The sequence below is a fragment of the Sceloporus occidentalis genome, unplaced genomic scaffold, assembly GCF_023333645.1.
Source record: "Sceloporus occidentalis isolate IW3139 unplaced genomic scaffold, rSceOcc1.0.p SCAF_2, whole genome shotgun sequence".
In the NCBI taxonomy this organism is placed as follows: Eukaryota; Metazoa; Chordata; class Lepidosauria; order Squamata; family Phrynosomatidae; genus Sceloporus; species Sceloporus occidentalis.
Window position 1 is genome coordinate 273,420,140 of NW_028316982.1, and position 224,091 is coordinate 273,644,230.

At 46.6% G+C, this 224,091-nt stretch overlaps 3 protein-coding genes across 6 annotated transcripts; 2 read left to right on the forward strand and 1 right to left on the reverse strand.

Annotated features, from left to right (window-relative positions):
- Positions 1 to 11,876: 11,876 nt before the first annotated feature.
- LOC149320238 (sodium-dependent proline transporter-like) lies at positions 11,877 to 48,998 on the forward strand. The gene is made up of 16 exons (XM_089508494.1): positions 11,877 to 11,909; positions 13,496 to 13,882; positions 23,917 to 24,163; positions 25,467 to 25,598; positions 27,255 to 27,409; positions 27,644 to 27,696; positions 32,304 to 32,442; positions 35,335 to 35,469; positions 36,589 to 36,692; positions 38,991 to 39,115; positions 39,697 to 39,809; positions 40,926 to 41,060; positions 41,738 to 41,837; positions 42,642 to 42,760; positions 45,127 to 45,300; positions 47,811 to 48,998. The coding sequence occupies exons 1-16, from the start codon at positions 11,877 to 11,879 to the stop codon at positions 47,961 to 47,963; spliced, it is 2,304 nt and encodes a 767-aa protein (XP_089364620.1). The 3' UTR covers positions 47,964 to 48,998.
- STIM1 (stromal interaction molecule 1) lies at positions 48,974 to 185,762 on the reverse strand. Of its 4 annotated transcripts, XM_089513175.1 has the most exons (14): positions 184,606 to 185,762; positions 183,176 to 183,492; positions 118,665 to 118,795; positions 105,387 to 105,501; positions 99,288 to 99,399; positions 96,769 to 96,884; positions 69,181 to 69,358; positions 62,495 to 62,672; positions 61,501 to 61,668; positions 60,744 to 60,844; positions 58,120 to 58,358; positions 57,185 to 57,265; positions 53,268 to 53,649; positions 48,974 to 51,484 (listed from the first exon to the last, which is right to left on the reverse strand). In XM_089513175.1, exons 2-14 carry the CDS (start codon positions 183,282 to 183,284, stop codon positions 50,896 to 50,898), a joined length of 2,499 nt encoding a protein of 832 aa, XP_089369301.1. In that variant the 5' UTR covers positions 183,285 to 183,492; positions 184,606 to 185,762; the 3' UTR covers positions 48,974 to 50,895. The 4 variants fall into 4 exon arrangements, with proteins under 4 accessions (XP_089369301.1, XP_089369300.1, XP_089369298.1 ...); XM_089513174.1 differs by lacking the exon at positions 57,185 to 57,265 and having other exon boundaries at positions 53,583 to 53,649; XM_089513172.1 differs by lacking the exon at positions 57,185 to 57,265.
- Positions 185,763 to 209,244: 23,482 nt separating this feature from the next.
- On the forward strand, positions 209,245 to 219,806 carry RHOG (ras homolog family member G). The gene is made up of 2 exons (XM_089513176.1): positions 209,245 to 209,777; positions 216,394 to 219,806. The coding sequence occupies exon 2, from the start codon at positions 216,433 to 216,435 to the stop codon at positions 217,006 to 217,008; it is 576 nt and encodes a 191-aa protein (XP_089369302.1). The 5' UTR covers positions 209,245 to 209,777; positions 216,394 to 216,432; the 3' UTR covers positions 217,009 to 219,806.
- The last annotated feature ends 4,285 nt before the right edge of the window (positions 219,807 to 224,091 follow it).

Consider the following 224,091-nt stretch of genomic DNA (forward strand, 5'->3'; position numbering starts at 1 on the left):
ATTTAAGAGAAATTCCTCCCGTTTGATAAACTCCGAAGAGATGCAGAAAGGGAAAGAACTGCTCTGGCACGAGGTGAGAAAAACAGGGCTGCTGATGCAGGGAGAAAGGAGAAGATGGAAAGAAGGGGATAAAAAGGGAAACTTCCCAGGTTCCTGTTGTAACAAACAGGACTTTCTACATTTCATGTGTTGCACGGATTGCTTTGAGTGGTCCGCCTTGAAGTCTTGAAGAAGCATCCAGTGGATGCAACAGCCAGCATGTGGGTTGCAGTTGCATAGATTTATCTGCAGATGATGCTCTTTCACCATTGTCCTTCTACTCAAAGCTGATCATTTTACATTTCAGCTTGCATCTGAAGTGTATATGGACCTTATCACACATGGGGGGGTTGCAGCTCAGATCCGCAGTCACTCCTGTTCTAGCAATGCATAGCGCGATGTTTTTTCACACCAGATCCAGAGTCACTCCTGTCTAGCAATGCGAATTAAGGTTAAAATGTGATTTTTTTACCACACCTGGTTGCCTTTCCGTTGCCCTTCTGAACTGAGGGGGAAGCGGAGTCAGTTCTATTCCAAGCAGATTCAAGCAAAGTGGAGTGAGTGCACATTGTATTACCACACTGGAGGGTTCAACGATTCGAATCTGCACCCTTGCACATGCTCAGTGGGGCTCTGGACGCTGCCCTCCTTCCCTGCCCCCTCCTTAGCTGTCATCCTTCATGGAGTGAAGAAGCAGTCAGGGGATGATGAGATAGATGGCAGTTTGGCAGAGAGGGTGAGATAGGGATGCAGGAGCAATCGGAGGATGACGGGATGGATGGCAGGGGATCACTGGGGTCAGGATTGGGATGCAGGAGTAATACTAATAATAATAATAATAATAATAATAATAGGATTTATTTATATGCCACCCAATCACTGGGAATCCGGGCAGCTTGCAACAGAGGGGATAATAGACGGTTCCCTGCCCTCAGGCTTACAATCTAAAAAGACACGACACAAAAGGAGAAGGGAATGGTGGGAGGGGAGGGGATCAGGTCCAGCATTCTTCTCTCCCTCTGAGGCCTGGACCAAGGCAGATGGACTGGAGGGAGGGCTCTCCTTCTTCAGGCTGGCCCTGATGGAGCTGGACCAGCCTATTCTCTCCCTCACAGGCTGAAGGATGACAATTATGGAGGGAGGGCGCTCTATCTTCAGGCTAGCCCTGATGGAGCTAGGCCAGCCTATTTTCTCCCTCACAGGCCAAAGGATGACAGTTATGGAGGGAGGGCGCTCTATCTTCAGGCTAGCCCTGATGGAGCTGGGTCTGCCTGGTCAACTCCCTCGCAGACCAGAGGATGACAGTTATGGAGGGAGAAGTCTCTTCTTCCAGGCTAGCCCTGACGGAGCTGGGTCTGCCTGGTCAACTCCCTCGCAAGCCAGAGGATGAAAGTTATGGAGGGAGGAGTCTCTTCTTCCAGGCTAGCCCTGATGGATCTGGGCCTGCCTGGTCAACTCCCTTGCACGCCGGAGGATGACAGTTATGGAGGGAGGAGTCTCTTCTTCCAGGCTAGCCCTGATGGAGCTGGGCCTGCCTGGTCAACTCCCTCGCAGGCCAGAGGATGACAGTTATGGAGGGAGGAGTCTCTTCTTCCAGGCTAGCCCTGATGGAGCGGGGCCTGTCTGGTCAACTCCCTCGCAGACCAGAGGATGACAGTTATGGAGGGAGGAGTCTCTTCTTCCAGGCTAGCCCTGATGGAGCTGGGCCTGCCTGGTCAACTCCCTCGCAGGCCAGAGGATGACAGTTATGGAGGGAGGAGTCTCTTCTTCCAGGCTAGCCCTGATGGAGCTGGGCCTGCCTGGTCAACTCCCTCGCAGGCCAGAGGAGGAGTCTCTTCTTCCAGGCTAGCCCTGATGGAGCTGGGCCTGCCTGGTCAACTCCCTTGCAGACCAGAGGATGACTGATATGGAGGGAGGAGTAGGCAGAAGACGATAGGATAGGTCACTGGGGGTTGCTGGGGCCAGGATCGGGGTGCAGGAGAAGGCAGGGGATGATGGGATATGCATATGTATAATATATATATATATATATATACACACACACACACATATATATATACATATCTATATAGTCACATTCATGCAAACACACACACACGTATATCTGTGTATTCACATTGACGCAAAAACACACACACACACACACACACATATATATATATATATATATATACATATCTATATTGTCACATTCACGCAACCACGCACACACATATATATATCTGTATATTCACATTCACACACACACACACATATATATTCCACACATGATTTACTCCAGAAACTCACCTCCCCCTCCATCATGGCGCCTGGGAAGTGCGCCTGAGGCCGGGGAAAACCCCCAGAGACAATGGAGATATCGCTCCCCACCCCCGGGTTGCCCTGAAAGTGGAAGGACCGCTGGAAGGGAATGGGGGGAAATTGCATCATGGGAAACTGGCAACCCGGGGCGTTTGCGTTGGAGTACCAGAGCAGTAGCAAAGCTGCATTGCACACCAGATGAAATCACAGTGCAATCGAAGGGAGCCTGGAAGTGAATTCTCTGAAGCCCCTTTTTTCCAGTTTTACCAAAATAAGGGGTCACTTTGGAACCACTGCGGAAGCGCCTCCCAAGGATCTCCCATAGAAAGGAATGGCGTCTGATAATACATTCACGTTACGATGTGAAACCGCATCATTGGAAGTGCAGTCGTGTTGGAAATGAGCCGGAACTGAGCCGGAAAACCACCTAAAAGCTCGGTGTGATATACTCCTATGCCACAAACCAGCAGAACTCCTTGTCCCCAACAAAATGGGAAGTGGCCTGCGATACGACTCCACCAGAAAACAGGAAGCAAGCGATGCCCCTCAGTTTCGTGTCCGAGGCAGTGGAGTCTAGTCGCTTAGAGCCTCTGCTATAATGCCAGTTCTTTAAGGATGCCACAAGATTCTCTTTTTGTATCTGCTCCAACAGACAAATGGGAATATCACTCTGGATGTAACTCTGAAAAGAACAGAACCAGAAAAGAATAGAAATATATCATTGCAGAAGAAGAGGAAGAGGAAGAAGTGGACACTTTTTGCTAAATCAGGGGTAGATAAAATGTCCCAAAGGTTCACCTCTGTTTTTGAAAAACTGGCATAATACAGTTAGCCCTCTGTAGCCACACATTCTCCATCCATGGATCCAATTATCCACGGTTTGAAAATTACAAACTACAAATCCCAGCATCCCATAGCATTCAGACATGGCAGTTAAAGTGGTGTCAATCCACGTTATTTCTGCAGTGGGGATGCAGCCATGAGACACATATATATTTTGAAAATGGTTTGAAAATATAGTAACACACACACACACAAAAGTTAGCTTTTAAGATTAATTGTATTTTTATTTATGTATTTTTATATGTATTTTATTATTGATGTATGTGTTTTAGCAGACTGTAATCCATCTGGGAGAGGTGGGAAAATATAAATATATTATTATTATTATTATTATTATTATTATTATTATTATACACATAAATCCCAAAAAGCAAATCATGATGTTGCCATTTTATATAAGGGACACCATTTTGCTATGCCATTGTATTTAACAGGACTTGAGCATCGATGGATATTGGTATCCATGTGGGGTCTTGGAAGCAAACCCAAATGATACCAAGGCCCCACTATATATATTTTTATATTAAACAGTATACGGTGAAGGTCTGCAATTGATTTAAACATCGCTGTTCCTCTGGAGAAGCTTTTTTTTCTTTTTTAAATACCCTTTTTGAAAAACATAGACAAGGATGGCAAATGTTTTTAGGATGCTGCAAAGACAACTGGAGGTTTGAGAAACAACACAAAATTAGTCAAGGAAACAAATAGTTGAAGAACAATCTATTAATTACTTCTTAAGAGAATATCAAAGCCAAAGAGATTTGAAGAAACATTGAATCGTAAAATGAAGAGGAGTGAAAAACATCACAGAAACACTCGTATCAAAAGGACAGAGGAAGAGGAAGAAGAGAAAGCAAGAACAGAAATCAAATTCATTACAATATATAAACATGTAAAGAAGATATTTAAATATCGTACGTAACAGATGTAATTTGGAAGGGAGGACAGGAAAGTGGGGATTAATTATTTCGGCAACTGCATTGTTTAAAATGCCTCTTAAAAATTAATTTCATAAAATCAAAGAAAGAAAGAAAACAAAAAGGGCAATTAATTGGCCCCAGAGCTGCAGCCTTTTGCTAAATGCTTTCAAAACCAGAAGAGCTCTTGGTTGTTACTGGGCATCCCAGTCCCCTAAATACACTCATCCCTCCATATTTGTGGCTTTGATATTTGTGGATTTGATTATTTACGGATTTGATTAATATGTTCCCTCTAGGTAGCCTTGCCATATCCCGGATTCTCCCGGGACAATCGCGTTTTTTGGTTGCTCTTGTCATGGCCAGCCAAGAGGAGGACTAGGGGGACTCAGAGGACCAGGAGGAGGCTGTGGCTCCTCAGGTGCAAGAGGAATTTCAGGCTATACCAGGTCTCAGTTCTGCCCTGCCAGACCCCAGCCCTGATCTTCCAGCCCCAGTGGTTGAGGCTCAGCCAGACCCTAGCTCTCTGGGGTCCCCTCCGGATTCTCAGTAGCCTAGTTTTGCCCCTGTGGAAGAACAAAGCATGGAGGTTCCTTCCTTTAGGCAAAGAAGAGCTGAGAGTTCTTGCTTGCGCAGATCTAAGAGACTTGCAGAGAGGCAATCTGCAGATAAGCAACATCTGGCACAAGGGAGGGCGTCTCTCATTTAAGCAGCTGGAGAACGCTGACCCTTTGCCAGAGTTTATTGCAGATCCATCATTGTGGTTGCTGTCGGTACTGGCTCCTTGAACTCCATGCTTCTTGAATCTTTGTGTGCCCCTGAACCTATGACCTTGGTACGGACTTGACTACTCCAAACCTTCTGGCTAACCCTGACCTTGGACTGAACTGGCTTCCCTGACTTCTGGTATCCTGACCCTGGCTTTTGTTTGTGGCTACTCTTCTCGGACTGGAGGAAGGTCTCTAAACTGTCTGTTAGCTGCCTAGTCTATTTCCTTCGCTGTGCCATCCTTATCAGCGTGTGTTTGTGTGTGTACTGGCAGCATTCCTGGACAGCTCTGTATGGTCCCGGCCCGGGTTTAGGCCCCATCCCGGCTCCCCCTGCTGGCCGCCACCACCGCTGGCCTTGGATGGGGCTCAGGGCGGGGCCTCCATCGCCACCTACCAGGCAAGGCGGGGCCTCAGCCACCTTACTGAGCCCCGAAGAGCAAGGCCTCAAGGCCTCTCCTCCAGTGGCACTGGAGCCGCACCGGGGCCAGCCGGCTGCTTGAGGCTCTGAGTCGCAGGCCAGGAAGTGGTGGAGGCCTTACCACGGCCGCCTCTCGCCTCGGGGCTCAGTCAGCCGGCAGTGAGGAGGCTTTGCTGCCTGGCTGGGACCCGAGGAGAGAGGCCGCTGCACCATGGCCTTCTCTGAGGCGCATGTGGCTGCAGCGTCTTGATTTGGGGCCTAGCCAGCAGGCAAGGTACTCTCCAAGGCAGAGGAACTGCATGATGCATTCTCCGCCTTGGAGAAGGATTTGCCGCCTGGCTGGGCCCCGAGGAGAGAGGCCGCTGTGGTAAGGCCTCTCCTCCTACACCGCCTCCAAAGTCCTCCTAGTCCACCAGAGAAAGCTACATCCAGCTTATATTCAGGAAGAATGTCAAAATGTCCTCCATTTTGAGCATGAGGGAGCAGCATGAATTTATTCTGTTTTTAATGTTTTTGTCCTCCGTTTTTCTTGAACTTCCTACAATTTGTCCTACATTTTGACCTACATCATGTCCTACATTTTTGTTCTGGTTTTGTGGACGGGAATAATGGCAACCCTATCTCTAGGAATATCTAGGTCCTCCAGTGCAACTCTGTGGTCAGGTTTAACTAAAAGTTGCACTAAAAGACCTAGAGATGCCTAGAGAGAACACTCTACTAGGCCTTTGTAGCTCCTCCAGCGCACTTCTATGGTCAGTGTCTGTCAGACGTTGACCACAGAGTTGCCCTGGAGGACCCAGAGATTCCTAGAGAGGTGTCCTCTCAGGTAAAAACGTGGTGTTTTTGTTATTTGCCTTTTTTCCATATTCACGGGGGTCTTGTGCCGCTAACCCCAGCAAATATGGAGGGACAAGTGTACATCAAAGAAGCTTCTCTCCATCCTCAGGTCATTCAGTGGGGCTGAACTGTGGGTGCCTCTGGACAAGAGAATCACCTTCGCAATAGTCCGGCGAACTGAAAAACATGAGCTGGAGGAAACGTCAAGGTCCATCTGATCCAGCCACCAGCCAATGCAGCTCACACACTGCAAGGAAAAGAATGCAATAGCAAGGGATTCAACCTCTCAGCCTTGAACATAGATAGAATCACAGAACCATAGAGTTGGAAGAGACCCTCAAAAGGGCCAGCCACTCCAACCCCATTCTGCCATGCAGGAAATCACAATCAAAGGATCCCCATTGAGAGATGGCCATCCAGCCTCTGCTTCAAGATCTCCAGGGAAGAAGACTCCACCAAAATCTCCAAAGGAGTGCCTTCCCCTGTTGAACAGCCCTGACTGTCAGGAAGTTCCTCCTAATGTTGAGCTGGAATCTCTTTTCCTGTAGTCCTGTTTCCTGGAGCAGCAGAAAACAAGCTTGATCCCAAGGGAAGGCAATGGCAAACTTCCCCTGAACAAATCTTGCCAAGAAAATCCCATGATTAGGGTTGCCATAAGTTGAAAAGGACTTGAAGGTGCACAACAACCAACAACAGCAACAACCCTGTGTTTATTCAATGTGGAGGTGTGTACAACCCAGGAAATTGCATAGCTACTTTCTTGGGGCAAAACAAAGACAGTTTAGGCCTAAGCAAGTTCCTGAGAGTCTAAATACACAGCAGAGAGGAAATGTGGCATGACTAATGGAGGAACAATTTCTCAAAGCCTTGGGGAGGAGGAACAGCCTTCAGGCATCTTGACACAGGCTGCATCAGCCTGGCAGAATGAATGCAATTTGACACCGCTTTAACTCTGTAGATTTCAAAGATATAGCCGCGTTGGTCTGTAGGATCAGTATGTAGAGAAATCTTGGTGCATGTTTGAGAGTAACTGAAAGCAAGAAATAAGTTGGCAGCATGAGTTTTCATAGGCTTAAAAATCTTCTTCCCCAGGTGCATTTGGTGGAGTGGAAAGTCAGGGACAGACAGACACACACACACACACACATATGCCATTGGTGTGAGAGACTGTCAATTCAAAATCCTTTATGTATGGAAATGAAGTGGCAAGTCCAGTTTGTTTGTGAACAAAGGCATTGGGAACTAGCCTTTGTGTGTGGAAATGAAGTGGCAAGACCAGTTTAGCATGGGAAAGTAGCCTGCCGGTGAAGAGAACAGATGAACGCAGGACAGCCCCATGAAGATGGGGGCCAGCTAGTGTTGGAATGTGTGTAGTGTGCCCAAAAGCCATTATCTTTGTTCAGTCCATTGCTGAGGGACTGTAGTTTATGGATGAATTCCAGCTCTGCTGTTTCTCTTTCCAATCTACCTTTGTAGTTCTTTTGTTCGAGGACTGCTTTTCCGGCATCTGAGACAGAATGCCTAGACAGACTGAAATGTTCTGCCACTGGTTTTTGTGTATTCCAATTCCCAATATCCGATTTGTGTCCATTTATCCTTCAGCGCAGGGACTGGCCTGTTTGCCCAGTGGAGAGTGCTGAAGGACGTTGCTGACACAGTATGGCATAGATCGCTTTGGAGGAGGAGCACGCAAAGGTCCCCCTAATATTGTGGGTGATGCCATTAGGTCTTGGGATGGCATTTCCTGGATAAAAGTATGGGCAGAGTTGGCATCTTGGTTTGTGGCAAGGCTTAGTACCTGTGTCCCCATCCGTGTCATGTGTCTTCCTGTAGGTAGGTAATGTATAAATTTATGTATAAGTCTAGAAACTGTAGTCAGGAAATTGACCCTAAAAACCTATGTTGACTTATCCATGGGTCAATGTAAAGACTGTAACTCTTATTAAAAAGAGAACCATCCCCTGGTGAAAGGCAAGAGTTTAACCTGTCCTGGAAACACTGACCACCATCTTCTCTCATTTCCATCCTGCTTTTATGTGAGCCAAAACAGTTGTGCCTGCCATAATTTTATAGGTTCTATGGCACTGTTTTCCTTTGCTCCATTATTTTAGATCCTTTGTTGCATGTCTCTAAGTTTTACTCTTGACTTATCCAAGGGTCATATCGAAATCCATAATTTTGCTCCCAAAACCTGCCCTCGACCTATACATGAGGTTGACCTTTTGAGGTTTGCAGGATATCTGTAGGCGAGTAAAGATCTGCCCCCAAGAGCCCTTGAAACAGTGGCATTATTCTCCAGAATGGTTGGAGTTCATTGTTGATGCGCCTGAGCAGCAGCCAAAGTCACTGTCCAAGGCTTGATTCTGGGTGATCAGCACATAGAAATAACAGAATCGTATTCTGAGGGATGATGGGGAAAATCAGTCATGGGTTCCTATAGAGTTTGCAGGAATCCTCAGGGCTCACCTGCTCTCCTCTGAAGCAAGAGCTGCAGCTTCCCCTGAGGGCTGGCCATCCATCCGCTGTTTAAAAATAGCTAGTGAAAGTGAGGCCACCACCTCTTACCACCGAAAGGTGGTTTGCATGTTAATGTCATGTGAATCATCTGGAACGCCTCTCGGTTTAGTCAGCGCATGAGCATCTCTCAAGGGTGGGGACGGGGAAACGCCAAACAGAATGAAGGTGCCAAGGTATGAAACCAAGAGGAGAAGCAGCGGGGAGGGCAGCTCTGTCTTTAGAAAACGGCCCCATCCTGAAGCACCCAGGATGATGAATCTCTCAGCAGGACAGGGCAAGGCAGGGGCCTGGCCATTCGGGGTCAGGCCCTCTTTTTAGCCTAGCCTGCCTCATGGGGCCAAGGACCAGGCCTTCATCTACTTTGATTGTGAATTCCTGCATGGCAGGGGGGCTAGACTGGATGGCCCTTGTGATATCTTCAAACTCTACAATTCTATGATTCTATGATTGTTGTGTGCCTTCAAGTCATTTCCAACTTATGACAATCCTAAGGCAAATGTATCATTGGGTTTTCATTTGTTCAGAGGAGATTTGCTGTTGCCTTCTCTTCCAATATTAGAACTATCATATCACCTCTTTACCATCTTTTCTCTAGGCTAAACTTACCCAGGTCCCTAATCCACTCCTCAGGGGACTTTATGGTTTCCAGACCTTTCACCATTTTAGTCACCCTCCTTTGGACACAGTCCAGCTTCTCAACGTCCTTTTTGAATGTCCAGAACTGGACTCAGTATTATTCCAGGAGAGGCCTGACCAAAAGAAGAATAGAGTAGCACTATGACTTCCCTTGATCTAAAAACTATACTTCTATTAAAGCAGTCTAGAATCGCATTGGCCTTTTTAGCTGCCGCATTGCACTGTTGACTCAGGTTCAACTTGTGGTCTACTTGTGGACTCCTGGATCCCTTTCATATGTACTGTTATCAGGCTAGGTGTTCCCCATCCTATATCTGAGCCTTTCATCCCCCCCCCCCTCCTAAGTAGTACTGTACCTTACATTTCTCCCCATTGAAATGCTGGAGAAGAGTGCTGAGGATGGGTCCTTGAACAGACTAAGCCTGGACTCTCCCTGAAAGCCAAGCTGAGGGATGATGGGGAAAATCATCTTTGGCCACATCATGAGAAGACAGGACTTGCTGGAAAAGACAACAATGTCGAGGAATGTCGAAAGAAAGGAAGACAAAAGGCCAGAAAGATGGACTCCGTTAGAGAGGACATGGACCTCAGCCTGCAGGACCTGAGCAGAGCAGTGGAGGAAAGGGGCTTGGAGATGTCTCAACAGCCTCATCCACTGGGTTGCCTTGAGTCAAGGTCTACTCAAAGGCAGCTATCAACAACAAACTTGGAGCAGCAGGAGTTTGCAAATCTGGGCCCTTTCTTCCCATCTCTTTCCCCACCTGAAATGCAGAGGGAGTGGGGCAATGTGTCAGAGCACATCTGTTGCACATCCACTTGGGGAGGAGGATGGTGTCTGAGGCAGGAAACAGCCTTTTCTGCCCCTGGGATCATGGAACCGGGATGGGAGCAGACCCAGCTGGCAGTCCCTGCTGAGACAAGGGGTGCACCCACGCTGCAGAAATAATCCCATTTGACACCACTTCAACTGGCATGGCTGAATACTATGGGATTCCCAGGAATGGTAGTGTTTTGAGACATTTAGCCTTCTCTATTAGAGAGCTCTGGGGCTCCACTGAATCACAAATCCCAGGAATCCACAGCACTGAGCCAAATGGCAGTTAGTGGCATCGAACCGGATTATTTCTGCAGTGTGGATGCAGCCATGGAGTTCCTGGGCAAGAACAGGGGCTGAGGCTCATTCTCAGTCGCTCTCTTGGGCTGGTGCCAAGGAATTCCAGGAGAGATGGACAGAAAAGAAAGCGAATAGGAAGGAAATGGATTCATTGGAGATGGGGTGCTGGGGAAGAGTGATAAGGATACCCTGGACAGCCAAGAAGACAAACAATGAGGTCCTGGAACAGATCGAGCCTGAACTCTCCTATGAAGGCAAGATGGTTCAATGGAGGCTGTTGTACTTTGGCCACACAATGAGAAGACAGGACTCATTGGAAAAGGCAACAATGCAAGGAAAGGTGGAGGGAAGTAGAAAGAGGGGAAGACGAAGGCTGCCTTGAATCCCATAGTTGGAGAAAGGGGATATAAATCCTTGAAGTAAATAAATAAAATACAGTGGTCCCTCCGCATTTGCTGGGGCAAAGGACCCCTGTGAATGTGGGGAAAATGCAAATTAACAACCACTATTCTTTTTACTTGAGATAATCCCTCTCTGGGAATCTCCAGATCCTCCAGGGCAACTCTATGGTCAACAGCTACTGGAAACTGACCATAGAATCATGTTGGAGGACCTCCAAATGCCTAGAGAAGTGTTTTCTCTAGGGACTTCTAGGTTCTTCAGCACAACTCTGTGGTCAACATCCAGAAGAACTGCGTTGGAGGACCGAGAAATTCCTAGAGATGACATATTAATCAAATCCACAAATAATCAAATCTGCATAAGTCAAAGCTGCAAATATGGAGGTCTAGCTGTAAATAAGGCCGCATGCTAAATGAATGACTCTATTAAGGAGGTCCTAGGCATGGATTTGCAGGACCTGAGCATAGTAATGGGGGGCAGGGGGGCTTGGCGGTGTCTCATGCACAGGGGCGCCATGAGTTTTAGGAGATGATCACACGGGGAGAAAAACGGCATGCTCCTGTCATCAGTTGTGCAAAGACTTTTACATTTTGTTGCGCTCATCCAGTACTTTTCCTGTGAATAAACTGTGATCGTTCTGTAACTTCTCATTAACAGGGAAACCTCATGAATGGTTTGTCAATAGCACTTCATTTGTGCGATTGCGAAGCCAATAACAATGCATTTGCGCTTTTGGGGAGCTGCTACCAGACTGCTTCAGCGGAGATGATTCTCTCTCGTTGCTAGGCTCATTTTCGGAGTACATTTCCTTCTTATTTTGAGGTACAGGGCACTCTTTTATTTGAATTGGATATATATCATGTTCTGAAATATGGAAACTTTATTCTATTATGTTTCAGATTGAACCACATTTTTCAGCATGATAAAGGTGCATGTGTGAAATGTCCAACTACAATATACTAACGATATGGCAACTTGATCAGCTTTTGTATGGGGAATGTGGCTGTGCTTTTCTTTTGCTTTTCTTTCATTGTTGTAGTGCAATTGCGCAACTGTGTGGAATTACAGGTTGCTATAGCACCATGCTTCCATTATCTTCCAACAGTGCAACTGTGGTAAGAGCTGTTCATCAGCGGAAGACGCTCCCTTGGAGAGTGGTGGAGTCTCCCTCCTTAGAGGTCTTTCAGCAGAGGCTGGAGGGCCATCTGTCAATGGGGATGCTTTGATTGAGAGTTCCTGCATGCAGAAGAAGGGGGTTGCACTGGGTGGCCCTTGGGGTCCCTCCCAACTCTTGGATTCTATGACACTACTGTAACTACTGTGACCAAATCCTATGGAATTCCTAGAATCATAGAGTTAGAAGAGTCCCCAAGGGCCATCCAGTCCAACCCACCTTCTGCCATGCAGGAACTCACAATCAAAGTATCCCTGACAGATGGCCATCCAGCCTCTGTTGAAAGACCTCCAAAAAAGCAGACTCCAAAACACTCCAGGGGAATACGCTCCACTGTTGAATAGGAAGTTACAGTCAGGAAGTTGCTCCTAATGTTCAGATGGAATCTCTTTTCCTGCAGTTTGCATCCATTGTTCTGTGTTCTAGTAGTCCTATTCCCTGGAGCAGCAGAAAACAAGTTTGCTCCCTCCACATCCCTTTAAACAAGGCTATGATAGTGATTACAGGAACAACTAGGAGTGACCATATTACACTAGGAGCCCTGATGGCCAGTGCTTAAAGGCCTGTACTGCAGCCACTCACTCACAAACCATAAGGTTGCAAGTTCAATACCAGCAAAAGGGCTCAAGCTCAACTCAGGCTTGCATCCTTCCAAGGAGGTTGCCAAAATGAGTCCCCAGATTGTTGGGGGCAATTAGCTTACACTTTGTAAACCGCTTAGGGAGTATTTCAGTGCACTGAGAAGAGGTATAGAAATATGCTTGCTATTGCTAAATTGAAATCGCTCCACTGGCTGCGTATTTGCTTCCAGGCGCAGTCCAAGGTGTTGGTCATTACCTTTCCAGCCTCCTTCGCCTGCTTCCGTACAATCCGCCCCACACCCTCAGATCCTCTGGGAGGAATTTGTTGCCGTCCACAAAGGCCAGATTGACAGCGACCTCCCAGAGGACTTTTTCCGCGATCGCTCCCACTTTATGGACAAGATCCGTCAAACTGCCAACCTAGAGAGCTTCAGGAAAGCTGTCAAGACGGATCTCTTCCGGCAGGCCTTCCCGGAATAGAACCCAGCCATGTAACGCCCCCCCCCCCCCCCGAGACCTATACAAGCGAAGACTCTGCCCACCGTTATTTTATTATTCTATTATTGTTTTTAGATTTTATCCTTTGTAATTTTAATGAATAGAATTGTTTAATCCTTTTTTAAGGGAGGGAGGGGAATTGTATATATTGTGTTTTTAAAGGTTGCACACTGCTTTGATTGTGGAAACAAAAAGCGGGATATAAATTAAAGTTTTATTATTCACTCATTTATTTATATCAGCCCTTAACCTTCTCTTCTCCAGGGTAAAGATCCCCAGCTCCCTAAGGGTCTTGTCAGAGGGCTTCATGGTTTCCAGACGTAGCTGTTCCTGCTCATGTTGAGCTGGAATCTCTTTCCCTGGAGCTTGCATCGATTGTTTTGTCTCCTGTTCTCTGGAGCAGCAGAAAACAAGCTTGCTCCCTGCTCCGTGTGACATCCCTATTCAGGGGACTGTGGCTGGCAGTGGCACCGGAGCAGAGCTCCCCATTCCCCAGCATCGCATAGCCTTAAGCCCCAGGGCAGGTGCCACACCGGAGCCCCTCTGCCCTGCGGACGGAGCCTGCTTGCAACACCTGGCTCCGGGAAGGCAGCCTCTCCCAGTCCCTGGCCCCCTTCCTGCTGCTGCTGCTGCTGCTGCTCCCGGGGGGCGTGGCTTAGCCCAGGTGAGCCCCTCCCTCCCTCCCTCCCGGGGCCAGGTGAGCGGCAGCAGCAGCAGCAGCAGCAGCAGGAGCAGCAGCAGAGGCGCCTCTCCGATGCAGCTGCCGCCGGTCCCTGGGCAAGGCTGGGCTCCGCAGGGCCAGGAAAGGGAGGAGCAGCAAGGCCCCCAGAGCCAGGTGAGTCCCACCTGGGACACAGGTACCTCCAAAGCCCGGCTGGAGGGGGAGGATGGGCGTTGCAGTCCCCGGGGGCCACTTTTCCAAGCCCTGGACCGCCAAATGGAGGACTGGAGGACACCGCCAAGGGAAAACAAAGCCACAAACACTCACAGGCTGCATCCACACTGGAGTAATAACCCCGATTGGCACCAGCCCTGTCTCAAGGCTATGGAATTCTGGGAGTTGGAGTGTGTTGTGGGCCCGGAGCGGAGCTTAAGGAAGGAAGGCCCCACAAGAAACTCAAACTCCCAGAATTCCATAGCCTTGAGCCAGGGCAGGTGCCAAACCGGGTTATTGCTCCAGTGTGGATGAAGCCATACAAAAGTAAAGGCGTGCTTAGGTCTGCACAGAATGGAGGACGATTTGGGGATTCCTCCCGGGCAGAAGTGTGAAATGTAGGACCCGTCCTGGGAAAGGAGGACGTCCGGGCGCCCTGGAATCAATGAGCCCTCCCTTTTCTGTCCAGGAGGAATTGCAAAATGTCCTCCTTTCCCAGGACACCCCCTGCATTTCAACCTTCTGTCCAGGATGAATTCCAACATGTCCTCCATTTTTCACATGACTAAGAAGCCTGGATTTATATGTACATGACTGTTTTTAGCAATTATTTGGAATCATGGAATCCTGGAGTTGGAAGAGACCCCAAAAAGGGCCATCCAGTCCAGCCCCCTTCATCTGCCATGCAGGAACTCACCATCAAAAGCATCCTTGAGACAGAGGCCATCCAGCCTCTGCTTAAAGACCTCCAAAGAAGGTCTTCCACAATCAAATAACTCTTACTGTCAGTAAGTGATAAGAGTCCACAGGAAATTCCTCCCAATGTTAAGATGGAATCTCTTTTCCTGGAGCTTGCATCCATTGCTCCATTGTGTCCTAGTCTCTGGAGCAGCAGAAAACAAGCTTGCTCCCTCCTCAACATGACATCCCTTCAAGTATTTAAACAGGGCTATCATATCACCTCTTAACCTTCTCTTCTCCAGGCTAAACATCCCCAGCTCCCTAAGTCTTTTCTCATAGGTCATGCTTTCCATGTCCTACATTTTTGTTGAATGTCCTACTGCCTTGTCCTCCTTTGTGGTAATGCTATCTGGTCACCCTGAGAGGGGCTTCTGTGCTGCCTCCCCTTCCCCAGTGTCCTCCCCCCACAAAGCCTGAACCCCTTTATCCAGGTCGCTTTAATGCCTGTCTGTCTCCAGGACACCCTTTTCCCTCTCCCTCCAAGGTTGGAAGCCCCCCAGATGGGTATCTCTCTGCCACTTCTTGGCTCCTCTCCCTCGACTACCCCTGGCACATGAGTAGTGCCAAGAAATGCCCAGGAGCATCTGCTTCAATGTCCCAAAATGACCCAGCATCCCCCTCAGGGTCCCAAGACGACTCATCATCCCCTTCAGGGTCCCAAGACAACCCAGCATCCCCTTCAGGGTCCCAAGACAACCCAGCATCCCCTTCAGGGCCCTTTTGCAGAGGGCTTCCTACAATGCCATTCATGGATGTAAGGCAGGAGTGTGAATCATGTCAACCTCCAGAAGTTGCTCCAGCAGCTCCCATCTGCCTGATAAGCTTTAGATAAGAAATGCTGGGTGTTGTGGTCAAAGATTCCCTGGAGGGCTGCATGACTCCCCCCCCCCCCCTGTCTTATATCCACAGTATCCACAGCATTCCCAGCACTCTTCTCCAGGACCACATCTCAAATGAGGAAATCCATTCATTTGAGCTGCTGGAGCAACTTCTGGAGGTTGACATGATTCCCAATTCTGCCTTACATCCATGGATGGCATTGTAGGAAGTCATTTGATATGTGGTCCTGGAGAAGAGTGCTGGGAATGCTGTGGATACTGTGGACAAATAAATGGGTCCTTGAACAGATAAAACAGCTCTTGCATCCGCAGATGGTGATGGGAAATACAGTGGCTTTGGATGATCCTAACATTAGCGTTCAGTCTTGCATAGGATACGAATGTTTTAAACAGGCAGATAACCCCCAGGGCTTGTGTGAGTGGCTCACTAACCTTTTAGAGTATTCCAGGAAATGGTGCCTGGACTGAGGCCAAACCTGTCTCCAAGGCTGTGTTTGCAATGGGTTTTTTTAACTAGCATTTTCTATAGACACATTCAGAACTGTTTAAAATAAAAGCATCTTTGATTGCAAACAATAAAGACTTTCTGAAAGCAATCATGCTTGTGCGCTCTCTCAGTCGCATTCTCAAGACACACTGAATTTGTTACTATTATTAATTCACTTCTGTCCCACCTTGCAAGGTGCTCCAGCAATTGGCAACCAAAGATCTTTCCTCTCCTTCTAAAACCAGGCCAGCAGTGTTGCTTTCATTTCAAATGTCTTAAGTATGAGATTCTTCCCAATTGGGGTGGCCACTTAACACATCAATCCCTTTCCCCCCTCAAAAAAAAAAAAGAGGATGCTGATTTGTATGTGTGTTGATTCAGATCTGTGGATGCAAAAGGCAGAGATCATTTGTTGCATAAGGCCAATGTGATTTTAGGCTGCATCAATAGAAATGTAGTGTCTAGATCAAGGTAAGTAATAGTGCCACTCTATTCTGCTTTGGTCAGACCCCAAATGGAATAATGCTGTGACCGCTTCTGGGCACCACAATTCAAATAGGAGGTTGAGAAACTGGAGCCATGTGTCCAAAGAGGGCGGCTAAAATGGTGAAAGGTCTGGAAACCATGAAGCCCTATGAGGAACGACTGAGGGAGCTGGGGATGTTTAGCCTGGAGAAGAGAAGGTTAAGAGGTGATATGATGGCCCTGTTTAAATATTTGAAGGGATGTCATATTGAGGAGGGAGCAAGCTTGTTTTCTGCTGCTCCAGAGAATAGGGCTGAAATTGATGGATGCAAGCTACTAGAAAAGATTCCACTTCAACATTAGGAGGCACTTCCTGGCAGTAAGGGCTGTTTGACAGTGGAAGATTCTCCCTTGGATTGTGGTGGAGTTTCCTTCTTTCGAAGTCTTTAAACAGAGGCTGGATGGCCATCTGTCTTTGGGAGTGGTTTGATGGAGAGTTCCTGCATGGCAGAATGGGGTGGACTGGATGGCCCTTGGGGTCTCTTCCAACTCTATGATTCTATGATAATGTGAATGGAAAAGAGATTCCACCTAAACATTATGAAGCTTAGAGCTGTTCAACAATGGAAGATGCTGCTGCCTCAATGGAGGGTTGTGAGTTCTCCTTCTTTGGAGGCTGCTTTTAAACAGAGGCTGGATGTTCATTTGTCACAGGGAGGGCTTGGATGGTGTATTCCTGCATGGCAGAAGGGGGTTGGATTGGATTGGATGGCCCTTGGGGGTCTCTTTCAACTGTAGGAGTCCTTGAAATACAGTTCATCTTGGCTTGGTGACGGAGATGGCAGCCAGGTGAGCCACATGCTTGCTCAGCCCTTGAGGTGTTGACTGGCTGATGGGCAGATTCAAGCCCTCCCCAAACCTCCTTCCTTGGGGTTTTGCCCCCCTAAACTGATCTTGGCACTAGGATGCCCTTCAAAGAGAGAGTGCCTTTAAAGAGAGGACTGTTCTCTGCCCCCTCTGTCCCTAGGAGAATAGGCTCATAGAGCTGGTGGGAAGCCTAAGGGCCATCTCATCCAACCCCCAGCAATATAAGCCATGCACAACCAAATCACTCCAACTCTCTCCTGAAAGTCCTTTAGAGCTGACTGCAGCGGGGTTTGTTTTTTAGATGGTGGCATTGTATCCCCCCTCCTTTGCCTCTTTGATCAATTTGGTTTTAATTTCATAGACAGCCTAATTACATTGCTTTTAATTTTATAGACAGACTAATTGCATATGTAATATTTTATATGTTTTCAGTTACCTCTTTGTTATGTGCTTTTAAATCTGTATTTATTTTCATCTTTTGAAACCACCTTGAGTCCAACTTTTGGAGAAGAATGTGGGATATAATACCAACAATAGCAACAATTAATAATAAATAATGAATATTACCCCCAGCTCTGTCCACAGCAGAGGGCCTTCATTTTGGCCATGACTGTATTTCAACTCCAAAGCTGCTCTTTACCCTTCTTCTTTTGTTTCCTTGTTCCCATGCGTGCAAGTTGTATGTTATGTTTTTATTGCCGTAGCAGACTCCACATGGACCCATAAAACTATAACTCACGTCCTGGGAATCGGTCTGTTTCTGTCTATCCAAATCCGTCCCTCTCTCCGAGAACCAGGACTACGATTTCACCTTATACTTATCTCCTCTGTTGGAATTATCACTTTCTTGAGAATTGCTAGAAACTCAGGAAAGTGGGAGAGATTGTTTAATCTGACTAGCAGAGTAAACACAGAGGAATACGACTGAGCAGGAAAACGAGGTCCACTGTATCTCCCAGTCCCAGGTGTCCCCAATAAAACACAGTCACTTGGTTAAAGTGAATAATAAAACAAAAATGCTTACAAAAATATGTAGTATGAAGTAACACACAGGTCTAGCTTCATGTTGCAGGAAAAAAATAAGGTAGGAAAAAGTAGGTTACATACATCTGAGAAAAGTTTCTTCTCAGCATGCAAGGAAGGCATCTTCTCCTGAGAAGGAGAGGGCAAGAGAGAGAGAGAGAATGGTGGCTCTTTCTCCCAGGGACAACAGGCAAGGTGTGCTCTTGGGTAAACAGGGAATGGAGGAGGGCTGTGAGTAAACAATACACTACCATAGACATGCATTACTAGAAGGTCTCAGCACGCGAAGTTGCTATATCCCAACATCCTGCCCCTTTTCCTGATACAGGGATTCAAGGTGGCTGAGAGCATAGGCTCTTAAAGGTAGAAGGCATCCTAAGGGCCATCTAGTCTAGCCCCATGCTGCCAAGTAGGAATACACAGAGCTAATGTACTCTTAAAAGATGCACATAGAATTATAGAGTTGGAAGAGATGCCAAGAAAGACCCTGATCCAGTCCAACCCCATTCTGCCATGCAGGAACTCACAATCAAAGCATCCCCATTGACAGAAGGCCATCCAGCCTCTGTTTAGAAACCTCCAAAGAAGGAGACTCCACCATTCTCCAAGCAGCATATTCCATTGCTGAACAGCTCTTTCCCTGCAGTTTGCATCAATTGCTCCATCTCCTATTCTCTGGAGTAGCAGAAAACAAGCTTGCTCCATCCTCAATATAATATCCCTAAAAATCCTTAAACAGGGCTATAATATTACCTCTTAACCTTTTCTTCTCCAAGGCTTCTCCTCATGGTTTCCATGGACCACATCTCTACATTGCTGTAAAAAGCACACTGCTGCCTGGGCCCTTTTGCAGAGGGCTTCCTAAATTGCCATCCATGAATGTAAGGCAACGGTGGGAATCATGTGGCCCTTCAGACATTGACAGACTGCAACTCACATTTGCCTGATAAGCTTGTGATAAGAAATGCTGGGTGTTGCGATCCAATACTATCCGGAGGGCCGCATAAGTCCCACCCATGCCTTATATTAACTTATTTGTTCAAATATTTATATCTTGCCTTATAGCTGAACTTCTTGGGTGGAATAGAATAAACTTAGTTTGATCGATTTAAAACAACATAAATTGTGGAAAGGACAACTTGGTTTAGTGGTTTGAGTATTGGACTCAGACACTGGAAGACAAGGGTTCTCGAATCTTGGCTCAGCCAAGGAAACCCACTGGGTGACCATAGGCAAGCCACACACTCTCAGCCTCAGAGGATGGCAATGGCAGTCCCCCCTGAAGAAACTTGCCAAGAAAACCCTAAGAAAAACTGTAGGGTTGCCATAAGTAGGAAACAACTTGAAGGCACACAAGAATTAAGTTGTGACAAATATTTTAAAGGATTTAAAAAGGTGTAAGATTATTTAACAGAATCATGGTATCATAGAGTTGGAAGAGACCAAAGGGCCCTCCAGTCCAACCCCATTCTGCCATGCAGGAACTCTCAATCAAAGCATCCCCAATGACAGATGGCCATCCAGCCTCTTGTTGAGAGGCCTCCAAGGAAGGAGACCTCATCATTCTCCATTGAGGAAGTGTGTTCCACTGTGGAACAGCCCTTACTGTCAGGAAGTTCTTCCTAATGTTGAGGTAGAATCTCTTCTCCTGGAGCTTGCCTCCATTGCTCCATTGGGTCCTGTTCTCTGGAGCAGCAGAAAACAAGCTAGCTCCCTCCTCAAAGTGACATCCCTTCAAATATTTAAACAGGGCTATCAAATCACCTCTTAATCTTGAATAAGATCATTTAAAATATGTTCCAATGTATTTAAACCAAACACCGGTGTGATGTGGATTCTCAGCAGCCCCTCTGCCAGCACAGCCAGTGAACAGGGATGCTGGGATCTGTAGTCCAGCAATGCCTTTAGGGCTCCAAGCCTCCAACCCTTCTTGCAGTGTTTCTCCATCCCACCCCAGGAGTGCCTCTCTTAACAGCAACTTAAGTTCCACAGCTACATTGTTCTGCATTTATGGTGTGTGCTTTGTATGGCTGGTAAACAAAACTTCAGAGAGCTGAGAAGGTGGCACCTGGGGCACGTGTGCCTGGCATTTGGTAAATAATCGGGAATGCCTGTGTACTTTGCTCTTCTCCTGGTTGTAAGCAACAGTGTTTGATCTCCAGGTGTCCTGAATGCAACCCTCTTCTGAACCCTCTGGTATTACATCTTTGGTGGATGGACTATGAAGAGGACTAGTTACTTATGAGGGTGACAAGGTCCATTAATCCCCCACTCAGCTATACTATGTAGAAGAGTTGGGCCAAACATCAGTCAGAACGGAGACCGCAGTCACGAAATCAGAAGACTAGGAATGGGAAGGGCAGCCATGAAAAAGCTAGAAAAGATCTTAAAGAGTGAAGACATACAACTGAGCACCAAAATTAGAATTGTTCAAGCCAGAGTGTTCCCCATCACCATGTTTGGATGTGCGATCTGGATAGTGAAGAAAGCAGATAAGAAGAAAATCATCTCATTGGAGATGTGGTGCTGGAGAAGAGGATCCCATGGCTAGCAGCTAAAAGGGCAAAGAAAGGGATCCTGGAACAGATCAAACCAGAACTCTCCCCGGAAGCCAAGATGATGTAAGCCGCTTTGATTGCCTTTGTATCAGAAAAGCAGGGTATAAATAAAAGTTTTTGTTTGAATTTTAATTTAATGATCAAAACTGAGGCTATTGTAATTTGAATCTTAGAGCTCTGATAGCTGAGCAGTGAAGAAAGCTGACAGGAAGAAAATGGCCTCATTTGGAATGTGGTGCTGGAGGAAAGTACTGCAAGTACCATGGAAAAATTAAGGAGACAAATAAATGGGTGCTAAGGTGAATGAGAACCAGCTTAAAACAGCCTCATTTTTCATGTGATACAGTCTTATCGTGGATCTGGAAGAACTAGGGCACATTGGGGTTGCAGAAAGGGACAGTGTTGGAGGACTGCTTGAAAGGTTAATGAACCTTCCAGAGTATTGATCGGACGCTATCCAGCTCTGCTTTTTCCCACTCAGAGGTCTAAATCCACTTATTTGCTTAAAATGTTTGAGTTTCTCTGGTGCGACATCCTGAGAGAACCGAAACATGCAGCCATTTCTCTCCTTTGTTGGCTTTCTCCATGTTAACTGTGCAAAGCAGTAAGAGGTTATTGCAATTAGAAGGTCAGAAGAGGCTGCTGCCTTTACTGGAAGTGGCAAAGCTTTGGATTCCCACTTTGCTTTTGAATCATTGGAGGGCTTCCCATAACCAGTATACTATTGCTGTGTTTTTGCAAGGAGCATGGCACTGAAAGGGAGAGGTGAAGCAGGTGCCCTGCCAATGTTTGAAAGGCAGCCTCTGGGTACCTCCTCTTTGTTTGCATCTTTGGGAGCAAGAAGGTCTGGAAGCCATAATGCCTTATGAGGAGCAGCTTAGGGAGTTGGGGATGTTTAGCCTGGAGAAGAGAAGGTTAAGAGGTGATATGATAGCCCTCTTGAAATACTTGAAGGGATGTGATATTGAGGAGGGAGCAAGCTTGTTTTCTGCTGCTCCAGAGGAAGGACACAATAGAGCCAAGCTCCAGGAAAAGAGATTCCACCTCAACATTAGGAGGATCTTCATGACAGTAAAAGATGTTCAATGATGAAAGATGCTGCCTTGGAGAGTGGTGGAGTCTCCCTCCCTGGAGGTCTTTAAACAGAGGCTGGATGACCATGTGTTGGGGATGCTTTGATTGAGAGTTCCTGTATGGCAGAATGGGGTTGGACTGGATGGTCCTTGGGGTCTCTTCCCACTCTATGATTCTATGATTCTATAGGTATGTTTAGCCTGGAAAAGAGAAGGTTAAGAGGGGATATGATAGCCCATGTTGAGTATGGATTGAGCTGGTTTTCTGCTGCTCCAGAGAATAGGACATGGAGCAAAGGGTTCCAGCTGCAGGAAAAGGGATTCCATCTAGACCTTAGGAAGAACTTCCTGACATTCAGAGCTGTTTGACAGTGGAAGATGCTGCTGCCTCGGATGCTGGTAGAATCTCCTTCTTTGGAGGCTGTTCTTAAACAGAGGCTGAATGGTCATTTGTCTTTGACGGTGTCTGCTTTCATGGTAAAAGTGTTGGACTGGATGGCCCTTTGATTCTAAATGCCTGGTTCTGTTCTGCCCAATGGCTCTCTGCTTGGATGGTATCTTCTTGCATGGCCAAATGGAGTTGGATTGGATGACCTTTTGGGTCCTCTTCCAACTCTATGGATTCTATGAACTCTGCATAAGAGGAGACTTGCACGCTCCTGAGAAGAGCACTGCTGCCAAGTCTCTCTTCAGCTGCTCTGTCTCTTTTGAGTTGGCTGGCATTGCTCAGTGTTTCTCTTGCATAACCATGGGCCTTTCATTTGCTGATGGGTTTAAAACCCAGGCCAGCCCTTGAGGCTGCCCTTTGCATGGTTGGGGTGAGTGAAATACGCTCATAAAACAAGAAAAACTAAGCCATAAAGCCCCTCTGGTCTTAAAGTGCAGTCAAGCAAACGTTTGCCCTTAGAAAACTTTCTGTTTGTCTTGCAATGCAATGCAATGCAATGCAATGCAATGCAGAGGAATTTCCTCATGTTTCCCCATAGCCTCAAAAGGATCCGGCACATATTTTTTGGGGGTGGGAGTGCTTTTTCTGCTTTTCTACTCCAGCGTTTGTGTTGTGCATTGCGCATGAACACACAGGAAGAGCCTGTTGAACAAGTTGCCCAAAAACAGACTCTCTGGCTCCTCCTGTTCAGGTGTGAATACACACACACACACACACACACACACACACAATCTCCCAGGTTCCCTGGGGACTACTTTACAAGTAAATACACTTGTCGCTCCACGTTTGCGGTTTTGACATTTGCAGATTTGATTATTCATGGATTTTATTAATATGTTTTCTCTAGGAATATCTAGGTCCTCCGACACAACTCTGTGGTCAATTTTAACCAAAAGTCGCACTGGAAGACAGGACACTCTGCTGGGCATTTGTTGCTCCTCCAGCGCAATTCTATGGTCGAAGTCTGGCGTCCTTACCAAACACGTCTGTGACGGCGGTGGGGGTTATGTGTCCCCCTTTTCCTTCTCTCCCCACATTGCTGAAGGCCCTCTTGCTTCCTCTTCTCCTCGTCTTCTTTCCCTGCTATCCAAAAAAGCCCTCAGTGATGCCCTTGCTCTCTTGGGCATTTCGGTCTGAGTAGCCACCCTTTTGCCCCGTCTGTTTTATTTCATTTACTTATTGTACTTATGCCCTGGGAGCCAGTCAGGCTTAGTGGGTTGAGTGTTGGACTATGGCTCTGGAGACCAGGGTTCAACCATGAAACCCACCAGGAGACTTTGGGCAAGTCACACTCTCTCAGCCTCAGGGAAAGACAACGGCAAACCTGTGAACAAATCTTGCCAAGAAAACCCCGTGATGGGTTTGCATTTGGGTCATCATAAGTCAGAAATGACATCAAGGCACAGAACAACAACAACATTTATACCCCACTCCAGAAATGCTCTCAGAGTGGCTTACAACTTGTTAATGTTGCCCTTTCTCCTTCTCCTGCAGCCCCAGGGAAATGATGCCCAGCCAAATGGGGCCGTTCTGGATGTCTGCCCCTCGTCCGCCGCCACCGTCCTGACCCAGCCGCAGACCCCTTTCCACATCGAACCCGTGACACCGGTGGCCCCTGAAGCCGGCCCTCCAAGGGAGACCTGGGGTGGCAAATACGAATTCCTCCTCTCCTGCGTCGGATACTGCGTGGGTCTAGGGAACGTGTGGCGGTTCCCATACCTCTGCTATCGCAATGGAGGAGGTGAGTTGTTTTCGTAGGCTTTGGGGTGCTGAAGGATGGGATGTAGGTTTGCTCTAAGTGTCTGTTTTGGAAAAGAGCAAGGTGAACAGATGTCTTGACCGCAAAGGAGGACAAGGCACTGCAATATCAAGGACATTAAATAAAAAATATAGAACGTCACAAAATAAACGCTCGAAACACTAATATACAGCAACTGTAACTTCATGCTTCTCAAAATGGAGGGAATTTTGGAATTCCTTCTGGCCAGAATAGAAGGATGTCTGGACACTTTGGGGAAATGGGTGTTTCAGTGGCCAGGGGGAGGCAAGGCTAGAATAATGATCCGCTTTGTGAGGGATGACCAAGATGGCTGATGGTCTAGAAACCAAGCCCTATAAAGAGTAGCTTAGGGTGCTGAGGGTGTTTAGCTTGGAAATGAAAAGATGTAGAGGTGACATGATTCAGCCACGTTTATGCATTTGAAGGGATATCAGGTAGAAGATGGAGCAAGCTTGCTGTCTGCTGCTCCAGAGGGCAGAAAAAATGAAATGCATAGCTATATGATGGGGGAGACCTGGCTTAAGGAGACTTCTACATGTGAAAGGGATCTAGGGGTCCAAGTAGACCATAAGTTGAACATGAGTCAACAGTGCGATGCGGCAGCTAAAAAGGCCAATGCGATTGCAGGCTGCATCAATAGATGTATAATGTCCAGATGAAGGGAATGGAGATGCATGGCGCAACCTAGGAAGTAGACCCAGGCTGCATCTACATTGCAGAATTAATGCTGTTTGACACTGTGGAATTCTTGGATTTGTAGTTCTGTGAGACATTTATCCTTCTCTGTCAGAGAGCTCGGCTGCCACAACAAACTATAGAATCATAGAATCATAGAATTGGAAGAGACCACTAGGGCCATCCAGTCCAACCCCATTCTGCCATGCAGGAAATCCAAATCAAAGCATCCCTGACAGATGGCCATCCAGCCTCTGTTTAAAGACCTCCAAGGAAGGAGACTCTATCACCCTCCGAGGAAGGAGTGCATTCCACTGTCGAACAGCCCTTACTGTCAGGACTATAAATCCCAGGATTCCATAGCATGGAGCAATGACAGTTAAAGCAGTGTGAAACTGCATGAATTCTGCAGTGCAGATGCAGCCCTAGTCTACGAACGCTCATGGCACAACGTCTCTTGCTCTGTTCGTCTCAAAGGTGCTACAAAATGCCTTTGCAAATCTGAAATATTTTGATTAAAATACTAATAGTCAATTGACTGACCTTCTGGCTTGTGGATGTCTCTTCCCTCACCTGTCCCACCTTGCAGGGGTGTTCCTGATCCCATACTCCATCATGCTGCTCTTCACAGGGCTTCCCCTCTTCCTGATGGAGCTCAGTCTGGGTCAGTATGGCGCCGCTGGACCCATCACTGTCTGGAAGTGCTGCCCCTTGTTAAAAGGTACTCTGTATGTGGGGTGCATTCTTTTGGGGGTCTTCTGTTGGAAACTTTTGGGGAGCCAAGAAGGAATAAAAATGCATTAAAAAACAGCTGTGTGGGCTAGAAAATCTGCATTTCTTTCAGTGCCTTTAAGAGCGTATTGGTTATCATGGCCCAACAAGGGAGAAATCTGCAACAAATGTACAAATAACTTGTGTTCCAAAATAACAGCGGGATCTTGTTATCCGTTGGGGTTTGGCTCCAGGACTCCCCTGTGGATAACAAAATCCATGGATGCTTGTGTCCCATTAAATATAATGGCAGGGCAAAATGGTGTCCCTTATGTAAAATGGAAAATCAAGGTTTGCTATTTGGAATTTATCCTTTTTTGGAATATTTTCAAGCTGTGGATCCTTAAATCTATGGATAAAAAATCCATTGATAAGGAAGGCTGACTTTATCCTGCTATCTGCCTTGTCCTGTCCCCCCCCCCCACCGAAAAATAGATATTCCAGCTGCACAGATCCCGCCACATGGATTAAAAAGCCAAATAGATCCAACGCTTTCTCTGCACCTGGCATCCACCTTCCTATTATCACTGGCAATTTCTCCCCTGTGGCTCTTATCTCCGCCACAACAACAATCCGACTTTTTAATCTGCCTCCATTCATTAACTAACAGGACAATCCAATGGCACTTGCACCGACGTAAATCCCTGCTCAGTGACGCTTCCTACTCCATGCAAGGGCCATTATTCCTGAGGCCTCCTGCAACGGATGCTGCCAAAATTGGTCCCTCTCCAAAATTAGGCTTATCCTGTTTTCCGCCTGGTTGGCCTCATAAGACACAGTCATTTAAGTGCTTCATAAACACTTCATGGGTCTCATTTCTTCTTATTGTTGTGTACCTTCAAGTTGTTCCTAAGGCAATCCTATCATGGGGTTTACTGGGGCAGAATGGGGTTGGACTGGGTGGCCCTTGTGGTCTCTTCCAACTCTAGGATTCTATGATTCTAACAAAATGGGGTGGATGGGTTGTCGCACCGCAACAATGAGTCCTGGGAACATGCAGCACTCTTATGCTGCATTCAGCCATGTGGGATCTCAGCTTCAGTGTGCGAATGAGCTCCTCCTCCAGTGGGGCACATCATTATTATTATTATTATTATTATTATTATTATTATTATTATTATTTCTATCTCACCTCTTCAATAAGATTAAGGCGGCTTACCTCATAAAAACATGTAATACAATAAAATAAATCCCATTATCCCCCCCTTGCATAAGACAAATCCATTACATTACATCAAATATTATACAGTTAAAATCATTTAAAATAATCAACTGAGGCGAGACAACTTGGGGCCGTCAATGAGGTCGGATGGATCAATCAGGAAAGTCCTGTCGGAAGAGATCTGTCTTGGCGGCTGGCCAGATTGGTGATATGTCGGATCTCCTCCGAGAGGCCATTCCATAATTTAGGAGCGGCTGGTGAAAAGGCCCTCTGAGAGACTGCAGCCAGCCTGGTCTTTATTGGCTGCAGTAAGTTTTTCCCAGAGGACCTAAGTGCACGGGGTGGACTGTATGGAAGAAGGCGTTCCCGCAAGTAAGCTGGACCCAAGCCATATAGGCAACAGGTGCCCACCTCTGACCCTCTCTTTCTTTTCCTCCTCCTCAGGGATCGGCATTGGGATGCTGCTGGTCTCCTCGCTGGTCTCGCTCTACTACAATGTCATCATTGCCTGGACTTTCTACTACCTGGGCATGTCCCTGCAGAGCCCTTTGCCCTGGTCTTGTGATGCCCCACAGAATGCCCACCTTTGCCAGCCTCAGGTGCATATGTAGAAGGGGGAAGGATACCAGTGGTCCTTCATGCCCTGGGCTCTCAAGAACCTGTGCAGCTCCAGAAAGGATTCTCTTGCGCTGCACCACAGAAATGCTTCTGGCAGCAAAGTTTCTTATGCTGCCCCCCCCCCAAAGTCCACAGGGAGCCAGGCATAAAAAACAGGCTCCCAGGGGTTCCAGCTTAAGGGGGGGCTTTCAGAACATGTCGTTGTTGTCTTTCAGAACATGTCGTTGGTCAACATCTCCCGGGTCAGCGCCAGTGAAGCCTTCTGGAAGTGAGTTGGTTTGGGGAGGGGTGGGAGCAAGTGGTGCTTAGTAGGAACACTGCAGGATTAGAAGAAGAACCCAGGGATGTGCCAGGGCTGCAAGTAGGGCTGGTGTTGGCCTCTCGCACCAAGAGACATTTGACCAGGTTTTAATCCTGGGACTGGCTGCAGATCTGGGGAAGTAAGCATGTCTGAAGGCTGTAGGGGACTGGAAAAAAGGCTGTGGGGAAATGGGCCCAGGAGCATTTGAGCATGGACTCTCCTTAGAAGCCACCTGAGGCTGTAGTTCTTTGGCCAGATCATTAGAAAGGACAGTTCAAAGCCATAGCTGTGTTTGTCTGGAAAATCATTATGCAAAGGGATCTTGCAGCACCTTTGAGACTAACTGAAAGATAGAAGTTGGTAGCATAAGCTTTCGTAGACTTGGGCCAAATGCATCTGAGGAAGTAGGCTGAAGTCTGTGAAAGCTCATGCTACCAACTTCTTTCTTTCAGTTAGTCTCAAAGTCACTACAAGATCCCTTTGCATATAGAGAGGACAGTGATGTTTGGCAAAGGAGAAGGCAGTAGGAAAAGAGGAAGAGCACAGTGCAGATGGGTAGACTCTGCCAAGGAAGCCACAGCTGGCCATCTCTCAATGGGGATGCTTTGATGGTGAGTTCCTGCATGGCAGAAGGGGGTTGGACTGGATCAGGGCCCTTCTTGGGGTCTCTCCCAACTCTATGATCCTATGAAGACTTGAGCAGGGCTGCGGATGACTCTTTAGGTCTCTCATCCACGGGAGCATCACAAGTCAAAGCCATCTTGACAGCGCATAGAAAGCAGATAGGAACTGCATCCCATGTAGGTCAGACTGTAGGTCTGCGAAGCTTTGCATCTCCTGCTCCAAGCAGACGCAGCTATTCGAAACCCTTGAGTACAGAGGGGTGTGTGTGTGTGTGTGTTTATTTTGAATATTTATACCCATTCTCCTGGGCATCTCAGCATACCCTGCCACCCACGGAAGAGACTTTTAAAACTGGAGACGCTCAGCCTTTAATCTGAGACTTTCTAGAGATGCCAAATACCTTTTCAGTCAGTTGCATCCATTCTCCAGAAAGGAATATTTTCTCCTTTTCACCCAGATTTCTGCAGAATGGCAGCTTGTTTGGGAGCTAGAAATGTAAGGAGTGTTGCACATTTTCCTCATCCTCAGTGCGGTGGGTTATCTCAACACACTGCGGTACCCTGCGGAGAAAATGATGATAATAACAACAACAACAACAACAATAATAATAATAATTTATACCCCGCCTCTCCATTAAGATCGAGGTGGCTAGCAACATTAAAACATTAGAATACAATAGAATACAATAGAATACAGTGTCCCAAAAACCAACCCACCCACCATAACCAATAATAATAATAATAATAATAATAAACCTCTGAGGTTTTTCAGATTTCGGGAGCCATTTTTTGTGAAAAGTTGGTTTTCTTGTTTTATTTTGTCGGGGGAATTATTTTGTACAAAAAACTCCACAAATTGTTATTAATTTTTTGCAAAGGAAAGAGGTGTGGGTTTTTTATTTTGCAAAATACAATTTCCTTTGTGCAAAATGAAATGTTGTGTGTGTGTGTAAATGCACAAAACCTCCCCACAACACCCGGTGATTTTGCCCAGTGGGGAGAAACACTTTGACATTTTTGACATTTCTCTGAAGATGCCAAAGCCGCAGATGCTGCTGGCAAAACGTCAGGAAGAAACTCTTCTAGAACGCGGCCACAGAGCCCCCCGAAAACCCACAAAAAACTATGGGTGCCGACCGTGAAAGCCTTCAGCTTCACACTTTTGACATTCTTTTGAAAGATTTGCATTCCACCTTGGAGCTAACTTGGGCCACTCCTGCCCCAAAGCTGCCTGGTTTCAGTCGTGACTTGGCTCGCTTTCTAGGGTCATTCGATACTTATCTGAAAAGTGTCCCTGCTCTTGGCTTGTGGGACTCTGGGGGGTCAGCTCATGCCAAGGCTTGAACGCCATTGCTTTCTCACTTCTGATCGGCTTCCTTTCTCACTTCCAACCTTCAGGTCCTCTGGCACTTTTAAAGCCCGGGAGGCATTGAAACCTGGCTGCGTTTTCTGCCAAAGGCGCCTGGTCCTCTTGCGTTGAATGCCAAGGGCTTCAGGCACTTGCTACCATTATTATTATTATTATTATTATTATTATTATTATTATTATTATTAATTTTTATTAAAGTTTTCCCCAACATACATTAAAACAACAAATATAACAAACAACGTACACATTAGACATGCTGCATATGCGTAATACAACACACGCATCCACATTCCATGAAAACAAACAATATAACATTACATTGACTTCCTTTTCTTGTCCTACTGGTTTCTTCTTCATGTTCCATTTCTTTCCCTTCATTAACTTCATTATACTCTTCTCTCTTTCTTTTCTCACATTTCCATATTCCAAGCAAATTTTATACTATCCTGGTATTTCCCCCCTTCATTTATATTATATAGTTCATCATTTATGAACAAATATAGTTGCTAATTGACCCCACTTTTCTTTCCAGAATTGTATTGCTGCTGTCCATCCTTCTTCCAAATTATATACATGCCCTTTTTTGAGCCTCTCTGTTAATTTACCCATGCTCAGCATATCACATAGTTTAAGCATCCCATCTTCTATTCCAGGTATTCCTGGATCTTTCCATTTACGAGAATATACTTCCCTCGCAGCCGGGATCATAGAGAACAAAATCTTAAAATACCTCTTTTCTACTTTTTTAATCCAGCAGATGTAACATATCCAACAAAAACATTTCTGGTGTTAAAGGTATCTCTATATACCTTTATCTCTATTCCTGTATAATATTATAGATATTTCTCCAAATTTTTTTGCTTTAGGGCATGGCCATTCCATATGGCAAGAGGTGGCGCTTTCTACCGTTGTGTCTTGCCACCAGCCATGGTTTTGGGGAGGAAGGTTCCTCCAGAAACCAGAGCGCATGGCGCCATTTCACTTACGCAAGGAGAGGCGCCCTGGAAATGAGGTCCCTCTGGGTACGTAGGGTTTCCAGGAAGACCTCTAAACCAGCATTTCACAGCTTTAGTTCCTCTGCACCAAAGGCATTGTATGGATTGCAGAACCATCACAGAGTGGGATGGGAGCACAAAGGCAATTTAATGCCATCCCCTGGAGTCTCTGGGCATTTGCCCACTACAGTCCACTACGGCCCATCGGAGGAGCCTAAACATCCTAAACAGGTACCAGATCCCATCTGATCTAGGAAGCTCAGCAGGGTCAGCCCTGGTTACTACTTGGATGGGAGACCACCAACAGATGATTTTGATAATATTACCAGCTTGGTAGACAAAGGGAATGCTGTAGATATAGGTCCCCCATGATATAGATATAGGTTCCCCATGACATTCTTGCAAACAAGCTTGTAAAATGTGGGCTAGACAATACAACTATTACGTGATGGGTTTGCATTTGGGTCGCCATAAGTCAGAAATGACTTGAAGGCACATGACAACAACATTTGTTATATCTTGATTTCAGTAAGGCCTTTGACAAGGTTCCCCTTGACATTCTTGCAAACAAGCTTGTAAAATGTGGGTTAGACAAGGCAACTGTTACATGGATTTGTCATTGGTTGACTGAACCCCATGGGTGCTTGGATGAAGGAATAGAGGGCATGCTTACTAGATTTGTAAATGACACTAAATTAGGAGGAATAGCTAATACTCCAGAGGACAGGATCAAAATTCAAAATGACCTCAATAGCCTAGAAAGCTGGGCCAAAGCTAACGAAATGAATTTCAACACAGAGAAATGTAAGGTACTGCACTTAGGGCGGAAAAATAAAATGCACAGATATAGGATTATGGGGGAGACCTGGCTGAATGAAAGTACATGTGAAAAGGATCTAGGAGTCCAAGTACACCATACGTTGAACGTGAGTCAACAGTGTGATGCAGCATCTAACAAGGCCAATGCAATTCTAGGCTGCATCAATAGAAGTACAGTCAGCCCTCCATATCCACGGATTTGAGTATCCACAGTTTGAAAATATTTTTAAAATATAGAAATTCTCAAAAGCAAGCTTTGATTTTGCCATTTTAGGCAAGCGACACCATCTTACTGTGCCATTATATTTAATGGGACTTGAGTATCCTCAGATTTTGGCATCCAGGGGAGGTCCTGGAAGCAAACCCAGCGGATACCAAGGGCCCGCTGTACAGTGTGTCTAGAATGATTGCGGGAAGTAACAGACCCGCTGTGTTGCTGAGTGAGATGCAGCAGCCAAGCAGAGCTTAAGAGAAGTTACCTTTTTGTGGGGGGTAACCGTTCCCATAATCCACCAGCTATGCTGACTGGAAGAATTCTGGGAGCTGCCATCCCCAAAAGCAACTTCCCTAATTTTATTCTCTTATTTGTAAGGGGAAAGAAATTCCTGCAGGGTTCCTACGGGTATCACTGGGAAGGGATCCTGGGACTACCCTGGAGTAGGCTGCACCTGTACCAATTTTAAGGGTAAGGGAGGTGGGGATTGGGGCCACGTGGCACCCCTTCCTGCCCACGATGTTGATGCCCGTCCTTTTCTGTCTGTTTCCCAGTGAACAAGTCCTGGGGGTGACGCACAGCTCCGGTCTCGGGGACCCTGGGCCTGTGAGGTGGCCCCTGGCGCTGTGCCTGCTCCTGGCCTGGATCGTCATCTTCCTCTGCACATTGAAGGGGATCCGCAGTTCGGGAAAGGTGAGGAAGGGCTTGTGGCGGAGACAGACTCTTCGCCAGCACAGTCTGCCAAAAAGCCTCATTCTCAGTGGCATTCGTAGTTGGGATCTCCAAACAGAGGGATCAGCCACCAAGAATGCCTTTGCCATGCCTCTTTGACTTGGCCACTGCCTTGGTGGCAACTTGATCTCCCTTGGGAAGGCAGGCAGCAATGCAGTGAAAGGAATGGCAATGCAAACAGCAGGCGTGCGACGGCGAAGGGCTTTCGTGGCCGGCATCCATAGGTTTTTTGTGGGTCTTTCGGGCTAAGTAGCCGTGTTCTGGAAGATGCCAGCCAGAGATGCTGGGGAAACGTCAGGAATTACCTCTTCCAGAACATGTCCACATAGCCTGAAAAACCCACAAAAAACTATGGTAATAATAATAATAATAATAATAATAATAATAATAATAATAATAGGATTTATTTATATGCTGCCCAATCACTGGGAATCCGGGTGGCTTACAATAGAGGGGATAATACAAGGCCATAACAATAAACATGGATTAAAAAACAAATGTAACAAAGCAATGCATTAAACAATAACAATAAAATAAGATAGTGATTAACAATAGCAATAAATAACAAAAAAATACATAGCAGTTATAGCAACAAAAATACATAGTAATTATAGCAATAATAAAATTAACAAAGCAAAATACATAACAATTAACAGAGCAAAACAAGTAAAATATATAATAATAGCAAATGCAATTCTAATGAAATGCAATACAACAATAATAATAATAATAATAAAGTTTATTTATATTTCCCGCCTCTCTCATGGATCGATACAATATAATACAACTCTAATATAAAACAATACACATAATTCCACCCCCTTCAAATATACAACAAAAACTGCAAATATAACAATGACAAAAACTAAAATAAATCATTAAAACCATTAGTCGAACAACCAAAACGATCAACCTCCCGCTGGGTCCTCCATTGCCTTTTGGGGCTCTGGGATGATGCTGGATGCAGGGAGGCAAGTTTCCTGGCCATAACACCACAGTACAACTCCCACTGGCCCTTAAACCCTCACTTGGGTGGGAATTGTTCAGGGTGTGGGTCACCATTTATGCCCATTGTGCCCCTTGGGTCCTCCATGAGCCCTGCCCAGGTCCTGACAACCATCTCCTTAAAAGAAAGCTATTTTTTTACCCAAACAATCCACCTCGAAATCATAATGAATCCTTTTCCAAGGAGCTCCCTGCCCCCAAATAGTAAAAGCTAGCCACCTTTAGAGCCCTAAATGGCTTGGGTCCAAGCTATCTCAGGGACCGCCTCCTCCCGTATAATCCTCCCCGCGCTCTCCGGTCCTCTGGGAAGAACTTACTGCAGCCTCTAAAATCTAGGCTTGTGGCGACCTCCCAGAGGGCGTTCTCTGCTGTCGCCCCCAAACTCTGGAACGACCTGCCGGATGAGATCCGTCAGTTGACATCATTAGACAGCTTTAAAAAAGCTGTCAAGACGGATCTCTTCCGGCAGGCCTTTCCAGATTAACCATCCCGGCCCAGGTTCCCTGATTCCCTCATTCCTCCCGTGGCCCCATCTTAGTGATGGTTGAGGATCAACAGAGGGATATCAGGGGTTTTAGTTTTTAATTGTTTTTATGCTTGATATTGTGTTTTTAATATGTTATACTGTTTAATACTGTCTTAAAGGGGGAGGGATAAAGTGTTTTTAATTGTTGTATTTTATACTTTACTGTTGTCAACCGCCCGGATTGGTTTCCCATAGGGCGGTATACAAATTATTATTATTATTATTATTATTATTATTATTAGAAGTCACACTTTGGAACAGCCTGAGGGTACCTCCCAGCCGCCCCAAATGGTAGAATTTGCACCAAGAATGCACTGTAGTCCTCTAGACCTACAGAGGAGCCCAAAATAGGTGCTGTGTGTGACCCTCCAGGGTCTGAATCATGCCCATGCAACCACCCCTGACCTGGCACAACAGAGAACCCATACGGTCTCTGATGTTGCTTTGGAGGACTTGTGCACTATCCTACTTGATGCTGGGGCGGTTGGGTTAGGTGTGACCTATGGCACTCTTTCTTGCCCTAGGGCAGGTGGGAGCTGTAGATCATATGGCGCAGGGAGGGCTGTGCTCCCTTTGCCCCCAAGGGCCATGGGGCCAGAACGCCTTCTTACACTGACAACTGGCTATAGGTGGGGTGATGAATCCACACACAGTTTGAGTCCAGATTTTAGGATGGCTATTGAAGATGATGTTTGGGATGCAGTGGCTTAGTGGTTAAGATGCCAATTCTGATGATTGGAAGATGGGAAGGTTGGCAGTTCGAGGCCCAAGTGCTGCATAATGGGGTAAGCTCCCATCACTAGTCCCAGCTTCTGCCAACCTAGCAGTTCAAAAGCATGATATGCAAGTAGATGGATAGGTACCACTTCTCAGTGGGAAGGTAACAGCGTTCGGTACAGTCATGCTGGCCACACGACCACTGGAGCAGTCCTGGCTCTTTGGCTTAGTAACGGAGATGAGCACTGGTCCCTACAGTCGGTTACGATTAGACATTCATGTCAAGGGACTATCTTTATCTTTACTGAAGATGATGATTGCTTTATTTTTTATTCCAATATAGATAGATAGATAGATAGATAGATAGATAGATAGATAGATAGATAGATAGATAGGGTATGTCTTCCAGTGCTCCAGATGCTGTGAGACTCATGCTCCCAGCAGCCTTTAGCCGGTGGTGAGCAATGCTGGGAGGTGCAGTCCAACAACATCTGGAGGGCCGCACAGTTCCCATGTTTTCTTGGAAGTGGCGATGAATGCCAGGGGTGGATCCGCTTCCACCCCTCTGTCCCTGAATGGAGTCCATGTGTCCTTTCTCTGCACAGGTTGTGTACTTCACGGCTACCTTCCCGTACTTGGTCATCCTGGTGCTGATCATCCGAGGGGCAACGCTGGAGGGCTCCATTGACGGCGTCCGCTTCTACCTCTCCACAGACTGGAGTCGGCTGGGCAGTGCTCAGGTGCGTCGTCTGTGGGCTCTGAGTTGTGGCGGCCAGATGTGGTGGGGGATACAGGACAGGACGCCACATCTGCGCTACAAGGAGTTCAAGTCCTGGATGCAGAACCCCCGTCCTGAGAATCCAGGTTTCATGTTGTCAAGACAAGAGGCCAGCTTCTAGTCTGCAAGAGTGAAAAGGGAAGATTTAAACGGCTGCAACAGTGACCCTGGCCATTTTAATTAATTTTAAATTATTATTAATTGTAAACTAAGGAGGGAAGGGAATGTGGGACCTCTGCTCCTAAGGCAGGATGTGTCCCATGGAGCCCATAAATCTATTCTAGGGTCTCCTCTCATTGCCCTCACCTCTTGCCATACACTTACTGTGAGGTATGTGTAGTTTTTGTGGGTTTTTTGGGCTATGTGGTCATGTTAGGGTTTTTAAAGAATTTTTAACAGTATCTTGTTTTATTGTTGTAATCCGCTTGGATTCTGAGTGATTAAGCAGAATATAAATTATTATTATTATTATTATTATATTCTAGAAGAGTTTATTTCTGACGTTTCGCCTTCATCTGTGGCTGGCATCTCTGAAGATGCCAGCCACAGATGCTGGCAAAACGTCAGGAATAAACTCTTCTAGAACATGGCCAAATAGCCCGAAAAACCCAGAGAAAACTATAGATGCCGCCCATGAAAGCCTTCGACTTCACATGAGTTGTCTGTGTTTCTGTTTCCATGAATGGGGCCTTTTTACAAAATGGAGCCCAGCTGCCCAACCGGGGAGGTATTATAGGTGGGTGCTATTGTTAGCTATTCTTTTAAAACCATATATCTAATTATTATTATTATTATTATTATTATTATTATTATTATTATTTCTAGCCCATTTCTCCTTACGGATTGAGGCAGGTTACAATACAGAATAAAAATACATAATACAATAAATCATAAATTATCACAACCCCCACCCTCCACCCACATAAATATAAAACACATTAATTACAATTTCAAGAACATACTCAATAACCATTTTAGCTTAATATTCATTGCCTTTCCTGCATTGGATAAAAGACTGTGACTGCCTTACAGGGCAAATCATGGCCCAACTGCCCCTGATCTCTCCCTCTTCCTTGGCCAGGTCTGGAATGACGCTGCCTCCCAGATCTTCTACTCCTTGGGCATCGGCTTCGGAGGACTCCTCTCCATGGCTTCCTACAACAAATTCGACAACAACGTCATCAGGTGGGTGCCTCAGGTGAGCTGGTCTGGCTTTTTATGGGGGCCCTTGCAGTAAAATGCAACTGAAACATGAACCAATACATCACCTTCAGAAGAGCAACGGCCAAAGACATTCCCACTCAGCACCAAACGCTCTGTGTTTTTAAAACCTCCATCCAAATCAGGCAGGCAAGCATTATTTATTTATTTATTATTTATTTATTTATATAGCGCTGTAAATTTGCAGAGCGCTGTACATAAAAACAATACATATAAAAGAGTAACCTACCTCTGGCATACAATGTAAGAAATAATAGGATAATACATATAAAATACATAGCAATACAGGAAATGATTCAATAAAACAGGCACCAAAAGAACATCAAATAGTAAGCGACAATTATGCAATGCCTGGGAAGGCTTCTCTGAACAGGATGGTCTTCAGCTCCGTTTTGAAGCTGGTTAAAGAAGTGATGGCTCTTGTGTCTCGCGGGGGAAGAAGGTTCCAGGAGTGAGGGGCAGCGAGTGAAAAGGGGCGAATCCGGGATGGGGCAGAGGAAATCCTGGGCTGGGACAGCAGACCTTGACTACCAGAACGGAGGGCCCTAGTTGGAAGGTGAGGAGAAGGAAGGTCTGATAAGTCAGGAGGGGCCAGTCCATGGAGGGCTTTAAACGTTGACAGCAGGAGCTTATACTGAATGCGGAAAGGGAGGGGGAGCCAGTGAAGGGATACCAAGACAGGAGAGATGTGGTCAGAGCGGTGAGCAGATGTGATCATGCGTGCAGCTGAATGCTGGACAGAGATTAAAGGATGGAGGTGAGAAAGAGGAAGCCCAGCCAGGAGGACGTTACAGTAATCCAGTCGTGAGATCACTAGGACATGGACCAGGATCTTGGCAGAAGAGGCGGAGAGATAAGGTCAGATTTTGGCAATCTACAAGCCTTGCCTGTGGTCTGGATCTGAGGGATACACGACAGAGAAGAGTCAAAGATGAATCCAAGACTGTGGGCTTGCTGGACTGGTTGAATGGAAATGTTGTCCACAGAGACAGAAAAGGAGTGTTGAAGGGTGGGCTTAGGAGGAAAGACAAGAAGCTCCGTCTTGGACATGTTGAGCTTCAAACGCCGATGGCGCATCCACTGCGAGACAGCTGTGAGGCAAGACGAAACTTGCTCTTCAAGCCTTGGAGAAAGGTCAGGGGTGGAAAGATACAGCTGGGTGTCATTGGCATAGAGATGGTAGGAAAAGCCAAAAGAGCTAATGAGTTTTCCTAAGGACAGTGTGTAGAGAGAAAACAGAAGGGGACCCAGAACAGAGCCCTGGGGAACTCCAACAGATAAGGGAACAGGAGAAGAAGTCTGACCACCTGCAACTACTGCAAAAGATCTGCCAGACAAGTAAGATCTAAACCAGTCGAGAACAGAGTCTGAGAACCCAAGGTCAGAGAGTATGTCAATTAGGAGACAGTGATCAACGGTGTCGAAGGCTGCAGACAAATCGAGAAGGATGAGAACAGAGTAAAGGCCATTAGCCTTGGCCAGTAAAAGGTCATTGGAGATCTTAGTGAGAGCTGTCTCTGTGGAATGCCTTGGGCGGAAACCAGACTGAAAGGGATCGAGGATGGAGTTGGCTTCAAGAAACTCAAGACAGCGCGAATAGACAACCTGTTCCAAAACCTTAGAAAGAAAGGGAATGAGAGAAATCGGACGATAGCTAGACAGAGAGGAGGGGTCAAGAGAAGGCTTTTTCAGAATTGGGGAAATGAGAGCATGTTTGAAGTCCGAGGGGAAGGAGCCTGTAGAGAGAGAGAGATTGAAGATATGGAGAAGCAAGGGCAGAAAGGAGGGAGCTATAGAAATTAGAAGATGAGTAGGAATTAGATCAAGAGGACAGGTTGCAGGTTTGGAAGAGTTCAGAAGCACTTTATTTATGTCTCTTAAGATGCCAGCCACAGATGCTGGTGAAACGTCAGGAAAAAACTATTATAGAACACAGCCACAGAGCCTGAAAAACCCAAAAAAACTATGGATGCCAGCTGTGAAACCTTTCAACTTCACACTTTAAGCCTTGTCTTTCCTCCAGAACTAGGATTCAAACTTTTGGGTTGTGAAAACGAAATGCATTCAGTCCAGAGGTTGAGAAAGCATTTTTAGGACTGAATCCCCAAGCCAGTGTAGCCATGTTGATTCTGGGCATTGTAGTGCGACACACACATACCTTCCCGCTTTTCCAAGGTCTGTTTCAACCTTTCTGGGGTGTCTCTCCATCCCTGCTCCCAGACACAAACCTCTGAACACCTTTCTCTTGCCTCCGTTTTGCAGGGACACGCTGGTCATTGCCTTTGGGAACTGCTGCACCAGCTTCTTTGCCGGCTTTGCCATCTTCTCCATCCTGGGCCACATGGCGTGGCGGAAGAAGGTGCCGGTGGGGAAGGTGGCCGATTCAGGTACGGACAATGGGGCTGGGTCACCAACATTGGTGCAGTCGCTCTGGGGTCCTCTCAGGCTTTTGGTAGAGCATACTCAGTGGCTGAAGGAAGAGGCTTCCTCCAGCCTCCTCCTCTTCCCTCATCCCACCCTGACTCTCCCAACATGCCTGATAGCCTCAGTATTGCAGGTGTTCCTTGGCTAATTGTGGAAAAATTGCAAGGGGGCAGGCCCTTCGTCTCACTGAAGCGGCCAGATGGAAAAGGGTCCACCCGTGAAGACGCTGATGTTGCTGTCCAGTGTACTTTTTAATTTCCACGTCTTTTAATTTCCATGCTGCCACTCGCCCATATGCCCAGGGTGGCTGTGGGGGCTGTTTTGGGAACTGCTCCAGAGCTCCAGTTCACTGTAATAGATAGGGAGGCTGCAATGGACCTTCCATCTCTTGGTGTGTCCCTTGCCAAACACTCCTGGCTGGGGAAGGTCTTCTTTCCCCAAACGTTGGTCAGCAGAGAGGAATGAGAGGGAGTCCTCTCACTCCATGATTCCCAGCCGGACACAGAAATGTGCCTGAATCTCCTCTTCTCTTGTCCCTCTCCAGGTCCTGGCTTGGCATTTGTGGCTTACCCAGAAGCCCTCGCTTTGCTCCCCGGCTCAGCCTTCTGGTCCGTCCTCTTCTTCCTGATGCTCTTTACTCTGGGAGTAGACACTCTGGTGAGTGGAGCTGGTGGCCCATGGAAGGAATCTGGTGCGCGTCCTCCCTCCCTGCCTCAGTGCCCTTCCACTGGCGGTTGTGTTTTGGGGGCTATTGTGCAACAGACATTATTAGCTTGTGGTTGTGTGAGCAGATCCATTGCACAAGGGCTTAAACCCTCCTGTTAGGCCTGGCTAAAGGTGAGCCATTGAACCACTTGACTTGACCTATGTTTTGATTCACCATTTGACAATTAGCTGAATAATTCTACTCCTTTTGGACTAATCCTTGGATTCCAGTCTTGCAGATGCACATTCTGAGGCGGTGCAGAACTCTTCACCAAATCCTCCGGTCTCCCCCTTGGCAGTGTCACCCCCCCATTGACCTCCTCCCATACCACCCCATAAAGAATCCTTAGTAAAGTGGCCCCTCCACGTTCGCTGGGGTTGGGGTGAAGGACCCCCCGTCAATGTGGAAAAACCACAAATAAAAAGCACTATTCTTTTTACCTAAAGGAACACCTCTCTAGGAATCTCCAGATCCTCCAGTGCAACTCTGTGGTCAACATCTGCCAGAGATTGATCATAAAATTGTACTGGAGGACCTACAAATGCCTAGAGAAGTGTTTTCTCTAGGAACTTCTAGGTTCTCCAGCACAACTCCATGGTCAACGTCTGGCAGAGATGCGCTGGAGGACCTAGAGATTCCTAGAGAGGACATATGAATCAAATCCACAAATAATCAAATCCACAAAAGTCAGACCCATGAATGTGGAGAGCCAACTGTAATGATTTTTGCACTCTTACTCATAAATCATTATTTCTGCATATCACTAAATGTAACAGTAATAGTTGTGACATAGATAACTAGTAGAATTGAAGCCATACTTTTAAATTGCAATGCCACATGCACAGCCTGACTGTATTTACATTTGCATAGTTTCATGTAGTTAAAGTGAAAATTTGGTAACATGTGACTTTTTAAAGAAAATGTTAAAAGAATTAAAAAATAATTATTTTAAAACCAACCAACGAACTCGAAGGCCTCTCCTTTCTCCTCTCGGTGGGTTGGGGAGGCTGCTGGGGTCTTCTGCCCCTTCCCTCCCCATACCTCTGACACCTGGCTTGTCCCCACAGTTCGGCAACATGGAAGGCATCACCACAGCGGTGATGGACGAGTTCCCTTCCCTTCGGGAGTGGAGGCGGAAGACCCTCTTCCTGGGCATCCTGTGCTTCGCCTTCTACCTGATGGGACTCCTCTTAATCACTGAGGTAAGAGGGACTCTCTTTTGGGGATGAGGGCAAGGGAAGGAGGGTCTCTTTTGGCTCCACATCATTCAGTCCCTTGTTTCTGGTCTTCTTCTCTTTAGCTGATGTAGAAGCATTCCTCATGCACCCAACTGCAGCCAACTCCAATTTGTTAAACTGGAGTGGAATCATAGAATCATAACGTTGGAAGAGACCCCAAGGGCCACCCAGTCCAACCCCCTTTGGCCATGCAGGAACTCTCAATCAAATCATATCCAACAGATGGCCGTCAAGCCTCTGTTTAAAGACCTCCAAGGAAGGAGACTCCACTACACTCCGAGGAAGGAGTTTGTTCCACTGTCACATAGCTCTTAGTCTCAGGACGTTCATCCTAATGTTGAGGTGGAATCTCTTTTCCTGTAGCTTGCATCCATTGATCCAGGTCCTGTTCTCTGGAGCAGCAGAAAACAAGCTTGCTCCATCCTCAATATGACACCCCTTCAAGTATTTAAACAGGGCTATCATATCACCTCCAGTTGCACTGGATGGCCCTTGGGGTCTCTTCCAACTCTGTGATTCTATGAGGTCTTTAAACAGAGGTCAAATGGACATTTTAAAAGAGTGCTTTAGTTGCCTGGTCGAATGGGGTCCCTTGTGTGATTCTGTGATCCCAATGCATGTGGCTGTTTGCTCTTTCGCAGGGCGGCATTTATTGGTTCACCCTCATTGACGCCTACAGCACGAGCTTCGGCCTCATCATCATTGCTCTCTTCATGTGCCTCGGAGTAGCCTTCTTCTATGGTGAGTCCCTGCGTCAAGCGATCAAACCAGAGCTGTTTTCTTTTTAAAGGTCTGCCTTGTCTTGGGCTGCCTTCCTGTACAAACATTAGAAACTGTTTTCCTTCCAGACACAAATGATTGATGTTCATGTTGCTTAGAGGAGAGATGGGCAACTGCTGGGGGTCCAGGGGCCAATCTTCTGCCCAAAATGCAAAAAAGCACAACACACAGTCATGGCCACTTCTGGTTTTGAAAAAGGGGGATTATCCCATGTTTAAACAATGCAAGAAAGTACATGGAACTTACTTAAAAGGTGCCTTGTCTGTTCCGGTGGCGTTTGGTAGAGATTCCACCCCCCATATTTTACTTTTGTACTTTTAATCAGTTTTATAGTTCTACTTTGAATCAATCTTATAGGGTTTAATAGGGTGTTTTTAAATTGGTTTTAAACCTTTTGGAAAAGTTTTTAATTTGTTGCTGTGGAAGCCGCCTTGGGTCCTAACCTGGCAGAAAGATGGCACCTAAATAAAGTAAATGAATAAAAGCAAATAATATAAAATTCACCCCTTTGCGAGGCCAGACAAATGCATAGTTCACAGAACTGTATGTGTGTGTGCAAGGACCATAAAGATATACTTTGGGGACCCCCCTTTCTCCACCACCGCAGATGAAACCATGACTTGATGGAGGGGTGCAGGTAGTTGGCTAGAGGGGTGCTTGTCCTAACTGGGGAAGGGTCCCCCGTGCAGCCATCCCACCTGCTGACCTCTTTCTCTTCTCTTTTGCTTGACCCTCACCCCACTCCATCCTCTTCCACTTTCTCAGGGGTGAACCAGTTTTGCAGAGACATCGTGGACATGATCAGCCGGCGCCCACCTTGGTGCAGCCAGCTGGTGCTCTACTTCAAAGCCTGCTGGGTGGTATTCACCCCAGGACTCCTCTTGGTAGGTGGCCATGGGCACTCTTCTCCACCAGTGGGTTTCGGGGTGGCAGTGGGGCCACAGAGGAAGATGGGGCCTGGGACCAAAATCACAGAATCATAGGGTTGGAGAGACCCCAAGGGCCATCCACTCCAACCCCTCTCTTGCCATGCAAGAAGACTCAACCAAAGCCCTCCCTGGGACAGATGGCCATGCAGCCCCTGTTTAAAATCCTCCAAAGAAGGAGACTCCACCACTCTCCATGGCAGCAGCATCTTCCACTATTAAACAGCTCTTAAGAATCACAGAATCATAAGGTTGGAAGAGACCCCAAAGGCCATCCAGTCCAACCCCATTTGGCCATGCAGGATTGTGAGTTGATTGTGAGTTCCTGCATGGCAGGGGGGTTGGACTGGATGCCCTCTGTGATTCTATGAAAGACACCATCAAAGAATTCCCTGTCACAGATGGCCATCCAGGATTTGTTAAAGACCTCTAAAGAAGGAGACCCCATCACTCTCTGAGGGAGCGCCTTCCACTGTTGAACTGCTCTTACTGGCAGGAGGTACTTCCTAATGTTGAGGCGGAATCTCTTCTCCTGGAGTTTGGATCCTCTGCTCCTTGGAGCTCTGAGGGGGGGGGGTCTGTACGTATCTGGAGAAAATGGAAGAATAGACGTGGACAGAATGGCAGAGTTGGAAGGGACCCCCAATGGCCCTCCAGCCTGCTGGCGATGCAGGCAATCCACTGCTTCAGCATCTATCTCCAGGAGTCAGTGGGCATTTGAGCTTTGCAGAACAGCACTCAATGAGAAAAAGACAACCGCTATACTCTTTCAGAGTCCGCTGTCAAAGCTCTTGCCTTCAAGAAGTTATTTCTTCTTCATGTTCAGCCATAACCTTCTCCCTTGTCCTTTGATCCATCCCTTTGGCTCCTGTTTTCTGGAGCATCAGAAGGCCAGCCTCCTCCCCATTCCCAAGAGCAGGAGCTGTCCCATAGCGCATCTTACGTAAATGATGGAGTCCTCCTCTTCTGCTGCGGTTGCAGCATACGCTCCTCTGTCAGACCTTTGGCTTCCTTTCAGAGTCTACCAACAAAGCCACTGGGGACCCACTGATTTCATCCAATTCTGTCCAGATGGACAGTGTGAAACTGCTTCATACGCTTTTAGGAAACTTATCTATTTTAGGCTGCATCAATAGAAGTATAGTGTCTAGATCAAGAGAAGTAATAGTGCCACTGTATTCTGCTTTGGTCAGGCCCCACCTAGAATATTGTGTCCAGTTCTGGGCGCCACAATTCAGAAAGGACATTGAGAAACTGGAGCGTGTCCAAAGGAGGGCGACAAAAATGGTGAAGGGTCTGGAAACCATGCCCTATGAGGAACGACTTAGGGAGCTGGGGATGTTTAGCCTGGAGAAAAGAAGGTTAAGAGGTGATATGATAGCCCTGTTTAAATATTTGAAAGGATGTCATATTGAGGAGGGAGCAAGCTTGTTCTCTGCTGCTCCAGAGAACAGGACCCGGAACAATGGATGCAAGCTACAGGAAAAGAGATTCCACCTGAACATTAGGAGGAACTTCCTGACAGTAAGGGCTGTTCGGCAGTGGAATGCACTTCCTCGGAGGGTGATAGAGTCTCCTTCCTTGGAGGTCTTTAAACAGAGGCTGGATGGCCATCTGTCAGGGATGCTTTGATTTGGATTTCCTGCATGGCAGAATGGGGTTGGACTGGATGGCCCTAGTGGTCTCTTCCAACTCTACGATTCTATGATTCTATGATTCTATGATTCTATGATCTGATAGCCGCTCCGGATACTGGATGCTGAGCATTACCTCCAAATCCAAGGGGAGAAGAGCAAGAGTAGTTCCTTCACCCCATAGGCCTGGGCTGGGCAGCTGTGCTCTCCCCAGTTGTTTTTGGGCTGCAGATCTCGGCAGCCATAGATGCCAATGGTGAGGGATTATGGGAAAAGAGATTCCACCTCAATAATAAGAAGAGCTTCCTGACAGAGGAATATTCTGCCTCAGAGTCTCCTTCTTTGGAGGCTGTCTTTAAGCAGAGGCTGGATGGCCATCTGTCCCAGGGAGGGCTTGGATTGTGAGTTCCTTCAAAGGGGCTGGAATGGATGGCCCTTGGGGACTCTCCTATCTATAGGATTCTCTATGAATTGTGGTCCAGCAACACCTGGAGGGTCACAGTTGCCCATTTGCTCTTTGGAGCCCCTTGCATGGGGGCCCTTGGATTTTGCAGCTGCTTCAGAGCTCCAAAAAATGACTGAAGGTATTCATCTGGGGATGGTAATGAGGTCTTGCCCAGCAGAAGGGGGAGTCTTTGTGAGTGTGGCTCATGGACATGGCATTCTCTCTCTCTCTCTCCCTCTCCACAGTTCACCCTCTTCTACATCTTCCTGGACCTGTCCAGCACCACTCTGCACTATGGCGCCTACAAATACCCTGCCTGGGGGGAGGCCCTGGGCGTCTGCATGGGGGTTGTGACCTGCATCCAGATCCCCCTCTGGGCAGCCATCGCCTTGTTCAGGGAGACCGGGACGCTGGCAGATGTGAGTATAGCTGAGCGGAGAGGCCTATAGCCCCAGGGTTGTCCCCATTTTGATACCCCTGCCCTTCCTCCCTCATGAAAGATGTGGCCTTGATCTGTGGGGCCCAGGGGCGTTCCAATGGTTGAATGATGGTACTGTAGCCACAAATGATATACGTTTGATCATAGAGGAGGGCCCCAAGGTCCACTCTGCCTTCCATCCTTTCGTAGGTTGTTGAGTTCACTGATAAGCAGTATAGCAATGCACTTGCTATTGCTTTGCAATTGCAAACCTCCTCTGGGTCAGAGGGTTAGCAGAGGACTTCTGTGGTGGACATAGATGCTTCTGCCCTCAGGACTTCTTTATGCTGTGCAAGCCATGGCCCCAAACCCCCAATTGGGCCCATTTCCTTCCATGGAGCCAATTGGACTCCTCTAGCTTAGCAGCTTAGCACAGCCTTCCAGGTGGGGCTGGGGGAGGGCACCTCCCAGCAGCGCTAGTTAGTCACCATGGGGTGCAGTTTTGTTTCATCTGGGGGGACCGTGCAATTCTCTCTCAGCCCTTAATATTCTGAAGGGCTCTACAGACTCGGGTGGCAGGCAGGTGGGAGATAGGGAGGGAGCCCCACACCTGGTCTATGGTACTCTTCAGGTTTGCACCAGGCAGTAGTGTCTCCATCTCTGGAGTTATCTGGTATGGGGAGCAGAACATCTGGGGGCGGGGCGGTTAAAGGGCGCACTCGCCCCTCTCCCTCACTGCTGTCGTGCCACTCTACTCATAGGTAAAGCAGCGCTGCAACAGCAAAGGGCGCAGTAGGAGGGCCTGACTGAGTGTCACCTTTCTTTTGGGGGAGTCACTCAGTGTGGTCCGCATCCCTTGCAACCTCCAGTGATACCAATGGCCCTGGGCAGAGCAGGAACTGCTGCCTTCTGGCTGAGTCCCTGTACTGGGAAGAATGCAGAATATAAATCATAGCATCATAGAGTTGGAAGAGTCCAGTCCAAGCCCCTGCCATGCAGGAACTCACAATCAAAGCATTCCCTGCGAAAGATGGCCATCCAGCCTCTGTTTAAAAACTGCTTCCAAAGAAAGAGACTCCACCACACTCTGGAGGATTGTGTTCCACTGTCAAACAGCCCTCACTGTCAGGAAGTTCCTCCTAATGTTGAGGCGGAATCTCTTTTCCTGGAACTTGCATCCATTGTTCTGGGTCCTGTTTTCTGGAGCAGCAGAAAACAAACTTGCTCCATCTTCAATATGACATTCTTTCAAATATTTAAACAGGGCTATCCTATCACCTCTTAACCTTCTCTTCTCCAGGCTAAACATCCCCAGCTCCCTAAGGCGTTCCTCATAGGGATTCATGGTTTCCAGACCCTTCACCATTTTGGTGGCCCTCCTCTGAACATGCTCCAGTTTCTCATCATCCTTTTTGAATTGTGGTTCCCAGAACTGGACACAGTATTCCAGGTGGGGCCTGACCAGAGCAGAATAGAGTGGCCCTATTACTTCCCTTGATCTAGACAACATACTTCTATTGATGCAGCCTAAAATCGCATTGGCCTTGTTAGCTGCCACATCGCACTGTTGACTCATGTTCAATTTGTGGTCTACTTGGACTCCCAGATCCCTTTCACGCATATAAATCTCGTTCAGCCAGATGTCACCCATCCTATATCTATGCATTTCATTTTTCCGCCCTAAGTGCAGTACTTTTTAGCTGCTGCATCGCGCTATGCTTTGTGAGTTCCTGCATGGCAGAAGGGGGTTGGACTGGATGGCCCTTGGGCTCACTTCCAACTCTAGGATGCTATGATTCTGATTCCCCACATCCCGTTCTCACCTGGCAGCTGGAGAGCATGGTTGGTGGCATCCTTCCCACTGAAGCTACCCTCTGGCTTCCAAGGGCTCTTTGCTTCTACAGGGGGCAGTGATCCCTTTCCCTATTTGGTTCCTTCTAGATCTCTAGCTCAGATCCTGCACAGCACTGATTCCTTTTCTGTGGACTCACCATTTGCCTTTCTGCTGCTGCGGGTGGCCAGACAGCTGGAGCCAAGGGCCTTGCCCTGTGTCCCCTGAGACCTGGGAGGGTCCATAGAAGCACTGAGTCTTGAGTTTGAAGGGGCCACAAGGACCACAAGTGCCACCTTGTCAAAGCCTCTGCCATGCAGCAGTCTGGGAAGAGGATGCTATCTCCAAAGATACATCTTCAGAACTGCCCCGACTCTGCCAGGTGCTGAATGGCTGTCAAGAGGAGGCAGGCTGTGCACCTGCAGGGTTGTTGTTTGAGGTGCTGGATTCTTCCTTCCGCAATGGCCCCAAACTGACACAGGTAGGGGCATATCCCTGCAAGGGGATTCTCAGGAGACCTGCTAGCACCTGTGTGTGTGCTTCTGCATTTGTGGTTTTTAATAATTTAAAACAGCCAGATAGTTTTTGCTTAAAATCCTCAAGTGGGTGGGTGGCCAAGTGGATGAGTCTGTTCTCTAAACGGAACCTAAACTCTCACTCCCTCTCTGCCTTGCCCTCAGCGGTTCAGGAAGGCCATCTGCCCCCTCAACTCCTGGCGCATGGCCACTGGCCGCGACGTCTCCCAGGTGGTCATCGACGTCCCCTACACAGTCAACCTGACGGACAATGACTTCAGCGGCGGGTGGGAACTGCCAGACAGCGGCGAGGCTTGACTCGGAAGGTGGGCAAGCAACAGACAAGAGGGGGTGGCCTTCCTGGCACCAAGGATGGATTGCAGCCAGCCTTGACAGGGTGGCAATACAGGAGATATCCCAGTGGCAGCCATGGCCTCCTCTTGCTCTGGGAAGGCTGAACGGAGCTGCTCTGGACCGTATCTCAGAAACCATATTCAGCCTGAGGTCAGCTGAAGAGGGGTCAACCGATGCAGGTAGAAGAGAGGACGTCGTGCCAGGGTTTGATGCCCCTCTTGGCTTCAGCCTAGGTGCTCTGGGCTCCAAAGAGAGCTTCCCTTCCCTGCTTGACCCCTTCCATGGCTCAGAGGACCAGTTGCTTCCCCCATAGCTGCAGGGGGCTTGCCTTTCTAAGCCCCAAGCCATCGTCTCCAAACTCTCTTGCAGAACAAGACCTCCCCTCCCCACACATGCGCACTGCCTTTCCTCTTCTCTTCAACAGCTGGAGCATGGCCTCCTGTTTCCTCCCAGCCAACTGGGCTTTATTTTTGGAGTGGTTGGGGTACCCATGGCCTGGTGACCAGACGTCCTAACCTGTGGCCCACTGGAGGCTGCTGCACTGGGTTGACTAGGTTGCCTCTGGATGATGATGGGAGTTATAGTCCAGCACCATCAGAAAAGCCATATGTTCCCTGCCCTGCATGAAGCCAGCACTCTTTCAATAGGATTGCAGAGAGAGGGAGGGAAGGAGGGAGATGTTGACCTGGGGCCTGGTTTTGCAGAAGCTTCAGGTGAGGCAATTTCACCCTGTGGCCCCTGCCTACTCTTGCAGGAGTGTTTGTAGGGACTGTGCAAGGATGTAGGTGTTGGCCCGAACAAAAGACCCCATACAGCCTCCCTTGTCAATACTCAGAAGTAGATGCTGCACCGTCAAGGGTCTCAAAACATCAGGCTCCCCCGAAATGGCTGCTCTTCTGCACTCAGTGGCCAGCTCCAGCTTTCCCTCCTCCATCCCAGGGCCTGGCTCAGAAAGCACACCACACCGCTCAACCTCTTAAAAGAGTCTACATGCTTTATTGGACTGAAAACAGTTTTATGAAATGACTGTTAAATAAAACCAAGACTTGGCAGATGCAGAGCAAGAGTTTGCCTCTTAGGAAGCCCAATGGCCAAATTCCCATCACTGCGCAGGAGGGCATTTGGCGCCATGGCTGCTATGCTGCCCTAAGAAGAGCCGGAGGAGCGCTGGGCACCCAGTGCGGATGACAGGGCGGCTGAGGGGACCCAGCACTCTCCAGAGGCTCATGCACAGCCCGGGCGCTCTTCTTGAGGGCTCTTTGGAAGCCAGGCTGGATGGGTGAAAAACCTGAAGACCACGGCAGGCACATGGCTCCTGATTCTTCTGGTGAAAGACAGTGGGAGGGGGAACAGGGAACCAGGCACTTTGCGAGAGAGGAACGGCTGCCGCGATCAGCTGAAAGCGGCACTATCTTTGCACCCTAGCCCAGAAAGAGAGGCCCTTGTGAGGCTCTCCAGAGCGGAATCATCCGCTTTGGAGGGAGGCTGCAGGCCAAGCGCACACGGGCCCAGAAGGAGTTCTGCTAGCCACCCAAATTGGCCACTTGCGCCTGAGTCCTGAAGTGCAAAAAAATGAAAATCATTGGGAAGCAGTTGCTGCAGCAGAAGGCAATGGAAGACAGGAACGGGCAACGCCAGAGGCCAGGGGGCACCTCTTGCCCAGGGAAGGCTGAGTGAATCCATGGCCCAGCTGCGCCCAGGGCAAGTCCTTTCTTGCTGGTTGGCCATACTGCAGCCGTGGCCAGTGAAGGAAAAGGACAAGGGTCCCTCCTCAAGGGCCAGTGAGGGCCCCCCAGCTGGAGGGCAGCCAAAGGGAGGAAGGGGGACATGAGAGAGTCATGCTTCCAAGCTCCCTTCAGAGTGGGGCAGCAAGCAGGGCCACAATGGGGTCATGGCTGATGCAGCCACCCCCGGCATTCTGCAAATAAAAACATTTATGGCAATAACAGCTACAGAATCTGAGAGTCACAAGGAATCCACACATCTCCATCCCCAAAACTGCTTGGGTAGAAAGGAAGGTACTCCTCCTCATCACTGCCCCTATGTGCCACCTAGAGGTGGGAAGGTGTATGGGGGGTGCAGGGCGTCCCCACTGCTCTTCCACCTTGCAGTCCTGCAAGTCTGAATTCAGCATCCAGGAGTCAGGCCTGGAGGGGAGAGAAGGGGGCTGCCCTCCAAGGCAGAAAGAGAGAGGAGAAAGGGAAGGGGTTCAGCTGTGCCCCTCAATCTGACTGACCCACTGGAGGGGCACCCCGCTGCTGCCTGCCTCTCTTCTGCATTGACCCTGGGGAAGGGGTCCCCCATTCACTTCCAGGGTCTTGACTGTAGTCCAGTGAGGCAGCCTCCCACCTTACATGGCCCATTAAGGGAGAGGGATTCTGGGCTTCCTGGCCCCTGGGGGGGAAGAAGAGGACTTGTGGGGCGCTTGTGGGGGGGTGCATGTTCCTCTGCCTAGTGGTTTCAGTACTGAGCAAAAAGCCGGGTGGAAAGTGCAGGAGAAAAGAAACAGACCCTGTGAAACCCAAATTGAGACTGTGTTGTGGTGGCGCATGGGGGGGGGGAATGAGGCAAAGCCATGCGCAACAGCAGCAGTGGCAGGAAAGCAGCAAAAGCAAAGGTCACTGGGGCTGGAGAATTGTGGGGCAGGCCAGGGTCACCGAAAAATAAAAATAAATAGACCTTTCTTGGCTTCTCCAGCCGCAGCAGCCGGGAAGGGAGAGGGAGAGGGGTCCGTGGGCAGGTGGGCACCTGCCCCTCCCCATAAGGTGCTCTGGGGGCAGAGGGGCACACCTGTGGGGTGGTGCCCCCCTCCCTTCGCCCCTTTCGTAGAAAAGGGGCTCCTGTCCCAAGGGTGGGGAGCTTCTTTCTCCCCTCCTTCCTTCCTTCTTCCCCTTGGCTATTTCTTGGGCTTCTTGAAGATCTTGAGGGGGAACTTCTTCTTGCCGGGGCCTGAGTCGGTTTCCTCGCCTGTGGAGCCGCTGTCTTCCTCACCCCCCGCCGTCGCTGCCCCGCTCTTCTTGGAGGCTAGGTGTGGAATGCGGCTATTGCTTTTTCCCAGGCTGTTGGGACGCCCCTCCGAAGTGGGTGAGGGGGTGTCGGGCTCCGTGGAGCTGGGGCTGTGGGAGCGCGAGGAGTCGGAGTGGCTGTGCCGCGATCCACCGCCTCCTGCTGTTGCCGCCGCTGAGTGAGAGATCTCCCCCAGGCTTGTGGACTTCTCCAAGCCATGGTTGAGCATTATCGCTTTCTTCATGATGATGGGGCTTTCTGGGAGCTGCTCTGGCAGGGAAGATGCCTCCATGTGCCTATTGCAGCTGCTGCTGGGGGAAAGGGCCCCGAGGGCCAGGAGGCTGGAGGCTCCCACCTCCTCCATGGATTTGTTCAGCAGGGCTGGCCTGGGGGGCAACAGCTTGGGGGCTGAGCTGGAGATGCGCTGGTTGTCACTCATGTGAGGGATGGAGGAGTCGGAGTCCGAGCGGGAGAGGTCTCTGTCAAGGGACGAGAAGAAAAGACGTTAGTCTGTGATCCGGAAAGAGTGTGGCCACAAGTCTATGCCACATGCACAAAATACCCACACATATGCACACACATGCAATGGCTGAACTGGGAAGTGCAGCAAGAACTTCTCAGGTGGGCCTGACCAAGAGCTGGCATAAAGCATAGACAAGGCATAGACCAGGCTTAACCAAGACCTGACACAGACCACACAGAGGCCTCCTAGCAATACGCCAGCGGGAGGGAGACCTGGACCCACTTGCCCACTCCTCAATTTCTCCCCTAGACGTGGGATCAGCCCACCCTGGCCTGGCCTGCTAAAGGACATGCCTCCACCTCCAAGTGGCCAAGGTGCATAATCATGTTCATCTTGGGAACAAAATGGAGCCCAAGGTAGGACTTACAGCTCCTGGCCAGGCTGGCTGGGATCCTGGGGGTTAGTCCTATGTAGAGTAGACCCAGTGCATCAACTGGCACATGGAGGCCCAGCACATAGGTCACAGCTCCTTCTGTGACACTTTAAGTTGTTTCCAACTTATGGAGAACCTCAAGCAACCCTACCATGGGGTTTCCTGGACTAGATTTCTCTGTGGTGTTCCTCTGAGACTAAGAGGAGAGCAGGATTTGCCCAAAGTCATACAGAACTGAGTAGGGATTTGAACCCTGACCACCCAGAAGAGTCCTAATTCCTCATACCACATGCAGGCTTTCTTAAGTGGCTTTACCCCCCGAAAATGGGATTGAGGCTGCCATAGGCACTCAGATCTCAAGACCCCCGTCCCCTGCCCCCACAGCTCTGGGAGACCAGCCCTTGACAAGAGAAGAGCGCATAAACCACTAGCTCAGCAAAGAAAGGCTTTAAGAGCCACAGATGCCTTAAACGTGGGACTTGAGGGGGAGACTACCATTTGCAGACTTTCAGAGAAGAGCCTGGCTCAGTTTGCAGATTTCTGGAGTCGCAAGGAAACACACACACACACACACACACACACTCATGCTACTCATGGCCCAGTGATGCCTGAACAGGCCACAAGAGTGGTCAGCCTGGCAAGTCTGGCACAGGAAGGGACTGAGCAAAGCCCTTGGAGAGTTGCAGCCAAGTGTTTGTTTTTCCATGGCACTGCAACAGGATCACAGATGCCTCCCGAATGGAGCCACTTGCTCTTGGTGGGAAAGGGTTTTGTAGGAGAAGAGGCCACCTTCCTCCCAGTCTGGGCTACTCCACAGAAGGGACCAAGTAAACAAGTGTATTCCCCTGTCTGTAGAGGAAGGGGAAGGGCAAAAGCCAGGGGGTCCTGGAAACCACCCTGGGGCCATATTCAGTCTGTAGGCTACCTCTTCCCCACTCCCTTGAAATGGGGTCCTTTCCTCCTGCCTCGCCGGAGGACTACTTGCTGGTTCCCACCAATAGCCCAGTTCAGCCAGTCAGGCAACACATGAGCACTCCTCCTCAATGCAGTAAGAGAGATGCTCAGTCCCAGGGGTGCTGGTAAGGACACATCAAACCATGTCAAACCTTCTGCATGTACAAATGCCAAAGAAATTAGAAAACCCAGCCTGAGAGGGGCTTCTGCAGGCCCCCAGACTGCTCAGGATGGCCAGCAGAAGATTAGTCCTGTTAGCTTTCCTTGCTAAGCTAGAGGCCTGTCTTCGTCAGAGAGAGGCAGCAAAGGGCAGTACAGCCAGATGGGGCTCCTAGAAAAGAAGCCAACATCGGGAGGGTCAGGCTGCGTGCCAAACACCATGCCAAGGAGAAGCCAACAGACGGCACAGTACCCGAAGCTCTCAGCGCGACATCGCGTCCCAGAGGTGACGTCAGGAGGGGGCAGGGCATCCATCTGGAGGATGTAAGAGGAAGAGGTGTGGTGGTAGAGGACAGGGAGCGTGTGGCAAGGAGAGGCAGAAGTCGCCATGTGCCCAGTGGGGGAGCAAGAAGGTGAGGCCGTGTTGGCAGCGGTGTGGACGTCCGAGCTGAAGGGCTGCCCGCCAGAGATGCTGGGCATTCGCCGCAGGGTCATCCTGCCACTGGGCAGGTAATGGACCAGCTGGCCTGACTCGCCCTGGCCAGGGGGCTGGTGACTCTCTACCAACCTCTGTGATCCCATGGAGAGCTGTGGGTCCACGAAGCGCTGGCGAATGCTGCTGGGCAAGGCAGGGGCTAGACGGAGAGAGAGAAAGAGAGGCAAATAAATACAAAACACGGGCCACAATCCAGAGGCTGACCGAGGGAAGCGGTTGCAGGAGAGGGGAGCAGAGTCAGGCATCCCCCGTCCTTTGGGTCCAAACCTCACTCAAGAAAGGGGACCCTCAACCACCTTGGGAAGCTGGTTCCACTGGAAAAATGCCCCTCAACCCAAAGCTGCCCCTCAATGCCCCATCACCATTCCTGCTGATCCTCAATGGAGCTGGCTGCTTCCCACAGTTGGTCATTTTAGGACCTTTTAAAATATCCTGCCCCTCCCATTTCCTCTTTGCCTCAACTTAACTTGTGTAAAATGCAGCCCCCAACTAAAGGAGAGCCCCCTCCCCAGGCAAGCCAGCCCTCTAGCCAGACTCCAGCTCAGAGCCCAGGAAGGGGGACATCCAGGGCTCACGTCTCCCTTTTGGCACCCCACCTGGGACAACCTTGCAGGAGGTCAGTGGGTAAGGAGGTGCCTTGTGAATGCCCCCCCCCCCCACTGGATCAGTGCATGGCTTCCTGGAAGAGGGTCATGCAAAAGAAGCAACAATGGCTGAGGTGTTAGAGGGAAGAGAAAGCAATGAGAGATGAGCAAGGTGAAGCTGCTCAAGGGAAGCTGAAGAACCAGGTAGTGGCAGCCATGAGTAGGGGAGACCCCTTGACAGGCATGGACCAGACCCCCACCACCACCACCTCCAGCTCAGATCACTAGGCAGGGAAACCACTGGGGAACTTTTGTCAGGCACAGAGGAGGAGTGGTGAGGCAGAGGATTTCATTTCTGGCTGTTTGGGCTTTTAGATCTGGATCCTCGCTTCATCCCTGTCCTGGCAAGGCTGACAGAGGAGCCTGTAGGTTTCTCCCCATCTTGAAATGGTAAAAGCACCTTAGGGAATACAAGCCAATGGCCCTCAGTCATGGAAAGACAAATATAGATTTCATGTTTGCTCTCTTTTCTCAAAGACAAGCACATGTGAATTTCTGCTGCAGCACCACTGTTTGGGGAATGCCCTTTGGAAGCCCAATTGCTGGCTCCAGCCCAGTGCCAAGATTTGGCTTTTTATTAAAAGCTTTGAGGTCTAAAGATTTCAATCAATCCATCAATTTATCTATTTAATCTGATTTTTAGAATGTTTAAATTATTTCTATTGCTTCAAATCTTAAATTGTTGAAAGTAACACTGCTGTAAGCTCCAGAGAGATCTCATGATTATAGGATGGAATACAAACATTTTAATTAGAATGGGCCCTTGGTATCTGCTAGAGTTTGGTTCCCGGATCCCCAGTTGATACCAAAATCCATGGATGCTCAAGTCCCATTATATACAATAGGGTATCATCATCATCATCATCATCATCATCATCATCATCATCATCATCATCAATTGCTACTACAATGGGCCCTTGGTATCCACTGTGGTTTGGTTCCCGGATCCCCTGTGGATACCAAAATCGGTGGATGCTCAAGTCCCATTATATCCAATGGGTGGTGGTATTATTATTATTATTATTATTACTATTATTATTATTTACTACTACTACTACTACTACTACTACAATGGGCCCTTGGTATCCACTGCTGTTTGGTTCTAGGATCCTCCATGGATACCAAAATCCGTGGATGCTCAAGTCCCACCCTAAAATGGGTCCTTTATATAAAATGGCAAAATCAAGGAAATGTATATCTTTCTGGAATGTTTGCAAGCTGTAGATGGTTGAATCGGTGCATATGGAGGACCCACTGTATAAACATTATAATCAATTGCTACTACTACTACCTCCCCAGCCTTTCAGAGAACTCAAAAGCATGTCCAGGGGGGGAGAGAATGCCAGCTGTGGGCAAATAACTCCCCTGGCCAGAGGGGAATCACCTGTCGCTGTGCAAAGAACCCAGAAGCCAACCAGGAAGGTCAAGCCACCTTCCAACCCTGCGGGGTGGGATTGCATGGATGGATGAGGGACCGAAAACCCTACTAACTCCGCTGTGGCTGTGAGGAGGCCTCTTGAGGCTTCCTTCTGCAGGGGGCAGCACAGACCACCCCTTTCCAGGCAGGAGAAGGTGAGGAAAGGGCACCCAAAGGAAGAGGAGGTTGTTGCACAGGGGAGATCAAGAGCACCACCGTAACCTTCCCTGACTTGACTTTGGGATGATGCTGTTCTCTGGGAGAAATCTTTGGGAGGCAAAGATTTGTGGCTATTCATTTCCTGGCAGAAATGATGGGTTTCCTGGGCGGGGGGCAAAGACTCCCCACACTTTGCAAAGTTTCTCAAGGAATTATTCTGCAGAAAAATTCTGCTATTATTTGCTGCCAAGTTGGCTCTTGCAAGACCTCACCGTTCAGGTCTTGCAAAGTTTGGACAGCAGCCTTTGTGGCTCCGTGAATGGAGTCTGTCCACCTGTAATGCACCCACTCTCTTTGCCTGCTGCCTCTCACTATCCCACTGTTATTGATTTGTGCAAAAATACACATGGTTTTTCTGTGCAAAAAGTCGTTCTGGGGATAGGGGATGCAGATGTTTAAACAAGTTTAAATATGTGAAGGGAAGTCATACTGGGGAGGCAGCAAGCTTGTTTTCTGCTGCTCCAGAGAATAGGGCACAATGGAGCAATGGTACAGGAAAAGAGATTCCACCTAAACATGAGGAAGAACTTTCTGACAGTAAGAGCTATTTGACTGTGGAACACATTCCTTCCTCAGAGAATGGTCTCCTTCTTTGGAGGTTTTTAAACAGAGGCTGGGTGGCTATCTGTTACAGGAAGTGCTTGGAGGGTATCTCCCTGCATGGCAGATAGCCCTGTTAAAATATTTGAAGGGATGCCATGTTGATGATGCAGCAAGCTTGTTTTCTGTTGCTCCAAAGAACAGGTCCTGGAACAATGGATGCAAACTACAGGAAAAGAGATTCCACCTCAACATTAGGAGGAACCCCCTGACAGTAAGAGTTATTCAACAGTGGGTCGCACTCCTTCGGAAAGTGATGGAGTCTCCTTCTCTGGAGGTCTCTAAGCAGAGACTGGATGGCCATCTGTCACAAGGGATGCTTTGATTGTGTATTCCTGCATGGCAGAATGGGGTTGGACTGGATGGCCCTTGTGGTCTCTTCCAACTCTATTATTCTATAATCCAATGCTCAAACCACTACCCCACACTGGCCCTCTTCCAGATACAGAATAGGAAAACTGGGGGGAGATGTCAGCGCCTTCCCCTTTGCCCCCAACAGAAGGAAACCAGCCCTGCCTTGTGGTGGGTCTTCATCCCAGCAGGCATCTCCCTGCCATCCATGGAGCACCTCAATGGGTTAGTAAAGATGCCAACTTTTTTGCCAGAGCGGAGTGGGAGAAAAAAAGGATGAGGTGAGAATTAGCTGCTGGTGCTAAAAAAAGGTGGCAGCAATGCTTGGGTGGGCGGGCAGGGAGCAGGCAGGGCCAGCATGGCGCCTGGCTTCCTCTGCCCAGTGGGTGTTTTTAGTCAAGTAGGTGAAAGAAAGGAAGAGTCCAAGAGTATGGTCCTCAAACCGGGGTATTTCCAGATGGACAGGTCCTCTGAGCAGAGAGACGAATGGTCACTGAACCGGGGCCCCAAGAGCAAGGCAGCATCTGGGGTGAGCCGACCAAAGGGAAAGAGAAGGTCAGTGCCAAGGAGAAACATTGCCGCTCACATTGGCATTTCTCACGGCCGAGCACAAAGAGGAGACACCATCTTCCATTAACATCTCCCGCCCCCCATTAAACAATTCAAGAGAGCCTGACCTAGGCAATGCCAGCCCTTCTCCTGCTCCCCCACCCCAAATAAAACCTTTGAGAAAGGCAAACTGGCCCTCTCCGCATGTTAGTGGATTACAAGTCCCAGGATGCAGCAGAGACCCCTTAGTGGACTACCACTCCTAGGACTTAGTGGAGAGTCACATTCAAAGACCTCCCTCCCCCAGCTGGGGGATTCTGGAAGTTGTAGTCCAAAAAAGTACCTCTCCCAAACTCAACTGGTTCAGTCCCAATAGTTGGAGCCCTGGCATGCCTCCCTCTGGTTTCAGCCCTGCTCGAGTTTCTTCCTCTCACCAAGGAAGCAGTCATGGAAGTATCCAACTCTGGAGGCTTTCAAGCAGAGGCTGGAGGGCTAGCAGTCAGGAGGGTGCCTGAGCTGTGGATGCTTGCATCAAAGCCTGGGGGCAGACTACATGATTACTGGGGTCCCTTCCACCTCTAAGGTTCTAGGACGACAAAAGGACCCCTTGCAAGAAGGACACCGAAGGGCAAACCCTCCCTTAGCTTAGACATCTGTTGGGTTAGGACTGGTCATGCAAGTAGCAGGGGCATGCCTCACCCTCCCCAACTGTCTGCCCTGCCCTCAATGTTTTCTCCGGAGCCCCCCTTTTGGGGTGGGGGTGTCTCCGACCCTCCTCCCTTGTCTCAAAATCTGGCCAGCCGCTCCCAGGGAACACAGAGACACCTACATTGCATGGACATGGGGGAGACAATCTCCTCATCGAGGTCATCCACGTCGTCGGTCATGATGAAGTGGGAGGTGTTTGCCCGGGTGGAGGAGCCCACCCAGGCGGGGTCGATGTTGAGGGCGGCCACCAGCGTGTGGATGCCCGGGTTGTTGACAATCTGGAAGCCACACAGCATCTCAATCTGATGCCAGCGGTGGAGACGCTCTCGTAAAGCGGCCGTCACCTCACTCAGGGCCTGCCTGGAGGAGGAAGAGGAGGGAGGGAGAAAGGAAAAGAAGGAGGGAAGGAACATGGTCAGAGGGCACCATCAGGCCTTGGATGGAGGCTGGTCCAAGGGACACCCAGAGCTCCAAAGGGGAAGCCCCCCTGCTTTGCAAGCTAAGGCTCCCAGGTTCAGACATAGTCAATACCGCCAGCTTAATAAAAATGGAATAAGGAAGAAACAGATGACAGGGAAAGGAAATTCTGACTAATCAATGGGACAAGTTCCTGCTCACGAGTGGAAAGGATTCCCTCGGAAGGAGTTTGAGAGTCCCACCACTCAAGTGTCATAAGGATGGGTGGGACAGACACCTCTCAGAGATGCTCGAGTGACAGATCTGGATGATGGATAGTCTAGATGACCTCCGCTGGGACCCCTCCAACTTTCTGAGTCTAGGCATCCTGGCCTGGGTGGGCAAAATAGGCAGCAGCAGCAGTGCCCTCTGTTCACTACTTTCTCTTCTGGTCCCCACCTGGAGCCCCCTGAGAGAGTGTCTCAGGGTGCTTCCATGGGGTCCTGAGACCCACTCCAAATGACATGTCCTGGGGGTGTCAGATCACTCAAGTGGTGAATATGTAGGTAAGAGCAAGGGTAGGATCCCCTGTAGACCCCAAGAGTAATGGAAACGTAGGGTCAAAACACACTGCAGAAATAATCCAGTTTGAGATTGCTTTAACTGCCCTGGCTCAGTGCTAAGGAATTCTGGAAATTGTAGTTTATTGTGGCACTAGAGCTCTCTGACAGAGGAGGTTAAATGTCTCACAAAACTACAGTTCCCAGAATTCCCTAGCATTGAGCCAGGGCAGTTAAAGAGGTCTCAGACTGGATTATTTCTGCAGTGTGTTTTGGACCCTATTTATCAGCTCACTCCATATGCTGGAGTTTATGCACGGCTCTTACACACTTCAACACCTGGGAGGCGTTCAGGAGAACTTCCCAGTGGATCACAACCAGGGTGACCAGACGCCCGCCTTTTCCAGGACATGTCCTACCTTTGTCCAGGAGGACTTCCAAAATGTCCTCCCTTTTGAGCATGAATATGAATTTGCTGCTCTGAGAAACTGGTCTATTTGCCAGCCTGTCCTTCTTGCAAATAGGGGGCTAGGATGGCTCATTCTAAAATTCTTTCTTCCTAGGAGAAGCAATTAAGGCTTCCCCCAAAAACTCAGGGCGTGTTTGTTTCTTGGAGGGGAAAAGGACAGCAAAGGTGTTAGGAAGCGGGCGGTTTCAGGACACAGCACAAATGTTGCAAAGGTTTTTTCCCCTTAATTTCAGCAAAACGGACAATGAAATGAACAATTTAAATGTAGATTCAGTCATGGGTTCGTTACTAGTCAAGTACAAGTCTAAGCCTTTGTCTTGCTCAGAGGTCTACAAGTATCTTGCAAGCCAACAAGGCATTTTAACAAAGATAAGTTCTTCAGAAAAATACAAAGAAGTAGATAATAAAATACACTTTATGTAATATAGCTGTAAACAAGCCTTATGAAATGAATTTTTAATGTGAAGTCGAAGGCTTTCATGGCTGGCATCCATAGTTTTTTATGGGTTTTTGGGGCTATGTGGCCATGAATTTTTATTTTTATTAGTGGCTTTAGCTTCTATTTTGTAAAGTCCTATCTTTTTCTTGAATGCCCCACATTTTGTGGTGCCCTGACCTTGTCTATGGTAAGACACATCTGGTCACCCCGATCATACCCCACAGATCAGAGCTGCAGCCCTGAATGCCAACCTCGCTCAAACCCTCCATCTACTTCTCCCATCTGGGTTGCCTTTGTGTTGGGAAAAGAAGGGCTATTTGGCTCCTCGCATCAGAGGTCACCTTTCTCTGTTTAAATATTTGAAGAGATATCATATTGAGGATGGAGCAAGCTTGTTTTCTGCTGCTCCAGAGAACAGGACCTGGAGCAATGGATGTAAACTACAGGAAAACAGATTCAGCCTCAACATTAGGAGGAACTTCCTAACACTAAGAGCTGTTCAACAGTGGAACACATTCTCTTGGAAGTGTGGCAGAGTCTCCTTCTTTGGAGGTGTTTAAACAAAGGCTGGATGGCCATGTGTTAGGAATGCTTTGTGTATTCCTGCATGGCAGAAGAGGGTTAGACTGGCGGTCTAACTTACGGTCTCTTCCAGCTCTTATAATTCTATGATTCCAAAGGGGTGATATCCACCCCAAGGGAATGTTGAGAGGAAGGCGAATGTCTGAACCCCCATCTCCTCTTCCCCGCACCTTCGGCTTTCAAGAGATGCTCTGGAGCAGGCTGTGGGCCTATAGGCTCCTAACTGCACAAAGGCTGCTTTGGGATTTTGCTTTTATTATGCTTCAGAGAGGAGGGGTGGCAACAAAGAGCAAACTCACTTGGCCGTTAAGATTTTATGATCCACGTCATCCAGGGACGAGCTGTGCGCCACATGGAATGTTCCAAAGAGGGTGTTGCGTTTCTTCTTTATTTTCTCAGCCTGGGAAAAACGAAAGGCAATTTGAAACATCACTGGAAGCCCTGCCTCACCCAGTCTTGCTCTGGTGGATGGGCTCTTCCACAGGACAGCTCCTTCCTTCCTTCCTTCCTTTGAGGGCCAAGGGAGGTGGGCTTTGCTCTAGCCAGAGTGTATAAGGATGTGTGTAATAACACAGGATCTGTAGGATCTTTGCAACATGGACCCTCTTGTGCCAAAGACAGGAGAGCAGAGAATGTGTCCCCCACCTGAGAGAAGAATGAGGAAATAATAAAATGTGCAACCATGCTGTTCCAGCTGAATGAGTGCATGGAATAAATGCTTTTATCTCTCATACAGGGGTCCTGGCAGACCAGGAGGCAATAAAATATAACGATGAGAGGAAGAGAACAATGTAGGATTTTGTTTTGCACTGACCTTCTGGGGAATAAAGTCCATCCATCAGTGCAGAACAGGGGTGGGAGTCATGCAGGCCTCTCCATTCATTGGATAGGGACTCCCATCATCCCCCCCACTGGCTATGTGGGCCACCAGGGCTGATGGGAATTGCAGTCCAACGACACCCAGGTGGGCCCTGCCATGTGATGAAGGGACTGTGAGCCCAAGTATTCTTAGGGAAGAGGCCCCAGAGGGCAGGTGGGTGCCTGCATCCCACTCACCCCCTCCTTGGCCAGCAGCAGCTGCTTCTCGGCGTTTTGCTTCTTGATGTTGTAGTACTGGACCTCTACCTCATGGGTCAGCTGCAGCCACTTCTGCAGGGCCTCTGGGGCAGCCCAGCTGCTGTGCGACTCCAGCTCCTTCTCTGCATTCTTGAGCGCCATGCGGACCTGTGGTGAGGGAAAGTGGAACAGCATCTAGCGTAAGGCCTGCAGGAGCAGCCAAGGGCAGGAGCTGGCCATGGCCAACCAACACAGGCTGCTGAGACTCTAGGGCCCAGTGCTCTGGACCATGGGCCATCCCCAAAACAGTCCCGAACACAATGAGCTCCTTCTGCACCCTCTTCCTTCCCAATTTCCTTCTTAGCAAGTGGCACAGAATTCCTATCCTCTGGCTCTGGGTATGGCTTGTTTGGGCTACTCCCCAGAGTGTTTCTGAACACTCTCCCTCTCCAAATCCTCCACTGCTGAAACTGAGCAAGAAGGATATTGGGGGCCAGGATGTTCCGAGCATTCCTTGAAAGTCATCACCCTGAACCCAGGCTGGACCCCCGAGGCCTGCCCTTGACCTCTAGCCCTACCTGGACCACAGAGATGGGGCTAGAAAGGTTTCTTTGAGCCTGCTGTGCTGCCCACAGTGTTACTCAGTGCTCCAAGGGAAAGCATGCAACAGGTTAAAAAGGCATGCATATTTAAAAAATTTAAACCGTAACTTTCTCTGACTAGCAGGAGTGGTGCAAGTACTGACGTCATTATTTTTCTTCAATTTACTAACAACGGTCACAGGATTTTAAAATGGCAGCAGGTCAGGACTGGCAGAGAGAGCTCTGAGGGTGCCAGCTGGCACCGTCCACCTCCCCATCTTCTCCAAAGATGCTAGCCATAGTTGCTGGCGAAATGTCAGGAATAAACTCTTCTAGAACATGGCTACATTTAGCCCGAAAAAACCACAAAAAACTATTGAGGGGGAATGTTGGCACTTCCGTTCAGAGCCTACCTGTTCCAGCTCTTGCTCGGCATATTTCTGTCGGCTGAGCTCGTTCTCGGTGCCCTCCCGCAGCTCCCTGAGTCGGTGAGCCTCCTGTTTGGCCATGCTGATCTCGTCCTGGAGCCGCTTCTCCAGGGAGACCTTCTCCACCTCGACTGTGCGATGCTCCTCTTGGGCCTTCTGGAGCCTGATGCATGGGGAGAAAACCAAGGGAGGGAAAGAGAGAGCGTTAAGTGGTGCTCTCAACATGGGTGCAATGATGTTGTCGGCTTCCCAAGGGCTTTCAGTCTCTCTGACAGGAGGGATGAAATGGAAGAGGCAGCTGGAGGGAAGGAAGGAGCCTGGAAAGCAAATATGGAGCGAGAGAAAAGAATTCCTGGCAACAAGAGCTATATGACAGAAAGGTGGGCTGCTTCAGAAAGTGGTGGGCTCTACTTCACTGGAGATTAGATGACCGCCTCTGACAGGGTCCACTGGCGGCAAGTTGGATTAGATGGCCTTTAGGGTCCCTTCTAACTCTTATGAGTCTTTGCTGAAAAGGAATGGCTGGAGGAAGGCAGGAAGATGAGGAGGACAAAATATCAATTCTGGACACTCAGAGGAAACATGTAGGAAGTACATAAGCATGGAAGGCAGAGGAGACAGAGGGATGATTAGAGCAGATCAGAGGGGAAAGAGAGGCAAAGGGCTTGGAATAAATCCTTCAGAGACAGAGGTAAGGTTGTTTCATAGGTTTCTATAGTCCATACTCATTTCATGTCAGTTTAATCTGCTCTACTCCAAGCAGGTTAGGAACCCCTACAAAAACCAAGTGCAGCTAAAATACTTCAGAATTTATTTTTAAGGTTCCTTTAGACCTGACTCTAAAGGAGAAAGCCAACACGGTGTAGAGGTCTGAGTGTTGAATTCTAACTCTTCAGACCAGGGTTCGACTCCTGGCTCAGCCATGAAACCCACTGGGTGACCTTGGGGAAGTCATACTCTCTCAGAGGATGGTCATGGCAACCCACCTCTAAAGAAACTTGACAAGAAAACCTCATGATAGCTCAGTCTTAAGGTTGCCATAAATCAGAAATGAGTTGAAGGCACCCAACAACAACAAGAAGACATGGCTCTAAATTTGCAAGGCCTGAGAAAGGTGGTTCATTACAGATCTTTTGAAGATGTCTTATTTGTAAGGTGCAAAACACTGACGCTGACTTGGTGGCATGTTTAAAATAAAGCATATCTTTGAAGGGCAGCCACCATCACTAATCACTCTTTCTGGGCAGAATCCCCAGAAATCAAAGTAGCAACATCCCCATGCTGAGCAAATACCAGGGCCTGGTTTACCATGTTTTTTTAAGGGTAAGCATTTCATGATGGTGGGAGAGGCTCCTTCCACCTCTCTCTATGGAAACCCTGTTCAGAAGACAGCAGGTAGAGGAGGGAGCCATAGCTGATTGTGGAGACACTGAGAATGGTGAGAAATGCTCAGGCCAGCAGAGCGTTTTCAGTCATTTCTCTCAAGGCTGCAAAGTGTTGGACCGTGTTTATCTCACTCTTGCTCTCCAAAATCTTGCCATGCACACTGCTGTGTCCTTTTTGCAAGAAGAAAATGGAGAGAGAGAGTGAGAGAGAGAGATTGATTTAGCTGAACAAAGCAAGGTGGATCTGCTCTCCAGAGATAATACTACGACTCGGGCTCCAATGTCTATCCAGAGGCTAACTCTCAACTCTGCAAGTTGGTTTTGCCATTATCTCGGAATATGCGTTTTCCTCCATTTATTTTATATCCATTTATATTATATTTATGTACTGAGAGAGAGAGAAATGCCTCTTTAATGGAAGCACTGCTGGCCCCAAATCAAGAGCTCTGCCAAGAGAGGAAATTAATGAAGCCTTTTCCAAGGAGGGATGCAAGCAATGATCCATGAGCCTACTGGTGTGTGTGTGCGTGTGTGCGTGTGTGTGTGTGTAAAGGTTCTGCATCACTGCCCACCTTCCCAAGCAGAGAGAAAGAGAGAGAGAGAGAAAGAGAAAGAGTTGGAGAGGGGGAATTTGGAGATTTCTATCCAGCTACTGTCCTTCAGCATCTCTCTCTCTCCAGGTCTTGGGGATCCAGAACTCAGCTCACCCTTACTTATCAGTTTTGCTCTTAGAAAAAGAGAATACGTTGCTTCCTAAAGTAAACATTTTCTAAAATTTAAATCTTTTCTCAAGGCAGCTGACTCTCACAGTTCTTCCTCTGGATTAACAAATCTGAAGAAGGAGACGGCATCTCTCACATTTCTATTCCTCCACCTTCCACTCCCAAGATCTTGAAAATAAGTATATATGGCCAAGGGCATGGATGGGCCGATGTGAGAAAGAGAATGATAAAAATGTAGAAATTTCCCCAATGCCTGTCTGCTCAAAATTCTATTTCTGTTTTTGTTTTTTGAGATCTCTTCATTCCACAGCCTTTGGGCAAGGAAACACCAGCATCTCCCCAGTCAGTGAAAACCTGGTGCCCCATTCCCTGTGAGAAATAAACACTTTGTAAGAAGCTGGTCAAAGTTTGTTTGTACAAATGTGCTGGAATTCTTCTCCCTCTTTCCTAACACCCCCAAAAATGGACGGGCAGGAGATTTGGGACAGACAGGAGCTTGCTCCCCTTCTCAACCTGCATACAGTGTTTGCTCCTGGGACTCAGAGCCACAGGTTATGGTGATGACCACTGTCAGAGAATACATTAAAAGAGGATTAGACATATGCATGGAAGGCAGTCTGGCTATGGCCCTCAGAAACACCCATAGCCAGGGGCAGTATATCTCTGAATATTAACTGATGGAACAGGAGAAATGGATGACAGGGGAAGGGTTCTGGACTTCATGTCTTGCTTGGGTCTACTTGGAAATATCCATCTTGCTACTGCAGGAAGTAAGATGTTGCAGCAGGTTTTCTGCTGCTCCAGAGACTATAATGCATACCAACGAATTCAAATTACAAGAAAAGAGGTTCCACCTAAACATTAGGAAGAAATGTTTAACTGTCAGGGCTGTTGGACAGTGGAACAAATTGCTTGGAGAGTGATGGGCTCTCCTCCTCTGGAAGCCTTTAAACAGGGATTGGATGGAAACCTTTCAGGACTGCATTAGTTGTGTCTCCCTACAAGGCAGAATAGAGTTGAACTGGATGGCCTTTGGTGTCCCTTCCAATTCCACAATTCTAGGTGGCCCACCTAGGAGGGCTCCCTTATGGCCCATGGATTCTGAGCATTGGAGGCCGGAGCAAATCCTGTTGTCCTGGGCTAGCACTCTACTTTGCCCACAGATGGTTGCATGCTGCTGGTCAGTATGAACACAGCAGGGCCAAATGGACCCACTTCAAGAGTCAAGCTCTGCACAGGAGGCCTCTTCCTACATTCCTAAAATGGAGATGCAGCTGGAACTCCTGAGCCTTTTCACGCATGGGCTTTTCTCTCTGGTGTGGAGTCAGAAGAAAGCTGTGGGTGTGAAGTGTGGGTGTGTCTGTGTGTTCCTGGTGTTTGGTTAACAAAAAACAATTCACAGCCTGGACCAGGACGTCCTGTAAGAGAGAAGGAGCTTTCTTGTCACTTGGTGCAACCGCTACAGGTCGGGATCCGTCTTGGGGCGCTGGCTGTCTCTTCTCTGAATATATTGTATGTTCTGTAGCCCTGCCAGACCATTTCCTTTTCAGGCTATGTTTTAGTTTTAGGGCAAGTTTAGCCAGTTTGTTATGAGAATAATAAAAAAAAAGCAACGTGGCCGGCAAGGAGGCATAAACAGCCGTGAGTAGGAATGAGACCTCCTACTTACTGGTGAGGGAGGGACAACTGGCAAGAAACTGTCCCAGAGAACAGACCAGCAAGGAAAAGACCCCCCCCCCCAGCCCTGCTTTTTAAAGAATCATAGAATCAAAGAGTTGAAAGAGACCCCAAGGGCCATCCAGGCCAACCCCTGGCATGCAGGAACTCACAATCAAAGCATCCCCAATAGATAATAATAATAAAATATTTATTTGTATCCCGCCTCTCCCTTTCGAAGATCGAGGCAGGTAACAGCAATGGCCATCCAGCCTCTGTTTAAAGACCTCCAAGGAGGGAGACTGCACTATATTCCAAGGCAGCATGTTCCACTGTTGAATAGTTCTTACTGTCAAGAAGTTCCTCCTAATGTTTAGGTGAAAACTCATTTCCTGTAGCTTGCATCCATTACTCCAGGTTCTATTCTCTGGAGCAGCAGAAAACAAGCTTGCTTTATCCTCAATATAACATCCCTTCAAATATTTAAACAGGGCTATCATATCACCCTCTTAACCTTCTCTTCTCCAGGATACACATCCCCTGCTTCCTAAGTCGTTCCTCATAGGACATGGTCTCCAGACCCTTCACCATTTTAGTCGCCCTCTTTTGGACACGCTCAGGTTTCTCAACATCCTTCTTGAATGATGGTACCCAGAACTGGAGACTGTAATTCATTTTCAGGGGATCTAGTCTGCAAACCCCTCAATTTATGGAGGGATCCCCTTCCCTGTGAAACTATCAGCTACTGGCAGCCAGTCTGCTGGGATGTTTCCAGGAAACAAAGAAACCACTGTAGTCAGTGGGCACAAATATGGTGCTGGTCCCTAGCAGCCTGGAAAAAAATAACTGTCGGTTCCCCACATCAGACAGCTTAAGCAGCACTGGTCCTTCTTGTCAGCTGTAAAGTTGCAAGAGTGCAGGCAAAGTGAGCAAGCTGCCATGCCTGGGTCTAGCATCCCAGGAATAAGAGCTAAAGCCAGGGCCTTCCAGGATCAGAAGCAGCAGGCTCTTCTTTGCCCTTGGCAGAAAAAAAATGGGAGACATCTCAAGATGCTCTATGGGGAAAATTGCACAGGGCTTTTTATCATCAAATCATTCATCCATAGCATCTTGAGTTGTGTCTCCAGGGTTTGTTTGTTGGCTAATTTAATTGGGTTTTTGCCTCTTTCATGTCTGGCTTTGCTCTATATAACCCCAGGGATCCATCTTCTAGTGGCCTTGTCATGGGTGGGAGGTGCACCCCAACTCGGGGGCCTGGGGGGAATCTGTTGTTTAGGGGCCCAATTCTATCTCCAGCTGTGGGGGGAGGCTGGAACTTATCAGCTAAAAGGCTGAGGTGCTTTCCTCTGCAATAGACCACCAGCTGCATCCATTTACCACTAATTAAACATATCTTACAGCCACAAAGTGTACCAGTTTGTGGTACCAAGTGATTTCTTGGCAAGGGCTGGAACTGCCTTTGAGCCTCTATGCATCAAGCAGAGAGATTTTGCTACTCAATCAGCTGTGCAGAACAGAGTCAGGAATGTTAAAAATGTGTGCTCTCTGGCACACAACTTGCTCATGATCAAATAAACACATCTCTCGTGGGAAATGCAAGAGGCAGGGAGCAGCACAGTCCAGCTTGTGGCTTGAGCAACCTTTCAACTGTTGGTGCTCAGCATCAACACAAGGCATCTGCTGGACAGACAGAGTGACTTGTTTTTATGATGTGCACACACACACAAACCCAAGAGTCCCTCAGTTCTCATCCAAGTTCTTTGCAACATGTGGTTTGTTCCCCACTCCTATCAATGCCCTAGGCATTTCTTCTGCTAGGAAGACCAAAACAATGTCCTTATTCCCAGCTGTCAAGGAATATCTCTCATGTGCCAAATTTCAGAGATAACCCCGTGCTCTCTCTGCAGCCGAAGGCGCCACCAATTCTGCAGGCTGCAATAGTTTGCCCGGGTGGGTGGGGGGAGACGCTTCCATGATGGAACTGGGACCACCTTTGCAATGCATGTTTCCCAGACTACCTCAGAACCAACACTGCAAATCCCATGGCTGGGGTGCCGATTAAAATACTATTGAATTCTCTATAGAATTTAAACAATTTAAAACATATTTAAAAGCAAAGGAGAACAGTATACTGAGAAAAAGTTCTTTCCTTTTTTGGTAAAATGGTTGGTTTCTAAAGACCTGTTGGCTTACAAAGGTCTTTGTCTGCCAATAAAAGAACAGGAAGGAGGCCGCTGGCCTGGCCTCCCCAGGGAGGGAGTGACAGACCCTGGGAGCAGCCACCAAGAAGGTGTTCCTGGATGCTTAAAGGATGGCTGTGCTGAATTGGTATGGACTTTGGCCAGTCCAGAAAAGGAGCCAGGTGCCCAACCTCTGTGCTGAAGGAGCAAAGGGTCAAGATGCCAACACAGAGTGGGCAGTGGCCTCTGGGTGATTTTCATGGCCTGTGAACCTGGCCTCCTCTGACTCCCCTGGACCACCCTTCTTCTGGGGCAAACTGCCTCTTCTGGAAACCTCCAGGAGCACCAGTTCCCTTTTTAGTAAGCCACAGAGTCCCCTTGCACCATTTGACAACAAAACCAGAAGTGGACTCTCAGCCACTTTGGGATTTTAGCCTTTTTAGCAGTTTCTGCTGCTCTCAGATGGTCTTGGGACAGAAAATAGGCCCCTAGACTCAATGAAGTCACTTGCTATGGCCTAAAGGCAGGGCCAAAGGCAGAGCAGGGACATCATGGCTATTCTGGTCCAAGACTTCTTGCAAGAGAGCTGAAGTGGAATGCAGAAGCAGAGCAAGAGATTTCCCACCAGCAGACAGGGGCCAACCCAGAAAAGAAAGGGGCCAAGCGCCAGCCCCCCAACCCACAACTGGCTGTGGAGCCCCACCCTCTGCGGGGCAGGTGAGACTCACCTCTCCTGGAGGTCGTGGAGGCTTTGTTCAGCTCTGTGGAGGCCCTCCAGGTCCTTCATCATCTTCTTCATGTGCTCTTTGGAGTAGCGGTTCTGGATGTAAGCAAACCAGCAGCCACCCACGCCGATCACAATGGACACCACCAGCATGAAGTCTTTCAAGTGGTTGTGGCGTGTCACTGGGGAGACAAAAGCCCAAGAGCAGCACGGTCAAACCAGGAAAGAAACCACACCGACGTCTCAACCTTTCCTTTACTCTTTTCTGTTTAATACAGAGACTGCATTCCAGACAAAGAGAGCTTAGAAGAAAGGGACAAGAAGGCCTCTGGGTAGCGATCAATGATAAATTGACATGCAGATTGACAGTAAAAAAGGGATTATGGAGAAAAAAGTGACTTTGATGGAATTTGGAAATAATTCATTGAGAAAGTATTGAGAAAAGAAGATTGAGACTGCCATGGTCGCCTTAGTCGATGATCTCCGTCTGGGCATGGACAGGGGTAGCGTGTCCCTGTTGGTGCTCTTGGACATCTCCGCGGCCTTCGATACCATCGACCATGGTATCCTTCTGGATCGCCTGGGAGAGTTGGGTATCGGGGGCACTGCTTTGCAGTGGTTCCATTCCTACCTCTCGGGTAGATTCCAGATGGTGGAGCTGGGGGACTGTCGCTCCGATAAGAGGGCCCTCACATCTGGGGTCCCTCAGGGAGCGATTTTGTCCCCTATGCTATTTAACATTTACATGAAGCCGCTGGGAGAGATCATCCGGAGACATGGGGCGCGGTGTTATCAGTATGCTGATGACACCCAAATAGTCTTCTCTGTGTCTCCGACTGATGCAGTGACTAGGGATGGCATCTCTCCGCTCAATTCCTGTCTGGAGTCGGTAATGGGCTGGATGAGGGAAAACAGACTCAGCCTGAATCCAGAGAAAACGGAAGTGCTTGTGATAGGTTCTCCTGGTCTTGGGAAAGAGGTCTGTCCACCTGTCCTGAACGGGGTCACGCTCCCCGTAAAGGACTCAGTTCGCAGTTTGGGGGTGCTCCTTGACTCGTCGCTTCACCTGACTCCTCAGGTGGATGCGACAGTTAGGAGCACCTGTTATCAGCTTCGGCTGATACGCCAGCTGCGTCCCTACCTTGACCGGGGGGACCTTGAAACAGTGGTGCATGCACTGGTAACCTCTCGACTTGATTTCTGCAATGCGCTCTACATGGGGCAACCCTTGTACCAAGCTTGGAAGCTGCAGTTGGTTCAAAATATGGCTGCTAGGCTGGTCACTGGTAGCTCCAGGGCCAGCCACATAACACCGATACTGAAAGATCTTCACTGGCTGCCAATTCGCTTCCGGGCCCAATACAAGGTGTTGGTTGTGACCTATAAAGCCCTAAATGGCTTGGGCCCAGAGTACTTGGAGGACCGCGTCTCCCCATACAATCCGCCCCGCACACTCAGGTCAGGGGGGAAAAATCTCTTGAGCGTCCCTAAGACTAAATATGTATCAACAGTGCAAAGGGCATTCTCTGTGGCAGCCCCGCAATCTTGGAATGCTCTCCCTGAGGAGCTCCACTTAGCCCCCTCCCTGGAGTCGTTCAAGAAGAACCTGAAGACTCATTTATTCCGTCAAGCTTTCCCTCACATGTCCTGACTGTATTTCCCCTATGTACTGTGTGTTGTATTGTATGGATTTTTAGATTGATTAGAACTTTTGATTGATTCTATGTGGATTTTAATGATGTATAGTTATGCTGGTTTTAATTGGGGTGTTTTTATTGTGAAGTTTGTTTTTTAACTTGTATTGTACTGCATTTGTATTGCTTGTAAACCGCCGTGATCGTGGGAACGGCGGTATAGAAATAAAATTTCAATCAATCAATCAATCAAGATGGAAAACTACCTCTGCAGGAGGAATTGAGATTTTGGATGGAATATAAGGGTGAAAATGGCTCCGGGAAAGGGGAACACTGAGGTGGGATATAAAATATACTTAGCCAAGTTGTAATAGCCAAGTTTAATATATATATTAAAAAAAAGAAATCAGTAGGATTCAAAGGGGTTCTCCATGTTACCTCAACATAAAGATTTCTTGGAGATCATTACACAACTCTCCCCTTGGTGAGAGAAAGAGAGGGCAAGCGGCTCAGCCCCTGAGAACATTAAGGGCTTCCAAAGAGCTTGGAGCAATCAAACCACGGCTGGATTTGGAGATTAGAATGGCAGGGTTCCAAAGAGCCGTGAAAGGACGACAAAGAAGGAAAGATCAGCTAGAAAAGGGATTATCCTCCAGATCTGAAAGATGTGCTTTCAGTTAACCCTTATTAAGAGTTAGAAGAGAAAGCGTCTCTCCATCCATTCACTCTCTTGCTCTTGTGGTCAGTTGAGACCATTGAGTTAGAGGCAAAAGCCTGCTCTCTGGGTCAGATGGCACCGCTGGAGCACCAGCCAGAGCATACCAGTCACAGAACATGGACAATCCTGGAGGACCTGTTTGACAGTGGACCACACTTCCTCAAAGCATAGTAGAGTCTCCTTCCTTGGAGGTTTCTAAACAGAGGCTGGATGGCTATTTGCCGGGGATGCTTTGACTGAGAGTTCCTGCATGGCAGAATAATGGAGTTGGACTGGACGGCCCTCTAGGATCCTATAATTCTATGACCACTGAACAAGAGCCAACTTTAACTGTACAGTCGCCCCTCTTCATCCACAGATTCTTTATCCATGGAGTCAAGCATCCACAGCTTGAAATATATAGATATACAGTCTGCCCTTGCTATATGCGGGGGATTCATTCTGGACCCCCCCCCCGCTTAAGGCAAATTTCATGTATGCTGGAGTCCCGCCTAAGCTTAAAGCCGTATAAGGCGAGGACGTGTATGACGAGGGCAGACTGTATATATTTCAAAAAGCAAAGCTTTGATTTTGCCATTTTATATAAGGGACATTATTTCACTATCCATTGTATTTAACCCATCCAGGCTCTGTTATTATATGTACAATGTATTGTATATTGGAATGATTTTTAGATGCAAGCCGCTATAATAATAATAATAATAATAATAATAATAATAATAATGATGATGATGATGTTTATTTATAGCCCGCTTTTCCAAAGAGATCAAAGCGGGTTACAACAAGAGTACTAAACAATGTACAATTTACAACAGTATCTACATTATATAATCCCATAACAAATACATCAAATTTCTAAAAACGAGATAAAAATTACAAACATGAAAAACCACAACAACAGCTAGCTCAAAAGTGCAAGTGTAACGGGGAGAGAGCAGATATCACAACGCCTAGGGGAAGGCCTGTTGGAAGAGGTAGGTCTTCAGCTTCTTCCTAAACAGGTCAAGGGAGGTAACCAAGCAGAGCTCGCCGGAAAGAGAGTCCCAAAGCTTTAACTAAAAGTTGCACTGAAGGACCTAGAGATTCCTAGAAAGAAGTAGCTCCTCCAGCACAGTTCTATGGTCAATATCTAGCAGATGTTGACCACAGAGTTGCACTGGAGGGAGGACCCAGAGAGTCCTAGAGAGATATTCTCTCAGGTAAAATCACAGTGTTTTTGTTATTTGTGGTTTTTCCACATTCATGGGGGTCCTGTGCCCCTAACCACAGTGAATGTGGAGGGATGAGTGTAGATGATGATAATGATGGTACTTGTGAGGGCTTTTTAGGCACTTAATCCTAACCAACCATTTTCTGAGTTGTGCTATTGATGGCTTTCTCCCCACTCTCTAAATGGCCCCCCAATAGTATCCCCACCAACCCCGAAATGGATGCCCAAATACTGCACCACTGAAGAGAGTATCCTCAGCACTGAGCATGGGACAAGTCCCCCAAGAGGATTCAGAAACCCCCAGGCAGAAACTCACATGAAGCAGCTTTGCTGGAGCCACGGACCTTCTTCAATTTAGGCAAAATGTAGAAGGTGCAATGATCTCAATATGTCAAACTCAGGCTGAAATTAATCCTGAAACATGGTGGTTTCTCAGAGCTGGCAGCAAAAGTGATGGGCACCTTTCCCCTGATGCTGATGCTGCTGCAGCTGCATTTCTCATGGAAGTTTCCATTCCATGCCTTTGTGAAACGGGCTCCATTCCCCAGGGATTGCAAATGCACTGAAATACCTCCTGGCTCCTGAGAAAAGGACAGAGAGGAAGAAGAGGAATCCCTTCTCTGGCTACATCTGGTTCTCCCAGGGACTCAGTGGCGTCACTAGTGGGGTGCAGACAGGGCAAGGCGACACCCAAATGCTCCTCAAACACCTGCATTTTGGCAGAAATGGGGCTGTGGCATTTGCCTGTATCTCTTGAAAAGGCTGAAGAGATGGGGTGAGTGGGTAAGGCTCTGGGGAAGGACAAAGGAAAGGAAGGCCCCAGGGTTTTTTTAAAAGCAAAGTACAAGCAACAGGAATGAGAGATGGGAAGCGGTTCTTGTTGAGTGCCTTAATTTCAGAAGGGCTTCACTCCTCCTTGGGAACTCTTCTGCAAGCAAGCACTTGCTGGGGGCAGCAAGAACTAAGGCAAAATACTTACTTTAAAAATATATTTATATCCCACCCTTTATCCAGGGCAGCAACAACAGAAGCAGCCAAAAAAAAAAAAAAAAAAAGGGGGGGTGTTTGGAAGCAAAAAGTGCCAGGTCCAGTGTTTGGTGCCTCTGGATGATGGCCCTCCTGGCAGCCTAAGAGAGACAATCAGCCTCCATTCCCACCATTAGCCTCTGTCTGGAGATTAGAACGGGAACCTACAAGGTTAAAAACGTAAAACAAAGCAGGTGTAACAGCAGGCAAGGAGACAGAAAAGAGGCTGAAAGGGGCTTAGTGTATTCAGGGTAACTCTGAAAAGGCAAGAATCCTCCAAGGACCCTTGCTGGACCCAACCCAGTTAGGAGGTAAGCCTCAATGACTTCTCATTGAGCGTCCCAATCCCACGCCCATTACGGTTGCAATGGACTTAGAGAATTGAACGGTCAGAATCTCTCCTTGTACAATCTCAGAGAAGGAAAAGGGAAGGGATGGGATGCATCGCTGTGGTGTTTGACAGCAGGGGACTTGTGGGGTCTCTCTGCCATCCTCATTCAGAAGCCTCCAGCCCTTCTGCTGCTTCACTGAGGTCACTGTGTGGCACAGGCAGAAGTGAAGAAGGGGCACCAGACCAGAGACTTCCCGACAACACAGAATAGAGTGGCACTACTACTCCTCTATAGGGTTTCATCTCTATGAGATGTCTCATCTACAGGGTCACCATCAGTTGAGATCAACTCGAGGGTGGATAACAACACACTACTCTATTCTTTTTAAAGCAGAAGATCCCAAGCATTTTGGTCTAGGACAAAGGCTTTCATTTGAGCATTCCCCCCCCCCGCCAGATTTGCTCTTGGTGGCTGCTGCCCACAAAATGCTCAGTGATGATGGGCTCTGCTGAAAAGGCTGCAGTGTGTGCCAGCAGACGATTTGGAGTGCCAACTCTTCTTATGTCTCAGTAGCCCAATGTCTGCCGTCAGACATCTCTTCCACTACCATCGCCGTTCCTGCTAACTGAAAAAACAAAATGTCTCCCCTTACCCCACTTCTCTCTCTCTCTTAGATACACACTCTGCATGATGGATTCTACAAATGAGGTAATTTCCTATATAAAAGCCTTGAGTAATGCAGAGAAGGACTTCTGGTGCCTCCTCCTCTTCAGGTTAATGCCAGGAAAATAATGGATATATTTTCCGTTGGGTTCTTGAGCTTTTGGCACCTGACTGAGCCCCTGTCAAATGAGGAACAGAGACCACGCAACACCAAACTGCCTATTTGTTGTCATCTTTCTCTTGACAGTCGAACTCCAACTAGTACAGAATCAGGTTGAACAGTTGCAAAACAAGGGTCATTTTCAGTGGTGCAGTGAATGAGGAGAGCCATAGGTGGGGTTGGTGGGGATATTCAGTATGCATAGTAAGGAGCGAGGTAATAACCAGGCCCAGCTATCAACGTATTGTGGCCTGGGACAAAAGTGGAAAAGAGAATCAGCCACAAACATTACAGTAGGAGAAAAACCCCACCTTTTCCTTCTGGTGCATAAACCTCCAACTCAGTGATTCTATGAGTATTCTTCTGTGACAATTACAGTGGGCCCTTGGTATCTACTAGGGCCGTGATGGCGAACCTATGGCACGCGACGCCATTTCGTCAGGCACAGGGCGAGGGAGAAGGCTGAACGGGCGCGTGCCCGTTCCACCTCCTCCCTGCCATTTTCGGGCCTCCTGCTGTCTTTCTGAGACAGCAGGAAGCCAGAAAATGGCGCCTGGGAGGAGACAGAGGCATGTGCGCGTCTGTCTCCTCCTCCCAGCCCTCTTTCCTCCCGGCTTCCCTTCACTCCGCTTGAAAGGGCTCCATTTCTCAGGGAGCGAAGGCCGAGGATAAGAGGGCTGGGACGCGTGCCCAGGCTCCTTCTCCTCCCTTTCCCTTTGCTTCCCGCGAAAGGGCTCCATGGAGCCCTTTAGCACGGAGGGAAGGGCTGAAGAACAAAGGCCTGAAGAAGCCCCGAGGATGGGAGCAGGAGCCACCGGCTTCCTCCTCTTCCCGCCCGCGGGGCTTCTCCAGGCCAGAGGTGTCCTCAGGGGAGCGCCGCCCTCCACGGCCCTTTTGCCGGCCTCTGACGGCCCCAGAAGGGACCCTCAGGGTCTGAAAAGGGGGCAGAGGCCCGCCCCCTGGAGGGTGGAATCCTCGCCCCCGGCACCCAGCCCTCATCTTGGGGGTAGAAGTCCCGCCCCCAGCACGCGAACTGAAAAAGGTTTGCCATCACTGTACTAGGGTTTGGTTCCAGGACCCACCATAGATATGAAAATCCATGCATGCTCAAGTCTAATTATATACAATCGCTGAGGCGCAGTACAGACCGCTGAAAAATGGCAGCCTGCCGGCACTTGTTTTTCCTCCGGAGGGAAGCCATAGTCACCAAATCACGTGGCTTCCCTCTGGCGGAAAAAGTACCCACAAAAAGCAGGCTCTTTTAAAGCTACAGGGGCGGCGTAACAAGTGCGCCATTGGTACACTTGTTACGTAAGCGCCGCACGGCAACATGTGAACGCAGCGCTTACATAACAATGGCAGCACCTATGTATACAGGGTGCCGCCATTATTACACCGCTGCTACGTACTAGGGTTTCGGGATGTGCGGTTGCTCCGCCCCCACGCAACCCTAGTACATTGCCAGGCCAGCACAAAGTGCTGGTCTGGACCACACTATAGTTAGCGAAATGGTTTCCCTTGTATAAAATGGCAAAAATCAAGGTTTGCTTGATGTGTGTGTGTGTGTGTGGGGGGATTTTGGAATATTTGCAAGCCATGAATGGTTGAATTCATGCATACAGAATCTGTGGCTACGGAAGGCCTACTGTAAAGAGTATTTGCAGTTCGGAAAACACACAGCAAAAGCACACAGAAGACTCAATTGTGACTGCTAGCAAGTGCTTATCAGCCAGTTGTTGACCCTTCAGACATTGTTGATAAGACCAGGCTTTGCTGTGGCATGAGAAAGGACTACTGACCAGAACTTTCAATCAAAAAGCAAGGCGGTTGGCCTGGCAGATGTGGGAAACTGACTGGCATCTTTAGAAGATTTGCTTATGGGAAGATGCTCAACAGAAATGCTTGAACCCAAGCGACATTTGTCATGTTTCATTCCACCTGTTTTGGGAGGTTTGTGGTGCAATGCACAATGGCAGTTTGTCAATGAAGGTAATCCAGACCTAAAAGGAGAGGTGCACAAATGGAGCCCTACTTTAATCTCTGTCCACTTTGAAGGTGGACCTTTGAGAATCACTGAAGATAGAGAGAGTGACCTCAACCAATTCCATTTTTATGTAATTTGGGGTTGGGGGGGATAGTGAGACTGACTGTAAGCCAGCATTCTCCTTGTTTCATCCTTGCACAAAAACAGCACATTCACTAAAAGAGAGTTCAGCGCCTAAGTCCACACAAGAAAGATTCAAGAGCCACCCTCAAAACTCTGAAAGGCTGGCACAGTGTAAAAGATGAAGCAAACCTGTTTTCTGCTGCTCCAGAGACAGGAACATGAATCAGTGGTTTCAAATTGCATCAGAACAGATTCCACCTAAATGTTAGAAAGAACCTCCTGCTTAATAAAAGCTCTTTGACAGAGGAACAGGTTGAATGGGCTCTTATGACTCTGGGCATTCTCCACTCCATGAAAACAAGCTTCTACTTTCACAGAATCTGTCAATGTCAAACTGGACGGATGTCTGGATGATAAAAGACAGGCAAGGGAAGAATGCACCCCTGCGCAGAAAGAAAACTTGCCAGTCCAGCCTTTGCTTTTAAGGAGGAATTCAAGCAGGCAAAGAGGGAAGCGGCCATCTGAGCGCAAGGCAACCAGGCCAGATGTCCGTGACCTAACTGGAAAGGGAAAAGCACCCAGCATGACCCAGATAAGGAACAGATTCTCTGCCATGGCACTTGGACCATGTCAGAAATTCAAGTGCAGAAAGGCCAGTGGGGTGGAAAGTCTTACAATCAAGATGCGATGGAAGCCCCACAGGTCCAAATGAATCAGGAGACACCTTGCTCAATTGTTTATCTCTCAGAAGAAGCACACAAGTCACCAGCCCACAGAACTCTGCCTCAAACCAGCAGAATGGCAATTCACTATGTGGTCTTATTAAAAGAGAGGCCACTTTATGCTACTCATTTATTTTAGCATAAGCTTTCATGGCTTTCAGTCCACTTCCTGAGATGCAATGCTGTCACCAAGCCACTTTATTCCACTGATGGAATGCTATGACAATTGTACACTCGTCCCTCCACATTGGCTGGGGTGAGGGGCACAGGACCCCCATGAATGTGAGAAAACCACAAATGTTTTTACCTGAGAGAATACATCCCTAGGAATCTCTAGGTCCTCCAGGGCAACTCTGTTTTCAACATCTGCCAGACATTGACCACAGGATTGCACTGGAGGAGCTACAAGTGCCTAGTGGTGTATTATCTCTAGCAGTCTCTAAGTCCTTTAGTGTGACTTTTGCTTAAAGGTGACCACAGAGTTATGCTGGAGGACCTAGTTATCCCTAGAGAGAACATATTAATCAAATCCGTGAATAATCAAATCTGCAAAAGTCAAAGCTGCAAATGTGGAAGGACGCGGGTACTCCACTGCAGGCATACAATCTTTGTATTCCATCAGTGCACCTTAAGAAAGTAGAATGAAATCCAGGAAAGTTCCTGCTAAAAGATAAAAAAAACCCAGTTAATTTTACAGGTGCTGTACTAGATTTTTTCCTGCTATTTTAATTTTTATCCTGAAATAGACTAATACAGGTAATTCTTTGCAAACTATGATGGACAGTAGCTCAAAAAATGTAGCTCATGCCCATTGAAAGTGCTGGTTATGACCTATAAAGTCATTTACGGTTCAGATCCAGGTTATTTGAAGAACGACATCCTCCCATATGAACTTGTCCATGTCTTCTAGGAAGGGCCTTCTCTCTCCATCACACCTCACAGGTAGAGCTAGTGGGAATACACAAGACAGGGACATCTGGGTAGCTGCTCCCTGTCTCTGGATCTCCCTTTCAGAGAGGTTCCACCTTACTAAACATTACGAAGATCTTCCTGAGGGCAAGGGCTGTTCAACGGTGGAAAGTACTGCCTAGGTGTTTGGTAGAGTCTCCTTCTTTGGAATGTGAAATTGAAGGCTTTCATGGCCGGCATCCATAGTTTTTTGTGGGGGTTTTGGGCCAGAAACTCTTCTAGAACGTGGCCACATAGCCCGAAGGAAGAAACTCTTCTAGAACGTGGCCACATAGCCCGAAGGAAGAAACTCTTCTAGAATGTGGCCACATAGCCCGAAGGAAGAAACTCTTCTAGAACGTGGCCACATCGCCCGAAGGAAGAAACTCTTCTAGAACGTGGCCACATAGCCCGAAGGAAGAAACTCTTCTAGAACGTGGCCACATAGCCCGAAGGAAGAAACTCTTCTAGAACGTGGCCACATAGCCCGAAAAACCCACAAAAAACTACCCTTCTTTGGAAGTTTTCAAGCAGAGACTGGATATCCCTCTGTCACAGGAAAGGCTTTGAAGGTGTCTTCTTGCATGGCAGAATGGGGTTGAATGGATGGTCCTTGGGGTTCTCTTACATCTCTAGGATTCTATTCCTTGAGAAGCTAAACTGGCAGCCTTGTTGTTATTCTGCAGGCAGACTTGCTTGGTTCAGCGGGACTTGACTGCTCCTAGGGAAAGACCCTTGCACAATGTGCTGTTGCTTCTTCTTCTTCTTCTTCTTTTTATTGGGTATGTTTTCATTGCTTTTAATTCTATTAATAGTTTGCTTACATTTTAACTTTCATATTCTGTGAACTTTTAGCTGCATCTCTTTTCATTTCTGTAAGCTGCCTTGACTCCCTCGGGGAAAAAGGTGGAGCATTAAACAACCACCCTCCCAATGCAGATGAATGACTGGCCATGGTAGTTAGCCACTGGGGTTTACCTACTGAGCAATAATTACTTGCATTCTTTGGGAGAAAATGTTCTTGGTGCAATTCATTTATTACTGTTCTGAATACCAGCAGAAATACCAAACGTCTCATTCTGGAGAGGAATGCAGGCGTGCCTGGAATTACCGGCAGCAGAAGGTGCGGCAACCTCATTCCGTTCTGACAGCGAACAACGAGGATCCCCCCCCCCCGGGGCGTATCAGGATTCGTAATGGCTGCTCTCAGAATATTCGGCCTCACCCAGGGGTTGCACCAAAGCGCTCGGAAGGCTTGCAAAGAGCCAGCCACAGAGAGCAGCGGCTGGCTTTATTTCACTACTGACCGCAGCCCAGGAAAGGAAGATTAGTCATCTTGGAGGGTGGTTTGGATCTCTTCTGTAAGGGCTGATGACTTGTGCTGTGTCTTTTCTTCTCCTGTATGGTTTGTAACATCTTTTTCCCGAGGAAGAAGCAAGTGAAGCTCCGAAAGCTTACATGATGCGTTTTGTGCATTTTGTTGTTGCATGCCTTCAATTATCTCAAATTGCACCAATCTTGGTTGAATGGTCAGTTGCTTAAGACCTGCCTGTCTAAAGTTCCTAAAATTCAGTAAATTGTTTTGTCTGGGCCAGTTAACAGTATTTTAGTATTTTCATTTGGAGAAGAAGGGAATAGTTATTTTAAAAGTATTTAAAAAGAAACGGCACCACTCCAGAGCATTTCATAGAATCATAGAATCGTAGAGTTGGAAGAGACCACTAGGGCCATCCAGTCCAACCCCATTCTGCCATGCAGGAAATCCAATTCAAAGCATCCCTGACAGATGGCCATCCAGCCTCTGTTTAAAGACCTCCAAGGAAGGAGACTCTATCACCCTCCGAGGAAGGAGTGCATTCCACTGTCGAACAGCCCTTACTGTCAGGAAGTTCCTCCTAATGTTCAGGTGGAATCTCTTTTCCTGTAGCTTGCATCCTTTGTTCCGGGTCCTGTTCTCTGGAGCAACAGAAAACAAGCTTGCTCCCTCCTCAATATGACATCCTTTCAAATATTTAAACAGGGCTATCATATCACCTCTTAACCTTCTTTTCTCCAGGCTAAACATCCCCAGCTCCCTAAGTCGTTCCTCATAGGGCATGGTCTCCAGACCCTTCACCATTTTTGTCGCCCTCCTTTGGACACGCTCCAGTTTCTCAATGTCCTTTTTGAATTGTGGCGCCCAGAACTGGACACAATATTCTAGGTGGGGCCTGACCAAAGCAGAATACAGTGGCACTATTACTTCTCTTGATCTACACACTATACTTCTATTGATGCAGCCTAAAATAGCATTGGCCTTTTTAGCTGCCGCATCACACTGTTCACTCATGTTCAACATGTGGTCTACTTGGACTCCTAGATCCCTTTCACACGTAGTTTCATTCAGCCAGGTGTCCCCCATAATCCTATATCTGTGCATTTTATTTTTCCGCCCTAAGTGCAATACCTTACATTTCTCTGTCTTGAATTTCATTTTGTTAGCTTTGGCCCAGCTTTCTAGTCTATTCAGGTCATTTTGAATCTTGATCCTGTCCTCTGGGGTATTAGCTATTCCCCCTAATTTGGTGTCATCTGCAAATTTGATAAGTATGCTCCCAATTCTGTCATCCAGGTCATTGATAAAGATGTTGAATAGCACTGGGCCCAGGACAGAGCCCTGTGGGACCCCACTGGTCACTTCTCTCCAGGATGAAAAGGAGCCATTGTTGAGCACCCTTTGGGTTCGGCCGGTCAACCAATTACAGATCCATTTAACAGTTCCTTTGTCTAGCCCACATTTTACAAGCTTGTTTGCAAGAATGTCATGGGAAACCTTGTCAAAGGCCTTACTGAAATCAAGATATACTATATCCACAGCATTCCCTTCATCTACCAAAATGGTCATTTTGTCAAAGAAAGAGATTAGGTTTGTCTGGCATGACTTGTTTCTCTGAAACCCATGTTGACTTTTTGTGATTATGGCATTGCCTTCTAGATGTTCACAGACTCTCTGTTTAATGATCTGCTCCAGAATCTTTCCTAGAACTGATGTCAGACTGACTGGACGATAATTGTTGGGATCCTCTTTTTTCCCCTTTTTGAAGATGGGGACAACGTTTGCCCTCCTCCAGTCTGCTGGGATCTGCCAAAAGTAGTTCCAGTTACTTTTGCTACATGTAATTAAACTATTTTTAATGCCGCAGTCAAGAGCTATGGTTAAACCACAATCCTACTTGCAGCCATGCTGTTAAACAAAAGATGGCAGCTTGTGTCACTTCAATTATTATTATTATTATTATTATTATTATTATTATTATTATTATGCTTCAATTATATAGCTCTGTAGATTTACACAGCACTGTACATACAAACATTAAAATAGATAAAGTAGACCTGTCCATGGCGTACATTTTAAGAGATAATAGCATAATAATACATATACATAGTACATAACAATACAGGAAAGTGTTCAATAAAGTAAAGCAGGCAACAAATTAAAAACATCAAATAACAAATAATAGTCATGCAATGCCTGGGAACGCTTCTCTGAACAGGATAGTTTTCAACTCAGATTTAAAAGTGGTCAAAGAAGTGATGATCCGTGTTTGTGAGGAAGGAGGTTCCAGGAGTGAGGGGCAGCAAGTGAAAAGGGACAAATCCGGGACGCGGCTGGGAAAATCCTAGGCTGAGACAGCAGACCTTGACTACTAGAACGGAGGGCATGAGTGGGAAAGTGAGGACAAAGAAGGTTCGATAAATGTTTTATAGTACAATTCTATAATCCCTGGGCGCTCACTATCCTAGTTGAGGCTTATGGGAGTTATCATTCACAGTATCTGGGGAGCACAGTATAAGCTCATAGCATCTGGGGAGCACCAAGTTAGTGCCTATCAGTATACAGCAGAAATGGCATTTTTTAGTATGGCAGACTTCTGCCTGCTACAACAAGCCTGCAAGGAGGGAGAGTGTGTTCAGATAGCCTGGCTTGGGTCCAAGCTATCTGAAGAACCACGTCTTCCTATATGAGCCTATCCAGGCCTTAAGATCTTTAGGAGATGTCCTTCTCTCTGTTCTACCAACTAAATAGGCAGATCTGGTGGGGACAATGGGGACAGAGCCTTCTGCTCCCAGACGTGGCTAAGAGGATTGCATCCTTGTTTTCCCTCCACTGGCAAGCAAAAATGTGCTTATTCTGTTAGAGTTTTAGACATTGACTCAGGTGGGATTTTAATGGTGTGGATTTTTAAAAAAAGTCATTTGAGAAATGTTATAGTAGGCCCTCCACATTCCCCGGGGTAAGGGGCTCGGGACCCTCACGAAAGTGGAAAAAACACAAAAAAACACAGGTTTTTCATTCTGAAAGAACAACTCTATAGGAATCCTATGAACAAATCTTCCCAAGAAAAACCCACTATAAGTTTTGGCCTTAGGATCATCATAAACGAGAAATAACTTGAAGGCAGACAACAATGAGGCTGAGAGACTGTGACTTTCCCAAGGACACCCAGGAAGATTCCATTCAGAGTCTTAGTCCAATGCTACAATACACTGGCTCCTTCTGGAAAGGATTTCATGGCTATTTGAAACTCCTGGGCAGTTATATAAGGCCTCACCTGGAATAACCATGTGTCTGGTTCTGGGCACCACAATTCAAGAAGGCTGCTGGGAAGCTGGAGCGGGTCCAGAGGAGGATGACTAGAATCATAGCATCATACAGTTGGAAGAGACCCCAAGGGCCATCCAGTCCAACCCCCTGCCATGCAGGAAATCCAGATCAAAGCATTCCCGACAGATGGCCATCTAGCCTCTGCTTAAAGACCAATCAATTCAAATGACCCAAAGGTCTGAAAACCATGGCCTATGAGGAACGACTCAGGGAGCTGGGGATGTTTAGCCTGGAGAAGAGAAGGTTCAGAGGTGGTATGATAGCCCTGTTTAAATATTTGAAAGGATGTCATATTGAGGAGGGAGCAAGCTTGTTTTCTGCTGCTCCAGAGAACAGGACCCGGAGCAATGAATGCAAACTCCAGGAAAAGAGATTCCATCTAAACTTTAGGAGGAACTTCCAGACAGGAAGAGCTGTTTGACAGTGGAAGATGCTCCATCGGAGAGTTGTGGAGTCTCCTTCTTTGGAGGTTTTTAAACAGAGGCTCGATGTCCATCTATCAGGGATGCTTTTATTGTGAGTTCCTGCTTGGCAGGGGTTTGGACTGGATGGCCCTTGCGGTCTCTTCCAACTCTAGGATGCTATGATGTCTATAACCAAGCACAGATAGAGGTCTAGACTTCCTCGGAAAGATCAGCAGCAAGCCTGCTTTTGTTGCGCTCACTGGCATCTGAACTAAGGCACTACATTTTGTATAAATTTAGAAATGAAAAACAGTCACAAAAAACACATGAGGTCAATCATCTCCCCAAGTCTCCACTTTGCTACAGGGCAGCAAATTCCCTCAGGCTTCCAACAGGAAGGAAGGAACTAAATGTGTTTTTCTGAAGACCTGAATAGTCCTCGGCAGGACCCAGAAGGGAATGACCTAAAGCCATGAAACGTACACGTTCTTCCACATATTCATCCCAAAGTTCGACATACTTGGCACATCATGTCTCAAATTGGAACCACTCTATTCTGCGTTGGTCAGGCTTCACTTGGAAACCTGTGTCCAGTTCTAGGGACCACAATTCAAGAAGGATGTTGAGAAGCTGGAGCATGTCCAGAGGAGGGCAACCTTCACTGCAGGATTTTTAAACAGAGGTTGTATGGCCATCAGGTTTCAGCAGTGTTTCAACTGTAGGTTTTCTGGACTGGCAGAGGGTTGATTGGATGGCCCTTGGGACTATGGTCAGTATCTGTTGGACGTTGACCACAGACTTGCACTGGAGGACCTAATGATTCCTAGAGATGTGTCCTCTCAGGTAAAGACATGGTGTTTTTGTTATTTGCGTTTTTCCCAGACTCACGGGGGTCTTGTGCCTCTAACCCTAGCGAATATGGAGGTCAAGTGTATTCTTTCCAATAATAGTCTCTTGCAGAACACTTAGTCACCTTTTGTGGAACCCTATGGGAGCCTTACTCCAAACGATATTGCACCCAGACCAATCAATTCAAATGACCCAAAGGAAAAAATTGATTAAAGATTAGGAGGAACTTCCTCAGGGTAAGAGCTGTTCAAGAGCGGAAGGGACTCCTTCAGGAGAAGGAGGAGAACTCTTCTTCATTGGAGATTTTAAAACAGAGATTAGAAGATGCCAGCCACAGATGCAGGCGAAACGTCAGGGATAAATTCCTCCAGAACACGGCCACGTAGCCCCAAAACCCCACAAAAAACTAGAGAGTAGTTAACCAGTCTCTCAGCAGTGCTTTAGCTGTGCATCTCTGCATGGAATGGTTTAAATTAGATGTTCCTTTGATATCTCTTCCAGAATCACCGAATTTCAGAGTTAGAAAGGACCCCAAGGACCATCTACTCCAACCCTCTGCCATGCAGTAATGTCCAGCTAAAGTACTCCCGAAAGATGCCCATCCAGCCTCTGCTTAAAGACCTCCAAAGAAGGAGAGTCTATGTAAGGTTGGAGGGAAGTTCCAGTTGTGAAGGACCACACTCCGCCTGAAGATCCTGGAAAACCACTGCCAGTCAAAGGAGACTCTATTGGGTTGGATAGGCCAGAAGTCTAACTCTGTATCCTTCATTGGGATTATAACTTCCCTTCCCTTCTGTTCAGCCATTCAGGCCTTCCTCTCTCTGGGAGCTTTCCAAATCCCTTCTGTGTTCTGGCAAATCTGTCCATCAAGTAATTTTCCATTGGCATTGCTGTGCCAGCCAGCAGACATTGCTGTGCCAGCAGACCTTTGCTTGGGACCAGCAATGAATTCCCTTGCTCACACCTGGGCTTGGGTGCTTCACCGGTGAATTATGTGCTGCCCCAGCCACAGTGTTCATGACACACCTCACCCGACTGCCTGGCAATCTAATCCCCACCAGCCAACATCCCTCTTTGTGATGAAGAGGCTTGGAAGAGGAATCCTGTGCCAAGCTGGCCTCTCTTTTGCTTCTGTTTCTCCCACCTCCCTTTGCATGATGTCTTTTTTTTTTTGGTGAGGGGGTACCAGGAAGTTCCTGCCCTTGTCTTTGCTAAGAGTACCTTTCAGGAATTAGTATGTAGAGAGATCTTTTGGTACCTTTGAGACTAACTGAAAGAAAGAAGTTGGCAGCATAAGCTTTCCTAGATTTCAGTCTACTTCCTCAGATGCATTTGGTGGAGTGGAAGCCAGGGACAGGCATATATATGCCATTAGTGTGGGAGTGTCAATTCAAATTCAAAATTCTTTGTGTACAGAAATGAAGTGGCAAGTCCAGTTTTACCTCAAAGGTGCAACAAGATCTCTCTGCATAGTGATTCTACAGACCAAGAAGGCTATATCTTTCAGGGATTAAAGAGATCTTACTGGACTTGCAGAACAAAGACCAGTGGCATTAACTTTGAAGCACCAAGCCAAGAAATTTCAGGGCAACACGAACTTACTAAATTGAATTTAACCTGCATTTTTGAAAAGACCTATTTAATGAAACACACCTCCCTCACTGTCGGTTGATCTCAAGGCAAGGAGCATTTTCTGCTTCCCATGATACACATGACCAGGACATGTTTAGAACTGCCTGCCTCGCCTCCCATTTCACCATCACAGCAAATCTTCACATGTTCTCACACATCCCGAAACTTGCAGTTGTGCCTCATGGGAAACTGATCCCATCATCCCTGGCTAATTCAAAGCAATGAAGCTGTGCCCCCTTCCTCCCCACCCCATGCCCTCTTCTGCAAAGCAAATGCAAATGGCCTCAGAAACCCTGGCAGGACAAAGCCTTTTTATTTGGAGAACTGAGGGTTATTAAAGAAAAGGCTTTTTAGAGGGTGCTGTACTGTTTTGAAGTGTACTGTTTCTTTTTAAACTGTTTTCACAATTATTTTTAACTGCATGCTTTACACTGTTTTTAATGTTATTGATCATTTAGTTCAGTTTAATTCCATTGTAATGTCAGTCTTTTGTATGTTTTTAAATGTACTGTGTAAGCCACCTTGAGTTCCACTTTCGAAGGGAAATGGGGTAAAATAAAGATGGGGATTACGACTGCATCACCAGCCTCCTCATCCTCATGGCACTGGAGGGGCACCAAGATCTCCTGGACGCTGATCACGCTTGTTTGTAGGTCCTGGGATCAGCTGGTAGGGACCATCGATTTGGTCAGACAACAATGTCATGCTCCCTCATCCTGACCACCCTCTGCAGCTTGCCATGCATTTGCTGTGTGCCTCACGCCCCTGGGCACCTGTGTTTCGTGTGCCAGCGCCACACAAGCTTAACTGGGACAAGGCAGCGTTCCAGCACTATGGAGACCGGGTCGCTCTCTTTCATGCACACACCAGCAGTAAACAAACACCAGGGAGCCCTTGGAGACCGAGTGCCACACCAAAGGAATGTCCGAGCGGGAAAATGCAAGCCTGCTCAAGGATTTCCCAGTCTTCCCTTCAGCCTCATGCCCTTCAAAACAGGACTGTTCTGTAATTGGCAATTCCAAGCATGGGATGGGTAGGAGGACCTTGGTGCCCCCCATGTGACCCGGCATTTTCCCACACAGTCTCACCCAAGGAGGATGTGTCCCTTCCAGACAGCTCAAACAGAGGTGACCCTTCCATGGGGTGGATTCTCGGTCAAGAGAGTGCAATAATGCCACAACCAGTTTCCCTTTCACTACCCAGTTATCCCCTTCCAGTTCCTAGCTCCTTTCAGCCAAGAAAGACAGGTGGCCAGCCAGCAAGACAGCCCCAAGGGCAATGCCCCCAATGCCCTCAGGCTCCCACCAGTTTCCTTCCATGTCCTTCACAGTGCAGCAAGACACACTGGGTCCCAGGCTAAGGGGGTTCTCAATGGGGCAAGCACACCTAGCCACTACTTAGTGTATGTGTGAACTCAGACCCAAACACAGCAGTCTTTGCTGGAAGGGGCAAGACTCATGCTGACGTTTCTCTGCCCAAGCACAACTTCTATGAACTGGGGGGCATAAGCAACTGTAAAAGGTGAGGAGGCCACATTTCCCAGGACCTTGCAGTCTTGCACACGCACCCTTTCGCTCACAAAGGAATCCATTTTTCTGCTCCCAAATGCCCCCTAAAAGACATGGGGGCAACCTTAGCACATTTGGGGACCTTTGTGTGTCATTTTAGGCCCCAGAGAAGCCTTTAATCCAAATATGAAATGGCACAGAAGCTGACTTTATCTGTCCCCAAAAGTTGGGGACAAAAATCTGTCAAAATTGCCCCCCCACAATCCCAAAGAGCTGCCCCCCCAAAGCCCCCAACAACAACCCTTGGGCTTTCCCCACAGCTTCTCTAAACCATGTTTGTAGGGTCTTCGCCTGACCCAGAATGCTGTGATAACGGGCTTCTCCCATTATTTAGGCAACACAGCTGCAGGGTAGACTCCCTCCTCCAGGTAGTAAAGGGTTAATGAGGTGGTGTTTAGTTGCATTTATAGGGAACTGTGCATGAAGAAGTCTCAAGTCATGAGAGGGAATTGCCCAGTGGGGTGGTCAGTTGGGCAGCAGCTCCTAACCTGGAGCAAAGAAAGGCCTCCCACCAAAGTTTCACTGCCCAAGTACACCTTCAATGAGCTGGGGGTTTAGATAATACATCAGCCATAGGCACCTGGTAAAGGTAAGAGGGCCACACTTGACCCCCAAGGAGATCTTGCAGGCCTGCACTCCCCCCGTTCCCTCAAAAAAGAACCCATTTGTATGCCCCTAAATGCTCCCTAAAAGGCACAGGGACAACCTTAGCACATTTGGCTTCCTTTCTGTGCCATTTTGGGCCCCAGAGAGGACCTTTAATCTAGACATGAAATGATGCAGAAGCTGGATCCCCGAAGGGTGAGGACAAAAACCCGATAAAACTGCCTCCCAAGGTGCCCAGGCCAAGACTATGCCAAGGGGCCCGGACCCCTAGCTGCCCTCCCTTGAGACATCCAGACTCAAAGTCCCAGCTATCGGTGAGAAGAGGAGGAATAGTGGGAATAGGTATTTAGCTAGTATTTAGCTTCTGATCCTATAATTTTGGTCAAGATTGTTGTTTTTCCATGATTAATTTTAAAACCTGCTAGCTTTCCAAACTCTTGCAATTTTTTTTTTGTTGCAATTTTTCTATGCCCTATGAGGAACGACTCAGGGAGCTGGGGATGCTTAGCCTGGAGAAGAGAAGATTAAGAGGTGATATGATAGCCCTGTTCAAATATTTGAAGGGATGTCACACTGAGGAGGGAGCAAGCTTGTTTTCTGCTGCTCCAGAGAACAGGACCCAGAACAATGGATGCAAGCTCCAGGAAAAGAGATTCCAGCTCAACATTAGGAGGAACTTCCTGAAAGTAAGGGCTGTTCGACAGTGGAATGCACTCCCTCAATGGAGTGTAGTGGAGTCTCCTTCCTTGGAGGTCTTCAAGCAGAGGCTGGATGGCCATCTGTCGGGGATGCTTTGATTGTGATTTCCTGCATGGCAGAAGGGGGTTGGACTGGATGGCGCTTGGGGTCTCTTTGAAATCTATGATTCTATGATTCTATACTGTTCAGCGGATCTTCCAAAAATATCACAATGTCATCCGCAAATGCCTTAAGTTTGTAGTTATTTTCTGTTATTTTTATTCCCTTGATTTCTTCTTCTTCTCTTATTTTATTAGTCTCAAATTCCAGCTGGCTTCCTTCCACTTCTGCAGGGGCTGCGCCGGGAAATGAAGGATCTTTCATGGGCAGCAAAGGAGTTTAGATAAATTGCTAGTGGGACACGGATGCTGCCGCTGTGGCTGCTCCTGAAGACCAGGCCCAGGTAATCTAAACACAGCGCCAGGAACTGTAAATATTTGAAGTGGCTGGTATATTAAGTTACGTGATTAATCAGCCCTTGCCCAATAAAGCAAAGGGCTTCTTAATAGCCAATGTGCTTTTCAGGAAAGGTTTCTATTATTGAAGAGAAAATAATGGCTCCCATTTAAGTCCTTTACCCCAAATGACCCACCTACTGGGAAGAAGCAAAGGAAAGGGGAACAGAAGCCAGAACATACCATCAAAGGGGAAGGATACCTCCAAATTCCAGACACAGATGGTATGGCTAGCAAGAGTCATAGTCAAACACTCAAACCTCTATGCCATGCTGGCTCTCTGATTTGCTCTAGGACTCGAGTTTCCCACAGGGAAAAGATTTCACACAGTGTGGATATGGATATACTGATACTGATCAAGCTGATATACAAGTGTGTGTTGCTATATGCTATCAAGGGCTCTTTGACTTCTGGTGACCCTCCAAGTGACAGATCCCCCACGAGATCCTGTTATTATTAACAGCCCTGCTCAGGTCTTTGTATGCTCAGGGCAGCCTTTGTGGCATCCTTGACTGAACCAATTCACTTATCATGCGCTCTTCCTCTCTTCCTATTGCCTTCTGTTTCACCGAACATTACCGTCTTTTCCAGTGAGTCACATTACCTCATGATATGGTCAAAGCACAATAGCCTCACTCTAGTCATTTTGGCTTCTGGGGAGGCTTGATTTGATCATGTCGTCGTAGGCCTTCAAGTCATTTCTGACTTAGAGCAACCCTAAGGCAACCCTAGCATGGGGTTTTCTTGGCAAGATTTGTTCAGAGGATGATTGCCGTTGCCTTCCCCTGAGGCTGAGAGCGAGTGACTTGACCAGGGTCACCCAGTGGGTTTCATGGCTGAGCTGGGAATCAAACTCTGGTCTCCAGAGCCATAGTCAAACAATCAAACTACTATGCCATGTTGGTTCTCTGATTTGCTCTAGGACTCATTTGTATTTCTGGCACTTCCAGAGAACTCTCCTCCAGCACCACATTTCAAAGGAGTGGATCTTTTACCTGTCAGCCCTCTTCACTGTCCAACTTTCACATCCATGCAAACAGCAGGCACTCACATATTTAGCAGGTCTTATTCTGCACATTCACAAGCACCTTTAATTTTCTGGCAAAGCTGGAACCACTGCCTGCAAGGGTGCTGGTATCCATACATGGCATTGGAATAGGGATAAAACATGGAACAAAGCTCAAAAGAAACAGGTAAGATCCCAGGGAAACTTACCTATTTTAAATTAGTGCTGGTTTTAAGAGGACAAAGGTCCAAAACACACTGTAGAAATAATCCAGTCTGAGAATGCTTTAACTGCTCTGGCTCAGTGTGCTAGGAAATCTTGGAAATTGTAGTTTATTGCAGCACTAGAGCTCTCTATTAGAAAAGGCTAAATGTCTCACAAAACTACAGTTATCAGAATTCCCTAGCATTAAGTTAAAGCGCTCTACATGGGGCTACCCTCGTACTTGATCCGGAAACTGCAACTAGTACAGAATATGGTGGCCAGAGTAATTTCCGGAACATCTAGGAGAGACCATATTACTCCGGTTCTAAAGTCCCTCCACTGGCTGCTTATTATTATTATTAATAATAATAATAATAATAATAATAATAATAATAGGATTTATTTATATGCCGCCCAATCACTGGGAATCCGGGCGGCTTACAACAGAAGGGATAATAGACAGTTCCCTGCCCTCAGGCTTACAATCTAAAAAGACACGACACAAAAGGAGAAGGGAATGGTGGGAGGGGAGAGGATCAGGTCCAGCATTCTTCTCTCTCTCTGAGGCCTGGACCAAGGCAGATGGACTGGAGGGAGGGCTCTTCTTCCAGGCTAGCCCTGGAGGAGCTGGACCTGCCTGGTCAACTCCCTCATAGGCCAGAAGATGACAGTTATGGAGGGAGTAGTCTCTTCTTCCAGGCTAGCCCTGATGGAGCTGGGCCTGCTTGGTCAATTCCCTCGCAGGTCGGAAGATGAGTTATGGAGGGAGGAGTCTCTTCTTCCAGGCTAGCCCTGATGGAGCTGGGCCTGCCTGGTCAACTCCCTCACAGGCCGGAGGATGACAGTTATGGAGGGAGGAGTCTCTTCTTCCAGGCTAGCCCTGATGGAGCTGGGCCTGCCTGGTCAACTCCCTCGCAGGCCAGAGGATGACAGTTATGGAGGGAGGAGTCTCTTCTTCCAGGCTAGCCCTGATGGAGCTGGGCCTACCTGGTCAACTCCCTCACAGACTAGAGGATGACAGTTATGGAGGGAGGAGGCTCTTCTTCCAGGCTAGCCCTGATGGAGCTGGGTCTGCTTGGTTAACTCCCTCACAGACTAGAGGATGACAGTTATGGAGGGATGAGGCTCTTCATCCAGGCTAGCCCTAATGGAGCTGGGCCTGCCTGGGCAACTCCCTCGCAGGCTGAAGATGACAGTTATGAAAGGAGGAGTCTCTTCTTCCAGGCTAGCCCTGATGGAGCTGGGCCTACCTGGTCAACTCCCTCACAGACTAGAGGATGACAGTTATGGAGGGAGGAGGCTCTTCTTCCAGGCTAGCCCTGATGGAGCTGGGTCTGCTTGGTTAACTCCCTCACAGACTAGAGGATGACAGTTATGGAGGGATGAGGCTCTTCATCCAGGCTAGCCCTAATGGAGCTGGGCCTGCCTGGGCAACTCCCTCGCAGGCTGAAGATGACAGTTATGAAAGGAGGAGTCTCTTCTTCCAGGCTAGCCCTGATGGAGCTGGCCCTGCCTGGTCAACTCCCTCGTAGGCCGGAGGATGACAGTTATGGAGGGAGGAGTCTCTTCTTCCAGGCTAGCCCTGATGGAGCTGAGCCTGCCTGGTGAATACCCTTGGATTACATAAACAGTGCCTCTTAGCAGGTAGCAACCATTCAGGCAGGCTTTTAGATTGAGCACTTAAGATCTGGGATGCTATTAGTTTCCGGGCCCAGTACAAAGTGTTTGTTATCACCTTTAAAGCCCTAAATGGCTTGGGTCCAAGCTCTCTCCGGGAGCGCCTTCTCCCCTACAATCCTCCCCACGCACTCCGCTCTTCTGGGAGAGGCCTACTTCAGCCACAAACATCTAGGCTCTCGGCTACCTCCCAGAGGGCATTTCCATCGTCGCCCACAGACTGTGGAACGGTCTCCGGATGAGATCCGTCTGCTTACATCCTTAGACAGCATCAAAAAGGCTGTTAAGACGGATCTCTTCCGGCAGGCCTTCCCAGAATAGAGAACCCGGCCTCAGGAAATTCCTATGAATAGATACTGCCGCTCCCATTGATTATTGTTATGTTGTTTGAGCCTTGGGTCAGTTTTAACTTGTATGGTTGTAATTCTCTATTAGATTTAATACCTTTTTAAGGGGGGAGGGTACTAGGGATTTGATATGTTTTGTATTTTTAACTTGTTAGCCGCCCCGATTGTTCTCAGAGGGGCGGGATACAAATATATTATTATTATTATTATTATTATTATTATTATTAAAGTGGTCTCAAACTGGATTATTTCTGCAGGGCAGAAATTATTTCTTTTGGAGCAAAGTTGTCTTTAAATTCTTTCTATTATAATGACTGTTTTAGCCGTATTTTGCTTTAATTTCTTCCAATCTGTTTTGTGAGACACCTCCCAATTCTCAGTTAGAAAAAAAAGAGATATAAAATGAACCAAAAAATAAAATGCCTTCAGCCCTGAGACAATCTTCCAACTCTTCCAATCTTATTCCTCTTCCAAAGTCCTCCAGTTTTAGCCAGACGCAAATCCAAAGCGAAGCCTTAAAGAATGAGCAAGCAGCAAAATCTACACAAAGCATACAATGGGGCACCTGAGATTCCCCAACATCAAGCCCTTTGCTTCGGCAGCCAAGTCGAAAGAGGATCCGGTGCTGACGTCCTGGGTTATATCCCTGGCAGCTGCGAGAAACCCCACAAGGGAAGACAGCACTTAAGAAAGAATAAATAAACCTCTTACATCAATAGATTTGCAAGCCTTGTACACAACACAAATTGGTTCCCACACAATCTAAGCGGCCTAAACATTCCTTTTTTCAAAAACAGCACAGAAGATGACAGAGACCAGGCCGGGTGTCAAACTCACCCCTCCAGAGCCCCAACCCTTCATGCGCCATCTTAAAATCACAGACTCCTGGAAGAGCCAACCTCCTTCCGCTAGGCAGGAAAAGACAACTCTGGCGCTCCCAAAAGATGCCCATCTGACCTCTGTTTAAAGAACTGCAAAGACGGAGAGTCCCTCATTCTCCAAGGCAATCTATTCCACTATCAAACAAGTCCTGCAGGGAAAAAAGGTTCTCCCTACTGTTTAAGGAGATTCTCTTTTCTTGTATTTGAATATGCTGGTTTGAGTCCTAGTTTCTAGAGCAGCAAAAAACAAGCTTACTCTGTCCTCTGCATATCCAAACAAAAAGCCACCAGTGATACCTTTATTGGCCAACCAAAATGCACAACATGCTTGTTGGCCAAAAATGGATTTTTGTTTGGATTCACTAAATGGCCAACACAGCTCCTGCTGCATGTTTTCTGTCCTCTGCATGACATCCCTTGAAGATATTTGAAGATAGCTATCATGTAATCTCTCAGTCTTCTTCTCTCCAAGCTAAACATACTCAGCTCCCTCAACCATTTCTCAGAAGGCTTGGTTCCCAGACCTCTGGTCACTTGAATGGTCCTTCTTTGGACATGTTCCAGCTTAGCAATATCCTTCTTGAACTGTGGTCATAGAATCACAGAATCCTAGAGTTGGAAGAGACCGCAAGGGCCATCCAGTCCAACCCCATTCTCCCATGCAGGAACTCACAATCAATGCATCCCCGACAGATGGCCACCCAGCCTCTATTTAAAGACCTCCAAGGAGGGAGACCACCACAATCTCGGAGGGAGTGTCGAACAGCTCTTACTGTCAGAAAGTTCTTCCTAATGTCGAGGTGGAATCTCTTTTCCTGGAGCTTGCATCTATTGTTACGTGTCCTATTCTTTGGAGCAGCAAAAAACAAGCTTGCTCCCTCCTCAATATGAAATCCCTTCAAATACTTAAACAGGGCTATCATATTATCTCTTAACCTTCTCTTCTCCAGGTTAAACATCCCCAGCTCCCTAAGGCGTTCCTCACAGGGCTTCATGATCTCCAGGCCCTTCACCATTTTCATTGCCGTCCTCTGGACACAGTTCCAGCTTGTCAACATCCTTTTTGAATTGTGTTGATTCCTTCAAATGAGGTCTGACCAGAACAAAACAGAGTGACACTACTATCTCCCTTGAAGCACTAAATTGCACCCCCTTCTCCATATGAAGACACCCCTTGTAAGAAACTTGCTCTTCCAAGACTTGAGCCAGGAGGAGCAATGCTCTAAACATGGCCCAGGTGCCAGCAGAGCAAGCAACCCAGCCTCAGAAATGGTTGGCACTTCTACCACCCCCACAACCTCTTCCCATCACCCACCTCTCCCCCTGGCCTCCCACCCTGGAGTGAGTTTTCCATGGACTCCTAGCTGGTCCACCAGTGCCTTGGATTCCCAGAGCCAACGTAGGCATCACCAGTTGGGTTGGTGCTTTGACCCAGCCAACCTCCTGCTGTGTAATATGGCTCAGTTCCAGGATATCTGAAGGGCCCTCTGAACTGGGTCTGACCAGGCTCTAGGTTCTTTGGGAGAGGAACTTCCCTTGCTCCCAAGCAGGTATGTTTGGTGAGAAGAAGGAAGAGGGTCTGGAGTGGTTTATGAGTCATCAGTGAGTAATACATGCAAAGACAGAGCAAAAGCCTTCTCACAGTGGATAATGAATGTGAAAATTATGGCATGGAACACAGGAAGTTCCCCATACCAAGTTGGATCTTCAGTCCACCTAGCTCAGAATAGCCTCCACCAAGAATGGGCAGCTCTAGTCTATCCCAAATGCTGTATTGGAGTTTCCACAATTCCTTGTTGATGCTACACTTGGCCATTCAATTAAAGAGCATCATAGTCACTGAACCCTGGCTTGCACCAACTAGTGGAAGTCCTCCGGAGATTTCGGAGAGGATTCTCTCCCAGCTCTACCTGGAAATGTCAGGGGTTGAACCCAGGTTCCTTTAGCTGGCCACGCATGCACTTTACCACTAAGCCATGGACATTCTGCTGCAACCAGATGTAGTGATGGTCCCTATTTCCAAAGGCTTTGACAAAAGGATTAAAGAAATTGCTGAAAGGAAGGGGTAAAGTCTGGCTTGGCTTAGAAGCCAAAATACTGCTTTAATGGTGATAGAAAAAGAGGAAGATTTGCATGACGGATTGATACCTTAAGGAAGCTACAACTGCCCTGAGCTTGCAAGATCTGAGCAAGGCTGTCCATAACCAGTGTGTGATGGCCCCTCATTTGCACAGATACCATACACTGAAGCTGACTTGATGGCCCATAACAACACCACAACTGTTGTAGTTTTCCAAATTACAGAGAAAATTGTCCAACCACACCAGTGATCCCTGCCAGCAGGTAAGAAACCGGAAGAGTTCTGAATTGATCCTTCTGGACCAAAGAAACAAGGTCTCTTTCCTCTTGAACACACATCTCTTCCAAATCCCAGTCCCTGCTGCCTACCAATGCTCCTCACATCTCTCATCTCTGTACTCTTCCTGCAAAGAAGTGGTGAATACCATAAAACAAATACCTCTCTGCCACGACCTGGATACACTGGCTGCAGAACTGTGAAGCAAAGCCACCATTTCATTGAGATTTTCTTCCCCTTGACCTGAACTTTAGAGTCTATAACTACTGAACAACTTCTGCTGAGCAAGTTACCCACAGACAGCATGAGCAACACACACAGAGCATCTCCAGAACATGTTCGGTTCTTGCCCTCAAGCAAGGACTGTTGGCCAAATCCTGGGCAAGGAAATTCCACAGCCACGGAACCTGCTCTTGTCCAAGTCTCTGAAGGAGTGGGACTGAACAAACAGAACAGGAAGAGTGTCCTGGCTTGCCCCTCATCCACAGCTACAAAACCTGAAAACCCTTGGTTGAATAAAAGGAAGGACAGTCTGGTTCAGGAAGGCAAAAGGCAAGCCATCCAGGGGTTTATCACTCAAGAGCGGCCCTCTGAGACCTGTCCTTGGGAAGTGAGTCTGGAGGACCCAACAGAAACCCCCTGGGAAATACTGTCCAAACCACTTAATCAATCCTAGGTAGTGTGGACTAGGTAATGTGACTTACGGAGGGGAGGCCCAAACAGGACGGTATCCAAGGCTTTGAGATGCAGCTTCTGCCGGTGGCTCCTGTCGGTCATCTTCAGGACAGTTCCGGTCATGGTGGCGTTGGTTATTGCCAACCTGAAAGAGAGACAGAAAGGAAAGGAGATTGAGCAGGAGACCATTCTTCAATTTGGGAATAGGAAAGACATTCAGGAAAAGAACTACAGCTGGGTCAGAGGTGGATTCCCTAGACAGGGCCTGCAAGGATACACTGGCCTGCAGACAGGAAGGAGATTCCTGTAAAAGCAATTTCCTTGTTATTCACAACAAAATGTGGATCTCTAAGGAGGCAGCAGTTATTTCCATTTGGGATGTTGTCTCAGAGAGCTCTCCCAATCCAGGAAGGGGACCTCCAGAGCCCACAAATGAGGAATATTAAGCACTTGGTTAGCATTTCAGGGACCAGTTTCTGGGCAAAAGGAAGAGGAAAAGGTGAGACAGTCAATGCCTCGCAGCCGGTTTCCTTCACACGGAGCAGTCATAGCTCTGCAACAGAGTGTTTGCTTTCCATGCTGAAAGACCCTAATTCGATCCTTGTCCCTTTCTCCTCTTAACAGGATCTCAGGTAAGATGGCCCTGAAAGTCATCCTATCTTAGCATAAGACAGCCTCCTAAGTACACCTTCTTTATTTTTGTATGGGTTTTTTGGGCTATGTGGCCGTGTTCTACAAGAATTTATTCCTGACATTTCGCCGGCATCTGTGACTGGCATCTTCAGATGCTCTGAAGATGGCAGCCACAGATACAGGCAAAACATCAGGAATAAACCCTGCTAGAACATGGCCATATAGCCCAAAAAACCCATTAAAAATATGGATGCCGGCCGTGAAAGCCTTCAACTTCACATACTCCTTCTTTGTTTAAAGCACCTCACAACCCACTAAGGCCCCTGAGGGAATACACAATGGGCAAACACATTTCTAAAAAGATTAAATATACAAATTTTAAAAAAGACCTTCAAAATTATCTAAAAATATATTTAAGATAGATAAAACTATCTTTAAAAATAGTTCCAGCAACCATTTGGAAGGACTCAAAGACATAGCTGTGTTAGCCCAGAAAATCAGTATGCAAAGGGATCTTGCAGCACCTTTGAGACTAACTGATGTCAGTTAGTCTCAAAGATGCTACAAGATCCCTTTGCATACTGGGACAAGTTTGGAAGGGTGCTCAGAGTTCCTCAAGAGCCATCCAGATATCTTTGCGTGTGAAGCATGTTTCTCTGTGTGGAGTGATATCCCAGAGCATCACAGCCCTCTTGAAATGAAGTGACCTGCAGACCAAATGCTTTCGCATTTGCTGTGAGCAGGAGACACATACACACTGGATGCTGTTCCCTTGCCTGTGTGTATGAATTCTAAAGGAATTCTTGTAGTGCAGACACTACTAGCTATCAGATTTGCAGCTGTGCCTCTCCCTTCTGGACAAATCCTGCCAAGGAAACCCCATGATAAGTGTCACTTTAGGGTTGCCATAGGTCAGAAACCTTAGTTTCCTCACAAAGGTACAGGGCTTCTTGATAAAACCATTTTCAGACCAGATTGTTTTTATAGTGATTAAAACAATTCTCCTAATCCCCCTGCCACCCGTTTTAATTTTTTTCTGCCAAACAGGGGATCAATGTTGTTCTTGGGCCCTGATGGCCATTTTGGGCTTGCAAAGTGTCTTTTATTTAAAAAGAAAAAAAGACACCGCAGAAAAATCTAGTCTGAGACCGCTTTAACAGCCCTGGCTTGGGGACTGTAGTTCATTCTGGCACAAGAGCTCTCTGACAGGGAAGACTAAATGTCTCACCAAACTACAGTTCCCAGAATTCCCTAGCATTGAGCTGAGGCAATTAAAGTGGTCTCAAATTGGATTATTTCTGCAGTGTCTTTGGGACCATAATTTCACTTTCCACTTTTGGGGAATTCTGGGCAGTTGACTGAATACAGTCCGTCCTCGCCTTACGCGGGGGATCCGTTCCGGACCCCTCCGCGTAAGGCAAATTCCGCCTATGCTCGAGCCCCATTGGAAACAATGGGGCTCGTGCGCGGCGGAGCGGCGGCGCAGCGGCGCAGGGTGCAACGGGCGCACGCGCCCATTCAATTGAATGGGACGCGCCGCCCCTTCCACCCTGCGCGTGCCCCGCGGCTTGAGCGCGTATGCTCAAGGCCACGTATGGCGCGGGCGCGCTGTACTTAACTTTTACTGACAGCACTGTTGGGTTTACTTCTAGAGTTTACTCTATCACCTGCCCCAGCTATTTCTCTTGTCATGGCTTCCTGAGTAGACAGTGGTGGTAGTTGTGTGCCTTCAAGGTGTTATTGTTGCATGCCACCATGGGTCCCATGTTGGGAGAAAGGTGGGATACCAATCACTCAGTCAGTCTTTAAGATGCCTGGGTATCCTCACAGAAACCATGCGTTCTTTCCCTTCTGGTCCTAGAGACGCCCCTCTTCCTGGCACAGTTTCCTATGCTCAGCCCTAACCCAAACTGACCTTGGCATGGCATGCCCAGTGAGCTGCAGCTTCCTGAAGGTTTCTTCATACTGTGGCAGCTCTACATAAGTGATCAGCCACTGCACAACCTCATCGACCGTCCAGTTGTAAACTGCAAAAGGTAGAGAAAGCCAAGTGAGCAACAAAATAAACCCACAACCTGGCCTGGAGTTCCACAGTTCCCCAGAACTAAAAGCCAGAGCCATGGCCGTGTGTCCCTTCCAAGATCAGACAGGATCTGGTGCTTTTCTTGGGCCCCTTTTAACTTTATGATAGTAATTTGCAAATATTTCTAAACCGTATCTGGTTTAGTTTATATTTTACATGGCATCTGGTCAGACAGGTAAGTCATTTTGAATCACCGTCTTGGGTTGGGAGAAGTGTGATATAAATAAACACACACAGCAATTACAAGAACAATAGCAGCAACAACAGCGACAACTGGGCTCTCCTGCAACAGCCTCCAGTTCAGATCCAGCATCTCTGCAATTCCTGTGGTGCTTTCAAAAAGCCATGGCAAACTCCTCCACAGAGAAGACCATGAGGAAGTCAGTTAACATTTTACAAGCACACATGCTGCTCTGAAAGCCCAGCCTATGCATTAACTGGCAGTATTTTGGATCTGAACTCTTGAGCATCACAGAGAGTTATTACTTTCTTATTTCTGCCCAGGCAACTGTCAAAAGGAAAGAATTTTTTCACACAGCGGTTCATAGCCAGGAAGTGGAGAAGAAGAGGAGGAGAAAGAGTGAGACGCAGGGGAGACGCAAAAGGGAACCACCATCTACGCTTTGTTAGAAAGGACCACCCTCCGCCGGATCTCCCCCCCAAACTCTTTCTGGTTTTATCTCAGCCATTGGAAACCAAGAGGCTGTTGACGCAAAAGCACACTGACCATGATCAAATTGTGTATTCCTGCATGTCAGTAGATACTCCTCCCCTTTAAACCTTTCTTTTATTGAAAGTAATGAAAGCTGGGCAGTAAAGTTGATAGGAAAAGCATCAATTCATCTGAAATGTGATGCGGGAAGAGAGTTCTGAAGATACCCTGGACTTTCAAAAAGATGGACTACTGGGTCCAAGAGCAACCAAGCCTGAGTTCTCCCTTGAAGCCAAAATGGCTAAATTGAGGCTGATGTATTTGATATGACTCACTAGAAAAGATGATAATGCTTGGTAAAATGGAAGGCAGCAGAAAAAGTGGGAGTCTGCTTTACAGGTGCATAGACTCAACCAAGGAAGCCCTGGTTGCCCTGAATTTGCAAGCTCTGAGAAGGGGGCCTGATGACCACGGTCTTGGAGGACTCTTATTCCTAGGGTTGCCATAAGTCAAAATCAACTTAACTGCAAATAACAACAACACAGAGTTGGCCCATCATCTCCATGGGCTTGCCATCCATGGACTGGAGCATCCGCGGATGGCCCTGGCTCATTCTCCGCAATGGCAGCATGTGCACGCACCCATGCCAACAAGGTCGCATGTGCATGGCACACTGCCATTGAGAAGAATGGGACGAGGACCTGTGGTATTTGGCTTCCACGGAGAGGGTGGGTGGGACCAGAACAGAACCTCCATGGATATATATTTTTTTATTGTAATCTTTATTTGGTTTTCTTACAAACATATCAAGAAAGAAGAAAGGAAAAAACAAATAAATAAATAAATTAAAACAAAAAAAAATAATAAAATAAAATAGAACCTCCATGGATATGAAGGGCTGACTGTAACTTTACAAAATTCAGCAGATCAAAATGAAATTGACAGCCACAGGTGGAGGAGTCGAGAAGTGGCGGAGAAGGTTTGGAAAAGGATACATGCTCTAATACAAACCATCACAGAATGTAAATTCCCCTTGGATCCCAAACGGTACCTCTGAAATATTATTTCAGATGCTAAAATAGAAAAAGAATTTGGAAAATTGCTGTTTTACGCTGTTGTAGCAGCCAGAGTGATTTTTGCATCTTACTGGAAAAGTGAAAATGAAATACGTGTGGATAAATGTCTTGTTAAATTAACAGATTATATGGTAATGGATAAGCTTACCTGCTTATTAAATGGGAAATCATGGGGGGGGGGAGCGCCAAAAAAACATGGGAACCACTGGTGAACTTTTTAGAGAAAGAAAGAAAAATAACTTTAAGTATGGACTGATTGTAGTTTGGTAAGGAAGAGAATCTCCAAAGATGATTTATTTAGTTATATCTATAAGAAGTATATGAATTCAGCTCAAGTTATACAGTAATAGAAAGGAAAAAGGAGTGTGGAAAAAGGCAAGTTGAATGCTTAAGATGGGAAACTGAATTATCAGTTTTGATTATTGTGATGATTGCTATGGAAATTCAGGAAGATAATTTATATAATGGTGATAATGTCTGGGTTATCTAATGTTGGTTGTTGTCTGTTAATGTTGGTTGTCTCTCTGTTTTTTATAATATGACAATTTTAAATGTGAAATAAAGGTAATTGGGGGGGGGGGGGGGAGTTTACAACCCAATGGCATTCCTCAGCAGGACATCTAATACGTGTATATTGAGACCAGGTGGATCAAGATTATCTGTTTCTATTAATAAAAGAAATAAACGGAAACCGATCCTTAATAAAGAAGTCACTGTGGTGGTGTTCATTTCTTGAGTTGTGAACATCTTGAGTCAGAGAGAGAGAGAAAGTTGTCTCTTCCACTTTCTGCATCCATATGGGACGTACCAGGGTCAAATGGGCAGGGAAATATAAATAAATGATGATGATTATTATTATATCTCATATTGAGGATGGAGCGAGCTTGTTTTCTGCTGCTCCAGGGAATAGGAGACAATGGAGCAATGGATTAAAGCTCCAGGAAAAGAAATTCCACCTGAACATTAAGAAGAACCTCTGACAGTAAGAACTGTTGAACAGTGGAAGATGCTGCTGCCTTGGAGGGTAGTGGAGTCTCCTTCCTTGGAGGTTTTTAAACAGAGGCTGGATGGCCATGTGTCAGGGATGCTTTGATTGAGAGTTCCTGCATGGCAGATGAAGGGGGTTGGACTGGATGGCCCTTGGGGTCTCTTCCAATTCTATGATTCCATGATTCTAGGAGCTGGTTTGGCATTGCACCTCTCATCTCAACTGAGGGAACTCAATGGCAATAGCAACTGTGGTGGGCAACAAACACACCCATGTCTTTCAATAACAAGGAACTGAACGGGGGTCCACTGGGGTGGAGAAATCTATGGCCTCCACAGCCCATAGAGGGAAACTGAAGCAGAAAGCAATGTGCACTATCACAATGGCCACGTGGGCTTCCCTGGGCCATGCTTCTAACTGGTGTGGGAGACACAAGGCTCAATGTGGGGAAGGCATGATGCCCAAGGTATTACCAAGTTCCTGGTCAAAGTGGAGATTTTCCACCTGGTACTTTAGCTCTGGACAAGTTCCAGCATGTCAACTTGTCCTCTTTGCTTTCTGCTTCTGTCAAACACTCAGCTTCCTGTCCATTTCAGAGGCTTCTGAATTTCAAGAAAATCAATGAGATATGGTGCTGGACAAGAGTTTTGAGGATACTGTCGACAGCCAAAAAGACAAACAAATGGGTCCTAGAACAGATCAAGCCTGAACTCTCCCCGGAAGCCAAGATGATGAAACCGAGGCTGTTGCACTTTGGACACATCACGAGAATTATTATTATTATTATTATTATTATTATTATTATTAAACTTTATTTCTAAAGCGCTGTAATTATACACAGCGCTGTACAAAGTCGGTAAACTTAAAGAGTATATAAAAGGCACAACTAATCAGAAAAGACAATAATGCTGGGGAAAGTGGAGGGAAGCAGAAAGCGAAAGAAAGGCTGTGTGCTGGATGGATGGACTCTATGAAAGAGGTCACAGGGATGAGTTTGCAGGAACCAAGCAGAGCAATGGAGGACAGAGTCTTGGAGGTGTCTCATCCGCAGGGTCACTATGGGCCAAGATCGACTCAAGGGCCGTTAACAACAGCAAACTTTAGCTGGGACTCTAGCTCCAAGATAACCAGAGGATGTCTCCCCGCCCCATTCATCCTACTTACTGGGAATCCAAGCAGGGCAGGGGGACATTCCAAGAGGGAGAGGTAAACCCTGAGAAAGAGGAACGACGGTTACCTTTACACCAGGGTGGGGGCTTTCTGCATGGCTTCTGAGCCAAAAGGCTTGAAGATTGTGCTATTGTTTTTTTCAAAAAGCATTGGGGGGGGGGGTGTTGGGGCCCCCACAAAAGTGGGGTGCAAGCTGCACTTTCTACGTCCTTGCTCTAGATCTTCCAAACGTCAGTCTTGGGCCATGGGCCAAATCAAGCCTTTGAAAAGAAGATCTCTCCCAACATCCTGCTTTTCTTAACATATGTGTACAAGATACTGAATGCTTTTGGACCGTGGAAATATTTAAGGACCTCAGAGCATCATCCTCCCTCAGGCCATTCAAGCACAGAACAAAAGGCCGAAGCCTCTGCTTCAGACACAGGACAGAGTCCAGTAGTAAAATGGTGATGGGGGGAGTTGGACTCCAAAGGAAGGAAGGGTTCTGTCTGCTGTAAGACATTTACATGACAATTAAGATTTTGCCAGAGCCAGGAGAGGTTTAACAAGGCAATAAAGGAAACAAGAACCAGAGACGTGTCTGCTGAGCGAAGGCAGGCAGGCCAAGGTGCTGCAAATGGCTTTATCTTGGGGCCACTCAACACCCGGCCTTGGCCGCTTGCCACCGTGGGCAGGCCACTCAACATGAGGATGGAGGACGGATCTGTCCACTGCTCCCATAGCCACACTAGAATGCATTTGCAGGCTTCCTTAGGCAGGAAGCCACAAATGCTAGGAAGAAGGTGTACTTTGAACTAACAGCCTTGTGCTAACCTGCTAGGCAGCAAAACAGCTTCTCTCCAGGTATAAAGAACATGAAGCCCCTTGAATCATTTTCTGAGGGAAAAGGCAGGATATAAATAAAGAAGAACTTCAAACATTAATCAGAAAGAAGAAAGAAGAAGATTAGGAATGGGGAAGGCAGCCATGAAAGGACTGAAAAAGACCCTCAAGAGCAAAGATATACAAACTGAGAACAAATGTGAGACTTGTCCAAGCCACTGCGTTCCCCATCGTCACATAAAGATGAGAGAGAGAGATGGACAGTGAAGAAGCAGCTAAAAAGAAAATCAACTCATTTGAGATGTGGAGCTAGAGAAGGATGGCCAACTATTACAATTACAAAGCCATTTCACCGTTGCAGTGCTTAACCCCCATTTTACTAGCTTGTTTGCAAGAATATCATGGGGACCTTGTCAAAGGTTTTACTGAAAATAAAGATATGCTACAGCATTCCATTCATCTACCAAGCTGGTAATTTTATCAAAAAAGGTATGTGATCAGTCTGGCATGACTTGCTTTTGAGAAACCCATGTTGACGTTTTGTGATTATGGTCTTCTCTTCTAAATGTTCACAGACTCTCTGTTTAATGGGCTGCTCTACAATCTTTCCTGGTGATGTTACTAATATGATGCGTTATGTGTCAACCGCAGCTGCACAAGGTATACCATACAACACAAGGACAGCAAGTCTAGCAAATGAGAAAGACATAGATAGATATCTGTAGGTAAACACTTTTCAAGGCAGTGCTCTCTCTCCAAGCTTCTCCACTCCTCACCCCAAGAACTGGAAAAGAGGATTGAGGCCCCATAATCTGGAAAGTCTACAACACACACAAATACACATTTTCCATGCATACCAGGTCACAGACATTTCTTTTATGACAGGATGGACATGTGAGGGGCAGATTCGGGGAGAGAGTGCTATGTAGACAGCCAGGTACTTTTTACACCAAGCCATTGCTTTCCACACAGCCAGGCCCTTCTATGGCTTACTGCTGAACCACTGGCTCTTGTTTCTACCAGGAGGAAGGTCTCTTTCTTTCTCTTTCTTGTTTTGTGTTCCCTACTTCCTGATCTATGATGCAGCTTACAAACAAGCCACAAAAATAAACTCAACTGGGGCAAGGAGAGGGAGATGCAAAAGCTAAAAGCGGCCAACAAAAGGGCTCTCTTCCTTTGCGTAACACACAGAGAGACGCACACAGATGCTGCATGGAGCTCACCTTCGGAGGCTTTCCAGGCCTTCCAAAGATCCTCCACACTGATGAGCTTGTCCTCCCCATGGAAAGTGCTGTGCTTGACTGTTGGGTCGTGGTAGTTCAAGTCTTCCCTCAGGAACTGGGAGGAAAAAGAAGCACAAAGCCAGTCAGGTCTGGACACTGGAGAGTTTGCACTGAAACAGTTAGTACTTGTCACCAGAGGAAAAGAAGATGCAAACCCCACCCTCCCACCAACATCCCAGGAAGGCGAGAGACATGGCTGGCTGGGCCAGCCAGAAAAACCACCAGCAGCAGAACACGTTATAAACCATCCTGGGCACAAAATGCTGTTTGAAAACACTGAAATTCTGGACCAGGCCAACAATGATCAGGTCAGAATGAACAGGGAAGCCACTGAAATCCACAAACACCTAGACAAAAGTGAACAAAATTTGGCTGCCAGTCCTGAAAAAGAGCAAAATCAAGACCAGCAAATGCAAATGAAAACCACTCAGGGTGAAGGGAGTTTCCCAGCAGACTATGGATCATTAATTAAGGAGACACAAGTCCTCTTTGCCTAACCTCCCACCCAAAGGCCTTACCATCAACAACAGAACAATACACAGATTAACATGGAAATCTCTCCTCCCAACCCAGGGGCACCCTGTGTGTGTGTGTGTGTGTGTGTGTAAACACACCATTCACTTCCATGCCAGCATTCTCTGAAGATGCCAGCCACAGATGCTGGCCAAACGTCAGGCATAAACTCTTCTAGAACATGGCCACATCGCCTGAAAAACCCACAAAGAACTCCCTGGGACAGATGGCCATCTGGTCTCTGTTTAAAAACCTCCAAAGAAGGAGAATCCTCTGAGGGAGTGTGTTGCACTGAAATATGTAGAAATACACTGAAAGGGTTTTATAAGGGCAACTCGATGGTCAACTTTAATCAAAAGCTGCACTGGAAGACAGAGAGATTCCTAGAGAGAACACTCCGCCAGGCGTTTGTAGCTTCTCCAGTGCAATTCTATGGTCAATGTCTGGCAGGTGTTGACCACAGAGGTGCCCTGGAGGACTTAGAGATTCCCAGAGAGCTGTTCTCTCAGGTAAAAACATAGTGACCTTGTTATACGCGTTTTCCCCACATTCCTGGGGGTCCTGTGCCCCTAGCCCCAGCGAATGTGGAGGTACGAGTGTAACGGCAGATATTCTTTCCTTCCCCCATGCATAAACATATACTCTTTCCTCAATACCTTGCCACACGCACATGATTCTGTCTCGACTCTGCAGCCTTGCCAAGAACCCAGTTTGGTGTTAGAGAAAGAGTGAGGCTTCTCCACCATTCCAGTTTTGAATGCTGAGATTTTCTGGTCAGAACTGTCCATGTGGAGGCATAAAGGATGCATGTGGTGGATTTGGTCCTCAGGTAGTGGGGAAAATGATCCCCAAATCAGTAACTTTCTCTCAAGGCAAGAGGAAGAAGCCATCCTTGATCTGCCAGCTACCAATCCATCTTTGATGCTGGGCCGCTATTAATAAACTGCCCCATCATCACCTCCCAAAGCTGCAGCTAAAACCAACCAAATCTGCTGCATCTCTTTTTTCTCCCCAAGTTCTTAACACCTGCCAATTGAAAGGCTATTCTGACCCATACGCACACATTGTGAAGTCACAAGGGCACGCAAAACCCAGGATATGCACGCAAGATGTGTGATAGGCCCATTTCCAAAACACAGCCATCACTAGGTCAGGGCTATCGAGCAAGGAAGCCTACCCTCCATCCCTGAGCCATAGAGGCCACACCTGAGCAAGCCTAAGGTTAACAAAGTCACACAGAGAGACAGACACACAAAGGGAAAGGCTGACTTCAGGAGGGAACCTGAAATGACTTCTCTTTGAAGACAAAGGAACAATCTGACTCTGAAGATGGTGGGTTCTCCTTGTCATAATTCAGGATAAGCTGTTCACTCAATAGGAAACCCTAACCAGAACATTCCCATTCCCATTCCCATTCCCTTCCTTCTGTCTTTTTTTAGGGAAAAGGTAAAGGTTTTGCCTCCACAGCTCCATACCTCAACAGCGAATACCTCAGTATAAAACTGGGTTGCCTTGAAATCACCGTTTGCATCGGTCAACTCAAGTTGTTTATGAAATTATCTTATAAGACAGTCCTGCAGATGGGTAGCAAAGAATGCTGTGGCACTTTAGAGATTTTAAGGCCGAAACTGCTGAATTTTTAAGTCAACAACACTTGTGTAATTTCTCTTGATCCAATAGGTCAACTCAAGTTGTGACTAGCTCTAGGATTTAGGCCTCCGTGGAGTAATTATGCTTGGAGTAGTTTTATGCAACCTCTTGGACTAAAACTCTACAAGGTGGCTAGCAATAAATTAAAGCATATAATAAAACAACAGCTAAACATAATAAAACCTCTTCAATTAAGCAGCAGGAAAAACCACTGCCTTTAAGAATGGGGAAGTCCATCTATGTAGACACATGGGCCTTGCAAGTATCCTGGATGTCAGACTCTTCAAAATCAGGGTGGAAATTGTTGGGTCCTGCAAATATTGCTGGACTACAACTCCCATCAGCCCCCCTAGCCAGGCCAGTTATTGGTGAGGAATGCAGGGAAGTGCAGCCCAACAACATCTGGAGAGCTGGACAGTTCCTACCATCAAACAATCCAAGAGATGCTATCTGTCTGTCTACCTATCTATATACCTATCAGATTCAGTTTATATTCCCTTTTCTCCTGGCTTGGGACCCAAAGCTGCTTACAATTTAAAACCTCAGAGTGTGGTGGAGTCTCCTTCTTTGGAGGTTTTTAAACAGAGGCCGGATGGACATCTGTCAGGGATGCTTTGATTGAGAGTTCCTGCATGGCAGAAGAAGAGGGTTGGACTGGATGGCCTTTGGGGTCTCTTCCAGCTCTAGGATTCTATGATTCTAAGAGTGGGAGAGGTGCAAAATACAGAAAAGGCATTGCGAAACATCCATTAATATACAATCTAGTGAGCACCGGTGCAAGAGCTGAGCCCGGCAAAAGCAGTCGCTAGTGATGGAACGACAAAGCATGATCAATAGCGTAAAGGGCAGAGCTTGATAATGCTCTTTCTTTTGGAATACAACTCCCAGAATCCACAAGCCACACTGGCTGGGGAATTCTGGCCCTTACAAAAATAAGGTTTCCAAGCTTCGAACAAGAAACAGAGAGACATTTCCCTTCTGAGGTGAACAAAAATCAATGTACAGCAACACCAGCTGCAGTAATGGATCAAGCAATGGAGGAGCAGGGCCAATAAGAAAGAAAGAGTGTGGTGTAATGGTTTGAGCATTGGACTAGGACTGTGGAAACCAGGGTTTGAATCCCAACTCGGCCATGTAAATCCACTGAGTGACCTTGGGCAAGTCATACTCTGAAGACAACAGCCTCCAAATGGACCAAGCAAAGTACTATGAAAATTGTTGTTGTTAACCACCCTCAAGTCAATCTCAATTTGTGGCGACCCTGTGGACAAGACATCTCAAATATATATTCATATATATTCCATATATGCAAGTATATCAAAGTACAAAAATGCATTTGTGAATTAATAATGACTATTTATGAAACCTCAAAATGACCAACTGGGTGTTTCAAAAGAGACATGCAACACACAATGCGGCATACCACATTGTGTGTTGTATGTGTGTTGCATGTCTCTTTTCACAGTTCTTTCCTTGATCCATGTGGAAGGTTATTGTGTTCTCATTATAGAGGGGTGAGTGCTGGAGTTTCCCCTGATGATAGTAAGTCACACTCTCTCAGCCTCAAAGGAGGGCAATGGCAAACCCCCTCTGAAGACACCAGCCAAGAAAACTCCCTTAGGGTCAATGTAAGTCGGAAATGACAACCAGAAGGACAAACTGCAGAGAGATGAGGGGGCAGACAAAGTCTCAACACCAGGAAACCCCCCCCCCCCATGTGTTTCCCAATGGATCCATTTTTTTGGAATTCCTCCTCAGTTGGCTTGCAAAAAAGCCCTCTTGTCCAGAGGAGTTTTGAAGCTGCAAAGAGGGATTAAGGAAATCTGTCCAGTCCTGTGACATTCTCAGCGAGCCAAGTTCATGGGTTTTAAAAAAAGGAACAGAAAGGTTTGGTGGAATACAGTGGGGGGGGGGGAGAGAGAAATCTTCACACGATGCTCCCAGATAATTGAAGATGAAAGCCCAAGCGGCAGAGGGGGCCCAGCCAAGATGGAGAGCTCTTCCTGCCCCCCTCGTGCCGTCCGGCCTGTGACCTCCACGGGGAAGAGGGCAAAGTCATCCGGAGTGGCCCAACGCGAGAAGCGCTGGGCTGCGGACCATGCTCTCCCCAGGGCTGGAGGCAGGGGAACCAGCTGTTGCTCAGTATATTTAGCTCAGGAAGGAAAAGTGATCTCCTGGCAGGCTCCCATCCACATCCATCTCTGTGAAAACAGGCTTCCAAGGTCCCTCGGAAGAGGACACTGTTGGGCAGGCCCTTCGCCCTGCAGGAAAGACAAGGGCAGACCGCCTTGCAAACTCCGCCAGCCAGAAAGGCAACAGCACAATCCTGTCCAAATGCACTTTTGTTTCCTGGTCCCACAGAGGGACAGGGAACCATTACCAAGAGAATCAAAGTCCGGCTGCAGCAGAGAACAGAACCAAACTGAACATTTTCCTTCCTTCTCGGAAGAGTGAAGGAAAAGACTAACAACAAACACTGTGGGTTGATAGTTTTTGGTGGGTTTGGGGGGCTATGTTCTAGAAGAGTTTGTTTCTGGTGTTTCGCCAGCATCTTTGGCTGGTATCTTCATATTCTGACTTTTGTGCTCAGTTGTATATTTTTGCATTTTAGGATCTTTCCTTGTTCTTTTGTAGCCGCCCTCCCCATCCTTAATCTTCCTCTAATTTCCTTACTACAGTCTCCATTTCTATCAGTGTTTGATCCTAGGTATGGAAATTCTTTTACTACTTCTATTTCTTCATTGTCTAGGTTGAACTTGTGAAGGTCCTCGGTGGTCATACTTTTTGTTTTATGTTCAACAATAGGCCTGCCTTTGTGCTTTCTTCCTTGATCTTCCTTAGTAGGTGTTCCAGGTCTGTGAGGTTTTCGGTTAGTAGTATGGTGTCATCTGCATATCTCAGATTGTTGATATTCCGCCTGTTTTCACTCCTCCGTCTTCTGTGTCCAAGCCTGCTTTTCCTATAATATGTTCTGCATACAAGTTTGAACAGATACAGTTAAAGGATGCAGCCTTGTCTGACCCCTCTGCCAATTGGGAACCGTTCTGTTCCTCCGTCTTCTGTTCTGACAGTGGCCTCTTGCCCTGATGGCCAGGTAGAATGGGATTCGTTACATGACAAGATTTCCTTTTTGAAGGGTTTTTTCCCTTTTCTTTTTTAACATTTTCAAGCCTTGCGTGGATGGGTGAATCCCATGGCATCTTCTTAAATGTTCTTGCCACTTTCTCAAAGCCAGAGAAATACCTCACTCGCCTGCTGTGCTGCTTGTTGTGACACACAAACACACACAATGCACCACCTCCTTTGCACCTCATGATGTTACCTGCCCCTTGCAGGCAAATAGATGCAAATTTAATTACCAACTGGCTCCTGTAGGAATTTTAATTGAGCAATCAGCTAAGATTCCTTTTAATGAAATGGCAGATCTATTTACTTTATCTTCCTTGTATGGTATTTATCTCCGGGAATACCCTGGCTATTCATGCTGCCACAGTTGGTGGCAAATAAGAGATTTGCCAAGGAAGCCCTTCTGCCTCCCTTACGGACCTATTTCCACTGCTTGAAAACCCCCTTTTTGGAGGTGGGAGGGCGTTGTTTTGATTCTGACCTGTTTGGGTGCTTGCGTCTTGTTCTTGGCTCACTGTCCACAGCTAATCCCATCTGCTGCTTCTCTCTTGTGTTTAAGCATCTTCAATAAAAGATGCCCAGCTTGTGGCCTGGCATCCTTCACCTGCTGCAAACCTAGATACTCTCATGGTTGTGGATTCCCTAGGGAAGACTTACTGGAGGACAGGAAAAAAAGCCTGTTCAATTAAGTCGCAAGGCCCCTTGCAAGCCACCTCTGCCTCTGCACAAGAGCAGAAATAGGCTGCTAATTAGAAGGAGTCTCCCCTTGGGATCCTATGGGGCTCTTTTTAATCAGAGTCCCTATTGCTGCCTCCTTTGAATTCACTGAAAGCTCCTCTTCAAAGAGAAAGGCATCAGAATATGGGCAGGAGAAAGGGGTGAGACCCAGCATCAGGAGATGTAGGGTGGCCATGGCAAGACTACAAAAGGCCCCCTCCAGCCAGCCTCTTGCAGGGCTCATCTTCCTTTTCCAGCCCCCCAGCCCTGTTTACAGCCCTGTAATGTCCCGGGGAGAGCAGGGGATGGCTAAGAAGCATCTGACTATGTGCCTGTAGCTAGAGACACAACCACAAGGCCATCTTCCAGGAGCCATGGAGGGTCCCAGGGCAGTCTCTGAGGATGTATTCGTTGTTGTGCTTCTGGCTATAGGCACATAACACGTGCTTCTTCGCCATCCACTGCTCTCCACTGGCCATGGAGTGGTCAGAGGCACTGGAAAAGGAAGGTTTCCAGAGGGGGTTGTTGTGTCAGGCAGGTATAGTATTCCAACCATGACCCCCTCCAAAAAGGCATAAGCAGGCGTACGGTGGACCTGTACCTGCATATGTCACTAATAGGATGGTAGCCAAGGTGTACTTCCCCCCAAAATATTTATATGAACTATGAAATTCCTGGCCTTGTCTCTCCTTTTCAGGGTTCTTTTGATGGGTGCCTTGTGGCAGCCTGACATTCTGCATTTAAAAAGAGAAAGAAAAGGCAGAGGTGGGTTGCTTCTAAAGCCCTGTGCATACAGTCCTGTCCATTTCTAGGGTTGTTTTTTTTTTTAACGCAACCATTCTTTTCTGATTACAGTCCTTATAGCATGCAGATAACTACACGGCAGATGCACCGAGTGGATTATACTGGACAGCGCTGCTGTTGCTGCATGCGTTCAACTTGTTTCCAACTTATAGCAACCCTAAAGTACTGATAACTGGAACACATTTTGATCTGGCTCAGCTGTCAATTCTCTAGATGCCATCTACCCAATGCCAGATCAAACTGGCAGGAAACTTCACTTCTCACACTAAGATTTCTGCATCTGCCCTGAACAGTGACTTTAATCCTATATATTAACATTGACCACAATGCATACACGTCCTTGGCTTAGTATCTTCTATCAACGGCCAAGTGAATAGCGTTATTCAACTTCTTTTGATCTTATGCTTAATTCTGTACTCAATTAATCTATTTGCCAAAAAATGTAGCCTGATGTTTGAAGAATGAGATGAGTATCTTACTGTTCTGGGGATGTCTCTTCAAGGCACTATCTTACTCCGCTTTAGAAGAAAGACTATGGGGGAAGCTCATCAAGAACTGAAGAAAGACATGTCAAAGACTCAAAAAGTAGAAGGCAGGCGCTTTGGAAATTAGAGCAAACCCCACTGATGTAATTCCAGGTTTTCCATATACACACCTCTCTCTGGAATTATCTAAAGACAACGAAGGGCCACAAGGAAGGAAATAGTCCATGATGGGACTGTTTAGAAAGATGTCTTGCACTGACTCAATGCATCAGTTATCAGTGTCTTAAGGTTGCCATATGTCGGAAATTTGAAGACACCCACCTTGGGTCCCACTGTGGAAGAAAGGTGGGATATAAATCCTTGAAATAAATAAATAAATAGATATCTATCTCAATGTTGCTCATGCTGAGCGAGTGAACTCTACCTGATCAGCCTAGATCTCTGACAGGCTCAGTGCTGGAGATGTACTTTGTGCACAACAACGACTGTATTTAAAAATGAGTTGTTTTCTGGCAAGAGAGAGAGAGAGAGAGATGTTCTGGTGGAATTTATGTCAATGCTCTTCTACTCAATCTCTACTCCAAGAGCCATAGCTCCACAAGAAGGAGAGGACACACAACTGCCATTATGTTCTGTACAAAAAACACAAGCCCACAGTTTCCCTGGAGAGAAAAGCTCAAAAGGCCTGAATCAGAAGCCTGAGCCAAGACCAGTGTAGCAAGCAAACCTGCATGCTCAAGCATGTTCAAACTCAAGATACTTTCCCTGGGAACCTGCCCTTCAGGCAACTCAAGAGAAGATGGGAAACTTCTACAAACTCAATCAAGGCTGAAAACCCAGAGGAGGAAGGGGGGCTGCTGCCTCAACAGGCCCCTCCAGACAGAGAAGATGGCGCACCCAGACAGGCAAGACAGGTTGCCTCAGACGCAAGGAAGTCTCGGGCTTTTGAAGATGTAGCTGAACATCCCTGGCACACCTGAGGAGGAAAAGGGGCTTAGCTTGTACTTTGCTTCTTCAAAACACACTCATACACACACACACTTGGCTCTCTAACATCCCAGCCCTCTGCCAATCAGCTGCATTTTGCATCTCTAGATTAAAATGCATTTGTTGTTGTTAGCTGCCTTCGAGTCGACCCTTGTGAATGAGGCATCTCCAAGACCCTTTGTCCTCCACTGCTTTGCTCAGGTCTTCTACGCTCAGGACTGTGGCCTCCCTGATTGAGTCCATCCATCTAGCATGCAGTCTTCCTCTCTTTCTATTGCCTCCTACCTTCCCTGGCATTATCGTCTTTTCTAATAAATTGTGCCATCTCATGATGTGACCAAAGTATGGTTGAAATTAGTACAGGAATACCTGGTTAATCTAAATGAATATAAGTCTCCAGGACCAGATGAACTCCATCCAAGGGTATTAAAAGAACTGGCAAATGTAATATCAGAGCCATTGGCCATAATAGTCTTTAAGAACTCCTGGAGAAGAGGAGAAGTCCCATCAGAATGGAGGAGGGCAAACATTGTCCCCTTCTTCAAAAAGGGGGAAAAGGGGATCCCAACAATTATCGTCCAGTTAGTCTGACATCAATCCCAGGCAAGATTCTGGAGCAGATCATTAAACAGAGAATCTGTGAACATCTAGATGGCAATTCCATAATCACAAAAACTCAACATGGGTTTCAGAGAAACAAGTCATGCCAGACAAATCTAATCTCTTTCTTTGATAAAATGACCAGCTTGGTAGATGAAGGGAATGCTGTGGATATAGTATATCTTGATTTCAGTAAGGCCTTTGACAAGGTTTCCCATGACATTCTTGCAAACAAGCTTGTAAAATGTGGGCTAGACAAAGTAACTGTTACATGGATCTGTAATTGGTTGACCGGCCGAAGCCAAAGGATAGTCGGCAATGGCTCCTTTTCATCCTGGAGAGAAGTGACCAGTGGGGTGTCCAGTGGGGCTCTGTCCTGGGGTCAGTGCTATTCAGCATCTTTATCAGTGACTTGGATGACAGAATTGGGGACATACATATCAAATTTGCAGATGACACCAAACTAGGAGGAATAGCTAATACTCCAGAGGACAGGATCAAAATTCAAAATGACCTGAATAGACTAGAAATCTGGTCCAAAGCTAACAAAATGAATTTCAACATGGAAAAATGTAAGGTACTGCACTTAAGGCAGAAAAATGAAATGCATGGATATAGGATTATGGTGGACACCTGGCTGATCGAGAAACTTATACGTGTGAAAGGGATCTGGGAGTCCAAGTAGATCACAAATTGAACATGAGTCAACAGTGCGATGCTGCAGCTAACAAGGCCGATGCGATTTTAGGTTGCATCAACATAAGTATAGTGTCTAGATCAAGAGAATAGTGCCACTCTATTTTGCTCTGGTCAGGCCCCACCTGGAATATTGTGTCCAGTTCTGGGAGAAACAATTCAAAAAGGACACTGAGAAACTGGAGCGTGTCCAAAGGAGGGCAACTAAAATGGTGAAGTGTCTGGAAACCATGAAGCCCTCTGAGGAAAGACTCAGGGATCTGGGGGTGTTTAGCCTGGAGAAGAGAAGGTTAAGAGGTGATATGAGAGCCCTATCTAAATATCTGAAGGGATTTCATATTGAGGAGAGAGCAAACTTGTTTTCTGCTGCTCCAGAGAATAGGACACAATGGAGCAATGGATGCAAGCTGCAGGAAAAGAGATTCCAGATCAACATTTGGAGGAACCTCCTGACAGTAAGGGCTGTTCGACAGTGGAACACACTCCTTCCTCAGAGTGTAGCAGAGTCTCCTTCTTTGGAGGTCTTTAAGCAGAGGCTGGATGGCCATCTGTCGGGGATGCTTTGATTTGGATTTCCTGTATGGCAGAAGAAGGGGGTTGGACTGGATGGCCTTTGGGGTCTCTTCCAAGTCTATGATTCTATGATTCTAAATTGACCATCTTGGCATCTAGGCTTCATCTGTTTAAGGAGCTATTTGTTTGTCTTTTGGCCATCCACAGTATCCGCAGCAATCTTCTCCAGCACTATACAGTCAGCCCTTCTTATACATGGATTTTTTATACACGGATTCAAGCATACATGGTTTGAAAATGTTCAAAGAAAGTATAAATTTCAAATATCAAACCTTGATTTTCCTTTTTTTTATAAGGGACACCATTTTGTTATGTCATTATATCTAATGGGACTTGAGCGTACACGGATTCTGTTATACACGGGGGATCTTGGAACCAAACCCCAGCGGATAACAAGGGTCCACTGTATTTCAAATGAGTTGATTTCCTTCCTTCTGCTTTCTTCACTGTCCAGCTCTTGCATACGTGGTGATGGAAGAATACAATGTCTTGGATGATTCTAGCTTTAGTGTTCAACTGTATACCTTTACGCTTTAGGATTTTGTCTAGTTCTTTCATGGCTGCTCTTCCCACTCCTATCTAGTCTTTTCTGATTTCTTGACTGAGGTTTCCATTTTGCTCAATGTTTGATCCAAGGTCTAGGAAATGCACATATATTGCCAAATACATATTCCTATCACGGTAATACTAGGAAGGAAGTGCACTACTCTGTATCTTGCAGAGGTCAAAAACCTGGAGAAAAGCTCAATGACCTGGTGGGAGCATTGTTCGTGTAAGCAACAAATGTGAATTTTAAGAGGTCTGTGGCAGGGAGACAAGCTTAATTCCTAAACATTTTTTCTTTAAAAAAGAGAGAGGGAGAGAGAGGGAGAAATCTTCCCAAACCTATCTTGTCTTATAGTTTTTTGTGAGTTTTTGTGAGAAGATGCCAGCCACAGATGCTGGCGAAACATCAGGAATAAATTCTTCTAGAACACGGCCACATAGCCTGAAAAACCCACAAAAAACTATGGATGCCAGCCATGAAAGCCTTCAACTTCACGTATTTTGTCTTCCTCATATCTGCTTTATTTTTAAAAAGATATCGCAAAAACAGAGACTCACGTGTATTCAAGCCCCATAGGCTTGAATGGGGCGCGTGCCTGGTAGCACAAACAGGTTGTGCTCCGCGGGGCACGCCCCATTAAAAATAACAAAGGTTGCCCCTCTGCGAGTATTCAAGACTGTGGATCTCAAGTCTGCATCAATAAAAGTATAGTGTCTAGATCAAGGGAAGTAATAGTGCCACGGTATTCTGCTTTGGTCAGACCCCACCTGCAATACTGTGTCTAGTTCTGGGCACCACAATTCAAAAAGGATGTTGAGAAACTGGAGCCATGTGTCCAAAGGAGGGCGACTAAAATGGTGAAGGGTCTGGAAATCATGAAGCCCTATGAGGAAAGACTCAGGGAGCTGGGGTTGTTTAGCCTGGAGAAGAGAAGGTTAAGAGTTGATATGATAGCCCTCTTTAAGTATTTGAAGGGTTGTCATATTGAGGAGGGAGCAAGCTTGTTTTCTGCTGCTCCAGAGAACAGGACCCAATGGAGCAATGGATGCAAGCTGCAGGAAAAGAGATTCCACCTCAACATTAGGAAGAACTTCCTGACAGTGAGGGCTGTTCGACAGTGGAACACACTCTTTCCTCAGAGTGTAGCGGAGTCTCCCTCCTTGGAGGTCTTCAAACGGAGGCTGGATGGCCATCTGTCGGAGAAGCTTTGATTTGGATTTCCTGCATGGCAGAATGGGGTTGGACTGGATGGCCCTTGGGGTCTCTTCCAACTCTATGATTCTATGAAGTCTGTGAGAAAGGAGTGACTGTATACTTTTAACAGAGACAATTGTAGATCCCTGTCCAATAGGTTGAGTAGAAAAAACACAGAGGGTGAGCTTTTCCCTCAGAAGGGTGCAGTCCTTCACTGCCCCATGGGGCCCAATAGGCAACCAACCAAGTCCCCAACAGATGCACACCCCTGTTTCAAATGCATTAGCAGATAATTTATCCCACTCAATGTTCTAGATTTTTAAGAGAGGGAGAAAAAAACTACTTCCATTGACTTTTCTCTATACATGCACGGGGCCACAAATTTGCTTCTAATACATTGCACTTCATGAAGCAAAGCACCTGCAGGCATCGTCTGGCTGCTTCCCCTCATGTTTTTTGAGCATGCACTGTTTTGAGAAGTCATTGCATGAGTCAACAAGCCCAAGAATGGGAGCCACTTCAGTAAGAGCAGCTCTTCAGGGCAGCCCCTGCCACTGGAGACAGGAATGCATACTTGGCCCCCAGCAATCTCTCTGTCTGCCTGCTTCTCGTGCGCCTGCACCCACCACACGCCCCACAACTGCCTTGTATTCTCTACTCCCAAGCCAGCAGGAAAAGCACATGGGGACAAATGCCTGACAGCAGAAGCAGCTGGGCTTCTGCTGCCCCAAACTGGATGAAACAGGTGGGAAAATTGAAGAAGAAAGCCCTGGAGCTTAAAGGTGGCTCAATGTTTTCCATCTTCTTTTAGCTCCACACCAAACAAGCTGAGGCTTAAAGTGCCAGTCCTGGGTCAGGAGAGGCAGCTTCATGGAGAGACATCAACATTTCTACATTTTGCCCCCATTTCAAACAAGGGGGGAGCATTGACTGGAGTTGCCTTTAAGGCAGCTAAGCACCACTAATTTTGCAAGAGGAGAGCGGAAAGAACTTGTTTATTTGATTTACCATATATACTTGACTAAAAGTCAACCTCATGTATAAGTCGATGACAGGTATCAGGGCCAAAATTATGGCTTTTGATATGATCTGAGGATAAGTCAAGAATGCTGCTGCCTATGTCCACTATGTTACCCCTTGTGTATCAACTCCATCCACTGTCAAGACAGAAACACAACAGAATTGCACCCACAACCTTGGACACCCACAATATGATTTACATAACTCAAGTGGGGCAGGTGCTCTGGGGAAGAAAGACGGGTCCCCCGGAGCCCATGAAAAGAGGGAGGTGTGACGCCACCAATGCCGCCATCCCTGCACCCTCACCTCATCACTCTCCTCCACGTCTACGTTGCCGTTGGCATCATCGTCCATCTGCTTGTGGATGTTCCGGACAGCCTCGAAGCTGAGCTGCTCGTCCTCATTCTGGCACAAGGGCTGGTCGATGCGGCAGAACTCTGTGCGGAGGAGAAGGGGGAAAGTTACTGAAGAACCCCCAAAAGAAAGCAATAATATTCTCAGCACCTGGATCTTCCTCCTGACCAGCATCAACCTGTAGGCACCAAGGGCTATCACCCTGGCCTCTGGAAAGCAAAACCATTGACATATCTAAGCTTCACAGTTGAAGGGAAAAAGCAGGGGCCCCAGATAACAAGGACCCAGTAGCACCAAATGCTGACCCCTGCTTTGGGAAAAAGGCTGCGACAACTCAGCAGTGGTGGTGCGGAGGGGGTACTTCACACATTGTATTTTCCCAAATACAAACGGTGATACTACTCTATGCAGCTGGCCCTCCACATTTGTGGCTTTGACTTTTGAGGATTATTTGCAATTTTGATTAATACAATCTCTAAGTCCACCAAAGCAATTCTGCTACAAGTTGACCATAGACTTGTGCTAGAGGACTTAGAAGTTCCTAGAGAAAACACTCTCTAGTCATTTATAGGTCCTCCAGCATGGTTCTATGATTAACTTCCAGCAGATGTTAACCATAGAGTTGCACTGGAGGACCTGGAGATTCCTAGAAAGGTGTTCTCTCAGGAAAAAGAACAGTGATTTGTTATTTGCGGATTTTCTACATTCACAGGGGTCCTTTGCCCCAAACCCCAGCAAATGTGGAGGGACCACTGCCCTTGTTGTTGTGGGCCTTCGAGTCGTTTCGACTTAGGGCAAACCTAAGGTGAACCTAACATAGAGTTTTCCTGCCAGGAATTGTTCAGAGGGGGTTGCCTTTGCCTTCCTCTGAGGCTGAGAGAGTGTGACTTGTCCAAGGTCATACAATGGGTTTCCATAGCCGAACAGGAAACAGAACCCTTGTCTCCAGAGATGTAATCCAATCCTCAAACTGCACTGGATATATACTGTTACTATCACCATGAGAAACAGCATGTTGTAGTGCAGGGGTAGGCAACCTTTTTGAGCCAGGGGCCGGGTTGCTGTCCCTGAGACAACTGGGGGGCCGAAGCCAAAAAATAAATAATTAAATAATTTTTTTAAAAAATTAAATAAATAAATAAACCGGGACAAATGTAGGGCAACATTTTCAAATGGTGGACACTTTTTTTAAAAAAGTGGAGGACACACAAATTTTTTTGCTGATTTTTAAAAAATGTTAATATAAATGCATGTTTCTGAGGCGTCTATAGACAATTGCCTCCCTTGCCCCTGCGCGCGAGAGGCCAAAGGCCCCGGCACCAATCGGCAGCAGGACCGGGCTGGGGCCGGTCCCAAGGCCTCGCCGGGCCGCATCCGGCCCACGGGCCGCAGGTTGCCTACCCCTGTTGTAGTGGTTTGAGTGTTGGACTAGGACTCTGGGGGACCAGGATTGGAATTCCCATTCAGCCCTAGAAACCCCCTAAGTGGCTTTGGGCAAATCCCACTCTCCCAGTCTCAGAAGGAGGCAAAAACGGTGGCAAACCTGCTCTGAACAAATCTTACCAAGGAAACCCTATCTCAAAATTGACTTGAAGGCCCACAACAACAACAACAACAGCAACTTTAGCCCAGGAGTCAAATCCCTGTTCAGCCCTGGAAATCCTCCGTCAGACCTTGGGCAAATCATACTCTCTCAGCTTCTGAGGAAGACGTGGCAAACGTCTTTAGAAGAAATCTTGCAGAGAAGATTGCATGACAGGTTTGTCTTGGGGTTGCCATATAATGGGAACAACTTGAAGGCATACAACAACTGCTCTGCCCATGATTCTGGAAATGATGGGATTATTGTATTTAGGGGCCATGTGCCTACCAAAGACAAAGAGTGCCAGCCACGAATCCTTCTTGTTGTGAAAAGGTAGCTGTGGATCCTGCTCCAACAAACACTTTGAGGGCTTTCTAGGTATGAGCTCAGTGGAGCATCTGACCCAAAGTCAAGCAGCACATGGACACACATCCTGCCACTGCAGCTCCAAGCTGCCCATGTGTCAGGGCATGGAGCCAGCAGGTGCCTGGCTTGCTTTTGACCTGGACAGTTGAAACATAGGAAGCCCCTGTCAAAATAAACTGGCAAGCTCAGCAGTGTGGAGTCCTGGGGAGCAGCAGGAACAGAAGGAGCAAGAAAATGACGCCTCTTTGCTGGGCAGATGTCTTTCTGCAAACAATCATTAATTTAAAACGTAGAGAGATCTCGTACCACCCTTGAGATTAACTGAAAGAAAGAAGTTGGCAGCATGAGCTTTCGCAGACTTAAGTCTACTTCCTCAGATGCATTTGGATGAATTTAAAAGACCTCTCTGCATTTTCAGCTATGCTAGAGGGTTTAAAGCTAAAGGAAGGCCAGGTGCCAAAGCAAGCTTTATGCTCTTAATCCATGGTGGGAGGACACCTTCACAGGGAAGCCTGAGTCTCCATTGCAGGATGGTGGGTCACCAGCTACAGCTGAGCGAGTGCCAAAGTGGTGAGGGCAACCCGGCAAGTGCTAAATGGGGCCAGGTGAGTCAGAAGGTGGCAGAGAGCCTTCACTCGGTCTCCGCCGGCCGGCCAGCCAAGCAGCAAAGTTGCCAGCGTGAGGCCAGCTGAGTCAGCCAACACAGCAGCCCTCTGAAAAATTGCTGCCATTTACATATTTGACTAGAATCGCTGGGGTCTGTGCAAAAGGCAGCAGCAGAGGAAAATCAGACTCACCAAAGGGAAGAAGTTGGCAGCATAAGCTTCCGAAGACTAAAGTATACTTCTTTAGATCCATATGCATCTGAGGAAGTAGACTTAAGTCTACGAAAGCTCATGGGGCCAACTTCTTTCGTTCAGTTAGTCTCAAAGGTGCTAAAAGATCTCTTTACATATTTTTGGTTTTTTATGTTACTGTGATTGTTGCCTATCGTTCTAAGTTGATTTTATTCAATGCTGCCTGAGATCCTTGGGATATAGGGCTGGACATGAATATTTGCATGAACAAACAAATAAATATACGACCCAGTAGCACAGCTGTGTCCTGCCTTGATAACCACCTGTTTCCAGCATTTAGTCGGGTGCCACCTTAGCAATGAAGCCTATGCTGGGCTTGGATGGTGATGGCAGCTCATATTTCTGCCTGTCAATGAAGGATACACCCAGAGCAAGCTTTTCCGGACCCCTCAGTCTCCTCTTGCCATTCACAAACACAGAGGAGAACAGGAGCAGAACATCAAGCCAACTCAATGCATTTGAAGAAATGGACTGGAATCCATGAAAGGGCTTGCTATAATAAATCACTTTTTAAGATGCTGCTAAAATCCTCCTTCTTTCCTCTCCTTTTTCACACAGGGGGCTCACAGGTATGGCAAGGTATGAAAAGGATTTATTTATACTTAGTAGGATCAACTCAAGGCACCAGATCCTGTCTGTTCTTGGAAGGTAAGGGGGGTCAGCCCTGGAGAGAAGGCTGCCAATGAATCCCAGGTGCTGGAGATTTCAAAAGAAGGAAATGGCAAAACCACCTCTGGGGAGTCCTTAGAAAACCCTGTGAAATTCATGGGGTTGCCCTAAGTCAACAGGGGACCTGAAGGCACATGCACATAGGACCACTTTACCCTGGCAGTGCAAAGTTGGAAAGAGTAAGTCCTCCATTAGCAGGACTTGTTTGCTCTGTTCTCCTGTCTTCTGGGATGGGGGATGGGCCACACCTGCACAGTTCAGGTGCTTTTCTTTGGCCCTGTTATTGTGGGCCTTCAAGTCATAGCTGACTTATGGCAACTCTAAGGGCCAACCTATCACAGGGTTGTCTTGGCAAGTGTCTTCAGAGACCTCTGAGGCAGAGAAACCCAGTCGGTTTCTTGGCTGAGTGGAGATTCAAAACCTGCTCTCCAGAATCCTAAGCCAACATTCAAACTATCTTTCAGTAGCTTCATTGGGAGGGTTGCCACCTCAGCCCAGTGACCCATCATGCAGCCATGGGGAGATGTAGTTTCCCCCTTAGGACTGTGTCATTAGAATCAATTGCTTAGGGGTCTACCAACTGGTTCAACAGGATCTGGAATCCATGAGCTAAAGAGCTGTGGTGCTTTCTTCTGTTGTAGGCAGCCTTCAGATACCACCAAAAAGGAGTACTGTATCTTATAGCAGTGATGATCTATGTGAGCTTTTGGTACCAAATGAATTCTTAGAATGTCCTGAAATTGCAACTGGTTCTACCTTGGAACGGCCCACTCTCCATGGCACCTTACTTTCTCAAAATCCCAAATGCATCGAGCAGAGCATCAAAGAAACTCCTGCTTTAACTCAATAACCACAAGAAACCACACACACACCGTGACGTATCCAGCAGACTGATGCTGACCTAAAGGAAGCAATCTGCAGGCAAATCCTGATAGATCTAAGCAGGATCTTTGCATCCTTGCACCACCCTGATCAGGCCAAGACAGCAGCCCTTGACCCAGATATAGCCAGGATTTATTTGTCTTCCAAATGGAGGACAAATGCATTGCCAAGGAAAACACTAGACATGAGTTACTCCCAATACATTTCATTTATCTATATGGTCACCAGCACCCGGCATATCTATAGATTTGGTATCCACTGATTCAACCATCCATGGATTGAAAATACTTCTTCAAAAAACACCTAAGACCAAATCTTGATTTTGTCACTTTATACAAGGGATGTCATTTTACTGTCCCACTGTATATAATGGAACTTGAGCATCCACAAATTGTGGTATCCAATGGGGGATGGTCCTGGAACCAAACCCCAGCGGAGATCCCACAGGGCCCACGGTAGCAGTAGTAATAATAATAATAATAATAATAATAATAGGCAAAAGATTTATATGATCTGAAGAGAAACCAGAGTATTAATAATAATAATACCCCATTGTATATAATGGAACTTGAGCATCCATGGATTTTGGTGTCCAATGGAGCATGGGTGCTTGAAACCTAGCCCCAGCAGATACCACAGGTCCACTGTACTTCTAGAGGTGCATCTTAGGAGACAGAATTCCTTATGGATATGTAATGTTTTATTGTTTAATAAAAAAATAAAAGTAGTATAAATCCTCACAGGGACTATGAGGGCATTTCGACCGACCCCATAGTTGGTGTCACACAAAGGGGACAGAAGAAAGTTCTTATCTGTGGCAAATGTGGGGATCAGGGAAAGGCCTCATGCTGAGAGTTTGCAATGAATACTGTGGAAGGCTTCACATTTGGTGGGTTATGTGTAAAGACCCCCCTCACACACACACACACACACAAGGCCACAGGGGTGGGATTGCCTGACAGCTGGTGGCAGTGGTGTAATACTGTCTCTGAGTGGAAAACATTACACTTGTGGTATACAGTAGTAGAATAAAGGGTGGAAACTCCACATTTGGTGGCGGCGGTGGGATTATCTGAGAGTAAACCTCAACCTCAAGGCAGCAGTGGGATCACAGAATCCTAGAGTTGGAAGAGACCCCAAGAAGGGCCCTGATGCAGTCCAATGCCTTTCTGCCATGCAGCCCCATTGACAGATGGCCATCCAGCCTCTGTTTAAAGACCTCCAAGGAAGGAGACCCCATATAAGCTGAGATCCTCACAGGAAACTCATCCATTCTCTTTTCAAAGCAGGGTCTTGGACTATGGAGCTGATTTGTTTTTCTGAGCTGCTCCATCTTTTCGTCACGTGCCTAAGTGATTTTTAGACAATCTGATGCAACATATTTATATTATTTTGAAACACTATTTATTGTAGATTTTATTGCCTTGAGCAATTTTAGAAGCAAGATATTAATGTAACAAATAAATTTACAAGCGAAACGTTTGTGTATGCCCACAGCCTTCAGCATTTTCTTAACATAGCAATATAACCGCAGAACTCTCTCTCTCACGGAGACAGACGGAGACGGAGTGAGGCCCATTCCGGCCAAGAATGATCTTTGCTGCAAGAACTAAAAATGTGACTTTCAACATTTTTATTGTGGTATTTTGAATTAATGGTGTTTTGATAGGATAAATTTTTTTTAAACAATTGAATAATCATTCTTTCTTGGCTGCTTTTTTCAGCTTATACTGTGTGCCACTTCCGGATTCCATGTTGGAAGAAAGGCAGGATACCAATTAAATGAATGAATAATTAAGTTATTACTGATGGCAGATTTTACTGTAGACCCAAGGCCTACCTGGCCCAGCACTCTGTGGCTGAGGAGATGCTCCAACAGCAGGACCAAAAGCAAGGCAAGGGAAACCCAAAATACATAGAATCACAGAGTTGGAAGAGACCCCAAGGGCCATCCGGTCCAACTCCTGCCATGCAGGAATTCTCAATCAAAACATCCCTGACAGATGGCCATCCAGACTCTGTCTAAAGACTTTCAAGGAAGGAGACTCTTCCACTGTCTTCCAGTGTCGAACAGCCCTTACTGTCAGGAAGTTCCTCCTAATGTTGAGGTGGAATCTCTTTTCCTGGAGCTTGCATCCATTCCTCTATATCAGTGGTTCCAAACCTGTGGGTCGGGACCCCTTTGGGGGTCGAACGATCCTTTCACAGGGGTCGCCTAAGACCATCGGAAAACACATATTTGTATGTTGCCACAACATGAGGAACTGTATTAAAGGGTCGTGGCATTAGAAAGGTTGGGAACCACTGCTCTATATCCTATCTCTGGAGCAGCAGAACATCCTCAATGTGACACCCCTTCAAATATTTAAACAGGGCTATCATATTACCTCTTAACTTTCTCTTCTTCAGGTTAAGCATTCCCAGCTAGCTAGGACTTGGTGGTTTCCAGACTCTTCACCATTTTAGTCACCCTCCTTAGACACACTCCGGTTTCTCAGCATCCTTTTTGAATTGTGGTGCCCAGAACTGGACACAGTATTATTCCAGGTGAGGCCAGACCAGAGTAAAACAGTGTGGCACTATTACTTCCCTTGATCTAGACACTATACTTCTATTGATGCAGCCTAAAATCACACTGGCCTTTTTAGGTGCTGGATTGCCTCTGATATTGCCATAGGCCTAGACTTTGCAACTAGTAGCCTCAGAGCCTTATTTTCTCTGCTGAACACCAGTGTTGGACTTAAATTGGACTTGAATCACTTCAATGGCTTGACTTCGATTTGACTTGGCAAAAATGACACGCTGATTCGACTTGAGACTTGTGTATTTTTAGAGATCAAGTAGCATGAGATTTCATAGACTTCAGTCTACATCCTCAAATGCAATTTCTCTCTTTCGGTGGGTCTCAAGAAAGGTGCTACAAGATTTCTCTGCATACTGATTCTACAGACTAACCCAGCTATATCTTTGAATTCTATTGTATATTTTTAGTGACTGACTTACAGGTGCCCTTCACTTTGAGCAGCGGGCAAGAGCTGTTAGGCAATGGTTTTGAGATGGAAGGGTCCTTCTAACATTTTTGAACAGCTTTAGAAGGATCGTCTGATCTGCAGTGGGGACAGGCTGCCAAGCAGACCTCAATCCGCACCTCAAGCCCATTCTCTCAGAGAAACACACCTTATCTTAAAAGTTGGCTCCCAGACATGAGACTTGACTTGAAAGTATCTTGCAAGGACTTGAAGGTAGAGACTTGGACTAAAATACTAGACTACGGCCCGATACAGACAGGCCAAAATAAAGCTGCTTCAGGTCACTTTGGAGGTATGCTGTTTAAATAATACATGCATCCTAAGCATCCGGAAGCTGTGCCAAAGCTGTGCTCCAGTCCTTAGGACCGGATTGTGGCTTTAGTGCAGCTTCCGGAGTCTTAGAATGCATGCAACATTTAAACAGCATACCCCCAAGGTGACCCGAAGCAGCTTTATTTTGGCCTGTCTGTATGGGGCCTACATCACTGCCAAACACAGGATGCTCTGCACGTGAGGCCTATGGGCTTTGCCACTGAGCTTCAAACTGCTGCATGCTTTTGTGAAGAGCATCCCAGCTCCAGCCTCCCAAGCATCCCAGCACCTGCACTGTGGGCCAGTCCGCTATCTCAAATGGCCTTGCAGAAGAACCAGAAAATGCCAGCCTCGCCCATTGTTTCCCCTTGCCTTATCAGGGAGAGGTGGCCCTTTGCTTCAGCAAAAGGCACAGTCTGCTTCCTTGAAGACTCCCTTGGCTCTGCAAGGCAGGACTCTCCAGGGGAAAAACAGAAAATGAAAAGGGAGCAGAGGGGGAAAGCATTCATGCACTTTGAAAGCAAAGCAGCACGCCAGGACTGTATCTTCTTGAATTCCCAATTCATCCCCTCTTCGCCCCACAGGCCTTACTGCTTGCAAGCGTAGGAGTTTTTTCAGAGCCAGCGAGAACAAGCAATGGCTGGATCTTCCCACCTGTGGCACAACTGGCGCAACAGCAACAAGGCTGGATCTGCACAAGCTGTTGTTTCAAAGGGCAGGGTGTTGTTACTCATCCACAAAGCACAGCAACCAGCCAAATTTTCCTCTCCGTTGGAAGATACAGTGCCAATGAAAGAACTTCTCACTCAGTGGCTTTCCTTACAGAAAGTGCTCAGAATGTCTCTTTCAAGCAGAGCCAATCTATAAACCTCCAGGAACACTTCTTTTGAAACAAGAGAATGTGTAGCAAAGGCCTAAAGCAGAGGACTGAAGGCATGCAGGGCCTTTCCATTCCCAATAGTTGTAATGAAGCCCTTCAGAACTCCTGAAAAGCCTTCTCCATCTATGGCTCTCCAGATGTTTTCCACTGCAGTTGCCAGAACCCCAAGCCAGCATCTGGCCAATGGTCAGGGATTCTGGGAGCTGTAGTCCAAAAGATCTGGAGGACTTCAGTCCAAGGACAACTGCTCTAGAGAAAGAAGGGATGGAGAAGAGTGATGCTAAATAAATAAGCTATCATCATCATCATCCTCCTCCTCCCTAGGCTGAAGACAAGTAGGCAGGGAATGGAGAGAAAGAAGACTGCCATATTCTCATCAAACATGGGTTGTACGTAGCATTTCTGGGAGTTCTCAAAGATATTTGTTCTGTGTGCTGAAAAGGAAGGCTCTGAAAAGAGCATCTCAGGTTATCTCCTCTAGACATCGCAGCTGTCTCACCAAGTGATGGAACCACAGGGCCCAGAAACAACCTAAACCAACACCTCCTTCTGCCCAAGGAGGACCCACCACCCCAAATCCCCCAGACCCATCAAGCTACATCTACAAGAGAAAGATGTTTTACAGAGTCATGTTCCTATGAACCCAGTCACCTGGATGTCCCTCCTCTGGCCGCCTTCCTCTGACTCACATGACCATTTCCATTTCCATGGCCTGGCGGCTCTGACCCTTTGCCATTCGGCCACAATGCAAGTCTAGAAAGACAAGGCTCAGTCACAGAGAACTGGAATGTCCCTGGCAGGCTCCTGAGCCAAGCCTTTTCATCCTGGCATCTGAGGATCCTATTTCAATTCTAGCATATTTCCAGACTGAGCCACTCTCTGTGGAAAGGAGCTTTAAGAGTTCCTGTGAGAGCAGAAGCACAGCGTGTAGCAGAGCGAGACAGGTGAAACAGCCATAGAGATGGCTAGGCGTATGGGGTGACGCTGACCACTGGCCTCCGCAGAATCCCATGGCCAAACAGTGCTAATGATCCCTCTGTTAAGCCAATCCAGGGGCACAAAATGCATCATACTTGCTTTTGAAGCCCATAAGCTTCTTTATCAAGCAAAGACAGTAAGAAAAAAGCAGGGAGGAGAAGCAAAGTGAGGCTGTTGCAATTGCAGCTTCTGTATTTTTACTTTGAGATGCTGTAGAGAAAGTCCCTTTATTGAGTAAAAAGTTGGGGTAACCCCACCTTCCCAATAGCCAACAAAATTGCAAAGCATACTACAGTATACAGCCGGCCCTCCATGTCCATGGATCTTTTTATCCAGGATTTCAACCATCCACGGCTTGAATTTTATTTTATTTTTTAATAATTATCAATTCCAAAGCAACCCTTGATTTTGCCATTTTATATAAGGGACACCATTTTGCTATGCCAATGTATATAATGGGACTTGAGCATCCACAGATTTTGGCATCCACAGGGATCCTGGAATCAAATGCTATATGATACCAAGGGACCATTGTGGTGGTAATAATAATAATAATAATAATAATAATAATACCCTATTGTATATAATTGGACTTGAGCATCCATGGATTTTGGTATCAAACCCTAGCGAATACCAAGGGCCGTAGTAGTAGTAGTAGTAGTAGTAGTAGTAGTAGTAATACCCCATTGTATTTAATGGGATTTGAGCATCCATGGATTTTGGCATCCATGGGGGGGCCTGGAACCAAACCCTAATGAATACCAAGGACTCACTGTATTTATATGTCTGAACAAGGTGTTTTTAAAAAATATATTATTAGCATCATCTTCATAACCTTTATCTCAGGAAGGTTTAGAATGTAATTCAAAACAAAACAATAAATAAATATTTAATACATCAGTTAAAAGTTTTAAAAAATCAAAAACTAATAAGCACAATACACAATTAAAACAAGAGAACACTTTCCAGTCCTGTTTTCAAGGATGACATTTTCCCAATTCTGTTTTGAAATGTATGCCATTAAACTGCCTAAGAAAATAGTCGACTCTGCCTGATGCCTAAAAGTTAGTATTTGGATGCCAGGTGAGTCTCTTTGGGAAGGGAGTCCTAGAACTGGAATACCACCAATAAGGAAACTCTCTCCCACCTATTAGTCAATTTCCCAGCTGGCAAAATGATGCCAGGCTTTGCCCTACTTTCTTTGCTGCAGCTTTCAGGACAGAGGCAGAACTGAGGCTGAAATGAGGGCTGGCTAGAGCAAAGTTGAGTTCAGCTGAGATGGAAAAGAGGCCTGGAACTGATTCAGTCCCCTGAGGCAGATGAGGCAAGAGCATCCCCAGTTGATCAGGGGAAGAGGAAGATTTGCTAAGCTAGTTGTTACTAGAGTGCCTTCCATTATTTATACTGCTTTCTAGGCATGGAAGTGATGGTTACACTCATCCATGCTTCCATTAACTTCCAGGCTTGATTACTACAATGGGCTCTAGTTGGGGCTGCCCTAGAAGAGGATTCAGAAGCTTCTGCTGGGGCAAAAGGCAGGAGAGCGTCGTCCCTCAATGGCTCAGTCCTCACAGCTTTGCATGCGGAAGGTTCCAGGCTCAATCCTTGGGATCTCCAAAGGGCTAAGAAAGAATCCTGTCTGAAATCCTGGTCAACTTGACAACACAAGTCTAGATAACCAGTCAGAACCAACAATAGGGGCAAGACAAGGCAAGGGTCTTTGGTGTTTAATGTGTGTTGGGAAGAATATTTAAGTGCCAACCTGGACTGGGAATCATGCAGCCCTGCAGATATTGGACTGTAACTAATAGCAGCCCCTAGCCCTCACAGCCAAAGTTGAGGGATACTGAGGCACGTTACAGACCGCCATAAGGGATGTCCTCGACGTCCTAGGTTTAAAAAGGGGCGTCACTTCTTGATGCTCCCAAGCCTAATACGTCCTGAGGACATACAAGATGGCGGTGCCCCATCTACATGGGGGCCGCCATGATGGCGTCACGAACGCGCCGCCTCCAAACGAGGCGGTGCGGACGTGACACCGTCACGCCACGCGAGGGCGCTTAGTGCGCCCTTTCGTCGGAGCAGGAAGGAGCTCCGAAACGGAGCTCCTTCCTGGTCTTGCGTCGCTGGGCGCAGCCTTTAGATGGCTGCGCCCAGCGATGCAGAGGAGAAAGGGGCCAAGTTTCCCCATGGCCTGGAAAGCGGCGGATTGGGGCCTCAGCGGCTGCCGCTCTAACCACTGAGGCCCCGATCTGGTGGGGAAAGGGGCGGGTTCAGGCCGCCACTTTTCGGCGGTCTGTAACGCACCTAAGAGCTGCAGTCTGACCATCTGGAGCAACGATTTCCAAACTTTGATCCTCCAGGGATTTGGACTACACCTCCCAGAAGCCCCAACCAGTTTGTCCAATAGCCAGGAATTCTAGGAGTGGAAGTCCAAAACATCTGGAGGGCTAAAGTTTGGGAACCACTGAGAGGACTGCACACTTTCCAACCCTTAGCTAGACGGACCTCCTGCTTCCTTCTAGAGCCAAATGAAAAGGCTGGACTTAATCACCAAGCTGGTATCTTGCCCTTGACATGTGTATTTTATCGATTTCCTGTTCCTGTTTTTTGTAAGTAAGGTTTTTAACTTTTATATTTGAATTTTTTGTCTTTCTATTGTAATGTTTTTAAATTTTGTAAGCCACCCTGATCATATCTATGGAAGGGCGGGGTAGAAATAAAATTTATTATTATTATTATTATTATTATTATTATTATTGTTATTATTATCTGTAACAGCAATAATGGAATCAGGGATCCAGCTATGGGGGGGGGGAGGTGAAATGAGGGCACTCACTGCCCCCAATAAGAATTCTGTCTCTCCCCCCATTAAATTTTCCTTCAGTCCCTAAATCTCTAGCATTACACTTATTCAGAACTTCAGCGAGCATTTAGAAATGGTATCCATCCAAGTAAAGAGGCAGGCAGAGTTACCCACAGAATCAAAGAGTTGGAAGGGACCCCCAGGGGCCATCCAGCCCAACCCCCTTTTGCCATGCAGGAAGACACCATCCAAGCCCTCCCTCAAATAGATGGCCATCCAGACTCTCTTCAAAAACCTCCAAAGAAGGAGACCCCACCACTCTCTGGGGAAGAGCGTTCCACTGTCAAATAGCCCTTACTCTCAGGAGGTTCCTCTGAATGTTGAGCTGGAATCTCTTTTCCTGGAGCTTTGATCTACTGCTCTAGGTCCTATTTTCTGGAGCAGCAGAAAACAAGCTTGCTCCCTCTTCAATATGACTTCCCTTCAAATATTTAAACAGGGCTATCATATCAACTCTCAACCTTCTCTTCTCCAGGCTAAACATACCTAGAACAGGGAAGACACAAACAGCAAATAAAAGAGTCCTGGGCATGAGTGATTTTCAGTGTCTCACTCTCTATCAGGATAGAAATTGGGGGTCCTAGCAGAAAATGGGAAAGCCTAGGCAGACCTGTTGAAGAAATTCAAGGAAGAAAGTGCAAGGGCAGGACTCCAGTGTAACATTAAGAAAACAAAAACAATGACCACAGATTATTCACATAATGTTAAAGTAGACAATGAAGACATTGGAATAGCTCAGCCATGAATCAGAATGGAGAATGGAGTCAAGGAATCAGAAGAAGACTAGGGCTTGGAAGGGCAGCTGTGAAGGAACTACAACTGTAAAATTATATTATTGAATATTAAAGTTAGGATTGTCCATGCCACTATATTTCTGATTTTGATGTTTGATACTGGAAACTGGACAATGAGGAAAGCTGATAGGAAGAGAATCAACTTATCTGAAATGTGGTGCTAGAGCAGAGCTCTGCAGATAAATGAACTGCTGAAAAGACAAAGCAATGGGTCCAAATGCAAATCCATCTGAACTCTACTAAGAAACCAAGATGGCTAAACTCAGGCTACCGTACTTTGGACGTATACCAAGAGACGACGTGACTCATTCAAAAAGGCAATAATGCTCAGTAAGGCAGAAGGCAGTAGGAGAAGAGGAAGACCACAAAACAGGTGGATGGACCCAGCCAAGGAATCTATAGCGGCTGCCCTGTTTGCAAGACCTGAGCAGGGCTGTGAATGGCCAGATGAAGGTGCCTCATTCACAGAGTTGCCATAAATCAAAGCTGACTTGACAGCAATGAACACGAAATTGGGGGAACGAAGGCAAATTTCATTTTGTGGGGCAGAATTCTTAACTGTGGGGCAATGTCCTCATTTCCCTAAAGAGCTACAGCCCTAAATGGAGGATTAGTGAAGTTCATTTCAACTCCTTGGGCTTCAATAAGTCTACCCAAGAGGTCTTGCAGGAAAACCGCTTGTACCTGAACTGTAATCCTAAGTGGGGGTTTTTTAAATCCCCTAATTTAATGTCACACTCCATTTCAGACTAATTTGGAAACTGTCTTTTACATGAATTCTAGCCCTCCAGAGATCAAAACAAGTTTTCCGAGCCACAGAAACTTCTCTAGGTCCATCGCAAACCAAGAATAAATGCAACTGAAACAACTGGCAGCTTTATGCCAGCTGCAATTCATCTTCTCTTAAAAAGACACATGAAGAGAACAGATTTCTTACTGGAAATACATGACAACAGACAAAAACTTTTCTTATGGGAATGCAGATAAATTATTGTTTTCACTGTGCCCTCTATAAAATACTATATTCCAAGTAAAAAGGAGGATGCCCTTTTCAGAGCATGGCAATATATTCGCTTCCCTATAATCATGCTTTGAGCACAATTCTGGGTACAGTGTTATTTGAAGTATACACAGTGGACCCTTGGCATCTGCCGGGGTTTGGTTCTAAGACCCTCCATTGGTACCAAAATCCATGGATGCTCAAGTCCCATTATATACACTGGCACAGTGAAATAGTGTCCCTTATAGTAAAATCAAGGTTTGCTTTTTAGAAGTTATATATTTTTGGAATATTATCAAGTTGAATCTGTGGATAAAAAAATCCAAAGATACAGAAGCCCAACTGTCTCCAGAGGGCCTTTCGTTTTGCTGTTTCCGTATTGTTCTTGGGACCTTTTATCTTGAGCTTTGCAGAATTTCTATGGAGCCACTGGGACCGGTTGTTAAGAGAACTGGGGCGCAGAATGCCTCGGCCATTAGCTCTATTCCTCCGTGGCTTGTGAGACAAAAGCAGGCAGTGGCATCACAAGAAAGGAGATTCTGACTAAGCACTGGGAGGCACTTCCTCACAGAAAGAACTGTTCAACCACAGAACTACCCCAGAATGAGGTGGATTGGATTCTCTCCTTCACTGGAGGTGGCTATTTCTCAAGGGTGCCTTATGTGTGCGTTTCTGTATTGGGGGGGGGGGGGGGCTGGACTAGCTGGCCCCTGGGGTCTCCTCCAACTCTAGGATTCTAGGATTCGAGAGCCCAGGAGCCATGGCTGGCTGGGAGAGGGCCAACTAGTGGGACCCTGACCGGATAGACACTCTGCGAGTGGACAATTCCTAGGGCTAGGAACTGGGCCCACTCCTTGTCCTGGATGAGCTTTGCAGTGCCTTTGAAGGATCAGGCTTGTAATCTTGGGGCTCCTTATTGAGCCCTCACTGACACTGGAGGTCCCTGTAGAGCCCTGGATTGGGAGGGACTTCTAGGAACTTTGGTTGGTGTGCCAAAATGGCTGTTTACAATTTTGACACTGTCTCAAAAGCAACCCAGTTCAAAGCCATGTCTTTCTGGATCAGTATGCAAAGGGATATTGCAGCACCTTTTAGACTCCACATAGAGCACATCTGCCATAATCCCAGCTTGAGTTCACCAGTGCATGGATGCATGGCTTAGCCCATCCCTGTCCAGAATTGGGCTGACCATAGGGATGCATGCATCCATGCACCAGTGAGATCAAAATGGGATTACAGCAGATGGCCTCTATGCAGAGTCTGGATCAGTACGCAATATCCCTTTGTGTACTGATCCAGACCAACTTGGCTTTAAACTGGGCTTTATAGGGGGTTTCTTTTGAGACAGGTGTCAAAATTGCAAATAGCACACAACTCAGCAGTTAAATTGCTGCCCAGAACAACCTACCACTTACACGTTCTACTTTTGTTCAAAGAACTGCATTGGCTCCCAACATGTTGTTGGGCTAGCTTCAAGGGATGCTACAAAAATATACAGTACTTAGCATCTTAGGTAACAAACAGATTACCTGAAGGCGTATTTTCTCCCATTATCAACATGCCTATATGCTGAGATCTCAAAGAATCATAGAATCCTAGAGTTGGAAGAGATCCCCAAGGGCATCCAGTCCAACCCCATTCTGCCATGCAGGAACTCTCAACCTAAGCATCCCCGACAGATGGCCATCCAGCCTCTGTTTAAAGACCTTGCAAGGAAGGAGACCCCACCAAACTTTGAGGGAGTATCTTCCACTGTCGAACAGCTCTTCCTGTTAAGAAGTCCTTCCTAATGTTTAGGTAGAATCTTTCCTATAGTTTTCATCCATTGTTCTGGGTCCTGTTCTCTGGAGCAGCAGAAAACCAGCTTGCTCCATCCTCAATATGACATCCCTTCAAATATTTAAACAGGGCCATCATATCACCTCTTAACGTCTCTTCTCCAGGCTAAACATCCCCAGTTTACATCTCTCCTCATAAGGCATGCTTTCCAGACCCTTCACCATTTTAGCTGCCCTCCTTTGGACACGCTCTAGTTTCTCAATGTCCTTTTTGAACTATGGAGCGCAGAACTGGACACAATATTCCAAGTAGGGCCTGACCAAAGAAGAGAGGGGCACTATTACTTTCCTTGATCTAGACACTATCAAGAGAAGTAAGAGTGCCACTCCATTCTGCTTTGGTCAGGCATCAGCTGGAATAATCCTATGTCCAGTTCTGGGCACCAGCATTCAAAGTGGATGTTGACAAACTGGAGCATGTCCAGAGAAGGGCCACCAAAATGGTGAAGGGCCTGGAAACCATGTCTTATGAGGAAAGACTTAGGGAGCTGGATGTATGTTTAGCCTAATATGATGCTATTAAAGAAAAATTTAAAAGTAATTTTTTTAAAAACCCTTGAGCTCTTTCCCTTCGCTGTCTACTGAGACTCGTCCCACTAAGCTCCAGGATTTTAAAGGGACTCAAGCAAATGCCACAGCCCATTTCTATCAAAAGGCAGAAATTTGGGGAGCCCCCCCCCCCTTGGTGATGCCCCTGCTGTGACCACTGTCCATTCAGGTCCATACAGCTGGCATCAGTTAGGAAGACGGGCTTTTTCAGTTGTAGCAACACACAAGCGAGGACACACACACAAACACGCACCCTTTGGAATTCTTTCTCTCTGTTGTATGGCATGCCCCAAACCAGCTAGTGTTTTGCTGCCTCCGAAGAACATATTTATCTGATCTAACTACTATTTGTTCTTCTTTTGCACCTAGGCAACCAAGGCATTTTGATTTTGCTGTGTATTTTTAATGAATGCTGTACAGTACCCTGGAATTTCAATAATGAGGGGCAGCACATGTGTGTCTGTGTGTGTCTGTGTATCCGCGTCTCTGCGTTAAAACAGATAAATAAAAATATTGCAAAACTTTATTGGGGAAGTTTTAGATTGATTTCCCACTTTCCCTAGCTATTCTGTTGCTGCTTTATGTAACCGTGAGTCTGGGGCAAAATGATTAATTCTGACTCAACCTGCCTTGAAACGTGAAAGGTCTTCTGCATTTCTGCATCTCGGCATGGAAGACGGATATCCTGAGAGTGAAAAGCAGCCTTCAGTGAGTCAACGGTTCCTGCCACCCACGGCCCACGCAACAAGCCAAAACCATGAAGAGCTAATAACCATTTGAAAAGGTAGGGAAGAAAATTCAAAGGAAGCCCAGAAACCACATAATAATGAGCCGGTGAATCGTGTGGGGAGAAAGTTGCAGGAAGAGTAAAAGAAAAGAGCCATCCTGCTAAGCAGAAGGAATCTTGCCTCTGGAGCTTGGCTGAAACCCAGCTTCAGCCTGCAAAACAGCAAGGATTCTTCAAGAAAGGGTTCAAGAAAGAAAGGCTGAAAGAAAGAAAAGGTTTTCTGCTCCTCCAGAGAATAGGACATGGACCAATGGATTCAAGCTACAGGAAAAGAGATTCCACCTAAACCTTAGGAAGAGGTTTTTAAACAGAAGCTGGATGGCCATCTGTTGGGGATGCTTTGATTTAGATTTCCTGCATGGCAGGGGTTTGGACTGGATGGCCTTTGTGGTCTCTTTCAACTATGATTCTATGACCTTCCTGATAATAAGTGATGCTTGATAGTGAAAGATCCTCCCTTGGAGGTTTTAAACAGAAGCTGGATGGCCATCTGTCCCAGGGGGTGCTTTGATGGAGAGTTCCTGCATGGCCTTTGGGGTCTCTTCCAACTCTATTATTCTACGATTCTATGAAAGATGAGACATTCCTAACAGAGGAAGTCCCCAGCTGAAGCCCTGGGGGGTCTCTCACCAAAGTGGACCAGGAATGGGTCACTTTATCATACAGCAACTCAAGGTGGCTTGCAAAAAGAAATAACGTTAGTTACCAATATAGGGGGAAGCATCCTGAACACAAAAGAAGGGAAAAGGAAGAAAGGGGGAAGGATACAGGAGGGAGGCAAAGGCTGAGGATGCTGATTCACTGCTAAAACAGAAAAATGTACTGCATTCATGAGGGTGAATTGGGATTCCTCTCTGCTCATAAAGTCATCTTGCTCCCTTCATAAACTCCCGTATGTCATCAATGTAAGCATCCACTAGAGGAGAAATGCAGCCCTGCCAAAGAGCTCCATGAAGACCCCCCCCCCCATGTTTACAAAGTGCCAGACAGATTGACATATTGAAAATAAAGAGCAGCAACAAAGACAAAATATGATCAGTCCTACTTTCTATGACCCAAGTAAACTGCACTGCCTGAAACCAAAGACATTTCCCATTCCATTTCACTGCCTGAGCACCAGATTGTAATACCAGGATTTGAATCTCAGCTAACCCATGGAACGCCATTCAGCAAGTGCCACCTTTGGTAAGTGCCACTCTCTCAGCCTCAGGGGAAGGCAATGGCAAACCTCCTCTAAACAAGTCTGGCAAAGAAAACCCCATTATTAGTTCACCTTGGGATCACCATAAGTTAAAAACTACTTCAAGGCACACCACAAGATAGGTAACAGGTTCTCTCGCTCCAGAGATGGCTTCAGGAATGTACAAATGGATCCCATAATGAAGGGGCCCTGGCTCATCTCACCTGGAAGGAAAAAGATGGCTTTTCCTTGCCCCCAAACCTCCGCTGTTGACAATCCAGCCCCAAGCGGATTGTCGGCAGAGGCAAAAGAAGAGGATCGGGTGCAACCATTGGAACCACTGCCATGAGAATATGGGATTCCCCAGAAGCAGCAATGGCTCCTAGATGCCTTCCCAAACTGAATGAACAAATTAAAAACTAGTCTGATTCTCAGTTTTAGCAGTTCCACTTCTTAACTCCTAAATCAGTGGTTCTCCATCTTCCTAATGCCACGACCCTTTAATATATGTATTTATTCATGTTGTGGTGACCCCCAACCAAAATTATGTTCATCTTGATTCCTAAGACCATCAGAAATATGTTTTTTCCAATGGTCTTAGGCGACAACTGAGAAAGGGTTGTTTGACCCCCAAAGGGGTCACAACCCACAGGTTGAGAACGGCTGTCCTAAAGGAAGGAGAAAGACTGGAAGAATGAGAGAGCAAGAGGGACAAGGAATTACCAAGAGAAAAAAAGAGAGGGACTCCAAGATCAGCAGAGATTTCATCTTAATTTTTTACAGGGAAGTGAGGACACAACACAGAGAGAGAGAGAGAGAGCGCAAGCTTAGGAGGGAAGCAGACTGGCATCTTCTTCGTATTTTGGCAAGCATGGCAAGGGGAAGGGAGTTTTTTAAACAGCAATACAGTCCGGCCTAAAGTTGGTCTTTCTCAACATTCCTGAGATGGTTTTAAATGTTTTCACCTTTTTTGTCCAGGATGTTCTCTGCCCACAAGCCAGAACAAAATGACAGCCCCTTGGAAAGTGTTAGAGAGAGAAAGTGCCACTTTGACTGACCTGAGACTCTTCTGCCGATGTGTGGGAGGGGGCTGCTTTATTGACCCCCCCCCCCAGCTGGCCACCCTGACCGCTGCTGAGTGGGTCATACTGCGACCTCTGGAGCAGTCCTTCAAGGTCCCCCACCTGGAAAGGCTTGCAGGGCCCAGCGGGGCTGCTACTGCCGTGGGTGGCACTGAGGCCCCCAAAAGGTCCATTTAGGGTCTGGTGTGGCTGCTGAGTGAGCAGGAAAGGACCCTTTCTCACTCGCCCAGTAGCCATGCCAGTCCCTCCAGGTGTACAGTCCCCTTTGCAGTGTCACCCGGTGCGGTCCCCAGCCCCTGCATCCCCCAGTGACACCACTGCTTCCCACACTGAGGTTCCCATTCCAAGCCCACAACAAGCCCACCCCAGCCCACTCTGTGAGGAGTCCCACCTGTAACCTCCCAGCTTTTGGGGCAGTCATGATGGCTTCAGAAACAACTGGAGGCACAAGAGTAGAAGGACTTGTGTGTGTCTGTGCCTTCAGTCACCAGTCAATTTATGGCCACTCCATGGATTTTTACAGAGTTTTCTTAGACAAGGAATACTCAGAGATGGTTCTGTCAGTTGTTGTTAGCTACCTTCGAGTCAACCTCAACTCATGGTGACCCTGTGAATGAGGCATCTCCAAGCTCCCCATCCTCTACTTTTCTGTTCAAGTCCCATAGGCTCAGGCCCACATTCTCCCTGGTTGAAAATGTCCTTCTGGTGTCCAGTCTTCCTCTCTTTCTGCTGTCTTCTACCTTTCCCAATGATGGGGCCAAAGTATGACAGCCTCAGTTTAGTCATCACGGCTTCCAAGGAGAGTTCAGGCTTGATTTGTTTTTGGACCCAATTGTTTGTCCTTTTCACAGAATCATAGAATCATAGAGTTGGAAGAGACCACAAGGGAGATCCAGTCCAACCCCCTTCTTCTGCCATGCAGGAAATCTAAATCAAAGCATCCCTGACAGATGGCCATCCAGCCTCTGTTTAAAGACCTCTAAGGAAGGAGACTCCACTACACTCCGAGGAAGGAGTTTGTTCCACTGTTGAACAGCCCTTACTCTCAAGAAGTTCCTCCTAATGTTGAGGGGGAATTTCTCTTCCTGTACTTTGCATCCATTGCTCCGGGTCCTAGTCTCTGGAGCAGCAGAAAACAAGCTTGCTCCTCCTCAATATGACATCACCCCTTAACCTTCTTTTCTCCAGGCTAAACATCCCCAGCTCCCTAAGTTGTTCCTCATAGGACATGGTTTCCAGACCCTTGGCCATCCACAATATCCTCAGCACTCTTCTTCCTCTGAAAGACAGTGTACTGTACCTGGGATTCATTGGCACTTTCCCATCCAAGGACTAACCAGTATTGACCCAGCACATGAAACTAAAAGCAACAGACGCTCTTCATTGGCAGGAGGTGGACTACATGACCTCTCCGGAACCTTCTAGCTTACTATTTGGTGATAGCCTCCTCCTTCTTCCTGCCTTCCCTTCCTCCATACTGAATGCTGGATTGCACAAGCTCCTGGAAGGAGGCTCAGTCTTCTTTCTCCTTTTGATTTATTTAGTTATTTCAACAATAACCAGTCACTTCTCAGGGTCACCTCATCCAAACCAACCCACAATGTTGTATATTAAAACCAAAATAAACATGATATGAAAAAGCCCAACGCATCTAAAAATAAAGCCGCAGCAGGAGCAGAAACAATAACAACAAAAGTGAGAGGAAAATAAGCCGGTCTTAAGGTCACGGAAAAGCTGGCTGGAATTTTAAAAATAAGTCTTTAGGCTTCTCCCAAAAAGCAAGAGAGATGGAGCGATTTTTATCTCCTTTGGAAGAGATTTCCAAAGTTAATTCGGCTGGAGAAAAGCCATTAGAGAAAAGGTCTCACCCAGAGAGGACCAGGGAATTCAGTTTGAGCAAAATTAGTGTTCAAGAAGAAGAAGAAGCTATGCTGGATTTATAACAAAAAGTGTATTTAAGGACAAGGCAGGGAAAGATTTGTACCACATCTGTCATTTGTTTAGCGGTTCATATCCAAAGTCGGGTACAATTGAAAGAAGAGCTTAGTTCCATCAAAGTCACACAAATCTCCTTCACACTAAACAATTACAACAGTTTGATCCCAATTTAATTGCTATAACTCCATTCTATGAAATCCTGGGATTTGTAGTTTCACGAGGTCGTTCAAACTCTGTTAGAGAGCTTTAGTGCCTCTCCAAACTACAAATCCTAACGTTTCATGCAATGGGGGACCTAAAGAGGAATCAGCAGATTGTGTAGCATGAACATGGATGCAAGTTTATAAGATTGTTCATTTTATGGTTCTTCCCTTTGGAAAAGGCAAAAGACTATGCAACCTCTGAGTAATTTATCAAAATGCCAATAATTACATGGAATATCTATCTATTAAAGCACAGGTCATCTGTACTCTCTGTTTATCCTCCCCAGCAACTGGTATATGCAGGCATTTATCATGGCCTTTGGCTAGTACAATAAACACAATGAAAGTGATACGTGGAGGTTTTTTGTCATTGTTGTTGTTGTGGAAGGGATCTAGGAGTCCTAGTAGACCACAAATTGAACATAAGTCAAGAGTGTGATGCAGGAACTAAAAAGGCCAATGCAATTTTAGGCTGGATCAATGGAAATGTAGCGTCTAGATCAAGGAAAGTAATAGTGCCACTCTATTCTGCTCTGGTCAGGCCTCACCTGGAATAACACTGTGTCCACTTCTGGACACCATAATTCAAAAAGGATATTGAGAAACTGGAGCATGTCCAAAGGAAGGTGACCAAAATGGTGAAGGGTCTGGAAACCGTTCCTTATGAGGAAAGACTTAGGGAGCTAGGAATGTTTAGCCTGGAGGAGGGAAGGTTAAAAGGTGATATGATAGCTCTCTTTAAATATTTGACGGGTGTCACACTGTGGAGGGAACAAGCTTGTTTTGAGACTAGGACCTGGAGCAACGGATGGAACCTACAGGAAAAGAGATTCCAGCTCAATATTAGGAGGAACTTTCTGACAGTAAAAGCTGTTTGACAGTGGAAAATGCTCCCTTGGACTGTGGTGGAGTCTCCTTCTTTGGAGGTCTATAAGCAGAGGCTGGACGGTCATCTGTCAGCAGGGGTTGGACTGGATGGCCCCTGGAGTCTCTTCCAACTCTATGATCCTATGATTCCTATCATGCCATTTTCTGGGGCTGAGAGAGTGTGGTTGGCTGAAGGTCAGCCAGTGGGTTTCCATGGCTGAACAGGGAATCAAACCCTGGTCTCCAGAGTCATAGTCCAACATTGAAGCCACTACACCACCCTGGCTCTTTATACACTTTAATATCTCCCTTCCTGGCTTGTTAAGACAACCCTTGCATTTATTAAAGGAAGTGCCTTGCTTAGCTCAACCGACGGAGCCTCGGGGGAGAAGAAATCCAATTTAGCCAGCTAAACGGTTTTAATTCTGCCCACTCTCTGCTCTCTGTTTTGCTTCCCAGTTCTCATGCTCTAGTTAATACTGTCACCTGAAGGAGCTGAGCTTTGAAACCCTGGGAGTTTCACAGAAGTCTTTCACCTTCTCAAACCAAAATAAAGACAAAGGTTGCAGGAGATCCCTTGCAAGTTAAGCCCAGCCCCGAAGGATGGCTTCAGTGAAGACCACACAGTGAGAAGAACTCGAGGCTCTTCCGCCTTTGCTGTTCCATTGCTGCCCAGGCAGCCACCAGCCGGAAACTCCCATTTTACAATATTTACAGTGCTGCGTTTATTGGGAGATTTATAGAGGCCTATTAATAGCCCAACACAAAAACCTCTGTAAAACCTTCCTAGGCTGGTCTGGCAGAGAAAACCTTGCAAACATATAACAGAAACAAGATAAATAAACCCCTGGCGGGGCTCATCAGACCACCACCATTGAATCAAGAGAGCTGGAAAGAAGGGGCCACCAAGTCCATCCTCTAGCCCTGCAAGAGTCCACGGTGAAAATGTCCCTGGGAGTTGGTGACCATCCAACCTCTGCTTAAACACCACAAGAGATGGAGCATCTACCACCTTCTGGTATCTATTGATATCCAGTTCTTGCATCAGAAAGTCCTTCTTAATGTTTAAGTTGCACCCCTCCCTCCTTTGTTTTTAATTTCATTTCTTTAGCTCATGCCCTACTCTCTGGAAGAGCAGAAAACAAGCTTGCTACATCCATCGCCTCCACGAGAGCCTTCAGATAAGCACTCTCAATCTCTCCCACTGCTCAGGTGTCAGAACCACTGGACATCAGTTGTGTGCATGGCGTTCACCAACTGCACCACCACAAAGTGTGTGTCTTTACTGTGGCTTGCATCCATTGTTCCGTGTTCTAGTCTCTGGAGCAACAGAAAACAAGCTTGCTCCATCCTCAATGTGACTCCCCTTCAAATACTTAAACAGGGCTATCATATCATCTATTAACCTTCTCTTCTCCAGGCTAAACACCCCCTGCTCCTCACAGGGCTTCATGGTTTCCAGGCCCTTGACCATTTTGGTGGCACTCCAGTTTCTCAACATCCTTTTTGAATTGTGGTTCCCATAACTGGACACAGTATTCTAGATGAGGCCTGAACAAGGCAGAATAGAGTGGCACTATTACTTCCCTTGATTTAGACATTGTACTTCTATCAATGAAGCCTAGAATCACATTGGCCTTTTTAGCTGCCACATCACACAGTCAGCTCATGTTCAACTTATGGTCTACTACGACTCAGAGATGTTTTTCACATGTATAAGTCTCCTTAAGCCAGGTGTCTCCCATCCTATATCTATGCATTTCATTTTTTCTACCTAAGTTTAGTATCTTACATTTCTCCATGTTGAAATTCATTTTGTTAGCTTTGGCCCAGCTTTCTAATCCAAAGGTTGAAGTGGAATCTCGTTTCCTGTAGCTTGCATCCATTCCCCTGTCTCCAATTCTCTGGAGCAGCAGAAAACAAGCTTGCTACATCCTCAATGTGACATCCCTTCAAATATTTAAATGTGGCTATTGTGCCACCTCTATATCTTCTCTTCTTCAGACTAAACATCTCCAGCTCCCTAAGCTTCTCCTCATAGGGTTTTATTTTGGTGACCATTTTGGTCACCCTGCTTTGGCTTCTTCTGAAGCTGACTGAGTGGGACTTGCCCATGGTCCCCCATGGTCACCCAGTGGGCTTCCAGGGCTGAGGGAGGATTTGAACCCTGGTCTGAAGAGTAATAGTCCAGTGCTCAGGTTGCTACAACATACTCAGTACTTTGTCTCTAAAGAAATATTAGACATGATTTTTCTTGCTTCCAGGGGAATCAGGAGTGTGTGAGTTGCATAGATGCATGAAATCTTTAAACTCATCAGTGTTCTTGTAAACTGTTGAGAGATCAGATGACAAATCATGGAGAGATGCCAGTGTGCTGAACATCATATTAAAGGAAAACTTTCTGCATTCCAGAGTCAATTTTTTCTCTTAAAATATACATGTGCGCTGTGACTACATCTGATTCTAATTCTCCCCTGCGCTGCCATGATGACAAATATTTTTCTTTTTTTGTAGTGCATTTAATCTGCAAAGATTCCCCAAATGCTTTGACAGTTGTATAATCGTGTTGCTGTGTGTTTGTGGGAAGCCAGCCTGAAAGGGAGAAGATATCTCGGTTTGGAAAACTATAATTTCATCCCTCTCTAGGAGAGAGCATCCAAAACGGATAAGAGGGCTGGAAGCAATTGACGGGGGCTTTAGGCTGCAGCTATCTTTGCTTCTTTTGGATATGGACGTCTCAGTCCGAACGGAGGGTATTTCAGGCTCTCCTTTGGGGAGGATGGTTTCTGGCCTGCTTCAGGGTCTGTGGTTCCTACAGTTAAGTTACTGGGGGATGAAATGCCCACTGGGCACATGGGTGGGGGCGCTTTCTTGGGTCCCACCATTGTCACAAGCCCATCTGCTGAGGTCAGGGGAGAGGTCCTTCTTGGTGGCTGTTCCCAGGCTGTGGAAGTCTTTAGGTGGATTTGTAATTGGTTGACTGGCTCAAAGGTGCTCAGCAATGGCTCTTCTTCTTCATTCTGGAGAGATGTGACCATTTGGGTGCCACAGGGTTCTGTCCTGAGTCCATTGCTGTTAAACACCTTTTTCAATGACTTGGATGAAAGAATAGAGGGCTTGCTTATCACAGAATCATAATTTCTCACCTTTGGTTTTGCTGGGCCAGGGCTGCTGGGAGGTGTAGTCCAACATCATCTGGAGAATGCCTGATTTGCAATAATAGAAAGCCAAACCAAGAGACACCACAGGCTTGAGGCAGTATTATAGAATCATAGAATCATACACTTGGAAGAGACCTCAAGGGCCATAATGTTTAAACCCATTCTGCCGTGCAGAAACCCACAATCAAAACACCCCAAGAGATCCATCCCATCTCCAAAGAAAGAAAAGAAGTAGGCAGCATCTTCCACAGTCAAACAGCTCTTACTGCCAGGAGGTTACTCCTAAAGTTGAGATGGAATCTCTTTTCCTGCAGTTTGAACCCATTGCTCTGGGTCCTATTATCTGGAGCAGCAGAAAACAAGCTTGCTCCAGCCTCAACATGACATCCCTTCCAGTATTTAAACAGGGCTATCTGCCATGGAGGAAGATACCCTCTAAGCACTCCATGTAACAGATAACCATCCAGCCTCTGTTTAAAAACCTCCAAAGAAGGAGACTTCAAGGCAGCGTCTCCCACTGGCTATCATATTTAAACAGGGCTATCATATCACCTCTTTACCTTCTCTTCTCCAGGTTAGACATACCCAGCTCCCTAGGTTGCTCCTTCCATTGCTACTCAGTGATGGAGCGACCTTCTCCTTTCATCTTCCATCTGCCCCCAGGCTGTGGGTTAGAGCTTTCCTCCCCTTGCTTTCGCCCTGGATGCTTTCCTCTGCCTGTTTGCACCTGTGCTGTCTGTCGTCCTAGCTTTGCCCTCCTTTTGGTGCTTTCCTTCCAAACTGGGGGTGAGTGGTGGGTCTGCACGCTTTCGTCTAATTCCACGCAGGCCTTCTAAGCAAACCCAGTCGGACCTCTCACAGAACCTGTCTCTCCCTTCTCCTGCTCTTCATTGGATTCTGAGGAGGAGGATGGGGGGAAAGAAGGGTCAAAGATGGAGACTGTCTTAGAAGGAAGGAAGGTGGTTAGTGTTCAGCCACGGGCACATTCACCTTTAGGGGAATGTGAGTTTCCACAGAAAACCAGTTTCCAGTCCCTTTTCTGAACTAAATATGACTGCCATAGAGGTTTTTTTTTTCTTGCTAAGTTCATCATCTTTCTTTCAGCCCAAGCCAATCTCAAGGCCCTATTACAATAAAAACAAAAGACAGTTGCTTTCTGGTGCAGGTGTCGACAGTTTCCCATCTTAGCTTCCTAATTCAAAATGCCCTCCTGCCCACATCCCAACCTGCCAGGTGGACATCTTGCTGTTTTTCTCCTCTTTTAGCAGATCAGGGTTTGAAAGCTGTCATGTTTGCTAGTATGTGTAGAAAGCTTATCAGAGCCCCTGTGGTGAGACGGCCTGAGCGGTTAAGGTCTGGCGTGGTGTCCTCCAGGAAAAGTGTCCTGGGTTATACAACATCCCCTTGGTTTCGCCATCTTACTAGTTTATGCCTCTTTGTACTTTGAAAGTCTTGGTGCTATCGGAAGCTAAAATGGTTAGGAGAACTGGTTCGGTGTCTAGTTTCCAGAAAGATCAACCATGTTATTCTTGAAAGCCTTCAAACATCGCAGGAGAGAGATGCGACCCTCTGGCTAGCAGCTGTGATTTGGAGGCGCAGTGCCTCTGATCGTGCGCAGAAGAGGAAGGCAGAGGCTCATTTTACAAATGGAAGGGGGGAATTGCATGATTCCTCCAAATCCAAGAAAGTGAGCTTGGAGTTAAGGCCAAATTCCTCTTTTGGAGCCTTTAAAAAACACCTGGTTATGCCCAAGGCGTTTTGAGGGGCCTGTAATTCCGAGGCGATTAAAGGCTTATATAGGAAACTGGATATGTGGCTGCCGGCAGGTGTGATGCTGGAGCTGGTGGCCAGGTAGCAGCCAGCCAGGTGTGGGACCCAGGGAGCAGACAAGCAGAACAAACATTTGCATTCCCCTCGGAGAACGGAAGCCAGAGATTGAACTTTGTTTGCCGTGTAAACTCTCCTGGCAAGAGAAAGCAAGGTGTGGGTTGTCTGTGTGTGTGCTAAGGAGGTAGTGTCTGTCTTCTGAGGAAACGTACAACCAGGATACTGTCTTGAGGAGAAAGCAGTGGGCTTGACACATTCTGCCGCAAGGGTCAGACAATACGGCTGCAGAGCGAGCCTCCTTGGGCCCACATGGAGGGAGGAAGCACAGTCCTTGTAGGTGTTGTCTCTCTGGGAATGCTGTGGATACTGCATATTGACAAGGTTCCCCATGACATTCTTGCAAACAAGCTAGTAAAACATGGGATAGACAAGGCAACTGTTAGGTGGATTTGTAATTGGTTGACCGGCTGAAGCCAAAGGGTGCTCAGCAATGGCTGCTCTTCATCCTGGAGAAAAGTGACCAGTGGGGTCCCACAGGGCTCTGTCCTGGGCCCAGTCTGCTATTCAACATCTTTATCAATGAACTGGATGTAGGAATAGAGGGCATGTTTATCAGATGACACCAAATTAGGAGGAGTAGCTAAGAACCCAAAGAGTGTACCCCTATAGATGCATGGACAGCTGTGGTGAGACTAGATGACCCTTGGGTTCTCTTCTAATTCTGTATTATTCTAATTGTGGTCACGCCTCCCATTTGCATGGAAGCATCATGACATTATGAGAACCAGCGTGGTTGGAGTGCTGGACTAAAATGCTGGTGATCAGGGTTTGATTCCCCACTTGGCCACAGGGACCCAATGGGTGAGCTTGAGTAAGTCACACACTCTCAGCCCCAGAAAGCCCCATGCTAAGCGTCAACTTAGGGTTACCATAAGTCAGAAATGACAAAAGGTAAACAGCTACAATTATGACATTGGCCACATACTGGGGCAATGTTTTCATTGAGCGACCCAATCAGCATGGTGTAATGGTTTGAGTCTTGGACTACAATTCTGAAGACCAGGGTTCAATTCCCAGCTCAGCCATAAAACCCACTGGGTGACTTTGTGAACGTTACATATTCTCAGCCTCTGGGGGAGGCAATGGCAAATCTCCTCTGAAGAAATCTTGCCAAGAAAACCCTATGATAGGGTCAATTTAGGGTTGCCCTAAGTCAGAAATAACTTGAAGGCATGCAACAGCAACAAATCCACCTGGCACCCCTTTCCTCGACTTACCACAGACTCAGACCCCATCAAGGAACAAGCTGCACAGAATTCAAGAGCATTATAAGGGCTGCTGTATGGTAGCAATCCAAGAGATGCAGCTTTTTCCCATCATGGAGATACTGCAGTGGAAAAGGCAAAAGGATCCCATCATGCAGCCCTGTAAAGACAAAGGATGCTTTCCAGCAGAAGCCACCAAAGCTGAAGTGTTCACACATAAATTCTTGGGGGTCCTGGCCCCTACATAAAACCCTCAGTTCCACCACAGTGGTGATATCAAAACACATACATTTCTCCTTTTGTAAAAGGTCCATTAAATAGCCTCCCTCTCGAATCTCCTGCCAAGAGATCACTCTGCTTTTTGCTCTTCCTTCCTAACTGCCCAATTACTGCCAGACTCTTCCATTTCCCGGGCAAATCATCGAAAACAATCTGGACAGGGGGTCAAGTGTGGCTTTAAATCTTACCAGCCAGAATGGAGCAGAGTTTTGATTGAGAGGAGGCAGGGAGCAGCAAGCAAATTCCACAACGCCTGTTCTTCGTAACTCTTATTTAGATACACAAATCCCAAATTAAACCTCAAACACAGAGAATGCCAATTTCTGTCATCTTCTTCCATTCCACAAGTAATCTTTTTTTTCTGAAAGCACCACAATTCCATGGCAGCCACTGAGGAACAGTTTTCTCCACTGAAATTAAAAGAATATTTTGGGATAGAAGTCATCCTAATTATAGACCCAGAAGGGAAAGAAGAATTGCCAATTCTATGAGTCTATGAAAAGGTCTAGAAACCACCAAGCCCTATGAGGAATGGCTTAGGGAGAGAAGTATGCCTAGCTTGTAGGGGAGAAGACTGAGAGGTGACATAATAGCCATCTTTAAATATCTGAAAGGATGCAAGTTGAACACGAGTCAACAATGCAATGCGGCAGCTAAAAAGGCCAATGCGATGTTTAGCTGCATCAATAAAAGTATAGTGTCTAGATCAAGGGAAGTAACAGTGCCCCTTTAGTCTGCTTTGGTCAAACTTCACCTGAAATAATCCTGTGTCCAGTTCTGGGCACCGCAATTCAAAAAGGATGTCCATAAACTGGAGCATGTCCAAAGGAGGGCAACTAAAATGGTGAAGGGTCTGGATTATGCCTTATGAGGAACGACTCAGAGAGCTGGGTTTGTTTAGCCTGGAAAAGAGACAGTTAAGAGTTGATATCTTAGCCCTGTTTATTTGAAGGGATGTCATATTGAGGATGGAGCAATCTTGTTTTCTGCTGCTCTAGAGAACAGGACCCGGAACAATGGGGAAAAGAGATTCCATCTCAACATAAGGGCTGTTCGGCAGTGGAAGACACTCCTTCCTCGGAGTATGATGGAGTCTCCTTCTTTGGGTGTTTTTAAGCAGAGTTTGGATGACCATCTGTCAGGGATGCTTTGATTGAGATTTCCTGCATGGCAGAATGGGGGTGGATTGGATGGTCCTTGTGGCCTCTTCCAATTCTATGATTCTAAATCCCATAGATCATGGACTGAGTTCGATTTTTGCTGCTCCAGAGAGCTTGTTGCTGTCATTTGCCATCAAGTCACCTTTGTCTCAAGGCAATCCTGTTAGTGAGAGGCCTCTTTTTCTTCTGCCTTTCACTTTTTCCAACACTATCTTCTCATGAATCATGACATATCCAAAGTATGACTGCCTCACTTTAGTCATTTTGGCTTTTAGGGAGAGTTCAGACTTGATTCACTGTACAACCTATTTATTTGACTTTTTCAGGAAAAGATAAAATGCCATGAGGCATTTCAAAAACTTTATGCAAAGGCATCTTCTATCACTTTTGAAACTAACTAAAATAAAGAAGTTGGTGCCATGAGCTTTCCTAGACTCGAGTCCGCTTCCTCAGATGCATGTTTAGCTTGGAGAAGAGCAAGAGGTGACAAGACAGCCACCTTAAGTAGGATGAAACCTTGAGGAGGCTCAAATCTACAAAAGCTCATGCTATCAACTTCTTTCTTTCAATTACACTTGTCCCTCCACATTGGCTGGGGTTAGGGGCACAGGACCCCCGTGAATGTGGAAAAACCGGAAATAACAAAATCACTATGTTTTTGCCTGAGAGAACACCTCTCTGGGAATCCCTAGCTCCTCCAAGGCAACTCTGTGGTCAACATCTGCCAGGCACTGACCATAGAATTGTGCCGGAGGAGCAACAAATGCCTAGCAGAGCATTCTTTCTAGGAATTTCTAGGACAGTCCTTCAGTGCGACTTTTGGTTAAAGTTGGCCATAGAGTTATGCTGGAGGACCTCGATATTCCTAGAAAGAACATATTAATAACAATCCGTGAATAATCAAAGCTGCAAAAATTAAAGCCGCGAATGTGGAGGGGCAAGTGTGTCTCAAAGGTGCCCCAAGATCCCTTTGCAGACTGATTTTCCAGAGTAACACAGCCATGTCTTTGAATTCAAATACTCTGGATTATGGAAGTCATAAAATGAACCTTTAATGAACAATACCAGGAGACGGCTTCAACACTGTAGGAAAAAGATTAGTGGGTTGTGTTGTTTTAGCTGCTATAACCAAAGAAGTGTTGTGGTCTCAGAAAATGGTACATTATTTGTCCCTTATGGAGGAACCCAACTCCCTATCACAAGAGGTCAAGGAAAACCATATGTACTTACCCACCTCTGCCTCTTGTGTGTATTGTGTATGTGCTTTCAAGTCACCATTGACTTATTATGATCCCATGAATTTCACAGGGTTTTCCTAGGCAAGGAATACTCAAGAAGTGGTTTGCCATTGCCATCCTCTGAAACATAGCCTACACCAACTTGTATTTGTTGGGGGTCTCACATCCAAGTACTTCCCAGAGCTGGCCCTGCTTAGCTTCCAAGATTAGACAGGAACTGGTACCTTTAGGATATTTTACTCATCTGAAAAAGATTTGCCGTTCAGAAGTCTGAATAAAGGGAATGCTATGTGTAAACAGTCATGGCTATGACCAGAAAATGTATTTAAAATGCCTAGATGCAAACTCCAGGCGTGGGTTTGTTCTTGCTTTTAAGAGCCAGTGTCAGATTAAGATACCGGTTGTGCTCTGGAAATATGTATTCAGGTTCTGGTTGCCAGAATCAAAATTATAAGCACAAAACATTCCCTCCCAGCCATTATCCATCTCTGCAAAAGGGCAGACTGACTCAGGAATGGAGAGGTGTTTTAGGTTTTGCATTGTGTCCACTGTGTAACTCTAATACAAAGAAAAAGCTAATCGACACCTCGATCAAAGGAAGCCCTTTGTCTGAAAAGATCATCTCTGATGATGGCTGATGCCAGATGAAAGCAATTGTTTCCATCCAGACACAACCTTTAAGCCGCAAGAAAAACAAAGAATCCTTTGGTTAAGGGAACCTTTGAACGCAGATAAAGCTCAAGGAGCTGCCCTAAGCAATCTTTAAATGCTCACACACACAATGCAAACAGGAGCAAGGCACTTTCCAGAACAACCCCACCTCTGACTGGCCTTCCTGACTTTACGGAAGGAGGTATGAGAACATCCCCAGGGAACACCTTTAAGGATACTCATAGAATCACAAAGTTGGAAGAGACCCCAAGGGCCACCCAGTCCAACCCTCTTCTGCCTCCCCGACTGATGACCATCCAGCCTCTGTTTAGAGACCTCCAAAGTGGGAGAATCCACTAAACTCTCCAAAAGAGTGTGTTCCACTGTGGAACAGCCCTTGCAGTCGGGAGGTTCCTCCTAATGTTGAGGCGGAATCTCTTTTCCTGGAGCTTGCATCCATTGTTCTGTGTTCTATTCTCTGGAGCAGCAGAAAACAAGCTTGCTCCCTCCTCAATGTGACATCCCTTTAAGTATTTAAACAGGGCTCTCATATCACCTCTTAACCTTCTCTTCTCCAAGCTAAACATCTCCAGCTCCTTCAGTCGTGCCTCATAGGGCTTCATGGTTTCCAGACCCTTCACCATTTTAGTCGCCCACCTTTAGAAACGCTCCAGTTTGTCTGCCTCCTTTTTGGTCACTTCTCTCTAGGATGAAGAAGAGGAGCCACTGCTGAGAACCTTCGGCCAGTCAATCAGTTACTAATCCAGCTAACAGTTGCATTGTCTGGTGTACATTTTACTAGTTTGGCAAACACACCAAAAGCAAACACAATAAGAAATAAAGAACATTTGTACATATTCCGGGGATGCAACAGAAGCAGGAGGAAGACCCCGGGGGCTAACACTCCATCCAAAAGAAAAATACTATAGGTCTGTGGCATGAGGCAGCCTCTTGCACAAGGACCCTGGTCTCTCAGAGGCTGCTACAGCTTAATCCACCTTAAGAGACGGTCTTCCTTTTCGGTCTCTGCCCACTGCCATGCCCACCATCGAGAGTCTGAGCAACTAAAGCAAGTTCATCATTTACCACCTCCACATTTTATACTTCTTTCCCCCCCAGAAGTGGCATATTCAGGGCTTTGCCCATTTCATTCCAACAGCCACGCTTGCGGCAGGTTGTCCCTGGTCAAAATAGAGCACCCTGAGTACTCCTTGCAGGCCAAGTTCAACATTTTGGCCACTGAAGCACACTAAACAGGAAGCCACTGAAACCACCCCCTTGTGTACACCAGCAAGACTCACTTGCCTTCTGTTCAGGAACATAGGTCTTCCTCTCTCGCCTCACAGATGGATGGGAAAGACCTCTGGTTTCTTTTTAAAGTATAAGCTGCTTTGAGCACCAGTTCTGGGGGAAAGCTGGTGTTTAAACATCAACATCATCACCATCATCACCATATAAGTGGATTAAATGTGCAAATATAAAATGTGTGCCACCTGGCTTGACAGCAGCATGTATGAAATTGATCTAGAGATCTTAAGAGACTACAAGGTAAACATGAGTTAACTGAAGAATTCTAAGACCGACTTCAAAGATCCCTTTGCATAATGAGTTAACTCTGCAATGCAATGGCAAAAAAAGCCAAAAAAGTCCCACTCTCTGTTTCAGAGGAAGCCAATGGCAAGCGTCCAAGGAAGAAAAATGACCAAGAAAGCCCTAGGTCTGGGTGCTGGACTAGGACTCCAGGAGACCAGGGTTCAAACCCCCACTTGGCCACAGAAACATCTGCTCCAGTCACACTCACTCAGCCTCAGAGGAAGGCAATGGCAAAACCTCCTCTTGACAAGAAAACCCTAAGATGGAGTTGTCATAAATTGGACTGTACTGTTTTCAATTCCTTTCTGATTATTTATAATTGCATATTTTAAATGTTATTGACTGTTCGATTCCTTTTCAACGTTGACCTTTTGTACAGAATCAGAGAATCGCAGAATTATAGAATCATAGGGTTGGAAGAGACCCCAAGGCCTATCCAGTCCAATCCCATTCTGCCATGCAGGAACTCTCAATCAAAGCACCCAGAGAGATAATAATAATAATAATAATAATAATAATAATAATAATAATGTTTTATTTATAAACCGCTTTTCCGCAGTGATCAAAGCGGTGTACAGATAGAAATTGCAATGACAAAATATAAAGTGCAGGCTAAAAATTGCAATACATAAATAAAACTTCAATAAAAACATTACAATTATACAAATTAAAACCATTACATCAAATCCAAGCTAGCTGAGTGCAGTCAATAATACAGATGGCTATCAAGCCTCTGTTTAAAGACCTCCAAAGAAGGAGACTCCACCACTTTCCAAGGAAGTGTGTTCCACTGTCAGACAGCCTTTACTGTCAGGAAGTTCCTCCTAATGTTGAGCTGGAATCTCTTTTCCTGTAACTTGCATCCATTGTTCTGTGTTCTAGTCTCTGCAGCAAAAGAAAACAAGCTTGCTCCATCCTCAGTGTGACACCCCTTCAAATACTTAAAAAGGGCTATCATATCAGCTCTTAACCGTCTCTTCTCCAGGCTAAACATCCCCAGCTCCCTAAGTCTTTCTTCATAAGACATGGTTTCTAGACCCTTCACCATTTTGGTGGCCCTTCCTCTGGATACACTCCAATTTGTCCACATCGTTTTTGAATTGTGGCGTCCAGAACTGGATCCAGGATTATTCCAGGTGAGGCCTGACCACGGCAGAATAGAGTGACACCATTACTTCCTTTGGTCGATTATTATTTTCCATAGCCCCCAAACGTGGGAAATACTCTTGTGAAAACTATCATAGGTGGCACATGCATCTCACCCATCTGCCCGCTTTAAAAAGTCTAGAAAGGAGCAAGCTTCTGGGTCCCCCTGCCGTCCTGGTCCCCCATTGCCTGAGGGCTCTACCGGGAGATTATCGGCCCAATGATCAGCCGGCTGCTTAATGGCCTCTGCAAAACAGGCTGTTGCTGTGGAAGCAGAAGGAACAAGAGGCACCTTCCAAGCCCTTTGAAAAGTGAGGGGAAGTCTGCTTCAGTTTCAGGCCCTTTTTTGTCCTGAGCGTATTCACAATTCCAGCCCAAAGCACTGGGAAGGGCCCAATGGGGAGAACTTCCTGCCCTGCCCTGTCCAAAGGCCTCCATCCATAATGTGCGTCCTCATTCATTCCTCATTTGCATTTTATCTACCACTCTGTGAATTACATCAGCCTAGGAGAATGAGAATGAGAGGGTGCCGGGAGCAAAGCCACCCAAAATGCAGAATAACTGAGTAAGAATTAAACCAGAGATTCCAAAAAATGATTATTTGGACTTTGGATTCATCATGTGTACAATACAGGGATTTCTCTCCAGTTACATGTATTTGGACAGGCACTGAGCCACCAACTTGCCAGTGGGCTCTTTAAGGCCTGCGTCAATTACTGACCACCCAAAACTTTCCCAGCCAAACTGCATTCAGGTGGGGCCAAAATCTGTCTTGTGCCCCAGAACTTCAACTAGTTTGCCCAGATCAAATGATTCTCCTGACCCTACTCCTCTGTACTTTCTCATTCCAGAGAGAGGCAATACCCGCTCAGTGGTGGGAATCATTTGGCTCTTCAGATGTTATTGGATTGCAAACTCCCATAATCCCTTACCCTTCGCTATGCTGGGCCAGGGCTGCTAGGAGATGTAGTGCAGCATACATCATCTGGAGGGGGCACAATTTGCATCACTGACATCTCTTATATGGCAAGAATAGAAAGCCAAACCAAGAGACACCACAGGCTTGAGGCAGTATTATAGAATCATGGAATCATACACTTGGAAGAGACCTCAAGGGCCATCATGTTCAAATCCATTCTGCCATGCAGGAACTCACAATCACAGCACCCATGACAGATAGCCATCCAACCTCTGTTTAAAAACCTCCAAAGACAAAGACTCCATCACCCTCTGAGGCAGCATTTTCTACTGCCAAACAGCTCTTGCTGTCAGGGAATTCCTCCTAATGTTAAGGTGGAACCTCTTTTCCTGTAGCATGCATCCATTGTTCCATGTTCTAGTCTCTGGAGCAGCAGAAAACAAGCTTGCTCCATCCTCAACGTGACACCTCTTCAAATAATTAAACAGGATTTTCATATCACCTCATAACCTTCTCTTCTCCAGGCTAAACATACCCAGCTCCCTAAGTCACTCCTCATTGGGCATGGTTTTCAGACCACTCACCATTTTGGCTGCCCTGCTCTGGACACTGGACATTGCAGTATGCTGCAATGGTTTGAGTTGAGTTGCCATGGCCTGCCTCTGAGGCTGTAACTTGCCCAAGGTTATCTATTGGGTATCTATGGCTGAGCAGGGATTTGAACCCTGATTTCTCAGAGTCCTAGTCCAAATCAGATAGATACCCAATAGATAACCTCAGGCAAGTCACAGCCTCAGAGGAAGGCCATGCCAAATCTTCTCTGAACAAAGCTTGCCAAGAGAACCCTGTTGTGTTTTTTACATCTAACAAGGTGTAATGGTTTGAGTGCTGGACTAGTACTCTGAGAGACCAAGGTTCAAATCCCCACTCAGCCACAGAAAAGCCCTGAGAAACCTTTGGTGCAAGTCATACACTCCCAGACTCAGAGAGAGGCAATGGAAGCAAACCTCCTCTGTAACAGATCTTGCTATGTAAACCCTAGCATAGGGTTGCCATATTTTTAGAGGCAACATGTCTTAGTGGTTTGAGCTGGGCTAAGATTCCAGGAGACCAGGTTTTGAATCCCTACTCTACTATGAGGACCCCTGGGTAAGCTTCAGTAAGTCACATTCTCTCTCAGCATCACAGGAAGGCAATGGCAAAGCCCCTCTGAGCATATCTTGCCAGGAAAACGTCATGCACATGTCATCATCAAAAGTTAGGGAAAGACTTCACACTTCAAAAAAACTTCTGTGATCCTTTGACTTTTTTTCCCCAAAGAGAGGGGCGTCCTTTTGGAGACCTTTCCATTAGTACAGCTGGCCCTCCACATTTTGGCTTTGACTTTTGGAGATTTGCTTATTTGCAGTTTGGATTAATATGTTCTCTCTAGGAATCACTAGGTCATCCAGCGCAACTCTGCCAGAAGTTGACCACAGAGTTGTGGTAAAGAACCTGGAAGTTCCTAGAGAAAACACTTCTCTAAGCATTTGTAGGTTCTCCAGCATGATTCTGCGATCAACTTCTGGCAGAGGTTGACTACAGAGTTGCACTGGAGGACCTGGAGATCCCTAGAGAAGTGTTCTCTCACATAAAAGAAGTGTATTTTAATCTGTGATTTTTCCACATTCATGGGGGTCCTTCACCCCTACCTTCAGTGAATGTGGGGGGACCACTGTATTACAAAACTGCCCATATTCGATTAGGACCGGATCCATCCTAAATCCATACATGGTTCCAGAGGGCATGCCCCCAGAGCATTCATTCTCCACAATCAGGGCCCAGTCCAGCCAACGGCCTTTAGGGTCAAGGCAGGAGTCTTTCAGAAAATGCAGCCGTCAGTGTTGAATGAATCAGCAAGAGCCGTATCTGATTTTGCACGGCGGCCTCATTGTTGGTGGGGTCTGACTGACGCCATCTTGGCCATAGCGGCCTGTTGTGGAGGGAGGGGAAGACCCCAGATTCCCTCCTAGCCCAGCCGCAGATAGAAACGATAAGCGACTCCTAGAGAGTGCAAGGAACCAAATTCCTCCCATTCTCTCCAGCGCCTGCTCCCCCTCCTTCCCCTCATATCCAAAAAGCAAAAACATTTCCCTTACTAGGGCATGGCAGGAAAACTGCATAAAAAAGGACCATCGGCCTGAGCTCAACAGAGGAGGCTGTGGAGGAGGATGAATGTCAGCATTGGTGATGGGGGTTTGTGGCATTCAACCCAGAAACTCTTGCCCGCAGCCCCCGGGGCAGCAGGGACTCCCCCTGCCTGGGAAAATCCCAAATAGTCTCAAGGGATTTAAGCACCTTGCTTCTTCCAGGTGGGTTACTGTACATACTCATGTATAAATCTAGAAATGTTAGTCAAAATATTGACCCAAAAACCTTAGTCGACTTATCCACATGTCAACATAATACTGTATACTTTATTTGGGAACCATTCCCTGGTAAAAGGCTAGAGCAGTGGTCCCCAAACTGTGCCCTTTAAGAGATTTTGCATTTCAACTCCCAGAATCCCAGACTTTTTTTGCCAACATGGCTGAAGCTTCTGGGAGCTGAAGTCCAAATTCTCTTAAAGGGCACAGTTTGGGGACCACTGGGCTAGAGTGTAGTCTGTCCTGGAAGCACTAATGCGCACTATTTTCCCATCCCTCCAACCTTTACAAATTGTTATACCTGCTGGAATTTTGTAATTTCTTTGGCATCATTTTCCTGTGCTTCGGCCTTTACATTGTTAACACACCTTATCCGTGGGTCATAACAAAATCCATAACTGTGGCCCCCCAACCTGTCCTTGACTTATACATGGGGTCAACTTATAGTCAAGCATATATGGTATCTCACTTTGACACCCTCTTTGTGAGCCATGATCCTGGCTGTGTTTTCAGTGTGGCCCGATAACAGTCATGTTGCTTAAAGAGACACAGCAGACCCGAGAGTCTTGAACCTTTCAACACATAAAGCACACTGCCAGATGCTTTTCCTCAAAGCTGAAGCTGCCAGTGAGGAGGAGGCTCCGGCGTGAAGAAATTTCAGGATATGGAGGAGACTCAGGACACCCCCAGAGAGTGAGGAGAAGCAGAAGAGGCCCAGGGACACAGGCCGCCCCTGAGACTTTTGGGCTGCCTGGTCATGTGAACTGTTACCAGAATAGCACCTGTTCTATTTCTGCCTAAGGGGCCTTCCATACACCAGGCGCATGCAAATGGATTCCCTCTCTCTTTAGAAAAGCAGAGAGGGGAATAATTCTACAAAGGTCTCATGGAAAACTGCTATCCGAGGGGGAAGGACAGGAATGTATTCCCTGGGGTCATTCGTGGCAAAAGTTAGACCCATTAAAGCTCCGGGATTACTGCAGAAGCCAACCAAAACTAGCCCTTCGCTGGCCGTGTTTGTGCTGTGAAGAGCAAAGGGTGTCTTTTCAGACTACAGGATTATCATGCTTTGATTCCTCTTTAAGTGTCATGGTGTCAACCTATGAAATCCTGGGATTTGTGGTTTGGGGAGGCACTAGAGGTCTCTGGAAGGGAATTCTACATATCCCTTCCTAAACACCTTTCCGAGAAAGCCTTTATGGCCGGTCCCTACAGCTCCTCAGACCAGAGTGGACAGTGGGCAGCTCCTCATGTATTTCCTTTTTTTGCAAATACGCACATGGGGTGGAGAACATCATTAATAAATGAGAACTGTGAACAGTGTGCAGAGAAGATTTGTGAGAGATGTTTCTAAAACTAGCAGCAAGGTTGAGGAGTTGGGCTGCAAAAACACCACTTTTGTCTGCATCAGGTCATGCAGGGAGTAAAACTGGACCCCTGACCCATTGAAGACACCAACCTTGAATTACCTGGGAGATGCTCTTTTGAGACTTAAGATATCTATCGCTGACTCTCCTGGACCACTCAAGGCTTCACTGAGCTTCAGCAGTGTGTGTATGTGTATGTACCTCCACGTCACGTGTCAACTTATGGCGTGCCCCATGAATTTCACAGTGTTTTCTTAAACCATGAATCCTCAGAAGTAGTTTGGCCAGTTCCTTCAGCTGAAATATGGAGTGTGTCCAAAGGAGGGCAACCAAAATGGTGAAGGGCCTAGAAACCATGCCTTATGAGAAGAGACTTAGGGAACTGGGTATGTTTAGTCTGGAGAAGAGAGGGTTAATAGGTGATATGATAGTCCTGTTTAAATATTTGAAGGGATATCATATTGAGGATGGAGCAAGCTTGTTTTCTTCAGCTCCAGAGAATAGGACCCAGAACAATGGATGAAAGTTCCAGGAAAAGATTTTTCAGCTGAACATTAGGAGGAACTTCCTGACATTAAGAGCTGTTCAACAATGGAACTTATTCCCTTGGAGAGTGGTGGAGTCTCCTTCTTTGGAGGTCTTTAAACAGAGTCTGGATGGCCATCTGTCGGGGATGCTTTGATTGAGAGTTCCTGCATGGCAGAATGGGGTTGGACTGGATGGCCATAGCACCTGGTCTTCACTGGCAGTCTCCCTTCCAAGTACTATAAGGAAAGAGTTAGGAAGGCCTGAGATGTTTAGCCTGGAGAAAAGAAGTTTAAGAGGTGATATGATAGCCCTGTTTAAATATTTGAAGGGATGTCATATTAAGGAAGGAACAAGCTTGTTTTCTGCTGCTCCAGAGACTAGGACCCGGAACAATGAATGCAAGCCACGGGGAAAGAGATTCCAGCTCAACATTAGGAGGAACCTCCTGACTGCAAGGGCTGTTCAACAGTGGAACACACTTCTTCCTTGGAGTGCAGTGGAGTCTCCTTCTTTGGAGGCCTTTAAGCAGAGGCTGAATGGCCACCTGTCAATGGGGATGCTTTGATTGAGATTTCCTGTATGGCAGAAGGGGGTTGGACTGGATGGCGCTTGGGGTCTCTTCGAACTCTATGATTCTACTACTTCCAAGTACTATGCTCAGCTTCCAAGTTCACATAGGATTTGGTTCACGTACTGTTTAGCCTCAAAACATCCCTATTTTTTTTAGAGTGATGTGGTTACTTTACATTTACATTTTTTGGTATGTTTGGCACTCCATCCAGCCCTTGGAAGGCCTGAGACAACACTTATGCTCCAGGACAGGAGCTGTTGCCCACCTATTATAGAAGGATTATCATCATCCTCATTATTATTACTTTTACTATTATTATTAAGTTATATCTCGTCTTTCTCCCAATATAGGGACTAATAGCATTGAAATACTCATTTGCCTATTTAGAGTACTCGAGTTTCAGGCATATTTAGAACCTGAAATGACCAGGACGTCCAACCTGCAGGAAGATAATGGGCTGTTTGCTCTTTACTACATTGCTTCCTATGCCCAGGACCAGCCATGTCTGTTATCTGTGGAAGGAGGCAGAAATTTTTGAGAGATGCTGGCATGCAAAAGTCAAACCTCCTAAGCTCTAGCTCTGCTGACATATCTTGGAAAAGGAGCCAATTTCCAAAACCAAGAGTGAAAGAATGTCAGCCAGGAGCCAAAGCTTCCTCTGCCTCTTGCCCCTCACAAGTCCCTCTTAGCCCTCTGTTTATTTTGAATTGCACATCATTTGTGCACAACAACCCAAAGCACAACGGGAAACCAACTTACAACCTGAGCTTCCTGGTCTTTGGAAAATCCTAGGCTACACCACTGAAAGGGTAACCAGAACTAAAAGGACAAACAGTTGCACACAAACCTGCTGAGGGGAGGAAAGCAGGAACACCCATTCCGGCGTAATCCTGGCCGCTACAAATATGGCTTCCTTGCTTTTCATTTTTACTCGTTTCCATTGTGAGATGAATAAAGCAGACTTAAAAAAGAAGTAAGCAGCATTTCAAACACTATCCACCCAGAAGGACCAGTTTGGATGCAGTTTTACAAAGCCTTCTAACAAATCTTCTGAACTGAAACTGAACAGATGTTCTAATCAGAGAATCCTAGAGTTGGAAGAGACCCCAAGGGCCATCCAGGCCAACCCCCTTCTTCTGCCATGCAGAAACTCTCCATCAAAGCATCCCCATTGACAGATGGCCATCCAGCCTCTGCTTAAAGACCTCCAAAGAAGGAGACTCCACTGCACTCCAAGGAAGGAGTGTGTTCCTCTGTCGAACAGCCCTTACTCTCAGGAAGTTCCTCCTAATGTTGAGCTGGAAAACTTGCATCCATTGTTGCATGTCCTGTTCTCTGGAGCAGCAGAAAACAAGCTTGCTCCTTCCTCAATAGGACACCCCTATTTTTCCTGGAGAACCCAAAGAAAAGTATACAAAGGTTAGAAGAAGTATTGCAAAAGTTTGGGAGTTTAGCCGGATTCAGAGTTAACAAAAACAAGAGTGGCATTCTAATTAAAAATCTTTCCAAGAGAGAAGAAGAAGAACTAAAAACCAAAATATTCAGTTGATAGACAAAATTAAATATCTAGGAATAACTTTGACAAAAAAACAACTTGGACTTATATAAGAATAATTACATAACTGTTTAGAAATCTATTAAAACTGACTTGGAAAGGTGGAAGAAACAGCAATTGTCACTACAGTATTAGGTAGAACTGCCACAATGTAAGTGAATGTGTTACCCCAAATGCAGTTTCTATTCCAAACGCTACCCTTGATAACCAATAAGCACCCATTTAATAGCTAGAGGAAAGACCTCTCCAATTTTGTCTGGCAAGGGAAGAAGCCTAGGAGAAAATACAAAGCTATGCAAGACAGTAAAGAGAGAGGAGGCCTGGGATTATCTAATTTAGAGACATATCATAATGCGTCTGCAATGATGTGGATAAGGGACTGGAGTCTATTAGACAATACCAAATTGCTTGAATTAGAAAGCTGTAATTTAGAATTAGGCTGGCATGGTCATCTTTGTTGTGAGACCACTGAATACAATAAAGACTTCAGTCAACACTTTATAAGGAAAGCATTGCTAGCTATTTGGAATAAATACAAGAAACATCTTTATAGGAAAACATCTTTATAGGAAAATCCTAAATCCAAGATGGACATCCACATAAGAGGCCTTCCATAAGAAAGAAAAGGAAGTTACAGGAAAATGGTTAAATTATGAAGAAATCTTAATAAGATCTGGAGGAATGGATAAACCTAAAGCAAGAGAAGAAATTTTGGAAGAATGGCAATGCCTCAGGAGGCCCATTGAATTAGTGATCCATTGTCTGCTGGGGAAAACCCTTCACCCTGTCTGGTTTTCACTTGCATTTGCTGGGTCTTGATTTTGGAGTTTTTCAGGACTGGCAGCCAAACTTTGTTCACTTTAAGGGTTTCTTCTTTCCTGTTGAAATTGTCCAGGTGTTTGCAGATTTCAATGGCTTCCCTGTGCATCCTGACATGGGAGTGGTTGGCATGGTTCAGAATTTCAGTGTTTTCAAACAGCATTTTGTGCCCAAGATGGTTTATAACGTGTTCTGCTCCTGCTGATTTTTCTGGCTGGCCCAGTCTGCAGTGTCTCTCATGTTCCTTGATTCGTGTTTGCACACTGCATTTGGGGGTCCCTATGTAGACTTGTCCGCAGCTGCATGGTATGCACTAAACTCTTCCTGTGGCTGTGAGAGGGTCTCTCTGGTCCTTGGCTGAGTGAAGCAATTGCTGGATTTTCTTCATCGGTTTGTAAACCATTTGAAGGTTGTGCTTCCTCACCACTTTGCCTATTCTGTCTGTGACTCCTCTGATGTATGGTAAGATACCTTCCCTTTGGGTGGTTGCTACAGGTGCGTGCCACATGGAATCCCCCTCGCGCATATGCATGGCAGGGGGTTGGACTGGATGGCCCTTGCGGTCTCTTCCAACTCTATGATTCTATGAAGAAAATGGGACAAAGAACATGTTTTTCTTCTCCTTTCAACACTGGACTTTCAGTCAGGGAAGGAGAGAGAAAAGGATGGTGTATGCACAACTTATGGGATTCTTGGCAAGAGATGTAGGTGACCACTCGCTTAAACAGATTTTCCCCAAGGCGTAGGCAGACAAATTAATCAAAGAGACAGTTAAGAGGTGATATGATAGCCCTGTTTAAGTATTTGAAGGGGTGTCACAGTGAGGATAGAGTGAGCCTGTTTTCTGCTGCTCCAGGGATAAGGACACAATGGAACAATGGATGGAAGCTACAGGAAAAGAGATTCCAGCTCAACATTAGGAGGAACTTCCTGACAGTAAGAGCTTATTTGGCAGTGGAACACACTCCCTCAGAGACTGTAGTGGAGTCGTCTCCTTTGGAGGCTGTTTTAAACAGAGGCTGGATGGCCATCTGTCTCAGGCAGTGCTTTGATTGTGAGTTCCTGCATGGCAGAATGGGGTTGGACTGGGTGGCCCTTGGAGTCTCTTCCAACTTTATGAATCTATGAATCTATGATTCTATGAGCCAAAAGTGTGATGTGACAGCTAAAAAGGCTAAAAAGGTGATCTAGATTTACTTGGAGAATGGTCTGCAGATACAAGGAAAGGATTACAGGTCCCCCTTCCAAGTGAGGCAGCTCCAGGCACATCCGCAGGTGAGAGGAGGAAGGGGAAGAGGCCAGCGGCGTGAGGGGGAGGGAGAGGAGAGGTGTCAGTCATCCCTAACCAAGTCATCAGCTATATCCAGGAGATGCCTCTGAGGTCCAGGCATCCCATTCCGAGCAGCACAGATTACAATAGTACAGTAGTAACAAAATGAGCCATCCTCACCCCTGAGGAAGTACATCATATTTCCCACATTCAGCACATTCCTTGTTTGCACAGTATTTCCCCTGAACCAGGAACCTGAAGTGTGCATGGACAAAAAGTGTTTACAAACACATGATAGTGTTATAGTCGGCCCTCCATATCCATGGATTCCTCATCCACAGATTCAAGCACCCACAGCTTGAAAATATTCAAAACAAACATAAATTCCAAAAAGCGAAGATTGCTTTTCCCATTTTATACAAGGGACACAACTTGAGCATCCACGGGAGGGTCCTGGGACCAAACCTTAGTGGATACGAAGGGTCAACAAGGGTCGTCAGCATCAGCATCAGCATCGCCACCCCAATTGTATATAATGGGATTTGAGTATCCACTGATTTTGGTATCCATGGGGATACCAAGCCCCACCAGATACCATGGGCCCAATGTAGTTGTATTAGTAATAATAATAATACCCCACTGTATATCATGGGACTTTGGTATCCAGAGGGGTGTCCTGGAACTGAACTGCAGCAAATACCAAGGGCTCCCTGTATTTTCCGCTCCGAGGAAAGGATTCAAAAGAACAAGCCTCAGATCCTGCTGCTGTTTTTGTAAGTGGAACAAGGGTACTTTGCTTGTTTTCCGTTCTTATTTTTACTTTCATTTTGTTATTGTTTATGTCGTTCTAGGAGCTTCCTAGCTAAACAAATACCCCAAAATAAACAGATAAACAGAGTTGCTTCTTCCACCGGCTCTCATCATAGCTCCCTCCTTTCTAGCCCAGTCCCAAAGAACGCCAGGCATTCCCGTCATGTCACCTTGTTTGGCTCTCGGGCCAAAAATAGACCTGAGGAGAAAACAAGCCAAATGGGACAACTCACTCCAAGCCCAGCTCCAAAGGCAGCGGAAGGAGGAAAAGAGAAAACCCCAGAGCCACCAGGACTCCAGGCCAGCCGCAGAGCATGACCGGTGAATCGGAAGGGCAAGGGACGAAGCAGCCGCCTCAGGCTTGGGGGAGAAACAGAGGAGCTCCGTTCTCGTGTCTCTGCAGACATGCTTCATGTGCAACACTTCTACCTCCAATCCACACACCCAAATTCTCAGCTCCTGTGTCAGTTCCTAGCCTTTTGCTTCTATATAATTCATCCATGTAAAATTCTCAGGGGGAAATAGACCAAAGATTCCTCCACCTTTTTGGTCAGCTTCTGCTAATAAGATTTTATTCACATTGGCCCTGAAGCTACTTGGAACATAGCATTCTAATCCTAATTCTTTTAGTCAAAGGAAGTAATTGGATGGGCAAGCTGTCCTCCTTTTCCAAGACCTATTGTGTCTAGATCGAGGGAAGTAATAGTGCCACTCTATTCCTCTTTGCTCAGACCTCATCTGGACTAATCCTGTGTCCAGTTCTGGGCAAAACAATTCAAAAAGGATGTTGAAAAGATGGAGCGTATCCACAGGAGGGCAACCATAATGTTGAAGAGTCTGGAAACCATTGAGCCCTATGAGGAGAGACTTGGGGAGCTGGGTATGTTTAGCCTGGAGAAGAGAAGATTAAGAGGTGATAGGATAGCCCTGTTTAAATATTGGAAGGGATGTCACATCTAGGATGGAGCAAGCTTGTTTTCTGCTGCTCCAGAGAATAGGATCCAAAGCAATGGATTCTAGAGGAAAGAGGTTCCACCTAAACCTTAGGAAGAACTTCCTGAGAGTAAAAGCTTTTTGACAGTGGAAGACGTTGCCTTGGAGAGTAGTGGAGTCTCCTTTTTTGGAGGTCTTTAAACACAGGCTGGATGGTCATCTGTCCCAAGGACGGCTTGGATGGTGTATTCCTGCATGGCAGAAGTGGCTTGGACTGGATGGCCCTTGAGGTCTCTTCCAGCTCTATGATTCTGTGTCCTACATTTCAACCTTCTGTCCAGGAGGAATTTCAAAATATTCTCCATTTTGATAATGACTAGGAGCCCATTGAGTAACACAGCAGTTGCTCTTCCCCTTCATCTACTTGGCAGCTGCTCCTTGCTAAAAACAGGGGGATAGGATGGATCCTTCTAGAATACTTTTTTCTTAGGATCAGCATCAGACAAGACTCGCACCCAGAGCTCAGAGTGCATTTTGGAGGGGAAAGGGACACCAAATGTGGTAAGCAATGGGCTGCTTGAGGACACAATGTGAATGTTTCAAGGGTTTTCCCCCCTTAATTCCAGCACAATGATCAAATGAAAGGAATAATTCAAAAGTAGATTCAGCCAAGGGTTTGATGTTAGTAAAGTACAAGTTTAAGCCTTTTGTCATGATCAGAGTTTTGTAAGTATACTGCAAGCCAACAAGGCATTTTAACAAAGCTCAGAAAAATAGGATTTGAGGACATAATAAAATACAGTATAGGTAATATAGCTGGAAATAAGCTTTATGAAATGATTTTATATTTGTACAGTTAGCCCTCTTTACCCACAGATTCAAGCATCCACAGCTTGAAAATATTTTCTAAAAACATAAAAATTCTAAGAAGTAAACCTTGATTTTGCCATTTTATAGAATGGGCACCATTTTAATATGCCATTGTATTAAATGGGATTTGAGTATCCACAGATTTTGGCATCCATGGGGACTCCTAGAGCCAAACCGCAGTGGATCCCAAGGGCCCCACTGTATGAGCATCTTCAGCTTTTATTTTCTAATGCCCTATATTTTTCTTGAATGTCCTACATTTTACAGCCCCTTGTCCTCCTTTGCAGTTATGGCATCTGGTTGCCCTGTGGATGGGAGATCACCAGTGAATAACCAGCACTGGAAGGAACTGGTTAAAACTACCCCTGAGGGTTCCTTGCCTAAGAAGAAGGCTTCTGAACTTCACAACTGACTTGAAGACGCATAGACACACACTGCCCATGTTTATCATAAGTGACAATTACTAATATACCCACTTATTCTTCCCTTAACCAAAAATAAACTTAGCTCCTTAACGCCTTGCTAGGGTGACTTTACCTGCAAAACACCCTGTTTATCTTGTCATCTTTCAAAGCTTTGCAAAACCTCTTCTAAGCAGAGACAATAACAAATACGCATCCATATTTAGCAACCAGAAAAATGACAACCTGCCTGCTCTGCTTCCATCCCACCAGAAAAGAACCATTTCACACCTTTTCACAAAACCATGATCGGGAGAAAAGAATGCCATGAACCAGACCCTCGTCTCCAATATAGAAACAGCCTCCTTTTCTGCAGTACAAAGCCACCCAGACAAAACCATAAGTAAACCCTTGAAGCAAAAAATCCACTTACTGCTGTAATACAGGTATATTGTCAGAATGGGGGTGCTTGAGAAATACCAAATTCACCCAGAGATGAGAGGAAAGTAGTGAAGCAAGGAAAACCATTTCTAAAGGCACACTGAAACAGCCCAAACCAGAAGCAACCTGAGCACTGGGCAACTGTGTCCAAGTTATCAGCTTAGTTAAGAGGTTCAGTTCAGTCCCGGAGTCTGTGCTCTGCAGGTCCCTCCTGGCGCAGCCCCTGTCACATCACCAAATCTCAAGATCTCAGGTTACTCAGCTGGGAAGGTGCATTCTCCTTGGGAGGCCAATTGTTGCCCAGAGGCAAAGATGCCTGATTCAATGAATAACCAAATGTTCAGCTGCCCCCAGATAAGGGCTCACAGAGCACCTTCTCTGCCTTACCTCAGAACTTATAGAATCATAGAGCCGTAGAGTTGGAAGAGACCCCAAGGGCCATCCAGTTCAACCCCATTCTGCCATGCAGGGACTCTCAATCAAAGCACCCCCTGTGACAGATGGCCATCCAGCCTCTTGATCAGAGACCTCCAAAGAAGGAGACTCCATCATTCTCTGAGGAAGCGTCTTCCACTGTCAAACAGCTCTTACTGTCAGGAAGCTCCTCCTAATGTTGAGGTGGAATCTATTTTCCTGGAACTTGCACCCATTGCTCCATTGGGTCCTGTTCTCTGGAGCAGCAGAAAACAAGCTCGCTCCATCCCCAATGTGTCACCCCTTCAAATATTTAAACAAGGCTATCATATCACCTCTTAACCTTCTCTTCTCCAGGCTAAACATTCCCAGCTCCCTAAGTCTTTCCTTCTAGGACATGCTTCCCAGGCCCTTCACCATTTTGGTGGCCCTTTTTTGGGCATGCTCCCATTTCTCAACATCCCTTCTGAATTGTGATTCCCAGAAACTGACACAGCTGGGGCCTGACCAAAGCAGAACAGAGTGGCACTATTACAGTGGACCCTTATTATACTCTGGAGTTTGCATAACAACATATAATGACATAGCAAAATGGTGTCCCTTATTAAAAATGGAAAATGAAGGTTTGATATGATATTTATACTTTTTAAAAAACATTTTCAAACCGTGGATGCTTGAATCCGTGTATAAAAAAACCGTGTATAAGAAGGACCGACTGTACTTCCCTTGATCTAGACACTATACTTTTATTGATGCAGCCTAAAATTGCATTGGCCTTTTTAGTTGCCGCATCACACTGTTGACTCATGTTCAACTTGTAGTGTACTTGTCTTGTGAAAGGGATCTCGGAGTCCTAGTAGACCACAAGTTGAATGGTATGGTTAGCCTGGAAAAGAGATGGTTAAGAGATGATATGATAGCCCTGTTTGGGTATTTGAAGGAGTGTCTCATTGAGGAGGGAGCAAGCTTGTTCAACTTGTGATCTACTTGGACTCCTAGATCCCTTTCAGACGTAATCTCATTCAGCCAGACTCGCTCAACCCTGAGCTACCAAAGCCTGCAAAGGCCTCTCTTAATTTCCCAGCCACTTGAATGAGCCACTTTGGATGAGGAAGGAAGATAAAACCATGAGAGGGGCAAGAATTCAGCCAGGTTACTCCTGAGGTCATCTTGGGACTCCTTCACTGAAAAGACCTCATTCAGGGCAGAACAGTTAGCTTTCTCTCCGCTCAGTCTTCAAGGGAGCACTAATTAATTTCTCAGGCACCTAGCTTTATTTCTGTAGTAAAGCTGATTAATGAGAAGGATTCAGTTGGGGGTTTCAGCACAAACAAACAAACAAACATGGCCTGCAGTTCCAGAGAGGGCTGTGTGTGCACAACTTTCAAAAGCTCATGTTAAGATGGTTAATAGCAAGGAAATAACTTCTGCACCAGACATGGGGAAAGGGCAATGGCCACTGGCCAAGTTTAACTTGAGTTATCCTCAAGGCAGAATGACACCACAGACCTAAATGTTCACACACACACAAATATCTATCTGTATTAGGGAAACCTTTTAGCAAGACCATAATGCATGTTGGCCAAGCTATTTTTATTATTCTATTAGTTTACCTCCTGGCTAAGTTTAAAAACATGTACAACATTGCCATGTAGAGAAATGTCACTCTGTAACCGTACTGTTCTGAATCATTTGGCATTCTTGGCCTGATGCCTATGTTCGTAATAGGGTCCTTCAGCAAGCCTCCCATTCTGAAAGCTAGTTCCCCAAAGCGATGGCCTGAGGAAGACCCTCTCACTGGCACTGCTTCCAGTGTGGACTAACCGGCGAATGCCAAAAGATGCAACTGCAGCATCCATTAGTTATCTCGCTATGTTCTTTAGATAGCTAGCCATTCACCCACTTCCTTCAATAGGGAGTTGAAGCAACACCTCCTTCACTGATAAGGTCAATTTTGATAAGGCCAATTCAAACTGCCATTCTGTACCAGAGTACTATTGAGACTCACAACTCCAGTTACAAAGCAGGGACAGCTAAGCCTTTGCAAGGGCCAAGTCAGTTTCAGCTTTGGGGGGAATGGATATTCATATAATAATAAAAAAGACAGCGGCAGCAGACATAGCTGTGAACACAGCATACAGTTCCTCCTTGTTCCTCTCAAGGAGAGCATCACCAATGCCCACTGATGCGTTTCCAAAGCATTTCACTCATATCTGATCCAATTAATTTAGTCATAGAATCATAGAACTGGAGAGCTGGAAGAGACCACAAGGGCCAATAAAAGTGTCCAGTGCTGCTTCTTTTTTTGTCCTTGTGTTTTATGTGATCCATTTCCATTACTGTTGTCTGAGGGCATGGCAAAGTTCCTGAACATCTGCCCAGTCTCTCAGAGTTCTTGTCTTTCTGGGCTGATGGAAGCCAGTTGTATGACAGTGGACCCAACAAGGGTCCACTGTATCAGGAGCTGAGTCTTTCACCTTGCTTGCCATGATTAATAGGGTTAGATTTTAGAGATTTTTAAACAGAGGCTGGATGGCCATCTGTTGATACGCTTTGATTGTGAGTTCCTGCATGGCAGAATGGGGTTGGACTGGATGGCCCTGGCAGTCTCTTCCAAGTCTATGATTTGCTGTCACAAGTTAGTTAGCAGGACTGCCACTCACTCATGTTCTTTGGGTGGTTAAGGAGCAGATGGGAAAAGAGGAGGAGAGACTGTGCCTGGAGAGCCCAGGTCAGTCCCATGAGAAAAGAGAATATGACGAGAAAGGCCATGGGGGGAAAGCAGAAACAAGTTTAGAGTTTTGTTTGGGTTTTTCGGGTTACATGGCCATGTTCTAGATGGCCACATAACCCGAAAAAGCCACAAAAAATTAGGGATTTTTTTTTTACGGCCATGAAAGCCTTCGACTTCACATCAGAGACAAGTTTGTTTAGTTTCATGGGGAAATGAGGTATCAGCCTGCTCAAAATGTGAATTATTGTATGCTTTATGTACTAACACTGGACCCTCAGTCCTGACAACACACATCTGTGGTGAACATCTATAGTTTCTGAATAAAACTTTTCTGTTTCACTGGGTTTCTGTACAAGACACTGACTCCTGATCTGAACAATGACAAGACTCTTCCGAATGCACCATTATTAAACTGCCACTTGAGCTGAGGGGAGAGAAACTAGTCAAAGCTTAGGAAAACAATGCATCTGACATACTGCTGTGGCTCTGCTTCATATTTTCTAATTTCATTTCATCCAGGAGTGGCTGCCAGCTTCTTGAAAGAGTGTCATCATGAGTTTGTTATGGGGACGTCAAGGCTAATCAACTGAAACCGAATCCCAGCAAGTTGCCGACGCTCAGCCGAAAGGGAAGCCTATGGGGTTGGAGGGCCTACTTGTTCATGACAGGGCCACACTCTTCCTGGACAAGCAGGAGTATGGTCTTGGCACGCTCTCGGATGCTTCCTTCCACCCACTGCCTGCAGCCTTTCCGCATCAACTGGAGCCTCCTTTCAACCATTCACACCAAATACCTTCTTGCCTAAACCACAGTAACATGCTGTATGTCGGTCTGCCCTTCGCAAGGCTCAGACGCTTCCGTCAGCACATGATGCAGCAGCTATTGTCTAAGCCACAGAGATAAGCCCTTTTACTTCCAGTCTGATGCAACTGAACTGGCTTAACTTTCAAGCCTCTAATGGCTCTGTACCTTAAGGCACATGAGAGGGTGCCCACTTCCATATGGCCATCCCTGCTTCCCTCGATCATCCAAAATGGACAACTCCTCATTTGCTGGTGTTAGGGACAAAGGAACCCCCCCCATAAAAGTGGGGAAATGGCAAATAACCCCACACACACACACTATTTTTAAACCCGAGAGAACACCTCTCTAGGGATATCTAGGTCTTCCAGCACAACTCTATGGTCAACACCTGCCATAAGTTGGTCACAGAATTGTGCTGGAAGACCAACAAATGCCTAAAGAAGTGTTCTCTCTAGGAATTTCTAGGTCTTCCAGCTCAACCTCTGGCAAAAACCTTGCCACTGAGTCACAGTGGAGGACCAAGAGATTCCTAGAGAGAACATATTAATCAAAGCCACAAATAATCAAATCCTCAAAAGTGGAGGGTCAACTGTACTCTACTAGTCACACTGAATCCCTAAATTGGGAGGAAGGTGGGATATCAGTGGTCTCTCCACATTCGCTGGAGTGAAGGGAGAAGGATCCCTGTGAATGTGGGGAAACTGCAAATAAAAAAAATCATCCTTTTTACCTAAGGGAACACCTCTCTAGGAATCTCCAGATCCTCCAGTGCAACTCTGTGGTCAACATCTGCCAGAGATTGATCATAAAATTGTACTGGAGGACTTACAAATGCCTAGAGAAGTTGTTTTCTCTAGGAACTTCTAGGTTCTCCAGCACAACTCTATGGTCAACGTCTGGCAGAGTTGCGCTGGAGGACCTAGAGATTCCTAAACAGAAGATAGTCGTCAAAACTGTAAATAATCAAACCCACAAAAGTCAAAGCCACAAATGTGGAGAGCCAACTGTAAGTAAATAAAACCAACAACAACAACAACAACAACACTCTGTGTTCTTCCTTTTACAGAGGTAAGATGCAGAGCCTGCATGGTAGTGGTTTGAATGCTGGACTATGGCTCTGGAGACCAGGATTCAAATCCATGGAAACCCAATGGTTGACCTTGGGCAAGTCACAAGCTCTCAGCCTCAGAGGAAGGCAAAGACAAACCCGCTCCGAACAAATCGTGCCGAGAAAACCCCATGGTTTGTTCGCTTTTTGAGTCAGAAACTACTTGACGGCACACAAGAACAACGACAAAGACCCAAGAGGGAGCAATGTCTTCTCTGCTGTGGTACCACATTCTGCAACGGCCCTTGAAGGTAACCCAAATTACTTTCAAATTACTGGTTGTTAATCTGCTGCTTACTTTGTCTTTGCTGTATACTAGTTAGTATTATTTTAGACATTTTTATCATGTAATGTTGTTGTTTTAGACTGTACGCCGCTTGGCAGGTTTTTATTCTTTCCTCTTTTTCATATTTTATTTGACCCTTACTATGGAAAGCGCTGTGCAAACTTTATAGCACTCTATAAATAAATGTTGATAATAGTAATAAATAGTAATAATAACCCAACCAGCAGCTGTGCTGTTTAGCGTCCATCACTATCTGCAAACACCTTTTGCTTTTTAAAGGCTTCTACAGGCATGTGTCTGTCATTTACACCACTTTTTTCTTCCTCCAGGATTAGGCTGTGGTTTTGGTGAGTTGTTTTTACATTACTTGTGTACAAGTGGAAAGGTGAATCATGCCTATTTTAAACAAAGAGAATGACACAAGAGCTACGGAAATGAGACTCAGGCCTCATGGTCCACAAGACAAAGCAGCCAAAATAGGTAGGGCTCAAGTGGGATTTAGATTCAAAGGAGACTGGTCCTGGTCAGAACTCGGTTATTACAGATCCGTTTACCCCTAAGCTGCATAACAACAACGTTTATCAAGTCGCCCATGGGCCATCTCAAAACACAACAAATACAACAAATCTGGTACAGCACTCTGTAGAAGAGCTCTATATAAAAGGTTAAACAAAAAGGATATAAAAATAAATCAGCAAAAATATAAATACAACAGACAATAATACGTTAAGTAAGTGTAGTGGAGGTAAATTCATACATCATATTTCTTCATCGCCCCTACAATTTACCCCAAATCTGCCCCACATATGAAGATCTCAGATGAATTCTTTTGCTTAAATACTGAGCTGTCATGAGAGATATTTTTGATTCCTGGTGCAGCTTAGGGGTAAATACGTTGTTCTAATATGGGGATCCCCATGCATTGTTTGCTTACTATAGGCCTGAGATACAGATCTCTCTCCTGCTGATACAATTTGCACTTAAATAGTATATATGCTATATATCCTCAGTTTCATGCTCTCCACAAATCCAGGTTCACTCATTATAAGGGATGCCATTAAATCTCCCATATCTTACCATAGTGTCAAGCTGATAAAATCTAGCTTGAGTAATTCCTCCCTAAGATGTTTCGGCATTTGTATTCTTGAACAGTTAGATATTTGAAAGGTCTGTTTATATCGGCTCAGCTGTTTTAGGTTGCCTACCTTACCAAGGGTGGCTATAGCCTTTTGAGTCTAATAGCCAAGATTTTTTGTCTTGCCCTTTTTGCTTGATCGCTAAATGCACAAGTTCTAGGGAGACCGCAACCCCTTCTAAGCAGCGTAAGAAATAAAATGTTCCTCCAGGTCTACAGATGAGGAAAAAAGAACCGCAGAAGAACCTTGCCTGGCGTCTTTAGAAAGCGTAGCAAATGCTAAGAAGGTCCAAAAATTTGTGACTCTTTGTGAAGAGAGGAACGGAGAACAGCCACACAAAAAACCCAGAAGCTCCACAGCAGCTCAGCTTGAAGAATCAAAAGGTTTATAGTGAACTGAGTATGTAGATGAATAGATGGCACTGCTGAGACTCAGCTTCCATTAGGCTGAGCAAATATTAGCAAGCTATTAGTATCCACATAATTTTACTCTACGTGGCAATAAATTCACTGGAAAAGAGAACCAGATTGGCGACCATCACTTCCAAGTCACTTACTGACAACCACTTCAGCCGATGCAGCTTCACTTCAATGGGCAGCAGGAAACCCAGAGCTCTTTATGATGATGATGATGATGATGATGATGATGATGATGATGATGATTACATTGCACACATTAAAATATGGTAGAAAAGAAACTTAAATCTATAGTCGCCCCTCCTTTTTCATGGGAGATCTGTTCCAGACCCCCTTGCGAAAATGGAGTTTCGCATTTATTCAAGCCCCATTGGCTTGAATATAGGCACGGGTGTGCGCTCCATTCATTCTCCCTACATTTTAAAAAGATACTCCAAGTTGCAGGGCATCTCGTTTCTAACTGCCAGCATTAAGGCTATTAACCGGCACAGAAGCGGAAGGAACCACCAAGCACCAGCTCCTCAGCAAAATGAATGGCAGAAAATACTGGCAATGGAAAATCACTATCCAGAAAACAATTGTTGGTGGGGCACACACAACCTGCCATTGGTAATTAAGATCTGTGGTATGATTGATTTGAATTATGCAGATTCAAGCCATTCTTTAAAGGGCTTGTTGGTGTTGTGCCTTCGGGTCATTTCTGATTTATGGTGACCCCAAGGCAGCCCTTTCAAGGAGTTGTCTTGGCAAGAGTTGTTCAGAGGAGGGTTGCCATTGCCTTTCCCCGAGGCTGAGAGCATGCAACTTACCCAAGTATGCAAAACACACTACAGAAATAATCCAGTTTGAGACCACTTTTACTGCCCTTGCTCAGTGCTAGGGAATGTAGTTTATTGTGACCCCACCAGAGCTCTCTGACAGAAAAGGTTAATGTCTCACAAAACTATTGTTCCAGGAATTCCCTAGCATTGAGCCAAGGCAGTCAGAGCTCTCTCAAACTAGGTTGTTTCTGCAGTGTGTTTTGGACCTAAGGTCAGCCAGTGGGTTTTTATGCTCGAGCTGGGAATCGAACCCTGGTCTCCAGCGTTGGAGTCCAACACTCGAACCACTGGGTCATCTACTACTAACAGAGTACCATATATACTCGACTATAAGTTGACCTCACATCTAAGTTGAGGGCAGGTTTTGTTATAACAGATTTTGTTAACACTCATGGATAAGTCAAAGGTAAACCTTAAAGGCATGTAATAAAGGATGAAGCCAAGGAAAACAATGCCATGGAACTTACAAAATCCCAGCAGGCAGAACTGTTTGTGCTCAAGCTAAAGGTTGGATGGAGGAGAAAGTCAAGTGCTTCCAGGACAGGTGACACTCATGCCTTTAACCAGGGGATGGTTCCTTTTTTAATCAAGTTAAAGTACAGTTCTTACATTGACTCAAGGGTCAGTCGACTCAAGTTTTTTGGGTCAATGTTTGACTAAAATTTCTAGACTTATACATGACTATATACAGTAGATTCCTGACTTTCTGCATTTCCTTTCCCTCTGATCTCACTGTCTGCTCCTCTTTTCCCCAAGAGACTTGGATTAATGTGCACCTAATGAAATGGAAGACACTCCACAGAAGCTTATGCCACAACCAATGTGTCAGCCATTACGGTGCCACAAGAGTGTTGGTTGATTTTATTGCAAAAGACACACACAGCAACAATCCCTCTGAAAAATGTTAAGTCCAACTACCATTTGACTAGTCCCGAAATAATGAACCGGACAAGAATCGTCTCACAGCTACCACACTCAGCACTTTCAGGGCTCCAGTCTGATATCCTCAATTGCTTGGTTAGGGCTTCGATGGGGAAAAGGAAGCTCCCAACAACCTGTGTCTCTCTAATGCAGGCAACACGCTGGATCAGGGATGTAGGAGGACTCAGCAGCAGAATCCTGTAGGCTTCCCTCTCCCTTCAAAGGGAAATGCTGGACTCAATGGGGCTGTCAGTCACTTTAGATCCCAGCCCAAGAGACAGAATACAAATAAAATAAAGTTAAATGCAGGTGGAGTGCTCCTTATCCAGAATGCCAAAATCTGAAATACTCCAAAATCCAAAACTATCCATCATTATTGTTTATATGTAGTTATCTGAAGGGTGTTTTATTTTTGTATGTCTGGAGTGTTTAACATAAAGCCATGTATATAGAAGTTAGAAACAAGGACGAAGGCTGACCCACTTACCTACTCAAAATAGAAGTGAAAGAAGAGAAAGGAAGACTATGTAAGTTAGAGGAAGGAGGAGTAAATATAGAAGGGCACAGGAAACAGAAGAAGGGCAGATTGTGAAAACAATAATGAGTAAGAAGGATAGATTAAAAGAAGAGAGAAGAAATGTTGCACAGAGATGAACAGAGAAGTTACAGGACGAGAAAGGGAAATTAGAATGAATGAAACAGAGCAGGTAATGAGGGCTAAAGGAGGAGAAATTACCTTAAACTATTTGAGTGTAATTAAGTCCAGTAATGTAATAGTAGAAATATAACAACTAAAAGCTTCCATGGATACAGGAGAGAGATGTTAGACCAGATTAAATGTTATAAAAGGCAGTGAACTATGTGTTTCATGAAGATACAAGAATATTGAAATTGTGTAAGTGAATGGTGCAATGTGTTCAATAAATGGTTGTACAGTGGTCCCTTCTTTTACGCGGGGGATCCGCTCGGGACCCCCCCGTGTAAAAGAAACTCCGTGTATGCTTGAGCCCCATTAGAAGTAATGGGGCTCATACTCGCAGCAGCGCAGCAGTGTGTCATTATTCCTTCTGGTGCGCAGGGCCGCTTCTTCTGGCACTGCTTTCAGCAGTGTATAATGTGCCCGCGTATGATGCAGGTGCACTGTATGTTCTATATTTTATTTTAATGCAATAAAAGTTATTCTTTTAATATTATAAAAAATACATTCAAAATTGTCCTCGTGGGTAGCTGAGATAGTGGCACCTTTGCTTTCTGATAGTTCGGTGTACATAAACTTTGTTCCATGCACAAAACTATTATAAATATTATGTGTAAAATTACCTTCAGGCTATGTTTATAAGGTATAATGAAACATGCATGAATTTCATGTTTAGACTTGGGTCCCATCTCTAAGATCTCTCATCATGTAGATGCAAATATTCCAAAATCTGGGGGTAAAAATCCAAAACACCTCTGGCTCCAAGCATTTCAAATAAGGGAGACGCAATCTGTATAAAATGTAATTTCTTTCTATCTGGCTCATGAAATTTTATTTCAGGTGTGTCTGCTTCACATGGCTGCCATGCCAAAATCTCCTTCTGTCAGCCTGCAAAGACTTTAGTGCTCAGGAAGGCTTGCATAGAGCGATATGTTCATTCAGGCAGCCTGGACCTGAGCCACGTTAGGTTTTATAAGTCATACGCAACGTTTTGAATTGTGCTTGGAGACGGACCAGCATCCAGCCAGCCAGCCAGGCTGTTGCAACAAGGGAGTTGTGTGCTCCCTCTAAACAGTACATACAAACTCACACATTGTTCGGCAAAACCTTCAGATGCCTCCAGCAGTGTTTTCTTTTGTTTCAGGAAGTGCAAAACCACGTTAAAGGAAGTATCTGGCCCAGTCTACTTTGTCTTAAGAGCCTGGCCCATCTGTGTTTACTTCAGCGCTCCAGAGTTTACCCACAATAACGAAAAACCTGAGAAGAGCAACAGAGGATTAAGAGGGTGGAAAACTAGAAACACCTAGGCATTGTTTTCCTAAGGGGAAAAAATAGAGGTAAACAGTATGGCTGCTTTTAAATTCTGTATATAACCGGCTGCCGAGAGCTGACGCATCCAGCTGCTCTCTGACAGCAATCTCTCACTCCAGAAGTGAAGAGGAGAACTGAAGACTGGGTGGGAGAGAAGTAGGGATATTAAGTTTTGAAATGTAAGGCAGCCTGAGGATTATGAGTTGCCAGGAGAGGACACAGTACCGATCCAGTGGGACTCTTTCAAAGCACACGATCAATATTTGATCTAGGGCAGAGTAAAGAGGGATACAATATAGACAGTGATTGCATCAAGTGTCAGAGGAAACAGGTTTAGATCCTGCTGTTCAAGTGGTTCAACATGGAACTGAAATTCATCAGAGAGAGAGCGGACAATGCAAAAGCACATTTGCTCTCGGTTAGCAAGGAAGCAACCGGACACGAAACCTTGACAAAGCTCCATCAGGACTTCATCACCTTTATTATTTAATTAAGACATGAGATCTCTCTGGGTGTCTTACAATAAAATCAGTCAGAACAACTTCAAATTGGAAAGGCAACAATTTAGAACAGTAAAATAAGGTCAACATTTGCTCCAGTGTCATGGAGCAATACTCCCTAATGAGGCAACAGCCATACAGGCCCCACATTTTATGGCTTCCACCCTGAACGCATTACGATGCCCACTGCCTACGACAGCCAAACTCTACAATACAACTGCATCTGTTCAGCCTTTCCCAGAAGGAAACTCAATAGCATATGGATTTGAATGAGTTATTTCTCCGAAGACAACACAATCAGACCTCTATCCAGGAACAACCTACTGCAGAGCAGACCAAAATAACAGAACGTTTCTTGTTCTATTGTCGTTGTCACTTACAGTTCCCAACCAAGAACCACTTGAACATAGCATTAGACCACATAACAGCAATACAGAGCCAGAAATGAAACCTCCTGGCGAAGTCGGATGGCAAGTCTCCACTGCATCTATCCTGTGAACTTGGTAACAGAAGGCAATAACAACATCCAGAACATGAAAGGGCCATAATACACCTGTGGATTTCCTCCATTGTGATACATACTATTGAATGTCTCATGGAGAGAGAGCGTGTTGGACTAGACGTCCACTTCAAATCTCTGCTCAGCCATGGAAATCCATAGGGAGACCTTGGGTGTGTCACACTCTCAGCCTACCAGGAAGCCTACACCGGATAAATCTGGACAAGAAAACAGTCCCTTTTAGGAGCAGTATGGTTTAATGGTGTAAGTACTGGACTTAGGTCCTTGGACAACTAGGGTTCAAATCCCCACTTAGCCACAGGAACTCCCTGGGTGTCCTTGAGCGAGTCACCCTCTCTTAGCAGTCAAAGAGGAAAGCAATGGCACACCTTCTCTGAAGAAATCATAGAATCATAGAGTTTGAAGGGACTACAAGGGCCATCCAGTCTGACCCCTCTTCTGCCATGCAGGAACTCACAATCAAAGCATCCCCAACAGATGGCCATCCAGCCTCTGTTTAAGAACCTCCAAAGGAGATTCCACCACCATCTCCAAGGAATCAGTGTCTTCCACAGTCAAACAGCTCTTACTGCCAGGAAGTTCCTCCTAATCATAGAATCATAGAATCATAGAGTTGGAAGAGACCGCAAGGGCCATCCAGTCCAACCCCATTCTGCCATGCAGGAAATCCAAATCAAAGCATCCCCAACAGATGGCCATCCAGCCTCTGTTTAAAGACCTCCAAGGAAGGAGACTCCACTACACTCCGAGGGAGTGTGTTCCACTGTTGAAGGCAACTAAAAAGGTGAAGGGTCTGGAAACCATGAAGCCCTATGAGGAATGACTTAGGGGCTGGGGATGTTTAGCCTGGAGAAGAGAAGGTTAAGAGGTAATATGATAGTCCTGTTTAAATATTTGAAGGGATGTCATATTGAGGAGGGAGCAAGCTTGTTTTCTGCTGCTCCAGAAATTAGGACCCAGAGCAATGGATGCAAGCTGCAGGAAAAGAGATTCCACCTTGACATTAGGAGGAATGTCCTGACAGTAAGGGCTGTTCAACAGCAGAAGACATTCAAACGGAGTGTAGTGGAGTCTCCTTCCTGGGAACTCTTTAAACAGAGGCTGCATGGCCATCTGTTGGGATGCTTTGATTGAGAGTTTCTGCATGGCAGAAAGGGGTTGGACTGGATGGACCCTATGGTTTCTTCCAACTGGTTCTAAATGGAATCTCTTTTCCTGTAGCTGGAATCCATTACTCTAGGTCCTATTCTCTGGAACACCAGAAAACATCCTCAATATGACATCCCTCCAAATACTTAAATAGGGTTATCATATCACCTCTTAATTTTCTCTTCTCAGGTTAAACATTCCCAGCTCCCTAAATCTTTCCTCATAGGGCTTAATGGTTTCCAGACCCTTCAACCATTTTGGTGGCCCTCCTGTGAACACGCTCCAGTCTCTCAACATCCTTCTTGAATTGTTTTGCCCAGAACTGGATACAGGTGGGGCCTGACCAAAGCAGAATAGAGTGGCACTATTACTTCCCTTGATCTAGACACTATATTCTATTGATGCAGCCTAGAAACCTGCCAAGAAAACTCTAGAAGAGGGTTACTATAATTCAGAGTCTTCTTAAAGGTATGTAGTAACAAGATCCTATGTAGAAGACAGTTGGAACATTGCCAGCAAACAGTCCAGTTTCTGCAGAAAATAGTAAATGAACATAGCTGTACTGACATCTCCCATCAGAAACAGCAGCATTCAATGGGAGAATACTTCAGCCTCCCAAAATATTTGGTCAGTGGCCTTTAAGATGACCACCCTTGAACAATGAAATGTCAATAACCAACAGCTGAACAGAAATTTACAAAGAGGTACAAGCCTATCTCCTGGGGCTTGAATAGGGGCAAAAGATTTTCATCACAGAGGGATGTGTGAATCAGCTCACCAACACAAGAAAGTCTGTGCTACTTCACAGCTAGGGCTTATTTAATGGCCACCATTACAGTAAGCTTCACTGTCTGGCTTCTGCCATTTCAATTGCATCCTACTCCACGGTTTGCCATTTCCCCCCAACACAAACAAAAGAATATAAATCTGCCAATTTGGGGATAACACCATACATACATCTGATGGAGTGGGCTGGGTCTATAAAAGTTTATACCACAATAAATTATTGATGCTAAACCAAGGCATAATACTTTGCCTTTGGTGCCACAGACTAATACAGCTACTAATCTGGAAAGTGATAACAAGCTGATGACTGAAAAGTGGCTCATTTCATGCCCCAGTCACCTTTTTCAAACAGAACCAGACACTGCAAGGTAGACAGCTTACAAGACTGCCATCTCAAGAGTTTGTGTGTCCTCAGGTTTCAGGCACCTGCCATGCATTATTTACAGACAAAACCCAGCATGGACAGGATATTTCTGCACCTAATTAATGCACTTTGCCCTTGGGCTAAGGAGTTCTGTCCTACACAATGTCATTTCTTGAGGCAAAGAAGGCCCCATATCATTTTGTGGTGGAAACATGAGTCAGAGGCGCTGGTGAGAGTGTTCAGTGGCAAAACCTTTCCTGCCTCTTCTCAAAGACCAGAAGACAAGCACATGCTCCTTCGAATCTCTCCCGGAAGGACCTAGCAGAGATCTTGGTATCTGAAAGTCAGGGATGGAAGGACCAGGTCCAGTAGACATCCACAGACCACTGACCACAGAATAACCAGAGTTATCGTTCAGGAACTCCCTGGGCCAAAGGAGCATGGAAACTAAGAAAGGGTGATAGAAAACCTGGACCACTCCTCTCAGATAGCATTCATTGCCACACGATCTGTGAAAGTAACTGGTTTGAAATGGTTTAAATGACCCTTGTTCACACGTGAGCCGAATTGCTGAAGCAGTTTGGTGAGGGGCCCCTGCGCTAGACCCATTTAACGTGCGTCTTTTTGACGCTCATTTTTTGGCATCTTTTTGCAATAAATCGCTTCAGCGCAAGTGTGAACGAGATGCGGGTCCAAATCAATATCTTATGACGTGATCAGAGATCAGTGACTCACCAAAGAGGGTCCATTTTGAATCAATTCATCAGTCAATGTGAATGACAAGCGGGTTATTTTACAACAAGAAAATGCAATCGGGGCAAATGAAGTATGAACCACGCTTCGCTGTTGAACCAATGCAGTGATTCTGATCACAAACTGGTTTATTTTAACTGGGAATGAGGTCCCAGTTCCAAACAACGCTCCCAGGCCCTTCATGTGTCTCTGCCAAGCCACCTGATAAAAGCCGTGTCCTTTGGGGTGATGCTGACAGGCAGCTATTTTAAAGCTCTGTGAAGCAAAGATGGGGATTTCCCACAAGAGAATGAGAAGCAAGAAAAAGTTAAGTGCAGGTTGCCCCTGAATCTTTATGACAGCCCAAACCCCAGAGTGGATAATCCTCCTCCACTTGGACTTCCCAACATGAACCAAACTGGCCAAAGACAGGACCTATCGATACACTCAATTTTCTGCACCCAATCAACTTTTTAAAACAAAAAAGCCAAAAAATGCTGCCTCCTGTGCACCTTCACCGTCCGGCCTACTATGCCTCCATCATTTACTATCACTTAACTGAAGCCAAAGTTGAGAGCCAATGGCTCCATGGCAAAGCTGATCAAACTTATACCTAGAGTAGCAGGTTTTGAGAGAGTGAGGAAGGAACAACACTGGGCCATTTCACAAATGATACAAGGGCCTTTTTGGTCCCCCCCTCTCCCCCAAAGCTGTTTATTACACGTAACCCTGGAAAGAAACTCTTTCTATTCAAATTATAACTGCATTTTTCAGGGTCTATTTGAACATTAGTTTCATAGTCTCACCTACTGCCTACAAAAATAAGAAGCTACAAAGCAGAGAAGAGCAATGCTCATCGGCCAGAAAATACAGTCTGTGAATCAGGTAGGAACCCTGGATGGGGTGGTACTATACCTAAAAGACAGGTGTTTACTTGGAAGCACTCCTGCATCCATCTCTATCACTAGAGACCCAGGTAGACTCTGTGGTTTAGAGTGCTTGGGATATAAGCTTCAACTGATTTGCCAGCTTTGGCCTTTCCTGGACAGGGCCAACTTGACCACAACCAACCTTGCATGGGCAACTTCTTGACTAGACTACTGCAATGTGCGCTACGTAGGGCTGCTCCTGTAAACAACTTGGAAGCTGCAGCGAGTGTAAAATGCAAGAGATAGCAGACCGGACTATTGTATAAATATGGCATTAACACTGATTTCAAAGTAACTGCATAATTGAAAAACAAAAACAAAACTAAGAGCACAAATATTACCACCGTATATATTCAGCTATAAGTCAACCTCATGTGTAAATGGAGGGCAGATTTTGGGGCCAAAATTATGGATTTTGATATGACCCATGGATAAGTCAGGGGTAAAACTTAGGGGCATCTAGCAAAGGATGTAAAGGATGAAGCAAAGGGAAATGACGCCAAAGAACTTACAAGATCCCAGCAGCCACAAAGGCTCTCGGAGCATAACTGCCTGTGTTCACCATAAAGGCTGGTCGGATGAGAGAAGAGAGGAAGGTCAGTGCTTCCAGGGCAGATTACGCTCTTGCCTTTGTAAAAAGAGTTCAAGTACCATGCTTACATTGACCTATGGACAGGGTGACTCAGGTTTTCTGGCTCCATTTCTGAAATTACATTTCTAGACTTCTACATAAGTGTACACAGTAAGATTGAAGCAGGTCTCAAATAGGCTGGCATGACAGACAACGCAGAATCATTTTCAAAGACTGAACCCGGCCAAAACTTCGACAAGCGGCAAACCAGAGTCCAACTTCAGGAGCAGAAAAGGGGGTAACCAAGGCGTAGGCCTGCCTCAGCAACCACCCAAAGAACCACCAACGCAAGACGAGCGCCCAGAGGATGAAGAAAAGGGAGACCGTTTTCCTTACCTGCAATGGTGGCCTCATCCAGGTGGGTGCCCGGGGCCCGGTCCCCGTGTCCTTGCTGCAGAAGGAAGCCACACAGGATCCACACGGCTATTCTGGACCACACATCCATGGTTTGCTCAGGAAAAGACGGCCCCGGAGGTAATTCCCAAATGTCAGCTCCCCTTCGACATCAGTTCCCAAACGGGGAAGACGTCCGGATTCTCCCTCAGCAAGGAGGCAATGCTTTTCTCAAGCGGTTCCTGGAATTCCTTATATCCCAAAAGACTGCAGGAAGGTCTCCTCTGTTCCAGGAGCAAGGCTGGTTAAGTTTCCAAAAGCTGCAGAAGTAAAAGATGGAGAGACGCTTTAAGGAGCATTTTCCCCAGCACTTGAGCAACCTCCAAAAAGCCTGCTCTGGGTGTTTCCAACTCTCCACAAACCCTTCCTATAGACTCACCAGAGGCACTGAAAGGGCCTGTCCAACCTCTAAGGGGAGCAAAAAGCCTAAATACTTAAAGGAACAGTTTCCAAACATACCCCCAAAAACCATGGAAAAGAAATATATCCTTTGGCCTTAGTGAGTTTCTTTCACAAATTATTTACAACAATTCACATAGAAGCCACCTCCAGACTAGTTCTCCCAGCAAATTTCCAGCAGATTGCAGACCGAAGCAAAACTAAAGGACACCCAATTAAACATTATATAATAATAATAATAATAATAATAATAATAATAATAATGTGTCTGGTTATCCCACTCCCTTTCATTTTGGAGGCTTAATTCTCAGTCTTCAAATGTCAAACCACAACAGATTGAACCTGACTTCTGGATGCTCAGCAAGCATTAATTTACAAGAATTTGCATTTATTTTAATGCAAGCCAGCAACGCTTTTTCTTAAAAGGAACAGGTCAGCAGGTGGACCTGCAGCAAAAATGCAGAAAGAAAAGCAGACACTGCCTCTCGATCTCTGTGCTCCTTTGGACCAAAACACCAAAATAACGGCCTTATAACTGTATATCGTTCTCTTTTCAAAGCCCACTGATGCCAGCTGGAACTCCAGGGCTGGGGGGTTTCCTTCAGGAGACAAGTAAAGAGGCTGCCTTGCTACTATCCCAAGCAGAGCGGCCAAGTCCTGGCTTTCGTTTGGCCATGCTGGAGAAAGGGGAAGGGGTGCTGGCTCTGCTGCTTAAGCCAAGGCTGCTGGCGCATGCAATCCAACCTTTGGCTTTTGCACAACTTCCAAGGAGTCTTCCTCCTCTTGTTCCTCCTTTGGAGTGCCACTAAAAAGTTAACTTCAAGAGAAAGCCACCCCCCGAAATCCCTTGCACCCTTCAGACGCCTCTGAAGGGTCACTTTCTTGCCCTTCCACGGTTCTTGGGAGAAACTCTTCCCCTGGAAAAAGGACGGTCAAGTGCAGAAGACAAGGCCAAACTAACAATATTTGTCTACCTAAATTGTTGGCTCTTCTGGCCCTTTAATCTCTGCTTTCGTTCCCGTTGGAAGAGAGACGGAAGGAGATGGAAAAGCCAGACGGGGCTCTGGCTGGAAGAGTCCTAGGATGCTGAATTGTGATTGTTATTATTCCTCAAGCAAAGCCCCCCCCCCCCGCCTCAGTCGGCTTTGCTTCCCGAAGCACAGGGACTCCAAGGAAAGGATCCCAAGGAGATGCAGTTAATCCAGATTAGGCTTTGATAATCCAGATTGGAGGCCCAATCTCTCCTGAGGAGGTTGCAGGACAGGTGCGCACATCTGAGTGAACAGGGAGGCAGGCGGCAGCGGCGGTGGCAGTCTTTAGCTGCCCACAACTAACCCAAATGCCCCCTTTACTTTGCCAAACCAACTGCCCCCTCCTTTACCCAGAATCCCCTCTAAAAACAAAGATGGCTTCACTCAGGCTAACCACACTCCCGGATTCTGAGTAAAAACCTGACCCAAAAGAGCTCCCTATTAACCCACAGATACACAGCCACACCACACACACACAAAGCCCCTTTTACCCAGAATCCCCTTCTACAAACAAAGATGGCCTCGCTCAGGCTAAATACTTTTCCCAGTCCTGACTGAAATCCTGACCCAAAACAGCCCTCTATTAACACAGAGAGAGAGGCACAACTCACACTCAGACACACAACAATACCCCCAATACCCAGAATCCTCTTCTACAAACAAAGATGGCCTCGCTCAGGCTAATGACGCTCCCCAGTTCTGACTGAAAAACTGATCCAAATCAGACCCTTATTAACCCCACACACAAACAAACCCCACACACACACTCAACAATACCCTCCTCCCTTTAATAAAGCCCTTTCTGCCCCAATTTAATTAGCAAATGGGGCCGTCAGAGGCAGTTTGCCCCCCCCGGCCAGGAAATGGTTCCTCCCTGAGATATCTGTCCTCCCCCCGCGCCCAGACTCGCAATGGTATCGCCCAGGCGCCCCTCACAGGAGACGCTCGCTCCCCTCTTTCCCCCAGATACCCGCTTCCTCCCCGCTCCCGCGTCCTAAGTGGTCTCTCCCTAGTGCCTCCCCTTTCCCCAAAGCCTAGTGGTCTCTCCCCTCCGCTGCGTTCCGACGGCCGCGGCGCGCGGAGCTCCTCTCTCTGTCTGTCTTAATATTAGGGGCGGGGCTAAGCAGCGCAGAAGACTCCGCCCCTCCTTGGCCGCTGCCAGCCAATCAGGGAGCCGGAGGCTTAGAAGCCGGTCTCTGTTGCCCGACAGCGGCCTCTAGCGACAGAGAGCGGGAAGGGCGCCATGAAAAAGGCGCCATGTGGTTTGCACTGCAGAAAAAATCCGTTTTGACACCGCTTTAACTGCCATGGTTTATAGGCCTTTTTTATGGCTCTCTGACAGAGAAGGCTAAATGTCTCACATCCCCAGATTCCAAGAGCATTCATCCATGGCAACTAAAGTGGTGTCAAACTGGGTTATTTCTGCAGTGCAGATGCAGCCTTGGACTGCATACACAATCCAGTTTGACACTGCTTTAACTGTCTCTATTTTATTATTATTGTTGTTGTTGTTGTTGTTATTAGTCAAGTCTAGGAAAGCTCATGCTGCCAACTTCTTTCTTTCAGTGAGTCTCAAGGGTGCTATAAGATCTCTCTGCGTACTGATTATACAGACTAACATGGCTATATCTTTGAGTAGTGATGATGATGATGATGATGATGATGATATTTCCCTGCAAGTAGCTCTCCGTATCCTTGGCAAAGCCTTCCTCCAAAGCCATGAAGCAGCAGTGCTTCATGCAACAGTAATCCAAAGCGACAGTAATCCAAAGCGAATGCCTTTTCAAGTGTCTGAAGGACAGCCCTCTCCATTTTGCAGGAAACGCCACCAACTATCCCTTTACTATCGCACTTTCGCAGCCAAAACCAGCCAGGAAAGGACTGGCCTCGAACGCCGCTTCCGCTTCCCATGCGGCGCCCGCCACAAATTCACCAATTACAAAACAATTGCAAAACAGTAGAAGAGCAGCCTTGCCTTGCTATGATCCTATGGCCCTTGCAGGATCCTATGGGCCAAATGCTTCTTCGCTCGGACCATAGGCCTGCCTAAAATGTTATTTTTTCATTTTTTCTGATTAAACTCTATTCAAAGAAGCTCCGTTAACAGCTTCAGTGAAATGATGCAAACGTCTGTTTGTGCGTGTTGATCATCAAAAGTATTTGAACCATCAACGGCTTTAAAAAAAGACACTCCTTTAACCTTTGTGCTTCAAATGGAAAGGACCCTGCAGTCCGAGTCTCCATATTAAATATGAAATGCACAGATATAGGATTATGGGGGACACCTGGCTGAAGGAGAGACTTATTCGTGTGGAAGGGATCTGGGAGTCCAAGTAGACCACAAGTTGAACATGAGTCAACAGTGTGATGCGGCAGCTAACGAGGCCAATGCGATTTTAGGCTGCATCAATATAGTGTCTGTATAGTGTCTAGATCAGGGGTCAGCAACCTCCAGCCCACGGGCCGAATCCGGCCCAGCGAGGCGGCAGGACCAGCCCCAGTCTTCTTCCCAGCCTTCCCTTCCCGCGGCTGCCTAGCAGCCACGAGGAGGGAAGGAAGGGGGCAGGGGAATAGGAGGAGGAAGAGGAGGGAGGAAGGAAGGAAGGAAGGAAGGAAGGAAGGAGGAGGAAGAGGAGGAGGAGGGAGGAAGGAAGGAAGGAGGAGGAAGAGGAGGAGGAGGGAGGAAGGAAGGAAGGAAGGAAGGAGGAGGAAGAGGAGGAGGAGGGAGGAAGGAAGGAGGACGAAGGAGGAAGAGGAGGAGGAAGAAGGAGGAGGAGGAGGGAGGAAGGAAAGAGCAGGAGGAGGAGGAGGAAGAAGAAGAAGACGCTTTCTGAAGGTGAGACAGTGTGACTTTCCAAAGAGTATTTCTGTGTATTTTCGGTGCTTTTAATGCTAAAATGTCTGCTTTAACAATGATGATGATGATGATGATGATAATGATGGTGGTGATATTGATATCAGCCAGCTTCTGAGGCCCAAATGTTCTCCATTTTGATCATGCCTAAGAAACATGCATTTATATTAACATTTTTTAAAAAGCATCAAATTTTTTCGCATGTCCTCCATTTTAAAAATGTGTCCTACATTTGAAAATATTGTCCTATATTATTTAATCATTTATTTGTTTATTGGCTTCGGCCCCCCAGTTGTCTGAGGGACAGCAACCCGGCCCCCGGCTCAAAAAGGTTGCCTACCCCTGGTCTAGATCAAGGGAAGTAATAGCCCCACTCTATTCTGCTCTGCTCAGGCCCCACCTGGAATAATCCTATGTCCAGTTCTGGGCTCCACAATTCTAAAAGGACATTGAGAAACTGGAGCCATGTGTCCAAAGGAGGGCGACTAAAATGGTGAAGGACCTGGAAACCATGAAGCCCTATGAGGAAGAACTTAGGGAACTGGGGATGTTTAGTCTGGAGAAGAGAAGGTTAAGGGGTAATATGATAATAGCCCTGTTTAAATATTTGAAGGGGTGTCATATTGAAGAGGGAGCAAGCTTCTTTTCTGCTGCTCCGGAGAACAGGACCCAATGGAGCAATGGATGCAAGCTTTACACAAAATTTGGAAGTATTGTGCAGGAAACAGGGATTTCTGGAGAGCAAAAGACTCAAAGAGAGTAAAATATGCTACTAGGTGGTTGCAAAAAAGGATCTGGGCCACATAATCCCTTAATCCAAAGAGCAGCTTTTTAGCACTCTTGACGGAGACACTAGCTCTGAAGTATTTCCATTAAATGCTTGACGTTCGCCCTGCCTTTTCCGTGGGAAAATCCCAGGAAACATTCCCATTGCTGGGGAGGCAGAGGGTTGAGAGTTAGCCAAGGACCATCGGGAGGTCCAAGCCACTTGGTCACCCTTGTTACTATAATATTTAATTCACTACATTCTGCCCTTTCCCCGAATGCTCAACGCAAGGCTGCTTGCCAAGAATTAAAATGCAGATAGAAATGCATACAAATACATCAAACTAGGTGTTCCCCATGATCCTATATCCATGTGTTTTGTTTTTCTCCTGTCTAAGTGCAGTAATTTACATTTCTCCCTGTTGAAATTCATTTTGTTGGTTCTAATCTATTAAGGATGCTGAGCAGAGCTCCACTTCGGTGCCACAACAAACTACAGTTCCCAGAATTCCATAGCTTTGAACTATGTATGGCAGCTAAAGTGGTGTCTAACCGGATTATTTCTGCACTTTTGGATGCAGCCCTGGAGTCCTCCTCGGTTATTACCGGTTTACAGAAGTGCCCCCGGTCCTAAAGGTTACCCAGCCTCTTGCAAGCTTAAGCTAATTCCCAAAACATTTCAAGCAATGCTGATAGTCGGTGTGTAGCGGGTGACCCCAAACCCACGAACCCGAAGGCCCCTGGCCCATGGCCAGAGGACAAGCAGAGCCAAGGAGACCCATCTGGCTAGGATAAAAACGCTTTATCCTCTGCGCAGGGCAGCAGCACACCAAAGTAGGCGTCAGCAAGGCTGCAGCACTGATGGCTTCTTGCCACCCCCCTTTTATGCCCTTCGCAGAGGGCTGTTTTCTAAACAACAAGCAATTGGTTGCGTTCACTGTTCACTCAATGGTCCCGTATTTTCTTCTTGGCATTACATCTGCTTGGAGCCTGGAATGTACAGAGATAGCTAGCTCCTGCAAAAGAGATACTGAGCTAGGCTCTTCAAGGCCGCTGGTTAAACACAGGCCATTGTATTCAGAGCTCTCTACAGAAAGGAGGGGTGATAAGTGAGTAGGTGCCGCAGTAAAAAAGGGTAGGGGGCCATTTGCCCACCTGCACTTTACTCTGCAGCTCATTCTATGAGTCTACTGTAACCACTGATTCTTTTGCAAAGCCATGTACAGAAGCAGAAAGCACTATTGTGTCCCTCTCAGGTGGGGACCCCAGAGTCCCCCCAACTTTCTTTGGGTAACAACTGCAAGGAAGACCATTTTACTCTAAAACAGGTTCTGCATAATGGCCCTTGAAGAGCAGGGCGAGGGCTATGCTTTTATTCACGTTTTGAATAAGTGATGTTTTTAATTGGATGATTTATTTAGTTGTTTTTAACTCTTTCAGGCCTTTGTTAAAAGACAACCCGCACACTGCTGTCGCTCGTGGCTCCAGAGGGCAGCAAAGGCTCCTTTCAGCCTTGGAGGGTTTCGCTGCGTTTCCAACAGAGCAGCCTTAAGGCTGCATCCACATTGGAGAAATAACCCGGTTGGGCACTGCTTGAATTTGTATGGCTCAGGGCTATGGAATTCTGGGAGTTGGACCACTTTGGTTACCCTCCTCTGGACACGCTCCAGCTTTTCAACATCCTTTTTGCATTGGGGTGCCCAGAACTGGAGGCCTGACCAAAGCAGAACAGAGTGGCACTATTACTTCCCTTGATCTAGACACTTCCCTAGAATCTTGCCAAGAAAACCCTAGGAGAGGGTTACTATAATCCAGTCTTCTCAGATAATAGCAAGATCCTATGTAGAACATGGTTGGGCTGAGAGGATGTGACTTGCTCAAGGACACCCCAGTGGGTTTTATGGCTGAGTGGGGAATCGAACCTTGGTCTCCACAGCCATAGTCCAGCATTCAAAGCCCTGCACCAAGCTGGCTCTCTAAACAGGAGCAGGTTGGACTGAATGACCCTTGGAGATCCCTTCCAGCTCTGGATTCTGTGAAGGGACTGCCTTAATGGTGGAGTCTCCTTCTTTGGAGGCTGTTTTGAAACAGAGGCTGGATAGCCATCTGTCAAAGGGGGTGCTTTGATGGTGTATTCCTGCATGGCAAAATATTGTTGGGTTGGATGGCCTTTGGGGGTATCTTCTAACTCTAGGATTCTTTGATTCCTGGAGATATGATAGCTATGTTTAAAGACTGGAAGGGATGTTATACTGAGGATGGAGCAAGCTTTTTTCCTGTTGCTCCAGAGAATAAGGCACAGGGCAATAAATTCAAACTAAAGGAAAAGTGATGACATCCAAGCATTAGGAAGAACTTCCTAACCATAAGAGCTGTTCAATAGTGGAATGCAAGCTCTTGGAGGAAGGTGGAGTCTGCTTCTTTGGAGATGTTTACATAGAGCCTGGATGGCCATCTCTTGGGTGTGCTTTGATTGAGAGTTCCTGCATGGCAGAATGAGGTTGGACTGGGTGGCCCTTCTTGGGGTCTCTTCCAGCTCTATGATTCTATTATTCCAAAGCCTTCAGAGGGTTGGAATAGATTACTCTCAGTCAGGAAGACCAGATGTCCTCCTATTCCAGGGCACATCCTACATTTCAGCCTTCCGTCCAGGAGGTCCTCCAAAATGCCAGGTTGGTCTTTTGTAATGCACTACGTTTTTATTAACTGTCCTACATTTCGTCCTCATTTGTGTTTGGGACATCCGGTCACCCCGTCCTCCGGGGTCTCTTCCCTCTCTTGAGAACCAAAGGTGGTTTTCAAAAAATAAGGTGTCCAAAATAAAAAAATGTAAAAAAAGAAAAAGTCTCCAAACAAAATTGTCTGCAAAAGACAAACGTCGCAAGGTCTTTCTTGCCTGGAGCCCTTCCCTTGTGTTTTGTTGTTGGTTTCAAAGGTAACCTTCCAGGAAGTGCAGATAGATCTCTTTTCTTTCTTTGCAGAAATGGTTCTGTGGGGCTGCCTTTGCTGTAAGTGACATCACTGTGACTTACGCATTTGTGTGGGTTGCGATTTTGCCAAAGCGCTTCAAGCAAATGTTGTAAAAACATCTACCCTACCCTCCTACATCAGATTTGGGGCAGGGATGCTGTTTGTTGCGCTTCTTTTTTGCATCTCCCACCTGCGTCCCACCCAGTCAGTGTGGCTATGAGTGTGTGACATCCATGTGTCCTCTTCCAAAAGTCCAACATTGTGCCTTGGGACTACACAACCTGCCATCCCTGTATGGCCTCAGGCAGCAACGATGGCAGCAATCCTGTGGGCGTCTTCCCCTGTGTAATTTCCCTTCCACGTGCGGCGGTTGTTCTTTTCTGACTGTTGTGCAAGGGAGGTAGTCAGCTCAGGGTTGTGTCACTGGAGTTCCACAAGTGTCACCATTTTGCAGTTTTCTCAACAGCGCTGTTAGCCCCAGTTAGAGAAGAGGCATTGAAACAATTCACAGAGGCACACAATCCCAGAGTTGGAAGAGACACCAACAGCCATTCAGCCCAAATCCCATTCTGCCATGCAGACATAGAGCAATATTGGGCCCTTTTCTAAGCATCACAATCCAAATTCAAGAGGGATCTGGGGGAAGCTCAAAGGTGTCCAGAGGAAGGTAACCAAAATGGTGGGAGGTCTGGAACCATAAAGCCCTATGGTGACCAATTTAGGGATCTCAATATGTTCAGCCTGGAGAAGAGAAGGTTAAGAAGTGATATGACAGCCCTGTTTAAGTATTTGAAGGGATGCCTTATGCTTTTTGCACAGGCTGCAACCAACCAGCTGCTGAGAGGAGACTGACCTTATGACACCAAAGCAGAGCAGGGGAAAGTTACTTTTTTGGGAAAGTAACTTGCAGAATCATCCCCGGCCGGATAGCACCCAGTGGCCATACCACTTGGGGCATTCTGGGATCTGCAGTCCCAAGGAAAGCAGCATTGCCACAGTCTGTGAAGGAACTCCTTTCGTCCGAAAAGACAAATGTTTTGGGGACCCACCAAGCAGGGACCAGATCTTGAGTGCAGTCTGTGGGGCCCCCAGCCTCTTTTGTGGCTCTTTGAGGGCCCTGTGAGCCCCCAAACCCCCCAGGTTACCCTATTTTTTAAAAGCCAGGTAAAACCTTGGTCCCAAATGTCATGAAAGGGCAGTGGCTTTAGTCTTGTGCAAGTACCACATTTTATTTATTCATTTTTAAGACCAAAAATACAGGAACCTAAAACTAGAAGTGCCTTCTGGCGATTTCAGTTTTGCATTCTCAGGGAAAATGAAAATGCCAAGAAGTGTCGTCGCCAGTCGCCTTTGTGGCCAGGTTTGTGTCATTGCTATTGCCACATTCCTCATTCTTGCCAGTCTGCTTGCCCAGCGGTCACCTCAGGACTGGCCAGTTGGGTCAGACTCTGACCCCTTGTCCTTCCCAGACCCACGTCTTCAACCAGGTCCACCTGGGCCCCCAGATGAACCATGAAAAGGACAGGAATGTGAGAGCCAGACCTTGTTCTCTCTCCCAGCATATTGTTGAGGGTTGTGGCTGTTGCTGTGTGCCTTCAAGTTGCTTCCAACGTATGGCGACCCCAAGACAAACTTTTACCATGGGGTTTTCTTGCCAGGTTTCTTCAGAGGGGTTTTGCCATCTCCTTTCCCTGAGGCTGAGAGAGTGTGACTTGCTCAAGATCACCCACTCAGTTTCATAGCCAAGCCATATACTGCTCTTAAACATGGAGGCTCCACTTGGCTGGTGTGAAGGCGCATGGCTCCGGAACTGGGGGAAGTTGAGGTCTTTGAGTGGTAGTCCAAAAATCAACCTTTGCAAGCTCTGGTGAGCTGTTTCTCCATAAATCTATAATCAGATCTAAAAATGGACACTAAATTTCCTTGAATTTGAAAATCTCCCAGAGACCACACGGCCAAAACGGGTGAGGTGCCAGCCTGCAGATTGCCCTCCCTGCCATGCCATCTGAACTAAGACCAGAAACAGCAAAATGCAGGCCTATGACTAACATCTCCAATTTCTTTCTCCTGTTTGCCTAATGAAGAAACCAGTGTGCCTTCGAAAGCTTGCAATGTGTAATCGTGCATTTTGGTTGGCACAATAATGGTATAATGGCTTGGATGTCATTGGATTTGCTATATGGCCAACACGGCTGCTCCTAGATGTTTTTCCAATACGCCTCTTCTCACTGTGTCTCAGGGTGCTGACCTGGCAGCATGCACCTGCCTTTTTCCCCCATTCCTTTTCCTTTTCAATGCGGAACTGAACGTGACGGATGCTGATAACCCCCAGTTCCTTCTTTCCACTTCCCCATCTTTGCAGCACCACAAAGCTCCCTAAACACACACACAGCATACTAGGTTCAGAAGAGACCCCCCAAGGGCCCCGATCCAGTCCAACCCCCTTCTGCCATGCAGGAACTCTCAGTCAAAGCACCACCGACAAATGGCCATCCAGCCTCTGTTTTAAAACCTCCAAAGAAGGAGACTCCACCGCACTCTGAGGCAGCAGCATCTCCCACTGATAAAGAAGGTCTTGCAATAAATGTTTAGGAGGAATCTCTTGTCCTTGTTCTTGGTACTATTCTCTGGAGCAACAGAAAACAAGCTTACTCCAGAAAAGATGTTGAGAAGCTAGAAGGTGGTGGAGACTTCTTTGGAGGTCTTTAAACAGCCCAACCCACTTCTGCCATGCAGGAATACTCCATCTAAGCCCTCCTTGTGACAGATGGCTAGCTAGACTCTGTTTAAAGACCTCCACCACAATCTCCAAGGGAGCGTCTTCCACTGTTGAACAGCCCTTACTGTCAAGAGGTTCCTCCTAACGTTGAGCTGGAACCTTTTTCTGTAGTTTGCATCCACTGCTCCATTGAGTCCTGTTTTCTGGAGCAGCAGAAAACAAGCTTGCTCCCTCCTCAATATGACATCCCTTCAAATATTTAAATATATCATATCACCTCTTAACCATCTCTTCCCCAGGCTAAACATATACCCAGCTCCCTAAGTCTTTCCTCATAAGGCATGGTTTCCAGACCTTCCACCATTTTGGTGGCCCTGTTCTGGATACGCTCCAGCATGTCAACATCCCTTTTGAATTGTGGGGCCCAGAACTGGATGCAATATATTCCAGGTGAGGCCTGACCAAAGCAGAAGAGAGTGGCACTATGACTTTCCTCCAATCTAAACACTATATTCCCATGGATGCTTTAGTTTTGCATTCCTGCTTGGCAGAATTGGGTTGGACTAATGGCCCTTGGGTCCCCTTCCTACTCTAATGTGCATGCGTTCCTGAGAGATTTCTTACTGGTTTTGTTTGGGGCAGTGATGATGGCAGGAGAGAGACATTCTCCTCTCTCCTCCTCCTCCTCCTCCTCCTTTTGAATCAGCCCTTCTTCTCTGCTCACGGGTTGGAGAACAGTTTCATCAGACAAGTTCCTTTTTTCAGCAAGAGCCGTTGCTGTCCAAGGATCAGGCTACAAGTATGTATGTGCTGAACTTTGGAAATGGGCTGCCCTTGCTTCAGTCACGGAAACTTCCACAATTTCTAGGGAGAGCCTTCTTCTGGGACGCCTGAGGCTAGTTGTGCCTCCCTCCAGCCCATTTCTGGTGGTCCAATGTGAAATATCATTTTAAAAATTGGGCAGACTTTCCACTATTCACAGGGAAAGGCAGAATTGGAAGAGTCAGAATGCACAGGGACAGGGACGTAGCTTGGATTTTAGGAAGGGGGGGGGGGGTCCAGACTAAGTGCCACCATTATAATGGGGCTTGAGTGCGGTGGCGCAGCAGTACACACACCATTCATTTTTTTAATGGAAGGGGGGGTCCGGACCCCAAGAACCCCCCCTTGGCTACGTCCCTGACAGGGAAGCCATTGAAATCCATAAGTACCTGGACAACTTCAACAGGAAAGAAGAAACCCTTAAAGTTAGCAAAGTTTGACTTCTAGATCATGGCCACATAGCCTGAAAAACTCACAGAAAACTATGGATACCAGCCACAAAAGTCTTCAACTTCACATAGAACTGGAAGAGAGCACAAGAGCTATCCAGCCCAACCCCATTCTGCCATGCAGAAGTACATCATCAAAGATCCTGAATGGAAGGTCTGGTGGTCCTAGCATCATAGGGATGGAAGGGATCCCAAGGGGACATCTAGTTCAACCCCCTGCCATGTAGGAGTTTACTGCTAAACTATTGTGGAGAGGTGGCCATCCAACCTTTGTTTCAAGATCTCCATCAAACTACAAGAAAAGCGATTTCACCTGAACCTTAAGAAGGACTTCCTGGCGGTTAGACCTGTTCGACCGTGGAAGACGCTGATGGAGTCCCCTTCTTTGGAGGTTTTTAAACAGAATCTGGATGGCCATTTGTCACAGGGAGGGCTTTGGTGGTGTCTTCCTGCATGGCAGAAGGGGGCTGGATTGCATGACATCTTGGGGTCTCTTCCAACGCTGCGATTCTAGAATCAAAGGAGAGTCCACCATCTTCTGAGGCAGTTATGACTCTGATCTTGCTTACCTTCCAAAACAGATGAGACTGAAGGTGTGCTTGGGGTAGTGGGATAGTGTGTGGCACCCTTGTGTTGCCTTTGACCACAGCGGTGGGCCCACAGAGGACCTGTCTCCAGGATTGGTGCTGGGAGGACAGTGGTGGCTGAGCATCTCCAAGCCCCATGGCCATTAAACCCAGGTTCCATCAGGCTCCATCACAGATCTGGAACTCTTCAAGGTCCACAACAAAGGCAGGACCCCCACCTGTAAAAGGTGTGCACAGGCTGACAGTCCCACTCACTCAGCTGTCCCCCTCCCCAAAATGACACCCATCTCTGGCTCCATGTTTTGGCCCTGAGTCCCAGCCCTTTGCTGCTGTGCATCAAGAGGACAGATGTTTTGTTCTCCGCTCTAGAGAGTTGGAAGAGACTCCAAGGGCCATACAGTGCAACTCCCTTCTGCCATGCAGGAACTCTCAATCAAAGTGTACCAGAAAGATGGCCACCCAGCCTCTGTTTAAAGACCTCCAAGGAAGGAGACTCCACTGGCCTTGGGGTGGCCAACTCAACTTGCCTTGGGCAACCAGCAGAGCTTCCCTTCCCTCATCTTGGTGGGAAGTCCTGACTGAGAGGAGAGTGAAGGAATCGAGGGCATGCTTATCAAATTTGCAGATGACACCAAACTAGGAGGAATAGCTAATGCTCCAGAGGACAGGATCAAATTTCAAAATGACCTGAATAGACTTGAAAGCTGGGCCAAAACTAACAAAATGAAATTCAACACGGAGAAATGTAAGGTACTCCACTTAGGTATTAAAAAATGAAACGCATAGATATAGGATGGGGGACACCTGGCTTAAGGAGACTTCTACATGTGAAAGGGATCTAGGAGTCCTAGTAGACCACAAGTTGAATTTCATTTTGACTATAAGCCGTTCATTCTGAATTTTGATCAGAAGGCAGGTGAGTGGGTTTCCAGAGCCGGTGATGTTTTCACAGAGAGAGCCATTGCCGGGTGAACTAGTTTGAAGCCCACCCTCTGTGTGTGAATGTATGTGAAGACACACGCAACTAAAGATGTGGCACGTTTGGGTGTGCAACGCTGGTACCCTGGTGAAATCAAACTCCTTTACCCAAAAAGACTCTGATGCTGAATGTAAAGTTCAAAAAGGGGGAAGTTTAATTTAAAGAACAAAAGTAAAGAGTTTTCTCCTCCCCAGCTCTAGATAACTTGAAATAAGTTATCTGCTTTGGTCAGGCCCCACCTGGAATATTGTGTCCAGTTCTGGGCACCACAATTCAAAAAGGATGTTGAAAAACTAGAACGTGTCCAAAGGAGGGCAAGTAAAATGGTGAAAGGTCTAGAAACCATGTCCTATGAGGAACGGCTTAAGGAGCTGGGGATGTTTATCCTGGAGAAGAGAAAGTTAAGAGGTGATATGATAGCTCTGTTTAAATATTTGAAGGAGTGTCATATTGAGGAGGGAGCAAGCTTGTTTTCTGCTTTTTCAGAGAATAGGACACAATAGAGCAATGGATGCAAGCTCCAGGAAAAGAGATTCCACCTCAACATTAGGAGGAACTTCCTGAGTAAGGGCTGTTTGGCAGTGGAACACACTTCCTCGGAGTATAGTGGAGTCTCCTTCCTTAGAGGTCTTTAAACAGAGGCTGGATGACCATCTGCTGGGGATGCTTTGACTGAGAGTTCCTGCATGGCAGGGGGTTGGACTGGATGGCCCTTGCGGTCTCTTCCAACTCTATTATTCTATGATTCTATGATTCTATGATAAAAGATGCTTTACAGTTTGGCTTTCAGCAATCTTCAGGGTGTCATCTCTCTGGGTTTGATCTTGGTTTGATCTCCTCACTCAATGGAGCTGCTGCAGGGTCTTTCAGCTCCTGAATTCTTTGACTTCTTTGTTGTTGGTAACTAAGGCAAGGGAGGAAAATATATTGTTTTTATACTGCATGTTATTTTAATGTTGTAAACCGCCTGGATTGGTTCACCACAGGGCGGTATATAAATAAAATTTATTATTATTATTTTATTATTACAGACCGCCCGTTTGGGGCAGCCTGTATCTGGCCCTTTCCCCGCCGGATCAGGGCCTCAGCTGCCACAGCAGCAGCTTCTGAGGCCCCAATCCACTGCTTTCCAGGCCGTGGGGAAGTGGCAAAAGGCCGCTTCCCCGCACCCTGGAAAGGGGTGTCCTTGGGGCTTCATGCCCAAGGACACCCGATGGAGGCGGGGAGGAGGAGAAAGGGGCTGCTCAGCCCCTTTCTGCCTTGCGTCGCTGGCGCAGCCGTCTAAAGGCTGCGCCAGCGATGCAAATCCTAGAAGGAGCTCCATTTTGGAACTCCTTCCAGGGCTGCAAAAATGGTGCCCCAGGCGCCCTCGCGCAGCATGAGGACGTCACGTCCGCACCGCCCCGTTTGGATGTGGCACATTTGTGACGTCCTAATGGCGGCACCCATCTAGAATGGGCATCGCCATTTTGTACATACCGTGTACGAACTAGGGTTGGGGGCGTCTGGAAGAGACACCCCCGGGCAACCCTAGTACGTACATGGTACGTACTTTAGGCGCATGTGTAACGTGCCTAATTTGGCTAACTTGATCCTGGTAACTAAATTGGCTAACGTGTAAGAAATGCCCTTTCCGTCTGTCTGGGCCTGTTTGCCACCAAAAGGCAGCTCTCTGCAAGCTCAGCAAAGACTGCCTCAAACTAAAAGCCTCCAGCTGCAACGGAGCTTGCTGGGAAGGGGCAAACCAAACCTGGGAAAATGCAGGGGATCCTACAGCTCTCCCACGACTAATACAGTGAACATTTCCGACACTAAAACATACTATGGCCTGATCTAATATGAAAGAAAATGCAGGGGGAGATTCAAACAGTCCTGGCTGGACATCATAATGTGTGTCTGCCACACCTGGATAACTCAGGTTGCAGTAACAGTCCAATAACTCATACAAGGCTCTCCATTAAGGAACTGCAAACAAAGCTCTGTTCATTGCAGTTGCTATCCACTGGTAGTTAGCATGAACTCTGTGTATCTGATGATACTTCTGTCCTGCATCAGAAAATAGATGGATTGGGGATTTTGCCCCCTTCCAAGTCAGGTCCTCTGTCTTTCCAATAGGCAAACCCAGCCATTTCCATATAATTGCTGGCTTTGCATAACAAATATGAAGGGAGGACGATGTGCTCTGTCCTGAAAGCTCTCTCTTTCTCTCTCTCTCTCTCTCTCTCTCTCTCTCTCTGTGTGTGTGTGTGTGTGTGTGTGTGTGTGTGAAGAGGGGATGGGTGTTTTCACATGTGTGAATATGGTGTGTCTGACTCTGACCAGACAGGCAAAGCTAGCAAGGAGGAATCTCCTGTCTTCAATTTGCATGTGTTTATGTGTGTGCATGCATGCATATGTGCCTTAAGTTGCCTGTCAGCTTATGGCAACCCCATGAATTTTTTCATAGGATTCTCTTAGAGAAGTGTCAGAACAGAAAACAGAGAAACAGAGTGGTTCCCAATTGAGAAAGGGGTCAGACAAGGCTGCATCCTCTCACCTTGTCTGTTCAACTTATATGCAGAACGTATTATAAGGAAAGCAGGCTTGGACACAGAAGAAGGAGGACTGAAAACAGGAGGAAGGAATATCAACAATCTGAGATACACAGATGACACCATACTACTAACCGACCGGAACACCTAGGAAGATGAAAGAAGAAAGTGCAAAGGCAGCCTTGCAGTTAAACTTAAAGAAAACCAAAATAATGACCATGGAGAATTTACAACAGTTCAACCTTGACAATGAAGAAATAGAAATAGTAAAAGGATTCCCCTCCCTGGGATCAATCATTGATAGAAATGGGGACTGCACCCAGGAAATCAGAAGAAGATTAAGAATGGGAAGAATGGCTATGAAGGAATTAGAAAAGATCCTAAAATGCAAGGATATACAACTGAGCACAAAGGTTAGAATCATAAACCATTGTATTCCCTATTATTGCCACGGATGGATGTGAGAGCTGGACAGTTAAGAAAGAAGATAGGAAAAATATCCATTCATTCGAGTTTATGTGGGGCTGGAGAAGAGGGCTGAGGATCCCATGGACAGCAGTCAAAAGGACAATGCAAGGGGCCCTAGAGCAGGTCAAGCCAGAAACTTCCCTGGAAGAAGCCAGGATGACCAAAGTGAGGCTGTCATACTTCGGACACATCATGAGAAGGAAGGACTCCTTGGAAAAGACCATAATGCTGGGAACGTTGGAGGAAGGCCACAGGCCAAATGGATGGAGTCTGTTAAGGAGGGCACTATGGGTTTTATGGGGTTACAGGAATTAAGCAAAGCAGGGGAGGACGGGGGGGGGGGGTCTTGGAGATGGCTCATCCAGAGAGTTGCTATGGGTCCAGATCACTCAAGCGCAGTTAACAACAACAACAACAACCAAAGGAATCCTCAGAGGTAGTTTTGCCATTTCCTTCCTCTGAAATACAGCCTCCAGCACCTGGTCTTCACAGGCAGGCAGTCTCCCATCCTGGTACTAAGCAGGGCTGACCCTACTTAGCTTCCAAGATCAGGAGGGACCTGGTGCCTTGAGGGTATTTAGACTAGCCATCAGTCTGTCTACAACTCCCTTTGTCTTCCTGGGGAATTTGAAGGGTAGCACCCTAGGAATGGAAATTATTCACTTGCTTTATTCTTGATTTGCTCATTTTTACAACATCATTAAGAAGGGAGATGAGTGCTGTGTAGCTCAGAAGCTTATGGGTGGCTGTCTTGTGCAAGGAAGCAGCACTTAGCCTGAGCACTTCTCTATGTGCATCTCTCTCTCTCTCTCTCTGTCCAAAGCTTTAATGAACAAAGGGCAATTATTCTGGAATTTGGCAAAGGAAGCAAAGCCTAGCTGGAAACAGAACATGCCATGCAAATATGCGCTGGAGGCAAAGATGGCAGGAAGGGGACTGTCTGGCCCTGGAGGGGATTTGTGTGCCAAGTCTAGGAAGGCCTTTGGGATGTGGCCACCTGGACGGAGCATCAGTGGCCACTGAAATATTGGGCACAGGAAGAGTCTGGCTGGGGGAGACCCAGCTCCTTAAAGACCCAACTGGGGATAAACTTGGGTCCTATCCCAAAGAGCTTGCAATAGAATCCTAGAGTTGGAAGAGACCCCAAGGGCCCTGATCCAGTCCAACCCCCTTCTTCTGCCATGCAGGAACTCTCAGTCAAAGCATCCCCAGCAGATGGTCATCTAGCCTCTGTTTAAAGACCTCTAAGGAAGGAGACTCCACTATACTCCGAGGAAGGAGTGTGTCCCACTGTCGGACAGCCCTTACTCAGGAAGTTCCTCCTAATGTTGAGGTGGAATCTCTTTTCCTGGAGCTTGCATCCATTGCTCTATTGTGTCCTATTCTCTGGAACAGCAGAAAACAAGCTTGCTCTCTCCTCAATATGACACCCCTTCAAATATTTAAACAGGGCTCTCCTATCACCTCCTAACTTTCTCTTCTCCAGGCTAAACATCCCCAGCTCCCTAAGGCGTTCCTCATAGGACTTCATGGTTTCCAGACCCTTCACCATTTTAGTCCCCCTCCTTTGGACACATGGCTCCAAATTGTCAACGTCCTTCTTGAATTGTGGTGCAACCACAGCATTGCAATATGCTATGCCAGCTGGCAAGGGGCTTATGGAAGCTGCAGTCCAGAGGTGCAGCTGGCCGAGGATGTCCGGATGCCCAGGGTGACCAGAAAGCCTCCTCTTTTTTTCCAGGAACATGTCCTACATACATTTCAACCTTCTGTCCCGGAGGAATTTCACAATGTCCTACATTTTGAGCATGGCTAAGAAGCATAAATTTATATTTACATGAGTAGGGTCTTTTTAAAAGCTTTTATTTAAAGTGGCTACATTTTGCGGTGCCTCGTCCACCTTTGAAGTGATGCCATCTGGTCACCCTGGTAGTGCATCATGTCCACCTCCAGGTCAGGGCCCTTGTGGTCTTTGCACCCACTTAGACTCTGGCCTTTCCCAGCAAAAGTGGGCCTTGGGTTCCTCCCTCCTCAGGGCCAGGAAGCTGGGCACGGCCGGAGGAAACCTCCGCAGCAGCAGCAGGAAGAGCCACTTCCCTCTTTTTCTGGAGGATGGGCAGCAGTGAGCGCACTTTGCCTGGCAAGCCAAGGCAGGGCATGGAAACGTCCCTTTCCCCACAAGACTACAGTCTCCACACTGAAGATGTGATATTTGTATGACTGGAACAAAAGTTCTCCAGCACAACTCTGTGCTCAACTTCTGGCAGAATTGTGCTGGAGGACCTAGAGATTCCTAGAGAGGAAGTATTAATGAAAACCTCAAATAATCAAATCTGCCAAAGTCAAAGATGCAAATGTGGAGAGCCAACTCTATTTTAATGAAATTGTAAACTGTTCTGGTAGCTTTTTAGTGGTATTCTTGGTTTGTTAATGATGTGAGCTCCCTTGGGTCCCATATTGGGTGAAATGTCAGATACACATTTGTCATATTAATTATATTAAGGACACTTCTAGGAGCTCAAACTACTGGGAAAGACTCCTCCGATGCAACATTAGAGGCTCTTTCTTCTGGACCAGATTTTAAAAAAAATCGCACACACAATTTCTCTGAGTCACAAACTTCCTGGGAACAAAGAAACGCTGCCACTCCTCGCTGCGTTGTGCAACTGCGGTCAGGAAGTGTTGTGCTCTGCTGCTGAGCAACCTGAACTGTTGTCGCAATGCACAACCTGCCATGGCTACCTGGCAGCTACTGGCACAAAGGAAAACGTTCTCTGCCCTTTGGGAAGAGACTGGCAAGGGTTTGGTGGCACCTGGGGCAGGATGATGTGGGTCACAGATTTATTAGTCACAGAAAGTCAACATGGGTTTCAGAGAAAGAAGTCATGCCAGACAAATCTAATCTCTTTCTTTGATAAAATTACTAGCTTGGTAGATGAAGGGAATGCTGTGGATATAGTAGATCTTGATTTCAGTAAGGCCTTTGACAAGGTTTCCCATGACATTCTTGCAAACAAGCTTGTAAAATGTGGGCTAGACAAGGTAACTGTTACATGGATTTGTCATTGGCTGACCAGCTGAACCCAAAGGATGGTTGGCAATGGCTCCTTTTCTTCATCCTGGAGAGAAGTGACCAGTGGAGTGTCCAGTGGTCCTCTGTCCTGGGCTCAATGCTATTCAACATCTTTATCAATGACTTGGAGGACAGAATAGGGAGAATAGAGGGGTCTTTCAAGGTTGTCCAGTGGAACACACTTTCTTGCAGTACAGTGGGATCTCCTTCCTTGGAGGTCTTTAAACAGGGGCTGGATGGCCATCTGTCGGGGATGTTTTGATTGAGATTTCCTGCATGGCTGAAGGGGGGCAGACTGGAGGACCCTTGGGGTCTCTTCCAATGCTAGGATTCTATGATTGGAAAACTTACTTTTTTGGGGACTAGCACTCCCAGAATCCTCCTTATGTGAGCTGTCTTGGCAGAAGAAAAATGTTATCTGGAAGAGACTGCTGGCCTGTGTTGACCAGAGAGTTGCACTGGAGGACCTGGATATTCCTAGAGAGGTCTTTTCTCAGGTAGAAAGAATAGTGGTTTTCCATTTGTGGTATTTCCACATTCACAGGGGTCCTTTAACCCTAACCTCTGAACACTATTCTCTCCAGGTCCTCCAGGGCAACTCTGCCAGATGTTGATCACAGAATCATGCTGGAGGACTAAAAGGCCTATAGAAGTATTTTTTCTAGGAACATCTAGGTTCTCCAGCGCAACTTTATGGTCAACTTCTGGCAGAGTTGCGCTGGAGGACTTAGAGGTTCCTAGAGAGGACATAATAATCAAAACCACAAATAATCAAGGCTGCAAAAGTCAAAGCCGCAATTGCGGAGGGCCAACTGGAGATAGATTTAGTTCTATCTATTCTCAACTTCTATTGAGGTTTAGTCCTTCCATCCATTCCTGCAGCCTGATTTCCTTGCCCTCCAGAACGCCAACCTAAATCTCGATCTCGGTTCCTTCTCCCCATCTTTTTTGCACATTGGACAGCAAGACATGGACTTTAGGCTGCTGCTGTTCACTGAGTTTTGGAGAGCAAAATCCCTTATAAATTAATGGGAGGGGATGGGGATGCCATTTTGATCCCTGCCCCCCATCCCTCCCAGGCACCAAAATGTCTTGGTCGGTCCCAGACTCACTAGCTTCCTGTTTAGATTCTTGCCAAATACTCTGTGCGATTCCTTTTTTTCTTGAGCGCCGAAGTCAGTCCCACCCATATCCTTGCCTCTTTCCACTGCAGTCGGACGTGGGACTTCAAGGGATTCTGGCTTTTGAGAAGACTGGAGGTCGTTCTCTCTCTTTCTTTGCCTTTGGATCATAGAGTCCTAGAGCTGGAAGAGTTCCCAAGGGCCATCCACTCCAACCCGCTTCTGCCATGCAGGAACTCACAATAAGGGCACTCCTGAGCAATGTCCATAGGAGTGCCTTATAGCCCAGAGGAGAGGATCACAATTCAAAATGACCTGAATAGATTAGAAAGATGGGCCAAAACTAACAAAGGCCCAGTATATACAGGTGCTTTGTGGCATGGCAGTGGCGATATTAGGGTTCCGGAGCATGCAGCAACCACATGCTCCCGAACCCTAATATGTACAGGCGCCGGCATCATGGCGGCCTCCCATCCATACGGGGGCCACCATGATGCTGCCACTGCTGCCATGCAATGGCCAGGCATTGCTGGCAAGAAGTGGCATCATGGCGGTGCCCCTTCCTGCTTCTGGTGTCGCATAAAAGAAGCAGCTCTAGGCAGCTGTTTTTTTGTGGCGCACCTGTGCTGCAGCAGCATGGGGATGCTCCAGCACAGACACGAGGCTTACAGGGGCGGCACGGAGCCTCCCGTCTGTACTGCCCCAAAATGAAATTCAATAGGGGAAAATGTAAAGTACTGCACTTGGGGCGGAAAAATGAAATACATAGATATAGGATTATGGGGGACACCTGGCTTTAGGACACTTATACGTGTGAAAGGGATCTAAGTCCTAGAAGACCACAAGTTGAACATGAGTCAACAGTGTGATGTGGCAGCTAAAAAGGCCAACGCAATTTTAGGCTGCATCAAGAGAAGTATAGTGTCTAGATAAAGCAGTGGTTCCCAACCTGTGGGTCGGGACCCCTTTGGGGGTCGAATGACCCTTTCATGGGGGTCGCCTAAGACCATTGGAAAACATCTATTTAATTACAGTTATGAAGTAGCAATGAAAATAATTTCATGGGTTTGGGTCACAACAACATGAGGAACTGTATTAAAGGGTCGCGGCATTAGGAAGGTTGGGAACCACTGAGATAAAGGGAAGTAATAGTGTAAGTCTATTCTGCTCTGGTCAGTCCTCACCGGGAATAACCCTGGGTCCAGTTCTGGGAACCAAAAAGGAAGTTGAGAAACTGGAGCCATGTGCCCAAAGGAGGGCAACCAAAATGGTGAAAGGTCTGGAAACCATAAAGCCCTATGAGGAATGCCTTAGAGAGCTGGGTATGTTTAGCCTGGAAAAGAGAAGGTTAAGAGGTGATATGATAGCCCTGTTTAAACATTTGAAGGGTTGTCATACTGAGGATGGAGCAGCTTGTTTTCTGCTGCTCCAGAGAATAGGACCCAATGGAGCAATGGAAGCAAGTTACAGGAAAAGAGATTCCAGCTCAACATTAGGAGGAACTTTCTAACATCAAGAGCTGTTCAACAGTGGAACACACTCTTTGGGAGATTTTGGTGGAGTCTTCTTCCTTGGAGGTCTTTATACAGAGGCTGGATGGTCATTGGTTACAGGGGATGCTTTAATGGTATCTTCCTGCATGGCAGAAGGGGGCTGGACTGGATGGTCCTTGGGTCTCTTCCAACTCACTGATTCCACAAATCTTCTGGAACAGAAACAGCAGAATAAATTGCCTTGGAGGGAGGTGGAATCTCTGTCTTTAGAGATTTTTAAACAGAGACGTCTCAGATGGTGCTTGGATTGTGTTTTCCTGCTTGGCAGGGGTTAGACTGGATGGCCCTTGGGGTCTCTTCCAACTCTAGGATGCTATGATTCTAAGTCTTATCATCTTTTCCAATGAGTCATCATGTCACCACAGGATGCCTCTGAAGTACAGTCATCTTAGCTTAGTCATTTGGGCTTCCATGGAGAATTTGGACATAATTAGCTCTCAGACACATTTACTTATGTGCTAGCCATTGACTTCAGCTTATGACGATCCTCCGAATGAGAGACCATCAAGCCACCCTGTTATCCCCAGCCTTGCCCAGGTCTTGCAAACTCAGCAGAAGTGTGGCTTCTTTGATGGAGCCATCGCTTACCTTCCTCTTTTCCTGCTGCCGTCCACTTTACCCAGCAGCACTATCACCTTTTCTAATGAGTCATCCTGTTTCATGTTGCGTCCAAAGGACTTGATGGTCTTTTGGTCCCACTGACCTCTTGGACCTCTTGGGAGGACACAATGTACTAGCCCAGAAGAGGGAGCAGGGACTGTGTGTGCGTGTGTGTGTGTGTGTGTGTGAGAGAGAGAGAGAGAGAGAGAGAGAGAGATTTGTGCATTTGTGCACACCTATGAAGGCAATCTGAACAAGCCATTTATCAGACTGGCATTGGGAGTTGCTGGCAGTCCAAGTCCTATCAACCCCAGCCAACAAGGGAGTTGTAGTCCAGGAACATTTGTAGTATAGTTCCTTCATGATGCATCCGCGATCAGAATCCAAAACAACCTTAATAGATTAGAAAGATGGCCCAAAACTAACAAAATGAACTTCAGCAGGGAGAAATGTAAGGTACGGCACTTAGGCAGAAAAAATGAAATGCATAGTTATAGGATGGGGGATACCTGGCTTGACAATAGCACATGTCAAAGGGATCTAGGAGTCGTAGTAAACCACAAGTTGAACATGAGTCAACAGTGTGATGCGGCAGCTAGAAAAACAAATACAATTCGCTATATTGCATCAATAGAACTATAGTGCCCAGATCAAGGGAAGTAATAGTGCCACTCTATTCTGCTTTGCTCAGGCCTCACCTGGAATATTGTGTCCAGTTCTGGCCACCACAATTTAAAAAGGATGTTGAAAAACTGGAGCCATGTGTCCAAAGGAGGGCGACTAAAAAGGTGAAGGGTCTGGAAACCATGAAACCCTACAAGGAATGCCTTAGGGAGCTGGGCATGTTTAGCCTGGAGAAGAGAAGGTTAAGAGGTGATATGATAGCCCTGTTTAAATACTTAAAGGGATGTCACATTGAGGAGGGAGCAAGCTTGTTTTCTGCTGCGCCAGAGACTAGAACACAGAACAATGGATGCAAGCTCCAGGAAAAGAGATTCCAGCTCAATATTAGGAGGAACCTCCTGACTGCAAGGAACGCATTCCCTTGGAGTGTAGTGGAAGGTTTTTAAACAGAGTCTGGATGTTTTTAAACAGAGTCTGGATGTCCTTCTGTCCCAGGGAGGACTTGGATGGTGTCTTCCTGCATGGCAGAATAGGGTCAGATTGGATGGCCCTTGTGGGCTATTCCAGCTTTAGGATTCTACAATTCTACATCCAAAGTACCATAGCCGCAGGTTGGCCATTTGGTTTCTAGGGAGAAGAGGGACCTGGTCTGCCCTTGGACTCCTTCCCTGGTCTTTTTGCTGGTCTTTTTCCCTGGTCTTTTTGCTGGTCTCTAAGCCTGGAGCTGTGACTAAGAGTCAGGCTGAGGCCTGAGCAGGGCTAAATATACATTTGCAGGCAGCTGTTGTGTTGACCAAGGCAGGCTCTTCCTCCCCACCCATCCTCTGGCCGCCTCCGGCTGTGGCTGCCTTTTCTTTGTGAGAGTTGTGGGCTGGGGGCTCCTCATAGCCCTCCAGGGGTCTCCAGGGGTCTGTGGTCACTTTGGAGAAGGAGGCCATGGGGGCCAGATGGGAAGGTGAGCTGGAGCTCAGTTGGAGCAACCCCAGGACGGTTTTGTTTGCAACAAGGGGGTGGGAAAGAAAGCCTGTCGTGGTGGAAGTGGTGGGATGATCTGAACATATATTTTTTAAAGCCAGATTAGTTGTTAGAATCATAGAAGAGTTGGAAGAGACCCAAGAAGGGCCCTGATCCAGTCCAACCCCCTTCTTCTGCCATGCAGGAACTCTCAATCAAAGCATCCCCATTGGCAGATGGCCATCCAGCCTCTGCTTCAAGACCTCCAAGGAGGGAGACTCTACACTCTCCAAGGCAGCATCTTTCATCATGGAACAGCTCTTCCCTTCAGGAGGTTCTTCCTCATGTTGAGCTGGAATCTCTTTTCCTGGAGCTTTCAACCATTGCTCCATTGTGTCCTATTCTCTGGAGCAGCAGAAAACAAGCTTGCTCCAAACCTATCATGGTCATTTGGCCGTTTTTCTGTCTTTTCTGTCTTGTTTACCCCAATGCCAAGCTTCTGCCTGGAAATGCTTTAACAGGGGATTTCTGCACCGGTGGGAAGAGATGGGAATGGATGGCCCTTGGGGACCCCTTCCAGGGTGACAGTTCTACCTCTTCCCCTTCTTCTTCCCCTTAGAATCATAGAATTATAGAGTTGGAAGGGACCTCAAGGGCCTTCCAGTCCAACCCCCTTCTTCGGCCATGCAGGAACTCTCCATCAACGCATCCCTGACAGATGGCCATCCAGCCTCTGCTTAAAGACAGCCTCCAAAGAAGGAGTCTCCATCTCAATCAGAGGGAGTGTGTTCCACTGTCAAACAGCTCTTGCTGTGAGCAATTACATAACAGAACATGATTTCTTTAAATAGAGATGACCATGTGTCAATGGGGATGTTTTGATTGAGAGTTCCTGCATGGCAGAAAGGAGTTGAACTGGCTCTTGTTGACTCCTCCAACTGTATGATTCTATGGTGATTGGGAAAGGCTTGGGCGATTCTAACTTTGTGCTCGGTTGTGTATTTGTACTCTTTCAGATCATTTCTGACTTATGGGAGCCCTAAGGCAACCCTATTACAGGGCCTTTATTAGCAAGGGCTTTGCTCACTGGGACTTTGCTTTTCACTTCCTCTGAGGCTGAGAGAGTGGGACTTATCCAAGGCCGCCCAGTGGGTTTCCGTGGGTGAGTGAAACCCTATTAGTCCAACTCTCTCAACCCCAAACCCACACTTCTCCCTTCGCTGTCTTCTTCTTGGCTGGAGGGGATTTGCAAGCAGCCCTTAACGGTGCATGGCAAGAGAAGCGTCTGGAGGAATTCCCCGGCTGTCTTCCTTCCCTCTTTGCCTTCCTTGCAAGGAGGGTTTTGCAGTTTCTGACACGGTGGATGGAAACGTCCTCCTCCTTTCCTTCCTCTTCCTCTTTCGCGCTCCTCTTTGCATGCCCAGCCCTTTTGTATTTAACTCTCAAGCCTTCTTTTATAAGGCGACCACAAATTCATTGCGTCGAAAGAGTGTTTTGTCGCCTCTGCAGCGAAGTTGTGCTCTTCGTGAGAAGTAACGCTTTTTAGAAACGGTCAAGAAATGTGAAGTCGAAGGCTTTCATGGCAGACGGCATCCATAGTTTCTTGTAGGTTTTCAGGCAAAACGTGGCCCTGTTCTAGAAGGGTTTCTTCCTGACGTTTTGCCGGCAGCATCTGTGGCTTTGGCATCTTCAGAGAATTGCAGAAACGGCTCAAGGTTCAAGCGGACAGCTTTGTGTTGAAAGGCAAGACAACCTTTTAAAAGAGTGAAACATATCCCAAATTGTGGCGTCTTTTCCCTTGTGGCCCAAGGGCTCTCCACTTGGAAGAGTAGTATTTCCTGACTGAGTCTCTCTTGTCATTCCTGGAAGCCTAGTTGTGCCTCTCTTTTGAGATCATGGTTTCGGAAGGACCGCCGCTGACCCCAGAGTTCCTCAATTCAGGCCGGTGTTTTCTGTGCAGTTCAAGAAGAAGCCAAAGAGGAAGCAAAGGGGGAGAAGGGAGAGGCAGCCGCCGCCGCTGCTAGCTTTGCAAGCGCCAGGAGAGATGTGAGTACTTACTCTGTTCTTAGGTTATGAGTCCATAAACCTCTCGGGGATTCGTGTCGGTTGGCTTTCGGGATACAAAATTCTTCCAGATCGCTGGGCTTTTAAAAAGAGCGCTCTATGGCAAATGTCCTGAACTGACAACAAGTCTCCGTCTGAAATCTGTCCATTGTGCTTCAACGGTGTTTTCCTGCGCGGCAGAATGGGGTTCGATTGGGGTAATTGGGGGTCTCTTCCAACCCTCTTGATGCCGCAAAATTAAAACGCTTCTCTATCATCAGATAGATGATAGAACATGATAGAACATGATAGAAGATGAAGACTTAGAGAGAAGGCATGGCAAATTATTACTTTAGATGATAAGCGCCGCTAGGCTAAGACTTGCGACCCTTTGGAAAACTGAGCAATTTAAAGCCTGTTCTCAGAAATGGGTCAAAGAATAAATAAGCAGAGACAGAAAAGATGAAGGAACCTCTGGACTCCAAGAGATCGTCATGAAAAAGTTGCTGATTGTTATATGATTTATATGATTATTTTTATTAGGACGGAGAATAGGACAAGGAGCGGATATCATTTAAAGACTAGCTATTGGGACGACTTTAGGAAGTAAACTAAGTACAGTATAATACGGATTATGATATATGTATATATAACATACGGAATGTGATATGAACTAGAGAAGATAATCCTGTTTTTATTAGATTATGGGAAATTTTGTTGGAATAATTTTTGAGCGAAAATATAAATAACTAATGAGAAGAAATAAAATGTTTGGAGATTATCTGTCCGTGACGATAGATTGCTTATTAAGAAGGGACAGAAGGCTATCGAATAATAATAATAATAATAATTAATTACCTATAGAGTCAAATAATGTAAAATAGAAAGTTTACAATATAGTATAGGATTTACAGATTTGAAACAGATGTAAGGAAGTACTAGAATAATATGTACATCTATCTATCTATCTATCTATCTATCTATCTATCTGTATATGTGTGTGTGTGTGTGTGTGTGTGTGTGTGTGTGTATAATTTTATAAGTAGAGTTATTAGAGAATAAGGAGAATGCCTTTCAATTTTGGAGCTTACTGTGTTTCTGTGTTCTTTCTTTTATTAATAATAAGACTTAATAAAAGTTATTTACAAAAAGAAAATGGTGACTCTGCACTAAAATTTAAAAAATACCAGAATTCCATACATAAATTAATGGAATAATAATAATAATAATAATAATAATAATGTTATTTCTTACCTGCCTCTCCTCGCGGCTCAAGGTGGGTTACAACACAGTTAAAACACGGTTGTACATATAACACACATATTAAGTTGCATCTCTATGCAATATTTATAGTCACATAAATAAATAAATACTTATAGGAATAAAGGAGTTTTGCAGTTGGATCCGGTCATGAAATATCTAAGTAATGTGTGGGGAGGAATGTCAGTTATTGAAAGGGAAAAAAGGACAGTGAGAGTCGTATCCACAAACACCAAACATAGTTAGAACGGGAAGAAATGAAGGAACACCGCGCATGAAACAATTGGAAAACAACCTTCAAAAAGATTGTATGCTTATTTTATTGTTATATGTTATGGATGCTTCTTATTGCTTCTGGAGATCAGGAGTTTATCCCGTGAATATCCCTGAAAAATCATGTAATTACGCGAAACGATTTCACATGACATCACACAAAACCCACAATTAAAGTGGTTACAAAGAAGCATTAACACACATCGTTTTACTTTTGGGATTACAGCAACAATGCACTTCCGAATTCGATATCACCTTATTTGTGCAATTGCATGTGATAATCATTTGTGAAATTACATTTTCACTTTATTTGCAGGATGCTTTAAATGCATTATTATTATTATTATTATTATTATTATTTTCTTATCTCCCGCCTTTCTCCCAATAGAGAGACTCAATCTCTCTTTAATGCCAATATTAGCCCCAGTGTGATAAACTCCTATGACATTATGCCGTGTTTATCCATTTGAAAAAAAGAAATTAAAATGGTTCCGTCACCCGATTTATTTAATGGGACAAATGCCTCCCTTTTTTAAAAAATGTGTTTAAAGTGCCTCTTTGCATGGCAATAAAAAAAGGGGGGGGGGTCTTATGGAGCGGCCAAAAATGTGTGAGCGATTGCAGTCTCACTTGTTTGGGTTTGGCAGCAGTTTGTCGGTTGTTGTCACTTCCACTTCTTCGTTTTTGGTGTACCCTTTCTTTCTTTTTTGAAATTGACATTGGAGACACACTTAGGGATTTTTTCTTTGGGGGAGTGTGGTTTTCTGGCATGTTTTGGGCAGGTACAATAATCCCCCACCCCTTCCTCTTAGGTCTCTGCCCCTTTCTTTATCCCCATCGGTCGTTCCATCCATCCTCTTCGTCCCAACAAGAGCAGATCCACTGAATTAATTATCGAATGGAGATAATTCATCAATATCAATATCAAATGGGGATAATGATTCAGTGGGCCTCCTCTAGCTGGGGTTACCAGTGCATTTTAGGCTTCTGTGGGTAGATACATAGAATCACATAGACCCCAAAAAGGGCCATCCAGTCCAACCCCATTCTGCCATGCAGGAACTCACAATCAAGCTACACTTGTTGTCAGTTTTGGGGGATGATGACCCTTCTTTCCAGATGAGCCACCTGCCCAGTTCTGTGCCACTCGCAGGGCCAAGGCACCTGCCCTGAAGCCTGTCCATCCCTCCCAGGTCTCCATCATAGGCCACAAACTCAGCAGAGGCTTGTGACTGGGAGCTTGCTGGTGAATCATGCGCAGCCCCCAACATCTCGGCTCAGTTCTTTGCATGGTTCCCCATCAGCCGGCTTCCTCTCTTCCCCTGAAAAAGGCACTCTCTGGCTAAAAGAGGGATAAGACGGAGGGTGTCCTGTCCCATCTGGCAGGCTGTGGCTTTGTACCACCCCAAATCAGGACAAACTGGCATCTACCCTGGAAGACAAAACTGGCCAAACCCAAAGGGTGCTCAACAATGGCTCTTTTTCAGCCTGGAGAGAAGTGACCAGTGGGGTGTCCAGTGGGGCTCTGTCCTGGGCCCAGGGCTATTCAACATCTTTATCAATGACTTGGAGGACAAAATTGGTGCTATACTTTTCAAATTTTCACATGACACCAAATTAGGAGGAATAGCTAATATTTCAGAGGACAGGACCAAGATTCAACATGACCTGAATGTATTAGAAAGCTGGGTCAGAGCTAACAAAATGAACTTCAACAGGGAGAAATGTAAGGTACTGTATTCAGTGAAAAAAATGAAAAGCATAGATATAGGATGTGGGACATCTGGCTTAAGGAGACTTATACACGTGAAAGGGATTTAGGAGCCCTAGTAGAACACAAGTTGAACATGAGTCAAGAATGTGATGTGGCAGCTAAAGAGGCCAATGCGATTCTAGGCTACATCAAGTTAGGAAGGATCTGTTTAGGGGAATTTTAATTAGCTCAAATATAGCCGAGAGGTGGCCCTAAGAATACCACGTGCCGGAATCAGGTCCCAACAATGTATTCCAGAGGTTGCCAGCAAGCCCCAAGAGAAAGAGATGCTGATACCAACTAGGTACAATTAAAAGGTGACGTTTATTAAAGCACAGGGAAAACCACACAGCAAAAGGGGAGCATACACACACACACACTCAGTGCTATAGCAGAGGGATGGGTGAGTTTGGGAGATAGGTTTGAGAAAGAGAGGCACCACTAGGGAGTACTACCTTAGAAGTCTTCTCCGGGAAGTCTGATGAAGCTTGGATGGACAGTGGATCACAGCCGCGGAGCGCGGGGGAAGAGGGCCGCGGGAGCAAAGAGCAGAGTTCAGTCTGGCGTGGACCAGCTTGCAACCCTAGCACTAGCACAAGGAGGGTCCAAAACCCCAGGGTTTTTATAGGGCGAAACGTATCCAGAGGCTATGGGGACTTGCTAGACAAAGGTGTTGATTGGGCTTTGTTAAGCCAAGAGCAGGTAATGTGTTGCACAGTGCATTTAGGTCTGGACACAATTCGGAGGGGCATCCGACTTGATTCCTGAGTGGCTAAGCTGATCACTGGCTCATCAGGTGTGAAGCCAAGTCTATTGTCTTCCTTGGGCAGCAGAGGCGGTTCTGGTTTGGCAACTTCCTGCAGTTAATGTCCAATTCTATCTTTTCCTGGAGCTCTGCCTTTGCAAGGGGAGCTGCCTACGTGGGTCTCCTCCTCGCCTTTGGCTTAATGGCAGGTCCTCTATCGGGTCAGTCAGGGTCATAGCACAGACCGCATGCTCCCACAAGTTTATTAAAACCAAACTTGATAACAATCAATAAAAGTATAGTGTCTCTAGATCAAAGGAAGTAATAGTGCCACTCTATTCTGCTCTGGTCAGGCCTCACCTGGAATACTGTGTCCAGTTCTGGGCACCACAATTCAAAAAGGACATTGAGAAACTGGAGCCATGTGTCCAAAAGAGGGCAACTAAAATGGTGAAGGGTCCGGAAACCATGAAGCCCTATGAGGAATAACTTAGGGAGCTGGGGATGTTTAGCCTGTAAAAAGAAGGTTAAGAGGTGATATGATAGCCCTTGTTTATTTGAAGGGATGTCACATTGAGGAGGGAGCAAGCTTGTTTTCTGCTGCGCCAGAGACTAGAACACAGAACAATGGATGCAAGCTCCAGGAAAAGAGATTCCAGCTCAATATTAGGAGGAACCTCCTGACTGCAAGGAACGCATTCCCTTGGAGTGTAGTGGAAGGTTTTTAAACAGAGTCTGGATGTTTTTAAACAGAGTCTGGATGTCCTTCTGTCCCAGGGAGGACTTGGATGGTGTCTTCCTGCATGGCAGAATAGGGTCCCTGACAGATGGCCATCCAGCCTCTGTTTAAAGACCTCTAAGGAAGGAGACTCTATCACCCTCCGAGGGAGTGCGTTCCACTGTCGAACAGCCCTTACTGTCAGGAAGTTCCTCCTAATGTTGAGGTGGAATCTCTTTTCCTGTAGCTTGCATCCATTGTTCCGGGTCCTGTTCTCTGGAGCAGCAGAAAACAAGCTTGCTCCCTCCTCAATATGACATCCTTTCAAATATTTAAACAGGGCTATCATATCACCTCTTAACCTTCTTTTCTCCAGGCTAAACATCCCCAGCTCCCTGAGTCGTTCCTCATAGGGCTTCATGGTTTCCAGACCCTTCACCATTTTTGTCGCCCTCCTTTGGACACGCTCCAGTTTCTCAATGTCTTTTCTGAATTGTGGTGCCCAGAACTGGACACAATATTCTAGGTGGGGCCTGACCAAAGCAGAATACAGTGGCACTAATACTTCTCTTGATCTAGACACTATACTTCTATTGATGCAGCCTAAAATAGCATTGGCCTTTTTAGCTGCCGCATCACACTGTTGACTCATGTTCAACTTGTGGTCTACTTGGACTCCTAGATCCCTTTCACACGTAGTTTCATTCAGCCAGGTGTCCCCCATAATCCTATATCTGTGCATTTTATTTTTCCGCCCCAAGTGCAATACCTTACATTTCTCTGTGTTGAATTTCATTTTGTTAGCTTTGGCCCAGCTTTCTAGTCTATTCAGGTCATTTTGAATCTTGATCCTGTCCTCAGGAGTATTATCTATTCCCCCTAATTTGGTGTCATCTGCAAATTTGATAAGTATGCTCCCAATTCTGTCATCCAGGTCATTGATAAAGATGTTGAATAGCACTGGGCCCAGGACAGAGCCCTGTGGGACCCCACTGGTCACTTCTCTCCAGGATGAAAAGGAGCCATTGTTGAGCACCCTTTGGCTTCGGCCGGTCAGCCAATTACAGATCCATTTAACAGTTCCTTTGTCTAGCCCACATTTTACAAGCTTGTTTGCAAGAATGTCATGGGAAACCTTGTCAAAGGCCTTACTGAAATCAAGATCTACTATATCCACAGCATTCCCTTCATCTACCAAAATGGTCATTTTATCAAAGAAAGAGATTAGATTTGTCTGGCATGACTTGTTTCTCTGAAACCCATGTTGACTTTTTGTGATTATGGCATTGCCTTCTAGATGTTCACAGACTCTCTGTTTAATGATCTGCTCCAGAATCTTTCCTAGAACTGATGTCAGACTGACTGGACGATAATTGTTGGGATCCTCTTTTTCCCCCTTTTTGAAGATGGGGACAACGTTTGCCCTCCTCCAGTCTGCTGGGATCTCTCCTGTTTTGCATTCAGACTTTGGTGCTCAGCTATAGGTCTTTGCTCTTCAGTATCTTTTCTTTCATAGCTGCCCTTCCCATTCCCAGCCCTCTTCTTCTTTCTTGACTGCAGTCTCCATTCTGGTCAGTGTTTGATCCTAGATATGGGAATTCCTCAAATATTTCAATTTCCTCATTGTCCAGATTGAATCTGTATTTCTTCTGCGGTCATTATTTTTATGTTCAGCATCAGAACTGCCTTTGCACTTTCCTCTTTGACCTTCCTTATTAACTGTTCCAATTCCTGAATGTCTTCTGGTAATATTATGGTGTCATTGTCCGCATTATCTTAGGTTGTTAATGTTGCTTCCTCCTATAAAGATAAGTAGCTGAAAGTCTTCTCTCTCTCTCTCTCTCTCTCTCTCACTGCTTCCCTCTTCCAGACGCCTGAAACGGGTGCAAGAGACGGGGCGCCTGCGGAGATGCAGAGCATCAAGTGTGTGGTGGTGGGCGACGGGGCGGTGGGCAAGACCTGCCTCCTGATCTGCTACACAACCAACGCCTTCCCCAACGAGTACATCCCCACTGTCTTCGACAACTACAGTGCCCAGAACACGGTGGACGGACGGACGATCAACCTGAACCTGTGGGACACGGCTGGCCAGGAGGAGTACGACCGCCTCCGGACCCTCTCCTACCCACAGACCAACGTCTTCATCATCTGCTTCTCCATCGCCAGCCCTTCCTCCTACGAGAACGTCAAGCACAAGTGGTACCCGGAGGTCTGCCACCACTGTCCAGACGTGCCCATCCTCCTCGTGGGCACCAAGAAGGACCTTCGGAGCAACCCGGAGGCCGTGAAGAAGCTGAAGGAGCAGAACCAGCTGCCTGTCACCCCGCAGCAAGGGGCGGCTCTGTCCAAGCAGATCCACGCGGTCAAGTACATGGAGTGCTCGGCCCTCAACCAGGAAGGCATCAAGGACGTCTTCACCGAGGCCGTCCGGGCGGTTCTGAACCCGGCTCCAGCCAAACCCAAGAAAGTCTGCGTCCTCTTGTGAAGGAGGGCTATTCCGCTGCTCTCCACAGAACGCTGTTGATCCGGCAGAAGGATTTTGGCCCACGAGGGGCTCAGAAAAGGGTGGATCGCCTCCCTTCACCTTCTGCCTTGTCCGAATCTGGGATCATCCCCACCCCACCTGGCCTTCTCTGTGTCTTCCTCTGCCCAGACTTTGCTCCCTTTTAATTCAGGAATTACCTGGACGCTCAGGGTGTCAACAAAACTGAAAATCAGGAAAAAAATCACTAAGGCACTAATGCAGTTCAGGCTTTTGGTTCGACATCACGTTCCTTTGCTGTAGGAGAGCCAGATGTCCCCATTCCTGTTTGGTTGTCAGAAACTCGTTTCTGCCCCATTCTTCCAACTGAAAGGACATTATTTTATTATTCCAAAATCCATCACTCTTATTATTTGCTAACGTATCCAAGAATTTGGGAAGTTGAAAGGTTTCATGGCCGGCAACCATTGTTTTTTGTGGGTTTTTTGGGCTATGGGGCCATGTTTTAGAAGAGTTTATTCCTGATGTTTTGCCAGCATCTGTGGATGGCATCTTCAGAGAATGGAGAACATGGCCACATAGCCTGAAAAACCCACAAAAAAACTATATCCAAGAAATTGCTCGGCAGACAGGACGCCTCAGGAGAGAGCAAGCAAGGAGAGGAGGCCAAGGAAGGCCAAGCCATCTGCTCCAATGGAGGTTGTCTTCTGGCGTCCAGATGCGGGTCTTGTAGGAGGCTGCCTTGCACTGGGTGGTCAGCAAGGCCCTGGGGCCGGACGGGAAGAGACTGCTCACCGGGCCGGACTGAAATGGCCACCTGTGCAATTCCAGCTTGGAAAGAGACAGCTGCCAACAGCATTGAACTTCGGAAGGCTTTCCTCTTCTCTCCAGGAAGAGCCTTGGTGGACTTGAATTTGCTTTACTGGAGCTCATCGGATGCCAGGGATCCCCTCACGCTCCCACGCTGATCCTTTCAGCCTTTCTCAGAGTAGACCCCTTGCTGCTTCACCCAGAATCCCTCCCTGCCTTATCGATCTGCTGTCATACACAGCAACCTGTTTACATCGCAAGGACCGAGCCTCTGTTTGTGCAGATGTACGTTCAAATCGCCTTCCGATTTATGGAGACCCCACAGATTTTTCATAGGGTCTTCTTAGGCAAAGGAATCCCACTCAGAGATGGTTTTGCCTGTTCCTTCCACTGCTTGCAGAGCCTGGGATTCCTTAGCAGTCTCCCATCCAAACACTAGCCAGGCCTGACTTTGCTTAACACCCATCCTGAGGGGGAATTTGTTGCCTTTAGGGGATTTAGGCTATGTGTGCCTATGTGCCTTCAAGTCACTTGTCGACCTATGGTCTTCAAAAGGTTTCCGTATGCAAGGAAAAAGTCGAAGGTGGTTTTGCCAATTCCCTCTTCTGAAACAGAGCCAACAGCACCTGGCATTCTTCAGTGGTCTCCCACCCAAGGGCTAACCAAGATTGACCCTCCTTAGCTTCCAAGATCAGATGGGACCTGATGATGCCTTTAGGGTATTTAGGGCCGTCAAAGTGTGTATATGTGCCTTCAAGTCACCTGTTTATTTATGGTGAGCCCCTGAATTTCATAGTGTTTTCTTTGGCCAGGAAGCCTCAGAGATGGTTTTGCCAGTTCTTTACTCTGAAAGATGGTTCTGCCTCCAGCATCTAGGATTCCTTGGCCGTCTCCCATCCAAGTACTAACCAGGGCTGACCCTGCTTAGCTTCCATGATCAGACAGAATCTGGTGCCTTTAGGGTAGTTAGGTTATATGTGCTTATGTGCCTTAAAGTCCACACAATCCCATGAATTTTTCATAGGATTTTCTTAGGCAAGGAATCTCACTCAGAGATGGTTTTGGCAGTCCCTTTCTCTGAAATAGAGCCCACAGTACCTGGGTTTCCTTGGCAGCCTCCCACCCAAGTCCTAGCCAGGGCTGACCCTGCTGAGTCGCCAAGGCCAGACAGGACCTGGCGCCTTCAGGGTCTTGAGGCCCACTTGGTCTTAGGGGAAGTCGCTCTTCCTTTCTCAAAGGGCTGTGCAATGCAGCTTTTCCACTTGCAGAGCAGTTCCTCTATTGGAGACGAGGGTTGTTTACAGGGCTCCAAATCCGTTGTCTGCGCAGCTTAGCTTTGTCTTGCTTCACCCCTCTTCTTTCCTACTCTAACTTTTTTGCACTTCTGCAGAGGACATCCAGGCTTTGGTGTCCAGTTGGTAGTATTAAAAAATCATGCATAAAACACCATCTTGCAGAGCAACTCCCTCCACCCCAATGCCGTCCATTGAAACATTGCAACGCTGGCCATAACTTCCTTTCTGGGACCACAAAGAGCATTGCCTGCCTGAGTCCTGGGCCCCAGAAACTTGCACTGAAGTCTGAGAATTTGGGTATCCAGAAGATTCAGGGACGTACTGGCTAGTACTATTGTTTTGGACAATCCCATCTCAGCTTGATCCAACTCTGTCGTTCCTCCGTTTGATTTTCTTAACCACTAACCTGCATCTTTGGTGCTGTAACTTCACATTGTTGGTCAACAAGTTGGGGAAATTTCCTACTTTTGTCTTAACTGGGGGAATTAATCCCAAGATCCAGGGAATGGATGTAGGGAGACAGGAGCCTCCGCGGCTTGTCTTCCATGCTTTGGGGGTGCGGGAAAGAGGAAAGGGGTGGTTGGTGTCCCTCTTTCCCCATATGTGCCTCTACGTTTGCTTCTTTGTGTCACAAAAATGCTTCCTCTCATGTTTTGCCTTGACACCAAGGGACCAAATAAAAGATGAAATCCTCTAGTTTTGGATTCACTTGTACACAGTTCATACAAACAAGTTACACGATGGAGGTTCCCACAGTGAATAGGCTTCCCTTCTTTAAATGACCAGGTGTTTTGGACTTTAATGCCCAGATGCCCCTGCTGCCACCTTGACCAATGGCCAGGGATTCTGGGAGGTGAAGTCCAAAATGTCAGGAGGACCAAAGTTGGAGACCTGTTGCCATAAGGGACAGGCGGTCACTCCCGTACACCTGACTCCTCTCCAGCCAGCGAAGGCCACTGAGCCAACAACTGAACCAACAGCAAAGGCCAGGGGACTGCAAGGCTCATGGGGCATGTGTTGGGGGTTGTAGTATTTGTTGCTGTTGTTCTTTTGTACAAGAGGGGAAAATATATTCAAATGCAGTTTCTGTTGTCCTGGATTGTTTCCTGGCAATTCCCAGCACTGGCTCCCTAAGCAAAGCCAAGGCTGAGGCATGATGGAAGTTGCAGCATCAATTGGGGACAACTGTTTCCCATCGCTGGCCAAGGATGACGAGACATTGGCAGACTGGATTTGGAACTGGGGACTTCCCAGCTCTTGGACACGTCCAGGCGGCTGCACAGGGATGGTAGGATCTATGTTAGCCTTAAGCTGGTCCCACTTTCTGGGCTGGAAATGTGGGGCTGGGCTCTGAATCTTGGGAAGATGACACAGAAAAGAGGAAGGGGTCCTGAAGGACTGAGGCCTCTCACTTGCTGGACAAGGAGGAAAGAGAAGCCAAGCGCTGACGTGCCGTTTTCAGTTCCCTTTGGCTAAAAATACCTCCTGGGTCTGGCTGCAGCAGACACAGCCACAGAGAATGGAAGCTGCTGCCTGTGGTCAGCTCAGGCCCTGCTGCTGGTCAGGCTGGCTGGAGGCTGGAGGGAGCCAGAGCCTCACAGTATTTGGGGTGGTGATGCTGGAGGGACAGAGGTTCCTTGCAAGTCCTTAGTGGGAAAACTGATGCGGGGGACCAGCAGGGTTTGTTCGCCAGTATGCCAGGCATCTGTGCCCATTTTCTACATGTGTTGCTTTCCTTCCTGGAAACTCAGCAAAGACCGATTGCTCACAGGCTGGGACCCGTCCAGGGCTGCCTTAGCCAAAGCTGGCTGACCATAGTCTCCAGCTGACTTGTGGTCAGTTCAAAACGAAGGCCCTGATGCATAACTCCTGCTGCCTCCCTTTTCTCTCCTCGCATGGAAGAGGGAGCAGGCTTGGGATCAGAAGCACATGCGGCAAGTTGGCTGGTAGCCTTTTGGGCCACTTCTTGGCCTCTTTTGCCCAATCATGGAATCATCCAGTTGAAAGGGAGCCCGAAGACCATGTATTCCAACCTCATGCCAGGTACCACCCTTGAAAGGTAGGCCATCTAACTACTGATGAAAAACCTCCAACAGACAGTCCACCACCTTTTTCCAGAGGAGTGTGTTCAAGGGAAGCAATAGTGCCACTCTATTCTGCTTTGGTCAGACCTCACCTGGAATACTGCGTCCAGTTCTGGGAAAAACAATTCAAAAAGGACATTGAGAAACTGGACTGGGTCCAGAGGAGGGTGACCAAAATGGTGAAGGGTCTGGAAACCATGAAGCCCTATGAGGAACGTCTTAGGGAGCTGGGGATGTTTAGCCTGGAGAAGAGAATAATAATAATAATAATAATAATAAAAGTTTTATTTCTATACCGCCCTTCTTCAAATCAGGGCGGTGTACAGCAAAGTTAACATTACAGTATACATTCAAACAGTACATTATACAAGAAAACATATCACAATAAAACCTAAACATTTTAAAAGCATTACAACCTCGTGCCAGTCTAATGCTGGCAGAGGGGGGGGGGGAGGAGAGTCCATATTCAGGGGGAAATATTCAGGGGTAGGCTTGCTTGAAGGCTAAGGCTAAGAGGTGATAAGAGAGCCCTGTTTAAGTATTTGAAGGGATGTCATATTGAGGAGGGAGCAAGCTTGTTTCCTGCTGCTCCAGAGAATAGGACACAATGGACCAATGGATGCAAGTTCCAGGAAAAGAGATTCCACTAAGTGCAGTACCTTACATTTCTCTGTATTGAATTTCATTTTGTTAGCTTTGACCCACCTTTAATAGACAAGAAATTCAACAGAGATCCCACCTCAACACTAAGAGGAACAGCCTGATGGTAAGAGCTGTTCAACAGTAGAAGATGATGCTTCCTTGGAGAGTGGTGGAGTCTCCTTCTTTGGAGGTCTTTAAACAGAGGCTGGATGGTCATCTTTTGGGGATGCTTTGATTGTGGCAGAATGGGGTTGGACTGGATGGCTCTTCCAACTCCATGATTCTATAATTCTATGATTCTCTTCAACATTAGGAGGAACTTCCTGACAGTAAGAGCTGTACAACAGTGGAAGACGTTGCCTCAGAGAGTGATGAAGTCTCCTTCTTTGGAGGTTTTCATACAGGGACTGGATGGCCACCTGTCAAAGGGAGGACTTTCCTGTTCCTACACGGCTGGAAGGCCCTTGGGATCTCTTCCAAGTGTGTGATTCTATGACTGTTGAAGAGCTCTTAATCATCAGGAAGTTCTTCCCTAATATTTGCATCCTGGTTGCAGCTGCAGCGGAGTAACCAACTGTCCTTCCTGCTAAATCCCCCTCTCCAGCGGTTCCTCTTCCCTCCACAGAACGGCCATTGTTCTGCTTCCTGGCATGGATTTCACTAACAAATTAGTGTCTGGAATAGGAAAAACAAACAAGATGGTGTGGGGGGAGAGGGAAGAAGATGGAAGGGGTAGTGGGGTGGACCGCCTCACAGGCTGGTGGGTTCTCCTTCCCTGGAGGTCTTTAAACAGGGGTTGGGTGACGCAGGAGAGCTTGAGTTGTGTCTTCCTGCATGCCAGCCCAGAGCGGGTCTGAGTAGTTATTCTCTTGGGGTCCCTTCCAACTCCATGAAGCAGGGCCTGAGTGCCTGCCAAGGCTGCTCCTGCCACTTGCCACTTTTGCTTTCTGCTCTGCATCCCACAGCCATCCCAGGGAGGGCTGGGTCACTACACCTTGGCCTGATGTGGGATGTGTAGGCCGACAACACCCACAAACCCTAGAAGTGCCCAACGATATTTGCTGGAATTCGAACTCAGCCAAATCCTCAAGGTCTAGCAAAGTGCTGTAATGGCGCAGTGTAAAAGGGATCCAAATCTCCCCCAACCTTTGCTCTGAGGCTCCAGTAGGTTCCTCATGTTGGCGACACTGGCCCTTCTGCCCTGAGCTGTTCCCTTCTCAGACGCTCGGGCCGAGGCAAAGGGAGAAGCAGGCAAGAGGAGCTATGCTGGAGCAGCCCCAAGTCCTGTTTTCTGCTCTGGCTTCCTATTCCCTTGCTGACCAGCCCACTGGCCAAGAGGATCTGGCCCTCAAGCCTCCCCTGCGTGACACAACCCCCAGCAGACCTTTCCAAAGAGCACTGACTTCATGGGGAAGAGGAAAATGCTGCCCTCCCAGGGGCTATGCTGGCTGCAGGGACTGATAGGTGTTGCAGTCTAATGACAGCTGCAGGGGTTGATGATTTGCACCCCTGAAACGAGGCCTTCTTCTCCAGATACGTGAGGCAGGGACCAGTGTGAGTGTTTTGTGTGTGTGTGTAGCCCAATTTAGAGGGAGAGAAGCAGCACCCAATGAGTGTCATGCCAGCATATAGGTTCTCCAGCATGGAAAGGCACCCTCGGTTCTCCAAAGGTCATAGAATCATAGAATCATAGAGTTGGAAGAGACCGCAAGGGCCATCCAGTCCAACCCCCTGCCATGCAGGAAATCTAAATCAAAGTATCCCTGACAGATGGCCATCCAGCCTCTGTTTAAAGGCCTCCAAGGAAGGAGACTCTATCACCTTCCGAGGAAGGAGTTTGTTCCACTGTCGAACAGCCCTTACTGTCAGGAAGTTCCTCCTAATGTTCAGGTGGAATCTCTTTTCCTGCAGCCTGCATACATTGCTTTGTGTCCTATTCTCTGGAGCAGCAGAAAACAAGCTTGCTCCTTCCTCAACATGACATCCCTTCAAATATTTAAACAGGGATATGATATCACCTCTTAACCTTCTCTTCCCCGGGCTATACATCCCCAGCTCCCTAAGTCGTTCCTCATAGGACATGGTTTCCAGATCCTTCACCATTTTAGTCGCCCTCCTTTGGACACACTCGTTTCTCAATGACCTTTTTGAATTGTGGTGCCCAGAACTGGCCACAATATTCCAGGTGAGGCCTGAGCATGGCAGGTGGTGCATTCCAGCATTATTCAGTGGGGTGCATGGCAATCCCATCCCCC

Bases quoted from the DNA above. Each gene is read 5' to 3' on its own strand.
- LOC149320238 (XM_089508494.1), top strand. From the start codon at position 11,877: ATGCTTCCATTATCTTCCAACAGTGCAACTGTG. The intron at 27,697-32,303 runs GTGAGTTGGTTT...TCTGTTTCCCAG, and splicing joins GCCAGTGAAGCCTTCTGGAA to TGAACAAGTCCTGGGGGTGA. The intron at 39,116-39,696 runs GTACGGACAATG...GTCCCTCTCCAG, and splicing joins GGGGAAGGTGGCCGATTCAG to GTCCTGGCTTGGCATTTGTG.
- STIM1 (XM_089513175.1), bottom strand. From the start codon at position 183,284: ATGGATGTGTGGTCCAGAATAGCCGTGTGGATCCTGTGTGGCTTCCTT. The intron at 99,400-105,386 runs GTGAGCTCCATG...TACCTTTTGCAG, and splicing joins GGCCTGGAAAGCCTCCGAAG to TTTACAACTGGACGGTCGAT. The intron at 60,845-61,500 runs GTGAGTGGGATG...CGTTTTTCCCAG, and splicing joins TGCTGCTGGCCAAGGAGGGG to GCTGAGAAAATAAAGAAGAA.
- RHOG (XM_089513176.1), top strand. From the start codon at position 216,433: ATGCAGAGCATCAAGTGTGTGGTGGTGGGCGACGGGGCGGTGGGCAAG.